The sequence below is a fragment of the Rutilus rutilus genome (assembly GCF_951802725.1).
Source record: "Rutilus rutilus genome assembly, chromosome: 4".
NCBI lineage: Eukaryota > Metazoa > Chordata > Actinopteri > Cypriniformes > Leuciscidae > Rutilus > Rutilus rutilus.
In genome coordinates this window covers 3,176,614-3,430,252 of record NC_140212.1, presented here as the reverse complement: position 1 = coordinate 3,430,252, position 253,639 = coordinate 3,176,614, and the positions used below count along the sequence as shown (strand labels likewise).

Sequence of the window (253,639 nt, the reverse complement as noted above, 5' to 3'; positions counted from 1 at the left end):
AAGATCATCTGACAGCAATAGTCAAATTATGTCTAAATAAGACAATAAATGATGTTGAAATATGTCCACAATGGCCACATTTTGAACTAGTTTTTAACCTTGTACGAAGGTTCGATGAACATCTCATCTATATCGGACGTGCAGAACACGTCAAAAAAAGACGTCATAACAACTTTCATTCTAGACCCTCAGTGGACATCTTTTCAACGTCCGATTTTTGTGACAAAGACGTTGAAAAGATGTCTTTTGGACATCATTTTGCTTAGTGGGTTCTGTCGTCTGATTGATAGTTTATATATATTTTTTTTATCAAGTAAAAGGCCTTTAGTGTGATTGTACAAATGTACAACCTTCAGCTCGCGGTTCACAAGTCTTTTTTGCTGTGAAATCTTTACTGACTTTTATAAAGTAAACTTTTATATTTTAAGATGAACACTTCCTGGACTGAAGTAGCTTAGGTTTACCTGATACATAATTTTTTGTATCAAATATGATCATTTGGTTTTTGAGGAAGATTTATTTGTTCATCTCTCAATCATTGTATTGCATTGCATTATATGTTTTAAAACCACAGAGATTTGATCATAAATCTAAGCACTTAAATATCATTTTACTAAGATATTGGCAGATATAGAGTGGCGACTGATATCTATATGCATTTTATGTCAGTACTCTGTTATACTGCTATTGAGATCTCATTACAAGCTATCAGAATTTCATCTTACTTTCCGGCCATATATAAATCAGCCACATGAGCCATAAAAGCCTGATGTATCAAATATGATACTCAACATAACACACATATGCAAACTTTAGGTTCAATAAGCTTCTAAAATATATATTATTATCTCATATGTCAAGCTTTGCACTGTTGAATGAGGATTCATTCATGTCTTTTGCACAGTTTTTAATATAATAATCCTAAGCTAAAAGCTTCTGGAAATTAGATGAGGCTGACAGGGATAATTGAGCATGACTGAATCAAAAGTGGTTTAGTCACCTCCATGTTATTAAATTTACCAAAATGGAGGATGCTTCACATCCTTCTCTCATTTCTGTGAGTACGAAACCGCAGTTGGCTGCTAATAATGACCTCATTTAACAACTCATCCGCTATTTATAACCATCACAAGAGCCCAGCGCAGTCAGATATATGTTTAATAACCACAGACTGAAGTATATGCGTGTGTGCACACGCTGCAGAGCGCTATTGTGACAGACGTCCGTGTTAATGCTCTTTTAATCCCTGAGCTGAAAGAGAGCTCGGCTGCAGCACTTCTTTTATCTGCTGCGATTCCAGCTGGGATAAAAACTGTGCTGAGCCAGCGCTCTCTCTGCCAGCGCTCACCCTCACCCCTGTTTAAGAGACGTGGATGTGCGGAGGACTCTATTCAGTGTCAGAAACAGAAGAGGTCAGACCTGGTGACCTGGACCTCTGAATGCCACACATGTTGGAGGGTTGCAGGTCTGAAATAATGCAACTAACCCTGAAAACCTAAAACATGAAATATAATCAGAATTGTTCTCGTTTAATAACCTTAAGACTTTGTGTTTAGAGAGTTTCTAGCGTTTTCTTGGTGAGTTTCATATTTGAAACAAAGATGGTGAAAAATGCCTTTAATTTAATAAAAAAAAAAATGGCAATTCCAGAAAACAATTCCACCACTGACCAGGAAAACCTAGTCTAAAGTCAGTGGCGCGTTGCACATGTTCATATGTTATTTTTAAGGCGCATGCTTGGCCACAATGTAGCGTGTGCACAACGCACATACACTTTGCTTCTCTCATCTACACACAGAAGCAGCAGTTCTCATTTTTAGAAAACCATACATTATTACAAGGAAAAATATTAACACACGAGGGAAATCATTGTTGTGTCCATGAAGATGTGAAAAAATAGGCATAAATCTAGCTTACACATTTACCCAAATTATTATACGCCTGTTTAACCGAAGCTAATTTTGGTGTGTTTCTCCATCCCCAATGTCACTTCTCTGTGTTTTACGGCCCTGACGAGAACGTCGGTCTCCTCGACTGTGAACCGCTCCTGCAAATCCGCCGTTATAATAGCAATCCGCCATGGAACAAGCACACCTGCTCTTAAAGGGAATGTGAGATGTTGCTCTGATTGGTTTATTTCACGTTACGCCCAAACCACACCTATGAATAATGAAGCTACTTCAGACCAACCCATTTTAGATTTGCGTCGGGCGCAAGAGTCATTTATCCCGCCGGTATAATAGCAACAGCGCCTGAGACCCGCCCACAAAGTTACTTGCGTTTCGCGCTTGATACTTGCGTTTCAGATCGTTAAAATAGGGCCCTGAGTCCGAAATTGTCGTATGAGTTTTTTCGTATTCGTCATTCGGTGGCTGTGAATTGTCAAAACTCCTCTCAAAATGCTTGTTACGGATGCGAAAAACGCAGAAAGTCGAACCCGATCCCAATTTTTTTATGACGGACGAAAGTTTCCGAGGCAGTGTGTAAACGTGTCGTATTTATTTTTTAACGTGCGAACATTTTGGACTCGGTGTGCAAAGACGTTAACACTAATGATAGCGGATACAGAACTATGGAAACTCAGGTGAACATAATCACAGTGAACGAGAGCAGGTGCGTGGAAATTAACAACTATGGAGTCTAACTAGGGAACACAGTAGAACAGGGAACAGAATGAACACAACACCAAAACACAACAAACACGTTACATTGCTGCAGATGCTGATTTATATATGGCCGGAAAGTAAGATGAAATTCTGATAGCTTGTAATGTAAATCAATGAGATATTTATAGCAGTATAACAGACTACTGACATAAAAAATCATATAAAAAACAGTCGCCATACTCTATATCTGCCAATAATATGTCAGAGGGGGCGTTTACACGACACTTTTTTCAACAACAACAACAACAAAAATGTATATTGTGTGCGTTTTTGGTCGTTCATTTAAAGTGTAAGTTGCAGGTAAAATTTTTCACGAAGTAATGCAATGTGTTTATTAAACATAAAGATAAGAACCGCCCACCATTGTTTTTTATACCAAAATGCTGATATAATATGAAAAGTTGGCACTTTTAACAGTGGTTTTAACCGCTCCCGCTCCCTTCCACTAGATGGGGCGTGACGTCATAAGAGGAACTCACTAGTAGAGTTACCGTACACTAGCAGCTATATTCGCCTTACATAACTTCAGAAAAGTTGGTTGTATGTTTTATTTGATAAAAAAAATTATGAATAAAATAACTCCATTGTAAACATGCTCGTGTGTGCTGACTTAAAGGGGAACGTGATCCAGCCTGAAATGAGAGTAAGCTAATCGCAAAACAAACGGGTTCAAGCACGTCAGATCAGCCGGTCACAGGTCGAGCTGTTCGCGTTCACCTCACGGCAGCACATACTCTCCACTGCTGATTCGCCCACACAAACACAATGATGGGGACATCGATCTCTCTTTTTCTTTTCTGACAATAAACATCGCTAATTAAATCGTGAGAAATTGATAACGCGTGGATTGAGGAAGGGTATTAATAAAGTTAACTTACATGACATTTGAGGCGTCGATGAGACTCGCGATTGATGCCTGTGCAGTGTGTGCATCTCTACAGCTCTGATTTTGACTGACACCATGTACTGTAAGTAAATAATGTCTTCAGTCGTTGTCCCTCCTTGCTATTCTACATGACGGCAATATTTTGAAAAGTAGATAGCTCTAACGTAGCTAACGTTACTCACCTGGACACCAAGCCAACCCACTAATTAATTCTCCTCACACCAAGCATTAATAACTCTTTGAGTGCCATGGCTCCCCTCTCTCACGCCTGACCGGTTAAAAATTGTATGGCTGTGGTCCATAAAGAATTTGATGGTTTCCCACATCCTCAGTCGTTCTCCAAATAGCCAAAATATAGTAAGAATCTAGCAGAGTATGGGTTGCGAGTTCCTCTTATGACGTCATCACCCAGTAACTGAAAAAACACGCTACCTTTGAAGAAACCCCAAAAAATGTTATTTTAACGCATTTTAAGACCGAAATAATTAAATATATACATATAGAGCACTTTAATTTACACATTTATTGGCTGTGGTGGTTAACCTGCAACTTACACTTTAAACGAGTGTTTTACAAGGTGTTTTGAGGGCCTGAAAACACAAACTTTTGAAAACGGGTTTCAAAGTGCAGGTTTTTGAAAACAATACCGTTATCCTTTCTGTGTAAACTACAAAAAACGCGAATTTGTGAAACAGTGACATCATGCGCATGCACATGATGTGTTCAGTCTGTGGGCATGTAGTGGCAGCGCCATCTACTGGCCTGGCAGCAGAATACAGGGTTTTTAGTCGTTTCATCATGATAATGTTATCGTCTGTACGCGTATAACGCAAGAGGATAAAACTTTTCAGTTTTAGTACATCGTTCTCGTGTAAACGTTTATATTTTAGATGCTTATAATCAAAGCTCTGTAATTCTAAAACATAATTCAGTGTGATATAATGATGATTGAGAGATGAACAAATAAACCATCCTCAGAAGCGTGATGCATCTAAAATGATTTTTCATGTCAAAATGTGTTAAATAAGTGTAAATAATGTGTTTTTTTTTAAGTACAAAAATAGATTAAACTTTTAAGTTATGTTTAGACTGTGCATCCTGTACAAAATAATCCAATTAAGTCATCCCAAATATGAGGCTGACTAAATGACATTTTACAGCAGTTTGCAATGAGAATGTATATATATATATATATATATATATATATATATATATATATATATATATACACACTACCTTTCAAAAGTTTGGGGTCAGTAAGATTTTTAATGTTTTTAAAAGAAGTCTCTTCTGCTCACCAAGGCTGCATTTATTTGATTAAAAATACAAACAAAAACAGTAATATTGTGAAATATTATTCCAATTTAAAACAGTTGTTTTCTATGTGAATATACAGTAAAGTGTAATTTATTCCTGTGATCAAAGCTGAATTTTCAGCATCATTACTCCAGTCTTCAGTGTCACATGATCCTTCAGAAATCACTCTAATATGCTGATTTGATGCTCAAGAAACATTATTATTATCAATGTTGAAAACAGTTATTTACATTTTTATTTCATGATGCTTTGATGAATAGAAAGTTCAAAAGAACAGCATTTATCTGAAATCTAAAGCTTTTGTCACATTAAACACTACCGTTCGAAAGTTTGGGGTCAGTAAGAATTTTACTGAGGTTTTTTTATTGTTTTTTTTATCAAATAAATGCAGCCTTGGTGAGCAGAAGATACTTCTTTTAAAAACATAAAAAATCTTACTGACCCCAGACTTTTGAATGGTAGTGCATATATATATTATTTAAAAAAAAAAGATTTTTATTTTTTATAATGTGTGAGCCAAAGTGTGGTTTGTGCTGGTGAGAGCATGTTTTCTTGAGAGGATGCATCAGCATTTGTGAGTGTGTGTTTGTGCGTTTGGTTATAGTTAGTGATTATATAACAACTTTTAAAAGATGTAAGAGCGTGCTACAATTTCTCTCTATCAAAGTGCATTCAATGCAATATTATACATAGAAAAGCATGATTTTTATAAGTACAAAATTTCTGTTTCGATTTGCATCTCCCAAAAGATTATAAAATGTGTGATATAAAATGACTGGTGTATATACGCATCTGTTATGTAAAGCATATGACAGAAGTTGCAGGGCTGCATGTAGGGGTGTGTGTGTGTGTGTGTGTGTGATGTGATTACATAATAACACTTCTGCATGTCTCTCTCTCTCTCTCTCTCCCAGCACGTGCAGGCGTCTGCGGACAAGCTGTTTTGGTCTGTTTCAAGTCTGCGTGTCCTGCAGGATTAGACCAAAGCCTCAACATCTCGAGATGCTGTCGGAGACGGTCTCTTAGCAACGGTGGCACTGGAGACAATGAGTCGAGAGCTCCAAATATGGATGCGAAGGAAATCCATTTATTGGACTGGCAAAAGATTCGGAGATGACAGACTCACGGGGGTTCGGCGTGACAGCGGAGATCAACCCAACCCGCATTTCTGTGCCACGTCTCTCGCCTCGCTATTAATAATTGAGTGAAGATTAACTTTCAGGTCTGAGGAAAAGCTCAGCGCTCTTATTTCACACATTTACGTCAGCCTGATAAAGCAAACACACTGATTTTTGCACAAACTGAGGTGTTTTTACAAAGTCACTCACCAGTGACATACAAGCTCAGCTTGTAACAGAAGTGCATCCAGCACTTATTCTGCAGCATTAATGCTCATCTCTCATCCCAGTGATCCCACATTTAGATCTACTGCTGCATTGTGGGATTTCATCTTCTGATGGAACGCTCTTAATATCCAAGGAAGCATCCGAACCCAAAATAAATGACTTTTATTAAGAGAAAGAGCGCTCTCTGTTTCATCTCCATCATGGGTTTGATCCCTCTGATATGGCAAGCCGTTTTAGCTTAAATTGTACCCGGCGTTACTCGTCGTAATTGCATTTTTACTAGTAAGAATTACTCTACTCTACAATTCAGTACTTACTGGTAGCAATTACAATTACAGAGCTCTACAAATGAATTTTTACTAGTCATATGTCTCCATTGACTTCCATTCATTTTTAATTACGGAGCTCTACAATTGAATTGTTACTAGTAAAAAAACTAATTAAAGATATGTATAATTGCAGAGCTCTGTAATAGAGAGCCTAAGTCCCTTCCCTCCGCTTCCGGCTCATGGGACCTTATTTCGGGAAAAAATATGTATGGTAGTCAATGGCGAGAGACAACTTATCTTTTTATTCCGTCTGAACTCTGCCCTGAATTACACATATGATGTTTGTCAATTTAAAAGATAATGATGAAAGTCAAGAAAGTCGCAGTTTGTCATAAAACAGAAGAGTAACATTTAGTTTTATGTGAAAACCGCTCAATGAACTACATCTCTCGTCTCGCACTATATGTACGTCACCGTCCGTTGCTCGTTTGTGTGCAGTCTGGTACAAAACACTCAGGAATGACGGCATAACGTTACGATTATAACGTAAGACTATAGAAAAAATGACAGACGTTAGCTTCAGTAAAGTTAGCTTCATTCATTGAGAGAAAAGGTATGACGTCACATGTGCGCCTTTTGGGTTTGTAGTCTTTGTAATTATGTATTTTCACAGTCTTATACCTCAACATTTTTACAAACTGCGACTTTCTTGACTTTAAAATGTATCTTTTAAATTGACAAACATCATATGTGTAATTCAGGGCACAATTCAAACGATATCAAAATATTTGTTGTCTCTCGCCATTGACTACCATACAATATTTTTCCGAAATAAGGTCCCATGGTGGTCCACCGGAAGGGGAGGGACTTAGGCTCTCTATTGAATTAAAGAGCTCTGCAATTGCATTCTTACTAGTAACAACTGAATTAGAGAGCTCGCTAATTGTAATTCCTACTAGTAACATTTCAAATGTAGAGCTCCGTAATTAAAAATGAATGGAAGTCAATGGAGACATATGACTAGTAAAAATTCATTTGTAGAGCTCTGTAACTGTAAGTGCTACTAGTAAGTACTGAATTGTAGAGCTCTCTAATTGAATTCTTACTAGTAAAAATGCAATTACGACGAGTAACGCTGGGTACAATTTAAGCTAAACCGGCTTGCCATACTCTGAGACGTCAGATATGAGTGAACGAGATCAGTCTGAGCAGAGACTGTCACCTGTGTGTTTCACACATTCACTTACACAGCGGCATCGTCCTCAGAGTCCCTCGGTGTCTAAATCAGGAACCCACTTCACGCATTTCAGGCTTTGTGTGGACAATAGAGTCAGAATGAACAGCATGATTCACTCTTTGTGTTTGTTTATCAAGGGCCATTCGATGAACAACACTCACTAACCCAGTAATTATTCTTGTGGTTATGATGAGAAAGTACAAAAATGATCCTGTGAACCGTCGTTTCACTCAAAAAACACAATTAATGCATTTATTAGCGGTGTTTGCCAAGTCAAGCACGTGGAGTCACCAGGGTTATGACATCATCACCATGTGAAGTCACCAGGGTTATGACATCATCACCATGTGAACTCACCAGGGTTATGACATCATTATGTGAACTCACCAGGGTTATGACATCATTATGTGAACTCACCAGGGTTATGACATCATTACCATGTGAAGTCAACAGGGTTATGACATCATCACCATGTGAACTCACCAGGGTAGGGTTATGACATCATTATGTGAACTCACCAGGGTTATGACATCATCACCATGTGAACTCAACAGGGTTATGACATCACCATATAAACTCACCAGGGTTATGACATCACCATATAAACTCACCAGGGTTATGACATCACTATGTGAACTCACCAGGGTTATGACATCATCATGTGAACTCACCAGGGTTATGACATCATTACCATGTGAAGTCACCAGGGTTATGACATCACCATATAAACTCACCAGGGTTATGACATCACTATGTGAACTCACCAGGGTTATGACATCATCATGTGAACACACCAGGGTTCTAAGAGACAGGTGGGAAGATGGCCCGCCGCTCTGGAAGCTGCTGTCCCAGCATGCATCAGCAGCACATGTGGATTAAATGACGGCTCCAGCTGTTCGTGAAAATGCATTCAACCCACTAACCCTCCAAAACAACTACATCTGACTTCTATTAACTCAACCACAATGCCTAAAGTACTAATTATTGAAATAAAATAATCCCTGACACGTCGACCGACTACTGGAAGGGATTTGGCAAACTGATTATTGGCTTTAGATTATCCCACCTATTACAACTATTTACTAAATAAATAAATGCACACGATATTTTGATTTTAGATTAAATTATTTTGTTGGAAGAGCTGGAATTTACTGTTGAATAAATGATATATTTTATTTAACTCTTGTTTTAATTGATTGGTTACTCCACGCTAATGAACTGAAGTCTTGAAGCGCCCTCTGCTGGCTATTACAGTCAATGCATCTAAAATGACACGGCATTGCTGAAAACATCACACAGATACAGTGAACACACCTGACATTCACACATACCGCTAATATATCATTTACACCAAACGGTATCAGTAATTAAAGCTAAATTAAAGGATTTTAGTTCAATGAAATACGAATAAAAAAATTTTTTTATGACTCTAAAACGAACTACAATAAAGCAATTACACTAGACTGTGCATAAAATACTTTATAAAAGCAAAATTAAAAACGAAACTAAATAAAACAAACTAAAATAAAAAAGAAATACACTCACATACGCATGAAAAAAGTTACAGTACCAGTCAAAAGTTTGGAAACATTACTATTTTTAATGCTTTTGAAAGAAGTCTCTTATGCTCATCAAGCCTGCAGTTAAAAAAAAACAAAAAAAAAACAGTAATATTATGAAATATTATTACAATTTAAAATAATGGTTCTCTTTTTTAATATACTTTAAAATGTAATTTATTTTTGTGATGCAAAGCTGAATTTTCATCAGCAAGTACTCCAGTCTTTGGTGTCTTATGATCCTTCAGAAATCATTCTAATATGATGATTTGATACTCAGTTATTATCAATGATGGAAACAGTTGTGCTGTTTAATATATATTTTTTGGAATACTTTTTTCAGGATTCATTGATGAGTAAAACGTTAACAGCATTTATTCATAAAAACAGCATTTATTCAAAATAAAAACATTTCTAACAATATAAATCGTTACCATCACCTTTTATCAATTTAACGCATTCTTGTTGAATTAAAGTACTAATTTCTTAAAATAAAAAAAAAGTTATTGTTCCCAAACTTTTGAACGGTAGTGTATATTGTTACAAAAGATTTCTATTCTAAATAAATACAGTTCTTTTTAACTTTTTATTCATCAAATAATCCTGAAAAAAGTATCTCAGGTTATAAAAAAATATATTAAGCAGCACAACTGTTTCCAACATTGATCATAAATCATCATATTAGAATGATTTCTGAAGGATCATAAGACACCAAAGACTGGAGTACTTGCTGATGAAAATTCAGCTTTGCATCACAAAAATAAATGACATTTTAAAGTATATTAAAAAAAGAGAACCATTATTTTAAATTGTAATAATATTTCATAATATTAATTTTTTTTTTTTTTTTTAACTGCAGGCTTGATGAGCATAAGAGACTTCTTTCAAAAGCATTAAAAATAGTAATGTTTCCAAACTTTTGACTGGTACTGTATGTCTCTAAAACTAGCTAAAAAAGGCCACAAATTATTTTTAGGTTTTGATAAATGTTCTATTATAAAACTGTACAACCAGATATAAGCAATCCCACTAGACTTGATATTTAACACAGTTAAAAAATGTTTAAATGACACCAGTCAGCACATTAAAAATCAATACAACGAAACTGAAATAAACTGAAAACCAATGATAGTGTGTAAATATAACTATAATAACTTTTACACAAAACCAATTTAATAAAAATCAATACTGACGTGCAAAAGGAAGGAGAAACAATAGTACAGTCTTTTCCATTTATTTGGTGATATGTCACAGGTGACAATAAACTTCGGGCGTAATACAAATAAAGCATGGTCTGTACACAGAGAGCAGGAAATCATCAAGAACAGAACAACAACAACAACAACAACATGGATCAGCAGGAGTAAAAACCTGTAAAAAGAGCCTGGGGTGAACCAAAAAAAAAGTGAACAAAAGATCTCAACTAGAAGCCTGTGAAGTGTGCAACGTGGAGAGACGAACACTGAACAGAGTGTGACGTGTGACGTGGAGTTTGATCCCTGGTTTTGGTGGCAGACGATGGCAGATCTATGGCAGCTTTGAGCTCCGGGACGAAATCTAAAACTCACAGTGAGACGCCGAGCCGGACGCGTCTCCGAGATCGAGTATGGCACATTCACTCCAAAGTGAGAAATAAAGACAAACGATGGTGGGAATTAAAACGGTCGGGTGTAATCCCTCAGACTCCGGCTGCAGGACCCGCTTGTAAAGGCACGTGGTTTTTTTCTTTTTAGTAGTTATTGTTGACGTGAGCACATTCAAAACATCTGATTGGACGCTGTGCAAGTGATCAGGTGACCGAACAGAAGACACGTGACGGGGCTATGGGTGACACGGCGTCTGGCTAACACACGTTTTCTCTAGAAGTACAAAAGGAAATGGGTTCTTTACTATGTACAGATGAGACGTTAACGCTCTAATCTACTCTCAGACTATTTGGCTTGTTAATCGTACATCTAGTCTGATGTAACATTGGCGGACAAGAGTCAAGCAACTACAAAAAGTACGCAACAGTATTTCCTGCTACAGGTTTTACTAACGCCTAGATCTACTGTTTCCTCCGAGTAATATTAAAATGTGACGCTTGAGATACTGTACACGCGTATCCTTCGAATAAATTAAAACATCGTTACCTTCAAACACGACTTAACGAAGGTATGAAATGCAGGATCCACATACTGTGCTGTTAAAAAAAAAATATTAAGATTTAGAATGAAATTGTTCCCGGAACAGTTTTTAAATAATACAAAATTTAACCTCGACTCACAACATCCTTCATTCATTTAATAAAATGTTCATAAAATAGCAGTAACATCAGCAATATTGAACCTTTTTTGTAAAGTTTTATATTCGGGTGTTCACATTTCAGTCCCAAAAGAAACAAAAACATTGAATTTGAGGACTAAAACGCATTAAGACGTATTCACTTTCATAACGTTTCCAAATTCTCATTGCTATAATGCATCCATACGCAAATTTGATTTAAATCAGTACAAATTAAAGGCAGTACAATAAATACCATCACGTACAAATACTTAATAAGATCTCATTTTTTGGGGGGATTATATTATAGTAATGATGTTTTTTTGTTTGTTTTTTGCACTTCAGTCATGAGAATTTGGGGTGAAATGTGCTTATTTGTCATGAAAATATCATATCAATAGGTTTTTCGTGTCCTTTTTTTTGACCTAGATTTGATGATATTCACCCATTAAGTGTGTATATTGACTGACGTCCTCCACTTCGCTCGCGGAGGGGTAAAAACAGTGCTAAAATAAATTGAAACCATTGGAGGGATGATGAAGAATTTCCTCTTTTTTGAAGAATAAAAGTAAACAGTCATTTCTAAAAAACATCCCACAATGCACTTCAACCACGGCCGATATTAGCCGACGATACGAATTCATTAAAAAAAAAAACCGGAACGAATGAAAACCGAATGTGATCGTGAGGTGGTGCTAAAGGAGTCTCCCGTTTGAGGAGGAGACCTGGACTCGTTACTTGAAGATGAAGTTGAGGAGGACCTGGACGAAGATGAGGAAGAGGATGATGGCGAAATCTCTGTGAGTGAGGAACCAGCTCTCCGTCGTCGACTGACTCGCCACTCGACTCCTCAGGGCGCTGACGCTCCTGGACGCAATGTTAAGAAAGGTGAGTATTCTTGTTGTTCACTGTGATGATGTGAGTGTGTATTAGAGACGCAGCGTCACCTGTTAATGTCTTCCTGGGTTTTTCTGATCGACTCAATGGCACTTTGGATTTCACTCAGATCTGTTCCTTTCTTCCGGAGGCGGCTGTTGTGTTTGCTTTTGTGCCCTGAAGGAAAGAGCATGATCAGGTGGTGGCATGTTTGAGCATGTGTGTGTGTGTGTGTGTGTGTGTGTGTGTGTGTGACGTACTCTCGCTGCCCGACGAGTCCTGTCGGTCCGGCTCTGGAGACGAGCAGCCACTTTCAGGACTCTTAGGTTTATCACTCTTGTGTTTCCGTTTTGGTCCCGTCACCTGCAGAAACACACGCAGACGAGAGCCGGGCATTCACACAGTTTATTCTTTATATTGTGATTATGACAGGCTGAATTATATATGCGATTCTCAGATATTTTTGAAAGGCTGCAAACTGGGTCCAACATGAACTTTTTGCATTTTACACTGGCCATGAAGCTGTACTTTGCATATTTGTTTCCATCCAAGTTGAATTATTTTTTATTTTTTTTACATTTATTGCTTGTTCAAATGCAATTTAAATACATTTATTATGTATTTATTTAAATGCTAATTTAATTTCTAACAATTTTTTATGCATTATTATATGCATTATTTGTTTAACTCCAAATTTAATTTCTAATTATTATTATTATTATTATATGTATTATTTGTTTAACTCCAAATTTAATTTCTAATTATTATTTATTATTATTATTATTATTATATGCATTATTTGTTTAACTCCAAATTTATTTCTAATAATTTTTTATTATTAATATGTATTATTTGTTTAACTCCAAATTTATTTCTAATAATTTTTTATTATTATATGCATTATTTGTTTAACTCCAAATTTATTTCTAATAATTTTTTATTATTATATGCATTATTTGTTTAACTCCAAATTTAATTTCTAATTATTATTTATTATTATTATTATTATATGTATTATTTATTTAACTCCAAATTGAATTTCTAATTATTATTTTATTTATTACATTTACTATTTATTTGAAAGCACATTTAATTTAAAATCATTTTTATCATTGAATTTATTATTAATTTTTACATTTCTAAATGTATTATTATTTAAACGCATCTCTTTCATTCTACTTCCCCAACCCTTCATTTATTACAACATTTATTATTTAAACGACAATTTAATTTCAAACCATTTATTATTACATTATATATTTAACTCTTACATTTATTTATTTAAATGCAAATTCAATAGTGAAAATGTAACGTCTAATTATTATTTTATTACATATTACTATTTATTTGAAAACACAATCAATTTTATTGTTACACTTATTTTTTCAAATCTCACATTTATTATTTATTCAAATTTATTCAAACACTTTTTATTTAATACAACATTTATTATTTATTTAAGCATGAATTTAATTATTATATTTATTATTTATCTAAAATTTCTGAATATCACAAAAAATATTGTTTCCATCCCATGTGATTTAATGTGCACATTTATTCCTATCTTTGTTTTATACGAAATCCCAAGATTCATTTTGGACCCTAGTTTCAAAGATGCATCCCTGAGGCAACCAGAAAACAGAACAATCACACGGGCACGCATGCGAGTCAGTTGCAAACGCCAAAGAGCACAAAGAAAAAACAAAAGCTGAAAATGAAGCAGAGTGGTCATGTGACCAGGTCAGGCAGCAGATGATTGGTTGCATTGCAGAACGGTGAATGGAAGGTTGAAGCATGGACAGAGCGCAGGCGACGGCAGGCGATGATGAGATGGAAGCAGAGAGAGGGATTGTGGGTAGAAGGAGGGAAAGGTGGGGACAGAAGGACGTACCTGGCTCAGGTAATTGTCCCTCCGGGAGCCCTGCTGGGTACTGAGACTAACTACACTGGCTGAACGTACCATAGGCGTCCTGTGGCGCACTTTGGTCTGAATACAGCCGTCTTTCTCGAACTGAATCAGATCGTTGAGCGGATCCCACGGACGAGTGCTAGGACACAGAGAGAAACACACCATCCTCACAGTAAACGGGACACGCTACAATGCACTTCCTGTCCAGGAGGGGGCAGCGTGTGTTAGAAAACCAACAGTGAGCGCTGGCTGAACTGCTCTCAGATCTGGTTTAATGCTTCAATTCAATTTTAGCCGCCAACAAAATCAAGCTATCAAAAAACGTACAATTTTGGGCCCTATAAAATCAGTTTTATTTTTATTCCGTGTTTTCCATAATCAAAAATCATGTCTAATCAATTGAATTCACAAAACGTTAACAACTTAATTAATTAAAATGTCAATATATATATATATATATAATTTTTTTTTTTATTTAAGTAACAAAAATTACATTTTTAGGGCCCACAAATTTCACAAAATCCCTGTTTTCCATTTGAATTTTTCTGGATTCTATTTTTGATGCTTTAGTTAAATAAATTAATTTAATTTAATCATAAAAAATCATGTCTAATCAGTAAAATTCATCAAGCTTTAACAATTTAATAATTCAATACAATTTTAATAATAATAGAGTTTTTTTTCCGTGTTGTGATTACATTTTTCTGGATTTATGATTTAATATAAATTCATCATCAAACACAGTGGCAATCAACTGAAGGCATACATCATCACTTGAATGAATCGTAATGAAATCTAAATGTGTGCTTACTCAGCGTAGCGGTAATGCCACTCTCCGGTGGCGGGGTCCTGCTCGAACAGCGCGGGCATCCACTCCTCACACTTGGCCTTGCGCTCGCGCGCCGCCTTCCTCTGAACCTCCTCCAGGATGAACTTCTCATTGGTCGCCTCCGTCTGGTCCTTGTTGTTTATGGCCCGTGTCACGTGTTGCCACAGCCTGAAGATGACAGAGAAACACTTCTGTAAATGTGGTCCTTTTCATAATCACGAAACTATTTGTTATTTCTCATGTCACTGAGCATTAGCATTAGCGTAGGGCCCTATGAAATCCCTTTGATTTTGTCCCAGATTCCATTTTAATGGTAAAATTTAATTTAAAGCTTAAAGTTTAACAAAAATTACATTTTTAGGGCCCTATTAAATCAGTTTTATTTTACCATTTTATGAAATGTGTCTGTTTTAATGGTTTAATTAAATTTGAATAATAAAAAAATCATGTCTAACCAATTTAATTCATAAAACTTTAACAATTTATTTATATCAAAAAAAAAAAATCTAGAAATTCTGGGTTGTAATTAATACAAATGTATTAATAAAAAAAATGGTGGTAACCAAATAAGGGCATAAAACATTATTTTATTAATATTTTAAAGTGTAATAAACTGTTAAAATAATTAAATAGGAAAGCTGTTTGATATTCCAATAATGTCCAATAGTGATGTCACAATTTCTTCAAGTTAAACCAAACTCTTTTTATTTTGGCGGGTTGTAGAGAAGATCTTTGAGTTTCTTTCTGTGACGCTCAAGCAGAACATCCAGACTTCAGATTTCAATAGCAGTCTTTTGTGGTTTAATATTCACAGACACTAGTCCATATCACGATGATTGAGAGATATATATATATATATATATATATATATGTTTATGAATGAATTCAGTGATCCCGCATCACGTGACGAGCATCGATACCTCTCGGACTCAAACTCGCTCTGTTCTTCAGGAGGAACGGTGCCTCGGATCAGTCGGTCCTGCCTCAGCTCCGGCGTTGGGTTCCAAAACGTCTCCATCTCACCCGTCTTCTTATCGTTGATGAAGACTTCGCTGTCCTGTAGAAAACACACACAATGACAGTCTGAATCTCAAAGAGCTCTAAGAAGCCTTAGTTTCAGGTCAAAAGACATTTCCATTTGCTAACATCATTAGTTGTGGCTAGACCACATGCTTCAGAGTATTCCGGCCAAGAACTGCTCACTTTGACATTAAAAATCGCTTGACTGACATGTAAAAGTGACCAAACACATTTGGGAATTTTTCTGTAACCTAAATTTTCGTATGCGTTTTTTCGTATTCGTCATTCGGTGGCTCTGAATTGTCAAAACACCTCTCAAAATGCTTGCTTACGGATGCGAAAAACGCAGAAAATCGAACCCGATCGAATCTTGTTTATGACGGATGAATGTTTCGGAGGCAGTGTGTAAACGTGATTGACACAACTTGAGGTCATGGCCCGTCTACGGAGAGCCTGCCCACTCCCTATTAAGTCCTATTGTACCGAATTGTGGTTGTAGTTCCACCAGAGTTCCACTGGGGGCGATCGCCCATGAGTGCAGAATGAATGGGAGTCTATGGGGCTAGACGGCTAAATTTGTCTCTTTCACCCGATTGCCGCTGAGAAATCTCAGATTTGATTGTAGGTTTTGCAAGTTCAACATGGGTTTTAGGTCGAAAGTTGAATGAACGAGTACTTATGTCCTTTCGATTTCTTACAGGTTGAGTTGTTGTTGCCCATAACACGCTAGCATTCTGCTAATGAACGCTGATTGGTCAGTGAAGGACTGATTACAACCAGAGATACCGCTTGATGGTCTTTTAAAACAAACAAAACAAAACCTCTTCTAGCACGTGTATTTACCTGTGTCAGCTGTGTTGTCGATGCCTCGAGAGAAAAGAAAGTGCAGAGCGCGAAAGCACCAGAGTGACTGAAGGATTGCCGTAAAGCCGTATCTCTGGTCGTACGATGTGTATGACGTCATTGACATTCTAAAAGACTTTTTTAAGCAAATAAGTGACTCTGTTTACGGTTAACTCAGTTTACTGAGAGTGGAGCTTCTCCCCTTATTAGACATTCTCTGGTGAGGTCGTATTCATTTTTTAACGTGCGAACATTTCGGACGAGGACTTTTACAGTTAATTTCTTGTTACTTTCGCACACACACACACACACACACACACACACACACACACACACACACACACACACACACACACACACACACACACACACACACACACACACACACACACACACACACACACACACACACACACACACTACTCACCCAGTGCCCCTCGAGTGTCGCCAGCACCTCCTTCCCAAGTTTGATCTTCCCGTTGATCTGATTGACACTATCACTGCTGCCAAGGAACGGCTGAGATGACGGGGAAATATCAGTCATGCCATTGAAACAGGTCATATAAAGCATCATCCATTTGTGGATGTCGTTATCAGTGTGGCATTTAGTATGATGTGTTACGGATGTGATGTCTGTGGCCTTTCTGTCTGCGCCCCACTGTTCTTCTAAATGTCACCAAAGCTCAAAAACACACTGACATGAACACACACACACACACACACACCTTGAGTTTGAACTCCAGCTGAGCGCTGTAGCCCGTCTTCTCACAGGTGATGGACACCTGTCCGCCCAACTCCAGAGTCATAGTACCGTACAGGATCCCTGAGAGACACAGACACAGAATGTGTGTTAATCTGCCTGAGTGAATGGTGTATCTGACTGTTAGTGAATAAACCCGTGTGTGTGTGTGTGTGTGTGTGTGTGTGTGTGTGTGTGTGTAAGGACACTGAGATTTATTTTATTTGCACAGGTTCTCTTATAATAATAATAATAATCTTATTAAAAAACCCAACAACGCACATCACGTTTCTGGACAAACAGCCGTAATACATGACGCTTGCTAAGCCAGACCTCAGTCTGCAGGAGATGGTCTTTGGTAACACTCTATGATAACAATTCAACATTAACAAATACTATTGAAAGCTTAACAGATTAAATATGAAAAAAGTATATTATTAAATGTATATTATATATAAAATACTGTTATAAATATGTATTTAATAGACTTTTTCATATTCACACACACACACAAACATATATAAATGTATAATCTTGTTGTATGTATTACTATATGCATTATATATATATAAATAAATAAATTAATAGATCTTTATAAATATACATGACAAATACAATTATGAATCGTATTATATATATACATATATATACACACATACATATATACATACACACACACAATTTTAATATTTATAATTACATAATTTTATAATTTATATAATATAATATATATATTTATATAATATAATATATATTATATTTATATAATATTTATATAATATAATAATTAATATATATATTAATATAATGTAAAAATAAGTATATATATATAATTAACATTCTATAAATATATTTAATATAGTAAATTACATAAATATAAATCATAAATACATATCCATAACTAAATATTAAACAAATATATTATTAACGTGTATGTATGTATATATATATATAGAGAGAGAGAGAGAGAGAGAGAGAGAGAATATATTATTTATGATATAAATAATAAAATATACACACTTAGGTATGGTAAATATATATAAAAAAACTATTTGAATGTACATTAGCTAAAGATCTGTTAAGCGTTACATAATGAGCTAATGTTTTTCTTGTTATTATTAAGAGATATACTGTATAAAGTGTTACCAAACCGTCATATTCTAACTAAAATGCCAAATCTAGCCTGGATACTGCACATGTATCTAAACCAGTCCAAACGAGTTACTAGACATGTAAACATACCTAGATGTGTCCCTACAGAAGACAACGGGGATAGGGTTAGTCGTGCAGTGTGACTGTTAGCTGTGCTAACGGGTGATAGTTCACATTAACGTATGTGCGTGTGCGCAGACAGACCTTTGCAGTGAGCGTAGGGCATGTTCATCACATAATCCTCCCCTCTGTTCAGAAACGACAGCCTGGCTTCTCCGTCCAAGATGGCCGACAGCGAGTTTCCTAAAAAAACACCAACAAACTCACAATCAGACGTGTGTGTTATACAAAATCATGCGATTTAATAGTGTATCTTATGTCTCACCGTAAAACTTGGACTTGGCCAGGATGCTGCCGCTGAGACAAAAGCCATCCTTCCTGTTACTGACGTAAAAGGCTGAAACTGGAGGATGATGGGATACCTGGAGGACAACATATGTATCATCTTGGTGTGTAGTTCAATAATATACTAACTGGAATCGAAGTGGATGTCACTGCTTTACCTGCTCTGCGATGTAGAAGGTTTTGCTGTTTGTCTTGGTGTGGATCCATAAACAGCGAAACGTTTCTCCGATAATGGGGTTATACGGTTTCTTTAAACCCTGTCAATGACGAAAAGACGAAAATATGAAGTAAAATGACAGATTTGAGACGCCTGATGGCTGTTCGTGAATCTGTCTTCACCTTTGGCTTCTTGTAGAATCCAGAAATGTACCATTTGACCACCTTCTTCATCCGGTTATAAGCGTTCTCCTCCACTGCCGCTCTGATGACATAAAACACAGACAATTATGATGAAGCTTCTTTAATGAAACAACCTAAAATCAGATGTTATGTATATTTTTACATTTTATTTTGCCTTCACACTGAGGACTATATGTGGACAAACAATCCAATGAAATAAAGTACATTTATTTATAATAATAATAATAATAATAAACAATATACTGTGATTATTATTAATATGAATAAATGTCATTTAATTAATTGGATTATTATTTAGTCACCATGTTTGTCCCACTTTATCCTTAATGCTAAAATAAATTGTATATAAATTACATTTAAAAAAAAAATAATATATATATATATATATATATATATATATATAAAAAAAAAAAAAATTAACACATTTTTTGTTTTTGTTTTTAAAACACAATTTATGGTTTTTAAATCACTTTAATTTTAGAAACCCGTATGTTTTTTAAAACACAATATATTATTTAAGTCGAACCTAACAATGCACATTTCCGGAACACTTGATTTGTAACCAGTGTCCTTTTATTATTATTCATAAACTACTACTAGTTATTAATATTTCAAATTGATATTGATGTTAATTGTTAGGTTCATTTTGTAATTTTATGGTGTTCTTTTATTAATTGTTATTACTTTATTTATATGTTGCATTATTTTTATTTCAGTTTTAGTAGTGCTTCAACTATTTATTTCACTTGCCGGCCAAGGCAACATTTCTACAAACATTATAATATACATTCATTCAGCTTTATTTCAATTATTTTATTAGTTTCCGATTTATTTGGGAATATAAAGGACCATCTGAATACTCTGAACGTCACTGTGCCTGTGTGTGTGTGTGTGTTGTCTTACTCCGACAGGAAGTCCGCGTGGTAGTAGTAATCGGACAGTTTGTCCAGGAAGGATCGTGGCTCCAGGATGAAGGTGGGCAGGACGACTTTGGACAGGTCCATGCCGGGCCGGACCTGCTTCAGTAGAGTCCAGATCAGAGATTTATTCTCTTCTGATACTGTCTCTGTCTGAGCCGCTTCACCAGCCTGATAAACACACACACACACACACACACACACACACACAGATTGAGTGAACAGATTGTGTCATATCCACCACAGACTTTCTGTTCATCACCCCAGCTGTCTGCTGTAAAAATAGACGTCTGAATATTGTGTTAGCATCTGTGCATTAATAGCACTCCACTCGAGCCAAACAATAATTCATCATGATAATGTCATGATTTACACAGTTTTTAAATGAGGGATTGTATTGAGCCGGACTTCACTCGCACACGCACCTCTCCGAGCTCCTCGTGGCTCTGCTCAATGTACGGCGTTTCCCGCAGCGTCTCGTTGGGATCCATGTCGACGTACGAGTCTTCTTGTCGCTCTGATGTGTCGCTGTCGCTCTCTTCACTTTTATCCATCACCTCATTTTCCCACTCCTCCTGCTCCTGCTCATTCTCACGGTCCGACTTATCGGAATACAGGTCTGGATCCTTAAACTGGTCACTGTCATTAAACCTGGTGGATCACGCAAACTCTCAGTTAGTACACAAACACAGGACTTGCATTAATCGGTGACTAGTGATGCGCTGACTACATCAGGGGCCGGTTTCTATAGTGTTAGACAAGTCTAAAATGTGCTCATAGACTAGGCTAATGCATGTTAGACTGTTTCACAAAAATAAAGACTGACTTAATTTAGACCAAAAAAATTAGACCCCTTACCCCCAGGCTAACTTAGGTCTAAGACTCTGTGTTACCTTGGCAACCAGCAATAAAATCAGTTACATTACAAACAGCCAAAAGAAAAGGGAAAATGGCTCATAATTTAAACATTTTTTCTTGTTACTACATTCTCTGCTAAATTTCCCAAGTAAAATGTCCTTGTAACTGTTACACTCCTCCAACAAACACATATTTTCCGCCGGGGTAAACTGCACTGAGCGGTTGAATGCGCTTACTCGATCCGCCATGTTTTTTGTTTTGAAAAGTGTCTTATTTTACCCAGAATGCATTGCAGTGTAGTCCTACTTAAGATAGACAGAGTCTTAAGTGCTTTGTGCAACGGTCTGATTTAGATGTCTATCTGAAGTCTGACTATCTACTATATCTAAGCCATAGTCAAAGTCTATCTTTGTGAAACCAACATTAGAGTCCAACATCTGAATTCTGGAAGTTAAAACTGTGGGTTAACAGTGAAAATGCTTTTTGACGACATAGTGATAAATCTTTAAAGACAGACCTACTGTGAGCTATGAGGTTGTTAATCGATTGTATAGGCTTTTGTTGAAGCTGTCAGCCCGCATTATTTCAACTTATTTTTTTAAATAATCATGTTTACCAGCTGAATTTGTGGTGAAAAACTACATTACCCATGATGCAGTACAGAAAATTCCACCAATCAGCGGGTTGCATCAAGCAAAATACGCAAAAAGAGCTCTTTAGCTGTAAAGCATGATGGTCTTGATATACTTTCCTTCTTTTTTTGCAATAAACGTATTTTTTTATTTTATTTGTCATCGCAATGCTTTCTTTTGTAGTTCTTTTCCTCGCTAAAGCCGTTAACCACGCAGTCTTGTACCTTCATCTTTTAGTCTGATTATCAAATACGTTTTTGCTTCAAATCAAAGTTTGTAATGTTGTGATTCACCTCATAGCTGGCTGTTTTAGTTCATATTGTATAACGCTTTTATAAAGACTATTTTTAAATCCCTATGGGAAAAATGAATGGAAATGAATTATTATTGGTTTTCATGTTTCTATCACATTGGTTATCATATTTCTAGTGTGCCATGATATAAAAATAACTATCTGCTATCATATTAGCCAAGACTGAGCTCTCACTAAAGATTTCCAAGTAAATGTCACGGCACTCTGCCGCTGATCGTCCGTCATTAAAAATGAATATGCAAGTTCATGAAGTGTCAGTTTTTATCAATGCTGAATAAAACATGAATCTAAAGAGCCCGTCACATGACAGCTCAGTGTGTTAAAGTGCTCTTACTGAAAGCCCTGCATGTTGTGCGCCCGCAGCAGACTGTAGAAGTTGATGTGCGAGTGCTCTGCGGTCTGTGGCGTCTCCTCTTTGCCCTCTCTGATCATCGTTCTCTTCAGCAAACTCGAGCATTTCAGAGCCAGCTCAAGAGCGTCCATCCAACATCGGCCTGCACACATCACGCAAGGGATTGAAGCCGCAGTAAAATACAGCGCTCTGTTTTGTCAGTGTGTTGAGTGTGTGTCTCACCGTCAGATTCTGAAGCCGCTCTGAAGATCAGGTGGCTGCTGGGTAACGGCTGTGTGATGGACCCCACGGCTTCTCCTTTAGGGCCCTGAGACACACGCAAACACAATAAACAAACACTTCATCCAACTATCCAAATGGCACTTTTTACACTAATAAAAGAATATTATTAATATTAAAGAGTCCATTCTCATAGCATTTTCTTTTTATATACACTTTATATTTATTTTATACACTACCGGTCAATAGCACATTTTTTTATACTTCAGTAAGGACACATTAAATTGAAAGTAAAGACATTTATAATGTTTTCTTCTTCAAATTAATGTTGTGTGTTTTTAAATATTTAATGCATGTTTTTTATTATATTATTTTTATATTTATATTATTATTTATGTTTTGTCTTACAATGCCTTTAAGACTTATTTTGGCACTTCAAAGATTAGAGGTGTGTGTAACATAACTGCTCCGAGACCCGAGGGTTGAGGATCCAAACGCAGTTTATACACAAAGGCCAGGCAAAGGTCGAAACACAGATGAGCAGTCCAAACAAAGACAATGTCCAGGGCTAAGGCAAAACCAATGATATCCGGGGAACAGAAATAACAAAGATCCGGGGAACAAGGCTCAGATATGCAGTACTTACATACTAACAAGACCTAGAGTGACTGAATTAACCAGGTTTATATAGGCAGAAACTAACAAGCAACAGCTGAACACAATCATGGCTGATAGTCTGTGCAGTGGGTTATGGGTAATGTAGTCTTTGCTAGAGTCTGAGGTGGAGCACCCTCTGATGGTAATCGAGGGCCACTCTCACTGGTGATCGTGACAGTATGTCTACTCCAAACATTTAATTTTCAAACGATAATGCAAAACAACGCAAATCCGAAAAGGTTCGGGTAAATCCGAGTTTTCTCACGTACCTTGACGGCCCAGATGGACTGCTCGAGCGGGTGGAAGAGCTTGAAGCAGAACCCGTCCTTCTTCGACGGTCTCTCGATGAGCTCACAGGCGTTGAGCAGCACGGTACCGACCCACTGGCCGTTCTTATTGGTCTTATAGATCAGCAGGACGCCTGGCTTCAGCACACACCACAGCTTGGTCCAGCTCTTCAACGTGCCACGGATCTGAGAGAGAGAGAGAGGAAACGGGCTCATATGACTGGAGACTGGAGGTCATTTTAAGGATGTGGTTTGATTACTTGATCCAGACCTAAGATCGATTTTAACTTCCCTTTCTCCTGTGCCTGCAGGTCTTTTTTTTTTGCATACTATCACATTGGTTTAATCATTGTGAGTGTCACTGTGATTATTAAAATCAGCGGTTTACCCCTGCAGCAATGTAAAGACTGAGGAGGAGACGTCAAAATGAAAAGTGCTGTTAAATTTTTAATCATGTTTTTGTCCTGTTGGGTTTGACCACCAAAACTCAATAGTACAGCACTTGCATCTGTCTGCTGTGGATGAATTACGTGAGATTCAATGAAGAATAAGACAATTTTGAGATAATTTATGTGTAAATGGACATGCATTATACTACTTATGTAAGCCTTTTTCTGCAAATTAGGCCGAATTGCTTTCATATTATTTGTGAACCATACAACCAAAACGCAGACTAGAGCTGCACGATTCCGGATAAAATTTGTAAAAAAAAGAAAAAAAAGAGAGGACAACTAGATAAAATAGCATGTAATTTACTAGAGGTTCTGAGAAAATGTTAAAGGGGTGGTATAATGCCCTTTTCACAAGATGTAAAATAAGTCGTTGATGTCCCCAGAGTGTGTATGTGAAGTTTTAGCTCAAAATACCCCACAGATATTTTTATATAGCATGTTAAAATTGTTACTTTTTGAGGGTGAGCAAAAACGCACCGTTTTGTGTCTGTTCCTTTAAATGCAAATGAGCTGCTGCTCCCGGCACAAGGGGGCGGAGCTTCAAGAGCTCGTGTCCTTTTACCTCACACAGACATGCACTGGAAATTTCAAAAACGTTTAACCTTTTATGTACAAACCGAAGTCAGAAAGATGGAGAGACTCAAGAAGAAGTGACAACATGTAGAAGCGACAGAACATTTCTGAACGGTTAGTTGATGAATTTATGTAGCTTATGTGTAGTTATCTTCTAGTCATTGATTAGCATATTCTGTCTTGATAATCTATAAATTGTATTCCCGGGGGCGGGGTTTATGTAAATTTTAGGGTTGGTGATGTCACTAACCCGGGAGGAATGTTGTGTAGACCCAACCAGACGTTTATTGTAGTCCTTAAAAAGTGATTTCTTTAAAAGCAAATATCTCCCTTTGCTTTGAACTTTGAGCATTGCAACTTTGCAGATGTTGTTTACGCTCAAACAGCAACATTACACACTAACTAAAGTTAAAAAATTTAAATCATAATCAACCACCCCTTTAATTGCTGCAGTGTAATTGAAAAAAAAAACAAAAAAAAAACAGTTTGAGTGAATGATTCAATGACTCACTTGTAAAGACTGAACGAATCTGTTGAATGAATGATTTAATGACAAATACATTTTTATGTATGGCTTGTCGCCACCTACTGGTGTACCGATGTCACTGATACAATCTTTATTTGAAGCATCAAGTTACTTTCAAAAGGTGATTTGCTCTATTTTTATCACTATCAGTGTTTATCTATAAACTTTTATCCCAGTACTTCTGTGATCATTTGAATGATACCGTGTGGTTGAAAAGACTGCTTCATACCTATACATGACAACTGCTCTCGCTGTGATGGTACTGTGATGGACATATCGCCGAATCGCTGTCATTTACGAATATCGTAGGGCGTTTGAATCGAGACTGCAATCTTTTAACTGATTAATTGTGCAGCTGTACCGGAAAACACTCATTTTTCCCGATGCAACTAACTTGATTCCACACTGAAACCTCCAGAATGAAAAAGGCCTATAAGTATAAACACATTTTAATGACGCACCTTGAGCCAGTCGGCCATGACGATGACAGACGGATCAGTGATGGTGCTGAGCAGTTCTTTAGTGGCGCGTTTCTTCTCTTCCCTGTAGTTCTTCTTTTGCACCTGAACAAGCATCACAGTCACAATTATTGGTCATCAGTACTCCAACATAATGCAAGAAAAGCACAGTGAAACTCTGGGTGCCATTAATGAGTGTGGCTGTACCTTGAGAGACTCCTTCTTTGTAAGTTTGTTTCCAGACGCAGATACGTCCTTGTCTGAGCCATTATAGAGCTTGGTTTCCGACTGCGAAAGCAACACAGACTTTAGTAATTAGCACAGCATGCTGTAAATCATGATATTTTGAGCTGCACTTTAGCTTGGCCTAAATAAATGTCATAATTCATTATACATGCACACATATAACTCTTAATTAAAAACAAAACCATAAAAAAAAAACATTCATTACTAGAAATAAAATAATCATTACATGAAATGTAAATGTTACTTCGGCTACTAGCTGAAATAATGTTTTTTTTTTTTTTTTATGTTTTTTTATTGAAGTATTAAAATAACTAAATAAACTAAAACAAAAAAACTATATGGACATTTAAAATAAAAAAACTTTACAAATCAAAATTTTTTGGTTTAAAATAGAGATCACGATTCTGAATAGACCACTAAAGAAAATAACATGTAAATTACTAGGGGTTCTGACAAAATGTTTATTGCCACAGTCTATTTAAAAAAATTATAAATCTAATTTATTTTTTGTAAAAAAAAAAAGAAAAAAGTTTGAACGAATGATTCAATGACTCACTTATAAAGACTGAATGAATCTGTGCTTTTGAACAAATCTATTAAATGAATGATTTAATGACAAAGTGATTTTTTAACAGTCGCTAGTCGCCACCTACTGGTGTAAAGATGTAATTGATACAATCTTTATTTGAAGCTTTATTATCAAGTTAACTTCATAAGGTGAATCGTTGTCATTTAAGAGTAAGATCGCATGGGTGCAGCACTATAAAAATATACAAAAAATTATAAAAGTATCTCTATCATACTAAAATAACACTACTAAACACATATAATTAATACAATATAATATAAATGTTTAATGTTTCTTGGAAAAATACAAGCAAAAAAAAAAAAAAGTTGTGTATTTAAAAAAAAGAAATAATGCAAAATACAGTTTCATGAATAGTAAGAAGCACATCAATTCTGAACATTTACTCAGAACACCTGCCAGGTGTGTCAAAACTTCATTTCGGACCCTGGTTTCGGGTAAAGATCTGTCTCCGAAGCCTTTCACAGCCGATTAGGAGAAATATCTTTACGTGAATATGCCTTTGAAAGATATCAGCTAATTCCTCACGCTCTTCTGCAATCCGGCTCTCGTGTTTGACGGGATCTGTGACTTGGGATTTATTAGGGATTGCGAGTGTTTGTATTAGCGGTCTGTCTGGATGTGGCGGCACGCCTACGTCTACAAAACCTTATGAAAACCTGCATGGCTCTGAAGCAATTTGATCACATTACCGAGTGTTGGATGTTAACAGCATCTTCTCGGGGATTATTTCTGATGCGCTGCTAATCAATGCACCCCCCCACCCCCACCCCCCACCCCCCACAGTCCTGTCACCTCTGAGATGCTCTTGACTATGTATAATTAATAAACAAGGGCTGAAGATTGCTAGAGGACCAGCCGACCCACATTGATCCGATTCCAGTCCTCAGAGGATCATGGGAAGGGAGAATAAACAAGAGCCTGTCTGAGTGTGAGTTTACCTTGCTCTTGGATATGGAGTGTGAGGAGTCTTCTTTCAGAGGCAGGATTTCGTCTTTGCCACGTTCAAAACCTGCAAAAAAGCAAGACATTGTAATTCGACTCGACCAGCTAGGCTGATATTTAGCCAATTAGATTACTGGGCATTTAAATATATATATATATATCAAATAAAAATATAAAATACTGAAAGGCTTTGGAACCTCTTTGCACTGTGTTTTGTGTTTGTTCTTGTTTTTTCCCCCCCTTTCTTTCCTTAACCTGTGTAAAATGTATCACCAAATATATCACAAGTCATGTTATACAATAAAAAAAAAAGTTGTATATAACAATAATTTATAATAAGATAATATGTCTATATACAAACAAATATGCATGTAGGATTCTCATGGTAGAAACACCAGTGATATTTCACTATTCTTGATACGACCTCAAGTCTAATGATTAACTGTTGCTAATAAACAACAAGTGCAGTTTATACTTTATAAAGAGACATTTCTCATCAACACTGGTCGACAAACCTGCATTGGTCAATGTTAAAATGTTCACCAAGGTATAAAATCTGATCCCAGACCTGCACTTAGAGGCTACATCTTTCCATTAGAGCAAAATATGAGATTATTTCAGTGTCACGACCCTGGGAAAATATCTCAGTGACGGCTGTATCAACACCTCTGAGTGCCGTGAGTCAGAGATTCACAACAGCTGGAGGAACACACACACACACACACACACACACACACACACACACACACACACACGTTTTATGGGGTCTTTGCATAGACATAATGATATTTATAACCCTAAATGTACCACTAAACCCCATCACAGACAACTTTCTGCATTTTTCCATTTTCAAAAAACATTTTAGTATGATTTATAAAATGTCCCCATAAGATTAACGATTTCTGGTATTACTATCCATTTTGTCCCCACAATGTAGGGAATTACCTGAACACACACATTTGCTTTGACAGACTGCACACACGCTACTTCATCTGATCTCTGAACGACACAAACGGCTCCTAAACACCTGAAAATAAAAGGTGCAGCAGGAATCATCATGTTTAATGTATAAATATTATGTCGCAAAATAAATCATACATATCAAAAATGTATTTTTATGATTTTAGTTTTAGTTAACGATAATAACACTGGTGTGTTTTGATGGTGGTGGACGTGTCCTATATCTAAGGCCTTGAAAAAAGGATAACACTTCTTCATAAGCAAAAAAAAAAAAAAGAGATAAGGCCGAGGACGATCTGTCAATGTCACTCTGTCAAGACTAGTTAGTTTCTTAGGCATGAATAGCACAACTGTCAATTTAAATAACATCTCTACTTGACAGAATCATTGTCTTGACTGTTGGCTGGGAGTGTAATAAAAAAAAAGTTGGCAAGTTAATTCAAGTTATGATTGAAGACCTTATAGAAAAGCTTAATAAGCAGGTTTCTGTCCAATGCTGACATTTTCTATTGACAGTAAAGACTGGGTAGGACACATTGACAAACATTTGAGCTATTAATTATTATTTAAAGACAATCTCAGACAAGAGAGCACTTAAAAAAAAAAAGTGGTAACACTTTGGTTTAGAGTCCAATTCTCACTATGAACTAGTTGCTTATTAGCTGTTTATTAGTACTTATAAAGCACATATTAAATGCCTTATTCTGCATGATCATATTCTACATCCCTTAATGCCTAAACTTAACAACTGCCTTACTAACTATTAATAAGTTATATGAATTGGAGTGTGGCCAAAGAATTTCTGAGGATGACAACTTTTCCCCCGAAGACAAAGACTATAACATTTTAAATGCGCATACACACTAAAACATTGATATAACATAAAACCAAAACTTTTCGAAGTTGTAAATAAAACAAAATTGGAGTGTGTTTTACAAGAGAATACCATTACAGTCAATTCAACATGCCACCTGACATTTATTTGTGAAATGTATTAGCAATTTCTGAGAGAAAATTGGCCCCTTTTTTAGTGTATCTGCTAAATAGTTAATTTGATCAACTTTATCATTTAGATTATCTCAAAGCAACAACCGCTGAAAACTTAAGATATTTCGGCCCAGTTTAATCACAAAGGCACAACAGCAGAAAACTCTTTCATACTATAACAGTCATAAGATAAGATAAGATGCTTTAAGGCGAGACACGGCAGGCTAAAAACATAGTTTTTTTTTCACTGGTCAATTTTGAGATTTTTGGATATTTGTCTTCAATAACATGTCTTCTTTCAGACTTGTGTTGAAAAAAAGTCCGAAATACTCATTTAGGTCTTTATTTTATTACACTTTGTCTGTTTGCGTCTGTAGATTTCTCATAAATTCAACAAAAGTTTGCGTTCTTAATCAGCGTGCTGCTCCGCGATCGCTGCCGGCAGCCTGTCATCAGAAGCGCCGTTAGGAAGCTCTCTCTCTCCTGTACAATCCTGTCGGATCCAAATATGGTCATTTCCTTTTATCAGCAACCAATCGTGAAAGTAAAAGGGCTGAATGCGCAATCTCATTGGCTGATGAAAAATCTTTAAAGCTCGTTTTGTCAAAATGACTTTTCTCTCGTACTCCAAGTCCGAAATCTCCACTTCAGTCGCACCCATATACACCAAACTTTCCAGACTTGTACCTAGTTATATTATGAAGACATTTACAGAGGGATTTGTAAATATATTATTCCTAGCCTGATTTATATAACATTTTATTCCAAAAAACATGGCGAAAATCATTTTTTTAAAGCTATTGACAGTATGTTCTGATTTACAGGATAACAAAAGTAGATATCCATAAATCCCTCTGTCATTTTTTCCCCCATCTAATATGTGAACACAATGAAAAAATAATTTTTAACCTGGCTTTATCCAATACTCAGATATCGTTTTTTTTAAATATATGCAAATTAGTGCATATTTGATTAGATATTGCCTGATTTGCATATTTAAACATTAAATTACAGAAAACTTGTAATACATTTTTTTCTCATCTTAATGTAGGTAATCAACTGGGAAAGTTTCATGGTGATATCTGCTAGTTAAAATTTTTACCCCATTCACCTGTAGTGTCTCGCCTTAATAAAGGAAACTTGTGCATTTTACTGACAGAACTGGACAATTTTCAAGCTGTTCCAGCATCTGTACCCAAATGAACAGGGAGCAAAGATGCACTCCTTGATGTTTTTAGACCAACCGAACCGCGATGGATGTGAATGACGACCCATCGATCAGGTTAAACGGGTCTTTTGTCTCTATTGTCGATTGCCGGGCCACGCATTGTGTTCATCTCAGAAAACACTGCACTCCAAGAGCTCTTAAACATGTTAATCATACGCAGAAAAACCCACTTGTCCTCAAGCTGATGAGAGCATCAGCATAACTCGTCTGTTAGCATATTAGTTACCTATTCTGCTGTCGCATAAATCTGCATTAACCACGCTTTTCATTTAACGACAGGCTCAGATTTACTTCGCAATCTGACTGGAACTGACGTCACTTTCCTGATCCTGTTCCCCCATGCCATCTTTTCCTGTCTTCTCCTATTGATGAAAGTGGGCAGAAGTAACATTGTGAATAATGGAGGTCTAAAGACGAGAGCAGTTCTCAGATCAGATGTAATAGTTCCTCTTGTGCTCAATATGCTGATGGGACAGCTGGGAAATTAAGTATTGAATACAACATGTGCTGCATACAGACACTCACACACACACACACACACACACACACACACACACACACACACACACACACACACACACACACACACACACACACACACACACACACACACACACACACACACACACACTCTCTCTCTCTGATATCTAGTCTATAACCTCAAGTCTGTCCTTAAAAACATCAACAATAAGCAATAAGTGACCTTAAAATTCATGTGTGCTATCAGTTTAGATAAAATGTACATTGCATTTAAATGCACTTTCTTATATAAGAAAGAAAAGAGAGAACGAACACAATTGTTTTCAACAAACAAACAAACAGATTATTTGTAAGTGCTGTTATATCAGACATGCAGAGCCGTTTTATTTCTCCTTTGACACAAACAGCCCCCTAACAACTTGCATTATCAATATTTAATAAAAGCAATAATGATATTCCTAAAACATTCAAATGTTTTGTTGTCGTCTAATTATATTGAATCATTATTGTAATATTTTGTGATGACAAAAACAATAACATTGACAGCTCAATGTTATGACGTATATAGAATGCAGTTAAAATGCCAAGATATCAGGGCAAAAAATGCCTCTGTATGAGTTTTAGTCGTTTATTTATATATGATATAGGCTAGTTAAGTCTAGTTAGTTTATGTCCCGAAAAGCATGAGTGCAAATGTGATATTGATTTCATTCAACAGATCAATAAACAGTTAATATTGTGTTATATTTTGGACACAATATTGTCTGTTCTTGAATCCACGTTTCGGGTGAGCCAATGATTCAATGGCCCATTCATAAAGAGAGCCATTTACTTCATCGAATGCGCACACAATCCTCCGATCATCATGTCAGTCATCTCTTCTTACGACCTACATGTGATCGATGTATTGTGCCTTTTCGAATTTCGAATAAAGGCTTTGGGAACATCCCTAATACAAACACACACACACTTATATGTCTTACATTAATCTTTTATGTCTTACAGTTTACTCTGCAAATTAAACTGGGATTGCAGAACGCATTTTAACATTCCCAGAGTGAGTCGAGTTCATCTGTAAATAATGTCTGGGATAACACAGACATTTACCAGTGAGGATGATGACAGCTCACTCCGCAAGGAGGGAGAGACGACATCTGTGTGTGTCTTTGTTTAATAAGCCATGACGCTGTGCGAGTAATAATACACACATAAAGCAGGAGCTCACAGACAGCTCTGATCATTAGCCAGAACTGAGCCAGAGAGAGAGAGAGAGAGAGAGAGAGAGAGAGAGCTAGCTTGGACTGGATATACATAGAAAATACATTTAAAACTAAATATTGCCGTGGACAAAAAAACACTGATAGATTCATGTCAGACAGCACTGCAGGCTCACCTGCTTATTAAACATTCAACACGCGCGCCTACAGTCAGACATGCAGAGAGTACAGGCAAAAAAACTGCACAACAACACTGCAGTGAAAACAGTCACTGATCTCTGCTAAACAACTCTTTTATTTGAGTGATGTACACAAAATTAACCCCAACATGAAGCCTGAACTTGAGTTTTCTTCCGGGAACGAACACGTCACAATATTCCTCATTTAAATAATTCCCGCCAAAGGCATTCGGAGAATAAAGGGGCGGGGCCTGGGTTAGTTAGTTAGTTAGTAGTGTGTTGAAACTTGCGAGACATTTTCAAAACACGCTCAAAGCGCTTGACCAATCACAACACACTGCTCCAGCCGACCAATCAGAGCACATTGCGCTTTCCGGAAGGAGGGGCTTCATAAAGACTGGAACTAAACAGAGCGTTACTGACAGACTGGGAGGAGAGGTGCTGCAACCGTAGATATATACACACACAGATGCCTCATTAGCGGCTGTTTCTATTGGCCGCTTTAAATCTCGTCGGTTTTTACAACCAAAGGCTGTGCGATGTTGTGGCATCTTGAAAAATTAATTGATATTTACTGTGAGTGATGACAGCGTCTGGTCGTTCCAAGATGGCGGATGCATCAAAGTGAATGTGGTTTCTACATATATGTATATACATATCTATGTCTGCAACAATGTAAAATGTGTTACAAAAATAAGGTGTTATTAAGGTGAAAACTTATTCTAGCAGAGCCCATAAACAAAATCAAGACTTTGATGTAAAAGGGCATTTATGACCCTAATAAGCATTGTGCATTAATGGTCTACTTGTGTCTCTCTGCTGTGAGACAGAGACGTGTCTGATATTTCCACACTCCTGCGGCGTCCTTGACTACGGCAAACCGGCAGCGGCGGGTGTAATTCCACCCCGATCGGCCGAACGGAGGCTCAGTCCGTCTGAAGGGCAGAGAGCATCGTCTAGAAACAAGAGACAAACTATTCCGTATAACACTTAATATGAGCAAACGTGCCATACATCATTTTAATAAAGCATAATGCAACAACAACTACACAGCATAATGACAAATGGAGTGTTACTGCGAGTCATCCGGTCAGCACACAGGTGCCAAGACGGGGAAACGCACCTGTGTTTTTGTGCACGCCATCTATTAATAATCACACATCTGTGCTAATCTGCCACCTCATACAGTAAAGTGCAGATGATCCTCTCGCTCGGAGCGGAGGGGTGAAACATTGATCTGTGGGATAATGAAGCTCAACTTGTTCCGGAAGTAAAAATACTATTCAAAATGATTTTAGGTGATAAAGCAAAAACCTTTAAAGACAAAACCAAGCGCTCTCATGTTTTCAACTGAATTCACCTTCGTTAAAATTGTGTTTGTTATGAGTTCAAGGGTTATGTAGGCTAGGAAAAGGTATAACTGGTAGTAAACATGACATCAAAATGTGACATATAATCACTTGCTCCACCTCTTAAACAACTTTCCTTGTCAGCTGATCACCAAGGACACTTTCCCCCCATCCAATCAATTTACAATCACATTAGGTTTATTAGCTTGTTAGCTTAAACTGTGCAATTTAACATGCAATTCAAATACATAAATTATATATTTTTTTGTGTGCAGATTAACACAATAAAAATAAGGTCATAAGGTCATTCATTCTGCAAACACGTATGCATTTTACCTTGAGAGAAATGTGATTCATTTCTGAGCCGGCCAGTTTAGTTTTGCTTATGGAGAAAATTAATAAAAAAATTAACATACAAAAACATACAAATAATGAAAACAAGTGGGCAGCCACTGCTGAGCTCTGCATCTTTATCCACTGTAATGATCCATCAATCCAGATTTGAGTGATTCAGTATTAAATCAAAGCCATTACCCTTTAAGCGAACTCTGCTATTTTCACACAGGTGAACGTGACGCGCAGACAAGATTTGTGCAAATGCAATACACTCTGAGTCCATTAGCTAATCTCTGCTCAATGGACTCCATTAAAACGCTAAAAAAAGGATACCAATAATGGAAATGCCGGGTAAGCGTACAAATGTGAGTATTAAAATAAAAACATCATCTCTGAAGCATGCTAAATGAAGACTAGCATCTGCCAGCATCCAGAGCACAGCGAGCGGCCTGTGCGCGTAAATAAGAGCGTTTAATGCATCCCTCTCTTCTTCTTAAAGTCATAATCATGATGGATAAATGGAGCGGAGGCCGCACTGACACGAGTCAAATTCACTATGAGAGCTGCAACTACTCAATAGCTGCCGCAGAAACATCTGCGTTCTGCTGAACAGCTCGATTTACTGACCTTGAGTAGATGACAAAGAAAAAACTGTCCTTATTTATGCTGTTCCAACCCTAATGCGAACCATCAAATGAGGTTTCTGAGAACTACAGTTGGGAACTGAGAACTGGCTCTTATTCAGAGCATAAATAAAGGCAAGTCTCAAATTTATCAGCGAGTCTAATTCAGACTGGTTGAATCGGTTCAATGGAAATGGAAATAAACCGAACCGTTACTAAGTCAAATGTATATGACTTAATCGTGAGACTTAAATCAGTACAATTAAATCAACAAAAATATATAAATTCAATTTAGGCTTTAAACGAGTAAATAATAATTTATCCTTATTTACTCAACAAAATATCAAACAAAACCAGCGAAATATTTGTTTGGCATATTGTTGAGTTCAATTCTTCTTTAATAATCAAAATAAGAGTAAAGACGTTCAATGGAGCCCAAATCGATATATAGTATTGACTACTGAAAAATGTAGCTGGAGGTGTTATTGAAGGCTGAAAGAGACATGGTGCGTCACACACTTGAAGGATAGCGATGCAATGAGTAACAGATACTAACGTGTTGTCAGTTAATAGATGCACTTTAAATTGGAGGGCAGTCAAGACGAGTCAAACGCACACATTCAGTCGACAGCAAGTTGCCAAAACTATCAAACTTAATAGACTTTGGCTACACTCATGGTTCACACTGTAACCAATCCTGGCACTAATGCAGAGGAACGTGATCGAAACTGCCCGCCAGAGAAATAAAACATGTAAAAGTTTCCTGATTCACACCAGGATGTTGATGAGACCCACCTGGCAAGCAGACAGAAAGCTCGTTGTACCCCCCAAACGAGGCGTTGCGAATGAGTTTGCGTCCGTCTGGATGGGGCGGGCGGCCTGAGATGGTTCCTCCACAGGTGGAGAACCGGCGGCGGCCCAGAATCCCTTCTTGCTTCATCATGAGGGCGGGCGTAGGACGGCCTCACCCCGAGGAGGACGAGGCTGAGGGGCTGCTGTGGTAATTCGGCAGTCACCACAAACACACGTACACACGCTCAGACATACTCCACTGCTGCTAGTACTACAGCTGACCAACTGCGCTCTGAAAACACACAGGCTCTCTCTCTCAGTGTTACTCACTGCAGCCCGCCCTCCCTCTCCCTCTCGCTCGCTCTAGAGCGTCTGTGTGTGAGAGAGAGAGAGAGAGAAAGAGCCCCGTCTCAGATTCTTGGAAGGCACTGACAATCAGTGGAGAAAAAAAGAAGCTTAGAGCCGTTTCGTCACTAGATCTGTACCTCTTTTCTATTCTTTTCAGTTTCATTCTGATCTGACAGCATGATGTATGTGGTAAATCTGACAAAAACAGGGATGGATGGATGAATAAAGGGATGGATGGATAGATATAGGGATGGATGGATAGATAAAGGGATGGATGGATAGATATAGGGATGGATGGATGGATAGATAAAGGGATGGATGGATAGATATAGGGATGGATGGATGGATAGATATAGGGATGGATGGATGGATGGATATAGGGATGGATGGATAGATAAAGGGATGGATGGATAGATATAGGGATGGATGGATGGATGGATAGATATAGGGATGGATGGATGGATGGATATAGGGATGGATGGATAGATAAAGGGATGGATGGATAGATATAGGGATGGATGGATGGATAGATATAGGGATGGATGGATGGATAAAGGGATGGATGGATAGATATAGGGATGGATGGATAGATAAAGGGATGGATACAGGGATGGATGGATAAAGGTATGGATGGATGGATAAAGGGATGGATAGTTTTTATTTTATATATTTTGCATAAGGACAAAAAAAGTTGTATTCCAGATACACACACACACATATACATATATATATATATAGCAAAGTAAAAACACTGATCTTTTCCTGCATTCTTTCGGCAAAATTAACCTTTTTTTCATTCTCAGTATTCTCAATTACACCGTGATGTTTTATTTAAATCAGCATAAATTAGATGACAATACTATAAAACTCTCATAAATACTTTTCCATTTACATAATATATTTCCCATTATAGTATTAAGAAAGAGATTTGTACACATTATGGAAATGAGTATTGTGCTTGATGTGCTTAAGCTAAATGTCATGAAAATAATGTGAAATGCAAAAGCACATACAGTATATACATGTATGCAAAATATAATTTGAAATATGACTTGTTCTTAAAACATATTAATAAGCCTTCGTCAGATTCACTCAATGACTGAATCATTGCATGTTTCTATATTTTTGTGACTGTGACTCAGATCGGATTTTCTCTTTCCTTGTCTCTCTTTCAGAGATCCTGTATTAGAGAATGTTTAATGAAGGATGCTGTAGCTGAATATCTAAAACACATTCACGCCTCCTTCTCCTTCTCAGTGCTGGTGAAAACAGAATCAATCACACGAAGAACTGTCAAATCTCATTCGGCGAAGATACAGCCGCATATACATACATCTTTCACGAGCCTTTCATAAAACTCAAAGGTTTTATACGGTACTAAAGCAGGTTTATACTGTACTAAAACAATGTTACAGAGCCAAATCAAACTTACCATAGTCTCACACTTAGGTTACAATGCTAACTTTTCCAATCAAGCATCATTGACTTCAAGTAACGGACAATAAGAAACATTACATGGTGAAATTTAATACTTCTTTATATTTAATCACTAACCTAAGCTCTACATGAGCAAGCGCCACTAATTAAATATACATATGCATAAAATCTACATAAGCCAGTCAAAGATGCCTAAGTACGGGGAATTAGTTTGAATCCCTGAACCTAACAAGCTGTGCTAAACAATCCTAGTCACACTCGGATCTAGGGCTGCACAATATATCGAAATTATTAAAATATCGCAAATGTATATATCGCGATATGCATATCATAATCATGCAATAACTGGGGTCATGAACAACATACAAAGAGAAAATCACTCACTGCTCTTGTCTAAATAACTTTTGTAGCTTTAATAAGAATCAGTATTTAATTCATACAGTGAAAACTAAGCAGTGTTTTATTTTTACATCGATTTATTTAACAAAAGAAACTTAAATAATCCTAATGAAGGCCTTCCTGAAACCCTAAACCCTGTGGTTTACACAGTAAAACAGTGATGTTCACTTTCAGAAGTTGTAGGGATGTTTTCTTGGCACACAAACAATGTGAAACGCGTATTTAGGTTATATAATTTTAAATATATTTTATATTATTTTACACACATTATCATTATCGCATCGCATATCGAATATCGCATTATTTAATAAGTTATCGCATTTTTCTTCAATATCGTGCAGCCTTACTCGGATCCAAAGGGGGGAAAGCGATTTTCTTCATGTCAATTTAGAAGCTGTTTGAGAACAGGAGTTTGAGTTGGTCTCAGACTGTGACGCTCTAAAGCTCAGTACAGCGTACAGTGTTTCTGGTCAGTGAACTGGAGAAGAGCTCCAGATGAATCAGAGTAAAGGATAAAGCAGTTCAAGAGGCTTTTAAACACCTTTTTTCTTTCCAATCATAATTCACACTGGGCATCTTAACCAATCAGAGCATTCCTCCCAGAGTCTTGCTGATGTCGCTCTGAAGTTGCTAGGCAACAGTCTCACCAAAAAGAACCAGGAGCACCAAACGGATGAGACAGCAGGATGGCTGTGAATGATGCCCTGATTAAAATAACTAATTAAGATGCTCTGGTGGATGTATAATTCAAAGCCTATTGCTCATTATCTTGTGCTGAATGGAAGTTATGCTTCATTTGAGCGGCATTTAACAACCCAAGACCCCTCTCTCTCTCTCTCTCTACTGACCAACCAGTCTATTTACCGACCTGTCTGTCTATCTATCCATCCATCCATCTATCAATCTGTCTATCCATCCATCTATCAATCCATGTATCTACAGATCAATCAATCAATCAATCAATCTGTCTATCCATCCATTAATCCATCCATCTATCCATGTCTCTACAGATCTATCTATCCATCTGTCAATGTATCAGATCAATCTGTCAATCCATCCATCAATCCATTCATCCATGTATCTACAGATCAATCAATCAATCAATCAATCAATCAATCAATCAATCTGTCTATCCATCCATTAATCCATCCATCCATGTCTCTACAGATCTATCTATCCATCTGTCAATGTATCAGATCAATCTGTCAATCCATCCATCAATCCATTCATCCATGTCTCCTGATGGGCTCAAGACCAAATGGCTAGAGTGTAGTAAACAATTAAACAGCCAAATTCCTGAATCTGTAGATATATAGACAGATAGATGGATAGATAGACAGATGGATGGATAGGAACATCGTTCCTGTCTATCCATCCATCTGTCTATCTATCCATCTATCTGTCTATATATCTACAGATTCAGGAATTTGGCTGTTTAATTGTTTACTACACTCTAGCCATTTGGTCTTGAGCCCATCAGGAGAGTCTTTACGGGCTGATTGTGTCTCTGAATTACGTGATATGGCAGGCGAGTCAACGGCTAACTTCAGCAGGTATCTCTGCTGGTAATCCGTAAAGCTAGCGAGCACAATCAAACACGGCAGGCGATGTTCCTTTAGCCAAAGATTGGTGAAAACATGCCCACTTTAGCTCTGAGCCGTAAGCTGTGCGCTGATGACGGCAGTCATAGATCTGGAGGAATTCCTCTGGGGACGAGGATCTGTTTATCCACGGTGGAGGGGGAAGTCAGACCATCTGACCCACACACACATATAGTAAACTATGTGGAAAAACACCCGAGGTCAACACCATGTTAATCTTTTCCATAAAAAGCCACCTGATTTGTACTCAAGTGCAGTCTGTTCCTTTAATTCTTAAACCCTTTGTATCTTATTGTGTGGTACGTTCATTGAGCTCAATTCATTTTCTCAGTAGTGTGTTATCTGCAACAGTCAGTGTGTGTGAGAGAGTTTTTGTAGTAACCTGAGCAGGTGTGGGAATTCCTCATGCGAAACTGATCTCCGCAAGAAAAACATTTACGGTTTGAACTCTTTCCCACTCAACTAAATGAGTAACTCAGCAGGTTAAACTGAACTAGCGTATTAGTGTCAGCAGCAGCCGAGCGGTTAATGATTCAGACCACTGTACTATTCACAAAGACGATTCAGAGAACCGTATAACCGTGCTTGTGGCTGTAACGAGTGGTTGACTATAGTTTACACGATCCTTAGATGAGAGCAAAGTAATCTAAATGTATAAATACGGAGAAAAAGCAAGCTCAATTATCTAATATCAGCTGATATATGCAATATTGACCGATGGTGATACATTGAAAAACACTAAAATCAGCCGATAACCACTAGAGTAGATGTATTGTGCATCCCTAACAAAAAAATAGAGAAGATATAAATTGTAAATTTAAAAAACTAAAATACCAGCCAACAAGTGGCCAGCATATTTTAACTTTAGTATTGTTTAAAAAGCATCCCAGGATGCACCTCATGACGCTGGTTGAATATAGCTCAAATATATGACTCCACGTGAGTGGTAAAATAAGCAAAAGCAACACATATGATGCTTTCCGACAGCATGTGTTTGAGACCTGGTCAATGCACTAATGGTGCTAAAGTCTTCGTCTCTGGAAGCCACTGGAAGCCTTATGCAATCCGGCTATGAGCCTGGATTACCAGCCTAACAAATAAGCGTTATGAGTCAGACAACATTTAATTCTACTCAACAAACCTCCCAGACAACTAGTATCCTCAAGAAACCAATCTCATCTGTCATCTTCAAGGTGAAATACTCCACCACAAAATGTGTTTATGACATTTTAATGAGTAGATTTACTAAAACTTGAATTCTGTTCTCACCAGGTACCATTGCAGGCAAAGGAGGCTATAACTATACAAACAAACAACATGAAATAATTATACAAAGCATACTCTAACTACCGGTAAGCATTAGAGTACTAGCACTAGTTAAGTACTTGCCTTGTGTGCAGGAAGATTAATATACAAGTCATTCATACAAAAAAGTTTTACGTCCAACCCTCTCCATTGACGATCAAACATTCATTGGTCCACAGAATTGCCATAATATTCCCAGACAGTAGACGAAATGTGAAAAGCATGCTCACACCTGACCTCCCATATGCAAATTACCCTGCGTCTGATTGGCCACAGTGACGGAACATCTAGGAAAGGCAACTTCTGATTGGCTGAGTTGCGTTCTGTGTGTGCACATTAACCTCATTTACTGACGGGCTGTAATCCAATAAATCCAGGCCAAGCACACATGCTCTTGTCTCAAACAGAGCAAGAAGGCCAGTAAAGAGGATTTGTGCGCATCTCAGTTGGCGTACTGATGCTATTCCGGGTGCGTTCTCACCGGGAGAAAGCTGCGTCTCGTGTCGGGTTGCTGCTGAGAACGGCACTGAATAATTGAGTGAAACGTGGCCCACATCTGCAAAGATGAACTCACAATGAAACTTTCTATTATACATCTGTAATCATCAGAACACACCCAATCTCCTGTGATTCATCCGAGAATATATACAGGAGAGGTTGAATGGGCTTTCAAAAGAATGGCGAGGTGCAATTACTGTTGCTATGGAGACCTGACATGATGCGAGAGGGTTTCGAAGGCACTGAAAGGTTTTGTGCAGATGTGATGGTGTGTGTTGTGTGTCAGCGTCAAGCCTTCCGGAACCATGAAAAACAACCGTCACGCCACACATATGACGCTCCAAACGCGACGCTTGAATCAGGGAACACACAACACGCTCTACAAACAGGAACGCGGTGCATTTAATCAGATTAAAATCATCATTATAAAAGCCAAATCCTCTGAAAACATTAATAACTGCGGTGTACAGATGTGAGACTGGAGTGTGTGTGGCTGTACATGACAGGGATTATGGCGATCACATGGACACTCCACATACCATCAGAGTGTGAACTTTGACTGCACAGGACTGTCAGGGTCTAGCACCTTTTTGCTCTACTTTTTTGGTTTTCAAGGACTTCAATCAGAGATCGCACTTATCAAACAAAATCTTTATTATCTCTCAAACCCTAAAAAAGGATAAATAGATAAATTAAAATATACTAATAAAACAAAATGGTACATATAAAGTGCAGCACACGCAAAGTATGCAATGACTGTGGCAACTTTTAGTATGGGAACATTAACAAAGCCCTAGAAGAGAAGAGCAAATAGAAAGAGTGAACCTCTTATACGATTCTTATTAAAGGGGTGGTATAATGCCCTTTTTACAAGATCTAAAATAAGTCTCTGATGTCCCCAGAGTGTGTATGTGAAGTTTTAGCTCAAAATACCCCACAGATATTTTTATATAGCATGTTAAAATTGTTACTTTTTGAGGGTGAGCAAAAACGCACCGTTTTTGTGTCTGTTCCTTTAAATGCAAATGAGCTGCTGCTCCCGGCACAGGGGGCGGAGCTTCAAGAGCTCGTGTCCTTTTACCTCACACAGACGTGCACTGAAAATTTCAACAACTTTTAGCCTCTTATGTTCAAACCGAAGTCAGAAAGATGGAGAGACTCAAGAAGAAATGACAACATGTAGAAGCAACACAACATTTCTGAATGGTTAGTTGATGAATTAAGTAGCTTATGTGTAGTTAACTATCTTCTAGTCATTGATTAGCATATTCTGTCAAGATAATCTATAAATCGTGTTCCCGGGGGCGGGGTTTATGTCAATTTTAGGGTTGGTGATGTCACTAACCATTACTAAATGTAACTAAATATTTTTTGTTGTTGTTTTTTTAAACTCAAATTACAGATATAAGGTATCCAAAATACTACTTACAACTTATTTAATAATATATATTAAATACAAAGTTTGTAATGGCTATTATTATTCAAAAATGTATATTTTATTTAATAATGTTGGATTACAATTGAAAGGATACTATGAGAAATATATTGCTGTCCTCATTCAAACTGCTGTCAATGAAGGAACTGCTCAAAGAGTGATATCTTGCCAATAACATAGTTTAAAGTGTAACCAGAAAGATTCAGTACAGAACATTTCTGTGACATTTTTCAAATTGCAATTTTACCATTCCTTGATTGCTTGATTTGATTTACATGACTATAGGAACTGTGTTAATTAGAAACTAAACAATAAAAGGCTGCACATGTGTGTTCTGGTCTGGTTTTATGACACTTCAGCAGCCTCTAGTGGTGAAAACCAACACTAGACAGGGGAAAACTGCTCTGGTAAAGTCAACAAAGTGTTAAAGTAATCAGAATTGACTTTGCTTCTGGTCCCATTATGTTATATATATCATTTTCAAAACCTTTTAGAACAATGTAATAACCTCTTTGCAATGAATATTTGTACTGTAACGAATAACTAGATGTCCTCGTGCTCTGTGCATAGTGTAATATTGTATTGTATACATTGTTTGCCACTGTACATGTGTCTATTGTGCATATATCCTATACTTGTTATCCATACCATCATGTAGTGGAGATTGCACCACCTGTACACTTCATGTGTTCATGGTGTTTTGACAATAAAGTGATTTTATTTTTTTTACCTCTCAAACCACTTTACAGCTGATGTAACCAGGGAAATGTAACCTGTAAACTGAACTGGTCTGGGATCAGATTTCCACTCTCATGCAGATGAGACCTTTAAAACGTCTCGGGCAGACTGACCACAGAGCCTTCAGCCCCTAGAGACTTCTGGGGGAAATCCGTGTGGTGGTGTGTGTTCTCTTACCGTGGGTGAAGCTGACGCCCGGGCTGAGGGAGGGGCTTGCGAGCAGGTCTTTACTGGGCGTGTGAAGCCCCGCCTCCTTCCCACGCTGACTCATCCTTCCCGGGGTCAGAAGCGCCGCATCATCACCGGGCATTAAGGCAGCTGTGGGAAAATAACAGGGAGAAAAGATGCATTTATAAAACAACTGAACGCTGAATCAGTGGCTGGTTTTCACACTACAGACAATTTTTTTAGGATTGTTCTGGTAAAATCTGGTTTTAAGGCTCTCTAGCCTTTTTTTTTTTTTTTTTTTTTTGCACTGGTCAATTTTGAGATTTTGGGCTATTTGGCTTTTCATTACATGTTTATTTTTTCAGTCTACTGGAAAGACACAATGAAAAAAAAATGGTAACACTTTACAATAAGGTTCATTAGTTAATGTACATGAACTAACAATGATCGATACATTTGTTACTGTATTAGTTGATCTTTGTAAACGTTAGTTACTAAAAATACAGCTGTTTATTGCTTGTTCATGTTAGTTCACAGTGCATTAACTAATGTTAACAAATGCAACCTTTGCTTTTAATAACATATTAGTAAATGTTGAAATTAATATTAACTAAGATTGAGTGTTTAATACACTATCTATTTGATGTCTGTAGATTTCATTTAAAATAATAATAATAATAATAATGTGTTTAATTTGTATAGAGCCTTTTCCCAAGCTCAAGGACGCTTCACAATATCAGTAAGGAACTTCAAACATAATCAGTTAAATGGACAGTAGACATTTGCCAAGTCCAAGACATGAGCGACTGCAGTTGCATATCGCATAGTGCAAACAGTCGAATACACACAGAAACCATAACATTGTAATTACAGAGAGCAAAGCAGTCCAAAACAGTATTTAAACGAGTACTATTAGAACAGGGAGTGTCGATGTGGATGTTAAAGTCACCAAACAAGATTAGTTGGGACGATGGAGCACAAGCTAACGTTAGCAGTTCATGGAGTTCGCAGAAAAGAATCGTATGATTGAGTGATAAAAAGAGATAAACTTTCATATATCAAAAAAATAAATCCTGGCGTCATCCAATGTTTAGCTTTCTGTTCTGGAAATGAGTGCATATTTAATTAGATAATGCTGCATTTGCATTTCAGAAAACTAGTACAAAAATGTTTGAAACTTAATTGGGGAAGTATTGTGAAATCTAGGAGTTATTTTTTTAATGTCCTATTCTTAAGGCATCTTGCCTTAATTGGATTTTAACACTGTGATTCTTTTGATTTCAAATGACAAAAGAAATTAAATATCTTTGAGTTGCATACGCCAAAAAGCCATATTTTTGTTTGCTGTCTGTCTGACTCCGAGATGCACATTGTGTTGTACAGCGCTCCCTCTAGTGGCCAACGCACAGAATAAAAACAGGCAAAATTATTACATGGTATTGTGCTGAAACTCTTATCTGTAATACTATTATTAATTTTCTCACTGCAACAAGATTGCCGTAAATCAGTAATGATTGTGTTTGGGCATGACTTCAGCTGAGAAAATTAAATGCACATCAAAATCTGCATAAGAATGATCTAATGACGCAGTGCAAAATGTGTAAGGGGAAATAACACAAGCTTCTTGTGAATACGTACATAGCACAGACACACACACACACACACACACACACACACACACACACACACACACACACACACACACACACACACACACACACAGCTTAATGTGATTTAAAAAAGTCAAAGAGAAGCTGAACCGACAAAGCTGAATAATTTTTATGCTAATCATTCATTAGAGATGCTTGTTTGAGATGAAATCTGAATATTTTACCATCATCACTGAAACTGTGAAACTAATTACTAATGAGCCAATTAACCAAACAGCCATGTAAGAACATATAACACACACACACACACGCACACATTTTCAAAAAACATAGTTTTGCATGATTTATAAGCTGTTTTACTCATGAGGACCAAAAAATGTCCCCCCAGGATTTCAGATATTGTGGGGACATTTTATCCCCATAATGTAGGGTTTACCTGAACCACCCACACACACACACACACCCACACACACACACACACACACACACACACACACACACACACACACACACACACACACACACACACACACACACACACACACACACACACACACACACACACACACACAGAGATGACACACAGATGACACACAGGTGAATGTCAGCTTCTTACCTGTGGTGACAGGGTTCTCTCTGCTCTCTGCATGATGCTGAACACACAGACACACAGAGACACACACACACACACACACACACACACACACACACACACATCAAGGGTCCGCCAGGCAGTGTTGGTTTTGGTGTTGGTGAGATTTTGTGCGTTGTGACACGTTGGCAGCAGACAGACAGACGGCATGGGAAAAAAGGACAAAAAAAGACAAACAGGGGAAAAAAGAAAAGCAGCATTAGTTAAAAATGACAAACACAATGACGCATAAGACACTGGCAACAAAATCAAACTGAACAGACACTAAGCAGAACACACACACACACACTCTTGTACATCTATCTTTATGAGGACATTCATTGACACAATGCAATCTCTAGCCGCTTACCCTAACCCTACCCATCACAACTAAGTGCCTAACCCGACCCCTGACCCTAAACCGACCCTTAACCTCAATATAACCTTATCCCTAAAAACCAAGTCTTGACCCTCAAACAGGCCTTTAAAGGGCTCTCAGAAAGTGAGGACCGGACAACATGTCCTTTACTCTCTTTGTCCTCACTCCAATGGTCTAAAACTCAAACTGGTCCTCACAAAGATAGTTGTACAAGTACACACACACACACACACACACACACACTCCGGACAATGTGGATTAGCACAGATTATAGCTCTGGGATTCTAACTGGTCGGCACATCTGTCAATCACAGTACGACAAACACACTTGTGACAGTAATTGGCAAATGAAGCAGGTTTGAGGTCACGCAAGTTATCGTTTGATTAATAAAGATGCCAGAGCTGCGCTGGATGGGTGTAATTGAATTAAACCTACAGAACGTGTTCATGTTAATGCCCTGATCATGAGCACGAATGACACCTCAGATCGTGAGGACTGCTGTTCATTAGCTTGCGTAATCAAAAAGAACATATTTGGCATTTAACTAACTAGTCTAATCATGTCCGTCTGTCTGAATTAACGATACACCAGCCTACCTAATCTGTTGCAATATTTTAGCTCTGTACAAATATAATTTAATAACAGTTAGAGCGGATTGAAAAGCTCAAGGATTTATGATGTTTGACCACTTATGACAGTATCAAAGCCGTTTCAGCATTACTGGGATTAAGGATATAAAACACAGAATCAATCCAAAAAAAAAGCCTCTTTCACTTTGAATGAATAAATAAATAACAACAACAACAACCAGGCAGCTAACGGAATAAATAAGTCGAAGTTGAAGTAATAAAATGACTAAAACTGAAATAATTATTTTTAGTTAATTAAGTTAAAGCTAAATAGAAATATATATATATATATAAAAACACTAAGCTGAATATATAAAACCAAAAGCCAATTCAAAATATTAATAAATACTATAATAGTATGTAATAATACTAAAACAACACTGATTGTATTCAATGAAATACTTCATATTTTAAGGCAATTGCAGAAGGTCATCTGGCTATTTAATGTAAAGAGAAGATATGAAAGCTATAATATACAATGCACTAGGAGTATCCCATTCTCCAGCTCAGCCAATGAGAGCAACTGAAGCCGTTCTTATCAAAACATATTTCTATCATGAACAACGGCATGTTTTCATTGCACAGCCGGAAAAGCATCTGTTCGATAATCCTTAAACAACTCGATGTCGGCTCCGCTTCCTCCTGCAAGAAAGCGTCCAGCATCTGTGTTGATGTTACTGCCCATGCTTGTCTATTCGGTTTCCTGATAAAACTGTCGGATGAGCAACAACTTCCTGATGATTCTGAAGGCCTCAAAAGTTCCCATTCACTGTAGCGATCATCTGAGCCATTTAACCAAACCATGACTATTGTCATTAGGCTATCTTCTGATGGGACATTTCTCCTTAAGAATTTGTGAAGATTTCAATTTGATAATATGTGACCCTGGATCACAAATCCAGTCACGAGTCGCACGGGTATATTCGTGGCAATAGCCAACAATACATTGTATGGGTCAAAATTATCAATTTTTCTTTTATGCCAAAAATCATTAGGATATTAAGTAAAGATCATGTTCCATGAAGATATTTTGTAAATTTCCTATCGTAAATATATAAAACATGTATTTTTGTGAGTGAATGAAGCACAATCGTGAACATAAATGAACAACTTTAAAGGCGATTTTCTCAATGTTTCGATTTTTTTGCACCCTCAGATTCCAGATGTTCAAATAGTTGCATCTCGACCAAATATTGTCCTATCCTAACAAACCATACATCAATGGAAAGCTTATTTATACAGCTTTCATGTGATGTATAAATCTCAATTTCAAAATTGTGACCTATGTGACTGGTTTTGTGGTCCAGGGTCACATATTAGAATATTAAAAGGTGCACTCTGATTTGGCAGTCATCTTGGACTTGCCACATGCATCAAGCAAAAGCGCTTCGGCTATGAATGCCACGATTCAAAGCCAGCCCTCTTTAATTTATCCAGTGAGCAAAAGTGTCTGATAATAAGACGGTTAGCAAGATAGTGCAAGTATTATTCAGCTGGTCATGTGATGTCGGCCCCCATGACGTCGGCTCATTACCATGTGAATGAAACGTTTTTTAAAGTCCTTTATGACTGGAGTCTTCCTCTCATGTGTGCGTACGTCATTTTAAACCGACTTTTAAAAAACACTGGACATTTACTTGGGGGTCAAACTTTTATTACAATTTGCAGAGTGCACCTAAAAATTTTCATTTTTCATTACACATTCACATTACGTTTAGCTTTTTTTTTGTTTTTACAGAAATTAATACTTTAATTTACCAAGGATGCATTGAACTGTTGAAAAGATGTTAACTATAACATTAACTATAAAGCTTTTGATTTCAAATATGCTCTTTTAAAAAAATGTATTCATATCCTGATGAAATTTTTTGCATGGTTTTCACACAAATATGAAGCAGCACAATTGTTTTCAACATTAATATAATAAGAAGATTTGTTTTAAAGCCAAAAATCATCATTTCAGAATGATTTCTGAAGGATCATGTGACACTGAAGACTGGAGTAATGATGCTGAAAATTCAGCTTTGATCACAGGAATAAATTACACTTTATTCAAAATGAAAACTGTCATTTTAAAAAATAATATTTTACAAAATTACTGTTTACCATATTTTTTGAATAAATAGATGCAGCCTCGGTGAGCATAACAGACTTTAAATAAAAAATATATATAAAACGACCACAATTTTTTTTTTAAATGATAGTGTATGTATTCAGACTCACAAAGAAGTCAGTCAGTACATTCTCAGATTGCAGAACAAACTAAATGCTGATGTAATGCTGACGTTCTCAAGGTTTTTCCGGACACATATTTAGTTCTCCTGTGGTGCCGGTCTGATGCAAAATTATGGTAATGACACTCGATTCTGTCTGGAGGAATGAATCAATGCAATTGCTCATCACCAGCACCACATGGAGTCTGTTTACTCCCTCTTCAGCACTAAATATGAGAGAAAAATCAACATAATTCTGCTAAATGAATTTACATATGGTCCAACATAGCTGAACATATGATCAAATTAGGCAAGATATACAACGAACACGCAAGGCCCAAACATGGTGCAAATGATCCTCCAAACAGCATCTGGCACATCGATCCAATCAATCCGCTGAGCTTCCTCAAGCTTTGACTCATTCAAAGTCAATATACTCACATAGTGGGCATAATGAATGACCTAAACATAAACACACACACACACACACACATGCCGATACACTGATAACTCCTAAAAATCAGCTAATTGGATTAACCTGTTTACATACAAACCTATAACCTGCCAACGCAAACCACGTTTACAATACTTTATATATATATATATATAAAAAAATTATATTTATATATATACTGACGTCAAATAGTCATTATTCTTGCATCAGACTCATGAGTAGGGCTGCACGATTTGGGGAAAATGTCATATTGCGATAATTGAGGTCAATATTGCGATTGCGATATGCGATATAATAAACAAATGGTTTCATGAGTCAACTTGCTTGGTTCTCAAGGAAAATAAATGCACACACAGATTAGTGATAATCTGCCTAAAGAAAAAAGTTCTTTAGTCAAGAGCAGTGAGTGTTTTTCTCTGTTCGCTATGTTCTTTGATTAACTTTAGCGACAGATATAATTAGTGGCTACTGTGTACTGTCCCTTTAAGACCAGCCGCTGCTGACAGAGACGCGGATCTCACATGTGCCTCATTCTCTCACGAGTCACAACTCTTCACGTTCATCATAAGACTACTCTTATGTTATTAAGATACTAGACAAAAAGACATTTTGGCATAATTGTGTGTGTTATTGTTCGTTCAAGCTCGAAAGAGAGCTGTATTCTTCTGGCATGTTGTTTTGTGCGCACGCACGATATTAGCGCGAGTCTTTCTGTGTGTCACAATCAGGACATTCACAGGCAGCGCGTTCTTTTTTGTCTTATCGCGCATGAATGGTTTAAAAGCATTTGCATGAATAAGAGTGGGATCGTGTAACACTATAGCCAAAGGATGCCAAAAATGAACAGATGCTGCGTTAATTGCGTTAACAGCGCTAAATTGTTTATTTAATATACAATCGCAGCATTTTGCGTCATATAATCGCGTAGGCTTGACATCGCGATTGCGATACGATTAATCGTGCAGCACTACTCATGAGTATTTCATTTGTTATGTGAGATGTGATGTTCAATAAATAAGCAGTATTTTGACTGTACCACTTCTACTTCGGTTGCATGAGATGAGAACATATTTATATTATATTTTATATTTCTATAATTGCTTGGGTCAAGAAAGAATCAGAGTTTGCGATATATCTCCTCCTCCAGTTCCACAAACGCTCGCTCTGTCTGGATGCACTTAAATTAGCAGCAAGGTTGGTTTTCTGTAACGTATCACACATGCGCACTTCAATAAACCAACAGAATTCTGGTTGAGTTAGTTAGTAGTGTGTTAAAGGATTAGTTCACTTTCAAAAAATTGTGTGTGGATAATTTACTCACCCCGATGTCAACCAAGATATCCATGTCTTTCTTTCATTAGTCGAAAAGAAATTGAGGTTTTTGAGGAAAACACTCCAGGATTTTTCTCCATATAATGGACTTCAAAGGCACCCAACTATTCCAATGTTCAAAGAAGGTTCAAATGTCCGTCTCAAAGCAGCTTCAAAGTCTCGACACGATCCCAGTCCAGAAATAAGGGTCTTATCTCGCGAAACGATCAGTCATTTTCTAAACTTTTTTTAATATATATATATATATATAAGCTTTTTAACCTCAAATGCTCGTTGGAAAGGTCACGCGTCACGTCATCTATATAAGTTATTTGTCTGTGTACTCCGGTTCAAAAAGGTAGGGAAGGGCGTAAAACTCCATCTCATTTTCTCCTCCAACTTCAAAAGCGTCCGTCATCTTTGTTTTAATTTATTATTATTTATTTATTTAATTCGTGACCTTTCCATCGTGATCACGTAATACTTGGCGCATCTCAGAGATGGTACAAGACTGGAATTTGTGGTTAAAAGTGTATAATTGTTTGTTTGTTTGTTTGTTTTTAGAAAATGACATCGTTAGTTTCGCTAGATAAGACCCTTATTTCTGGACTGGGATCGTGTCGAGACTTTGAAGCTGCTTTGAGACGGACATTTGAACCTTCTTTGAACATTGGTATAGTTGGTTGCCATTGAAGTCCATTATATGGAGAAAAATCCTGGAATGTTTTCCTCAAACACCTTAATTTCTTTTCGAATGAAGAAAGAAAGACATGGATATCTTGGATGACATCGGGGTGAGTAAATTATCAGCAAAAACGTTTTTGAAAGTGAACTAATCCTTTAAACTGGCGGTTATGGTAAGAGGTGGGAAATTTCCCAAACACGCTCGAAGCACTTGACCGATCACAACACACTGATCCAGCCGACCAATCAGAGCACATTGTGCTTTTCAGAAGGAGGGGCTTCATAGAGATAGGAACTAAACAGAGCGTTACTGACAAACTGGGAAGAGAGGAGCTGCAACAATTTTACATTAAAGCATGAAAACCTATTCTAGCAGAGCCCAAAAACAAAATCAAGACTGATGTAAAAGTGCATAAAAGGTCCCCTTTAAGCCATTTATGATGACATTTTTTTACATGACCACATGCATTGTCTTATTATTAAGCATACTCAGGTTAAGAACGTGCATGTAAACGCGCTTAATGAATGTTATTTAACTAAATACAGTCAGAGGAGTATTTTGTAATTCAAGGTGTATCATGTGACTAAGAAAGAATATTTCACAGATGCACATTTTCTCACTGATTAATCTAATGGTGCTTTCGACACTCGGCTCAGCGGTCTTGTTTAAAGTTTAAGTATGTTTCATGCCCCAGCTGCCAACGTTTTGTGAAACCACCTTGATTTACAGTCCCGTAAACGACTGTTTAAGCATCTTCTGGATGAGTCAAGCGGCCTGCGAAACAAAGACGACAGCTGATGTTTTAAACCCTCAGCGTTCGGGTGTTTTCCAGCAAATCCACAGGGAGATTAATGTGAAACACTCAAGAGCATTCGACGTCCGCTTGCATGCACAAACACACGTGGATTTCAGCAGCAGCAGCAGTCACAGTCGACGGGCTGATACGCGATTCCTGCTGGATCAGCACTGTCGTGACCTTAACACCAAGTCACTGAAAAACAACAAGAAAAACCCCACAGAAGCATCGACAGCCAGAGCAGAAGATTTCTGAAACACCTAGAAAGAGGCGTCGCTCATCCGGAGGCGGTATAGGCGGTCCTGAGGGCACAATTACAGAGAAATAAAGCACTTCTAAAGCACTCACAAAAGCTTTTAGGAATGTGCAAAACTCTTTTCAGGCAAAACCACCGACTGCATGATTTTAATATATGTATTGCACATTTCTTTTTGGTCTTCTGAAAGTCATGGATAATTAGGCTGTTAGGCATGAGACGTGCATTCAAAAATAGCTTCAAGGAATACTTGTATCTAGACTCAATCTCAAAAGCAAAATGATTGCGACAGGACAAAAACTGCACAGAAATCAAGACATAAACTGAATTCTAGACACAGGGGATTATACTCATTGTTTTACGGGACTGACACACAATCAAAGCCTATTGGTTTAAAGTTGTGGTTGAATTGAGTCGCATATCTGGTTTGGTCTTGAAGTCATACCATTATATCATTACTTCTTACATTTAGCTGTTTTTAACGTGCTAACTTTTGCTGCCAGAACATTTATTTCTGTATATTCTCCACTGTTTCTGTTGATCAACATTCTTTCTGAATGATTATTATATTTTAAGAGATTACATTTTTGGGTTGTTGTGCAAGGAAAAACATAGCAAACCATGTGTAAAATGACATTTATATGGCCAGGCAGGAGACTTGGTTAAACGGGTGTAAGTGGTATGAGATAATAGCCAAAACTCACTTTGCCTGTCAACAAATCATGTTACACAACTTGGGCGAATGGTAATGCGTTTCACTTCATTAATATTCATGAGCTGCTGATCTTTATTCATGCTCCCGCTTGCTTGCTTGCTTATAAATGCATTTCCTGTTCGTTAGATAACTAATAATCCAGTAATCGTGTAAACAAACTGAGGGATGGCACTACAGTTATTGTCTACAGCCATTGACAGCATTATATAAATGCTTAGTTTATGTTTAGACTCTTTCACAGTCAAAAACTCTTCTATTGCATAAGCAAATAAGCGCTTTGGTAACAAGAAAGCTAAAAGAGAAAGAAAGCACAGATCGGTGTATACAGTATCAATCTATCACCGGGATGCTTTCAAGCGCTTCTCATTGGCTGGTAATGGGTCGGGATCCCTGTTGTCTTGGTCCAGGGATGGATCCTATTACCTCTGCCGTGTTCTCACTGATCTCCAGTCAGCCTTAGCATTGACCGCTGGCCCATTTCAGATGGTGGGACAATTTTTTAGCTCCAAATCTCCTTAAAATTGTGTTCTGTTTGACAGAACATTGCGGAGAGAGCAGTGTGGTAATGTCACTAAAGCACTTTCCATCTACTTCAGGGGAGGGAAGATGTCAATGAAGTCTGGGAAGGCAAACGCATCTGATCGGCTAATGCTGTCTGTCAGCTGGTGGGAGGGGAGTCAAGCAAACACTTGCTAATGACAGACGTTTAACATCACGCGCAGCTGACGTGGATGAGGTTCAGCTGACAACCGCAGAAGATGCCAAAAGATGAGATGCCAAGAAAAGAGGAATGGAAGAGAGGTGTAGTTTTACTGGCAAAGAAACAGAGCAATAAAAACAAACAGGAGGACAAATAATGACGGAAAATAAACAAATCTTGTTTTGCATTTAAAATGACCTGAGAGTGAGAGCACTAGAGACATTGTTCACATGCTTATGATTAACATAAATGACACAAACTCTCAAATAAATGAAATAATGGATAATATCTAGTAAAGAATAAAACATTTAGAAACATGTACATGTATTTAACTCTATAATTCTATAGTAAAAAACAAAACAAAACACAATTTAATAAATCCTTTCTAAAAAATAATGCATAAAATAGTCTGAATTCTCATTTGAATATTTGATATTCATTGTTTTATATATGAGAATATATATACATATTTTAAATAGAATTCTAAAAGATATAATATTAAGATTTAAGAATTCAATGTTTGGTTAAATATATTTTGTGTAAGAACTTTTTTTTTTTATACGTTTGAGAATTATATTAATAAAATAACTTGTTAAAAAGGGGAAGAAATTATATGTTTTGAATTTTCATATATTTTTTGGCCATCATGTCAAACACCATTTCGAAAAACATTTTCTTCAGAACAATGTACAAATCTAGTTTTCTATTGTTTTATTAACACACAGGCTGTGAGACTCGGGTCACGCGTGTGTGACGGGACTTTCCATATAGATGATGTCCTGATGCGGACACAGACACACACATTCCCAGAGGCCTGCGTTCTGAACAGTACGGTCATGCTTTGGCCAACCATCCGCAGACAAACCACTCGCACAGATTACCCAGCAGCTGTCTCGTGTCCAGAATTCACAACACACACACACACACACACAAACACACACACAATGCAAATGCTGTTACTCCAGCATCTAAAGTTGCAACAATACCAGAGCCCACAGATGATCAGAGTTCAGTAACTGTCCAGAAAGAACAAAAATATGAATCACACAACACTCCCCATCTGCACGTCTACAGCCCAACAAAATCACTCAAGAGCATACATCATACTCATCACACACTCATACATCAGTGCGAGACTCAGGATCAACAGAGAACGCCGCCTACACCCAGCGATCCATCATCCGTCTGGATGTATCATGAGAGTAACAGAGAGAAACGGAGCCCTATCCTACCGTTAGCAAGCCAGAGCCGTCTGCGCAGACACAGAGATCATACAAAACACACACTGTGCGTGCCGGACAACACACTCGCTCTGTACTGATCTACTCTTTCCCACACACTCCTTCATCTCAGACGCTGCTCCTCCCTGTTTCTCTTCCCTCTGTTGATCATTAAATGATCGTCTGTTTGCTCAGTGTTTCTCACGACTGGACAGTCAGTGAACTGGACACAACACACACACACACACACACACACACACACACACACACACACACACACACACACACACACACACACACACACACACACACACGCACACGCACACGCACACGCACACGCACAAACTGATGTTTACATGACATGCAGGTTAAAACGTTTTATTTGATTATGATTTAATTAATTATTAGTTACTTTATGAAACTGTCTGTAAAACCCCCAAAGAAAATGAATAAAACTTGCATTTATAGAAAAGCAAAAAACATTATTAACTAATAATTTCTGTAAGGTCAGTAAGTTAATACTTCAATTCAGCAAGGATGCATTACATTGATTAAAAGTGATAGCAAAGGCTTTTTTTTATGTTACAAAGGATTTCCATTTCAAATAAATGCTGTTCTTTTGAACTTCCTATTAATAAAAAAAATCTATTCATGTTTCAAGGTTTCCACAAAGATATGAAGCACCTAATTCATATCAGAATGATTTCTGAAGGATCATGTGACACTGAAGACTGGAGTAATGATGCTGAAAACTCAGCTTTGATCACAGGAATACATTACATTTTACAAATTTACTGTATTTTTATTTTTTTAATCAAATAAATGCAGCTTTGGTGAGAAAAAGAGACTTCTTTCATAAACATAAAGAGAGATATCCAAAACTTGAGAACGGTATAGTGTCTGAATGGTTTATTTATGACAGTGCTGTTTACGTTCTGCCACACAGACACACAAAGGTCACCTAACACAACTTATTTTAACGTCTTCTCGTCGACCACGTTCACTTAAGACGGCATTCATTCAAACTTTCCCAAAAAGCTTCTTATATTTATTTATAAACCACCCTGAATATGCATAAGTTGACATGTGGATAACTGCACCAACCCATCATGACTCATTTTCCATGATCTGACTATTAATAATTCATCTTTCATTCATTCATTCATCCATTTTAAAACGAGCTATAAACCACTTCATGAGGCCATTACAGAATTTAAAAACTCAAGTCACTAAAGACTATGGCGTTACTTTACAGGTCAAAAAATTACTCGAAAAATTAGAATATCGTGCAAAAGTTCAAGTATTTCAGTCATTCAAATTAAAATGTGAAACTAATATATTTAGTATATACAGTACCAGTCAAAAGTTTGGAAACATTACTATTTTTAATGTTTTTGAAAGAAGTCTCTTATGCTCATCAAGCCTGCAGTTAATAAAAAAAAAAAAAAAAACAGTAATATTATGAAATATTATTACAATTTAAAATAATGGTTCTCTTTTTTAATATACTTTAAAATGTAATTTATTTTTGTGATGCAAAGCTGAATTTTCATCAGCAAGTACTCCAGTCTTTGGTGTCTTATGATCCTTCAGAAATCATTCTAATATGCTGATTTATGATCAATGTTGGAAACAGTTGTGCTGCTTAATATTTTTTTTTTCTGGATTATTTGATGAATAAAAAGTTAAAAAGAACTGTATTTATTTAGAATAGAAATCTTTTGTAACAATATACTCTACCGTTCAAAAGTTTGGGAACAATAACTTTTTTTTTTTTTAAGAAATTAGTACTTTAATTCAACAAGGATGCGTTAAATTGATAAAAGGTGATGGTAACGATTTATATTGTTAGAAATGTTTTTATTTTGAATAAATGCTGTTTTTATGAATAAATGCTGTTAACGTTTTACTCATCAATGAATCCTGAAAAAAGTATTCCAAAAAATATATTAAACAGCACAACTGTTTCCATCATTGATAATAACTGAGTATCAAATCATCATATTAGAATGATTTCTGAAGGATCATAAGACACCAAAGACTGGAGTACTTGCTGATGAAAATTCAGCTTTGCATCACAAAAATAAATTTATCATTATTTTAAATTGTAATAATATTTCATAATATTCCTGTTTTTTTTGTTGTTTTGTTTTTTAACTGCAGGCTTGATGAGCATAAGAGACTTCTTTCAAAAACATTAAAAATAGTAATGTTTCCAAACTTTTGACTGGTACTGTATATATATATATATATATATATATATAACTATATACATATGCATGATTATACTTTACAGAGGGCCGACAATTCTGTATTTAAAATCCTTTTTTTTTAAATTGATTTCATGCAATGTTCAAATTTTTCTGAGATTTTGAATTTGGGGTTTTCATAAGCTGTAAGCCATAATCATCAAAATGATCACTTTTGCACGATATTCTAATTTTTCGAGTTTCCCCTGTATATAATAATCAGTAAAAACGAGGCTCATTAGTAAAATAATATGACCATATTGACAAACTATAAATAGCGGAAGTGCCAGAGCAAAATATAGATGATGTTCTGAACTTCAGTAGAAGTAATTACTCACAATATGCTCATACAAACAAATTAATTTACATAAACATGAGTCTACGATGAGCAAACATTTTATTTTCTCAGACACTGCTGAATTTCTAAATCAAACATCTGCACTGGTGTTTGCGCATCTGCGTTAAGTCGAAACATCCCGTTCGTGGCCTCATACTGGCTGACATCTACTCTCAGATACGAGACGCTCATCTGCCGAAGACAGGAAACCAGTGGCAGAGGTTTCCTGCCAAACAGAGAGTCGTTGTCTTCCTCCATCTGATGTAAAATGATCACCAGCGTCATCCTGCGTTTCCTTATCAGCGCGCATATATAAACACATCAGACGAGGTCATGGGGTCACTCTGACGAAGCTATGATGACTATTTGAAAGTTCAAACTAAAAGTATTTGATTGTGTTTCACATACTTTTGAATGGCAACAAACATCAAATGTTAATTAAATAAAACCCTGAATATTTTTTGAGGTAAAGAAGTAAACGTTCAGTCACAGTCTCACTTCACTTCAGGTTGTGAATATAGGAAGAAGTCTCACACACACAAACCGAGCTCCAGTGCATCTTGGGATATAGCGCTCAGACCGAAAGTATGACAAACGTTCCTGTAAATAAGGTCTGGCTCTCGGGTCAAGGTTTACTGGTTTTTCCAGCAGATGCCATAAAGTAGCTGTAATTTTACATCCCTCCAAACTTTACAGCTCATCGTGTCTCTCTGCGTTCAGATGATTCAGGCAGGAGGAGTGTGAGATTTATAACTCAAAAGCATTGGAGTAATAACGCCAGTCGATCCTTATTTTCAAACCAATTTAGGCGTCATGGCTGATCAATCAATCATTGTGTGCGCCCATTAACGGCAAAGAAGAGAATCGAGGACTGGAATGACAATAAAACTGAAAACGTAAAAAAAATAAGGGTGTATCTCACAAAAAATTTTCAAAAGTTATTTTTCACCCCCAAAATCAAAAGTAATTTTTGCTTTGTTGAAATTATACTCTAAAATCTAAAAGAAAATGAATCCTACTTCTAGGATCATTAGCGTTTTTGCATTGTTCCTTTATTATATATTATTAAATACATTATTTACACCCCAAATTCTAATTTCCATAATGTGCAAAAAATTTATCATTACTGCAATATTATATTATATTAAAAGAAAGGTACAATTGAAAGTTTTTTTTATTTATTTATGCAACATTTAATTATTTTTAAATGTATCAGGACAGAAAAAAATATATTTTTATTACAGTACAGGGTGGGCCATTTATATGGATACACCGTAATAACATGGGAATGGTTGGTGATATTAAAGTCCTGTTTGTGGCACATTAGTATATGTGAGGGGGCAAACTCCTCAAGATGGGTGGTGACCATGGTGGCCATTTAGAAGTCGGCCATCTTGGATACAACTTTAGTTTTTTCAATAGGAAGAGGGCCATGTGACACATCAAACTTATTGGTAATGTCACAAGAAAAACAATGGTGTGCTTGGTTTCAACGTAACTTTATTCGTTCATGAGTTATTTACAAGTTTCTGACCACTTATAAAATGTGTTCAATGTGCTGCCCATTGTGTTGGATTGTCAATGCAACCCTGTTCTCCCACTCTTCACACACTGATAGCAACACCGCAGGAGAAATGCCAGCACAGGCATCCAGTATCCGTAGTTTCAGGTGCTGCACATCTCGTATCTTCACACCATAGACAATTGCCTTCAGATGACCCCAAAGATAAAAGTCTAAGGGGGTCAGATCGGGAGACCTAGGGGGCCATTCAACTGGCCCACGACTTTGTACAACACCGATTATTCATTTATATTATTAATAATACATCTTTTTTGTGATATTCACCCATAAAACTACAGTGTATTCTTTGTCCAGATGTATGAGGGGTTGTTGAGACACTTCAGAAGCCAATGCACTGTAATTAATTAGCTAATACCCCGATGCTGATGCTTCTGTGAATGAATGGATGAATGGTGTGCGATGGTGCAATTACAACCCATTTACAGAGAACTAAAAGCCAAAATTGTCTGGCACACACAGTGACTTCCTTCTCTGCCGCCACAGAGAGCTGAAGATCTGATCTCAAAGGGGACACTAAACCTTTATGTATTTTCTGACACGTGTGAAACAAACAGAGCCGGAGGATTATAAACCACACTTTACTGAAATGAACAATAAACAAACAAACCCCTCGCAGCTCTTGTTCCTGTAAACGGCTTTAATGGCTCATGAATACAGTAACAACATCTCCTCCTCAACAGACACTTATTTAGGTTAATGAAAGTGACAGAAAGCGCTTCTGTGTATGTGGCTCACAGGTGCATGCTGGGTAACACCTGAGGCTTGTGTGTGAAACGATTCACTGGTAGTTTGTACACTAGCAAAAAACAGCCAGAAATGCAATACAAACACAAATGCTCAATAGTGAACATTTAATGTGCTTCTCATTTTTTTTTCTGGACACATTGCATTGTGACTTTATTTTTATGACAATTAAGAATTTTAACCCTCGATTCTGATTATCGCAATGTCAAAACATTTGATGTCAGGCATTTCATATTTTATCTTTTATCTAAAGTGTTTCTCATTCCTTTAACAGTATTTTTAGTACTGAAACTGAAACAATCTTTGAAAATTAATTAGCATGCATTAAAGGCAGTGCAACAAATTCTACAATGATAAATGCTTCTCTTAAGGCGAGACACGGCAGGCTTTTTTTTTACTGGTCAATTTTGAGATTTGGGGATATTTGTCTTCAATAACACGTCTTCTTTCAGACTTGTGGTGAAAAAAAGTCCGAAATACACATTTAGGTCTTTATTTTATTACACTTTGTCTGTTTGCGTCTGTAGATTTCTCATAAATTCAACAAAAGTTTGCGTTCTTAATCAACGTGCTGCTCCGCGATCGCTGCCGGCAGCCTGTCATCACAAGCGCCAGTAGGAAGCTCTCTCTCTCCTGTACAACGCTGTCGGATCAAAATATGGTAATTTCCTTTTTACCAGCAACCAATCGTGAAAGTAAAAGGGCTGAATGCGCAATCTCATTGGCTGATGATAAATCTTTATAGCCCGTTTTCTCAAAATGACTTTTCTCTCATTCTCCAAGGCCGAAATCTCCACTTCAGTCGCACCTCTATACACCAAACTTTCCAGTCTTGTACCTAGGTATATTATGAAGACATTTACAGAGGGATTTGTAAATATATTATTCCTAGCCTGATTTATATAACATTTTATTCCAAAAAACATGGCGAAAATCATTTTTTTTAAGGCTATTGACAGTATTTTCTGATCTACAGGATAACAAAAGCAGATATCCATAAATCCCTCTGTAATTTTTTTCCCCATCTAATATGTGAACACAATGAAAAAATAAATTTTAACCTGGCTTTATCCAATACTCAGATTAGCGCATATTTAATTAGATATGGCCTAATTTTCATATTTAAATATTAAATTACAGAAAACTTGTAATACATTTTTTTCTCATCTTAATGCAAGTAATCAACTGGGAAAGTTTCATGGTGATATCTGCTAGTTAAAAATGTTACCCCATTCACCTGTAGTGTCTCGCCTCAATTTAAATATATATTATATATTTACTTGCAATATAATCATTATAGGTAAAGACAAATAATTCAGTAATACGAAAAAAAGGGCTTAAAATGTCTTGTGAAATTAATCTCACGATGCAAAAAAACAAAAAACAGGGTTATTAAATCTATTATTTTGGGGCAGTAAGAAGTATCCCAGCATGCATTAGTTATTTGCACTATTCATTATTCACAGGCTCGCTCTCAAACACTGACAGCCGAGGAGTATTTCTGTCTTTTGTAGTCGCTAATGGGAGAGAAAGTGTGGTGTGGATTTTAAAGAGTTTGGCGTCGGCAGTATCAGCTTTGTTCTCGTCATTGCGAAGGCCGATACATGCTCGTGCGAGCTCTAATGGCTCATTATATTCACATCATTATATTCACCCTCACCTGAGCTCTCTCAGGATCGCCCTGAGACTCGGCACAAGACTCCATGTTTCTCCAGAGAGCGCCGGTCAACGCTGTTCACAGATCTGCATGTCTGCGGAGACACAAACAGACAAGTACATTACGATGCATGTTTATGCTAGGCTAGCCAAGCAGCTTAATCATAATTAAAGGAATAGTTCAGCCAAAAAATGACAATTATTATTAAAGAATTGCACACTTGCACTGCACTCGAAATCGAATGCTTCCCTACTATTTAGTATGCGAAAAACAGAGTATACAAACACACAGTATCTGGATGACCTTATACTTCCGGCGAGATTCTGAAGTGCGCATTCGGTGAACACTTTACTATCCCATGAGGCCATGGGAAAGGGTTTTGTGAATGGCAATGAGGCGACAGTGTGAGTGACAACATGGCGGATGCAGTATTTACACACATATAGAAGTAGAACATGTTTATTTCACAGTCAACAAAGTAAGTTTAAAACCAAATGTAGCACCTAATATATCCAGTATGTGATATTAGAAACAGGGTTAGAGAGGAAAAGACCATCAGACTGGCATTTAAAGCAACCAATCACAGTTTGTATAGCAAAATTCCTCTATTTTCTCACATATTTGCTAGTCTGTAGACATTTTTTGAAAGTTATCATTAGTTTACCAAGACATTTCGTGACAATATCTGACGCAGACAGCTCTTATTTGAAGCGCAAACATCGATGGCACTCAGATCATTTGCTTTCCTCTTTATCTTGACGTCCCACACAGCGGGAACGAGCAGCACAAGCGTCCTCAGGTGCCACACAGACCCGGATTCAACGCATGGCCTGTCAACTGCTCAGACCAAACTTTCACAAGCGGAAACTTTTGATCTATAATTAGCAAAGTAGGTCACGAAGGGGAAAAAAACGATGGAGAGAAAGCAGAGGCGGTCCAGGAGGCCTCGTAGACTGTGAAACTGTAACAGTGTGACGTGATGCGGCTCAATTTACACCCTTAACACTGACCTGACGTCCTTGCCTTTTTATTGTGCGCATATGCTAATGTTAAAAAGTTATAATAATTAAAAAAATTTGATGTTTTGAAAGAAGTCTCTTATGCTCACCATAACCAAAAATACTAAGATACTAAAATACCGGTTTCCACAAAAATATTAAGCAACATAACTTTGACAATAAGGGACATTATTCATAACTAGGCACCAATAATAATTAATAATAACTGAGCAGCAAATCTGCATATTAGAATGATTTCTGAAGGATCACTGGAGTAAGACTGGAGTAATGATGCTAAAAATTCAGTTTAAATTAGGAATAAATTCAGTAATATTTTAATATATATAAAAATAAAAAATTAAAAAAATATTACGCAACAATTATTTTTTTTTATTTTTTATTTTTGATCAAATAAATGCAGCTTTGGTGAGCAAGCATACGAGACTGATGTTTCAAAAACACAAAAACATTAAATATTTCAAACTTCCTCATTCCTGTCTCAGACAAAGATGTACAATAGTTCGAGGGTCACAGCTTACTGACTAGTCAACACAATGTGTGTGTGACTTCTAGAGAGACCTTGTCAAATTAACACTCCGGAGCGGGACGCAAAACCACAACCAGAAAGTGGTAGACAACTGTTCTTCTGAACCAACATTCATGCCTCTTCAATCTGAATATGAATAACAACTGCTGGGAAATATCCAGAGCCTGTGGCTGAAACACATCGGCTGGAGATAATGGTCCGCGCACACACACACACACACACACACACATGCTGCAGACCAAAGGGAATAGAAACAGTTGCAGGCGCGACTTCAAAGGAAACTTCAATGCGTTTTGTGAAACACAAAGCACCGGTGCAGGTGAAAGGCTGTGGAGGGACGCGCTGGTCTGAGAACAGTGAAGTCCAGCTACAAGCAGCAGAGAGGAATATTTAGCTCTCTAAACGCCCCTCTGTTTATTTAACACCTATTCTGGCCTGTTAGCATGCTAATTTCAGTCACCGAAAGCACAAACCTTCAGATTTTCTTATGCATATAGGTCGGGTAATATCGATGAAATTCAATATTGAACACATGCATTTGCTCTGAAATGGCACAGATAAATAAATAAAAGGAACCCATATTGATCAAACAGTCACTGTAGTAAATGCACTTCAAAATGTTAAATTGTAAAATACAATAAAATGTAGTTACAAAAATAAATCAAGACATGTTTTCCACAAAAAATTTACCAAGGAAGAATATTTAGCCACATTATTTATTTTTTATTTATTTTTGTATTTTTTTACATGCACCAATATACCAATCTATTAGGTAAAAAATATCGATATAAAATATATAATATTTTTAGGGTAAAAAATATCGATATAAAATATATAATATTTTTAGAGTAAAAAAAATATCGATTTCTCGATTTGAATCGATTATCATTTTTACGAACCGATATCGATTCTTAAATCCCAATAATCAATTAGGCTAGTCATCCTGTTTTCAGCTGATGAATGAATTAGGGCTGCGCGATTATGACAAAAATCATAATTGCCGATTATTCCCTTGAAATTGTAATTGCGATTATTAATTACGATTATCACAATTTACATTGAATATATTCAATGTAAAATGTGATAATCGTAATTAATAATAGACATATTATTATACATGTTTACTTAAAAATTGTGAACACACACACTGTCCCCCTTTACTTAACATACACATAAATTGTAAGAATATGACTAATAGTAAAGACTACTAAGAAATAAACATTAGGTATAGATGCTAAAGCTATTAAATAGCAGTCCCAAACTAGCTTTTGTAAATACAAAGTTGGTATGAGCCACCACAATCATTTAAAAATATAAAAAATAACACAAAGTGAAAATAAAGTGGCATTTTGGGGTTAATATTGAAACGACAGTTACCATGGTGAATACACAATATTAACAAGAACTGTTAATGAAACATGGAAATTGCTCCTGGTGAATAGAATGAAAATCATTCCTGCATGCAAATTCTTCTCAGCTAACACACGACGTACCAGTAACGTGATTTATTGGTATTTTACTTTTATTTCGTGACTTACTAATTTACAACGTAACAACGTTGCATGCTCGTAGTTTCCTTTGCACTTTATACACAGCGCGCGCCGCCACATTTGCGCGTGCAATTGAAGAGTGTGCGCTACGAACACAGTAGCCTATAATGGCTGACATGACAGGAACGTCCGTTTTTCTGAGGTGAAAGACTTTTTATTTCAGCGTACACATAGCCTACGTCGCTGCCTGGTAGTTCCTATTGTGCAGGGTTTTCTAAAGTAGTTGTGATTCGCCTCTTATAACATGCTCTAAATGCACGCAGAGTGTTTTTTTTTTTTTTTTTTTTGTAATCGCGGCTTTGAACGATTACGTAATCGTGGCATCCATAATCGTAATCGCGATTAGAAATTCGATTAATTGTGCAGCCCTAGAATGAATGGAACATTGTAGCGCATCCCATCCAATAAATCGCAATAATCTTTGCGCTTTGTTACTATTGATATGAAACAAAGTCTCATATTTCAAATTACGTCCATTTTCTTACGAGATTCCAAAACATAAATACCGCTTTGTCGCTGTGGCGTGAGATCGCTCTGACTCAGCTCTAGAGAAGCACATGATCTTCTCTACCGCCTTAACACCAGTTACAGCGCAGAATAAACATGAATGAGCATCTGAAAGTGTGTTAAAGATAGAGTACAACTTATCGAAATCCGTATCATGTGACATGGAATCGCTCAGTGTTTCAACCGTGGAAAGACGTCAGTAAAACAGCTTGTAAACAATGTCATGTAACGTCACATTTACCTCAGAAAAACCATATCCAGTGGCCATAAACTCGTCAGTCAGCTAGAAAAATTAACTCTAGAGAGGAGCATTTTGTTAAATATATGCACCATATTACATATTCAATATAATTTTTAATATTCTTCAATTTTGAATGCATGTTTGAATAAATCTGGCAGGTTTTTATGACAGCCACCATATAACTTTATTATTATAAAAATAAATAAAAGTGTAATTTAAGTGTTTGTATACAAAGCAGTACATTTTTACCTTCAGTATTATAGTAGGCTAATGAAGCCTATAACTGACTCCCATAGTTTACAGCATTAGTGAAGAGATTTGTTTTCCTTGAGAAAATTTGCCATGTATTGTACCTGATATCTAAAATAATCAATATTTAATCGAAATCGAATCGAATTGCAAGCTTGTGAATCGAAATCGAATCGAATTGCAAGCTTGTGAATCGAAATCGAATCGAATTGTGAAATTTGTGTCAATACCCAGCCCTACAATCTATATCAATAAACAGCAATATTTACCTATAAAAATTAAAAAAAAAACAATGCCACCATGAGATCAAAACAAACTGATTCCCCAAAATGAATCAAACCTCCCAAATCATATATTAGAGACACTATTAAAACATCTCTCGTCTTAACACTCTCAAGTCATATCACATTAAAACTGAGTGCTGTTGTTTGACCTTAAAAAGCCCGAAGGCTGTTTCTTCTTATCGATCCCTCAATGCAATTTTCCAAGGACATTTATTCTTTATTTGAGTTATTGACGTCCTGTCAGGGTGTAGAAACAGTGGCGTATGACAAGAACTAGCTGGTTTAGGTCAGTGGTCACCATCAACTCTGAAGATTTTGTATGTTTTCCTTATCAAACACACCTGAATAAACTTGTGAGTAGAGACTCCAAGACCTGAAATGTGAAGAGAGACGAGAAAAATGTGTACAAAAAAAAAAAAAAACGCAAGAATTTCATTTGAGACCAGAACGAACCACAAAAGAGGAATAAAGCGGATCAAGAAATGCTAAAACTGGAATATTTGCAGAAGTAAAACCACAATGGGTGGGTGTTGGGTGAAATAAACCAAAAGAGTGCAGACCAACAAACAACGTTGTTTCAAAATCATTCCTTAATTAGCTATGTGATATCACACTGAATAATAAAGCAAACATACAAAACCTTTATGCACATTTCCCACAGATGCCTGTAGCGTAAGTCTAGATGTCAGCCTGTGACCGTCAACACTCCCACACTCAATCTGTGTGAACATACGTGACAAACTCTGAGAACTTCATGGGACTCGTCGAATCTGTGAGCAGATACAGATCGCTGTGGTGAGAGAACATGTCCAACCTGCCACAGCAGAGCAGTGAAAACATTAGGGTAGACGGTCTAATTTGATTCAATCTGCATGACCCAGTTTCTCTGCATGCTGGAGGGTTTCGTCTTTAATAGCACTAACTCTGCAGACGGTTGCTTATGGTTCAGGCCCTGTTTACACCTGGTATTAAGATGCGTTTTTGGTTGATCGGATCAAAAGTAGATGAGTCATGTGTTTTAATCCGCCTCTTTTGTCCACTTTCATCCACTTCTGTCCTGATTTCTTCGAGGGGACTCAGGGGAGGGTCTATGTACGGGCTTTTTCAGATCTAACGGATGAAATAAGCTCCCGCAATTTACATATGAACACGAACGGAGATGACGGTAAAACAAACAGAGAGAAGCAGCTTTAAGCCCCTTTCACACAGCGCATTGTTCCAGGGAAATTGCCGTAAAATTGCGGAAGTGCCTTCCGTGTGAACGCAAACACGTCCCGGGATTGATGCCGGGATGGGGACCTATAACATTGCTGGGATCAGGCCCAGAACGCGTCCTGTGTGAACAAAAGCCAGGACCAATGCCGTAAGGGGTGTGTCGTAGTGATGACGGGAGTTATAACATCTTGACGTCACGTGTCTTTACGGGATGTGTGTGAACGCACTCACAGATTCCGGAAAATCACTGGCAGTGTGAATGAACCAAAATCAAAGGATCCCGGGACACATTATCCGTGTATTTTCCGGAATCTCTGTGTGAAAGGGGCTTTAGTTTCTGCTCTGACAGACGCAAGACCAGCCGAACGCTGCGAGTGTGTGTGTTAGAAATCAGGAATGGTGAGAGAACATTGTGCTCGGTGCGTTTTTCATCTTCAAACCAAACTTGGGTCTTCAGCCGACAGAGTGTATCAGACAAATCCCGTCTGGCTAGAGCTCTTCCTATAATGTTTAGGCCAGGGTTTCTCAAACTTGGTCCTGCACAGTTTAGCTCCAAACCCTGATCAAACACACCTGAGCAAGCTAGTCAATGTCTTCAGGATCACTAGAAACTCACAGCTAGGTGTGTTTGATCAGGGTTGGAGCTAAACTGTGCAGGACAGTGGCCCTCCAGGACCGAGTTTGAGAAACCCTGGTTTAGGCATTATGTCAGTAGGAGGAGAGTAGATGAAGTTTTAGACTTGCGTCTGTTCATCTCTCTGCACTGGCTACCTCTCGCTGCTCGCATCAAGTTCAAGGCATTGACGCTTGCTGACGCTTGCTTACAGATCTATCACAGGCTCAGCTCCCTCCTACTTTCACTCACTCCTACGAGCCTACATCCCTACCAGACGCCTACGATCGATCAACGAGCGACGTCTCGTGGTTCCATCACAGAAAGCCACAAAATCACTTTCCAGAACATTCTCATTCACAGTTCCATGCTGGTGGAACACTCTCCCCACCCTCATCCGGAATGCAGAATCCCTGACAACATTAAAAAAACAGCTGAAAACCCATCTCTTCCGTGAGCACTTAACTTCATTAAAAAAATAAAAAAAATAAAAAAAAACCCTTTCCCTTTAAAACCTCACTTATCGGGCTTATGCTACTCTGAATAATGCCTGAACTTCGTATTTTGAGCACTTCTTGCGTTGTTGTTGTTTTTGCCTCTTCATGATGACTCGCTTAATTTAGTCCTAATTTGTAAGTCGCTTTGGATAAAAGCGTCTGCTAAATGACTAAATGTAAAAATGTAAGTTTTGCAGCTGTTCAAATGCATTCGATCACATGAGCAATACACTACATTAGCAATTCGGTCGAATGAGTTTTCGACAAGCTCTGGAAGTGGTCGAAAGTGGACAAGCTCAAAGCGTTTAAGACCCCGTTGACACCAGTATTTAGTGTCGTCCACTTGATGAAAACATTTCTTAATACCAGGTGTAAACAGGGCCATAGTTTAAAGATGGAGTTAGGCTTGGTTTACACTAAAGCCCAATTCGGACGGGACTAGTGTAACATGTAGAGGTGGGGTAAAGTAATAATTCCCAGAGCTTCTCTGTGATTTTAGTCGCGTCCGAATGTGCATCTCAGTGATCATCTCGGACTATATCAGTACAGATTACGGCGACTTTTACCTTCTGTAAAAACGTCCGGAAAAATTACCTCAGGTAATGCTAATCCCGTGCGAATAGACCAGCTGTAAATATGTACGTAAATATTAAGTCATTTCCTGTTTAAAAGTAGTTTTTACACGGTTTTTCGAGTATGGAGACGCTTGAAAAAGCATCAGTTGCGTTCTAGTCGCTGGAACGAGTCTGTGGCAAAACTCAAGTGTTTCACACACACCATTCAGATCAGAAGAGAAGATCGAAAGCACTTGTTAGAGGCACGAAACATCTTTTAGCGTTAGGTAAGAGCCTATTACCAACACAACACAATCTGAAGTTAATTAATACATCGTTCAACCGGACATAACTGTTTTATATATATATATATAAATATAGGTTATATGTGTTTGCGCACGTGATATCAGGAAGTAACGTAATACACACATGACGACATGAGGGTCACGGCGATGCGCAAATCGAGTTACTCTCCCACTTCTGCTAGTTTTACTGAGATTTCTCATCCCGTGCGAATTGGCCATTAATATTACAGACGTCCAGTGGTAAAATTACATTACTCCATCTACCCTTTTAAAGCTAATCCCGCCCGAATATCCCACACTCAAAAGTTTAAGACATGCTTGGCTGAAGTCATGTTTATCATGAACTTTAAAACCTCAGATTGCTTGAAATTAGTTTCAGACATATAGGGTTAAGAGCATCCCGTTACATTCATATGGACACACATATGCATACGCTCTGAAGTGCAAGATAAGTGATCAAATTCACTCCCAACAACTCACTTTAACAGTGAATTAATTCCCAATCCACAACAGGAACCAATAACTATATTATTCCACTAAATAAACAACCATAAAAAAAGAAGCTGTGATTCATTTGAGTGCTTGATTACTTTACTGAAAGACAAACTAATAAGGTCTCAACTCTTCAACACAATCTCTCTCCATTATTGTGCTGTTCCTCTCAATGTGTGTGTGTGTGTGTGTGTGTGTGTGTGTGTGTGGCCCAGGTGGCAGCAGTAGATAAAAGGTGTGTTTTTCAGTAAAAATATCTTCTTTTCACACCCAGACTCCCTCTGAGCTCAAGCAACTCATCTACCCCACCGAGACACTGAACAAACCACCTCGTATCACACACACACACACACACACACACACACTGTCCCATATGGATTCACACAACCACAGAGGCTCACATGTTCATTTAGATCAGAGCCTGAAATTTTTGCTTAATGAGTCATATTGAGCATAACTGCAGTATTGTTCGCCTAAAAAACACTAATAATGCAATTAAACAGGCTGTTTTGGGCATTTTAAGATTTATATATAAATATGTGTATGTATATGTATATAAATCAGATGCACAAAACACATTTACACATATATATATAAAAAACTACTATATATAGAATTATATTAAATTGTATTTATTTTATTTTAAATAATTACATTTTATTATACACAATTATTTTTAATTACATATATTATGTATAGAATTATATAAATGAATGCATTTATTTTATTATTACTAAATATTTTATTAATATTTTTTATTTATTAAATATGTATTATTTAAATTATATATAATTTAATAAATATATAATAAATAAATAAATATAAAATTATATATATATATATATATATATGCAAAACTATTTTTCATTAAATCTATTATGATTGTATACAATTATTATGAATATTTTTTTTATTATGATTAATTATTGAATATTTTATTATATATATATATATATATATATATATATATATATACATACATACATACACACACACACACACACACACACACACACACACACACACACACTAAATAAAATGATATAGCCTATGTACACATATACATACATAACACAATTTATTTTCTTTTTATGTTTCATATTTTTCTATCATCTATCTAAAGTGATTTCCAGCAACGTCCCGTCTTCCTCAAGGCCCCGGTGCTGATACGCATGAACCGCGTGAACCTTCCCCTCCTCAGTTCGGCGCAGCGCTCGCTCACTCCACAGAGCTGATGATGTGCCTGTCAGCACGCCGATGTCACTCTCGTGCTTTCTCATTCTCCTTCTCTTTTCAGCGCCAGGCTTAGGCAGATTAGCGGGTCAGATCGGTGTTACTAGGGAGAAGTCTCTGCCCACATCAGAGCGGGTTTCCATGACGTAACCTCATCAGTTAGACACCCTGATGGTTCCCGTGAGACGTTCTTCAAAAACGACTGTATTCCCGTCTCCCACCCCTGAAGCACTTACAGAGCACGCAAAACCGCTAAGCCGAGGGATAAACAAGTGTCGACTAAATCTAATTCAATCCACAAAAGACCACTAGACATCTGTTATATGACTTTAATTGGCTTAACTTCCTAGACTTTCTAGTGTTTTTGTACCAGGAGACGAGGAGTAACTTCTGCCAAAGATTAGGATTTGTACAAAAAAAAAAATTATGTGTGAGAAGGAGTTATGCACCAAAGTTTAATACTTAGCATTAAAGGGATAGTTCACTTTGAAAATAATTTTTGATATGTTTTAGCTTACCTCAAGGGCATCCAAGATGTAGGTGTCTTTTTTTCCGCAGTAGTTTCAATTTGGATATTTTTAGGTCAAACCGTTCTTGTCTGTCAGTCATATAATGCAGGTCGATGGTCACTGTCTCAAAACACAAGCACAGAGTCCAAATTAAAACAATTCCCCATCGTCCAAATGAAACAATTCCCCATCATAAGTACACATTGATGGCCTAAGACACGAAACGAGCGGTTTGTGTGAGGAAACGAACAGTATTTATATCGTTGTTATCTCTTGAACACAGCACATGTCCAAATGATCTGACGGCGCGGGCGGGTATAGATATATACATAGATGTCGCCTTGGCTACGGTTTCGTTCCAATGAACTGCAGTAGCCAAGGCGACATCTATGTATATATCTATACCCGCCCGCGCCGTCAGATCATTTGGACATGTGCTGTGTTCAAGAGATAACAACGATATAAATACTGTTCGTTTCCTCACACAAACCGCTCGTTTCGTGTCTTAGGCCATCAATGTGTACTTATGATGGGGAATTGTTTCATTTGGACGATGGGGAATTGTTTTAATTTGGACTCTGTGCTTGTGTTTTGAGACAGCGACCATAGACCTGTATTATATGACTGACAGACAAGAACGGTTTGACCTAAAAATATCAAAATTAAAACTACTGCGGAAACAAAGACACCTACATCTTGGATGCCCTTGAGGTAAGCTAAAACATATCAAAAATTAATTTCAAAGTGAACTATCCCTTTAAATCTTAAAATTTAACAAAAGTAATGCTTGACGGCTACATTTATTTTTAAGGTGTCATTGTTACAGTGTAATTATATATTTAAGTACTGAGTAATATTAAGCAACTACATGTACTTACTATAGGGTTAGAGTAGGATTAGGGTTTGGTTGGGGGTTAGTTGCATGTAATTACGCATAATTTACTGTATTACCACTATTGTGCCTGAACGCGCTCATTGAACGATAGTTCATGAACTCGTTCATATTTTGGGCGAACGTGAACTGAACGTACCATAATACTGCCTGATGAACGTTAAGGCCTCATTATACTTCAGCGTCGGACCTACGCCGGAGCCTCTACGCGAGCATTTTTTTAGCGACAGACTATTTAGAGAGTTGTACTTTCAATACAACAGGTTCACTGGTGAGGGTTAAACCTGAGGCCATTCCGTCAATGTTAAACTTTTCAGGCTATAGTACAGGGCAGACCGATAGACCAACGGCAAGTACTAACACCACCGATGCTATCTATGTTATCGCAGAGACAGGGCACTGAAACGCTCACGTCAGGCAGAGGACAGAGAAGTATGTTAACTGTTATCATGCTAGCAAGTCTACTAAGCAAAGGGCTGGATGTAACGTTGTCACATACACAAAACATGTACATATTCACTTACACGCACATATAGGCTTTATAGCGTTCAACAAAACTGAGACTGACACACTCAGCATTAATTGAAATTGAGTCACAAAACCAAGCTAGATAGCAAACGATCCAACCTAGGGAAAGGGCTAGCAGCTAAACACGTTGGAAGCACTTTTGTCAAACTCACAAGCTAGCCACATAAATAAATAAATAAATCATGACTCTGACGATATCACAGATCGATAATAACGCGTTGGTTTTCATTTATACTTCTGCGTCGTTGTCCGCGTTGACGCGCAATTACACATTCAGAGGGAGCATGTGAAACCCGAGGGAGCGGTCCTAGCAGACCAATCACAGCGCTTGCGTCCGCGTAGAGTTGACGCGTTGTTACATTTTTGGAGAGGTGCACGTCAGGGTACGCGCGCTACACACAGCCTACGACGTAGCTACGGCGTGAGTTCGACGCAGAAGTATAAATAGGCCTTTACTGTGAACTCGTTCATTCTGGTGTCTGTGAACGGCACGCTCTCTCAGTTTAACTTCATTCAATAGGGTGCCAGATTTCTATAGAGCCTTCCAGGCGAAAACCCAGCTAAAACACACCGTAAACAGGCCTTAATATGTAGCGGAAAAAACACCCAATCTGGCAACACCAGCCACCAGTGTCGCACCGGCGCATGCGTCATCAAAACAAAAAGCAGCATGTACACTGTAAACCCAGATTTTGTTTCTAATTAAACTTACGAGTAATCATTACTTATTCTTTTATGTTTAGTAAAAACCTGCTATCATTACTAAACAACATTAGTTGTTTGTACTATTTAGCTGAAAGATTCATTGCACTAATCATGTTAAGCTAAGATAACTCGCTATGTTAAGCTTCTGTAAGGGAGGGGCGTGGCCTATTTAAACAGGTGACAGTGCGCAGAGTGCGCCATTTAAAGTTTGAACCGAAGAGTCGAACATTACCAGCTTAACTTATTACTAAACAGACTGACTTTATTTCTGTCAGACGTCTACAAAAGATCTTGTTGAGAATCAACAGAGGTTTAGATGTTGATTATTTATTGTTTCATTTGTAGTCACCATGATGGTGAAAGGTGTTGGCTTTAGTTGGGCTCTTGCCTTTGATATTTAAATATTATATTTTCTCTGGCTGCTTTAACTGTGAGTTTAAAAGGCACAATAGTTATAGCAAAAAGCCAAGAGTAAAGTGATAAATTGACCATAACTGCCTATTTATGCTGTTATCAATAGAGATTGTAAGTCACTAAAGTCAGTAGCACTTGACCTTTCCTGTGATTTTACAGCAGAAATTCCACCGGAATTGTATATGAATCTCAACAATGGTGACACTTGCAATGCATGCTGGGTACCCAATAGTAAACCTATTATCCTAAACCATGTAAATACAACATAACATGTTTAGTTTCAGCTTGTGTAAAAGGTTAGGGTTCCATGTTAATACAACTCAACATGTTTAGTTTCATCTTGTGTAAAAGGTTAGGGTTCCATGTTAATACAACTCAACATGTTTAGTTTCATCTTGTGTAAAAACTAAAGTGGTATAAGGCAACGGGTTTCCTCGCGATTTGCGAGTAAAGTCAACTAATTCGGGTTAAGAGTGTAGGCGTCGTATGATCATTTAAACGAGTTTTGTGACAAGGTCGGTAAGGATTGGGAAAAATCTTACATGTCTGTGCAAACTTTGAAAGGAAAAGAAAATCCGCACTTTGGTATATTTTTCCAGGATTCCAGTATTGCTTTTTAGTATGTACTGAAATGGAAAATTATTAAAATTGAAAAACATTTGCACCTTAAGGACTAATGTCCTGTTTTTCTTTTAATAATTCCTCATTAAAAAAAAGACCATTCAAGCAGCACGTTTTTAATAATTGCTGTCTGTGGATCTATATGGGAAGTGGAAATATTTTTGGAAAAATACAACATATGGAAAAAAAGACCTATGAACTAGTTAATTTTTGAAACTGTGAACTTAGTTCAAAATGTTGAAGTATGACCTATGACCTGACCTAGTTCATTTTAAAATTTGTGAACTGAACTTTGAAATAGTTCATGTAGAAACCCAACACTGGTTATTACTATGGTAAGTACATGTAACAAGGACACTAAAATAAAGTGTAACCTGCTTGACTAACAACGAATCAAAAGACAAAAGGGAGGAAGAGGAACTAAAACGTACTGGTCTGAAGAGAGAGAAGCAGATTAAAAGCTTTTTAAAAGTTTCATGCAGCGTAACAGCAATGAGAAACGAGGCTCTTCAAAATAGTCAAGTTACGTCAAATCGGCATTCAGGTGAACTTCCATGAAGGCAGAAGTTTGAGATAACAAAAATCCCCCGCCCTGACAGACATCCAGCCGGCTTGTGACATCACCATGTGACATTTTTATGAAATTCATTTAATAATAGAGCCGGGAAATGTAATTATGTAATAAGAGCCACACAAAAGCCAAACTGCGTCGTACATCCTTCACCTCCGGGGCACCAGCTGCAAATACTCTCACAGATTTACCTCCAAATAACAGCCTCTTCATCCTTTAATATTCAATTAGCGAACGTGCACATCTTAAAGTGGCCTGAGCGTGTTCTCAATTAAAGAGAATTTAAACCTCTGCCCGAGGCGAAGCAATAATCTCGCAACTACACAGACTAAAGACAGACGGCGAGAACAACAAGCAACCGTCTGCGTCAGTGTGTCAGTGATGTGTGTAAAGGCCACACAAAACTCGATTATTCAGTGCGGAATAGCAGTCATACCAACCCATCATCAAAACGAGAGTCACACCCAAAGTAAAGCGTTCAGCCTTCTCACTGCTTGATAACATCTGCTCTGTCTGTGCACTATTTTTAATGCAACTTCACCATCTATCCTATGTTGTTTAAAAATTCTGGTTTAACTAGAAGGTGAGACCCCATTTATTATTAGCGCTGTGCAATTAATCGAAATGGTTATTCGTAATAAGCTCACGATGTGAGAGCATGCATGATTTCTAAACCAAAGAAAGCATGATTTTTTTCCGCCAACCCCCTCTGTGTGCAATCAGGACCAATCACAACGCAGCATGCCTACATCTAGTGCCAGAACAGAACAGAACGTGCTTATACCATTATGACAAATTAAATAAATAAATATGTTTAGAAAGCACGGACAAAGGGAAGATGAATTCAGGGAAGGATACAGACTTGTAAAAAAATATAACGTGTTTTTTGTGTTTTTTCTTTTCTTCTTAGTGTGAAGAGCATTTTAAAAATCTAAAGAACCTTTTGTGCAGTGCACAGATTTCATGGATGTTAAAGGTTAAAGGCCACAGGCCTTGTTTACACCTGGTTTTAAGATGCGTTCTGGTCGATCAGATAGATGAGAGAGACACAATTCCCGTGTTTAAAGGTCCTGTTCTTCGTGATCCCATTTTTCAAACTTTAGTTAGTGTGTAATGTTGCTGTTAGAGCTTAAATAATACCTGTAAAATGATAAAGCTCAAAGGTCAATGCCAAGCGAGATATTTTATTTAACAGAAGTCCCCTTTCAAAGCCTACAGCGAACGGCCCGTTTGGACTACATCCCTCTACTTCCTGCTTTAATGACGTCACTAGAACAGTTTTTTGACTAACCTCCGCCCACAGGAATACACAAGAGTTGCGTTTGTAGAGTGTGTTTGTCGCCATGTCGTCGAGACGCTGTTATTTTCATCCCGGAGTCAAATCACCTTTGTTTAGCCTTCCCAGGGACGTTTACAATAACACTGAGCGCATGCATCTCCACGTTATGGTAAGAGGCGTGACCTTTCCGGGCAACGTGCGCTAAGCTGCTGTCGAATCACAACACAGGAACCGCTGGCACAATCAGAACTCGTCACGTATTTCTGAAGGACTTCATAGAACAGCCCGTTTTTAGGACAGTGAAAACAGCGGTATACAGATAAGTAAATTGTGTGAAAAATACAGTGTTTTTTTTTACACGCGAAACATGAACACATGTTATATTGCACACTGTAAACACAATCAAAGCTTCAAAAACACAGGAAAAACGGGACCTTTAGAAAAAGAAAAATATTTTCAATTTTTGACAATAAACATGCCAGAATGAGAACATGAAAACACGGATGAAATGAACTACACACTTACAAATCCCTCCCACCCCACCCAGCGGTCTCTTTGCAATGGTCTCTTGTACAAAATAGTACAATCGAGTAAAAACGATTCTTTTGCCATGTTCTGTTTTGCAAGAACACACTTATTTTGTCTTGTGTTCTGAATGACACGCGCACATCCGCCCCTCCCGAAGCCGTAAACTCTCTCAGCTTGAATGTTTAAACTGATAAGACTTAAAGAAGTGAAAATGATCAACTTTAGTTACAATGCAATACTGGCCCGATTGTGCAAGTGACAATTCCGTCATGTCCCGACTCCTAAACGCGAGAGTGTAGTTTCGACGCTTGCTTTGTCCAACCCATTTTGAGAGACAGAGAGAGAGAGAAGACGCGGCGCCGCTGAACACTCACGCGTCTTTGTGAAAGTTTTAAAATGATAGATTTGATTTTATAATCTGTGTGGATTAATTTAGGCTACTCCTACAATCTACTTGCTAAAGTGAATCAATGTTTGTGGGGGAATTTCCCACATTATAAGTGGTAGACCTGCGGGAAAATTAAAATACTTGTTGAAGTATTATCAAGTTATATTATTTATTTTAATAGTTCAAAAAGTACAATAAATGTTCAAATTTAAAAAATTTAAGAATTGTTGAAAGGTGTCTTTTTAATAAATGCAACACGTTCCCAAAGTCACTTTACTGATACAAATTACTGACCAAAATAATCGTGATTATGATTTTTTCCATAATCGAGCAGCCCTAATGGATAGATAAGTCAACAGAAAAACAGCCACAGGAATAATAAAACATAAAAACATAAAAACAAGAAAAAAACACACAGAGATCATCAGCTTTAGTTTCTGCTCTGACAGACACAAGACCAGCCGAACGCTGTGAGTGTGTGTGTTAGAAATCAGGAATGGTGAGAGAACATTGTGCTCGGTGCGTTTTTCATCTTCGTACCAAACTTGGGTCTTCAGCCGACAAAGTTTAAATCCCGTCATGATCCGATCGACTAAAACGCATCTATTTTTTTTAAATGAAGCTCCTCTTTCTGTGCCTCTCCTCACAGTCGGCCGTGTTCCCTACCGTTCACCTTATATATTTAGTCCAGCCCACAGAACACGTCCAGGAGCCCCTAATAACAGCTCTGAGCTGAGAATCTGTGCCACGCGGGAGAGCAGGATTCCTTCAGTCGAAACGAAACCTCATTAACATGACAATCAGGTATCCTCCTCGTCACTCGGTCAAACTAACAAACACTGACCTCTTAACCAGAGGGTATAGTGAAGGTAAAACACAGCTGATTTTAGACTTGATCTTATGTACACTCAAAAAATGAAATTTTGCCTCTTGTTAAATTTAATTAATTAAAATAAGCAAAAGTAACAATTGTTTAATATTTTGTCACAACTTGATTTAATTGTGTTCAATCAACCTAATATATTTAAAACTGAAGTTTACTTAATTCATTTGTGAAAACTACATGAATCATTTTTGTTGACAACTAACTGGGCAGTGGAGTTAGGAGGATCTGTAGACTGCATTAGGAGGGTAAATTTAGGGATTAAAGTGTTATTTTATATGTTTTTCTGTAAATGGAAATATGTTGGTAGTTAATGTTAGTGTTTAATATTCACTAATGTTAGAAACTTAGAGGACTTTCTGTAATGTTTTTGAATTTTGTGGTGACCATTATGCAGCAGAGTGGCGACTGTGTTTAGTTTAGGGCTGTGGGCCTCACTATACTCTAAACATGCATTAAACCTCTTTCGCAGATCTGCATAAGTAATATTCAATATTACTCTGTAAAAAGTGGTTTTAATTAAACTGAGCACTGGTAGCTCCTATCATTGGAAACAACTGTAGAGTCAAATTAACTAAAATTATAATGTTGGCGATTTTAGGCAGGGCAAAAATTAAATGTAGTCAACCTGACAAAACTTTATCTAGTAGGAATGACTAAATTAATTTAAGTTCATACAACAAGATTACAACAAATCATTTCAAACAAATTAGATTTTGTTGGAAAAATGCAATTCATTTTCGTGGAAAAGTTTTCCTTAATTTAATTAAGTTCGTTCAACAGCTTATTTTTTTGAGTATAGTTTAGTATCTAAATCTATTTTTAACAGCCAAAAGAAAAGCATTAGGTTTAGGTCCTTCTCAAGAAGAGAACAATAAAAGTGAGACTTCCTCTTCTGTTCTTTCTCTTTCAAGCATCTCAGCCAAAGCCTCAAGCTATAAGCAATGACAGTATATTTAACAAAGGGGATTGAAAGTGCATTGCAGCAACACGTCTCTCCTTTCTGCACAGATTAACCAGTCAGGGCACGATCACTGGCACACAGAGGAATGTTTTGTTGGATTCATTTTTCATGCAGGACATATATTGCTAACAAGGTAAGAGTCTCATTTATGCACCATTAGTATCACCACACAGGATTTACAAAACAAAGATAAAGTTTCAAACACTCCTCCGGTCAGATGAACTGGTAACTAATACTGAAAGTCTACTTAGCCCTATCGCCTAACGATTACAGCCCCATTGACTCCCTGTGCCAATGCATTGATGAAGTAAACAGTTGGATGTGTCAAAACTTTCTTCAATTAAACAAAGACAAAACTGAAGTCATTGCGTTTGGAAACAAAGATGAAGTTCTCAAGGTGAACGCATACCTTCACTCTAGGGGTCAAACAACTAAACATCAAGTCAGGAATCTTGGTGTGACACTAGAGTCAGACCTTAGTTTCAGTAGTCATGTCAAAGCAATAACTAAATCAGCATACTATCATCTGAAAAATATTGCAAGAATTAGATGCTTTGTTTCCCGACAAGACCTAGAGAAACTTGTTCATGCTTTCATCACCAGCAGGGTGGATTATTGTAATGGACTCCTCACTGGCCTTCCCAAAAAGACCATTAGACAGTTGCAGCTCATACAGAACGCTGCCGCCAGGATTCTGAGCAGAACCAGAAAATATGAACATATCACACCAGTCCTCAGGTCTTTACACTGGCTCCCAGTTAAATTTAGGATTGATTTTAAAGTATTATTACTGGTATATAAATCATTCAATGGCCTAGGACCTCAATACATTGCAGATATGCTCACTGAATATAAACCCAACAGATCACTCAGATCATTAGGATCATATCAGCTTGAAATACCAAGGGTTCACTCTAAGCATGGCGAATCTGCTTTTAGCTATTATGCCAGCCGCAGCTGGAACCAGCTTCCAGAGGAGATCAGATGTGCTCCTACTGTAGTCACATTCAAATCCAGACTCAAAACACATCTGTTTAGCTATGCATTTACTGAATGAGCACTGTGCCAATGCTCGTCCGACTGTTTGTACTGTACTGTATTTTATTTTTCTAAACTGTTTTAATTATTTCTTTTATTATTTTAATTTCTTCTATGTAAAGCACTTTGAATTGCCATTGTGTATGAAATGTGCTATATAAATAAACTTGCCTTGCCTTGCCTTGAAACTATTAACAACGTTGCTCATTTAAAGGCACAATATGTAACTTTTTTGCTTTATAAATAGCAAAAATCACTGTATCTATGTTATATATATTTTTTAGTTGTGTACTTACATTATCCCGACTGTTTCCAACAACTTTCAAACCAGGATAAATTTGTAATTTAATTCGAAGACACGTCCCGTTTCTTTATTTCCGTTTTGTCGCCGTCAATGGCGTCATATCCGCGTTGTCCCTGGTTTCCGCTCGTGCTGCCATAGCAACCAGAGCTATGAACCAGAGCCCTCTGATAGTAACCGCGACAGACGTGGACAACTGTGTAGTTCGCAATGTCTATTTGCACGCTGTTGTTGTTTCGTTCAAACATTATGGACCATGGCAAGCAGACTTTGGATAAAAAAGGAGAACTAAAACGAGAATCAATATCAGCGCGGTGTTTTCGAGATGCCTAGAGCTCCCATAGACAGTATATAAACGAGAGCTCCACGTCCGAGACTTCGACCGCTCCTACATGTACTTTATTAAACAGGTGAGCACATTTACATAAAACTAATCAATGTTATATAGTTCAACAATGATAAAATGTTAGAATATGATCTGTATGTTATTCTAATGTTGATCTAGCTTACTGCTAGTCTCATACAGACAAACTAACACATACATTTCGACACATTCAAATTCAGTTTAGTGTGATAGTGTAATGTTAGACCAAGTGAAACAGCGCTGCGTTACCTCACAAGTTTAATTTGTCTAATAAACTGACCTGTGAGTTGTAATTCTGCATTTGCGTGTAACGTTAGTTCGGTAGAATGAAATGTCCTTATTCCTTTTATATCCGCGGGACTCGCGTCGCGTGTGGAGCTGATAGCTGTCTCTTAGCAATCCCGAACTGCTTCATATCACAGTCATGATAAAAGCATCGATGTATTTACTCATCCATAAACATTATTAGATCGGTCGGCTTGACGTTGACGACAAGATCCATAATTCTTAGCGTCATCAAACTACGCCTTTGTTATTGTAAGAGGTTAGCGACCCCTAGCGGCGAAAAATTCCATACTGTACGTTTAAATAAGTCAAAAACCTAAATTAAATGAAAATTAGAAATGTTGAAGCACTAAAATTGTATTTACTACTGGTAGATTATTGGTTATTATTTATTGGCAAATTAACCAAAGGATTAATCAACTATTCAGAAAATAATCAATGGATTAACATTATATAGAATAGGGGGGATATAGAATTAGATTATTCGATTAAAAATAATAACAAAAAAATAAATAGATTAATCGATTGAAAATATAATCGGCCCTAATTCATACAGTGTTCAAATGATATATACTGTATGTCCAGAGATTTCCGAGATTTTGCACTCGACGGGACACTTATTCGTAGAGCGAGATGTTGCACCTCCATTTTTCCTGCATCCGTCACATATGTGGGAATGCAAGTTGTGGGTATGGGTTTGCCTGTCATTACCAAAGCAACACATCCAGATAGGTTTGGTTATGTTTGGACACACAAATCTTATCTGATCACTTGCAATTAATAGTGCGGACAGTCTGCCTGAAAAGATCTGATTTAAGAGAAAAAAAACCTGATTTGCCTGCAATCTGAACGCAGCCGGTCTGTCGAGAAACACATTATTCACTCCTCACTGACATCCCGGCTCTGGGTTACTGTTCTGTCCACACAAGCTCTGTGAACTGGAGGAAAGTCCACACCATTAACCTCAGCTGACACCACAGCACAGACCGAGCTGCCGGCACAATAACAGACTTCAAGAAAAGGCATGCCGTGTGCTTATAAATCAAACCACTCATGACCCCGAGGCTGTGTTACACAAACGTCCCACCTTAAGTTTCTAGTTAAAATCTGGCTCTTGATCCTCATTTTGTCCAAGATTTTGTTGCTGTCGGGTGGAAACCTTGTGTGTCCATTTCAAAAAATGGTGTCAAAGTTGATATTGTGGCTTTATAAATGGTCAGACACTTGCATGTGTCATTATATTATTAACATTTTACCAAAATCAAGCTCATATGGAGTTCAAATGTCAGACGTACATGTTTTGTCCAACATTAGAAGGGCCACGTCTGAGGCAGTAAGTGCATTGTGTAACGTTTTCATCAACTTACAGGTAATAAAGTTTACTGTAGGTGGCCAAGATCTCGTTATAAAAGACAGAGTGCTTTTGCACAGGCTGTTTAAGACAGTATTAGCTATGACTCGATGACAAATGCTAGACTAAGACACTCTTCTCAAAATACATAACACACACACATACACCAGGGGTGGAACGGTACATGTATTCGTATTGAACCGAAACGGTACGTGCGTCACGGTTCGGTGCATAAATTTACACGGAGAATACACGGTATAAAAATAAATACAATTTGCGTGCAAATTAATTAATGTAATGCGGAACTACTGTTAGGTGGACACCTAATCTGTAGCCCCGCCTTAGCTCAGGCTGCGATGTAAAGATTGCAATGCTGGAACATGTTGTGTGTGTGTGTGTGTGTGTGTGTGTGTGTGTGTGTGTGTGTGTGTGAGAGAGAGAGGTGCGGGCGCGATCGCGATCGAAAAGTCGCAAAGTGTTTACTTATATTTGTGTGCCTGTGTGTGTGTGTGAGGCGCGGGCGCGATCGAACAGTGGAAACATAGTCATTTTGTTTACAGGACATCATTCAAGCTTCAAGTGTTTAAGTTACTGTTCATATATATTAATCTGAAATGTAGGAAATTAATTTTCAATTCATTCAGGTAACGTACAATTACCAAACATACTGTATCTCAAGGTCTTTTTATCTTTTTATTAATTTAATTAATGAACTAATTATATAAAACTATTGTCAGTGCACTACAAATAAACTGGTTCTATGCCTTTAATAAAACTTATTTAAAAAATACAAGGCTTAAGTCATTTATTTTCCTTTGGTGGTACAGCCTGAGACACGCACAAGCCTTCTGCATTTTTGTTTTGCTTTTCCCTCCATTGTACCGAACTCGTACCGAACCGTGACTTCTGTGTACCGTTCCACCCCTAACACACACACACATACATACATATATACGTGGAGGAGGGGTGGGGTTACGAGATTTGACTGACAGTTTGAGGATCCAATGGAGTTAAGAGGTTCAGCCACAAACTCCTTTTAATACTTTTCATTGGTTAAATATTTGCAAAAACTTCAGACAGACGTAAAGGGTTACCAATAGTAATGATTTATGAAAGAAAAAGAATAAAAATAACAAAATATGGAGATATGACAGTCATAATAATTATTTATAAAAAATACTTTGGCAAGTGGCCAATGAACAACCACCTAGTAACCACAAGACTCTTCTGCACTAATTTAGCTTATACTTTAAACTTGGCATTTGGAAATGTTGTTGGCTCTTATGAGAAATTGCTTGTGGTTAATTATGCTCTTTTGTAAATCACTTTGGCTAAAAGCATCTGCTAAATAAATCAACGCAAAAGTAGCACAGGCAAGTACCAGTCACATTTTCTACTCATGTAGATAAAACGTTTCTATTACATTAAGCACTTCACCTCAGCAAGGGTTTGAATCAGATTATATGTTGTGCATTTCCTGTTTTAAGAGTTTCGACATCAACATGAAACAGGAAACAGCTTCTGTTCTCACCTGATGTGTGCATCATTTCTTACAAAGAAGCATTTCTAGCACGTCACGGTGTGTTTACGAATCTACCCGTCAAATAATAACACACAAATCGTCTTCGTCTTATTAAACAGCTAGAGAGCTTTGATTCACACATTTTCCACAGGCCAGTTTCACTCTCTCAAATCACGAAACGCAGTTTCAGATCTCAGACGCCCCTTCACAGGTTTGACATTCAGAGTCTTGTGAAGGACACAAGAGAAACCATAATGAAGCTGACGGATTTAATGAGGATTAAATCTCCATTTGAGTCGGTATTCAGGCAAAACTGAAGGCAATGCGGAGAGATTACATCCACAGCCTTGAGGGCGTCCGTGTCAGTAGGACGGATCATTAATATAAGCGAAGCGTTGCAGTGACTCTGCTGGGGTGCCGAGGGTTTGCACCTGAGCACATGCCTCATGACCAGCCCAAAATAGCTGTGAATTTGTATGCTGGACATTACCATTTGGTACTAGAAAGATTCAATTGTTAATTGTTAACACAAACATGCCTTTGAATGATTCAATACAAGTAGAGATGCACTGTCCAACAGTTTTTGTTTTTAATTTGGCCAATCTCTGTTCTGGACTCTGTACATAAACAGCAATGCAATCATTTCCCAAAATGTTCATTTGTGTGGAAATATTACGAAGTCTGTAAACAGGACGTTAAGCAGGCCAGACGGGACACTCAAAAGAGGAGAGAAGAGCAGAAAATACTGTCCCAGGCACAGCTAGATCACTGGTAATGGTGCTCGAAATATTGGATGAAAAATAGAAATACTGAATTTAGGCTTGGGGTTTAAATGAACGTATCTCTGAAGGAAACTGACTGTCTTCAGAAACGTTTCAATGCATTTTATTTTCCTCTTACCTCCGTATAAAGTAGAGTTTATAAGCACAGTGCTGTTTTTTTATAGAAGCTTGTTTCTGCCACAGAATAAAACATGTTAAAAGATAATTGTGACTTTTTATGTCACAATTGCGACTTAATTGCTTAATGACTTAATTTCTCAGAATTGCGAGATATAAAGTCAGTATTGCGTGAAAAAGTCGAAATTGCGTGTTATAAAGTCAGAAATCTGACTTTATATCACGCAATACTGACTTTATATCTCGCAATTCTGACTTTATATCACGCAATTCGGGCTTTATATCTAGCAATTCGGACTTTATATCACGCAATTCGGACTTTATATCACGCAATTCTGACTTTATATCTAGCAATTCGGACTTTATATCACGCAATTCGGACTTTATATCACGCAATTCTGACTTTATATCTAGCAATTCGGACTTTATATCTAGCAATTCGGACTTTATATCTAGCAATTCGGACTTTATATCACGCAATTCTGACTTTATATCTAGCAATTCGGACTTTATATCTAGCAATTCGGACTTTATATCTAGCAATTCGGACTTTATATTTAGCAATTTGGACTTTATATTTAGCAATTCGGACTTTATATTTAGCAATTCGGACTTTATATCTAGCAATTCGGACTTTATATCTAGCAATTCGGACTTTATATCACGCAATTCTGACTTTATATCTAGCAATTCGGACTTTATATTTAGCAATTCGGACTTTATATCTAGCAATTCGGACTTTATATTTAGCAATTTGGACTTTATATTTAGCAATTCGGACTTTATATTTAGCAATTCGGACTTTATAATACACAATTGGGAGATAATAAAGTCAGAATTGCATGATATAAAGTCGCAATTGCGTGTTATAAAGTCAGAATTGGGAGATATAAACTATTCTGAAGTCTTTTTTTCCTCCTTAGAATTGGACTTTATATCACGCAATTCGGACTTTATATCTCGCAATTCGGACTTTATATCTCGCAATTCTGACTTTATAATAAGCAATTGCAACTTTATTTCACGCAATTCTGACTTTTTTTCTCGCAATTCTGAGAAATAAAGTCAGAATTGCGAGATGTAAACTCGCAATTTTGAGATAAAAAGTCGCAATTATCTTTTAAAATGTTTTATTCTGTGGCGGAAACAAGCTTCCATAGTTTTTGCTTAAACATGATAAAAAAAATTTTTTTTTAAATCAGCAACCGGTCTCTGATTCAGCCCATTTGCTTGTAAAAATCATGATCGGTGCATCACTAATTGTGAATGGGACTACAATGGTCACGCTGTACGTTTGCTGAAGTCCAACTATTAACCTCAGTTTATCAGGAACTAGCTTCCGATATAAAATGGTATGCAATTGCATCCAGAAATAGTTGGACAACGATTTGGATCCTGTCCTCAGCTGCTAACACTATGCAAAATAAGATGACAAACACACCAGCAGCGTCAATAACGCACAACAACGCAGGAATGGAAACTCTATTTGACATGCAAATGACGATCACTGTCTCTCGTAATGTTGCACATCCACACCTTCCTACGAAGCAAACAATCTGTAGGGAAACTGCTGATGAATAATGTGGCGACAGTGAGACCATAAACATCACGTTCTTCTTGAAGTTAGTTGGAAGACAGTGTTTGACACGGCGTACAACACACTATTTACAACGGGTTTAGGATGACGTGTTTAGAGAGTAGTTGTTACTGCTGCTAATACTTCTCCTTTAAGATGCGCTCTCTTCTATTGGGCTTTGTTACAACACACACACACACACACACACACTGAAACTGTTACAGGTGCTACACCTCACATTTCACAACCTCAATCCAACAATGTGACACAGAAAGCTATGTGGAAGTGTGCGCTCGGGTTTCTGAACGCCTCTGAAGGGGAAAGTGGAAACACGAACCTTTACGCAAAGGTCAAAGATACACACAAAAGCACGATCCGCATCAGGATTCAGGTGTGTATCCGGTCTCGTCTAATCTAAGACATTAAAGCATGAAACAACAAAAACAGGCCGAACTGTGTAAATGAGAATACGTTTCGTGGTCAAATTAAATAAATGGCCAAATTGCGTTCATGTTACTGAATACTAATTAACTAGATCATTTTGTGAGGATGCTTCTAATGACACATTTACTGTTATTACATAGTAATTTAGTACTGCGATACGCTGTTATCCATTAATTAGGATACTTTTATGGTAATTAGAGATTAACCACACATCACATAGAAATCATAACTCTGGGAAATGGTAAATATTCACACCAGTCGCCAACATGATGTGGTTTACTTTGTATTTCTTTGCCAGAAATGTACAATGGTAACCATTGCTTCACCATATTTAATTTTTAAAAAATGAATCAAAGAAAAATAAATAATACCGTAATAAGCTAGTACCATGGTTTACTGGTGGATGAAGATGGTAATACAATGGTGCTTTGATATAGGCTACATCATGATACTGTTTGATTGTCATAATCATATAACATATCAGTTATATGTCGGGTCAGAGGTCAATCTTCCACCGGAACTCGACTCGCGTACGGCCGTTAGCGGAGGCTAGTGATTATAGTTTATTAAGTTAGAAAAAATTATATTTTTCTTACCAAAATGCATCGCTTCGCTTCAGAAGGCCTTTATTAACACCCTGGAGCCGTATGGATTATTTTTATGATGGATGGATCCAATATTTGGGCTTCAAAATCTAAGGTACCATTTAATCCTATTATAAAGCTTGGAAGAGCTTTATATAACTCAATATACACCTAGGATGGCTTGAGGGTGAGTAAATTATGGGATCATTTTCATTTTTTGGGTGAACTAACCCAAATTATCCCATGGAATTACCATTAATACCATTAAAAATGTCACAGAATGGAAAAAAATGTGATACTTGTTATACTGTACAGCCATTTGCATGGTACTCTTTGAAAAATGGGGTTGTTTGGAGAAGACCCCATTTTTGTTTATTATGATTTCACTTCCATAACAATGGTATTGTAAACTCTGGTTAACCCTAGTCAATATTTATAAAGGACATCTGCATTCCAGATAAATATTATTGTTTATGTTAGGGACAAAAACAGCCCGAGTGTGTCACGTTAGCTATTACATAACATACATGCTCACTGCAATCAAACCACTAAAAACAACCTGTTCGTGTAGATTTGAAGACATTCAAATGCATTTAAAATGCACAGCATATCGCTGTAAATGATGGAGGATGATCCATACATGCATATGTCCATCAACAAGACCTGCAAAATGCAGACAGTGTTTCAAAACCTAGTTTGCAGCCTAGCTAGACCGCATCAGGGTTGTATTATAGGTCGAATATAAGGTAACTTGCATTAAGGAATACCATGGAATATTGGACACTACTATGCTTTTCCATGCTATTTTTGGATGGTAATGGTGCACGTGCTGTTGATGACCAAAATACAATGTAGGTTGACAGCTGACTGTATTTTGAGAGACAGTCTATATTGCTCAAATATGCTGCATAAATATGCCAATTATTCCCGCCCAAAAACGCTGCACGCGCTAATGATGCTCAAACCTATGGCCCAAACATGTTGTCTACATAGGCAGCTCACTAGGTTTTAAGACACAGCCGGTAGAGTGCAGTCTACGGGTTATTCGTAGAGAAATGTAGAATTGCAGTCATAGAAACATAAACACCAACCTTAATTGTCTGAAGTCCTCCTGACGGAAAACACGGGCTTGAGAGAATTGAGAGAATAAGGTAAAATGTGAATTGTGTACGTTAGATTGCGTCGTCTGAGGAGAATCCGTCTGTCAGTCCATCAGTAAATGGGTTAAAACTTCTCAGACGTATTCTGACAGGTACGATCCTACATAGGCAGGGTGGGGGGGATCTAAAACGCTCTAACTGTGAACCATAAACGCGTTTTGTTGAAATATTAAAGCCATGAAGTGCTATACTACTGCCCGCCTTCGCTCGCACGTCTGTCTTCCTTCTTCAGCGCGACTGTTTATCTGCGATCGTTGAGTTCTGTCTGTCTGCCGCGCTCGAGGGATCGGCGTTCGACCTGGGCTAAAAATAAAAAATAAAAGCACACGAAAGCAGGTCTGGAATCAGTTCTGTGAGATGGAACGCGCAATGACGTCAGTTTGATATTAACATTCAGGCAGACCGCAGATCAGTTGACTGTTTTTTTCCGGCTGTTAGGCGGAGCCTGTCACGTATAAAGGCCTTTAATAAAAAATGATATTAAAAGTCTAACGTGTTGTGAACCTGTAATGTTACTGAAGATGGCCCATACATTTTCAGATATCAAAAATGAAAAATTTTCCTAGTAGCTATTCAATTGTTGATATCAAGAATAGACATTTCAACTAGTGACAATTATTGATATCAGTAATTCGCATTTTTACTAGTAACAATGTAATTATTGATATCAAAAATGATATTTCTACTAGTAAGAAATCAATTCTTGATATCAGCAATTGATTTTGAATGGCAGCCTATGGTGACATTTCACTAGTGAAAATACAATTACAAATATCAACAATTAAATTGTTGATATCAAAAATGTAATTGTTCATATCAACAATTCATATCCTGGAAATGAATAAAAGTTAAAACGGCTTGCCATAAACGTATGTGTTTACTGTTTTAAACTGATTTATTTTTAATGGAATGTGCAATACAATGTCACAAAATATTTCACACATATATTAGCAGAATAAATTTGGACCTGATTTAAAGAATCTGAACATTTTCACTCACATAACTTTTGTTTTTTTTGCTAATCAAACATGGAAAGGACTAGAAAAATATATGAGCAATCCAATGCTGCCACCACGTGGTATTGAGCGTCCAAACAGGGCAAAATAAAATATAAAATAAATAAATAAAAATATTTGACGACATTCCATCTGACAGCCATGACGTAACCACGTTGCATTTCACATCATTCCATGAACGGAGGATGATGAGCAAAATATTTAGGCAAAAATAAATATAAATAAAACTGTTTCATAGATAAGGTTTAAAAAAAGGATACGCACACGTAGAACAGACTTGTATATATTTACATAAAGTGATAAAGTAGTTTGATGACGTAATGCAGCAACAGTAGTACAGGCTACCATGTGAATGACATCGGTTTTATGTCCAAATTAAAATTAAATACATTTCTTAGGCATCGGTGCATTGATAGAAATGGCTCTTTCTGTGATCTCTGTTTTGATCTTGTAATTATAAGAGCCTGGATTATAATGAAAAGATTCTGGATATTTTATATCGTATGAATTCTGATGTCTCCTAGAATTTGAGAATGTAATTCTTGGTTTTATAGGTTATAAAACAGGAAATAAATTTATATTTGATCAATCCTCTCTTTTTTTTGGGGGGGGGGGGGGGGGGGGGGGGGGGCTAAATATTGTGTACATACACGTTTTAACCTATTTTATGTGAAATAAAAATAAATAAATAAAAATACGTTGGTTATTATTGATGTTTCTATCAAATAATGCTCTTGTATTGATTTTTTTTTTTTTTTTTAACTCTATGGGAATAAGGCACTCTAAAACTGATAATATTTAAGAATATAAGAATATTGAATACATACAGAAAATAATTAATTGACCAGGTCAAATCACACGCGAGCGCGCACTGCTTCCTCATGTGCGCGCGCGTGTCTCCTGTTTATCGCCCCCTAAATGTTTTTCCCGTGATGCTCCGCGTGGTCGAGCAGCAAGATGGCGGACGCTCTGGACGAATTTGAGAAAGAAGCTGGATGCGTCCCGATCCTCCATCCCGAGGTAAAAAACACAGCGTATATCCGGCTGCATCACAGCAGCAATCCTAAACGAAGCCGAAGTGATTTCACGTCCTGTAAAAGCGCTATTTCTACTGTTAACTTCTCACAATGAAGGAGAGGGGCTGAATCCCCCCCACTGCTGCGTAATAGCATTGCTGCTAACGTTAGCCGTTCATATCCATAGATTTTATTTTTATTTTTCGCTTCATCGCACGTCTAATCACACGTTTTAAGGCAGGGGTGCTTTTTTTAATCCATATTGTGCAATGACAAACGTGACATTTGGATATTATAGAAGTATTCCCAGTGTGTTGTGCTGCGTTTGCATCTAAATGACAGACACCATTCACAAACATCATCATCATTTGCATCCATTTACCTTCAAACTTGAACATTAATTTGGGCATTATTTTATCAGTATGATTTTAGTGCACTAAGAGTCTGTCTGAATCTTTTTGACTGCATTTTGGTGTTTGTTTCGCAAATGTGACAGATTTGCTTCAGAGCTGTCATTGTTGTGAGTTATTTGCAGGCTCGTAAATTTCAGAAATATATTAATTAATAAATGCTATTATTTGAGATTTGCATGTTTGTATAATGACTCATTTGTGACTTTGCATTGACAGGCGAGTTTCACATGAAAGACCTATAGTTATTATATATGTGTATAAGTAGTATTCCTGACAGCTTGCTCATATGAGACCTCCTGCTGTAAATTATTCATGCTCAAGCAGACTGACCATACAGCTGATCACACACACACACACACACACACACACACACACACACACACACACACACACACACACACATGTAGTCTCAGTGAATGGCAATTGTCTTAAAGTCATACTAACACACGCTGACCTGTTGGAGTGAAAGGAAGCTCTCAGCAGACGTAAGCTGTTCTTTTTATTGCAATTTTTATAATACTTGGCCGGTTTCACAGAAAGCTTGAACTTAGTCCCAGATTAAAATGCATGTTTGAGCTGTCTTCACTGAAAACAACTTGTTTCTTATATCATATGCACTGATAAATCTTAAAATATGTCAGGGAGGGTCATTGTTTTGTGTCAAGATGCACATCAGTAATTTTTTTTTTCTAAGGCATGTTATAGGTTATTATTAAATAGTGGTCGACCGACATGTGTTTTGAAATGACCCATGCTTATGCTGATATCTGTAGGGTTGCAAAGGCATAATGCATAGAAGTGCAATGAATGCTTATTTTACAAAATATACTTGTGTCTTTGTAATCTTTAGTGTGTTTGCCATGTGTGCCCTGGTGTTCAGTGGGATGAGCCGGTTGATTTAGAGGCTAGAACATGAAACCATGATGGAGGTGGTGTTTTGCATGTGGCTGTTCAAGAGAAAGATATAGATTAGCTGTCCTCAAGATTTGGCTTGTGATGCATCATCAAAAGGTTATATTATCATGTGAGGAATTGTTTCAGCCGCTCTTTTGCTGATTGTAAAATATAAAAATAATTCTGTTTAAAATAATGAACTCTTATCTCAGTGACTGGACTGAAAATCCCAGCAGAACAGAAAGAAACACATCTACTATGAAAGACACAGTTTATGCATTTGTCTTTAGTTAATCAATGCCGTTAACTAGTGGGAAGTCGACAGGGTCCAGTTGTCACCTGGGTGGGCGGCAGTCATATAGTGAAGAGCCAGCCATCTGTTCCTACAGTCACCCATCCTGAGGTTTCCTCTTCAGATGATGCTCAGAGGGCTCAACAGGAAGGTGTGTGTCTGCGTTAGTCAAAAGTGTGTCACAAATATAGTTTTGTGGCTTTTCATTTTTCTGCTGTTCCGTTTCCCCTTTCTGCATTGTTGGGTGTGATTTCATTTGTGTGAAATGTGAAATCACACTACAAACAAGAAGCTACTAACTCTGAGTTAAGTTGTAAAAATTAAAAAATAAATCCTTGGTTATGTCAATCCTGAGATAAGGATGGATTCTGATTGGCTGTCAGTGTTTTCATTCTTCATAATCTGGAAAGAAATCGCTCTGAAAGTGATTCCAACGATTTGGTTCCTCTGTGTTGTTATCGTTACAGTTGTGGTGTGGACTCTGCTATTCTTTAACAATTTTATAACTATATCTGTATTGTTATTATTGTAATTGGTGTGAATGGGCCTTTACTGTGATGCATAGCTGTGGCATTGCCTTGACTGTGTGAATATAATTTCATAATGGCTGTTGATGGTCAGTCCGGATATGTTTTTATGGACGTTGACATGAACTAAAGATATAAATGGCAGCGTAATTAACCGCATTAACAGAAGCTGTTGATAAAGCACACGCTCTCCAGAGCAAGATCTTAAGCTGCCACACAATGTTTCTTTTTTTTTTACTCACATTTGGACACAGATCGGAATTTGTTGCATACGTGTAAACCCCAAAATCAGTACAATGTGTAATATTTCTGAGGATCTATTGACAGAAATGCAATATAAGATCCGTAACTATGTTTTCAGTGGTGTATAAAGACCTTACTTAATGAACCGTTATGTTTTTATGATCTTAGAATGAGTCATGTATATCTACATAATAGGGATGTTAACCGATGACCGTTTGACCGATGGTTGACCGTATCAACGTTAACCGATCAAAGTTGTCGGTAGTCGGTAAAAAAAAAAAAAAAGTGATCTCTAAATTAGGCTATTATAGACAGTGGACTAAACGCTACTACAGTTAGCCATCTCATTCCAAGATCTTTTTGTGTGAAGTGAACAAATCCCTCACACTCAATTTTTCATAACTCGCCTGTTTGTACTTAATAAACCAATAAAAACATTTGGCGCGAGGTCACAGCGTTTGGGTTCGCGCGCTCACAAGGTTTGCGAAAAGTAAAGGCTACAGGCTAAAACACTCGAGGTTAGAGCCAGGGCAGACGACAGGGTGAAGCGTGCAAAGAAAAGTAGTGTGTGGGACCATTTCACCAAAAAGAATGACACAGATGTAAGTTGCAACTTGTGTGATACAGTGCTTAAATACAGTAGTAGCACATCATCTATCCGCATAAGATGGGCTTAGATTTGGAAATGCATTACATCTACATTTCAGTGGTAACAGATAAGGTGATGATGATGATCATCATCTTTCTTTATTATTGTTAGCACTACCTCAAACTAAAGCGGCGTCTCTTCGGAGCTGTCATTTTCTTAAATGAGCCGCGGCAACGTTTCAAATGAGCTTCTAACGCTAGACAAACGCCTTTATTTTCAACGCGATCACCTTGTACCCAAACCATTTCGAAACTAAGGAGCCATTTGTCCTCCGATTACATACAAGCTCCTTCGGCGCCGTGTTTGCAGGACTCGTGTTTCGCGCTGTAGGGGATTTAAAAAAAGTGACGTGAGTGGAAGGGCGGCTGTGTGTGTGAGCGGGAGGCAGAGCGGCAGAGAGATGCGACAGAGTTGCGAAATTGCTGGCGTGGCTCGAAATGGCTGTTATTTCAAATAGCGTAGCATATTTTAAACTAATCGGTTAACCGGTTTCAACCGGCTAATGAGGCTCGGTTAGCCTGACTACGTCAGACTTCGTACTTCCGCTCAATTTCAGTTCGCTTCTGTACTCAGTCTGAGATAGCGTAGTGACATAGACACTGATTGTACCGTGGATGCGTAGATTTACTTCACATAATCTGCAAAAGTCGTTCACAGCCATGTTCACTCTGGTATTTCGCTCGATGGTTTTGTTTTCGCATCATACATGTGTTTACAGTGGAAGTTAGATAAGGCTGAGCATGCGCATAACACACGCCATAACCAAACGTTATGTGATTGGCTTACGGGTATCCAATGATTTTAAGCTTCAGACAAGCGCCCCCCCCCCCCCCCCCGCGAGAAAGAAAACGCTTTTCAATTATGCCCTTCCAGACCCTGTCTACGAAGCAAAGTGAAGTAGCAGAGTTTGGTATTACCAGGCTAAGGCTCGGTGGTCGGTCAAGAACATTTTTAGTTTTCGCCATCCCTAAAAGGGAGGGATAGGCCGCGAGTGACTGGCTGTTTGCAATTCGCAAACCTCACCACTAGATGCCGCTAAAAATGACACACTGCACCTTTAACTTATCCATGCTGGCAAATAATCGACGTGAATTATATAAATCATTTTAGTATGGCCATTCAAAACCCGAGGGCCAACCATGTCGCGCAGTAAAGGAATCATCACAGACTCATTTTGTGCGGGGATTAATGTAAACACAGATATCGGATTCCAGTCGTGTCTAAAGTGAGTGTAAACAGACTGGGACAAAAAAATCTGATGATATGGTCAAGAGATCAGATCTGCACATTAAGAATTGCAGTGTAAACGCAGCCTAAATGTCTTCCTGTAGTAATAGGAAGCCAAGCATCTCAGGATGTGTCACATGGTCTCACAGATGCTGTAAGTGCTTGTTTCCTCACTGCCAGGAGGAACATTAGGCCCGTATTGAATTAGACCAACTGTTCTGAAACCAGGCACAAAAATATTGAATGAAACGAGCAAACGCCTTTCTTACAGGCCTGCCGGTGCTGCTAAATCTCCCAACTGCTCGCTTTATCACAGTCGCTCTGTTTGGTGGCATGTCTAGCATAGCATTATTGTTTTTGCTAATTCAGCTCAGGATTGCTCATGAGATCTGTTTCTCTGATCTCTGAAATGGAGTATAAAAACCTGTATTAACACTAATGCTATGCGTATGAGTAATAGATGTGGATTAAGTGCACATCTGCTAGCGGTGAGCTCCTCAGTTCAGCCCACCCTGCTGTGAGGTCACTATTACCATGGCATTACCATGGTTTTGATGACAAATATGTATATATTTAAAATATAATGTAAATAGTGGTTGACTGATATATCGGCAGATATTTGGCATTTCATTCATTTTCAATCAATCCAATAAGTTTTTCTTAAAATCCTTTATATACATATTCATGTCATATGTCACTGTTTATGTATGTAAAATTTGAGGTTTTTGATCGTTTTTTTTCCATATTGATTAGTTTAACAATTATTTCTAATTTTGCAAATATGTACAATACATCTGAATTTAACTGCAGCAATTAAAGCAAATTAAATAGTGTAATATCATTAATATTGGCCATCAAAAATAATGTTTAAAACATTGTCATATTACCTTAGTGCATCCGGTTATCATAATGCAAATAATGCATTTTTAATAATATATTTGTAAAAATTAGTCTTTTTTTTTTTTTTCTCAACTTATTTAATTTTTCCAGCTGCTTTATGCTTGGTGGCTGTATATTGTGATGGATTAACTCAGTACTTGTACAATGTACTTACTGCTGGACTGACCTCTGACCTATTGGAGAGCCGTTTAGAAATGAAGATTTGACTCGAATGTTAATTTATATCCCCGTTCACGCAGATTCCCTGGTTCTGGATGCTTTGCTGTAGGGTAACTGTGGCGTTCAGATCATCTCACTATAGGGTTTCCTCTGAAGTGTGGAGTCATGTGACTGCTCGCTGAATCTTTGTGTTGATCAAATGAGTGTCAGATCAGCCTTCGAGACAGAGTCCAGTGTTTATGAAGGTAATAATTACAGACCCACACGGAGAGACAGGGCTTCATATTTAGTGTTTGTGGGTGCAAGTGTGCAGGTTCCTGCTGGAAGCGTGATTGTGCTGATAAAACACAAGGCTTTATCACTGACTTGTGTTTCTCTGTCCAGCTGGTTACGCTTTGCTAATGGATTTGTTTAGTGCTCCATATAGAAGACTTTTATTTTAGGGATTAAATGCTACCGATTATGAATGCATACTGTCATCTTTATATGTGCAACTCTGACCAGTGTGTGTGTGTGTCTCATCTCTGCTGAGCTGGTCTCTCTCTCTCTCTCTCTCTCTCTCTCTCTCTCTCTCTCTCTCTCTCTCTCTCTCTCTCTCTCTCTCTCTCTCTCTCTCTCTCTCTCTCTCTCTCTCTCTCTCTCTCTCTCTCTCTCTCTCTCTCTCTCTCTCTCTCTCTCTCTCTCTCTCTCACAGAGACACACACACACACACACAGAGGGAGCTCGGTGTGTTTGCCAGGACTCCCCTGTGTCCTGTGGGTGTTTTCTGTTTGCTCTTTGCAACTGTTTCAAGCTTTTGTTAGAAAGCATCTCATTTGACTGTGTTTTTACTCATCTAATTAAAATTTCTGGTGTGTAAAACTGTAATCTGTGTTTTTCTGAAGACTGAAGAGCAACGACTAGTCTGGTATTATATTGAGGATTTTTCCTATGATTGTGGTTTATAATTATAAAGTATAGACCTAATATTTGTTTTATTATTTTGGTTTAAAACAAAAGGTTTTATATACATAGATTTTTTTTTTTTTTGTCACATTTTTTGGGGGGATTTGCATGTTAATTCGGAGGAACAATCAGCTGTAATTGGGGCTAAAAATCGGAATTTATAAAGTAGACAATGATATATAAAAAAAATGAACAAACAAGGGGCAGGGCTACAGTAGCTGAGTTGTCTCTGAGCGCTGGAAATACAAGAAAAAAATATGAAATAGAATTAATAAATAATAATAAAAAAAAAACTTCCACCTTCTGGAAAGGTGTACAGGATAAAGATAAAGGTTCGGGTCAAAATGGCTCGGGTCATTTCTGGGGTTTCTATCGGTCATCAGCATCCCGTGGGCCTTTAATACAATAGACACAGACCCTCCCCACCAATCAATAGAGCTTCTGGACATCTGCTGGTCATCAAACGCCCCCTGACCTGTGAGCCAGTCTGAGGGGGTATTAGTCTAATTATAATGTTAGACAAAGTTTCTTAAACAAAAACAGGTCAGAAAGATTTTCTGCTTTCTTGCTGATATTATGATATGAGTATTAAACAGACTGTTTTTACTGCTGTACCTTTAAGATGATGCATAAATAGCAGGTTGTTATGGTTAGCTAGCCTCAGCATGGACTGGAAAGGGCTTGATATGTAAATGTGGGCGGTCATGTTAATATGCTAATAGGAGAGCTGAACTTTTTAACAACAGAATTATGTTTCTACTTCCATTTGCATTGTCACTCAGCACATCAAACTCCTATTTTAAAATAGCAAGAAAGTCCTGTTTTCCAGGATACGGCCCCTTCAAAAGCACCTTCCAGTTTTATTTCAGCAGTGTGTGTGTGTGTTTGAGTGAGATATCAGAGATGTCACCATGGAGACTGACCGTATATATAAGACACGTCGTGTCCAAGATCCTCTGTGTCATCCTTCTATCCGTTTGCTCTAGAGATGATAGAGATGAACTGACTATGTTTCTCTCCCGCAGGAAATCAAATCCCAGACTCACTATAACCATGGCTACAGCGAGAGCGTTAGCCGCAAGAGCCACGTGGACGACTACAGCACTTGGGACATCGTCAAAGCCACCCAGTGAGTCCACACACCACACACACATCCATCCATCTACGCAAATATCCCTTGCCCAGAAACATCTAGATATTAGGGCTGTAATCAACCAAAGAAAATCTTGGTCGACTGAAGTCCTGAAATTTTCGACTAAAAATGACATTAGGAAAAAAAAACGTTAAATGAATTAGCTGCGCACTGTGCGCAGTACCTCGTAGCCTTGTTGTCCGCCTAAATGAATTATAAATAAACATAAAAAACTAGTAGGCTATTTGCAGTATATTAAATCATTTTTGACCTAATTATTTTGCACTGAAATGAGTCTGACACACGAGTCTGTCGGCTCTGACAGCGTTGCATCACGTGCACCTGCGCAATATCAGAGCCTATGATTTCCGAAAATAGTACTATGTTGTCAACTAGTGATATCATCACAAGAACTTTTGAGGAATATGCAACATAATTTAGACAATTGTTTTTGTCATATGTATTATAATAACTGACAGACACTGTAATTTCAGCCGCTCTGTGCTGAGACACGAATAGACTATTAACTTTTTTTTAAATGCTGCCACACTGCCGATGTCTTTGTTGACATGGTAGAAGAGGACTGACTGACTGACTATGAATTAAACACTCTCACAATTAAATAAATAATATTCAGCAAACCTTCTAGTAGCCTACTTTCTTCAGTCTGTCGCTCTTCTCCAGTGGGTTGGGCTAATCCAAAAGAAGTGAAAACAAGAGGGGTGTTCTGAAGACAGACTGTTACCTGTGAAACAGGGGTGCTCTGAAAACACCCCCATTAGCAATTAGTGCTTTCCACCTGATGAAATGAACGCGGCAAAAAATCGACCAATCAGAATTTTGGTCGAGCCAGAGATGATTCTCTAGTGCTTGTGTGTTTTATTGTGTAATTTGAGCTGTTTGTGTGTTCAGGTATGGCATATTCGAGCGCTGCCGTGAGCTGGTGGATGCCGGATATGACGTGCGTCAGCCGGATAAAGAAAATGTCACACTCCTGCATTGGGCGGCAATTAACAACCGCATAGACTTGGTCAAGTACGTATCTGTCTGTGTATACACATTCACCTTCCTTTCCTGGATCTGAGGATTTTCCTAGCTAGTATTTCCCTCCCGTTATTAAGACGCCACATACACAGAGGAATAGATAGAGTTATTACTCTCGGCATTCAGACGAGCAAAGAAGAACAACCAGTTTGAAATTTCCATTATAGGTGTGTGTGTGTGTCTAGATCCTCCTCTTAATGAGAGCCTGCTCTGTCGCAGTCATTCATTTTACGCTGCTCTCTTTTGTAACAGACATTTAGCTGTATGATAAAGCCTAGATGTCTCACTTCAGAAGTCCACTCATCTCCTGAATGCTGTCTGTCTGCTCTTCATAGGCATTACATATCTAAAGGTGCCATAGTTGACCAGCTGGGAGGAGATCTCAACTCTACGCCACTACACTGGGCTACAAGGTGACTTGTTGAAGAACAACCACTATATACTGCTAATTATTTATCAAACTATTTAATAATATACTAAAATGTTGTTCAACTTTCTGGTTCATTCATCAGACTGGACATGGAAGCTCAAGTTGAGCACATTCAGTGTTATTGTTCACTTAAACTAAAACTAAAAGCATTTTCTGTAAGGGAAATAAAGCTGAAATAAAATCTAAATGTTTGATGATAGACTTAAACTTTGGAAAAGTAGAAATGTTGCCTTTGTAAGTAACTGAAATTAAAGTTTAAAGGGTTAGTTTACCCCAAAATTAAAAAATCATCATGTTGTTCCAAACCTGTAAGACTTTCACTCATCATTGAAACAAAATGAAGATTTTGTAAGGCCCGCTATATTGGCCCAATTGCCGGTTCGCCAATATACGGGGAAGGAATCACGTGCTCTGTCCTCACTCATGCAAAGTATGGGTTGGTTAAATTTGTAATACATTAATCATATGTATTTACTCGTTAATTCATCTGACTCCATAAATGAAAGGTTTTAATAATATCTGTGCCTCACTAAAAGTGAGCAAATGTTTGACTATTCCTTTTAACCATTAAATGAACGATGTCAAGATCAGTTAGAATAATCACATGTAAGGATTTATTATGTCAGGTAAATGTATCATGCCAATTTCATAATCAATTCAAAGATAATCGATACAAAACATCAAATGCTCTGGAATAGAGAGAAGATGCAAACCCAACTTTAAGAAATACGTGAGGCTGAGAGATCTATCTCTCTCAGCCTCACGGACCGATCTGAAGTACAGAAAAGGCCCCGAACTCTCTGCTGCATCTCCTTATATACACAAACCTTTCACAAGGAAACATGTACTAACAAAAGAAATTTGCATGCAGTGGTCACACCTTCATGGGGGTGGGTGACCATTTGCTTGAAGAGACCACCTTCCTTTGTAAGTCAGTTATCCATAAACTCTTAAAACCTTATTACCTTTTATTTTATCTATCTGGATATGAGATATCTGTACCACTCACTTTGAGACATTTCAAATGACACCAAAAACATAACAGTCAATGATAAACATTCACATTAAACCATATTCTTGTGTGAGTTCTTGGTAGTTTGCGGAAGTGAGGTCGTATGGGGGAGGTCAAATGGTAATTAGCCCTTTGTCTCAGACCAGGGCCTCAACCAGTATTTTCAGTCTTACAATATTTTAATTAAATCAGGCAGATTTCTGTCCTCCGTTGACAGCGACGCAACTATCTCTTTGACGCTTTAAAAAGTGCATAAAGAGATCGTAAAACGAATCCATTTGAATCGAGTGGTTTAGTCCAAATTTGCAGAAGAGACAGTATCGCTTTATATGATGAGCAGATTTATTTTTTATTCACATATAAGCTTTCATCAACTCATACATCAGTTATGGTGAAAATTTTGACTAAACCCCTCAATTCATATGTATTAGTTTACGATAGCTGTCAGTGGAGGGACAGAAATCACTCAGATTTCATTAAAAACAATCTTCATTTGAAGATGAACGAAACTTTTAAGGGTTTGAGTTGAATTTAAGTTGAATTATTAAATTGAAATTTTTTTTTTTATTACAAAAACGAATAAAAGTTAAAGCTAACTAGATAAAAATAAAAGGACAAAAGCACATAATATTACTATAAATTAAACAAATTAAAATGAACTGAAAATATAAAAATTAAAGCTAATTCAAAATATAAAAACATACTATAATAGTATATTTATACTAAATAGCATAAGTGTGTGATTTGTTATATACTGCAGATTTCATATAAATTGGTAGGTCATGCAGGTATTAAATTCATACTGTGCATATTTTAAGGTAGTGTGTGTGATGTTTTATTAATTCACATCATAAAGCACAGGGTTAGTCTGTGAATGACCCTCGTCAGCTCTCTCTCGTTCAGACAGGGCCATCTCTCCATGGTGGTGCAGTTAATGAAGTATGGTGCTGATCCGTCTCTCATCGATGGGGAGGGTTGCAGTTGTGTGCACCTGGCCGCTCAGTTTGGACACACCTCCATCGTGGCTTACCTCATCGCCAAGGGACAGGTACGCTTGTTTATATAAAGCCTCCTCATAAAACGTTCTGTGTGACGCTGGTCTCATCAAAACAAAAGCTGGCAAAACCAAAGCCAGTCAGAATACCTTCGATTCATTTGTAGCTATTGTGAGCCAATGAGATTTCAGTGTGGGCGGAGCTACCCAGGAAAACATGACGAAAATAAAGTAACCAACAAAATGTCTCATCCAGGGTTCGTCAGTGCTACGGTTTCATGTGCATTTGCGATTAAAAAAGATGTGTGCGAATAAAGTTTTATGAAATTAAGGGCATAAAAAGTCTCAAATAGCCTAAATGGATGTAAGTATGCATATTTGATCTCCTGCATCTTTTTGGGTCAACATCCAGCAATAGTTAAGCATAAAATAAGAGTCCCAGTGTATTTCAGGCCTGTTTGAGTCATGCATTATGCATACAGTTTTTCTTCTAGTTGTTATAATTGGCATATTGGTGACAAAATAAACAGAATCTGGCATTTTATTCAATAAACTCTTTGAGCTTCTGTCTGGGTGAACCCATCACAGGAAGGAACTTTATTTACACACATTATTTAATATATAGATTTCAGTAATACTGGCACAATAATCTGTTAATTAAATATGCACAGTTAAATATAGTTAAAAGTAGGCCTATAAATATTTACATAGTTATTAAATACAGTTTGAAGCAAAAATATTTAAAAGCCTAGTTTACTTTTTGCATTCTAATAAATGTAATAATTTTGTTATAAATGTCTTCATGCATCCCTTTATTAAGGAAAAACATATTATTTGATAGTTTTTTTATCGTGCCCCTCAATGCACTGCTGAATATTTAAAGTTCGGAAAAACACGCTTTTTATTCAAATGTAAAATAATCGATTCATTACGTGATACTTTTTGTCCTGCTTAGTCCATCTCAGCCTGCAGGGGGCATTTATGACATTTCTCTCCACAGCAGTTTGACCTCTAGGCAAGATATTACATGAACCCATAGCATTTGATCTCAGCCTGATCCTACTTTTATGTTTTATTTTTTATGTGTCGTCCTCCAGGATGTAGATATGATGGATCAGAATGGCATGACCCCTTTGATGTGGGCGGCTTATCGGACGCACAGGTGTGTGTGTGTGTGTGTGAGAGGAAATGTTTTCATTTGCCATTGATAAATGTAAAGCTAATAGGTGTGATCTTCTGCGTTCCGCCGCAGTGTTGACCCGACACGGCTGTTGCTGACGTTTAATGTGTCTGTGAATCTGGGTGATAAATATCATAAGAACACGGCTCTACACTGGGCGGTTCTGGCTGGAAACACTACGGTCATCAGTCTGCTGCTGGACGCCAATGCTAACGTCGATGCACAGAACATCAAGGTAAAGTCCAGACGGCCACACCAGCACACTGAAATGATGTGTGTACATGACATCTGATCATATTTGTCGGTGGCAGGGGGAGACGCCGCTGGATCTGGCCAAACAGAGGAAAAATGTGTGGATGATAAATCATCTGCAGGAGGCCAGACAGGCCAAAGGTTACGACAGCCCCTCGTACCTGAAACGACTCAAAATGGACAAGGTAAAGCAACTTGTCCTGTGCAATCACTTGACATTAAGGAGAAATCAAACTGTAATGAATGTTGAATGATGCAGACTCTGCATCTAAAGGCAGGAAAACACAACATGACTTTTACACCAATTTCTGCCCCCTATTTATAGTCTGGACGAGTTGACGCTAGTTGCTGAAAATGTTTTATAAGCCTCTGGAGTTAGATTCACAAAAGATTCTTAAGGCGAGACACTACAGGTGAATAGGGTAAAATTTTAAAATAAAAGATATCACCATGAAACTTCCTCAGTTGATTACTTACACAAGTATATAAAAAAAAATGTATTACAAGTTTTAGAAATTTGTATGTTTAATTATGCAAATTATGCATTATCTCATTAAATGTGTGCGCACGATTTTGCATATATTTTCGGTAGATTGATCTGAACGTATGATAAAGCCAGGTGCAAAATTCTTTTTTCATTTTGTTTACACACAAGATGGGAAAAAAAAAATTCAGAGGGATTTCAGGATATATGCTTTCATTACCTAGGAAATCAAAATATACTGTCCATAGCCTTAAAAAATCGATTTTCGACACATTTTTTTGCTTAAAATGTCACATAAATCAGGTCAGGAATGATTTATTAACAAATCCCTCTGAAAATATCTTCAGAATACTGCTAAGTGTATAACTGGAGAGTTTGGTGTGCACAGGTGCCGCATAGGCTGAGATGTTCGTACCGGAGAACGACAAAAAACTCATTTTGAGAAAACGGCAGTTAAAGATTTAAATAGCTTTAAATCCCCCTTTGGACATTCACGATTGGTTACTGATAGAAAGGAAATGCCCATATTTGGGTTACATAGTGTTGTGCAGGAGACTCAGAGCTTCACAACGATACCGGTCATGACAGACTTCAGTGAACAGACGGATCTCGGCGTGTCGCGCTGGAATGCTAACTTCCTGGTAAATTCGGGAGAAACTTACTGCCGCAAGTAGACAAAATGTAATAAAATAAACATCTAAATGTATATTTTCAACGTTTTCTTTATAGCAGCTTGAAAGAACACACAGTGAAGGAGTAAACTTGCCCAATATCTCAAAACTGACCACTGCATGATTTTGTTTTTGTTTTTGCCTGCCGTGTCTCACCTTAAGAATAAAATTCATTTAAAAATATTATTCAGAATAAAAATATTCTGGGGGCCATTAAAACAGTGCTCACTTATGATAATTATGTTAATCCGTAGGCAACGCACACTTTGAGGCATTTGACCCCATCATTCTTTTCAGAAAAAAGAAAAAAAGTGAGAATTACACTTAAAAATTCTTAGAATTTCTTTACAATTTAACTTAACCTTTTTTTTTTAAAGAAGATTTTTGTGAACCTGGTCCCAGACTTTGACTTCTGTGTCTGTTCGCAGGAGTTCAGGCAGAAGGTGATGTTGGGAACTCCGTTCATGGTGATTTGGTTGGTGGGATTTATCGCCGATCTGGACATTGACTCTTGGCTCATCAAGGGTGCGATGTATGCAGCGGTGTGGCTCGTCGTGCAGTTCCTTTCCAAGTATGACGCGCATGCCATTATAGCCATCTGTGGTGCTGCTCAGGCTTTTAATGCATTCTGATGTGAGTGTGGACCATCATGGCTAACAATTTCGTCTCTGTTTCTAGGTCTTTCTTTGATCACTCCATGCATAGCGCTCTTCCTCTGGGAATCTATATGGCCACTAAGTTCTGGATGTACATCACCTGGTTTTATTGGTTCTGGAACGATATCCTTTTCAGTTGCTCCATTTACTTCACTTGCTGTGCTATCAATTTGATGATCATAATATGGAATTGGTGCAACCTAAATAAGTTGATACAATCCACTTAATCGGAATATGTTATTCCAAAAAATTCAGTATTATCCAGAGTGACTCACATAAGCGTCCATTTGTCTATTAGAGCGGCACGATTAAAACACCCACACAATCTTGTTCCTAAATGACAACTCGTCTATTAAACCTTTGACAAGTACGGTCACAGCAAACATTCAAATCTGCGTTGGCGCCGCCTCTGATCCAGAGAGATCAGTTTTCATAGGTATGAAACAGTATCACTATTTTTGTTACAATAATTCAAATTATCACTGAGTATCATTCAAGTACTGAGATAAAAGATAATGCCTAGAATATAAACAGTGATGTCTACGGAAGCGATCAAAATATAGAAAATCCCCTTTTGAAAGTAACTCGATGCTTCAAATAAACATTGTGTCAATGACGTCGTTACACCAGTAGGTATGGAAGCTTGTTTCCGCCACAGAATAAAACATTTTAAGAGATAATTGCGACTTTTTATCTCACAATTGCGAGTTTACATCTCGCAATTCTGACTTTATTTCTCAGAATTTTGAGATATAAAGTCAGAATTGCGTGAAATAAAGTCGCAATTGCGTGTTATAAAGTCAGAATTGTGAGATAAACTATTCTGAGGTAAAAAAAAAAAAGTGTCTTTTTTTTCCCCTTAGAATTGGACTTTATATCTCACAATTGTGAGTTTATATCTCACAGTTCTGAGAAAATATGTCAGAATTGCGAGATATAAACTCGCAATTGCGTGTTATAAAGTCAGAATTGCGTGATATAAAGTCGCAATTGCGAGAAAAAAAGTCAGAATTCTGACTTTATAACACGCAATTCTGAGTTTATATCTCGCAATTCTGAGTTTATAACACGCAATTGCGACTTTATTTCACGCAATTCTGACTTTGTATCTCGCAATTCTGAGAAATAAAGTCAGAATTGCGAGATGTAAACTCGCAATTGGGAGATAAAAAGTCGCAATTATCATTTAATTTTTTTTATTCTGTGGCAGAAACAAGCTTCCATAAGTAGGTGGCGACAAGCGACTGTTAAAAATGTATTTTTCTTTGAATCATTCATTCAAGAGATTTGTTCAAAAATGCTGTTTAATGAAACAAGTGAAGTCTTATTCATTCATCTTTCACCATTCAAACCAATTTTCTTTAAGTAATTGATTCAAATTAATTCAATATATTTTTTTAAATATCTTGCAGCTGCTAACATTTTGTCTGAACCTCTAGTAAATTACATGTCATTTTGTTTTTCTTTTCAAATTCGTGCAGCTCTAATGTGTATCTGCATCGACTCGATGAGCATCGGAATAAGAACGATGACACAGCAGGAAAGCCAAGCATCTTCGTTTGAAAGCATCTTTTCTCTTTTTCTGTCTTTGTTGTTTTCCCTGCATGAAACTTAAATCTGGGTCACTGAATTGACCCAGTTTAAATGGCTATATCTCACTTTTCGATGTTGAAAGGCCTGAATGTGGTAGAGAAGCTCACAAGACCTTTGTTTAAGCATTCTCTAGATGTGATGGACCTAATGAAATGAACCGAGGATAGAGATGGGAAGTTTAGCAGTATGCTTCAGTGTCTGAAATATTTTGTACGTTTTTTTTTTTTTAAACGACATAAACCGAGATGAAAATATCCATAATTCACTCACGGTTGTCTGGAGCTGATTTGCTTCAAGTTGTGTGGTAACATTAGGTTGACGCTTCATACTGTGAAACTCTGGGCAGATGCATCATCTTTGACAGATTTAACATGGATATGGCTATTTTTCCATGGAATCAGGAGTGACTCACACAATAAATGTAGTGGAATTGACACTTTAAGTGATATTGTGTGGGTGAGAGGAGGGCTGGACGGCTTGACAGTATATAGTGTGCAACGCTAGAAATGTCTCGTCAATGTGAGATTATGCTACACCATATATCTGCTAGATAAATCTATTGAATTGAGAGAGAGAGAGAGAGACGAAACAAAAGTTTAGCAAAATAATGCAATTCAAAATATTGAGTGTCTTTTGGTTGGTGTCCATCAGTTTTATTAAAGGTGCATTGCGCAAGTCTCTGAGTTTTTGCAGAACCATGCCCCCTTCTGGCGACACGCGAAACTGCAACCAGAGTTGTGCATGCGGTTACATGGAGTTTGCGTTGGGGTTTGGGATGAACTAGAAGCCGGTCTCTTTGAATCCATCTTCTACTTTTGCAAAAGTCGCTTGTGTTGTCTTCGCTGATGCGGATAATGGCGGCGAATACACAAACCTGCCAGACATAGCCAGGTGAGCGTGAACGCGCATGACGTCACGCCCAGTCGATTCTGTCCCGAATCCCTCTTATTTATTTTACTGTACAGGATTATAGAGGCAATCGCAGTGATCATAGAAGGGCTCATTCAGCCCATCAGGCAATTGTTTAAGCATGTATGGGTTAGAAAAACGGGTGTTTTTAACATGAAATGTTGCGCAATGCACCTTTAAAAAGTAATAATAATCAAAATTAGATGAAGGGCTTTTCATTTTTTTAAGTATTTATTTAGCTGGAATATCCAAAAATCAGGCATTTCTACATGGTTATTTAATAAAAATAAACACTTTTTTTTTTGTGTGTGTTAAATTTCCAGCAAAAACAACATTGTGCTATAAATGGTCACTGTGATTACAATTACTCATACTGTGATATAAGATTCTGTTCATGACGCCCTCCGTGGTGTGAGAGAGATCTAGTACAAACACAAGAAAGCCGAGTTCTTAACAGCAGGAAAATAGGATTTCTGCCCAAAGCTGAAGCATTTCCTCCTCTTTTGAAGGAACCACTCAAGACGTGACTCATGTCTGGATGTGCTTATTGAGTGAAGCTACTGAAATGTGCTTTGTGTGGAGTGATGTTTAGTGAGCACAGAACTGCCATGTGTCCAGGTGTGTGTGTCTCCAGAGCTCAGGAATAGAAACAATGCACTCAAACCCTGCAGCTAAAAATCAGATCAAGAGCTCTGGGTGGATCCGTTTCCCTCTCGCCCCTTATCATCCAACAATAGAGCATCTCCTCAGAGGATTGGGCTTTTTTTCCTGCTGTAATTGTTGCCCGTGTGCAGCTCAGCTCAACGAAAACACCGACCCACTTACAGAAGGTGTCTTTTTAGACAACATGTCCTTTAATTTTCTCTGCTTGGAGGCACTCGTGTTACATTTCAGATGTCAAACAGGAAATGTTACTTTTTTGATGGAATAATTCACTGAAATGTTGCAGCTCAGAATTCCACAGAACTTTCGGTCTCAATTCAAAAATTAATTTGTCAGATTCTTATGTTTTTGTTTTTTTTGTAAGATAGAAAGTAATTTTCATGAAATAACTCATCTTGCGACTTTTTATAGACCTTATGCGCCAGAGAAACGAGGGCGCCGCCATCTTTAGAATATCGTCTTTTAACTTCCGTTTTTGCGGTCGCTCTGTATATTCCTATGGCGCTGCTGTCCAGGAGTAATTAGCTTTTGAAGTGGATTTACTTAATGTAAAGTTAACGAAAGTTATCATGAGGATTGGAATGTTTAAAGCAGATGTCTTAACAAATGTCAGTCGACCGGGAAGATTGTAAAACGAGCCGTTCATTCATAAATACGCAGAATCGCTGTGAAAATACAGACCGGAAGTCAAAAGACAACGAGCGCAGCGCTGAAAAGGGGCGGGGCTACATAAGGTCTATAAGAATCTTGAATTTGCATGTCTTAAAAGCATCACAAGTTAGATTGACTGACTGACTACTAGTTATTACTCCCACATTCAGTCTTTGTTTTGTGATTGAATCATTCTTTAGAATAGGTTCTATTCGCTTTAATCATTTGAACCAGTTCACAAATTGGTCTGAACGATGCATTCAAATCAGTTTGATTGACAATATATATATATTTTTTAACTTTCATCAAGTAATTCATTGGCCCAAAATATTGCGAGTCCTGTTGTGTGATATTAAATGAAACTTCCTTAACCCTCCACACTTCTCCCGTTTGTCACCATCCACCTGCCGTTCCTGCTCAATAGCCTGGCTCTCTTCTACAACTTTGGCAAGTCCTGGAAGTCTGACCCCGGCATCATCAAAGCATCTGAGGAGCAGAAGAAAAAGGTCAAATCTCAAACTGCAAACGAGTTCATCTAGTAAAGTTCATCCAGAACACACCCTATGCTTTATGCACAAGAAAGCATCACTTACATTTTCCATTCGTTTCTCTTGTCCTCTCTATTTAGACTATAGTTGAATTGGCAGAAACGGGCTGTCTGGATCTCAGCATATTCTGCAGCACCTGTTTGGTAATTATGACTTTTCCATTCTGCACACAATTGCTAAAACACATTCAGCACCAGTCGTCGGCCGGCTGATAACCCAACAGTCTGATTTGCATTGCAGTTTCCATCGCTCATAAAACACTCATTTTACGACCTGTGCTCCACAGATACGGAAGCCCATCAGATCGAAACACTGCGCCGTGTGCAACCGATGCATCGCCAAGTTTGATCACCACTGCCCTTGGGTAGGCAACTGCGTAGGTGAGTTTTCCAAGGGCAGATTTTCCATCATTTTCCTTCACCAAACTCACACGCTCTTCCTCCTGACATTAAAATGAACAGTCATAGATTCCTCAAATGTTTCCTCAGGAAATTCACTATAGTCCAGAAAGCTGCATCCCGTAATAGAAACCTCATAGTACTAATTTGAGCCAAAGGCAGAATAAGAAAGGGTATGAATCATTCCTTTCATTTGTCTGTTTGTTTGTTTTTTTCCCTCATTGTTTGCGGGCAGGAAGTGGAAACCACCGTTACTTCATGGGCTACCTATTCTTCCTGTTGTGTATGATCTGTTGGATGATATACGGATGCATTTGCTGTGAGTACAATTGAGTTTGCATGGTTTTGTACGAACAACGTGACGATAAATGAACATAAACAACTTTCAATTGCTGCTACTATTGATTCTGCATTAGTAGCATACATATTTATTATCTTGATGCATTGAAAGTTATTTTGGACTTAATCCGTCACTGTTTCTGCAGACTGGAGTATTCACTGTGCTACCAGCTACACTAAAGATGGCTTCTGGAACTACATCACGCAGATCGCCACCTGCTCGCCGTGGATGTTCTGGATGTTTCTCAACAGTGTGTTTCACTTCATGTGGGTCGCTGTGCTCATCATGTGCCAGCTCTACCAGGTGAGATACACTCAAGTCTAGAGAAGACTTATCATCATTAAGCCCAAAGTATACTTCGGGTTTTTCGTGTACACGAGGGTCTGCGTAAAGTGATGCAAATTGCGTCACCAGAATAGTACGTGTGTTCTGTACTTGCGCCACCTGATTTTTTTTGTTCTTTATAAGCACAGGTCGCACATGCGCATCGAATTTGTTTTGCACTAATAAGTTGTTCCACAAGGTGGCAACACTGATCCGGGCCGTTGTTTCACAGTAGAAATCTAAACTAAAGAGACAGAACTACAACAAAAGTCGCTCACATTGATAAGTGCTTGTGTGAGAGGGTAGAGGTCTGCAAGCCCGTCGGGACCCGACACGTTAAGCCCATTCGGGCCGGGCACAGGCCTTTTTTCTTTTTTTTTTTTACAGATCGGGCTCGGGTCGGACTTGGGCTTTATTTAGCTTCTCTCCTTTCATTGTGCCCATAATATACGTGCAGAGCACTAGAGGTCGACCGATATGGTTTTTTTCAGGCCGATGCCGATGCCGATCTTTTGAAATCCGGGTCGGCCGATGGCCGATTAATGCTGCCGATTTATTTTGGCCGATATTTGGCCGATTATGTGCTTGTTTTTAACCTCTATTTGAAAGATAAAATGTAACACAAATAATTACTTAAGATAGACAAAATTTCTCAACAAAAACATTTATTGAACACTTTACCAATCTGCACTTGTACAAAAGACAAAAAGAACTTGAGATATGTTTGGTAATTGTACCTGAATGAATTGAAAATTAATTTGCTACTAATTTCAGATTAATATATTTGTTTTCCTTAACATTTTAATTAACAGTAACTTAAACACTTTGCAGTTTGAATGATGTCCTGATAAACAAAATGACAGAGTATGTTTTTATGTTTCCACTGTTCGATCGCGCCCGCGCCTCACACACACACACACACACACGCGCGCACACAAATATAAGTAAACACTTTGCGACTTTAAACACACGCGACTTTTCGATCTCGATCGCGCCTCTCTCTCTCTCTCTCTCTCACACACACACAACATATTCCAGCATTGCAATCTTTACATCGCAGCCGGAGCTAAAGCGGAGCTACAGATTAGGCGTCCCTAAAGAACTCGCGTATCTAACAGTAGTTCCTTATTTATTTTGCACGCGACTTTTATTTATTTTTATAGCGTGTATTCTCCGTGGAAATGTATACACCGAACAGTGACGCCTGTACCGTTTCGGTTCAATACGAATACATGTAGCCTACCGTTCCACCCCTAGTCTACAGTGAAATACAGTCACACATTACACTACTGTTTGGCCAGCATTTTAACCGTGTTTAATCCAGCTAGCTAACGGAATGCTAAAGTTAACTGCTGACTAGTGTCAAGTGCAGCGAAGCGATGTTTCTGTTATTCTAACGTCCGTTTTCAGAGCATCCAAGAGAAGCACAGACATAACAGTAGCACTGATATGAAGCACAGAAATGCGCGTTGATATTCGGTCCGGTAAATAACGGTCGTTAAGGCACCAGTGCCGTATTAGCTCCGGGTCTATCTGTAGCTACCCAACCCTAGCGACAACGACGCTAGTAAAGCAAAGCCAGTCCTTCACTATATAGTTGGTCTCTTTTTTTATTACTTATTTCTCTGCATTGAGTGACAACCCTTTCAAATATAAGACACACAAACAGAACAAATAAAAGTCTCAGATTCACTGTCTGTAAATATTTGCTTACTTATTGTGACATGATCGCAACCCTTCTGCTGTGCTAATGCAACCTCAACTACGCTATCAATTTCAAAGTAGCCGAACGTCATGTCGCCTATTCATGTTTTTTCTCTAAGTTGGCAGTAACATATCAAAAGTTTTTAATTAAATATAAAAGAGTGTTCTCCAAGGAACCTAGCTCCTTCCTTAAGCACTGGATGAGGTCTGCTCACTCTGCTGGAGAATGACTCTAGGCGCGGCGTGCGTCGAACGCGTGTTCCACAACAACAACACTAGGCTGCCCACAGATGCGCCTGCCTAATAATCGGCTTGATACACTTGGATATTGGCCGATGCCGATTATGTTAAAAATGCAAAAAATCGGCCGATTAATCGGCCGGCCGATGAATCGGTCGACCTCTACAGAGCACACGTCACATAGTGTGTATGAAATATTGTTATATTTATTATATTATAAATATTATACATCGCCTAAGCATCACAAACGCAATACGCACACGTCACTCACGTGCATTAACAGGTGACAGTTGACCATGCAGAGGATCAGAGAGAAGTTGGATTTTTTTGATTTATTAATATTATTTAACATTAGCCAGTTGGTGAAGAGTTCTTCATTTTTGAACATTGTTTTGAACATTGTTCTTCAGTTACTTAAAAGCAAAGAAAGGTAGGCCGTTTATTTACTTATTTTTGCGGTTGGATCCCGTAGCGCTATATTCTCTACTGCATGCTTATGCTTCTCTCTAATGGACAGTCTGTTCAATATTTGTGGGAATGATTGGGCATGATGTTTCAGGCCTATAATAAAAGTTAACCTTTTAGTAGCGCGTGACGTGCGTGTGTTTGTGTGTAGCAGATATTGATGTTGGTCTCGGGTCGGGTTCGGGCTGAAAAATTGCAGCCGTTGTCGGGCTGGGGCCGGGTAGGGCTTGAACACCATGGGCCAGGGCCGGGTAAGGGCTGGAGTTTTTGGCCCGTGCAGGGCTCTATGAGAGAGTTCTCTTTTAAACTAAAGTTGTGGCTAAGACATTTTGATTCGTCATAACTTCTGGAGGAAAATACACTGGACAACTTTGAAAACTTTAAAGAGTGCATGCGTCGACCGCCTGCGTTTGCACACACTATCAAATAGAGAGTATACTTTAAAAAAGGCTACACGTTCGACTGTACGCACGCATGCAAAAAAAAAAAGTATACTTTGGGCTTTAGACATAATAAATGCCGTCTTTTTTACAGTCTATGGTCTTGACGCAAAATCCTATAACATACCTTATGGTCTAATTCTATTCATATGTTGGAACAGGTTTTGTGTGCATTTGTGGTTTGATGTGTATGTTGCTTGTTTGACTGTCTCTTGATAGATCGCTGTTCTGGGCATCACTACAAACGAGCGAATGAACGCAAGAAGATATAAGCACTTTAAAGTTACAGCCACGTCCATCGAGAGCCCTTTCAAGTGAGTCCTTTAAACTCATTTCAGATTTAGCTGGCAGCAGTTTGTCTGTACAGCACTGAACACAGAGGACGATGTCAAATGGTTCGTTTGTCAAGCGTATTGATGTTTGCATAGTCAAAATGAATCCAGTCTGTAGAATATGATCTACAGTATATGATACCCTTAGTAAGTTTCTGTTAGTGCTTGTTTAGACGCCAACAATTTAGAGAAAGATCCCATTAGATTAAATAAATTACCTCAGAAATGATTCATGAATGTGTAGTCCCATTATGGGATGGACTTTATATGATGCTAGAAAAAAAGGTGGATGATGGCCGATGTTTTACCAAAATATAATGGTTTAATGATGACAAATTGCTTTGGGTTTGTTTTTTTCTGTGCTCATAAACTATTTACCTCAAGAAGAAAAAAAGAAACTATTAAAAACATTTGTTAATTGAAATAAAGCTCAAAACATATATACAAAATAGATGAGAACATTTGAAATTTTGTCTTAGCAACTAACAATTACGAACTGAAATAATATTAAAGTACTTAGAAATATTTTTAATGAACAGAAACTAATAAAAATGACAAAAAATGTCAAAAAATCACTTAAAAATATTAAATTAAAACGATAACTGAAAATATAAAAATAAAAGCTAAATCAAAATGTTTATATAAAAAATATTATATAATTTTTTAAATAATAAAATAACACTGTTTGGGACACAGCATGATGATTGACTAATGTATATAATCTTTAAAAAATAGCTGAACCTGAGAAATATTCATGGAGGAAGTGTGGTCTGCCAGTTTAGTCAAAACTATGAACTTCTCAAGATTTGTTTAGGAAGCCATGGTTGTTTTTGGTGAAGATAGAATTGGTCAGTTGTGTTTAAGCCAAAGACTGGTGTGTATGATTCCCGGTAGTAACTCTGCTCCTCTGTTTTTCCCGTGCAGTCACGGCTGTATGAGGAACCTCATAGATTTCTTTGAGCTGCGCTGCTGTGGTCTGCTGCGGCCCGTGGCCATAGACTGGACCTCTCAGTACACAATAGAGTACGACCAGACGTCCGGCTCAGGATACCAGCTGGTGTAGTGAAGGAGTGAGCGAGAGGGAGAAGAGGGGAGAGGCTGCTCACCGGGACCATCCTTCACTCAGACTGCAAACCTCACCCAGTCAGGATACGCATGCTGTTATTGGTTACCGCCACCAACTCCACCTGCACCCCTGCCGTAGACGGGGAACAGGAAGAGGAGGAGTTTGATGGCTTCAGGGGTGTATGCAGTACAACACACTCTCCTCGATTGGTCAGCAGAGACGTTTCTGGTTTCTTTCGCACATCGACTTGTGTTTTATTTTACTTTTGTTTTTCTTCCTGTGACCCTTTTCTGTTGCTTTTAAAGTGATATCAGATCTTCATCGGTCGCAAGTCCTGGTTCAACCTGGAACTGTGTGTGTAGGAATGAGAACTAGCTTCGCAGTCGCTGTGCCGTTTTGTGGTTTTACGGAATCATTCTGTGAATTTTGTCATTATTTGCTCGCTCTCGCTTTGAGCTTTCTCTCTTTAAACACAAAGGGAGACGTTTAGAAGAATGTTCACGCTGTTCTCTTCCGTACATTGAACGGGACGGGAAAAGAGCTGCGTGATGATTTTTTTCAAAGTTTCTCCACTAAAAATATGCATACAGGTTTGGAACGACGTGGCGATTAGTAAATTATGACAGAACTTTTCCTTTTTAGGTGAATGATTCCTTTAAGCTGCCTTGATTTGTCCGATCATGATTCTGTATGAATGTTCTGATGGTTTGATATTAATCATATAGACTAAAAGCATTCATAAGACTAGAGAGAGCCCCTCGTTAAATAATGTGACTTACAACATATTTATTTTAACCTATTTATATAGTATTTTTCAAAGAGTTGCAGTCATTTTACGTCACTTCAGTTTTTACACTCATCATATATATGTACATTTCCGGCATGTTTAATAGTTTAGATGGGAGAATCCTGCGAAACGTGTCAAGAACATGAACCTGGGTTACATTTCACCCTGAAATCCAAAGAATTAAATGAGAAATTGTATTTTGCTTAAACAAAATGAATCCTGTTTAATAGTTCTCATTACCGTAACGCACAAAATCCTCCTCATTACTGTAATCATTTAAACGGCAAAGTATTTTTTTATTATACTGCCTTTAAATTATGCTAATTATTAGTGTATTACATTATTTGCTGTAAAACAAATTTTAAAATACTGTATTACAATGAGAATTAAAACAAAAAAATCGCCTGGGTGCATTACGGTAATGAGCGCTGCCGGAGAAATGTGCTGAACTTCCATCAGAATAACGTCACGGTGCAGAACAATCTTCAGTTTCATGAAAATGCACTTGATTTTGGGTTGAAATGTGACCTGGACACGCTCTCGGCGACGGGTTTATGGGATTCACCCAGATGCCCTTCGAATTTACAAGAAATAATACGCTCGTCTGTGAACCTCTATTTATTATGTATGTGTAGTTTTAGGAAGTGTTACACATTTAAAGGTAAAAATGCTGTTGAAAAGCCATTAAGTGGACCTGATAGCTGTACGATCTTAATGGAATATGCGTTTATCACGCCTAGATGGGCTTCTTCCATTATTTTTTTTTTTTTTTTTTTGTGGCGGCGATGATGTTTGTCTGCCTAAAACAGTGCACTGATCTTTTTGTTGTTGTTGTTGTTGTTATTGCTCGTTACTGAAGAAACAAGCTCGCTTTCCCACCGTCGCAGAGGGATCTTCACGTTTACGTAAAGAGGAAGCTCCTCCCCCTTTTGCTCTCCTCCATTTCCTCTTCCTGTTGTCATTGCAACAGCTGACAGGACGAACTGATGTAAAGAATGTGCATCTGTACATAAATGAACTAGATTCATTATTCTGTGAGTGACTTTTGTTCGTTTTTTTTATTTTGTCCGTGTTAGTTGAAGCTGCTCCTGATTTTTTTTATCTTACCAAAAAGCCAGAAAAAAATGGACTATTATCCAAGTGTATGACTGTAGCTTTTAGTGGCGTCTGGCACTGCTGTGTATAGACCTTTGACCTTGCAAGTCTCCACTGCATGTGATCACCCTGCCATCCCAGAGACGCTCCATCTGTAAATAGTGAATGTTCAGTATTTGCAGCTGGTTTTTTTTGTTTGTTTTTTTTAATCCTTTTATTTGTTTGTTTTTACATTTTAAACCCAATGTGTATATCGTTATTGCGTGTCCCTGCGGCCGCTCGGCGCTCTGCAGATGTATTATATCTGAATGTCCCATTCTCGTTGATTAATATCCAACCTAAAGGGTTTCTTTTGTATGTTTCATTGCTGGGTTTGTTGTACCACTGGATGTACAAATTGTAAATGCCAGAGAAGTAGACGTAAGAAACGCTGTAACTCAAGAGGGCACATTGTGATGACATCATCACTCATGGACGCAGTCGATGGGCCCCCCCCCCCCCCCCGTACTGTAATACTTCGGATTGGGTCATTCATACATGTGACACTGTTTTTAGGGAAGATACTCACATATTGTTGGCCGGCTGTTCTCCCACCATGTGAAAAGCACATGCTCATCTCCAGTGCCTCAGCTGAGATCAGGACGTCACCCTACTCTGCTTCAGATGTAACTTATTGGGCATGGTTCAATTTTAATGGCTTTATTAATAAAACATTCAAAGGTTGAAAGGCCTGTGCGGTAGTTTTCAATCGAAGCGCACTGAAAACAAGTGTTTATTTCACATTGAACATGGTTATGCTTGTAAAATGTACTAGTCGATGAACTATTAATACCCAGTAAAGGGTGGGGAAAAAAAATAGTTTGCATAAAGGAAATGGACCATTATTTTATTTTTTTTGCGGGGGGAAAAAAAGACGTTACCAAATTTTCATTGCGATTCTATTTAAATTGATACAAATTGTTAAAAATCAATGTTTTACATTATAGTTATGAGAATTGGAGGGAGGGGTGTTTAATTATGAAAATATAAAACTTAATGGTCTTTTATCTTAATGGACAAACTATGAACAATTAACATCTTGTAAAAGGGATCAAGAATATCATATGCATAAAGAAAATTAACCTTATTTTTCGGACTTATTAAAAATTGTGATTGTGACTTTCACATTCTCATTACTGTAATACACAGTATTTCTTTTATTTTTTAATTAAAATCAACAATTTATAATATAAAATATTTAATATAAAGCAGTTAAAAAATGTCTCTATTTTTACTTTACGGTAATGAGAATGGGGGGGGGGGGGGGTTTGCAATGCAAAATGATCAAATCATGTTTTTTAGCATTTACAAGCAAAATAAAGAACATTTTACAACAAGGTCCCATTAGTTAATGTTAGTTAATGCGTTAACTAACATTAATAATGAGCAGTAGCTACATTTGTGACAGTAGTTATTCTTTGTTAACGTTGGTTAATAAAATACAGCTGTTCATTGTTTGCTCAGGTCCATTAAATAATATTAATAGATACAACTTTTGATTTTAATAATGCATTGGTACATAAAATTAACATCAACTTAGATTAATAAATGCTTTATAAGAATTTTCCATTGTTAGTTCATTAATTAATGAATTAACTAACGGAACCTCATGGTAAAGTGTTACCGAACAATAATAAAGAATCCGAATATTTTCAATCAATACCTAGGCCATGTTTTAGTCCAGATTATAATGTGAGGTTACACCTTATTTTAAGGTGACAGTTACATCGTACATACTGTACATATCAGTTAACTTCAAGTACTTACAATAGAGTTACGGTTAGGGTTTGGTTTAGGGTTAATTACTTGTAATTATGCATAATTTACTGTTATTACTATAGTAAGTAGTACATGTAGTAACATGTAACTACGTCACCTTGAAATAAAGTGTAACCAAAATGTGAAAATCTTTGCCTTTTGAAAGTTTAATAATCACATTTGGTTTTATTGCTGGGTTTCCATCCCCAAATTGAAGACCTCTTAAAATGACATTTAAGTTATTTAATTTTCATTTTATTCACACTCGTGCTCCTAAATACATTTTACAGTTTGCACATGCGGGTAAAATGCTCGCACTGTTGAGCCCTGTTTTAATTGTCATGAAAATATAACAAAATTACTTATTTAGTAACAACCTCTTGAACAATCGTAAAGGACTCTCATTGAGCGTGAACCAGAGCTCCTGCTCCCTGACCGTAGCCAAATCCTTTAGGGCCGAAGTTCTTTGCATAGCATGCTAAAAGAAACAAAAGAAACAGAAGAAATTAAGCATGAATGCAGTTCATTAGAGAGCGACATGTCATATACGAGTTAAGAGAGAAGAGATGAGGTTTGTCTTCATCAGATGTTACATCATTACAGCAACTCTTGACTGATTCCTGTCTTGTTTCAAGAGTTTCCTGGTATTCTAGTTTTACAGGTTCAAGTTCTGACGTTGCTTTGTTATCAGAGAATCATCCTGACAGACTAACAAACAAACACCGTCTCAAAAGCTTGAGAAGTTGGTCATGATGCATAAAGCGGTGGTTGATTATGATTTCACTTTTCTAACTTTAGTTAGTGTGTAATGTTGCTGTTTGAGCATAAACAACATCTGCAAAGTTAAAACGCTCAAAGTTCAAAGCAAAGGGAGATACTTGCTTTTAAAGAAATCACTTTTTAAGGACTACAACAAACGGCTGGTAGAGACTACACCACATTCCTCCCGGGTTAGTGACATCACCAACCCTAAAATTTACATGAACCCCGCCCCAGGAACACGATTTATAGATTATCAAGACAGAATATGCTAATCAATGACTAGAAGATAACTACACATAAGCTACATAAACTCAACTAAACATTCAGAAATGTTCTGTTGCTTCTACATGTTGTCACTTCTTCTTGAGTCTCTCCATCTTTCTGACTTCGGTTTGAACATAAAAGGCTAAAAGTTTTTGACATTTTCAGTGCATGTCTGTGTGCGGTAAAATGACACAAGCTCTTGAAGCTCCGCCCCCTGTGCCGGGAGCGGCAGCTCATTTGCATTTAAAGGGACAGACACAAAACTGTGTTTTTGCTCACCCTCAAAAAGTGACAACTTTAACATGCTATATAAAAATATCTGTGGGGTATTTTGAGCTAAAACTTCTCATACACACTCTGGGAACATCAGAGACTTATTTTACATCTTGTGAAAAGGGCATTATACCACCCCTTCATTCCCCTTTAAGGAATATTCCAGTTTGTTTAATATGTGTGGCCTAATCATAACCACTGGACATTTTAATCTGCATTAGGATGTAGTGCTGACCTTTGCAGTAGATTTCTCCATCTTTCTCCGTCTGAGTGGTCGACTCCAAACTCTTCCCACATTTGGCGCAGCGAAAGCAGTTCTTATGCCACGGCTGGAAGACAGACACAAGATAAAGAAAGGATGAGTATAACCAGCTGACATCATCGAGCACTCATGACTTTCTGGTGATTAAACAGAGAACGGCAGAAACTGGAGCAGATGCTTCACACTTGGATCTGCTGAAGGCTGTTTTCTGGCAGGAGATCTCTAGCATCTGCAAACCCTCATGAAGACGTAAAGAAAGTGTCAATGGAGTCGTCTAGTTACACACTTGAAGTGAACTTCTGAACCCAGTGAATAACACACGTGATGCATATCTTGACAGTATGAGAAATTATGATTTGATTATTTATGTAAAAACTCTCCATTAGACCTGAAGCCAATCTTACTGCAAACATCTAGATCAACAAATATATCACGAACACTCCTCTAAATATGTGAAATAATTTCCTCTTGGGCGTCAGTGGGATTGGGAACTGTTTGCTATTGTTGTTGTATTACCTTTATTACATTAATGTGTGTTAGTACCAACAAGAACAAAAAAATTCAGCATTTTTAAAGGATTTTAAGCATTGCATTTTTTGCAGCAGTATTTCTATTCATTTAAATTTTTTATAATTGTCGACCATTTGGCGACACCTAATAGTTCAATTAAACTTCTCTATAAAAAAAGGAGTGAATGTTTAAGTAATAAAAATAGACATTGAAACTAAATGCCATTAACATTCTCAAAACAAAATGTCCTTTTAATAATTTTCTTTTAACAATTTTTTAAGCATCAGTGGGATTGGGAAATGTTTGCTATTATTGTTGTATAATAGGGCTGCACGGTTTGGGGAAAACGTAATATTGCGATAATTGAGGTCAATATTGCGATTGCGATATAATAAACAAATGGTTTCATGAGTCAACTTGCTTGGTTCTCAAGGAAAATAAATGCACACACAGATTAGTGATAATCTGCCTAAAGAAAAAAGTTCTTTAGTCAAGAGCAGTGAGTGTTTTTCTCTGTTCGCTTTGTTCTTTGATTAACTTTAGCGACAGATAATTAGTGGCTACTGTGTACTGTCCCTTTAAGAGCAGCCGCTGCTGTCAGAGACGCGGATCTCACATGTGCCTCATTCTCTCACGAGTCACAACTCTTCACGTTCATCATAAGACTACTCTTATGTTATGAAGATACTCGACAAAAAGACATTTTGGCATAATTGTGTGTGTTATTGTTCGTTCAAGCTCGAAAGAGAACTGTATTCTGGCATGCTGTTTTGAGCGCACGCACGATATTAGCGCAAGTCTTTCTGTGTCACAGTCAGGACATTCACAGGCAGCGCGTTCTTTTTGGCATACATGTGTGTTGTTCGTTCTACCGCGAAAGAGAACTTGATACTGGCGCGCTGTGGGTCGTGTGTGTGTGTGTGTGTGTCACAGTCAGGACATTCACTGACAGCGCGTTCTTTTTTGTCTTATCGCGCATGATGAATGGTTTAAAAGCATTTGCATGAATAAGAGTGGGATCGTGTAACACTATAGCCAAAGGATGGCAAAAATTAACAGATGCTGCGTTAATTGCATTAAAAGCGCTAATTTGTTTATTTAATATAAAATCGCAGCATTTTGCGTCATATAATCGCGTAGGCTTGACATCGCGATTGCGATACGATTAATCGTGCAGCACTATTGTATAACCTTTATTGCATTGCTATTAATGTGACTTGATAGCATAGCAGTAAGAATGTAAAACAAGTATTATTTTGCTTTAAAAAAAAAGCCAGTTTAAAGGTTTTTAAGCATTGCATTTTTGAAGCAGTATTTATATTATTTTTTTATATTTATTGACTATTAGTGAACACCCAAATTCTTTTAATTTTAAAACCATGAATGAAAAATAAAAAGAATGAATGTTCTTATAAATTTTATATAATGATATATTCAAATAGAAATTCTCATAATAATGACTAAAAAAAATTAACCTTTCTTGCATCAAACTGGTTTTTGCTGTAGTTTTTGTAAAATTGGAAATTTCAAAGAATTTTTAATTAATAAAAATGGGATTAATGTAGTAATAGCATTGTAAAAACTTTCAAAATTTTCACATTCACTTATTAATGAGAAGCTATGGATCAGAAACAATTTGGTTTTAGTTGACAAACATGAAGTTATGACTGTTTTATAAGCTTACGATCCACAATGCAATGTGTGTATTCAGCCTTTTAATGCATTAAAAGGGTTAAGGATGTAAACGGGTCAATCTGAATGTGATGTTTGATGTGCTCACCTTCCCAGCACTCATCACCTTCTCCGCCGCATACACACACTCTCCGCAGCGCGCGCACTTCTCCGAGCCGCCGAACTTCTGTGCAAACTTGGACGGGTTTGGGTTGGTGGTGGGTCGGTGAGTTTGGGTTCTGGGGAGGAGACGGAGAGGTCAGATGTGCTTTTCTGGAGCTCAGCCGAACAAACGGCCCTGAATGAGCAGCTTTGTGTTGGCTGGGCATGAAGAGGGCGTCTGGGGTCTGTGCAGGAGCTCCGCTTACATAATAGATTCTTTCATAACAATAATCACCTGACGGCAGGCTTGAGCACACGAGAGAAGACGGATTTGCAACCAGAACAAATTGACTTTTTAAAATACTTACACATACATCTTACAAATGACATAATAATAATACTGGATTTTAAGCATTGCTTTTGCAGCAGTTTATAATTTATAATCTTTTTTTGTGCAGTAATTACAATCACTATTGAAACTAATGGCCATTACAAATGCACAATGCTACTTATCACACTTATGCATAAAGATAATAATGTAAATGCCATTTGTTATTTTACATGGAAAACACACAATGTTATTTATCCATATAACCTTGAAACAATGAAAAGTGAAAATGCTCACTCTTCAGGTTTGATGCCCAGCCTCTCGCCGCGGTCCATATTGAGCGTTCCCGCTCCCTGACCGTATCCGTATCCCTTTGGTCCGTACTTTTTACCGTAGCAGGACTTGCAGTAGATTTCCTGCTCATGGATGGCCAGTGTGGTGCTGTCTAACCCTTTTCTGCAGACCACTGGAGGAGGAAAAACACAGATTTTAAGGTTTTCTCAAGAAAATAAGTGGTGCTTTCCCATGCAAAACTCAATGCTACAATGCTAACGTGCTGATGTTGGGTTTCCAAGGTGTTTTGAGTGGATCTCAGCATGCAGCTATGCAGTTTTTTTATCATCCGCCAGGCAAAAAAAAGGTATGAGCAATAATAACAGTCATGCCACCACTAATAATCTATCATTTTAACTCCAGGATTAGAGGCTAGAATGCATGTGATTTTGACTGTTCCATCAACAGACTTTATCTCAGTATGGGATACTGTCCCGAAGAGAGACAAACATGATTCCACAGCAGGGAGGTTTACGCCCTTTCCTATTCATTCAGCTGAACAAAACATCCCTGGACTCCATCTTTCTCGCGTAAAAACCTCACATTTGACCACTAAGATTCTAGAAACATCTAGAGCTGATTAAAAACTTTGGTCATAGAGGAAATGTGGTGAAAACACAGATAGAGAGCAGGAGAGAGAGAGAGAGAGAGAGAGAGAGAGAGAGAGAGAGAGAGAGAGAGAGAGAGAGAGAGAGAGAGAGAGAGAGAGAGAGAGAGAGAGAGAGAGAGAGAGAGAGAGAGAGAGAGAGAGAGAGAGAGAGAGCTCAACTCATCATCGCCTCCCTCTAAACAGAATGGCTTTTGTGGCGTCCCACCGCGAGTAAACACCACTCATGTGGGCCGGATTGTTTTTGCCATTTTGGTAGCAGAGCACTAATGTGAAGCATGTGCACTGAAGCATAGCGAGATCTCACAAAAACATCTGACATAGTTCACTGCAGGACCAGTGTTAACGCATTACAAGTAACGCCACTTACAGATGACTTTTTCAAGTAACTAGTAAAGTGATGCATTACTTTTAAATTGAATGTTAAATTACACAAATATACTTTCCCCCCGGTTTCACAGACGAGGCAGTTTTATTAGACGAGGACTTACACTGAAATATCTTAGAATACGTCAGTGACTCAGTGCCATTATTTCGTCTCAAGTACGTAATGTTTTTTTTATAAGGCACATTTAATGTCCTAATTGAACTAAGGCCTAATCTAAGCCCTGTCTGTGAAACCAGGCCTTTATGTATTTAATCTCACTTTATTAACCAATGTCTTTGCTGTTGACCTTCGATGACCCAATTCAACCATACTAATTAGCAAAAATTACTTTAAACTTCACATTTGTGTTTCATTTTGTATTGCTGAAGTAAGAGTGTTGAACTTTCTTCTCCTGCGTCCTATTCTTCTGTAATTCAGAATGGCAGTACAGCTGGTTTGTTTGAGCAGCGCCCTCTACTGTACAGGCATGAAATCATATTTCCTTCAGCCTGAGGCCTTTTCATTTCACGTTTGATGTGAAAGGGCCTTAACATTTAATAAATAAATAAAAAGTTATATTTTTTTGCTAAAAGCAAGCAAAATCCCAGCCCAGGAGAAAAAGTAATTAACTTTTCATAAAAAGTAACAAAGGGAATTAGTTACTTTTTTATGGAGTAACGCATTACTTTTAAAAGTAACTTTCCCCCAAAACTGTGCCGGTACAAATGAAGGCATAAAATATATTTGAATATTGAGGAATTTTAATTGTTGTAATGAGGGGAAAAACCAAGTCAGATCATATAGAACCTCAAAAAAAGTTAAAACATATTTTGCTCATAGAAAATTAAGCCCATTTAAAGGATTTTAAGCATTGCATTTTTTGTAGCCGTATTTATATAATCATTTATATATTCATTGGATGGATTTAATAACCATTAGATATACAGTTTGAATTTATTTTTTGCAGTAATGAGAAATAAAATAGAATAAAAAAAATTAAACATTCTTTATTGTCATGAAAATAAAGGCTCTGTTTTTGGTCTGCAAAACATAATTTCCTTTTTTCTTCTTCTTCTTCTTTGAATTTGGGGTTGAAATTTGACGTGGACACATCATCGTGTGATATACCTGAACAGTAAAGAGTTGTTATAACTTACTACAGAGGAAGCAGCACTTGTGGAAACTCCCTCCATCACACTGGACCTCCTCGGCGTGGTACACCGTCCCGTGGCAGGCGCCACATTTGTTTCCTCCACCCCAGTTTGGCATGATAAATTAACTATGAAGAGAGAAAATACAATCAACTCTTGAATAAAAGACGGGAAACACCGTCCTGCAGAGTGCAGAGATCAACCTCAGGAAACTGCCCAGGTGAACTTAGTGTTAGTGAGCGTATCACCACTTATGACCACATACCAGGGCACTAAATTTGCCTCGTTGGACATAAATTCCTTCATAAAAACCAACTGCGTCTGTCCGGACTAATAAAGACAAACTACAGACAGTGAACACCCTGTAGACGTCTGGAGACCCCGACATCAAAACACACGGAGACCACCAGGAGCTACAGGACAATGGAGGGTCAAATGGAGCCAAATGATTCTTTTGTTAAAAACAAAAACTAAACAACGTTCTATATTTTGCAGTAACAATGTCTGGAAGTATAACGCAAAGCATTCATAAAAATAAAACTGCACCATAACAATTCAAAGGATCATTGTGCAGTCAAATAAATGATATCAGACCTCTCCAGCTATATTCAAATAAAAAATGCCAAGCACTCATAAAAATGCATTTGTCACTTCAGTTCTCCAGGAAAACATGAGCAGCTCTCTGTAAAATGACATCATAACTCTCAGAATATAAATGTTTCTCATGGCTTCACGTAAATCAAGCATAAAAGGAGTGATTACTGACTGAGAGAGGACAAAAGACAATCAAGCATCTCAAAGCCTCAAAACAACATTAACTATCCAAATAACCATGTGTGAATACATGAGTAAGATCTCCACTATTAAAGAGTTTTACTGTTTATATGAGTCTGAGGAGGACATTACAAAACCTACCATAAAATCCATGGTAATAACATTGTTTTGAACCCTACCATAATGGTAAATAAAAATCATGAAAAGTAGCTATAGAACAAAAAATATGAATATCAATATGAATATATATATATATATATATATATATATATATATATATATGATAAGTACTGCCTCAGCACGAATAGTTTAAGAAAATGTATTTCACCAATCATGCAAATTGCATCTTTATCGATGAGGAACGTTTGCATATTTATTTATGCACATTCTAACAGGTAAATATTAAACAGCTATAAGGTACATTTTAAACAGGCAAGTACTAGATAAATATGAAATGTACATTTTAAACATAAATATTAAATAGGCTTATTTACTGTGGTTATGTCAGTTTTAAGTATTACGAAGAAAACTCAGTAATTATATGAATTTGAAATACTTGTTGCACTGCGATCGTTCCCAAAAACACTTTTACACACAAATATTAAGCAGCGTCTCCTGCCTTTTAATCAAACCATTGGGAATGAAATCATTAGAATAAACCCGATTCAAGCTACTTCTTTATGGCTGAATATTTAAAAGCAGTTTCTCACACAGACACTCGGCAATATTAAAACGTTCCTACCTGAGCTTCACGTGCGTTTCCCAGCGGATTCCCAAACTGATCCAGTGTGCGCGAACTTCAACAAACAGGCTGATATGTCATCACGAAATAATCAAGGAGTGTTCTTTTTCAAAACACACACACACACACACACACACACCGCACGCACGCGCGCATACACACGCACGCACGCGCACACACTGATTACGTCACTTCTTAAACCGTTGAAAAAAGGTTGGCAAACACTGCATTACGCACTTCGCACACTTTATCATGGTAGTGGGCTACTTAATAAACTAATGTTTGAACACTTTTGTAAACACATTCTTTTTTTTTTTTTATATATTAAGTTGTTTATTTAAATATTAAGAAGAATGTAAAACCAAGATAAAGTCCGACTGAGATGCTTCACTGTTGAGTGTCCGTGTATCTAAAAGGCACAGTTAACCCAAAAATGCAAATTCTGTCATAATTTACTCACCCTCATGTTGTTTCAACCCTGCTTGAGTTTCTTTGTTATGTTGAACACAAAAGAAGATATTTTGAACAATGTTGGTAACCAAATAGTTGACGGTAGCCATTGATTTCCCGAGTAGAAAACAAATACTGGAAGTCAATGGCTACCGTCAACTTGTTGGTTAACGTTACCAGCATTCTTCAAAATATCTTCTTTTGTGTTCAACAGAACAAACAAACTCATACAGGTTTGGAACAACTTGAGAGTGAGTAAATGCTGACAAAATTTTCATTTTTGGTGAACTATCCCTTTTCAGTTGAGGCTTTGTTGGGAGTTTTTTTTTACTCCATTCTTGATTCATACTGCCTGTAATGTGTTATCAGACATACCTGAAGAATATTAATGATCTTTACTGCAACGTTTGCCATTTTAAATAGATAAGTAAGATATTGTATTAAGTGATGGAGACCAGTGAACATCATGTTGGCATGAGTGCTTCTCATCAATACTATACACAGATCATAATGTCAGTGAACTATGAATTATTATCATACAGTGAAAATGAATCATTCTTTTAAGGGGGAAAAAAAATACTTCTAAGATGATTTTTCTGGCCTTCTCAAACTATCTACATGCCATGTAGCTGTTCACACAGTTTCTGAAATGCGAATGACCTCAAAATAGTTGTAGTGGGTTATATGAATAAATGGATTATTATTATTATTCATACAATAGCCTTTATCTCTTGTCTTTCGGAAAGAAAGTATGAAACGGGCCAGAACAAACTCTTGCACCCATGCACATTTGAAATGATTAATGTTGATGGTTCCGCCATAACACACAGACAGGCATCATTAATTACACTAATTAAGAAGAATTCCATTCTGCAGTGTGTGAGGTGTGGTGTAGATGAGTGTGTGTGAGAGCAGCGTGATGAATGACTCAGTAAAGACATTCAGACAATCAGCTCCTGTAAATTACCCAGCATGCATCACTTGTCAGTATGGGAATCAACCCAGTTAACAGGGAACGTTCTCTCAAAGTTCTTCCAGTAACATTAATCGAACGTTGGTTCAAACTGATCAAGATTATCAAAACATTAGCACACAAATGTTATTTATAAATCATTCACTGAATGTTTTTCTGAAACGTGTGTATGTTATTTCTTACTTATTTCCAGATGGTTTAGAGAACATTCAAAAGTAAAATTACTTGCAAAATGAGAAAACATGCCCTTAATATTTTTGCTAACATTCACATAATATATATATTTTTTTAAATGAACATAAAAAAAACGAAACGTTTTGAATGTTCTGAGAACATTTAGAACTAACTTTTTATAACTTAACGGGAACGTTAGCAAAACGTTCTTAAAACATTTCTGTTAGCTCAGGTGGACGTCAATAAAATTGACCAACAATGACCCCAAAAATGATTTGTAGCCTACATTTTTAAAAACCTAAATGACACAGAATAAACATAAAATATCAAGTCAGGCGTCATTTATTTGAAATGCTTTTCAAGCAGAACTTTTGTGAAGAAGAAGTTTGTTAGGTTCAAGCGATAAAATAGGTGTTCAAAATTTGAACAAAAGCACTGTGCATATTGCATAATTTGATATTCAAAAACCACATTTTGGAGTTTTATGTGACATAAGACGGCACAATAGAAGTAGGCTGTCAGTTCTTCCAGTTTCTTCATCCAAGCCTTCAGCTGGAATGCACATTACAACAAACTTCCTTTAGAAGGAATTTATAGTGAACGGCACAATATTGGAAAGAAAGAGGGAATGAAAAACAGATGTAGCTCTCAGTCCTTCCTTCTTATATGGTAAAGTCGGACTCTGGCTGAGGGATGGCATGTGTGTGAGAAATTACACATAAGATTTGCTTATTTAGGTTTCCATGCATGTGTCTGTTTCTGACGCTTTTACCCATGAAACCTGTGGAGGAATGAGTGTCGTTCAGACGGAGATTCCAGAGATGCCATAGAAGAAGAAAAACCTCTTTAATGAACAGAACCATTTGTTTTTCTTAGTGTGAATAACATTATAAAGAACCTTCTGTGAAATGGAAATAGTCCATGGATGTTAAAAGTTGTTAATGGAACCATCAAAGAACCTTAAGGCTATTTGTAAGAGTTTGTTATTTGACATTCTTCAATATTCTCCATATATATATTCACAAACGTTGATTGATTTTGTGTCCTTTTTCGGTTTCGGACATGATTATTTCTGAGAACTCGACCGCGTTGCTGAGGTTTACAGGCCTGTAAATGGTGAAATGCAAGTTATTGCTGTTCATACCGGGTTTATTGAGATGATAAAATGGGTTTCCAGGTGTATTTGAGCGTAAACAGCGTTAATGAACATTGACATGTTGCCAAGCGGAGTGCTGTGCTGGTCTACACTAGATAATACAGACCACACGCATACTCACACTTACTGATTTAAACACTCTTAAGCTTAGGTATTAGGATAGTTCACCCAAAAATTAAAATTCTGTCATCATTCACAAACCCTTATGTTGTTTCTTTCTTCTGCTGAACACAAAAGAAGATATTTTGAAGAATATGTTATTGGACCCCATTGACTTCCATAGTATTTTTCGCCCTTCATGCTATGAAAGTCAATGGGGTCCAATAACTGTTTGTTACATAGTGTACCTTCAAATATAGGACTTATTTAATGAAACCGGCAGGCAATAACTGTTTATTTTGGGTCCAATGTAAAGACCGTTATTAGCAACTGAGTGAATTGCATCCAAATACAGATGCATTAATAAACATTGTGATTGTGTTTTAATATTAAGAAAGATTTTGGCCTTTGTATCCGAGATGTAATTCATCAGTCTTTGTCTATGCTGCCATCTTGTGGTCGCACAAGCCTGTGCAGCTTCCCGTTTGAAATCAACTGAATTTCCCCAAAAATGTCATTTTACATATATTTATTTTGTATTACATGTACGACACCTGTGTCCATACATAAAAATGATTAAAAAATACATCTGACAAACACAAAAGCACCATACAGATTCATCAGTGCAGCTCTAAACACATTGAACAGACAGAAATGAACACGTTTACAAAAATACTCAATGCTATACGAGTTACAGTATAACTGTAAATAATGTACGAATTACACCCTGTGGTGTAAAGCTCAATCCAAATGTAACTCCTGTACGCTTGCAAAAATAATTTATTACTAGTCTAAGAACAATTCATTCACAAACATACTTTGTTTTAAACAGTACAGTACTGTGATAATTCCGCTTTGTTCCAGTGATTGCAGATCATATTCACCGGTTTATTCAAGTATGTATTTGTTTCCTTTTCATTTCAGACGTAGCACCTCAAAATTACAACCACTATTTTGTTCTTCATCCCCAAACACACTTTTCTACTTATTCATTCTTAGTGGCGAAGGCATCATGTAACAAACACATTTCTAAGGCATGTCGGCTTCTACCAATATGGCACTTTTTACAATCAGCAAAATACAAAATGTAGCAAACGTGTGGTTTTCTCTCAGAAGCCGATCCAGACTTAATTCATTTTCACATTTTTAAATACGTAGTGCTAAAAAAAACTGGATTGACGATTTTAGCTTCTGGAAACGCTATAATAAATAATAATGGTACACAAAATCATTGGTAGGATATCAAATAAACGACAAAATACTATCAGAAATGGTGTGTGTGTGTGTGTGTGTGTGTGTGGGGGGGGGGGGGGGAGAGAGAACAAATCGAGCCACAAAAGGGCGTGTAACCGAATATCACACTAAAGACCCGGAGTGGGACTTTAGCATCTGTAATAATCTGCCCTCTTATACTGATGTTAGTAAACAGGAAATGTTCATATACCAGAAGTAATTCAAGTAAAAAAATTTGCTTTGTAATGCTGTCTTTGGCACTGTAGCACCACAGAAGCCTGAAAGCCAATGACACGGATGCAGCGGCTAATTTAATTGGCTGCGGTGTGTCCGATGTCCAGCCTCCTCTGGGCGGAGCCTCTTTTGCGCGCCGCTGGTTGGCTGGTGAGAGACCCGAAAGCTCCAGGTGTCTCAAAGAAAGATTTGGACCCCAGCAACGCTTCCTTTGGTGTCAGAGGAGTCTGAAACAGCGGAAGGGAGAAGGTCACAAACACTATAATGTATTGTTTGAAATACTTAGCATTTTCATACTATAACAGTATTGATGCACCGGAAAGATCTTTTTTTTTTTAACCCAAACTAAATTTAAAGTTTTCATTTAGTTTATTTAACAACCAATCACATTTATGTAATCATCAAAACTTAAAATGCATGTACGCCAGTATTAATATCAACTTTTAAATGCTATAATTGTTTCTTGTTGAAACGTACATTATATATTAAAGAGATACTTCACCGATTAGCATTAAGCTTTGTATCAGTTGAAACCCGGTAGTATTTTCGAGTGACCGTGCTTCCCTCCCTCATGTCCCCCTGAGACGAGAGATTTCTGTATTGTGTGTCTGGAAAAAAACCTCAGATGACGCAAAAATCGTCATTTAGCTCATCAGAGGCTCTTTTTGTCCAGAGGCGAGAGACTCCAGCCAGTAGGAGGAGCTCATCCCGCATGTGTTCAACCCGCCCATAGGGGGATCTCACCATAAAACGCCTCTTTTCAGTTTCGAGTCGACTAGTAGCCTAGCTGTATCATTTCTTCCGACACTGCCCTCTGTAACCGGGAGGCGTGGCTTGGGAGTGACTTTATCCCAAGTCCCGAGCGTGGCTTGGGAGTGAAATTATTTTAGAAGTTGGTGCCTTCTAGACCGAGAAAAGCCAGAAAATGTATTTTTGGCTCATGTGGATGAAAGACTACAACTCCCAGAATGCACTTGCTTCGCTGCCCTACAGCGTATAGGGCAGCGAAGCAAGTGCATTCTGGGAGTTGTAGTCTTTCATCCACATGAGCCAAAAATACATTTTCTGGCTTTTCTCAGTCTAGAAGGCACCAACTTCTAAAATAATTTCACATTTCTACTACATAAATGACCCAATTTAAATACATTCATCTTTCCAGCGGTGAAATATCTCTTTAAGACAACAGGTTAAGTAAAAAGTAATAAGTAATACAGTCCATGTATTAAGCAAAATGCTCCTCTCTAGTTATTTTTTTTATAGCTAACTAACAAACTATGGCTAATAATGCTAATGGCTTTCCTGAGGTAAATGTAATGGCATTGTGACATTGCTTATAAGCTGTTCATTCAAGTTTATTTCACGCTCTAACTAGCCGTAAAGAGGAGAGATGATGGGTTCACGTGCCGCTCGAACTGAGGCGCTAAAGCGATCTGTCATCGCACATTAAAGAGCGTCAAACATTTGAATTTCGTGATCAAATTGACTGAAGTTGAAAGCTTAGACTTTGTCTCATATGAAAAGTAACAACGCGTTTTGTTCACTTTTTGTTATAAAGTTTCGGTGCATCACTACAAACTGTGTGCAGTACACTGACCTGTATTTGTGCCGGCTGAGGGCTCTCTTGTACTCGTGGTCCCTGTGGTGAGAATGTGGCCACTGGTATTCTGTGCCCATGATGCTCAGGGGTGTTCAGTGTTTCAGCCACATTAAATGCCCCTCCTGCCATCACAAACTGGGCTGGTGACAACATGGTGGGCATGCTGAAACTCAAACCGCTGCTGGCAACCCCATCGGCACTGGAGGTGGGCATCGTACCTGTTATGAGTGGTGACGGCACCAGAAAATATGGCATAGCTACAGCTGGCACACCGCCTTGTGTATGTCCTGCTGGCATGAGGAAGTTCAAACCGTTCAGACCTACAGAAAAAAAATGTTAGAATGAGCGTGCAATCTGAGAGTTTGACATTCACTGGTGGTCGTAGACACTCGGGTTTTCCCGTACCTGCTGTGTTTGGGACATAGAGGTAATGAGAGGACATGAGGGCATCTTTGGGACTGGACGTTCGGGCGTCTTCCTCATTCACTGGCCCAAACGAGGCCTCGTCCCACGGGGAACCTTCTCGAGAGCAGACCGGAGACCTTCTGGCACTGGAGCGCGAACTCTCAGTCTCACCCTACGAGACAATCACACATGTAAGAGTTCAGAATTACAATAGTGCTGTTGCCACTATTTTATAAAAGAAATACGCCACTCAAGGCTGTGTATTAGAGTGATTTCACCATGGTAAAAGATGTACCTGTATGTAGATGCATATATAATCAGATAAAATATGCGCTGATGTTAATTTTATTGCAAACAGCCTAATTATTCAAATTTTACATAATTTATTATTTTCTTGTATTAATGTTTTTATTATTATTTTCTTTAATTGTTCTTGTTTTTTGTCCAGTTTTTTTAACATGAGCTACATTTTGTGCATGAAATTTGCTTTCCAAAAAATAAGGTATTACTAAATTAAAGTATTTAACAAAAAAAATGACACATTTAAAAAAAAAATTATATGTTTTTTAATATTAAAATGTTCAGTTATTTTGTTAAATACTTCAAAGCTTTAATTGCTTTCATTTTTGCCCTTTTTTTTGGGTAAAAATAACCCACAGAACGTTTTAATACGGTACAATATGTATATCAGGGTTAACTTCAAATTCAAGGACCTTTCAAGCACTTTCCAGGTCCAATATCCTCAAATTCAAGGACTTAATGTGGGGACACAGTTCAAGTGAGAGCAAGGTTACATCGTGTTACTTTATAAGATACATTGTAACAGTTTTCATGTGTCAAACACAACTATGCAAAAAAGCCTTTTTTTTCCCCGTTAGTCTCGGCAACGTACAACACAAAGTACCTCACGCGGGAAACACTTAACGTAACGTATAAATGCGCGTAACTAGCGTAAATCAAGCAAGCTAGTGTGCATAGGCCACGAAGTGTTGGCGAAATAACACATTAGCGGACCTGAGGGAATAATATGGATATATATATATTGCACAAATTAAATTCAAGCACTTTCAATGACCTGTATGTATGTATGTTTATTTTCAAAAACTTTCCAGGGCCTTGATTTTTTCCCCTTCAGATTCACAAACTTTCAAGGATTTCAAGGACCCGTGGGAATACCAGATGCATGTCGATGTGGATGAATACATGTATGTAAAGTTTTAATCAGGCTCATAACACTCACCGTTTCACTTTCTATGGACACAGAGCGTTTGCTTCGTTTAGCTGCCTGATCATCATCTTCCTCTTCCTCCTGTCTCTCCCTCTTCTTTGGATTTCCCTCCCTGTGGCCCGAGACGGGTGACCTCTGGTTGATGCCCTCTGGGACGTGTCCGCTGTACACCATGAACAGGGGTGTTTGTGGCAGACCGGACAGGTACGCTAACTGGTGAGGAGCGAACTGGGCTGAAAAGGGCAGTGACGCAAACGGGACGTCAGCCTGAAGAGGCACTGCTAGTCCCACAGCGCTTCCTGAACAGGCCTGAACACTGCAAATACACACAACACACCAGTTACTGATCACTGTTGGCATTGTTAACTAAAACTAACAATCATTTTTTTCAATTTAAGCTGAAATATTACTTCATATTTGATTTTAACAATTTCATTTAAACATTTTTCATTTATCAAATTAAATTAAGAAACAAATACAAATGAGAAAAGCACATAACATAATTAATAAAAAGAAGATGAAAATCATAAATATTATAATAATATATATATAATACTATACTAACACTGTGCACAATGGTTCATGCATCAGCTCTAGGGTTCGAACCTACAACCTTTCAGTGCCAGGCTCAGATCTTTACCCAGTGCACCACAGAGTTTGAAAATGACTAAAGTTTGAAATCTAATACAAATTCTGTACAGGTGGACTGAACTCACCTGTCTCCAAACTGCAGTTGACACACTGCAGCGCTGTTCACACTCTTCCTGGAGTAATCCACCGGCTCGTCTGATAACACAACCATGAAAAACATCGCATTCAATTTCAGTTAAATCAAATGTAAGTGGCACACTAACATCATGGTTGTATATAACGTTGTATATAACAAATATTGTTGTTGGCTTATGCTTTTCCCGCTCTCGCTATGGATAAAAGTGTCCGCTAAAAGCATGTAAAATGCTAGTGTTCTGCTCAGTTCTCACCTGTAGAATGTCTTTGAGGTGTGCTGGGGGCGGAGCTTATCCGTCTTTGATTGACAGGAGGGGCTGGAATGACCTGAAAGGAGGAGTGACGTGTCATCTTCTCCCGTCGTTCGCCGGTGCCCGTGACGGAGGCACTGATCTGAGCTTCTGAGACCCTCAAATCATCTGAATCTTAAATGAATAAAAGAAAAATAAATCACAAAATAATCATACCGAAGAGACTATTTTCCAGTGTTTGAACAGGAACGTACCACTGCTGCTGTGAAAATCGGCAGGTCCGATCCATTTGAAGATGGGTTTACGGCTCTTCTCTTCCCTCACGTGAAGTTTCTTGATCAGATTCAGGCTGGTCAGGACATTAGCGATATCATACAAGCGTCGTACCTTAGCTGAACAAACACGAACGAATGGCAAATAGAGGTTGTGAGCTACACTTAAATCAATAAAAATACAAAATATGAGAGCTCAAAATGATTGAGTGACGTCTTACTTTTATACTTGCTGTGGCTGGACTCATCCTGACCCTCCTCGATCAAAATCTTAGCAGCTGTATCGAGGGTAACGGTCTGTGTTTTGGACACCAGGAACAGCATGACAAACTTCTGGCTCATGATGCGAAGCGATTTATCCTTCCGTCTGCTGGAAGCCGCTGTATGAGAGAGATAAACCATGCTTACAACACTGTAAAACATGTGAAAGTTGTGGTTTCAGGAATGGAAGCACCGCTCTTTAAAATAAAGGCCTTCAGAGAACCACACAGCAACTTAAAGCTACACTGTGTAGGATTTTCTCCCATCTAGCGCTGAAATTGTTTATGACTACCAATTGAATATTACTTTCTAGCCCCTCCCACTCCGAGGGCGTTTCAACTCCTACGGTGGCCGTATTATTTCAAATCTGCCGGCAGTCACGAGTAATCTCCCCGTCGCCGTCACGGTGCCATTGAGAGTCAAAACGCGAAAGGCGAAGCTTGAATTTCCAGGTATGTTCCTCTTTGGCTAATGTATTTTCAAGATGGAGGCGCAACATGGCTGCCGCCACTCGAGCGACTCGCTCGTATGTATTCTAAATGGCAGATTCTACGCTTACGAGAATACTTGATTAGTTGGTATAAGTAATTACACATTAATGAGCACATATCATTTTGAAAGAACAAAGTGTTTTTTGCTAAGAATCAACTTAAAAAATTACACAGTGTAGCTTTAAGAAACAGTGAAAATGGTTCTTGATAACAAGAGGAATTTGGCAAAATGATGCCCCTTCAGTTTTAGCAACTGTGGATGAATGAATACATTTGATCTGACTGGCAGGAGAAAATCAGAGATAGTGGAGATGAGGAATGGCATCAATGGCTGGCCGAGTGACTCCTGCCCTCATGACGGGACCGTAATAAGCTTTTGTTAGGAAGCAAAGCTGTTGCTTAGCGACAGCGGCCTCATGGGAAAAGAAGCCAGTGAACACAATGACCACATTAGAGGTTCCAGACGAGGACAGCAGGACGTGAAACAGATTCATTTCTTTATCAAGTCATCAAACTCAAAGATATCCATTTAAAAGCCTGAATGTAATGCACACCGCCCCTCAATGTGAAATGAAACATGCAATTGTGAAGATTCAATTTGCATGTCAAGTAAACATATATTGATTTAAAGATGTTTAGATATTTGTATTGGGACAAAAATACTGAGGAAGATATTCTTTTTGTTTTTGCAATGTATGCAACATTTAATGCAATGACTTTATTCATTTAAGACATTTTTAAAGGATTAGTTCACCCCAAAAAGGAAAATTTCCTAATAATTTACTCACCCCAATGCCATCCAAGATATCCATGTCTTTCTTTCCTCAGTGGGAGAGAAATTATGTTTTTTGAGGAAAACATTTCTGGATTTTTCTTCTAACAATGGACTTCATTGGTTACCATCGTTTTTAAGTCCAAATCAATGCAGTTTCAAAAGTCTTTGAAGTGTTGAAACAGGCTGTACGCGATCACAGCTGAAGAAGAGGTTGTTATCTAGCGAAACGATAGGTCATTTAAAAAATATATATATATAATTTATAGACTTTTTACCTTCAATAGTTTGGATTGAGCTGATCAACAAACGGACAGGGAACTACGCCATCACGTTGAAAGGTCACGCCGGCGCCGGCAATACTATTTGAACTACTATTCATATTCATCAGAATGTTATTCATATACTATTCATATTCATATTCACTGAATACTATTACTATATATATAATAGCAAACAATACTATTTGAACTATCCTCCTACGTACGGTCGCACTGTAAATAGTGGGGCGGTACTTCTGCCGGCGCCGGCGTGACCTTTCAACGTGATGACGTAGCTCCCTGTCCGTTTGTTGATCAGCTCAATCCTAACTATTGAAGGTAAAAAGTCTATAAATTATTTAAAAAAAATTCAAATTACCTATCGTTTCGCTAGATAACAACCTCTTCTTCAGCTGTGATCGCGTACAGCCCGTTTAAACACTTCAAAGACTTTTGAAACTGCATTGATTTGGACTTAAAGGAGAACTCCGGTCAATTTTAACATTGAGCTCATTTTTTTGTACATTTGGAGTGCTGTCAATACAGAGAACAACGACAAAAATCGGTGTTGCCTACACCGTGTTATCCTATTTTTAAAATTTGCACCCTATTGACTTCAATGGGGCAAGTAGTAAGCCTGCTTTTTAGCCTCTTAACATCCTTTAAGTGTCATTACAAGTGCACAGAAAATGTGAGTGATTCCTTCCGAGTGAACACGGGTGGATCTGACTGCAGTAGATGTTAGAGATATTAATAAAAATGAAGTTAATTCAGCCAGCGCTCATACCTTTGTTTACATCTTGTTTTCGGTGGAAGGCCATAGTAATCGATTGTCGAGTTCAAAAAAATCCTCTGTGTGTTCAACATCTGATTCGGATGAACTATCCATCAGATCTGATATTCTCAGAACACCACACAGCACCGTCATCGGCTGGGCTGACAGTCTGAGTCTCCACTGTTGCTTAGTTACCTATGATCACGCGCGTGAACTCGACAATCGATTACTATGGCCTTCCACCGAAAACAGGATGTAAACAAAGGTATGAGCGCTGGCTGAATTAACTTCATTTTTATTAATATCTCTAACATCTACTGCAGTCAGATCCACCCGTGTTCACTCGGAAGGAATCACTCACATTTTCTGTGCACTTGTAATGACACTTAAAGGATGTTAAGAGGCTAAAAAGCAGGCTTACTACTTGCCCCATTGAAGTCAATAGGGTGCAAATTTTAAAAATAGAATAACTCGGTGTAGGCAACACCGATTTTTGTCGTTGTTCTCTGTATTGACAGCACTCCAAATGTACAAAAAAATTAGCTCAATGTTAAAATTGACCGGAGTTCTCCTTTAAAAACAATGGTAACCAATGAAGTCCATTGTTAGAGGAAAAATCCAGAAATGTTTTCCTCAAAAAACATAATTTCTCTCCCACTGAGGAAAGAAAGACATGGATATCTTGGATGGCATTGGGGTGAGTAAATTATTAGGAAATTTTCATTTTGGGGTGAACTAATCCTTTAAGGCCTTAATTTGTGAATTAAGACTTTATAAGACCCGCAGAAACCCCGTTTTTTAAACAACGGACAAACCGTGTCGATTTAAAATGTCAGAAATAACTAAATATTTATATATTGAAATTATTATTACAATTATAATATAATAATTTCTACATTAGTAAAACATTTAGGGCACAAAATAAAAATATTACTGTATATTCTAAAACCATATCTGCTTAAGTTCCGCTATATATGAAGTATTTTATTACTGAATTGAATGTAGTTGCGTCAAGCTAGGGGTCAACAGTGATGTGATTTAATCAGGTCACCCCTACGAGAGTTTAGCAGACAGAAACATGTCTAAACCTGCAGCTTCATCTTCCTCTCTGAATAATTAGCTTCCCTCCTCCGCCTGTCTGTGAGAGCTTGGCACATTTATAACAAAGAGTCCCTGAGCTGGGATGGGATTACCTGTGATCAGCACAAACACCTGGTAACCAGAGTTGTGAAGCCGGAGACGCTGTTAACGGGTGGCCGATTAAAAACCCGTCATTATGGTTAAACAAATAGGGAATGACATCAACCGAGCAAGTGCAATGAATCATTCAAATGACGGTATGCATCATGCAACTAGTCAGACGTTACCTTTTTTTGTGTGCATACTCTTCATAAATGCAAACCAAATGCTGCTTTTAGAGGAATATGTGTGTGTGTGTGTGTCATACCGTGTGTGTTTTGCATGTGATGGGCGGCATACGGGCTGCTTCCTTCTCTCTGGTCCATCTGCAGATGGTAGCCCTGCTCTCGTCCCGCCTGATGGAGTTCCTGCAGGGTCTGTGGTAGCCTCGAGCGCCCGTGCCACACGTACAGGTTCTTAGCCATTCTGCTCACCAGCATCAGAGACTCCAGCACATTCACGATGTCGTAGATGCGTCGCCTCTCAACACCTGAGACGGTTTAGATCTCGGTGTCAGTCACTACATGTTATGGTAACACTTTACATTTAGCTCACATGAACTAACAAATGAACAATCCATTTCAAAATTCAATACTTTCCAAACCTCTCTGTAGATACACCATATTTAAGATAAATGGTTCATATAGCATTGCATTTGGTATATAGTACGGTGATCTGTAAATATTCGTATTTTCTCAGGTTTTTTCATTGGTTTCTTACATGATGAGAAGAAAACTAAAATGTTTTATAACCTGCATACATTCACCTCTGACACACGTGTTTGATACTGTAATCGTGGTTTGATGTTGAATGAACATCAAACACCAAAGTACAGTTTGATGATCATTTGCTCTTTTATCTGTTGCTGGTTTGAGTGGCACACGCATTAGTGAAGTTCAAAAGAGACTCGCTTATGGTAAAAGACAAAGAGATTTGCGTAATGAAAATGTGCGCCTTGAATTTATTCAAATATGTTCAAGGATCACTAAACTTTAGCTATGAAAACACTTGTATGATAAATTGGATAAATGGGGTCAATAGTCTGGAAAACACAAATATATTTCCATACCTGGAAATAAAATTCCATACTTTTCCAAACTGCGTAGGAACCCTGATATACTTCTCCAGCATCTTATTTAATGTTAATTTCAACATTCACTAATGCATTATTAAAATCAAAAGTTGCATTGGTTAACATTAGCTAATGCACTGCGAACTAACTTCAAGACTTATACATTTACTAACATTAACAAAGATTATAAATGCTTTAAAAAAAGTTCATGTTGGGTAATGCATTTAACCATGCATATTATACAGAAATGATGGGGTTGATTAGGCTATTTTCTCTTACCCAAGCGAGAGGCCACCTCATCCAGAGAGATGCTCTCTGAGGTTTCAGGGTAGTCAGGGTATAAGGCCAGAAATTTCTGACACAAAAGGCCCAAACTCTTCTGTTTGCGACTCGGTCTCCTCTCCGAATCGTCTAAAGCTTCATACTGAAATCAAGAGAGAATACAGCGGATAAAACTACAACTTCTGAACATATTTACGACTCCTTGTTTGTTAAGTCGTGTCTTGCTAGACGAATAAATGTACATTACACTACACTGATTTTCGTACCTGACACGAGTCATCGAGTTCTTCCTCATCCTCCTCCTCCTCCACAGCTTTCTCTTCATTTTCAATGGGTCTAAAGAGGGTTTTCTTCATCTCTCTGTCGCGGATATCTGGGCTGGCGGCACTGATCAGCATTTTCAGGTTGGCCGTCGGGGTCCAGGGGTCCGGGTGGGCCCTCTCAGTGTGTTTAATAGGGGTTATATGGGTGATATCTGGGCTGGAAACTCTCCTATGTCCGCTCACAGCTGCCGTCACAGACTCACACTTCAGCGGGGTCGTTTTCCTTCGGTCCGTGCAGATGTTCTCCTGAAATCAGGGTATTAGTTCAACATCTCATGAGGAAGTAGATGCATTACCATACAATTCAAACACATTCATTTCATCTTACTTTATGGTCATTCATGTTGACAGGATCATCTGAGCTTGTCTTATTCACTAGTGTCCTCACACTATGCAAATCCTTTAAAGTTAAACACTTCATCTCCATCTAAAAAAGAAAATTGAATCAGTTATAATCAGCACATTTAGACCAATAGTGAACCAGCTCGTTACTGAGTTATTGATATGAATGTTACTATATTACATATACTTCGCTCATATACTTACATTACATTATTAGTATATAACACCAACAATCTGTAAAGCATTAATTTTATGTTTGTTAACTTATTAATTCATGATAGTTAAGTGTTGCCAAAAGTGATTTGTCCAAATTCTACTAATAAGTAAAATTACATTATCAGTTTATTACATATTATATTACTTATTACACTACTACTGCATTAAATAAGGAACATATGAGTAAAAAAATACATATTAGCTACATGTTATACTACTACTGCATTAAATAAGGAAAATATGAGTAAAAAAAGTGATATTATATTACATATTATACTACTACTACATTAAATAAGAAACATATGTGTAAAAAAGTTATATTATATTACATATTATAGTACTACTGCATTAAATAAGAAACACAGGAGTAAAAAAAGTGATCTGGATCTGATGATGGTGGAAAGATTTTGGCGCAAATATCTTCAGTTGCCTGGTAACGAAACCAGATTCTCAAGGAAATAACATTAATTAAACGTTAGAAATCATTTATATTTACATTATTGTCACAATATTGTATATATTTTGTTTTACATTAAACTGTAGAAGATCAGCAGCATAATATATAAATCCTCCCATATAAATCCTCTCTTTTTCTTCTTATTTGAATACTGAAATGTCTGTCAGTAAAAAATCAGATTTGAGTTTAAGGAAATTAATTTAATTAATATTTATATATCACGTAACTTGAGTCAGATAGAAGATTTAACTCTATATTCTTACCTTAAACTCCGTCCTTGGGATAAAAAAAATCCTAAAAACGTAAATAAATCCTGCGCAAATATGATCCTTCTTGTTCCTTCTTATCTGAACATAATTTTCTCTCTAAATCAGAAGATCTGAGCAAGTAATCTTCTTATTTCAGTCGCACTGCTGGTCAGGCGACTGTGAATCACCCGCTAAAGCTTGTTTTCTGGCGCTCTGAAGAGCTGCACCCTCTCTCAGCCAATCACGAAAGCGATGTGTAAAAATACCGACGGTGATTGGCTGAACGAGGAGGAAATTCCTCAGAGCGACCATTGCAGCCAATCAGAGAGTCGCACTGACCAAGCATGTGGGGGGTTTGTTGGCGGGGCAGTGCGCGCGCTCTTATTGATGTGCTGCGGTTAACAGACGCGCCTGAAGTTTTCAAGGCTCAGCTGTATCTCAGCAGGGACATAATTAATCGTCACACATCATTAATTGCCATTATATAAATGCCAAACGTCCCATGACAGCTTTAAATGACAAGCTCAGGCAAGAATAAAGGTGAGTTATACAGGTGGGGTTTTGGCGCGACTCAGGGTTTTCTCGCGGGAAAGTGTGTAATATGAGAGGACACCCCACACCCACTAACTACCCCCACACATAAGGGTGTAATCTACCTAATAATAGCCTTAAGATGTAAATAAATTATGTATCTGGCCGTCTAAGCAACTAAATGTACCGGTATGAACAGAATACATTTAATAGTTGTCGACAGAAAACTAAGGAATCTGGAAAAACAGATCAATACCATATATTATTAATTCATATATAATGCTGCACGCGTCTTTGACTGGTAATGTAACGTTACATTATAACAATTTCTAATGCATTCAGTGTTTTATAGGTTTCAGGTTCATGTTTTTTTCCCCTCACATATTTCAGTGGTTTTCAACTTTTTTTTTTAATTTTGTGTAAGGTATTTACACTGACTGCTTTTGTGAGAGCTGACTGAGGAACAACAAGATGCAGGGTAAGGCTCCATATAAGATAATATTAATCTCCATTAAAATCTATATAAGATGTTAATTATCTTCAAATTGCTTTATGCAAAACCAATAAGTCTTGGGTTTGTTTATCAAGTCATCAAACTCGAAGATATCCATTTAAAAGTTCTAACACTTGGCCACTGAGCAAACGAATAAATAGTAAATAAATATACTGACTTGAGCCATTTGAGTGAAGTAAATGAACAATTATATTTAGTCATTATACAAAAAATATAATCTAAATAGAATGACTGATGATTTGGTGATCATATTGTTCTGGCAAATATTTGGGGCTTTTATTTCATCATCGACTGATAACGAAACCAGAAAATGTCAGATCTTTTTTCTTAATATGTACACTTTAAAAATTATGACAATTTAATTTGAAGCATGCAAATTTATATACCGGTGCTTTATTGTGAAATACATTTTTTAAACAACAGGCAAACAATGTAGATTTAAAATGTCAGAAATAACAAATATTTAAAATATTGTAATTATATTTATATATTAGTAAAACTTTTTGCATTACTAAGGTACAAGATGCAGGGTAAGGCTCCATATAAGATAATATCAGCTCCATTCAAATCTAAATAAGAAATTGCTTATTTGTTTTACATAAAGTCTCGGGTTTGTTTGGGTGCATGTTACATTACATCATCTTCACTGTCCTTTATATGTCCAGTTTAGTTATTTATATGAGGCCACTACACACATAATTTGTTTAATGTTTCAGTGAGCAGTTAGTCAAGTGGATGAATCGCATTTGCATGATTATGCAAAACTGGTGACGAAGAGAAGTTGTCGAATTCATGTTTTTAGAGCAGCACACTTGCAAGCCCACAGACAGCGCTTATTAAACACCAGAATCTGGGATTGTGCCATGTAGGTCAAATAAAACAGTGTGGAAAGAGTGTAAGCTGGAGACAGACATGAGGAGGATTGCATGTCTCTTAAGATGAGCTGAAGAGTCAGATCAATATTAAGAGGCAGGCCTACAGTTATACAGCTAACAGACTAATGTGATCACTCTCAAGCTGTTACTTAAAGGGTTAGTTCACCCAAACATGAAAATTCTGTCAGTAATTACTCACCCTCATGTTGTTCCAAACCCGTAAGACTTTCGTTCATCTTCACAACACAAAGCAAGATATTTTTGATTAAATCTGAGAGCTGTCTCACTCCTTCATAGGCTGCTAGGTAATCGATATCTGACATCCCAGAAAAGTTATTAAAGACAATGTTTAAAATAGTCCAAGTGACTACAGTGGCTCATCCTTAAGTGTATCAAGCGACGAGAATACTTTTTGTGCAAAAAAAACTATTCATTTCTTCTGTGTGGGGCTCTGAGTGAGTTCACGTAGTGTAACAGCGCAGCGCGTCTGTGTTGTACGTCAGCATGTAGGCTCACTATTGGCCAGCATCACACACATGACCAGCGTCGGCCAATAGTGAGCCTCCGTTCTTACGTTATTACACTCGTGAACTCACTCAGAGGGACACAGAAGACAATGAATAGTTGAATAAAGTTGTTATTTTAGTTTTTTTTTTGCACACAAAAAGTATTCTCGTTGCTTGATAAATTTAAGGTTGAGCCACTCAAAGTTGCCACTGTAGTCACTTGGACTATTTTAAACACTGTCTTTACAAACTTTCTGGGCCGGCAAGTTTTAATTACAGAAAAGCCTATGGAGGAGTGATCCAGCTCTCAGATTTAATCAAAAATATCTCAATTTGTGTTTCGAAGATGAACGAAAGTCTTACGGGGTTGAAACCACATGAGGGCGAGTAATTACTGACAGAATTTTAATTTTTGGGTGAACTAACTCTTTAACATGTGCCCCTGACTTCCATTGTTATTTAAAAACTATGTGATACATTCATGTCCTTCTTTAAAGAAGCATTGCCATTTTCATTTTTCCGTTTGGAGAAGTTATAAATCAAACAGATTCAAACCTGAATGAGGCGCCTGTAAAGACATTCTTTATTCAACATTTACATAATGTGTTTAGTAATTCGTTTCTTTCCCTCTGTTGCACCCAGCAAAACAAATATTATTTATGAATATATGTAGATTTGTTAAAAAGGTAGGGATTCTTATTAAAGCCAGTAGTAGTAACCAAACTACCCATTTAACACACAATTTTTAAACATTGTGTGTGTGAGCAAAACAAACAAATTTACACATCCGATTTGAACAAAACAAACGAAAATGATGATGATGATAATAAAGACTTCTTTTGGTGAAGACGAGTGTATTGTTATGATTAATTGTCTACATTTTTCTGACGAGACAGGGCTCTGTTTGCAGGTCCTATGATGCGCTTGTGGCCTTCTGCAGCAGCTGGAGCATGATGGGATACACTGGTGCAAACTCCTTCCCTTGCCTGGCTCGGACAGACTGCACATACGCCTCCAACGCCCCCCTGCAACAAAGGAAAGTCACACTTTTTAATTTCTTACTTTCGCTGTTTACACAAAAGCTGCTGTATTTCCTCCAGAGCACCAGTAGAGGACGCTGATGATGCACTGAGAAATGATTTCCTCTGGCCGGTTGCATAAACTGCTTAGACTTGTCTTACAAGTTAGTCATCTAATTTTTTCTTCAAAACCGGTCTGGTATATTAGTCTAATTTGAATCAGATAAGTAAGACTAATTACAATTACAAAACAAATATTAATATTTATGTCTTAACATAGTGGCTATGTTTATGCAACTGGGCCCTTGTCTGAAGTACTGAATTTTATAGTTCCCACACCTGGTTTTTCTATGAGTTTTCTATGATTAGGGATTATTTAAAAAATCACTTTGCACTCACAAAATGCAATTTCTAGCCAATGAAATATTTTAGAGCTGAGCATAACTAGAAACATGTATATTAACTTAAGAAATGTCCATGATTTTTTTTTATAGGTCTGGAAATATCAGGGAATTTTAAAGGTCTGGGAAAAAAAAGTCATTGAAATTTAAAAAAATATTTTTTTAAGTCATGGAAAAGGCATTTTCATAGTGAATATAAATATTTTTAGTAGGATATATGAATTGCATTAACTTTATTAGAAAGAAATGGCTCTTTCTAATTGCAATCTCTATAAAATAATAGATAAAAACATTACATTTCGATTATTAAAATTCCCTGCTATTTCCAGGTTTTCTGTGATTGTGAGAACCCTGACATTTCTAGTTCGTTTTTAAATGACATTACTGAAATATGAATGTTTCATAAAGGGTCAAAGATGAGAAAACGAAACACCAAGCTAAATCAAACGAGTGTTAGTATTCTTCCAGAGAATGTCATCGGGAAGGTTTATTGTGAAAGCGGTGGAATTGGATCTTACCTAATAAGGGTGAGACGATCCTTCTCTGATGGGTGGTCATCCAACCACTGAGAGTAGCGAGAGATCGACCACTCCGCTCTCTGTTTCGAAGGGAAAGCTGTATTAGTGGAACATAAGAGCTCTACAAATCCACCCATGCTAAAGCTATTTTTAGAGAACCCTCATTTTATAAAACGGCCCAAAATATCTTCATCCTTTCCAGTCCGAGCACTCAAATATGAAATGTGTCATTTAGCAGAAGCTTTTATCTAAAGCTGCTTACAGTAGGTCAATCACAGGGACAGTTGCGATGGGGCAACTTGAGGTGAATTGGCCCGCTCAAGGGCATCGTAAACAGGATTTGACTTCAAAAACTTGCTAACACCCCGAACCTAAAACCTTAATCCTTGAGGATCTATAACCAAGAGGTTTCCATCCCTCTGCATTAGTGTGTGTGCGTACCTGATGTGGTGATTTGAGTTCAGCCGGGGCACGATTGAACAGAAAATGTAATATGGTGCTGTATGGAATCAAATCTCCCAGCGCTTGACTGCTAGTGATGTGCTCAGTCGTCTGGAACAACAGTGGCCTGAAACAGAGAGACAAATATATTCATATTCACTGCAAATCTCAAGCCGGGTGTAATTTAGAGCCTGAAATGAATGCTGGAGATTTGAAAGGTAGGTTATGAAAAAATGCCCAATAAAATTCACCAAATGTTTGTGACATGCTAAAGTGGAGCTCAAATGATGTCCTCCAGTGGGTTCGTAACGGATATCTTACTCACCGCTGACAAGATGAGAATGATATTTCAGAATCAGAAAAAAACATCCCAGGTTCAGTGAAGTCTGGGATTCATTTTTGTGCTTGACTACAATATAATGAGATCGTAAAGTGAAACGTATTATTTTATAAGTATTATTTTTAAATTACTTTGATTGCAGTGCTTTTTTTTCCCCGAATGGAAAACAATGCAAGACTACATGCTTTTTTAAAAATTCGTTTTATCGTTCACCAGCTGGAAAGCGTTCATCCGATCAATTAGGTAATAAAAGCACACCTCTTCTCAACAGCTTGTGCAATGCTTGAATACAATATAATGAGATTATAAAGCAATCTTATTATATTATGAGTTTTATCTATTTTCATTTTAATTTGACCACTTCTGGAACAGGTGTAATGGTTAGTTTCTAGAACCATCTTTGCAATGATGAATACAATTCCATTCATCAATCATTCAATCCTTATAATGTGATTTTAACGTTATAAATGAATTTCTATGCTATAATATACATACTATCCTCCAATCAGAGTAGGGAATTTAAAGATATGGGGGGAAAATATTACACACATTATTTAGCAATATGACACAAGCAAGAGTGCTGTTTTTCCAAATATCAGCACGATTGCAAATGTGATCGATTTCATTCAACAGTTCAATAAAGTTAACATTGAATGACAATTTAGACACAACATTGTCAATATTGATGCTTTTGCTCCATTTCTATCTCTGATTCAATGCGCTCTTCATAAAAACAGTTACTTGATTCGTTTCTGAATGAATCAGCCGTTTTGAATGACTCGTTTGAATGAATGATTCAGTGACTAGGGCTGTCGTGATAACCACAATATTGTAATACCACAATACTTAGAAACCAACAGCAGAGGAATGCAAGAAAACACGTTTTCTTTTTCTTTTTTTCATAAGGCTATGCACTTCTTGTTTTACACTTCATGCATATGTAATGAATGCAGCCTCATGTCTCGCACTCAGAGTTTAAAAGGATTTCAACACCTTGTTTCATTAATGAATGAATCAGTGTTTTTGAATGTATTAGTTCAATGAATGGTTTAATGACTCACTCAAAGACTGATAGCCTGTCTAGAATACTTTATGTATATCCCAGCCACTGCACTGGCCATTATTATTATTAATCGAAGGAGACGTATGTGTGTTATCCAATCATTAATGGCAAGGAAAAAGACCCTTACACTTGACAGCGGTTGATGTTTCTGGGTGTTTCTGCCTCATATCTGCTTCGAGGTCTTCATTGTGGCATTTCTTTGAGGTTTATAATCCAGTATTCCTGTTATTCTTCTGTCTTTTATGAGTTTAATAAAGAACTCTGTCTTGTATTCTGTCCAAACACATCTTTTTCGAATTGCCTGAAAAACCACCTCAAGCGAGCGCAAAAACTATTTTGCGATAAATGGGAGTTTTTGCGAAATTGACGTGTTTCTATTGGGCATATTTTCAATTCGCAATTTCAATTTGCGCAATTTGAAGGGTAATGGAAACGTGGCTACTGATTACTGATTATGTTCTCGTTTGTTTCCATAGTTACTTATTAGTTTCACATATCTAGTTTACTTTCCTTTGTTCTACCCCTGTTTATATAGCCCTGTGTGTCAGTTGTTCTTGGTCAGATTTCGTTTAGTTCTCGTTTATACATTGTGTGGTTTGTGTTATTATCCTGTGCGTTCATTCAGAGAGTTTGGAACATTGTAAGTTATTAATATAGCAGCAACAACAAAAAGAAAAGGTAATAATATCGCGATATTGAGCCACTCAAAATCACTGCAAAATTTGGTCCATTTTGTACATTTGAATTCTAAGTTAACACAATACCGCACGGTATTGAGATACTTAAGCTGGTGTAGTATCGTAAGATATGTTTATGGTGTCGTGGCAGCCCAAGCCTCTACAATAGCAATAGTAGGCCTAATTGTGATGTTTACCTAGCAAAAAAATATTTTTCATGTGCTGCCCAAGTCAACAGAGTCACAAGATACCTTCATGAATCAGGTCTAAATTTAAACACATCTAGAGGGCAACTATGTCCTCATACTGTATTAGTCAGGGGGCTATTTTTAATCAAAAACATTATTTACAAGTTGAACCATTTCTAGGAATCCTCAGTCCAGGTCGAAACTTTCATCACTTCCCATCTCCGGTCCCTCAACAGTGTGATCAAACAAGACCAATATCTCCATATTAATAATTATCTCTCTACTTTAGGGCACTCTTTAATAACATATTTCCCCAGTTGACGTCAGACATCTTTTTGCAACCTTATGCACACACACATTGAGTAAAAAAATAAAGTTGCTAGTGGTTAATCAGGCCTTGCTCATGAGGGATCCAGGCACGGCAGCCGCTCTCAGAGCTGGCATAGATGGCTGAGGTTTAATTTGATTAGCTGTCCTAGAGAGACCTCACTAATGTTTATTAGACTGCCTGGAGGAAGTACAGAGAATGCAACCTGCCTGAATCAAACCTGTCAGTAAACATGAAAGTTAAAGTGTTCGTAACATGAGACATCACTTCATAACTGACAACTTCCTCTATGTCCAAAAGAGCATTTTCAGCGAGAAACAAAACATTAACGCATCACTGTCACATTTGCACACAATGCAGCTTTGCAAAGAGTCTGAAACGGAAAGACGGATTAAATGGCTGAGCAAGTTATTATATCCGGATGAAAGATTACAAAAGAACACTTTTTTGTTTTATTTGTAATAACGTATGCACTTATAAATCAAGACCAAGAACATGGAGCCGTTATAAGCCAAACAACAAAGGAGCAATGTAAGGTGAGCATTCGAGTATATCCAGACACTGACTTCTCCTCAGCTAATCAGACGAGCATCTCCATTAATAACCTTCCTTTCTCTCTCTCTCTCACTGTTAATTAACAGCAATTTTCAGAGGGAAGACTCCAGGCGACCTCGTCGTCTCAGCGGGGGGAGGAGGAGAACGAAGGATAACACTAATTGAGAGCGTTTGTGTGAGAAATACACACAAAAGAATCACTCTTGCACTCCTGAGTGCAGTCAGTCGAGGACAGGAAGATGAAGTCACCTGACATCATCCAGACTGTAAATAAAGACTCACCTGAAAGATCGCAGGAGACGGTACGCCTTCCCCAAGTCTGACACCCGTCTGCAGAGAGGAGCCACGGCCAGCTCCATCTGTAACACATGCACATGGGATGTTTACTCACAGATGCAGAGGGAGTCGATGCTTTCTATATAGACACATACGAATTTAACAGTCAAACTTAAACATGGTGCCAACTGATCAGCGCCAATAGCCTCTCTATACTATCCTATCCTATCATGATGAAGCCAAAAAGAAATCTTACAAAAAAACAACAACCTGATGTGAGCAAAGGTGCCATATATTTAATTTGAGAGCTACAGTGAATTTTCAGTGAGGCTTAAATTTTGCTCTGTTTCTCACAGAAAGCTAATGTATAACATCAGAAGGATTCAAGACATCATTATTTTGGAGCTTGACAGCCCCATGTCCCATATACTTTGTGTTTTAGAGATGAAAGAAAGTTGGAAACAGATCAGAAACAACATGAGGGTGAGTAAATGACAGAATTTTAATTTTTTAATGAATTATTTGGACTAAAGGCGCCATATATTTGATTTGAGAGCTAAAATGAATTTTCAGTGAATGCTTAAATTTGGCATCGTTTCTCAGAAAGCAAACGCGTGCTCCAGAAGGATCGCTTTTGTGGTGTTCTGGAGCTTGACAGCAACAGTTCCCATATACTTTCTTTCATAGAGGAAAGGAAGTTGGGAATGAATTTGAAACAACACAAGGCTTAAACATGGTGCCAACTGGTCGACATATAGCACTGTTGCGCTTCGGGAGACCCAAATTCGAGTCCCGGCTCGCGGACCTTTCCCGATCCCGTCCCCCCCTCTCTCTCCCACCTCGATTCCTGTCCACTCTATTCTATCCTATCATAATAAAGTCAAAAATAAATCTTAAAAAAAATTTAATACAAAAAATAAAAACAACCTGATGTGAGTAAATGTGCTGTTTGTTTAATTTGAGAGCTACAGTGAATTATCAGTGAATAAATGCTTCAATTTGGCTCTGTTTCTCACAGAAAGCTAATGTATAACATCCGAAGGATTCAAGACATTATTTTGAAACTTGACAGCCCCATGTCCCATATACTTTGTGTTTGAGAGATGAAAGAAAGTTGGATACAGATCTAAAACAACATGAGGGTGAGTAAATGACAGAATTTTCATTTTTAAATGAATTATTTGGTCTAAAGGCGCCATATATTTGATTTGAGCTACAATGGTTGGCGAATGGTTAAATTTTGTTCCGTTTTTTAGAAAGCTAACGCGTGCTCCTGAAGGATCACTTTCATGGTGTTTGTTTTTGTCATTTTGGAGCTTGACAACAACAGTTCCCATATACTTTGTTTCATGGATGAAAGAAAGTTGGATATGAATTTGAAACAACACAAGGGTGAGCAGATGATGAATTTTCACTTTTGAATGAGTTATTTTAAAACCCAGCACCAAAGGAGGAAGACCCCTAGATTGTGAACGAGAGACGAATGACCCTCATTTTCCTCACCTGAGCAAAGTCTGCTGCCAGCCTCATCTTCCCGCCCTCTCCGAGCGGACGCAAGATGCTGGCATGGCGGATGAAAAGGGTGATGGCGCGCTGGGCGATGTTCTCCGTACTGTCGTACAGGAAGTCCAGACACTGCAGCGGGCGGAAGTAGTCATTCATCACGCGAGCGATGAAGCCCTGCAGCTCACGCATGTACAGCGAGCACGGCACGTCCGGGCGGCCAACCACGGGTAGAGGACTGGGCGCAAACATACACAAACAAAAGAGTAGTGTACTATAATCCTGTAATGTGAGCATAGACCACAGCTACAAGCAACACCATTGATTTCCTCTGTCACATAATCAATATCACAAATCTGTTGCTACTGGAACTGCTGAGATACACAATGTGAGAAAAGGAAGGTCGTGTTAATGCCTTTTAGCAAGTTTTTCCTTACACACATGAAGAAGCCATTTTTTGTGAATCTCACTTTATAGTTAAAAACTTTTTACCTTAAAATAATTTTTTTTTAAATGTGTATGTCAGGATGCAATTAAAACCAATATTTTCATGCTTTAAGCACAGATCATTTTCCTTACCTAAATGTGTTTGTATGTCTTAAGTTTTTTTTTTTTATGTAATTCATCCGTTTTTTTTTTGATGATTCTCAATACTGTAATAGAGCATTTATTTAATATTTGAATACAAATACTATAATAGAATGATTGTTTTAATTAAAATCAGCATGCATTATAGGCAGTACAACAAATACAGCCACAATATATAAATACTTAATTAAAAAAATATATATATATTTGGAAATAATGGAACTAAAATGGCCCTGCATTTTTACACAATATACAATTTTTTATTTCTTACTATTGATTTTACAGTAAAATACGACTTGGACATTGATTTTGTGAGATTCACCCATTTAGCTCATCTATAAAAAAAGATTGCCGCTGACATGGTGAAACTGAGGGTGTTTTTTGGACAAAGCCATCTCTATAACATGTTTATTTCTCTGCTGTCTTTCCTCAGGAGTGCCCGACAGCAGGGACAGAAATAAAACAAGTCCACCAAGCCTGACTCCAGTGGCCCTGAGGGGACGAGAGATGTGGACAAAAGGAAGCCGTGCTGAATTACAGGGGTGATGGTTTAAATGTTATCAAACGCTGGCACATCACTCTCTGTTGTATTGGCTGGACCACCCAGACCAACGAATGAGAGAAAGAGCAACAGACGACGAGAGATGAAAGCAAAAAAAAAAAAAAAAAAAAAAGAGTCTTCAGGGAACGTGTCCTTTAAAACAGTCAAAAACACACATCATGAGGATTTTCATGTCTGCAGTCTGGTTGCACTCGCACTCTCATACCATCTTTCAGCTTGACACAAATACCTGAATTGAGATTTGTAAAGCCTAAAGATGTAGCCTGGCTAACGTCAGACCTCTTTCATGAGGAAATAGTGAAATTAAAAGTCAAATCGGAGCAAAACTAATTTAGAAAACTAGCATTAAATTGCATCACCCTGTCATTGTAGCATAGTTATACCTAATTTTAAAAATGCTGGCAGCGCTCCCATACATTTTTTAAATGGTAAAGAAATATGACAGCACACCCATCACACTTTCTTGCTTTAAGAAACAATTTATGTTGAAATATGGTGAGCCGAGAGAGACCTGATCACAGAACTGCCCTCAACAAGATTAAATATGGCACACAATCCCAAATGCCATGTTAGTGTTTGAGAAAAAGCCCACAAGGGGAGAACAAAATCTTTGTGCAACCATAAATCCCAAGTTTGACATCTCATTTGTTAGGTTTCTCACTTTTCAGCTGCCCGTTAGACTACTCTTGACTACTTTACTACTTTTCTAGACAACTTGTTGATCAGTTTGTGAGGGAACTGCAGGGAGTTTGTGAGTTGATGAAACGCTAATAGTTTTAAGTGTAAAGTTAAAATAAATAAATAGGTCTGCACGATAATGGCAATATAGCTTGGTGCAATTAATAAAATCAATGTTCTGAGTGTTTCATAGCGAAGCATGCAACATTTCATTTTAACTATCAAATATTTATTTCACAGTACAGTTGTAATTTACAACAGTAATATAATTCTTGTCTTTATTTTTATAGAGGTAAAACATACTACTACTTATAATAATCTTATCAACATCAGAGAACTGAACATGCAAATGTGACTACATTTTCGAAATGCTAACTTAAAATCTCAGGGGCTGACAAAAAAAAAAAGTTTGGGAACCCTGTGATAAATGAACTGGGAGCAATATCACTATCATCCTTCTCGACTCATTGTTTGATATAACTGTCAAAAGTCAAAACAACATTAAATTAAAATGAAAACTAACTATATTAAATTCCAAGATGATAACTGGACAGTGTAGCATGCTACTGTTTATCTTTGAGTAGTTTCACAATGCATTCAATATATGCAGTATTATACTGTGCTGAATGCACAATGCAATAACAGTGTGTTTGTTGCTTGCTTACCCAGAGAAATCCTCTTGGTGCATAGTAATGAGTATTGCTTCGACGGAGTCAGTAACAGAATTCAGCAGGGGTTGAACGGCACTACTCATCAAAGCCTGAACCGACTGCAAAAGACACAAAAAAGAATGTGAATTTAACAACAAGAGAGAGGATTATTGTTATTGAACGTGTGAAAGAGTTTCTTCTTTTGAAGGTCATTGGTTTGTGTAGTATTTCCTTCTAACACCTGCTCTCCCTCCTTCCATGTGATTGCCTGACATTTGTTGATGGGACATCAGTCCGACCATCGCGTGTCTCATGGCAGCTCGTCCTAGACTCTTATCTGACTCTCAATCTCTGAGCGACATCAATGCAAACCCAATAGGTCTCTCTGACCAAATAGGACCGGCCATTGGCAAAATTCCCTGCAAGCAGGAGATAAAGAGCAAATCTCCTGTGCACATCTCTTCCTCCTAAACCCCTTCACAACAAAGTTGGTGGTCACATATTCAGCAGATTTAGCTTTCCCATCATTCTCTGCCCAGCTGGAGGTTGGGAGGTATTGGTGCCTCGTTTCATTCTGTTGTGTTTGTTGTGTTCTGGTTCAGAATAGATGTAAAGAGTGTGATGTGATGAGGAACTGAGAGGAGTAGAAATGTGAAGGATGATGTCCTGTCTTAAATGGCACCTTCATGCCTTTCAGTTCTACACTTTGGTGATGCAAGTCAGTCCAAGTTCATTTGGGACAAGTTTATATCAAATGTGACAACAGAATATTTCAGATGGAGCTGAATGTTCTGATCCAATTTAACATCTGACCTGTAATGCTGCCTGAATCATAATCATACACTGCTTGTTCGTTGGCCAGAGGAGAACTGAGCGACTGAGCCTGGTTTCTCCCAAGGTTTTTTCTCCATTCTGTCACCTGATGGGAGTTTTGGTGCCTTGCCACTGTTGCCTTGGCTTTTGGCTTGCTTAGTTGGGACATTTAATATTTAACAATATTATTGATCTGCCTGCATTGACACCATTATATGAGAAATTAACTGGTGACATGACATCACTGTTTTCTCCAGAGCTGCTGTATAGGTAAATTAACTAAATTAATAACTTTTAAATGAACCATCACTGAACTTACTTAAGCTGGAGTAAGACGCTATTTTCCTCTAGATCTGCTGTACGGCAGAAAAAAACTGTGTTGCATTATTTTCCTGTTATCACTGTAAAGCTGCTTTGTAACAATCTGTATTGTAAAAAAAGCGCTATATACACTGAACAAAATTATAAACGCAACACTTTTGTTTTTGCCCCCATTTTTCACGAGCTGAACTCAAAGATCTAAGACTTTTTCTATGTACACAAAAGGCCTATTTCTCTCAAATATGGTTCACAAATCTGTCTAAATCTGTGTTAGTGAGCACTTGTCCTTTGCCGAGATAATCCATCCACCTCACAGGTGTGGCATATCAGGATGCTGATTAGACAGCATGATTATTGCACAGGTGTGCCTTAGGCTGGCCACAATAAAAGGCCACTCTAAAATGTGCAGTTATATCACACAGCACAATGCCACAGATGTCGCAAGTTTTGAGGGAGCGTGCAATTGGCATGCTGACTGCAGGAATGTCCACCAGAGCTGTTGCCCGTGAATTGAATGTTCATTTCTCTACCATAAACCGTCTCCAAAGGCATTTCAGAGAATTTGGCAGTACATCCAACCGGCCTAACAACCGCAGACCACGTGTAACCACACCAGCCCAGGACCTCCACATCCAGCATCTTCACCTCCAAGATCGTCTGAGACCAGCCACCCGGACAGCTGCTGCAACAATCGGTTTGCATAACCAAAGAATTTCTGCACAAACTGTCAGAAACCGTCTCAGGGAAGCTCATCAACATGCTCGTCTGGGCTGGTCTCGACCTGACTGCAGTTCGTCGTCGTAACCAACTTGAGTGGGCAAATGCTCACATTCGATGGCGTCTGGCACTTTGGAGAGGTGTTCTCTTCACGGATGAATCCCAGTTTTCACTGTACAAGGTAGATGGCAGACAGCGTGTATGGCGCCGTGTGGGTAAGCGGTTTGCCAATGCTGACGTGGATCGAGTGGCCCATGGTGGCGGTGGGGTTATGGTATGGGCAGGCGTATGTTATGGACAACGAACACAGGTGCATTTTATTGATGGCATTTTGAATGCACAGAGATACCGTGATGAGATCCTGAGGCCCATTGTTGTGGCATTCATCCACGACCATCACCTCATGTTACAGCATGATAATGCACGGCCCCATTTTGCAAGGATCTGTACACAATTCCTGGAAGCTGAAAACATCCCAGTTCTTGCAGGGCCAGCATACTCATCGGACATGTCACCCGTTGAGCATGTTTGGGATGCTCTGGATCGGCGTATAAGACAGCGTGTTCCTAGGCCTTTTGTGTACATAGAAAATGTCTTAGATCTTTGAGTTCAGCTCATGAAAAATGGGGGCAAAAACAAAAGTGTTGAGTTTATAATTTTGTTCAGTATAAATAAAGGTGATTTGATTTGACAAGTCTTTGGCACATAGTACTGTACTCTTTCCAATAGGGTAAGTGGAAGATCTTCTGATAACCATGATCTCATGGGCTTCATGGGTCATGTGCAAATAAAGGCCACAAGACTGTACGTCCACATCTGGTGAGCCATTTGGGACAGGTTTTTTTTAGATGACATACCCTTCATGGGAGGAGAGTGGGTGCCCAACTCTGAGGACAGCGGGTGGTAAAGTGTGGTAGTGTGTTTTCACCTTGTACTGTTGTGTTTACACTTAAAGATCAGGGGTTACAGAGTGAATGCGATCCCGTACAGCTGGCAGGTTTTGTTAAAAGAGATAAGGGGGAAGAGAATGACCAGTTTACTCATCTGAAAGCCAATTTACCTCAGGGGAGAGACAGATGAATTCAGAGCAGCTCAATGTTTACCCAATTACTTTCTAAAACCACCTTCAGCCTCTGTGTGCGGCTGCAGCATTTCTATCAAAAGTCTGACCCTTTGTTCACTGTCCCATGTGCTCGCCTCTTAATCTCTTTCTATCACAGATGCACAAACAAAAACTCAAAGCTTAACAGTGTATCGCACCACTGTCTGCATAAACAGTGCAGTGCACTTGTTGCTGAAAAGCAATGTAAAATTAATGTTATGAATATAGAGGGCATTACCTGTGTAAGGTTGGTGTTTGGTTGGGTTCTTGTTTTTATGGTTTTTGCTAATGTCATGTGATTCCTATGTTCCCCATGTGATCAACTTTGTTTTTCTATTGTGTCAAGTTCCCATTGCGTTCATAGCCCTAATGTTACCATGTTTCTGGGTCTAGCTTTGTCATGTTACGCTGTAACCCGCTGTTGTGAGTTTCATGTCCATGCCACGCCATACCAAGCCTAGTCAAGTTCATGTTACATTTATTTTCAAGTCATCGTTTTGTTTTTGTACACTTTTAGATATTGGAATAAACTGCACTTGGATTCCGAACTTCAGTTAATCCCTTACAATCTGTTGTGAGCTGATATCTAAATAAAACACATGTATAAAAACATATTGATGTGACCAAATGCAGTTAGGCGTCGTTTACACCCTATTATTAACATGCATCCCCAGTGACTGGTCTTGGTTGTATTTCGTCTTTTATTTGGTGACTATATATAATTTACTGTCAGCTTATGCATGTTCATATAGCAAAAAAGCACATATCCTTGAATTTGAATGTAACCACAAATGTGATGTTTCAAGCAGAATGCATTGTAATTTAATCTAGAAGCTAGGCTATATTAACTATGAATATGCTTCATGATCATTGTGTTGCTAATACTAGGTGTAAAAGGGATCTTGCAGTTTTTGCTTTACCTGTAAAGATGCTGTGAGCGATTGCTCTGCTGCTGGAGGAAATGTGCCCAGTCCAGATATAACCTGAAAACAACTCAAAGTCAGAAATCATCCAATCATCAGCCCTTAAAACCATAATTCCTAAAAAAATAAATAAAAAAATAATCCCACTGAAACAAGCGGCCTCACTTTTCACAAGTAAAACTTTGATCACCTCCAGTTTAAATATTTAATCATAGAGTAATCTCTTTTTATTACCGTATTAATCACAGGCAAGAAAAAGCTTCTGCTGTCATGTTTTTTTAATAAGACAGACCGGGAACTACATCATCTGGTGCTTAAAAAGCCACTTGTGAAATATCACCACTCATATAGTACAGATATGACTGGTGATGAGTCTGCAGTTTCCCCAAGACTCTCTCCTGAGGAAAGACTGAGGAAAGGCACTGCAGCCATAAGTTCTCTATAGACAGGTGTCCTGCACATAGAGGAGTTTTATAATACTGCAGTACTCTATAATAACTTCAAACAGTCTAATATTTGAATACCCACTAAAGTTTTCTGGTAGTGATTTCATGCATTTTGCTGATTGAGTTCTTATGAGCATCTGTTCATAAAACACAGCTTTGGGAAGCACATAATGGCAAAACATCTATTAAATCACCACATGCCATTAGAACTAAAAGCACAAAAAGAGATTTTGTTGAGAATGTCCAGAGAGCTTTTTAGCGCAATTTCCACCGGACAAAATTGCGATTGTTAACTCATGATTTCTGTTCTGTCTGTGCGCACCAATCTTGCACTTCTATATACTCCTCAACCAGACCACCTAGAGACTTCGGGTTTTCGGCATTATGTTAAGGAAGGTCTAATCTCGGGAACGCACAAAAAAAATCCAGGAAAAGATTTACGATCTCTTAGTGTTGTGATCCCATGAGGTGAGAAAATTGCGCTAAAACACTCACCGAGTTTTTATTACTTGTTTTTTTACAATACAATGAAATCGAATAAGTACCACATAAAAAGTTATTAGGTCTTATGGACTATATTTCAAGTGTTATGAAAGCTATATCTTTGTGTGAGGACATTTTTGATTTTCCTATTTACCACGCCTGTCAAATGTTATTGGAGCCGTGTATATTCAAATATGTTGGAATTTAGCACACAAGTCAGAATACTTTTGTAGTATGGTACTTTTACTGATTTTTGCAGCTTGAGCATCCTACCCCATTTCCCTTTGATTTCATGTCAAATAGTACAGAAGACAGTCTTTTAAATCATCTACAGATTGTTTAATGTAAGAAATAAAGTCATATGGGTTTGGAACAACACAAGGGTGAATAAATGAAAAGAATCCTGCATTGCAGAGTGAACTAAACCTATAATAACTATAGTGTCTTGAATAAGAGACGGCATTCTTACTTTAGCCACAGCTTGCTGCAGGCGGAAAAGAGAGTTCACCACGTTAATGTTTCTCCTCTGGCCTTCGGTCAGGGGTCCGATCACCTGACTGGCGTCCCCCTGCGTACACAGCTGAGAGAAAGACAGAAGGAAGTGAGAAGAAAGAAGAAAGGGAGAAAATAGAGGGATTAAACAATATTAAGTGTCACAAACAAAGACTTGAGTAAATAATCAAAGAGTCAACTTCAAAAGCGAGGTGACCGCAGGCTACCGCTAATTTCCCCAGATACCCCAGTGTTCGTCTGAGGTCAGAAGCGCTTTGCTCAGTGGTGGCACCACGGTCAGCATGCTGAGACACGGGCGTCACCATGGAGCTCAGACAGCAGAAGCAGGTGGCATTGTGGGTAGGAGGGCGAGCAACAGGGAGGGGAAAAAGAAGAAGGATTTGCCATGCTTAGTGCCACACCACAGGAACTAACAAGCAGAGGTCTGTCTTAGTCACGAGTGGACCACCGCACACAAACACATATTCGTGCTGCACTGCTGCCTCCTGACATAAACAAACAGCCGCTACAGACAAAACAACTCAAAGTCGAAATCGTAAAAAAAGCAGTAGAGCCTCCTCTAATCAAAGGTTGGGGGCTGGGGAAATAAAATTGGGGAGAAAAAGAAATATCACACATCGTCTGCGAGGAAAAGCCACATAGGATGGTGGCAGCGGGGGTACCATGGCAACGGTCTAAAAATGGAAAGGCAACAGTTAATTAACGTTTCCCGTGGCAGGTGAGGAGATGCAGTAACACTTGTCATGATTCTAGATGGGTTGCTCCTTCACACCTGATGTTAAATAAAGCATAGCCCCCGGTGGATATCTGTAGTCCAATAAATGAACCATTCTGAGATTAACTGCCATGCAACCCTATGTCTGCCCGAAGACCAAAAACATCATACCTCTGTAATCCTCAGAAGAGCACTGTTGTCAAATATTTCCCCTTTAGCTAAACCAGATTACAGGAAACTTCTTTCAAACTGTAGCTTGCCAAGATGCGAGCCATTTTAAGCTAAGCTAAAGTAGCTAAACTACAGCCAAGTTCCATTTTTGAAACAATAGTAGACTACACCTAAGTACATCTGACCTAAAAATATTTATTTTTAGTCAAGCTACAAACACTCTTCGATAGTTTAAGTAAAACTACAGTATTTCTCAGCATAGCTACTGAAGAAAGCTGGCATTAATTGCATCATCTGATTGGACAATGACAATGTGCATCATCAGGACACTGGCTTCAGCTTTTGTGAAAATCACTCTCAAAGCCGACCATACGCCAGATTGGGCAGCAATTTTAGCCACGTTTCTGAAATTATTCTCCCTGCAAGTGCACTCTGCGTAAATCTGTGTATCAGAGATGGTTTAAGTCCCGTTCCATTATCACAGCAGGAAGGATATGAGAGGTCAATAGAGATACAGTCCTTCCCTTTGTCTTCATTAATATCCATCCATTAACTGATGGAGTCTGTTTGCTGCCTGTGTTAAGCTGGGTTTGATAAAAAAGAAACCATCTGTGTCTTGGAGATCTTCTTGTTCCCAAGATTGTGAGGCCTGCTTAAGAGATTTATTCAATATGCTACTATGATATCATTTCCTGAAGACAGTCCAAGGAGAGGTCAAGGTTTGGCTCTGAACTGACCCTGAGTTGAGTTCACAGGGTTCTGATGGCTTATCACACACATATGTACTGAAGGAAATAACAGAACCAAACTCTCGTTATTCATCTTCTTGCTGACATAAGACAGATTGAGTCAGTGGGCCAGTGATTCGAGGACAGACACCGGACTAATCCAATCACACCCTCCCTGGCCAGGCACAATCAATCACACCTCCAGCTCACAGTGAATGGAGATAGACCAACATGAGCAAGTCAAGTCTTTTCTCTAAAGCTGAGAGGCGGTTTAAACAGCTGAGAGGAAAATGAAAGAAATCAAACATACAAAGGGAAGTCTGACAACGTGAATCAGTAATCAAAACACATTGAACTTTCATAATGGTCGGAGTGAAATACAATATTCAGCAAGAAATAATGTCGGCTCAGGCATGATTATACAAAAGACCAGAAAGTTACAGGTGAATATCAGTGACGTTTTTTCAAGTGTTCATGATTACTGGATGTGGATCAAAAATGTTATTACCCGATAGAGACATTATAGGCAACGAAATAATTTCAAATCTGCTCATGAAGAGCTACCATTCAGCCTAACACGCCTGAACCACCTAACCAAGGTTCAGGATCACTGAAAATTACTGGCAGGTTGTCTACCCCCGTTTTAAATTATGAAGAATTTAGAGCCAAGTAAAACAAGAAAATTATGGTTGCTACAGGTATTTCCGTGACTTTTCTCCAGGCTATGAAATTACCATTTTATAATTGTATCAATGTTGATGTCAAGGTTTTACATTACCATGAAATGTTTGTTTTTTTCCCCCTCAAGAAAGTAAATAGGACAAATTAAGATTTCATGTTGCCTTTAAATGATTTTTTGTCTTATCTCTGAAGTCAGCTGCAGGATATTTGCAGAGCAGGACAAATTGACTGATTAAGGATTTAAAGAATTAATTCTCAGAAAGCTAGATCAGTTTTTCAGCTAACTCGTAGCTAAATCTACTGATTTATTGATTAAGGATCTCATTGAACAGTTTGTTACGCCTGTTCATGCAACTCAATGTGGATGATCATTGGGAAACTGGTCACTATTTACATTGAGATGGAGACTCAAACCACTCTGACCACTTCAATGCCCACAAAATAACAACAGAGGAGTACATTTAGTAAACTAATAGCATGAGCATTGTGTTGCATACAGATTTTTCATCCAATTACTGGTATTTATTTGTTAGTTGAGCAACTACTGACCTAGCATTGCATTCTGACGCAATCTCACTCTGTATTCTCACCTTGGCCTGATTTATAGACCAAAGCAACTAGCACCCCTAACTAGGCAGGTTGGGATCCTCCCCGCCTCTTGTCCAGGTCACGGCTCTCAGCAGGTGCACTGACTCTCTGAGCATTCTCCCCAGCTTTCATAATGAGCTCATTCGCCAACCGTGTACGTCACCTCCCTGGCAGGGTTGAGGGGCATGAGGGCTGACAGCCTCCCGCTCAACCTAGCTCATTATCCCTGTGTGTCTCTTACCAGCTGCTCTGACTTGACGCAGAAGAGCTGCACCGTCTTGGCTGCGTTCTTGGCCACTGCGATCGTCAGGCCGGAATCCACTGATGCAACATTCAGCTCACTAACGTGCAAAAACAACACACAGGATCAACTATCAACCAATTACAGTCAATACAGTGTCAGTAGTCTAATCTAATCACCATAAATTCTCCAGCCCATTATTTGTCCATCTGTACATAGATTAGACTGTTAATTATATCAATGCTTTTTAGTATAAAATGGATTAAATTAAGGCTTTTTAGTATTAGGATTGCCTTCCTTATCGAAAATGAATGCAATGCTTCCTTAAAAGGGGTAATTCACCACTGGCAAGATGGGATTTTAATCAAATTTGGCTGTTTATGCAGGGGAAATTCAATAAAAAAAAAAAATAAAATAATCAGTGCTACATGACTAGAGAAAACAGAAAAAGGGCTATGGCATTCCCTTTTGCCAAAAACCGTCCACACCCATAATGCACTTTTGATTTTGGCACTCTTCTCTGTCGATCTGACTGTCTGTGGGTGGAAATACAAAAATGTGCAAGCTTGATCTGTAGATTTATACATTTTTTAAATATTGGACTTTCGCTGACAAACGATTTGTTTCATTGAAATTCACATGTGACCCTGGGACCACAAAACTAGTCACATGGGTAAAAAAATGTACATTTAGACATCATCTGAAAGCTGAATGAATACACTTTTCATTGATGTATGGTTTGTTAGGATATGACAATATTTGGCCGAGATACAACTATTTGAACATCTGGAATCTGAGGGTGCAAAAAAATAGAAGTTTAAAGATAAAAAAAAAATAAATAAATAAAAAAAATAAATAAATAAATAAATAAATAAATAAATCGCCTTTAAAGTTGTCCATTTATGTTCATGAATAGCCGCTTTCCGACCGGAGGAACCTTTTCACAGTTCCTAGAACTATTGGCTAAAGTACCCGGATGTCGGCGTGTTCGCACCACAGGAACTAGGAACGATTTTAGTTCTAGGAACTCCATTTGTAGGAACTAATTTAGGTCCTACTTCAGAGTAGGATCTAAACCAGCACTATAGGAACTATCTGTGACGTTAGTATACGCTGATTGACCGAACGAACGCGGAGCACCAGCACCCGCCATTTTTAAAACAGCTAGAATGTAAACACACAGATTATAGCCTATATATTTACTCCAGAAACTAACAATACAAACATGTAAAACAGTGAAAGATGGGTCTCTAAACCTTTATGCTGAAGAGAAAATCCAACGCAACTTTGAGGGGACCAAGCCAAACATGATTATGTTTATCTGCCCAGCTAGCAACACTGGACATCAACCACACGGCATAGGCTAATAACCTTTTTTCATATACTGTCTACTTTCTATAACAGTTGTATCTAATAAGATATTAAACAGTACTGTTAGACAGATTGCTAACTAATAAACACAGAGAATGCGAGCATTGTTTGCTCTGGCGTTCTCAGCGCCGCCAAAATAAAGGTCCGTCGCGCCGTCAAAATAAAAGTCACCGTGCTTGCGTCACTCCCTTACCCCTCCTACCAGTTCCTATGGCCACTTGGCCAGTGCGAACGCAAACAGCAAAACCGAGTTTAGGGGAAAGTAGTTCTTAGAACTGTTTAGAAGTGGACAGTTCCTAGAACTAAGTTCCTAGAACTACTTGGTCGGAAAGCGGCTATTGTGCCTCATTCACTCAGAAAAATAATTGTTTTATATATTTACGGTAGGAAATTTACAAAATATCTTCATGGAACATGATCTTTACTTAATATCCTAATGATTTTTGGCATAAAAAAAAAAATCGATAATTTTGCCCCGTATTGTTACAAATTTACCCGTGCGACATGTGACTGGTTTTGTGATCCAGGTTCACATATACTACTGACATTGTAACAATACAAAGCTGATTAAAAATCAGCTAACTTACCCTTTAACATTTGGCCAAAATGAGATATCTTAGAAGGCAGTATAATGAAAGAGTTATGATGTATTTTGGAGGTGTACCTGGCTATTGTTTTTATGATGCTCTCCAGTTCATCATTAGAGGGTGGGTTTCGGCCCCCTTGAGGGAAAACGAGGTTGATGGGGTCAAAGAGTCGAGACAGAGACTTGGACAGGTAGGCTGCTTCATATGGCTGAAGAGAATCCTTCAGATCCTTCTCTGGACTGGAAAAAAAACCCATCAAAACAGTTATTAACGTGCTTCACAAAGAGTATATGTAAAACAAGTAAATGCCAACATGTGTAAAGACAAAGTGTTTTCTGTCTCAAACTATTATCACTTTGTGTACTCTGAGTACATGGTGTTATTTTGATGAACACATGACGTGTATGTATAAAATTTCACTGACCTAAATCTGTAAATTTAATCAGAGGCCTGCCCGTAGAGATAATTACAAATTAGACTAAATCAAAAGTACCGAATGGCACTTAATGAAACCGTAGCCTACTTACCCTCCTCATCTCAATAGGGATCAAAGCCTCAAGCATTTGATTTGGCCATTGTAATAAATTACTCCTCCTGGCTGGCAGCTTCTTAACTTCAAATAATCATTCTTTTGTTTGACCAATTGTTGATAAAAAGCATAACTGAGATATGACTGTTTCCCCAATGGCTACCATTTTCATTAAAAGTTTCAGACCTTTCATTATATTGTAAGGTCTGAAAATTAGGCATATTTTAGAATATTATTTGATTATACATTTTTCATTATCATAATGCAAAAAATTGAATTCTCATCACTATAAAATAAAAAAAGTAATGATGTCTTTTTTTTTTAATTGCATTTACGGTATACATCCTGATGGTATTAGTTTTCTGGCATTTATTCTGCTTTAATACAAAACATTTCAGTTAGTATTTTTACTGCAATACAGTAAAACATACTACAGGGTGGGCCATTTATATGGATACACCGTAATAACATGGGAATGGTTGGTGATATTAAAGTCCTGTTTGTGGCACATTAGTATATGTGAGGGGGCAAACTCCTCAAGATGGGTGGTGACCATGGTGGCCATTTAGAAGTCGGCCATCTTGGATACAACTTTTGTTTTTTTCAATAGGAAGAGGGCCATGTGACACATCAAACTTATTGGTAATGTCACAAGAAAAACAATGGTGTGCTTGGTTTCAACGTAACTTTATTCGTTCATGAGTTATTTACAAGTTTCTGACCACTTATAAAATGTGTTCAATGTGCTGCCCATTGTGTTGGATTGTCAATGCAACCCTGTTCTCCCACTCTTCACACACTGATAGCAACACCGCAGGAGAAATGCCAGCACAGGCATCCAGTATCCGTAGTTTCAGGTGCTGAAGTTTTCGTAGGTTTATCTTTGGGGTCATCTGAAGGCAATTGTCTATGGTGTGAAGATACGAGATGTGCAGCCCCTGAAACTATGGATACTGTATGCCTGTGCTGGCATTTCTCCTGCGGTGTTGCTATCAGTGTGTGAAGAGTGGGAGAACAGGGTTGCATTGACAATCCAACACAATGGGCAGCACATTGAACACATTTTATAAGTGGTCAGAAACTTGTAAATAACTCATGAACGAATAAAGTTACGTTGAAACCAAGCACACCATTGTTTTTCTTGTGACATTACCAATAAGTTTGATGTGTCACATGGCCCTCTTCCTATTGAAAAAACAAAAGTTGTATCCAAGATGGCCGACTTCTAAATGGCCACCATGGTCACCACCCATCTTGAGGAGTTTGCCCCCTCACATATACTAATGTGCCACAAACAGGACTTTAATATCACCAACCATTCCCATGTTATTACGGTGGTGTATCCATATAAATGGCCCACCCTGTATATTACAGTAATAAGAATCACTATTAAAATAATAATTACAAAAAAAACTGGACAAATAATGTGAAATAGAGGGCAATAAGGTCATTCATTATCATAAGTTATGCACGCTTCCTTTTTTTCCTCAAAATGCTTAAAAGCAAAAAATGTAAGCGTTTGTAGAAACCTTGACACTGCTGTCACACAGGCTGAGAGAGTCAGCATCATTAATGTCAGAAACAAAAACCCCAAATGAACCTGACTGTTAAAAACAGGACAAAAAGAGCTCATCAAATGAACACACGATAGATTTCTCCATAACAATAGCATCAATTTTGTTTCTCTCTAAACTGAACTCGGGGCACGCTGTTCAATGTTGAACTTCCAGCAGTAAACAGAACTCTACCACAAAGAAGGTCTTTTATGTGAGCCAAATATAGATCTACTGAACTTCTGCAAAATAAAATACAAAGAAAACCGTTTACCCCCCACGTAACCCTGACATTTGCTAGTTTTTGACAAGATGCTGTAATAATCTTGGCTTTAATTGCTGGCTGTCAGCTATGTCATGCATCTTGACAAGATTTTTTTGAGCTGTATTATGCGATAGGATCAACTGTGCGTAAAACGTGGGCCGTTTAGGGGGACAATCGTGATTATGGGATCTGGGTGTTTGATCAGAGCAGTGGCAGAAACGTTGATGCATTCTAGGAGATTATTTGACAATGTGCCTGAGAGTAGAAGAGCTTCTTTGCTTTCTAATGCATCTCTCTATATCCAGGTGAAAGGCAGAAACGCTGTGTGATTAATGACAGCAGTTTTGAGAGCACTTTGCGGAGAGGCAGAATCTTTGTTGCGCCACCAGGAATGATTAGGAAGATGATAGCTTGTGTAGATAAATGAACTTCTCGTTTTTTATGATGAGAAATCGTGGCATTTCTGTTTGACTGCTTGCATTTAACATCCCAAAATGTTAAATCAGTCAGCATGTTTCATTTCAGCGATTGATAGCTGTAATTTTGTACTGAAAACAAAGCATTACTATGGATTCCCCTTGAAAAAAAATGTTTCATGGAAATAATGGTTTCTACAAAAATACCATATTCATAACAGTTACTGTTGTTACTACAATAAAACTCTAGTAACTTCGTATTAGCCACTACTGTCATAAAAAAACATTGTAGCAGCTACTGTATTTTGGCAGACACTATTAACATTGCTGTATGGGACTAAACTTGATCAAATCGTTAAGTAATTACAGAAGAATTATGAAAACAAATGTGTTAGAGTGATAGTGTACATGTATCATGGTAGTACTCACTCATAGTCAGGTTTGGTCCGGGTGAACATATCGTCAGTATCATGCTCTGATACTGGCAGCTCCACATCTAGACCCGCACCACTGCTCGCTAGCGCCCCCTGTATGCTTGCGCTGTACTGCTGCAGACGCTTCCACAGCTCATTATAAAGCCTCAAGAGTTTGGGATACTCTCCTTCCAGAGCCTGCTTCAGGAAGGTTGATGCTGGGAACAAATGAAAAATAAATAGAGAAGGGGACGCGTTTAAATAGCGAAGATGGACACATGGATAAATTCATGTGTTGTGTCTTTGTTCCAATATTGGCTAGATTTTTTTAACAGTGCTGTCCCCGACTTTTTCGAATCAACTAGTAGTCGTTATTTTAAGCCAGAATTCGACAAAATCGCACGCTTATGATATTAATTTAATTACTTAAATGTGACCCTGGACCACAAAACCAGTCTTCTGGGTAATTTTTTTTTAAATTGAGATGTATACATCATCTGAAAGCTGAATAAATAAGCTTTCCATTTATGTATGGTTTGTTATGATAGGACAATATTTGGCCGAGATACAACTATTTGAACATCTGGAATCTGATATCTTAAAATCTATTAAAAAATATTAAGAAAATCGCCTTTAAAGTTGTCCATTTCTGTTGCCGATTTTGCTGCATTCATATTTAAGGTAGGAAATTTACAAAATATCTTCATGGATCATGCTCTTGACTTAATATCCTAATGATTTTTGGCATAAAAGAAAAATCTATAATTTTGACCCATACAATGTATTGTTGGCTATTGCCACAAATATACCCGTGCGACTTATGACTGGTTTTGTGGTCCAGGGTCACAAATATATACTGAAGGGTGGCATCGGAAAATGGTTTGAGTTTCTGGGTTGAGAAAGAACATTATATGTAACATTGTTCTATAATACAGAGAAATACCAAACTATAATATTCAGCCTTTAAAATATAGATCAAGCGCTCAAGCACACGCATGAAGCTTGCCGCAGCGCACCGGCAAAAGTAATACGAATGTGTCAGGGAAAAAAAACAGAACGGAGACTATCTGAACATTTCTATATTTTTTTAAACAAACTAGTGATTTTTGAGTCGGTGCAAAGATGCAGTTGACGATACAGACCCATCATCTCTGCAGTATAGTGGATGCGCCTATAGAGAGAAATGCATGTTTCATACAGATTACATTATCAGAGAATATTTGTTTTCGATTTGAATTGGTTCATTTAAAAGTAGACATTACCCAGGACTCCTGTTTCTTTCCTTAATTTTTACAAATTGCACAAACAAAAGCACAAATTGTTGTTATAAAATAAAAGTAGACCCTTAACAGTTTTGAATGTTGTCTTACACTTATATGTATATATACACTTATATGCGTCTCCGGGTTAGTCCGCACAAACACTTGGATATATGACAATATAATAGCGCACATTTATCCAGGTTATTGTTAGAGCAAGTAAAGTGGTAAACGTTACGCTACTACTCACAAGTTTCAAATGATAAGCCATAGTTAGGTTGATGAATGATATTCTGTATTTAACACATGGACCAGCTGAGTTTACAATCTGTCCGTCACGGACTCCGTGACTTTTTTTTGCGACTAACTTACTAATTAAAATTTGGTCAACTAAGACTCTTCTCGTCAGCTAACATTTTTGGTCGACTATTGGGGGACGGCCCTATTAAGAAGACTGCATTACTACAGCAATAGCATTAATTGAATTGTGAATGCAACTTTTGTTTAAAAGGGCACAAACCATAGTCAGGGTTGACTTTAAATAGTCATTTTTGTCAATACCATATGACCATCTAGAATGATTTACAACTACAAATCCTCTCTTAGCGACTCAGTGAGCTGAAACACCACAATTCCCTAATCTCAAACCACTCTAACAAAAATAACGCCAAATAAAGAGAGTCCAACAGATGGAATTGTATAAAAATAGTTATTCATTAATATGGTAATAACCCAACTTTACAGGTGATTAAAGGCTCATTACGAATATTATGCAGATTGTTTCCTATGCAGATTGATTTGATGAATGCATAATTGAGCAGAGGCGCAAGAATTTTAAACGGTTTCCATCTTTTTTTCACCGTCACCCAAACAAAGGCGAGCCACGGTAGTTCTGCTCTACTGATGGAGCGCTGACTATGAGCTGTAACCATGTTCAGCTGATGCTACGTTTCTGAGTTATTGCTGGCAGTGAAGCTTAAATTTCCTCACTTCATAAAACTGCCATAGAGCAGTGTACAAACACAACCCTTGACTGTCAAGAAAATATTTCCTCTGGGAAGGTGATGAGGTGCATAAAAAACAACAACAAACAAATGTCAGTGGTGAAATGGTGAAAAATGGTCAAGTTTTAGTCAAGGTCCAAGATTTTGCCTTTCATGTTGTGATACAATAATGAAAAATAAAAATAATAAAAACAGCAGAACTGACCCTAAACCAGCACTCTGATGGTTAGCAAAATAATTCATGATGGGTCATGAGCTAAGCCTTGAGAGGAATACTGGCTTCATTCTTTGACATCCTCTTTGAAAGGCAAACAGTTCAGGAAAGAATTCTGGGAAGAGGCAGGGAGCTGTCAGGAGTTACAAAACGTATTTTAGGACAAAGAGAGAGCGATAAATCATTTATAAACATCTTCTTTGAAGGCTTGTGGAGCAGTGATGTCTCAAGACAGAGTCTGTAACAGTCGACCTGCGAACTAAAACGTTTTCTGATGGCCACTTGGAGCCATAATAGTTTTTTTGAGAGCATCTTCACCTTGAACATTCTCCGTTTTTGAGAGTATTTTGGCAAAGTTCCCTTAATAGATGTATGAAAGTGAGCCACCTAGGGTTCTGAGAATATAAAAGCAAGTTTGATTGAGAGGTTTCAAATCAGGCTTGATAAAAGCTTATAAGAGGGAGTAATGCAGAAGCATTTGGATAATGAAATCGATGCAAAGGCTCCTATTTGCCTTCTATTGATCAGCGGGAGTGAAGCACAAAGCGTCTTTAGGTCGTGATAACACAGGTAGGGATCAATAGGGCCGCACCATCAAGGCCACGGCCTAAATTACTGTGTCTCTGCAGGGTGGACGTGCTGTCCAAGATGTTTAACACTTTAATTAAGATAGACACGGGTCGCAATCATAAGCCATGTGCTCCATTAATGAGTCGATTCTGTGGTGTTCTGTTATAATACTGCCACCAAAATAATGGAGATGTCATCAATGAAGTTAGTAATGAAATTTAAATTTATTCATTTGCCAGACTCGTTCATCCAGAAAACATTTTCTCTGGAGAAACCGAGAGTTAAGTGCCTAAATTAAGAGAGCAATAGTTATAGCGCATGAAACGTCCCTTCTGGGGATTCAAACAATAACCTTTTGGTTACCAGAGTATGACACTAACAACAGCAAGGTTTGGAAACGCATGAACTTACAAGTAGCTTTGGATAAAATGTGTCTGTAAAATGCATTGTTACCAGCCTAGAAATCCATCAGCTGATATACTAAGTTCATATAAGTCCAAGAAAAATCATTTGAATCCATCTCACTCCATCACCACTTGGTGGAAGAAGCGACTTTGAAATGGTATCTTGCCCAGTTACAGGCTAATTTAAAGGGATAGTTGGGCCAAATATGATATTTAACCCATGATTTACTCACCCTCAAGCCGTTCGAGATGCATATGTCAATCTTTTTTCAGACCAACACATTTTCAGTTATTTTAGAAAATGTCTTAGGGCGCTTTCACACTTGGTTCGATTGCCTGCTCCGAACCCGAGTTCGATTGCTCCCCCCTCCCCCTGCCCCCGATGGACTGTGTTCACATTATATTATTTCTATCCGAACCGCGGTACACTTGCGTCATCAGGCTGCAGCTGGCGTAATGGTGTTGCTTGGTAACCGCGAATGAAAAGGCGCCCAAATGGATAGACTTGCTCGGTTGACATTTTTTCTTCTTTTTTTTAACCTTTGGTTTTGTTTTCAACATAGACATACAGAATTCTGAAAACGTTTCAAAGACAGCGGGCTGTCCGCCGAAGACACATTATACGTCAACAATAGCGGTTCACTTCAGCGGTTTGGTTCGATTGCGTTCATATCAGCAGCGAACCGTACCCGAGTTCACATGAACCGTACCCCAGACCACCTTTTTAAGCGGACTCGAGTACGGTTCGCGGGTGCGCACCCGAGTTCGGAAGACAGCGTTCACATCATCCAAACGAACCGAACTCTGACGTCATTCGAACCCGGGTGCGCACCAAAAGTGCTAGTGTGAAAGCGCCCTTAGATCTTTCAGTGGTTATAGTGTGAAGCTATGGGGTCCACCTCCTCCAAGTCCCAAAATGTGCATGCATCCTTCACAAAAGTAATCCATCCGGCTCCAGGGGGATAAACGAAGGCCTTCTGAGGGTAATCCGCGCGGTTTTGTAGTAAAAATATACATATTTAAAACTTTATAAATGAAAATAACTGGCTTCCGGTAGCGGTCGACGCGCGTTCACGGAGATGGATGCTGGCGTAGGACGTAGCGTAGGAAGCGCCGTGACGTAGAGTTTTGTTTTGCTCTGACTCTACCTTCGTTCTACGTCACGACGCTTCCTACGCTACGTCATACGCCAGCATCCATCTCCGTGAACGCGCGTCGACCGCTACCGGAAGCCAGTTATTTTCATTTATAAAGTTTTAAATATGTATATTTTTATGACAAAACCGCACGGATTACCCTCAGAAGGCCTTCGTTTATCCCCCTGGAGCCGGATGGATTACTTTTGTGAAGGATGCATGCACATTTTGGGACTTGGAGGAGGTGGACCCCATAGCTTCACACTATAACCACTGAAAGATCTAAGGGCGCTTTCACACTAGCACTTTTGGTGCGCACCCGGGTTCGAATGACGTCAGAGTTCGGTTCGTTTGGATGATGTGAACGCTGTCTTCCGAACTCGGGTGCGCACCCGCGAACCGTACTCGAGTCCGCTTAAAAAGGTGGTCTGGGGTACGGTTCATGTGAACTCGGGTACGGTTCGCTGCTGATATGAACGCAATCGAACCAAACCGCGGAAGTGAACCGCTATTGTTGACGTATAATGTGTCTTCGGCGGACAGCCCGCTGTCTTTGAAACGTTTTCAGAATTTTTGCGGCAGACAGACGCAAGTGTGTTTCTGTATGTCTATGTTGAAAACAAAACCAAAGGTTAAAAAAAAGAAGAAAAAATGTCAACCGAGCAAGTCTATCCATTTGGGCGCCTTTTCATTCGCGGTTACCAAGCAACACCATTACGCCAGCTGCAGCCTGATGACGCAAGTGTACCGCGGTTCGGATAGAAATAATATAATGTGAACACAGTCCATCGGGGGCAGGGGGAGGGGGGAGCAATCGAACTCGGGTTCGGAGCAGGCAATCGAACCAAGTGTGAAAGCGCCCTAAGACATTTTCTAAAATAACTGAAAATGTGTTCGTCTGAAAAAAGATTGACATATGCATCTCGAACGGCTTGAGGGTGAGTAAATCATGGCTTAAATATCATATTTGGCCGAACTATCCCTTTAAAGCATACAGCACTTATCTACTCATTTAAAGAATCATCATATGACGTACTAACTTCTGCAGTTTATTAATAATTGTAAAGTTAATAGCGTCACAACTTTTAGTTGGTTACTCCCCAACACTGCAAATAATGCTGTCATTTATTTGCGAACACGGAGATGTCGTGTAAAGAGAGAAGTCTGTTTTGGTTACACATCTGTGGAGTCACATGAATCTCACGTTTGAACTTTGAAGGTCTCCATTTTCCTCCATATTCCCTTGTAACCAAACACCTGCCTTGATTCATCCTGCTCCTTTAGTGATGATAACAGCCTGAGATAAGTGGAGAGATCATTTTTTATTTGCTTTATGCTGGACTCTCTCATTGGCTGCGTCTGAGCTTGAAGAATCATCAGAGACTACGGAAATGTAAACGCTTCTCCAAGAAGCCCTCCAGGCTCGAGATGATAGCGTAAAGGCTGCAGATGAACAATATCTGAGATAGCTTGCAAGCTCAGTTAGAAGAGGAAAGGGTTAACAGTCAGTCTTCTCAAAAGCAACACCAGAAGTGTGTACGTGGGTAATAGAGTTTGAATCCGACTGCAATGTGATGAAAAGAAAGCAAGAGCGGAGGAGAAGAGAGAGACGAGGCGCAGGAGGGGAGCTTGTGTAACACACTCACACACAGAATGAGCTTTTGAGATGCATGGCAGGGCATCGTCTTAAACAAAAACCTCAGACTGAAACTCACCAGCTGTGGCTTTCTGAAGCTCCTCGGAGAGCGTCTGAGTGACTGAACTCCAGAAGGTGTGCAAGATGTCAGGCTGCCCATCCTGAGAGAAATAGAGATGGAGAAAACACATTACACACACCAGCCAGAGCTGAACTTTACCACAATGGCCTTTGGCACACATAAAAAAAAAAACAAATTAACACACTATGCAAACAAAGCTGATACGATTGTCTTTAGTGACTCCAATGTCCAGGTCACATTTAACCTTCAATTAAAACTACAATCATGGCGATTAAGCACATTTTCTTCTTACTCATTTCACATGCAAAGGGATTAGACTATAACAGATTGTTTACATACACTAGTCTTAAAAGTTGTAGTATTTGGAGAAAGGGTGGAAAACTGTCACATGAAACCAAATTACAATCATTTTGGTGTAAGAAATTTGGGCTGACAATAGAAGTGAACAGGGTAAAAACACACACACACAAAGAGTAGAATATGAACCCTACACTATGCTATCACTCAGACAACACTGGCATTAGCAAATCACTGACAGAATAATGACTGTCTGAGCCATGTGTGTATTTGTGTGTAAATAGGGAAGTCTATAATCATTTGGGAATCATGACAACACAAATATGGTCTGACACTGATGGACATGTGCTGCATGTGCTAATCTACCTGCTTGCTCAATATGTGTGTGTGTGTATAGAGAGGCTGGTGTGCGTATCACCTGTGTGTATCAAAATGTTCTGAATGTCTGCGCTGACTCACTGCACATTAGCCTAAAGGAGTTTGCACTGACTTTACAGTGATAGAAATGACTCTGTCTTATGATTCACACAATTTCTGCAGCTACAAATCTGAGAATTCGCCAAAGAAAAAGACTTCCAAGTTGGAAAATATTAAGTATATATACAGTGGGTTCACAATGACAATCTGTGATTTAATTTAAATCTAGAAATAACAGCAAGTAAAAAAAGAAAAAAAAGGAATATAAAAAATAAATAAAAAATGTTTGATGTAAAGTAAAAAAAAAAAAAAAAAAAGTAGACACTGAGCATGTGAACATTGTACAAAAGGTCACAAAAGGTCAATTAAAGTTCATAAGATGTCCTTGTATTATAAAATCATGAATCATCAGGTTTTGCACACACACGCAAAAAAAAAAAAAAAAACTTGTAGCGTCCATGCCAATGACAGTGAGGCATCATCAAAAATAAGGCTAAAATAAAATAACACACTAAAATTCTTAAATTAATGTGACTTTATAAATATAAACTTTACACATTTCTTCATAAATTACGTATTCTAAATGTCTTATTAAATTACAGAGTGGCATGATTTCAGTGCCATCATACTACCAATCTTGGCTTTTCTTTCTTTTCTTTTTTTGCTCTAGTAAAATACAAGCGAGTTTCATATTTGCTCCACTACTTCAGGCAATTGCTATTTTCTTTTCTGTTGTAGAGTTGTATTTCACATTAATGACACCTGAAGGGAACAAGAGGCCCATCGGTGGAGATGAACTCATGCCAGAGAACCAGAAGGCTTGTGTGCTACATAAAAGCAGCTGGGAATTCAACGGGAAGGTCTGTCTTACTTGTGTAACTGTTAAATGTAGCGGTTTGCAGGTTTTGCTTTCCGATGGGTGCGTGTGTGGGGGGTGTTTTAGCCACAAATATAGGTGTGAGATAGTGGGAGTTTGAAAACAGCTTTTGAAGCGGAGGCAGAGAAAGAAAACAAAAAAACATGGCATTCACCCACCTTTTCCAATCTCCAGGGAATCTGACAGCAGCTTTATTGTGCAGAGCATAAGTTCCTGTATGTGTTTTCCTAAACCTCATATGCAGCTCATCTCTTGCATGCACCCTGTTAAACTGAAGGTTCAGAGGTGCTGTAGGGCTTTTTACAGCCTTGTGAGGCTCCAAGAGAAGTGCACGCCCTGCAAAACCTGTCATGGGGCCTTTTAAATGCCGGGAGACTCTTTCATCTACAGCTGATGGCTGTCTGAGCACCCAAAGACACCCTGTCAGTCATTCTGGGTGGTCTGAATTTCAAGGTGTCCCTTTCTACTGAGAGTCATTGAACTTTTATATCAGCACATATTAAATAGTTTAAAATTGTACCTTTATTATCTTCATCACCCTTGAAAGACAGATGCAATTTTTTCTTACACTAATACGAGAGAAGTGGTCAAATTGGGTATTACTACCCACACTCTGGAATCAAACTTTTTTTTTTTCGCCTTTCCTTTCTGTTTTTTCCAATAAGGAAAGAAAAATGGGAGGTCTATGGGAGAACGTGTTGCCATGGAAACACCCCCCCCCCCCATTCCTGCAGACCTCAATCTTCTGACCGAAAATCTCGATTTCCAAGAGGTGATTAGAAGCCGCTCAACTCATCTCCCCCGAAACTGTTTACTGAGTGAAAACGGGAGGAATACCAACAGAGTAAGAGAGCAAAAGCGACTGTATGATTGGAGACAGACCTTTTCTCTTTCTCACAAACACACACACACAAAAATTGCTATGTTTGAAATGGAATTTAGCATTCTTTGGCAAAATACTGTATGCAATGGAAAGCATTAGTATGTAGTAGTATGCTATGTTGTTGTCGCATGATCTAAAAAATTATTTAAATGAGCTAGTGGTGTGCAGTTGTCATGAAATTGCATTATTGTAATCCAACTTTGTCAGTTTAGCCAGACGGTCCGTAAAGAAAGAGAAGTTTAAAATTAAGGTTGATATTGCTTTTGGTTCAGTGGTCATGTAGTATTCCTTGTTTTGTGCTCTACTTTGTATATTTGTACTACATTGTGAAAATAAATCACAGCTATATAATCAAAACCCCATTAGTCATGATCATATTAACAAAACAGCACTCCTTTGAGTGTATTAATGCTTTTATAAATCTATCAAAGTTCTTCTATCTAAATGATAAAATCATTAAGGACACCAATTTTCATCAAAACATAAAAATGCATAACATTTGCATACTGTGCACCATATACAAACACAACATTTAATAATATAAGTAGTGTGCCGTTCCAAATACAGCCCATGTAACAATTCTGCATCAGTATATTCAGAAGTCTATGTCGCATATAAGCTTTGCTGGTTATGATTTAAGGAAATGCATCGCTAGAGGCCAGTTCTAATTCACTGCATTATATGCTCTCTTTGAAATCCATCTGTGAAATCTTACCACCCCTTCCTAAACTGCTCTGATCTCACAGTTTAGCCCTTCATTTAGCGGAAAATAGCACCTTAATTACCGGCTGTAATTAGCCAAATTCGCAACTGAAGGAATGGAGAGCCACGGATGTCGGGGATACCAAAGGGGAAACGCGTTGCATATGCCTTTGCAAACACTGTTCTTGTCACTCAGCGTGCGCCAACACACACTAGTTCACAAAGTCACCCAGAACCAAATGGAGAATGTAGATAAAAATGGTCCCATCACTGTCTGGCTGAAAATGTGTGGTGGATATATGTTTGTGTGCATGAGTGTGTATGCGTGTGGGGTAGATAACCTTGTCACAGAGGGGCCAGCCACCTGCAGACACCAATTAGGATGTCATTTACTGCTAATGTGCCAGCAGCAAGTGAACCAGCAGGGGCTTTGTAGGCAGGTCAGCCACAGGCAAGGGCAACACACACAAAAATCCTTTGTAATAAATCACTAGATATCAAGGACAAACTCTTCACATATGGGATACGCACAATATCAATACACATAACTCCCCAAAACTGCTGAAATTTAATCGCACACCCTATTCCAGCAAAAACAAATAAAGCAAAATGCAGGTATGAAATTATATCATCTGTCTCACCTTGATGATCTCATCAATAAAGCACACATGAGTCACTGGGTCTCTCTTTTTGGTGAGAACCTTCTGCAGGTGCTGCACCTGTTCAGGAACATAGTAGAAACTTTAGCCAGTATATGAAATGACCCCTTTCAAGCGTCATCTAATCTTAACGCACTAGCTTTAAAAAAATATTAAATATAAAAATAAGCACAGTGTGATATGCCTTCATACAGTATTTCTATAAACAAGATTTTAATATCATGCACTTTGTATTTAATTCAAAATTAAGTTATTTGCATATTTTTTCCACCAAAAAAATCCAAAAGAAGCCAAAGCATTAAGCATGTTGATAAGTAATGTACGAACAGCATATATGAGTGAGAAGAGCAGCAATATCCCCACTCAGGCATGAGTGGCAAAAAGTTCATTTCAGAACTTAATATTTAATGCCTTTACAAGTGAACACCAGACAAAATGGAAAGGGACATCTATGAACTACTGGTGTTTTGCCTAGACAATAACAGAGTTTCATAATAGTAACATCTGTGTAAGTTTGATTACCTGACCACACGCGGCACAAATCTGGTCCATTAGTTTCTCTAGATTCGTCCACAGAGCAGCTCGAAACGCAGCCGTATTCCCTGGAGTGGGCATGACGGCTCTGCCAGGGGCGCCTAAATATAGCAGACACAAAATGCACACACTAAAACAATCAAGCACTGTAAAACACTGCCACAAATGCACTAAACAAACAAACCTCTGGTGTTGGTAGGTTGAGTGAGGACTTTAATGTCCAGTGCATTAACAACGTTCTCCTGCACTGATGTCCTGTATCCATCTACCACACTTCTTATGGTCTCTCTCAGATTGCCAAGGTTATAAAACACTTGTAGAGCCGTCCCCACCTGAGATGGATTCTGTGAGATAAACAATGAAAAACATCAACCAATCAAAGATTACCCTAACAAAGAAGAAAATTTACATAGCTACAATATGCAATATGAGTTTTACATAAAAGGTTTAATCTTGTGCAATACTATAGCCTAAACAGTTTTCAATATCATTATTCTGAAGATTCTTTCAAAGCATAATAACATTCTCCAATACCAGTTTACATGATAAAAAATCCATTTCACATGATTAAGGGAATATTTTGTTTCACCTGAATATATATATATTTGGTTTATGTGTTCAGTGGTTTTGAACAAGGTGTCTTGGGTTGATTTGGGAAGTGGGTCACTGTCACAAATAAATCAAAATGCTTTAAAACATGCCTGACCTCCTAAAATCTTTACATTCACATCTCCAGATCCAAGTCAAATTTACACCTGAGACTAGTTGTCTCCACACGAGAGATCATAGACTGTGTGCATCACTTGCCGCGAGAGCAACCGATTGACGTCATTACGCTCAACACCAGAGCGCATGTTAGAAAAGTAGGTCAAATTCAAATTCTTCAAATTCAACCGTCTCAGCTAAGCTGTGACTACAGGACATTAACGTTTAAAGTACAAAACAGAAAGCTCTCCAATGCTGCATTCAAAGCAGCTTCCAGCAGACAGTCCCGATCTCTGATCCTGCCTTTAATTTAATCTCCCAGGATGAAAGCGCCAAGCATTACAACCAATTCAAGACCCCGACCAACTTCAATCTAATCCCAGTGGATCAAAGATGATCAGGCCCAGTCGCCTTCCCAAACGGTACACGAGAAACCGCAGGTGAATGGATATAAATTCAACTGATGTGCTTAACACACAACAAAATACAAAAAGGCAGACAAGAGGATGCGATAATCCAGTAAATCTACCCTTTTTTTTCTCTACATGCTTGACTAATGGTGCACAGATTGAGAGTAATAGGCCAGAGTGGTGGGATATAGCCATCAGTGGTGGCTAAGTACTTGGCGGCAATCAGTGGTTTCAAGCTCTAATCAGACAAATGATTCACATTTCTTCCTTCAACTCTCTCTTCAAACCCACTTGAAGGCTAAAACTGAGGCCAGGGCTGCTCTGAGTTTCCTCCCCTTCCAGCATTGTGCTTGAAATCTTTAAGAGGCTTGACTCTAATACTCTCAACAGATGCAAAAAGATTGGGATGAATGACAAAATGTATGTTTTAAAGACAAAACACAGTTTTTTTTAAGAGCTAATTCGATTGAAACACCTATAAGTCTTACGCACTGCGACATTGAAAACCCAAGCGAGTGTCTGAATATGGTGAGTATAAGAAGAAACCGCAATCCCTTGTGACCTCATTACAGGTGTCAGTGAGGGGCCGTTTCGATTTCTGATACACTGGTGGCTGCATTGTTTTTGTAGCTACTTAAGATCTTAGGAAGTAAGTGTCCTCAGAAACATTTGCAATGCATTAGTGCTTGTTTCAGTTTTATTTCTACAGGGTCACAAAGCACATTTTAAGACACTTCGCACGACGATAGCTTGTGTGAGTATAAGTATAATAAAATGTTTTAATACAGTCTGATTTAGGGCCAGATTTACTAACTGCTTGCTTCAGCACAAACCCTCTTTCGGCGTAAAAAAACTACTGTCAGGATTTACTAAAGACACGCAGTGTAAAATTAGCGCTCGTTGATAAGGCCTAGACCGTTATTTTTGCGGCTGACCTTATATTGCATATGCATTTTTAGGAGTTTCCCCTTCAGATGCAAGATTTATGGGCGGAGAGTATTTAAATTAATCATGCAGGGTGATGTAATAAGGTTTGCGCTCGTCAATTTACTGGTATTTGCTCCATCATTTACTGACCAAACAAGTAGATTGCTTTATAATTGCGCTCTCGTGCTATTTTGCCTGTTTAGTAAACTTGGCCCTTAAACTGCAATCAATTTGTGGCATTTTTCATGTATTAAAATGTTTAGTAAAAATACATGCAGTAATTACAGACATTTATTAACATCTATTGTTGCATTTTCTGAAAACTACAGAGGTATAATTGTTTATCTATACTGCTCAGCCGTAGTTGAAACATTCACAAACCAAGCCAAAATTGGCTGTTGTCCAGCAGCATAAATGATGTGTTGTTGCTTATGCAACAGTCGAGTGTAGTTGTCAAGGAACAGATGTGAATCACAGACCAAGGAAAACAGAGGATTGAGAGAGACCTAATTGCTTGCGGCAGGTTCACTCACAGCATGTAATGCGTTAGCCCTCATTTACCCTGAACTGCGGAGGGATAATGGTTTAGCAGGGACATGCACAGCCACTGTGGAGATGGATTTGATCAGCTCAGTGCAAGCCGGTGACCCAGGATGGCTAGCTGCCAACTGCCGTGAACGAGGTGTTTTCACATTACTTACATCCAGGCAAGCACTATGCTTTTGTTCCCAGAAATAACACTTAGATGGAACAGGTGGCCAACGATCACTTCTTAACCAGTAATTTGGAGAAAAACACATTTGGTCTGATGCTTTTAATCTAGAAGAGACCAATTTTTGAGGGGAAAAATAGACAGCTAGACATGTACGGGAAGGTGAACTGTAACTAAATTTACACCCCACTTCTATGTTGATTAGATTGGCTTGCATGTCGTAGGCTATCATTGCAATGTGTGGGAAATCGTATACAGCGTGTTCAGGTGGTTCCCTGTCAGTCTCACTGAATCCCCTGTTCAGCAGATGTGAAATTCATTCTGTCCAAGGGATCGCATGAACGTTTGTAGGGTGTGGTGCTCTTTTTTTTTATTTATTTGTTTCTTGGGAGAACTATATTTCACAATGGAATGCATGTTTATATCAGATAACCCCTCACATATAGTGAAGGTCAGAAAAGGTCTTGCCATCTTCAGAGCAAGACATAACATGCTCATATATACAACATTGCAGATTGAAGATATTCTTACATAATTGCAAAAAAAAAAAAAAAAAAAACAGGTGGCATGCTTGGCGAACACATCACTGTATCTGAATCCTACAGATCATATGTACAAGGAGGTCTAAGATGTGCCAATGTTATTTCTGCCATCTTGAGATTCAGGCGTGTTTCTCCAGGGAAACGTAGGAGACTAAATGCATGTGAAAACATCTTAGCGCTTGCTGTATTTTCTCTTTGATGGCAGTGATAATGGGAGTAAAAACTAGCTTATGTATCAGTGTTTAACCAAGTGGAGGAAAATGGTTAGAGCAGGATAAACAAGATGGGGTGGGATGCTAAGGAGTGGGTATGGTAGATCATCTTTGGGCCACTATCACAATTATCCATGCCTCCATCATGTTTCCTACCTGGGGCCTGTAATAACTATGCCACACTGATGGTATCACCTTGATTACACACGCTGTGTGGGGGGCTTGATTGAACTATCTCTACTATCTACTTCAGGTAGATGTCCTTTTCTAGAGAAACCAGAAAGAAAAAAAATACACAGCCCAAAGAGGGAACTGCCAACTATATCAAGTATGTCACCTCAACAGGAACACAGTGAGAGTTTGCCCATCATGTAGGGATGCAGCGCCTCACGAGGAAAAACAACACTGTAATTTCCAGCCAATTGCTTCCTTTCATAAAAACACCTGGTCACCACACCAGCGTCATTAGCTTCTGGCTGTGTTTGTTTTGTCACCATATGGAAGACTCAATCCAGATATTTGTCAAAGGAACCAATAGCTGATAAGTAGATGACATCTTTGACCACATACAGTGCCCAGGTCATTTCTACAATGCTGGATGATTCATTTGCAGTTTAATTTTGGATTAAATGTTATATATACACACATAAAAACAAAAATCATATTAGATGAAAACTTGTCACTTCCTTAAAATTGACAACATCATTGAGTATTATAACAAGATGTAAACAAAAATTTAAATCAAGTTGACTGTCAATAAGAGATTTGCTTTTACAAATGGCAAGAAGTGGAAGTGGGAATAATCAAATAATAAAGCTAAAGTGTAGCTAACTGACTATGGGCCCTATTTTAACGATCTAAGCGCATGGTCTAAAGCGCACGGCGCAAGTGTCCGAATCCACTTTTGCTAGTTTAACGACGGGAAAAATGGTCGGCGCGCCAGGCACATGGTCTAAAAGGGTTGTCCCTATTCTTATAATGAGTAATGGGTGTGTTTTGGGATTTACGTGCGTTAAACGAATCAGAGTCTCATCTCCCATTCCCTTTAAATGCCAGTTGGATTCGCTATTTACATGTCGGAATTTGATCGTGGAAAGACCGAACGCGTCTCCAGAGCAAGGTAAAAGTGCTCAAGCAGACCATCTACAGGACAAGCCGGATTCACCATATCTTTATGTACACAATAATAATCTTTTACATTGTAATCCTTTTATTTTAAATATTTGGCATGTTTGTGTGCAGCTGTGCGTCCCTGAGTGTAAGTGCGTTGTGGACCCGCCTATAGGCGCACATTACTAACGCGCTCATTAAATAACAAATATAGCACCATTGACTTTAGAACAGGTTTCAGTTGGTTAATGGCTCAGTCTATTTCTGTTGCCTCAAAATAGCAACGCGCCAGAACACACCTCGTTTTCAGACCAGCAGCCCATGGGCGCACAAATGGGCGCAAATGCATTTGCTATTTAAACAACGTGGCGCAGGACGTGAAAATGATAACTGCGTCGGGCTGAAACTAGCAAAAAACACTTGCGTCGCGCTTGCCGCTGCATTGCGCCGGGTGTAAGATAGGGCCCTTAGGCTGTGTTCACACTTGACAGGTTTGGTTGGATTAAAACAGACTCTGGTGCGATTGCTCTGTTAGTGCGGTTCATTTGAATAAATGTGAACGCTACCATCCGAACCCTGGTGCACCAAACAAGCGGACCAAGAACGCTGAAAAACGAACCAAAAACTGTCGTCACTAGATGTGACCCTAAAACTGACCGAATGCTCAAGCAAACCTGTTTTTTTACTCGCCATAGTCGCAATGTTACCCAACACAGTTCGGTACAGGCACCAGAACCGCGTCTCCTCACATCAGATCTTTCTTTGTGTGTGACGAAATTATTTCGGCTGCTGTTTTGACTCCTTTACACATTTTATAAGCTCTTCACAAGTTGTCAGCTCCATCATATACCATCATTTGTAGGCTACGCACATACAACGATTGCATTTAGACCAGAACACAGCATTGGTTTGGTTCCAAATTTCCACTGTGAAATATATGTAATAAAAGCAGACCAATCAGGATGTGAACATATCCCTATGCCTTTAGGTTTGGTGTTAAAATGCTGATGTGAACGCAAAGAGGACCAGGGCTAAATGTTTTTTTTTTTTTTTGGTCCGGCCCAAACGAACCGAACTACAAGTGTGAACACCAAGCGCTTTTATCAAGCAGGATATAATGTTTTAGAGTGAAACAACTGCACAAAATATTACAGAATTTATCATCAAATAATTTTCAATACTTACTGATGCTTGTGTGCTGTTGTTTTCACTAAAAGCTTTTTTTTTAAGTAAAAAAAAAGTGCTGCGTAGCAAAAAAATTACCCAGCACATATGAGAATTGCATGCATTATATGGATAATACAGGGACTTTATTTTCCTTTTAGCCTAGTCATTCCAGGTGGGTTATGTTTCGGAAAACACTGAAGCTTCCCTGGGTGCCGCCATTGATTAGCAGACCCCCACCTGCTGTTAGCATTCCATTGACTCCCATTCATTTTGGCGTCACTTTGACAGCGAATAACTTTACATCTGAGGCGTTTAAAGACTCCATTTGTCCATTATTTATTTCTAAAGAAACACGGAAATGTATAAAAGGCTCCATTACCTTGTATCTTACGTTATGGCCCCGTAGAAGCAGTTTTTTGTAAAAATAGGCTAACGATTGCGTCATAACCACGCGACTCTCTGTCGCACAGTAGAGAGATTACCGTATGGACAGGAGGAGAAGCTCGCGGGCAATCGGGGGGACGTGGAGGCAAAATGACAAAATTATTTATCAGAATACCTAGCAAAAGTTTCTCCTGCTCCGAGCTCATGGACACCTCCTACTCACACTCTCCGTCTCTGCAAGTTTCGGAAGGGAATGATTCAGATTTCTCTTGGCACAGCTACTAGAAGACAGACGGGTTGCTCACGTCACATCTACGTCGTCAAGCTCAGTTTGAGTCTGCGCAGTACGCTCAGCCATCAGGAAGTTAGTGCTTCTAATTGACTTCACTTTTCTCCGTTGAATCCAATGGGGTCGCTGTGTCCATTTCTTTTACTGTCTATGAGTCATTCCCACTCATCCCAGAATGAACAGCAAACATGGCCGACGCTAGCCCCATTGGAACATGCGGAGTTCATTTGCTCACACTTCGTGAAGTGTCATGGCCATGCGAGAGCACTGGTAAAGAACAGAGAGAGGGCGAAAGTGAGACTTTATGTGTGAGGAAAAAGTGAAAAGATGATGGATCACTTAGACGTTTATGTGCCGTGTTTCCACGGCAACCCAAAAACAAACACGGCGAAGACCGATTAAAGCCTTTTAAGACGCACTTGGCAAATGTCAGCGCAACACCAGGCAATGAAGAGATGAAACTCAATTTGGGAGAAAACTGATGATTATGGAAAGGAGAAAGGTGAAAGACAAGGTGTGCTCAGCATAGCTAATGAGAGAGAAGATTTTCAGCGATAAAGAAACTTTGATTTGGATTGACATTAAAAGGAAATTAACTAACCATAAAATTTAAACCATGTTGTATCATGTTTTTTTTGGTCAGAGTTTCAATTAATTCAACTAATTTATAATTTGGCCCAAATACATTTTTTTTTGCTCATATGTTTTTGCCATGACAGTGTGAACAGCACAAACCACATACAATCTGATCTTTTCAATTTCGATTCGGGTCACTTCCATATGTGGTCCTAAATCTGATACAGGTCAGATGTTTTGCGACCGCAGTCTGAACATTCATATGCACATAAATTCATGTGACTTTTAAGTCACCCAAGAGCAACATTCATCACAATTCTGTGAAAGATTTCAGTGGAAAGACAGTGATGTGTTAGAACTAACACAGTGACAAACACACAAGCAAAACATGTGGGCTCGTATCATAAAAGGTTTAAAAAAAAAATCACATCCTTGTCTTTGTTTTTTTATATCGCCTGCGCATAAATTCGCTGGTACTATAGTAATCAAAAGCCTTTCTTAATGACACTCAACTATAAATAAATTGCTTCAGCTTTGCGCTTTTAACCTTTGTGTGACTTTTTAATTGTGAAGAACGGACATCAGAGAGAAGGGATGTTAAAAAGCATGTGCATATGGTCTCCATGGTAACAGTAATTTGTCAGGTGGGTGCCTGGCAGTAACGTGTTACTGATGGGTAATGGGAGAGAAAAGTCAACGTGCGAGAACGAGGAGTGCTAATCAGCACACATGGGAGCCAGTCGCTAACAGGTCTCTGATCTGTAACAGTGTACCAGTGCTCTTTCAAAATAACATACACAACCCTGCTGAAAAACAGAGCTTAATCCAGTCGAAACTGTTTTCTTAGCTTAGGGCTTATCAGGTTGGCCTTCTGGTCTCCTAAGCATCAGTCGTGATGAAATGGAAGGGCGGAGACTTAGTTCTATGCATCGGTTGTTGATTGGATGTTGAGATGTGGGCGTGGCTCTCGAATGTGAGCTTGCAGTGAGTTTAAGCACACAAAAGATATACATCACAAGAGAGAAGACTGTCGTTTTCACCAGAAGATCCAGTTATGACATTTTTATCAAACATTACTAGGTCAAATTAAATTAAAAAATAAACATATGCACGGATGAAATATTCTATTTTATGTTAAATTTTCAATCCATGCTGACTTTAAGGTGTTTTATTCCGCAGTGAGATTCAGCTCACATAAGTCTTGTCCAGTATATCACTTACGGTAAACATCCTGTAAATATTTTATGATCACTCTAAACAAGCCTTTTGCCTTCTTTCCCCTGACAGAACAAAGGCAGCCATATTGGCAGAACAGGCCACACCTGCTGAGTGCTTGTCAGCTACCTGAGCAATCCAGCATATCTATTTTCCATCTTCAAGATGGTCTTTAGAGAGCAGACAGAGAAAGAATGTGAGACAGTGACAGAGATGTAATGTTTGAAGTGAGTGAGAAGACAAAAGAAAAGGGAGGCACAAAGATTCAGGATAAAAGAGTGGCAAATAAAAGACACACAAAGGCAATGTTTTCACTCCTTAGCAGCTTCAACTCCCGAGAGACATTGCTTTTGATGTAAAGGTTACTCAAACACATGACTCAAAAAATGGATGAACCGTGAATATCAGGAGAGTGACTGCATAACCTTTTCAGTGACCAGCACAATTGAGCCCATTGAACCAAGTGAAACGAGTAAAGATTTGAATAGCGTGTCACAAATCCACTTTTCTTAGATACCTCAGCGTTTTCCCCATTCATTTTCTCCATACGCATTAAACTCATGAAGCATAACACCATGAACCAAATCAACTAACTCTATAAACTATTTTTAAAACAAGTAATAAAAACTCAGTGAGTGTTTTAGCGCAATTTTCTCACGTCATGAGATCACAACACTAAGAGATAGTAAATGAAAGAGAAAATAAGTTGCTCGAGAATATAACTTTCTCTTGAAATTCAAATGAACTTTCTGAAATCAAATCAGCAATGGATAATAAAAAAGGCACAATCAGTTGAACATCATTTTTTTTATTAGCTCATTATCTTGTGTTCACTCAATATCCTCGATTTTCTCTGTATCAGCTTCCTTTTCTGCTTTGTCCTCTTCAGATTCTTCCTTCTTTTCTGCTTGACTATTGGCTTGTGACTTTGTAAACTCTTCTTCTGCTTTCGAGATATTTGCCAAAACATCCTCTGAAAGCCACGAGTCATCGTAGAAATCAGATACGCCTGATGAGGAAGCCGTTGGTGTGGATGTCGCCATCTTTTGTCGCTTTGCTGAACGTTCTTCCATTTATTTTGCAACAACCTCTTGTCGTTTTCTCATATATTCTTGCTCCTTCTCCAAATCTTGATCGATACCTTCATTGATTTCTTGCCGTAATTCAGTGGAATTAATTGTGCTCATGACTCTTGTGAATACCTTCCTTACGTATTTCTGTGGAACAATAGTTTTATAGGTGAAAAGGCAATATTTTTCTTATTTCCCTTCATATAAAGTTTTAATTAATTTTTGAAGCATAAAGGAAAGATTTTTGATCAATTCTTTTTTTCTAATATTATTGTAAATGTTAGAAGCTATCCATTGCAATTTGTTTCAACTCGATAGCTATTATGGTTGCCGAGAAATTTGCAAAAAACTGAATTTTTTCTGGAATTTCAAGGAAATACAAAATCTTTTCCTGGATTTTTTTTGTGCGTTCCCGAGATTAGACCTTCCTTAACATAATGCCGAAAACCCGAAGTCTCTAGGTGGTCTGGTTGAGGAGTAGATAGAAGTGCAAGATTGGTGCGCACAGACAGAACAGAAATCATGAGTTAACAATCGCAATTTTGTCCGGTGGAAAATTGCGCTAAAAAGGTACAAGACTGGATACTTTCTACTTCCTGGGTAAATTATTTCATGAAGGATTGAACAACCTATCCAATGAATCACTGCAAATAACAAATCAAATAAAAAAAAATGATAGTACTATATAAACTATTTATTTAAAAAAAAAAATTTGTTATTAATTGCTAAATATTAAGCTGTACAATTATTTTACGAATGTAGGGTGAACGACTCGATTGCATCATTCACAATGATTAAAGCTACAATATATAATTATTTTTTTCGCCACTAGGGGTCGCTAACCTCTTACAATAACAAAGGCGTAGGTTGATGACGCATAAGCGGAATTATGGAACTTGCCGTCATGCCGGAGGATCTAATAATATTTATGGATGAGTGAATACATTGATGTTTTTAACATGACTGTGGTATGAAGCAGGTCGCGATTGCTAATGAGAGACAGATTTCAGCGCCACACGCGAGAAGGACATGCCATTCTACCGAACTAACTTACCTGCAAGTGCTGAATTAATACTCACACAGGTCAGTTTATTTGATGCATTAAACTTGTGAGGTAACGCAGCGCTGTTTCACTTGGTCTACACTATCACACTAAACTGCATTTGAGTGTGTTGAAAGTTATAATGTTATCCTATGTGTTAGTTTGTCTGTATGAGACTAGCAGTGAGCGAGATCAACATTAGAATAACATGCTGATCATATTCTAACATTTCATCATGTAGAGCTATATAACATTGATTAGTTGTATGTACATTTGCTCACCTGTCTAATAAAGTACATGCAAGACGTCTCTGTCAAGTCGAAGTCCAGCTCTCGGCATCTCGAAAACGCCACGCTGATATTGATCCTCGTTTTAGTTCTCCTTTTGTCCCAAAGTCTGCTTGCCATGGTCCATAATGTTTGAACGAAACAACAACAGTGTGAGCGTGCCGCTAGACGTAACGCAGTGTTCCACGTCGGTCGCCATGGTTACTATGGCAATACGAGCGGAAACCAGGGATAACGCGGATATTACGTCATTGACAGGCGACAAGTGAAAATGGACGAGCCATTATTTAAAATTGGAATTTCTCTGAAATTAAAAATCTTTGGGAACTTTTGGGAAATTGTAAGTACACAACTGCAGGAAATGTGCAAGTGATTTTTGGATATTTTTGTACAAAAATCTTACATATTGTAGCTTTAATGGGAGTGAGTGGTTGTTGCAGAACTCATGTGCACTCATGATTTGAGTAAATTACAACCCATTTATTTTATTCACGCACACATGCAACTTGTAGAGACTGCCAGGTTCTCAGGAAAAAAATCCCATCTGTCACGCAATACAAAGCTTCTAGCAATATTAGACAGATCAGACCATTCAAGAACACACACACACTCTGTGTCACACACAGACAGACACACTTTGAACCATGTTTTGAATGTCAGTGTGCAAAACGTAGTCAAAAGAGCACAAATTAAGCCACACATCTTCACTCAGACACTTACAAATACCAAATGCTCTTTGAGTCCTGCCATTCGCAGTAACAATGCAGCGACAAGCTAAGCCGTGTGCTAATAAAACATTTCTAAATGATTAATACCCTCTTGAGCACAGTTTGAGTCATGCATCAAGTTCAGCCCTGAAGAAACAATAAAAAAAAAATGCTGTTATCACATCATTAGTGACAGGGATTGGGCATTCGCAATTGCAGGAGATTGCCTATAAATAATGATGCATGAGTGAAAGGCATTTATTTACATAGAATGAAGTAAAATTGTTATGTGGTATAGCAGAGAAGGAAAAGAAGCACTGAATCGTTTTCAGTTAACATTCGTGTCAGTATTTGTTTGGCCCAGAGCGGATAACATATTTTTGTTTCGTCTTTTCAGCAGCAAGCGAGAGAAAATTCTATTACATGCCGCAGGTACATGGGTCTATTAGGCTGCGGATGACAAAAATCGCATCCCACTATGACACTGGACAAAACTAAACAGAATGGGCAAAACGGGCAGATGCAGAGAAAGGAAAATCGGCAATAACACTTTACAATAAGGTTTCATTGGTTAACGTTAGTTAGTTAACACATACTAACATTGAACAATACTTCTATAGCATTTACTCTTAGTTCATGTTTATCTCAACATTTACTAAATCAATTTTAAAAATAAAAAAATGTATCTGTTAACATTTGTTAATGCAAATGAACGTGAACATTTTATTAACTAACATCAACAAAGGTTAATATGTACTGTAAATATGTATTTCTCATCATTAGTTCATGCATTAACTAATCTTATCAAATGAGACCTTAATGTTACCAGAAAGTCATTTCAATCCAAATGACTCCAATCTTCAATACACTCTTAAAAATAAAGGTTCCAAAATGGGGTTTTCACAGCAATGCAATAGAAGAACCAAAGAAATGTTCAGTAAAAAGTTTGTAAAAGAACCATCTTAGAACATTTTAATAATCTAAAGAACTGTTTTCCACTTTAAAGAACATTTTGTGCAATGCAAAGTTTCCACTGATGTTAAAGATTCTTGTAAAAGAATAAAGATGCCAAAAAAGAACCATTATTTTTAAGAATGTACAACCAAAAACATTGACAAACAACAGTATATCTGGACTAATTTAAATGTTTAGTAAAATGACTATTGAAAAACAATATGACCCAATTTGATTGTGGCAATGTGGCCTGTATATGTGCACCACACATCAACAGAACAAAACCCATCTATCTATGCGAGACAACAATCACATGTGCACTCCTTGTCCGAGTGACCTCTTGAAATGGATAAAGGTGACGTATTGTTTAAAGGGTGCATGATCAATTCTGCTGGTCAGCTTATGTAATGCACACTTACTCTCAATAGGGCAAGAAGCACATCTGTCTGTCAAAGCAGAGGTGACTCAGTTAAAACCTAGACTCATTCGTTCCCTACTGTCATTGATTCTACCATCAACATCCTTCCAATACACGCAGCGCCTAATCTATTATGTGGAGGAGCCACACTCCTGTGATTTCACTATTTATGTCTGCAGTGGGTCCGTTTTTTCCAGGTTTTATGACTCTGTTTTGGTCATGCATAGAGCTGATCACATGATTTCATAAGAACTTGCTGGTCAATAAATTTAGATTTATTGCTCAGATCCGATTTTTTGTATAGAGTATTTCCTATTAAAGAAAGGTGGTATTTGACTCTGATAAACGTATCCATAGCAGACTGGTGGGAGTTGCCTTGGATGGTAACATGCCCAGTGCATTATGGGTGTTGAAGTTTTCCTACCTATTTGGCAAAAGGGAAGACAACAGTTTTCTCTGGTCAGGTAGCAACAATTAAAAAAAAGTACTTTCTACTGTACAGGCAAGCCAAGTTTTTTTGAAAGCCAATTTTGCCAGCAATAAATTAAAAACCCTTTTAATAAAAATTCAACTTTTCATTATTTCATGTTAGCTCAGGTCCATTAAATAAAATCAACAGACAACTTTTTATTTAAATAATTAGTAAATGTTAACAAATGGAAAGTGTGCTTATGCTGTCTTTTTTAAAATAAATGACAATTGGCTTAATTTTCTGCAATCCAACACAGTAACATTAAGACATTTTTAGGGTCACTGTATTGTGGATGGAGAGATTGTCATTTCTCCTCTTCTATACGCGAGAAGGCTGCATTAATGTCCATTCCCCTACAAGCATGTGAAACAGGACACTGGCCCCATGAGTACTCTGCTTTTCTGGGTCAGGAAGACAGGAGCCATGGCGTGAGTAGTCAATTGTATATGTGTGTCTGTATACACACTTGTGCGACTCCACACAGTGAATTTTGAACCCTTTGAGACACTAGTATGAATCTCCAGCTCGGACCACACACACACACACACACCTCAATGACCTCCAGCCAATGCTTGCCGAGTAAGCAAAGCCCTTCACCGCGGTAATCAGAATCCACTTCTAAAACCTCATCCCATCATCTAATACAAAGGAAAAGGAAAGAAAAACATGAGAGTGTGACCTCTTGCGACCTTCTGTGTGAAAACACCCCTCTTAAGCAGCTGATATAAATGTATGAGCAGAGAAATAAAAAAAAAGATTTTAATAAAAAGGCGGATAAAAAATTTAACAGACCTCCTCTTCTCTCATCCCATCCGAAATGAATGTGCAAATACAGGCTACACTTTTTGTTCTGCCTCTCTGCATGTCAATGTCGAAGTCTGACCTTCAAATGCACTCTCTTTTCAAGTGCCCTTCTGACAGTATGGCAGTGTATCAGACAGCTGATGCTTTCAAAACAGGAATGCACTGATATAAAGTGCCCCTCTTCTGTACAATTTTAATGAAATTTAGAGGAGAAAATACACTATTTAAAATGTCACTATGCACCAAAAAGCAATTAAGAACAGATGAATCCTTCCAATCCGATCATTTTTTAAAAGAAAATGTTGAACATTTCCTGCAGCGTTAAGACTTAATCACATTATCTTTTCTTATTTCTTCTTTTCATCAAATCGTTATGACATGAAACGTGTGATAAAAAATTGAAAAACGATATTATTCATTATAGCCAACTTGATCCCAAAATCATGTCAGGCTCGATCCCATTAAATCCGAATTTTCAAATAAATATCGTTTCACTTGGAAATATGTCATATACAGTGCTATGCATAAGTTTAGACACCCATGCTAAAGTTGACTAAAAAGAGGAATAAAAAAAATCATCTTTTGGAAATTGATCTTAATGCCTTAATTAAAAAAATTAGGAAAAATCCAACCTTTAAGGACACAAATTTTCTTTGTGAATGAATAATGTATCGTAAATAAATAAATGTTCTTCCTTAAAATACAGGGTGCGTAAGTCTGGACACCCCTATGTTAAATTCCCATAGAGGCAGGCAGATTTTTATTTTTAAAGGCCAGTTACTTCATGGATCCAGGATACTATGCATCCTGATAAAGTTCCCTTGGCCTTTGGAATTAAAATAGCCGCACATCATCACATAGCCTTCACCATACCTAGAGATTGGCATGGGGTACTTTCCATAAGATCATCTCTCAATGCAAATCAAACTAGCTATTAGGCTAACTGAAATAAAACCATGCCAATCTCTAGGTATGGTGAAGGCTATGTGATGATGTGCGGCTATTTTAATTCCAAAGGCCAAGGGAACTTTATCAGGATGCATAGTATCCTGGATCCATGAAGTAACTGGCCTTTAAAAATAAAAATCTGCCTGCCTCTATGGGAATTTAACATAGGGGTGTCCAGACTTATGCACCCTGTATTTTAAGGAAGAACATTTATTTATTTATTTACGATGCATTATTCATTCACAAAGAAAATTGGTGTCCTTAAAGGTTGGATTTTTCCTAATTTTTTTAATTAAGGCATTAAGTTCAATTTCCAAACGATGATTTTTTTATTCCTCTTTTTAGTCAACTTTAGCATGGGTGTCTAAACTTATGCATAGCACTGTATAAATCAAATGCATTGTTTCATGTTGTCTCTTGCAACGCTAATGAAATTGTCTTGTGTGCTAAAAGGAATGTTCCCGGGATCAATACAAGTTAATCTGAAAAGTATGTGGAAGTCAATATTTTTTATTTCATTGTTGATGTTGATTTCATTAGCATTGTATGGAAGCATCATATTTCAAAAGTATTGTTATGCAATTTTTAACCATTAAACTAATGTCAACTCGGTTAAATTGATAACTTGATACTTAAAAAAAAATATATACATTTAACTTGTGCAGCACAAAATATCTTGCCTCATATATTTACACTCTAAAACTAAGTGCATTATTGTAAAAATGATTGTTCTTACAAACTGAGGGATAAGATGTTAGATAGATAGATGCTGTTGGTACAGCTTAACTTGCATTCAACCCAAAAAATTCCTTTAAAAGACATAAGAAGGTCTAAGTTAATCTTTTTTGTTTAGAAGAAAAGAGCGAAACGAAGAGGACCATCTCTCCACATGAGCTGAGGAATAGCGGCTTATGTAACCCACACAATTCTAAATATACTGATGCAGGACTGGCCATGGAGGAGTGCAGTGAACTACATGATAAGATCCAGAACAACAAATACATGAACAGAGGTCAGGGGGCTCTTGCATCGCTTGGTTTTATAATGAGATGCTAATAGGCCAAGAATTCGAAAAGTTGTAGGGAGACCGCAGAGAGAGAATTTGTTAGAGACGCATGGTACTGAGAACTGTGATTGGAATAGCCATTTGCATTTAACTGAAGTGAACAAGAGCTAAATCTGTTTCCACCTAGTCTGATGACTTCTGATTTGCGCTGAATCGAAGTTTAAATGAAAAAAACAAAAAAAACATGATATTAAATTAAATTATTATGCTAAAACTGTGTTTCAAAAATACCTAACCAGCATGTTTCAGGATCACTGGCATCTATGATGCCCCCAAAAAGGGTCTAGCGAGGCAGTGCACTGGGTTTTTGAAAGATAGACACCATTACGCAATATCTAAATGTAAAGAGATCATGCCGTGGTCAATGCCATTACGTTGTCTGCAGCCAATAACCTTGAGATATATGGGGGTGACTGACCATCACACAATCAATCCCTGGAGCTAAAAAATAAAAAAGAATACAACAGGCGGGCATCGGAAGGCTTATTTTAGCAAGTGGTCGGCGATGGAAACCATCAAAGATGCAGGAACAAACAGAGGCTAGATGAGACTCTCCTGACTGGACCTCTCATCAGATATGGGCTGTTCATAACCACAACTTCACCTAAAATCCCTGAAAGCTCACGCTTTCAAAGACACCTGATGGCCCATGAGAGATGCATAAAGCAATCAATTATTGACCTTGTGTAGTCTGTATTTCAACAGTCCTGTCATCTCCAACTGGAGCCCTGCATTGATTTGCTCCAAAAAGCGTGCTGAAAAATTAAACTGTCACTTAAAGGAAAGACAAATTTAGAGACGCAATCAACAAAACAAAGGACTGTGACAGCTGCGTTTGTATGATGATATGTAACATTTCAGGCGTTTTAAAATGGGAATTACGGAGATATTCTGCATCTTTCAGCCCCTGAGATGGCACCATGTGGCAGCATAATTTCTGAAATGTGCCTGGACAGTTCAGTGCTATGGCTGTGTGTCCGTAGACAGGGGAAAAAAAGGCCAGTGCGGCCCATCTGCTGTGTGTGAGCACATCGTGTGTGACAGAGAAACATGCTGAGGGAGAGATATAGAGAGATAGAATACTGGCACTGGTTTCATCCTGTTGAAATGTTAAGCTAGACATCACATCAATTTTATGTGCAAATACATGAATGTAAATGTAGACTCCGCATAAACTCAATTCCATTCATTATTGCGTTTGAAATGTGCTGGACCACAATTCATAAAACAATACAAGTGGATTTTAAGCATTGCTTGTACTTTTGCTGGTTTTTGGTGTTGGAGAATTTTGAAATTGCTGCCTGTCAAGTGACAAACTACTCATAAATTAAAGTAGTTTCCCCTTAAACTACATTGCATTTTCAGTGTCATGAAAAAAACTCCAGTTAAAGTATTGGCACATTTTGTACTTTGTTTCTCAAAGACATTGTGGTATTTTTACCTGAATTTCCATGCCCTGTTCCAGTAATCGTTTGGCTTGGTTCTCCACCTCCAGACGAGCTCGACTGATGAACAGCAGGTCATTTTCTATGACATCAATACCTGACAGATCAACGCCTTGGGACAGGTAATCTGAAAGGAATGGGAAAAAAAAAATATGGTCACTATTATTTTCTAGTTTTTTCAAAGCATTTTTTTTGTTGTTAAAATAAGGGGAATCAACTAAAACTAAAATAATTCCATTTTATTGTACAGGCAAATGTTTTATAGGACCATTTCATTTTTTTTTCATAAACATGGACAGCCATATGTTTATGTGATTGATAACAGGAACGTGTCACATGGAGGATGAGCGTGTTTGCACACCCCTAGGAACCCGTTAGCATGCAAACCGTCTTATTCACAATTGTCTGCACTAAGCAGGGTGTCTGGAAGCTACCCGAACCATCATCGCAGCAGACTGTGGAAATTATGCTTGATTTGGGGTTTTTTTTTAGCGTGAAATATATCAAAACTGTTGGAAGAGATGAGAAAGGCTTCAGAAAGCACTCAAACTGTGTTAATGTTGGCAGTTTCCTACTTAGGGCTGATTAAACTCATCGAAAAGAGCAAAGCATTTATTTAGACGCCTGCATGCTCTGGAATGAACACATCAACTAGGGCTAGCAACAAGGATAATGTGTGATACAGGTGGAGGAGGCTTAATGAACCAGACACACCTAAAAAAATATTCCACACGGGAGACCAGCTGTTATTCACAACCGTTCAAGTGAAAAAGTATGTTTACCAGGTGTTTAATGCAATTAAAAATAACTTAAAACAAAATTATTATATCTAAATCCATTAAATTATCCCATGATTGGAACCCTTAAATGTTCTTTATATGATGCGCCTGACGGAACCCTTCAAGGTTCTATAAAGAACCTTTTCCTCTAAGAGTTTATAATAGAGCTTCTTTGAAGGGGTAGTTAGGGCTATCAACATTGGACCCCATTGAAAGGACAAAAACACACTTCAAAACACCATAATTTGTGCTGCACAGAAGAAAAAAAATCCATACAGGACAATTAACCGTTCAGAGAAGTACATTTTGAAATTGCAGTAGTGCACATCTCTAATAAATACACAATTGTTTTATGCAAGATGCATATGCACAAGAGCATCCACACTGTGAACTTTAAAGAGTAGAAGATTCTTGCAAGTAAATGAGAAGGGAAAGAAACAGCATCTCTAAACACAGGGTGCCATACTGAACAGGCCTCCGAACAGACAGCCCATGAGTCAGAGAGGCTGACTGATACGGATACAGTGGCACCAAGCAGAACAATGTCACTACATAGATCCACTCATTAGCGCCTTCTGAGGGCACACACACCATCTGATGACTCTGTGACTCAATTTGCAGACTGCGAACAAAGATATCATAAAGAACCCAGAGCTGTCTCATTAGAAGAGGTCAGATATCTTGCTGAGGAAATGACTCCATACTGTAACACCCAGATGCTTCGAAGTGACCTTGAGTTTGTGGTTTAAAATCTGGAGAGCTGTGTGAAACAGGTGGCTTCCACACAGGAGAGCAGGGGGAGTCTTTGGCTCCTGTCCGTATAGGTAGGCCCAAAGCCAGACTAAAATCAACGATCCCTGCCAGAAGTCTCTGTGTCGCAGCGCAGTTTCATTTCACCTCATTTTCACCCTCTCCTGCTTCACTCTGCCAGAGCACAACAATGATTACATTGTCCTAGAAGAAAACCACAATACTGTAGGGGGGGACTCTCAATTAGCGTTCTCTATAATTGCACTTTGATAACTAGGGCTGAAACTGTTGCATGCTGGTTTTAAAAGGACAAATGGATGCAGGGATTTAACATGACATGACGATTCTGTAACACGGGCTATGTTCGTAAAGGCATGCTACTAGGACTGCACAATTAAACTAATGGCGCTTTTCCACTGCATGGTACGGTACGGCTCGGTTCGGTACGGCACGCTTTGGCGCATTTCCACTGCATGGTATGGTACGGTACGGCTCGCTTCGGCTCGCTTTAAATGGTACCACCTCTGTTGAGGTTCCAAGCGTACCGTACCGATACTAAAATGTGACGTGAAAACACTGCAGATCACTGATTGGTCAGACAGAATCATCACTACCAGCGTCATTGTATTTACGACACGAGACACTTAACCCGCTAGATTTAAATAGCCAGTAGACAAAACAAAGCCAACGCTGTAGCACCTGTTTTAAAAGTATTTGCTTAAAAAAAAAAAAAAGAGTATAAACTTAAAAAAAAAAGAAATGGCTGAATCGTGGTCAGTGGACGAGGTGCAGACGTTCCTCTCTTTGGTTGCCGAGTAGTGGATGGGGAAACACGGAATGAAAAATTCGCATTTAATATGATGATGCCATGGCAGTAGAGACGGCAACTATTAACGATCAGTCCCACCCACTTTGAAGCGGTACTAACTGCAGTGGAAAAGCAAACGAGCTAAAGCGAGCCGAACCGTGCCGTGCCGTACCGAGTCGAGTCATACCACGCAGTGGAAAAGCGAAGCGAGCCGAACCGTTCCGCGCCGAGTCGAACCGTACCGAGCCGTACCATGCAGTGGAAAAGCGCCATAATTAAAAATGCAATGGGGCCTTTTGTGGTTATTAAACAGCAACAGGCTGAGATTTAATTAAATATAGACCTTATGTAGCTCCGCCCCTTTTCAGCGCTGCGCTCATTGTCTTTTGACTTCCGGTCTGTATTTTCACAGCGTTTTGCGTGTTTATTAATGAACGGCTCGTTTTAAAATCTTCCCGGTCATTTACATTTGTTAAGTCATCTGCTTTAAACATTACAGTCCTCGTGATAACTTTCGTTAACTTTACATTAAGTAAATCTACTTAAAAAGCTAATTACTCCTGGACAGAAATGCCATATAAATATACAGAGCGACCGCAAAACGGAAGTTAAAAGACAATTTTCCAAAGATGGCGGCGCCCTTGTTTCTCTGGTGCATAAGGTCTATAGCATGCACACGCTGCATTCTTTAAAATGGGACATCACTCTACTCTGTAATCTACTACTCATACTTAAGCCTGGGACACACCAAGCCGATGTCAAAGAACTAGCGGCGACGAAAGCCGACTGTGTTTTTGCCTCTCGTTGACTGTGTCTCGGCCAAAAAGCTGCACTTGAACACACCAAAAGTACTACAGGCGATTGTCAACTAGCATGTGCGTTCTTGCGTGTAAGTAAATATCTGTCTATATCAGCAGGTATCAATAATAGTCTATTTTCGTCATTCAAAAAGAGAAACCGAAACTAGGACTGCAGACATACAAACCGTAAACAGTACTTGAATATCTATAATGCTGATCACTTTATTTATTACAGTCGGCTCATGTTATTATGAAAATATTTGTGCAGGTAAGAATTTTAACAGCCTTCTGTCTGTACCGTCTTGACTTCTTTGATTACTTTCATCGCTTTATTAACCCGTTCGCTAAACTGAACAGCCAATCAGAGTTCTCTCTCACCGACGCAAATTCAACATGCTGAATCGGCCCAGAAAAACATGACTGCGTCCAACAACAAACCGGAAAAACTAAGCTGACCGATGCTCAAAAATGGCCTGACATCGTCCGACGGCCGGCCTTTACACGTGTACGCTTAAAGTCGTTTTTACACAATAAAGGGTGCAAAATAACCCAATATTTATTTCTGAGATAACAGTAACTGGACATCACTTGCTCCCATCATTTACCATCCCAGATGTATTAGACTCAATTTCTTCAGATGAACACAAAGATTAATCATTTCTGTGAGACTATATAATGCAAGTGTATTAGACCCCCAAATCTGACACTTCAAAACCACACAAAGTGAACACAACGGTAATCCATATGACCCCAGTCAATTTCTTCTGAAGTGAAACAATAGGTGTGTGTAAGAAAAATACTAATATTTGAAACTTTAAATAGAAACAATCATTCCCGGCCAACTGTCATACACAAGTTCATGAGAGCGTTGTAAAGCACTACGTTGTGATGTGAAGTGTGATGTAAATGTGTTGTTAAGCTTGCGCAAGATGTGCCGGTCTGGAGTTTCTTCGCATCAGTTCTCACTTAAGAAGCTTCAGTATTTTTTTCTCACTCACACCCATCGTTGTTTGTGTTAATCTGAAGAAAGGAAGTCATATACATCTGAGATGGAATGAGGGTCAGTAAAAAAAATAGTTTCTTTGGGGGGTGGAGTATCCCTTGAAAGAGGGAAAGATATTAATAAAAATGATGTTTATTCAGCCAGCGCACATACCTGTATTTACATCCTGTTTTCGGTCGAAGTCCACAGTAGTCGATTGTCGAGTTCACGCGCGTTGATCATAGGTACTAAACCTATGCGCGTGAACTCGACAATCGACTACTGTGGACTTCGACCGAAAACAGGATGTAAATACAGGTATGTGCGCTGGCTGAATAAACATCATTTTTATTAATATCTTTCACATCTACTGCAGTCAGATTCACCCGCGTTCACTCCGAAGGAATCACTCACATGACCTGTGCACTTGTAATGACACATCAAGGATGTTAAGAGCCTAAAAGCAGGTTTAAAACATTGAAGTCAACAGGGTGCAAATTTTAAAAAGAGGACAAAAAAATGAGCTCAATGTTAAAATTGACCGGAGTTCTCCTTTAAACACACAAGGAATACAGTACATATGGTGCACTGTGCAGTAGGAATACATTAGTATTACATTTTGAGCACAGACAACGCTCCCCTCTCCCAAAATCAAATCATGCTGGGGTCATGAAGGTCAGAGGGCAGGTCAGGGGCATAGATGCTTGTTCAATCACAGATCTTGACCCTTGACAGTTCTTGTAGTCCGCTGTTGCAGAAAAAGATGCTCGTGTGACAGTGTGCTGGCTCTTCGTCTTCGCAGGTCTTTCTTTTTTGTAGAAGCACCAGAGATCCATTGGCTCAGCATCAATCACAGTTATTACCTGCATTTATCTGGAATGAAGCACAACAGCCACTCCACAGAGAGAAGGTGCAGCATGCAATATAGAGTAAAACGATTCTAACCGTGACCTTGGAAACGCAATTTTTTCCCTATTACAGCGGAAAAAAAGAAGAGAAAAATAAGGAACATCAGTGGAAATTCAATATGGGGTCTGTCTGAGAAGGTGATTCCTGCAAAGCGGGGCACTCGATTTGTTTGAGATTAAAACAAAAGTGAAAAAAAAAGTAATTGCAGTTAGTGCAGATTGAGTCATCTCTGAAATTCCAAGAAAGAGCATGAAAATGTCAAATGAAAACGCAATACTAGGTTCAAAAATCACTTGAATTTAAAAACTCATCACCAAAAGACATGCTCAAAGCAAATCAAACTGCGCTTTGTTTTCAGTGTCAAATAAAAATACAACAGAAAACATTTGCAGTGCCAAAACATATGGATAATCAAACTAAAAGAACATCAAACGTTGACTAATGAAAGAAAATTATCGCATTTTAAGGCATCATCATGTATCACACCCCGACAGCAGTGGAGGAAACCATTTTAAAAACAGACTTTGATCAAACGGCCAATACTCCACGACCTGCACAGTGGCGCATGACAAACAATGGTCATAAGAACAGCCTACAGAGATTTCTGGAATCGTGATAAAATCATGTGCCAGGGGACGGGAGAGCACCATAGCACGTTACTTAGCCTGAAAGCAAGCTTGAATCATTTCTCTGTCAAATGTGACCCTGGACCACAAAACTAGTCACATGGGTCAATTTTTTGTATATCATCTGAAAGCTGAATGACTACGCTTTCCATTGATGTATGGTTCGTTAGGATAGGACAATATTTGGTCGAGATACAACTATTTGATAATGTGAAATATGAGGGTGCAAAAAAATCGAAACATTGAGAAAATCTCCTTTAAAGTTGTTCATTTATGTTGCCGATTGTGCTGCATTCACTCACAAAAATAAATGTTTTATATATTTACGGTAGGAAATTTACAAAATATCGTCATGGAACATGATCTTTACTTAATATCCTAATGATTTTTGGCATAAAAGAAAAATCGCAAATTTTGACCCATACAATGTATTGTTGGCTATTGCCACGAATATACCCGTGCGACATGTGACTGGTTTTGTGATCCAGGGCCACAAATGACTTCTTATTCTCCCACCTGACCCAATGTCTCCTTTCACCTGGACACTTCATTGCGTTGATACTTGACGGGTGAGGGAAACACAAACAATTCAGTTGGTCAGAAGTGACAAGCCAGTGAATAAATCGCTCCAGCAGCTTATTGATAGAATCACTACTTACACACTGAAATCACATCCAAAGTTCAGGCATTGTCCTCGCGCATCAATTTGACCAACTGGAAAAATAAGCTGGGCTCTTTCAGACAGGCATTCAATATACCCTTCTATACTTCAATAACACATTCTTTACTTCAATAAGTTAACTAACTACGTACAGAGTTCATAACTACGTACGTACCGGTAACTACCGTCCATTGTGCCACTAACACTAATGATACTGTAAATGTGGTTTGGACCTAGAAAAGAAAAATGGAGAAGAGAGACTAAAGATTCTGTTAAAATATAACTATCCTTAATGCTTTATTAGACTACATATTGTTAAACTTTTAATTTTATTTAATAATATTATGGGGATACCACTATATTACCCTACCATCAATATTTCCCACAACAATTTCACATTTATTGCACAAGTAAAATATAAAATGCGACAGCATAGAGCATAGAGAATATCTATTTTTTACCTCGTACGTCATTTTGTGTGGTGTTGTCTGAAGATTTTACCCAGGTAAGGCTGAAAATTAGCTTCTTACAGAAGAAGCACTTGGGGAAAGATCCTAATATTGCAGAAAAAGTATTAGGATACAGGCTTTCAGAAAGAAGTGTGCAATTTGTTTTTAGTTTCAACAAACATATGAATTATGTTGCCTGTGTGTCTATGTGTAGTGCTTATAGCAAAAAAACAAACATATGAGCTACACGTCAAATATCTTCCCTTTCAGCATTAACCAAGTCAGTAATATTTGTTGCATTAGCATGTTACATAATCACAAATCAAATTGATTCTGTCCTTGAATCAGATCAGATTATCAGGGCGGTGATAGAGCTTTTTGAAGGTCACCCTGTGCATAAGGGATGCCGTTTTCCCATGCCTCCCCTCCCCCGGACCAACAAAACACGTAACAACACAGCCCTGTGGACTGTGGCAGGAAGTGAATGAACTCGGAATGCTTTGTTGGGATTGAACAGAATCCCTATGGGATGGCTAAGCAAAGCTGAACCAACATACGCAGTAAGCAGAAGTTCACAGTCAGGGTGTCCCTGCTAATCTGCTGCCATGAAAACACGATGTGGGGGATCCAGACTCACATTAACACTGTAACCTTGCGTCACAGGATGACGTGTTGGCCCCGCTGAGGCTGAGGGGATTGACACTGTTTATACAACTAAAGCCTCTGAAATCTGCTAAATACAGCACAATCTCATTTCCCACAGTCTCTTCCACTGCATTTGAAGTGGTCTATAAAAAACAATTATCATCTAGCCACCACTAGTATCGTTTATAATTGCTCTGATAACGAGCACTGAAAAACACAACCCAACAACTCTGAGATTGCACTATATTTTGTATAACCATCTGCATCAATTCCATTGGTTGTAAGAGTGCTTGATTAAACCGATGTTCAAGCACTCTTACAACCAATGGAATTGATACAGATGGTTATACAAAATATGAATGCCGTAAAAGCATCTAAAATTCCCTTGCATTTGCTTGTATCTTATTCTAAGCCTTTGAATGCTCCAAAATCATTTCAGTCATGTGCCCAAAATTCATCTCGCTGAAGTGCAGTGGTAAACTTGTTTAGTTCCACTTAGACCCAGCTCAACAGATGTGCATTTATCACGCTCGGCCATGACGGAACAGCTGGAGGTCTTTGGGGACTGTGGACTGCCAGAGGCGACTTTGACCACTGGGTCTGTCATCTGCATTTGGTCTGTCTCAAGTCCACATGCAAAGGAGCCCTTGGAGACACTGGGAATGTGACCAAGAACAGCTCCCGAGTCTCAGAGGAGTATTGAGCCAACAAAATATAACACTACAGGCCAAACAGAATTTCCTGTTTGGCTTCGGTTTTAGGTGGCTGTTTCCTTTAAGCTTCTGGTCAAATGTATTTGTTAAAGTTAACAACATGTACCAATAAAAAAGGAACAGCATATCTTAAATGTAATAACAGATACTGGAGAACTGCCTAGGGAGAGCAAACCACATTCAGATAAAGTTTTCCGACCTGTCCTACCTGACACATGGCTCTGGATGAGATGTAACAGTGCCAGAGAGGATAGAGAGGGATAGGGTTTAAAACTGAGCCAGAAAAAGAGAGGTACGGCCCACCGCTCACACTGATCTCACACATCAAGATGGCTCTAAAATCTGATTGGATGGCCTACATTCAAAGCTGTTGTGAAAAAACTGACATACCTGAGTCCACTCATCAAATTCTTTAATTAATGGATAGTTCACCCAAGAAAGAAAATTACTCACACTAATGCTGTTCCAACACCCGACTTTCACAGCATGGACAAAAACAAAATATCTTTGTTTGTGTTCTGAATGAGAAAGAAAGTCAGGTTTGGAAGGACAAGGGTGAGTAACTGATGACACAATTTGTATTTAAAGGTGAACTATCCTTATAAGTTGATAGAAAATATTAAAACCATTATCAATAAATGGTTTAAGTGTATACAGTTTGAGGACAGAAATGTAATAACCATTTTAAAAAAGACCCCAAATATATAGGAAGGGATTCAGCCAGATGAGAAGCGGCAAACTGCAAGGCAGAATCCCAGAGGGTCGTGCCAGGGACCAAGTGGGCACGCTCGCTTCTGAGAGGTTGCTTCAGAGGCGTAGATTTTACACAACTATCCATCCCTCATGCCTCTTCCAGTGAGCTGGCACCTGGCGTCTTACCTTCCGCTCCTGGAACCTGCGGTTGCTAAGCACAAGTTAATTCATCCAGGGCTTCTGGAGTTCTGCTTCCACTCAATGAGCATCAGTCACAGCAGCATTATCAAGCTAGAATCACACAAACACACTCAATAGGGCAGTTTATACAACAAGAGAGAGATAACGACAAAGAGAGTGGTCATTACTGACAGACACTACAAATGCCAAATGAGACATCAGCTTTTGTAATCGAGGTAAATAACGCTTTGGGGCATTAGGACCTGTCTAAAAAAAAATAATAATAATATGAACACACATTCTCTCTCTCTCGCTTGGGTATCTACTGAGAACTGTCTTGGGAAAGGGTCAGAATAAAAAGTTTAAATATTAATGCCCACCTTGAATATTTACGGGTATGTTCAGCTTGGTAATTTGAATACCAAGGCTTTTTTTGTGATATTTTTGAGATTTACAATAACAGGTTTTAATTTGGTGAAAAAAATGATGTTCCATAATTAGCCCATTCCTTCTCTTCACATCAGTGTGCACCAACACGCCCACACATGTACAGCAAAAAAGACTGAACCTAAATCACGCTTCATGCGAGGTTTGTCATGTTTGCATTATGAAGACTCAGATGGCGCCCTTGCTTTGCAAGCAAACTCACTTATCCTTGCTGAGGGCTATTTTAAAATGTTTTATATCCTTTGCTTATTTACTCACTCCAAAACTGTGGATCAATGAGCAATTTAGGAACAAAAATAAAAAAAGTTAGTAAGTTAGACAGTATTTTTGTCAATGTCAATAAAGAGAGTGAAATTCACCTGTTGGTGTAAGCCCTATTTGAGCAACAGGAAAAGAAAGGGTTACAACTATTACACGAGACCAATCGGGAGCCAGATAAGTGTTATAAACCACAGCAGAGGAAGGGGGAGGGAAAGCGAGAGCGATGAGGGGAGGTAGGAGGGAAGAGAGAGAGAGAGAGAGAGAGAGCGAGAAGAGGAGGAGGAGAGAAATGAGTAGGTAGGGCATTTTGAAAGCGCTGAGTGTAGGGATGGTAAGAGAGAGAAAGACTGAGAGGGAAGGAACAAGGGAGGAGGAGAGGAGCAGATCTCCAAGCAAGATGCATGACACTACATCCTACAACATCTGACTTCCCTGCCCCCCTTTGACAGGCGCAGGAGTGCTTAGAGAAAGGCAGATAGAGGAAGACAGGCAGACTCATCCCTTCAGACAAGCATGTCCTTTATCACTCGTCCTGGCATGGCTCTACTCAAACTGGGAAATATATGGGCTACCAGGTCACTCGCTCTTATGGCAGCAACTAGAGGTAAAAAGCTTCAGGTTTCTGTACTCTCACAACTAGAGCATCTGCTAAGGGGAATGCATGCCATTTCATACAAGCGATAACTTTAGAGATCTGTTTAAAGCTGACAACTTTTACTTTTTAAAATACAGGAAATACTGTACAGGGTTAATACCAAACATGAGCAAATTTACATGACAGCATGCTTTAAATTCAGAGCAGTTGGCTTCTATACTGTGGACGGAAATACATATATTTTTTTTTTAGAAAGAACAGCTTTGACACTTACATCGTGGAAAAAAGATACATGCTGTATTTTATGTGGTTCCTCCAGTGGCCAACACAGTAACTGACACATTTAACTCAATTAATGTATGTGGAAAGAGCAAAACTGAGCAATCGAAACCCATCCAACCCATTATCCTCTTAAGGGGAGGATGATGTGAGCGCTCTTGTCGCCATTACTGCTTCTGTCTAGTGCTCAAAGCTACCTTCTAGCTCAAAAAAAAAAAAAAAAAACCCAGAGAGATATGCTTGGAGATGAAAAGAGTGAGAGATACTTGGAGATGTATGATATATGGAGTATAGCCCTTGGAAGTATGGTGTGGGAGTACTGCAACTTGCTCTGCAAACAACCACTCACAGTCACTGTTTAATGAGTTTCTATTGGGTATAAAGCTTTCCGGCCAAATAATTACACCAGAGACACCATCAAAGACATAAAAATTTGACTGACTGTGGTGCACAATCTCTGCAAGGTCTCTCCATTACATTTATGGACAAATAAAATGCACGTTTAGAACAAGAGCTACAGTAAAATGGCTTTTATGAATGCTAAGGAGATGCCACAATCCTGTAGAGATTTTCAAGGTCATGACTCTGGTAGAAAGACAACAAAATAATTCTAACTCTTACTTTTTTTTGCACCTACCAGCAGCCAGAGAGTAAAACTACTGAGGATGGAGCTCCTGTTCTGGTGTCCCACATGAACACTGTGAAAAAGAGAGGGTAAATATATGCCACACAGTGCACCGGCTTGACTACCTCCTTCCCTCTGGAAACCTCTGACCTTGTTGTGATTACTGTGTACCGCTGTCTACCTGACTGGTCTCCTGGAGCTGTACTGTGGCACAGCAAGTGGGGGCGTGATTTACTCAGGTGGAATACAAGGGGGCGAGGTGCAACTTTTGTTATATGGTGACGAGAGAATGCCAATCCTAACCTGTCACACTGAACGAGATGCATTTCTGCTTGTGGTTCACAAAGTCTTGGAATAATCACTGAGGATGGGACATGGTGCTGTCCCTGATCAATTCTGCAAGATCTGTTTGGCCAATACAAAGGACAAAAGGCTAAAGACAAGCCTGAATACAACACAGCTTTCATGTCAAAACCACGTGGATATTACAATGCACAAACCCTTCCCACGCTCTGAAAAAAAGGAAGAGCAGAGTGTGTTTCCATCTCCCACATCCTCCCACAGAAATCTGAGGATGCGAGGGAATGAGGTATGAGCCGTTTGGACTGCGTTTAATCAACCCTACAGAGAGGTGTTTGAGGAAACCGGGGTGTCATCACTTGTTCAGTCTGTGCCATGCTGGGGCTGATGACAGCCTTTGCTGAAGCACTTGTTAAATCTTAGGTCATTTTAAATCACTTCTTTCATAAAAACTAAAAAAAAAAGCAAGCCCACAACGGAGCAGGCACATAACAGAATGGCGTTGAAGGAGCAAAGGACACTGCCGAGATAAAAGAGGCGTTGGAGTATGGTTGGCGTCTATGACATCCTGCCAACACATCAGCGCTTTGGTTGCATTTGCTACACAAGCTCCTAACAAGAACAGTGAACACAAGGGAGGGGTGAGTTTCGTTAGTGTTTTGCATATAAATGTATTGCATATAAATGTCTCTTCCTTTTTAGGTTCTTTTTTAATTATGGTACATTCACATTCTTGTTAGTTGACAGCTAGATTTTGGGTAAGTTGTACTAAACAGCTAAACAGTTTTGGCGTAAACACTCAGTAGCATGCCATAGAAAATGCTTCTCAGACAAACCTGTAGCATCTAAACAACAGCTAATTTCTGGTAAAAGCTTGCTGTGTTAACAATAAATTGACCCAGCAGACATGTTAAAACAGCCACGTTAATTTTTTTGCATGTGTAGGAGAATGCATACCCCTCCTGTGCTGGGATTCCAGGCCATCATGAGCAACTTCACTGTCCTCGATAACGTTGAATCTCTTGACTCCGAAATGGACCTGGACACTCCTTACCCTGTCAGCTTCCAGGTGTCTCTAACAGGTTTCCTCATGTTGGAGATTGTGCTGGGTCTCAGTAGCAACCTGACTGTTCTGGCTCTCTATTGTATGAAGTCAAACCTGGTGAGTTCTGTCAGCAACATTGTAACCATGAACCTTCATGTGCTGGACGTTCTAGTGTGTGTGGGTTGCATCCCACTTACGATTGTGGTGGTGCTATTACCACTGGAGGGAAATAATGCACTCCTTTGCTGCTTCCACGAGGCTTGTGTGTCCTTTGCTAGCGTCGCTACTGCTGCCAATGTCCTGGCCATCACACTAGACCGCTATGATATCTCAGTTCGGCCTGCAAATCGAGTACTAACAATGGGACGTGCAGTGGCTCTATTAGGGTCCATTTGGGCTCTATCATTCCTCAGCTTTCTAGTACCCTTTATAGAAGAGGGTTTCTTTAGCCAAGCAGGTAACGAAAGGAATCAGACAGAGGGGGAAGAACCTTCAAACCATTACTACTGTGAACTGGGACTCTATTATCACCTGCTGGCACAGATTCCAATCTTCTTCTTCACTGCTGTGGTCATGCTGGTTACTTACTACAAGATTCTGCAGGCACTCAACATCCGTATTGGCACACGTTTCCATTCGGCGCCCAAGAAGAAACCAAGAAAGAAAAAGACCATGTCCATGACTTCCACTCAGCCAGAGTCCACCGATGCCTCGCAGAGCAGTGCAGGCAGGAATCCACCATTGGGTATGCGTACCTCTGTGTCTGTGATCATAGCCCTCCGTAGGGCAGTCAAACGGCACAGGGAACGCCGTGAACGGCAAAAGAGGGTTTTTCGCATGTCACTTCTTATCATCTCCACCTTCCTGCTTTGCTGGACACCCATCACCGTGCTCAACACGGTTATCCTGAGTGCAGGGCCGAGCAACTTCACTGTGCGTCTCAGACTGGGCTTCCTGGTGATGGCTTATGGAACCACCATTTTTCACCCGTTGCTCTATGCCTTCACTCGGCAGAAATTTCAAAAGGTTCTAAAGAGTAAAATGAAGAAGCGCGTTGTGTCAGTTGTAGAGGCTGACCCCATGCCTAATAATGTGGTCATCCACAACTCATGGATTGACCCAAAAAGGAACAAAAAGGTGACTTTCGAGGAGACCGAGGTCAGGCAAAAATGCCTCTCATCAGAGGATGTGGAATGAGCTTCTGGGCCAATTTTAGGAAAATATCATCATCAGGTAAAGATTCATTAAAAAGGGAAACCACTAATCCAAAGCAGTAATGAACTTAAGTGTATTAATTGTACAGTACCTCAAGAGGAATAATTTATTCTTATTTATTGTAATGGTGACTATTGTAGATGTCATAGATGGTAGTGTAAATACTGCATGTGCTTTATTGAAGTGGTCCTAGAGATTGTACATTCATACCTAAGTATAAACCATAAATGTAAAGAAGTAGAAACTGATGCTCCTGGGTTTGTTCATTTGCATTAAATACCCCAAAAAACAACTGAAGAGATTTTTTCATGATGAACCTTACGCAACTGCTTTGTGATAACACTGGGCCACACTTCAGGAGTAAACACTTTTTCACTCTGTAGGGAAAGAGGTTTTATGTCTGTTCTCCTTCAGCTTTAGCCACCCCAATTTTTACTTGTGGAAAATATAAGTCAAACACTTTTAAGAATTCAAACTATGGGTTTCATTAAGTGGATATCTATCTGCCCTTTACCCTGCAATACAATTAACAAGATAGCTATATTACTCGGGTCAACAAGTCACAGGGTGTACTTTCAAAGCAAGGTCTGCTTCCTTTCAAAATCACCCGCACGGCCAGTTGGCATACAAATCACATCTTTTTATAGGGATGAGGAAGGTGGTACACAGCATATTGTCCAATAAAGCTGCTGGGGCATGAAGTGGTTGGGGAATGTCAATGAAAAGGTGTTGACTTTAAATACTTAACCTTATGAGACCCATTGAGCTGATGGTGTTTGATTATAGGTTAAACTGATTAGAGGGTGATAAATGTATCTTTTGGCAGACTAGGAAAAATAATCACCCCTTGCACTGCAGCAATGAAAGGTCACACATTGATATGTGTTAGGGGCAAAGTCATACCATTGCACACTGAAAATTAAGCAAAATGCAGTTCTGAGATGCAGGTCAATTCCCAATTTTGGTTGAAATGCTCGAATTCAGGAATAGGTGCTAGTATTGGATGATATCTTGCTTATGGTGTAGTCTAGCAGTGCTGAGACTAATACAAACTTTTGATGTCACATAACCAGTAAATAGAGGCGACAATATCTCAAGGGAGTCAATGAGGCTACATATGACTCATCATCATAGAGCCCCTAATTCCTGATTGAATTTACTTTATCAAATTAAACAGCTTTTTCAATCACTTTTTTTTTTATGCACTAAATCTTTCACTTCCTTTTTCAGCACCGGCGCAAAATGCAAAACAATTATATGCACAGATACTGCCAGTTACCCAAAGCGCAGCTCAGTTGGATAGGCTTTAAACTTGTTTGAAAACCCATCTAACAGTTCATTACTAATTACTGCGTTGTTAGGAACTAAACTACTTAGGTTCAGCTTATATCATCAAGTGACTGTTCTACAATCATATGTTCTTGAGTTTATCTAGATTACAGTTCAGAAAGCCAAGGTAGCTGATCCATATTTAGAGCTCACACACTATGCTGAAACAAGAGCAAGTGGGAGTGAAAACAGTGTATGATTGATGCATGTCTTTAATGGTGTTATAGGTCTCTCAAAACACTGAGTTACTGTAGTGTCAAATCTGTCCAAACCGCTGTACCCAAGATCCAGCTATCTTGGGGCCCTGTGCTTTAAAATCAATTGTGAAATGTTAACTTTTAGCTTAAGTGCCCTCCCAGACAACTCCAAAAGACTCAATCTTTTAAGAGCCCTTTAAGGCAATTGTATCATCATATGCAACGGATTATACAGAAGCCTGTGGAGCTGTTGCCCTATGATGAGTTGACCTATGATTTGGGGTTGCTCATGAATGAAGGCTTTATTGTTTAGCTGTAAACAACATTTCTGAGGCATATGTGAAAAAAAAGAGAAGGGCTGCCAAAACTGGAATGGCTCTGCCATGTTCAGGGCCTGAAAACATCCAAAGTCACATTAGCACTAATGCAAAGTACTGTTTCATTGTTAATGCCAATAAAAAGAGGTTAAGAATATTGAACTGCCTGGTATTGCTATTATTACCTTTACATGTATCTTCACTTAGACCCCAGTAACTTGATTAGCTTTTTTGTTTTGTTTTACATAACACAAACTAAACTTTGAGCAGCATTCAAGAGAGTCAAATTTCTCCCTGCTTGTCTCTATATCCACAGCCTGTAATCAAACTACAAAGAGGATTGTTTCACCTCTTTGTCTTTAAAATCTGTCTAATTGGAGCATCCTTACCTCTCCACTGTCTGCTTTCATTCACCCAATCTATTCCTCTTACCTCGCTACACTGATCGTGACATCCACATGCCACTCATATATTCCCAAAGGAGGGAGTCACTGAGTCCGAAGTCGTGTGATTGACACTCCATCTCCATTTGACAGACAGGTGTAGTTCAGATGATGTAAAAAGGAACAAACAGAATCAATTCTTAATATAAATTATTATTTAAATATGTAAAGTAACAAGGTGTCTCACGTGAGTACATTTACTCACATGTAGAAATATAATTGTCTCCATAACAGACTGCTGCACACAATTCTCATTTCTTCCTGTCAATTCTCAGCTCTTGACATAATCTGACTTTGATTTCCTCTCCTCAACAGCATCATTCCTTCAGTTTGCCCATGTGATCTCATGTGAAGATTGTAAAGTGCTTTGGGTGCAAAGTAGTACATAAGAAAAGCGCTATATAAATGCTTCATTCATTCATTCATCCCACTCCAATCATCTCGTTGCGGCTGACAGCAGTCACACACACGCCTTCCGGCAATCAAAACACCCTCACCTTCCCCCATTGCCCTAGCCTATAGTCAATCCTCCCCTTAAGCCATTTCGAGTTCTCCTTCAACTGTTCATCAATCCATCTGGCTGTCCATCCCTCCCTTACATAGCGGGGAAAGAGTGCTGTCATTATTGTGTCAGGACCACTATAATTCAAGGCTGAATCAGACATATGTTTTGTGGACACAAACCGAAAACAACCTGCAAAATTAAAGAGTAATATGAAATTTTGTGTTTTGAATTCATGCCATATTGGTCACTAGTGTAAAAAGCAATGCCTAGAGAAGATATTGGCCTGGGGTGTATCAGGATATACATCACAGTACAGGTCTTAACACGTTTATACTATTGCATGATATATGCTGTACAACCCTACACTGGAACACAATGATGTCTCAGCTAACGTCTTACACAGTCATGTCGCATGGTAAACAGGAAAGCAATTTGTCAATTAAACCTTTAAGGGTCCATTATCATTTACTGATCGTCTTGTTTACAATCCAATAGCATGATGCTATCAGCGGTTTTATAAACTCTCAAGCTCGAAACCAATCACTGTCCAACTGCAACTCATCGGATTTCTTGTAACACCATCTGAGGACAGCGTGCCCTAGACCGAGACAGACTTCCAATCAAAAGAAAGCAGTTTAATTGCTTCTACAGTTTCAGGGCTGCATCCTGCTGTAATTGGAGAAAAAGATGACTGTAATCTGACATGTACCAAAAAACATTGTCAAAACCTATAGACAAAAATCTTTTCTACCCGTGTGAGGCTGAATGTTTTTAAACAGGTTGCCTAATGGGAGATTTGTTAGACAGCTTTCTATGCTGGATGCCAGAGAGCTGCACATACAGATAATGATATCAAAATCAGACCTTGGCTGTTCATGTTATATCTTGAGGGGGTGGAGGGAAGGCATAAAAGCTGAGCATCCTGCGAAAAAAAGGGACAGGTGCTGTTTAGAGCACTCTAATTGTCTCGTCTTGGACGGTGATGCTAATGCAAAGATGTCTCTGTAATCCATTAGTTGGGTGAGACGAATCCAAATATGACACTCACTTTGACATGATAAATAATTAAATGGATGGAGAAAACATATTACTGAATCATATTGTGTCATGAAGAGAATAAGACTACACCAAAAGCTAGAGAGCTGGCATGTTTTCTACTGCTAACACAAGCTGCTGCCTTTTATGCCATCTCATAATAACCAGTTGATTTGGAACGCTAACAGACAGCAACTCAAAAATACAGCTAACTCACGAAAAGCAGAGAGAAGAGAGTTGAGCCACATTTGGTTCTAATCCAGTTTGACATTATCATGTTGCTGATTCCTTCACTGTCACAGTGCATTTTAGGACTTCTGCAAAAAACGATGCCCTGAAATTGGGATAAAATGAGGTATCTTTGAAGGCAGCCAGCGTTCACATGGGAATTGGGCCTATGATGTTTTAAAACGCTGTCTAGCTAGGCAGTTCACTAAGTTTTGGGACAGAAATACTTTGTGTTGCTTCTTGCCACGGCATAATATTATGCAAGCGGTAAATGCCAATATCAGCATGCCCTTCGTATGCACAATGGGAAACTACTGTTCGCCTGCATTGATTTAGCTTCAGTTGAAAAGAATATGCAAATAGAAACCGGGGGAAAAAAAAGTACCTTGCTGATCTTCACTGGAATATTTCCCACAGGGCCTGTGCCTTAATAATGAAGACATGTGTTTACTAAGAGCACACCGAATTTGCATTGTGCTATTTATCTGTCCTTTCGAAATCTAGGCAAATGTACTAAACAAAGGGTCAATAGAGTATGAGTCAATATGAATCTGATATTACAGCCATTAAACCTGGAGACGAAAATAAGTTTTACATTCCAGATAATGTTCACAACCGCATGAATTCCAGACAATAATTATGTCAGTGTTCTAAAATTACACGAAAACAATTCAACACCCTTAAAGTCAACATAAAACAGCATTTCAACTCATTTTACTTCTGAAATTTCTAGTGAAACAGGATTTAACAGGGGGGAGGGGACTGATTGGATCATGAAAGGTGCTCTTTGTATGACTAAAGAGGGGTTGAGAGGTGAAGTCACCAATATGACCTGGAACATGTATTAAATGTAAATGGGGTCATTTTTGATTTCCTGTCAACTTTAAGCTCTATGAGATTACTATAATGCACTTTGGTCACTATTAAAACTGAAGTCACTTGTAAGCGCTATTCGGGTCAGACATTAATCAAGGGGGGTTTTCAACGAAACAACCTGCAATATCTCCAAAACAGGTCAGACAATTCCTAAACCAGTTTCAGACAGTCCTCACACCTGCATTGCAAATTCATCAAAACATTTAGGCCACAAGAAGAGGGCTGACCTGGAAATAGTACAAGATTGTCCTGAAGCCATTTACACAACATTGGTGCATGCCATAGCACTTGAATAATTACCAGTAGTGCCCTTAAAACAGAACTAAATCCTATATGAAAAACAGCCATGCCTACAGAAAAAGAAAAGGAAAGTTTCTTTATTGGCATCTATAGCCGCTTTCCGACCGGAGGAACCTTTTCACATTTCCTAGAACTATTGGCTAAAGTACCCGGATGTCGGCGTGTTCGCACCGCAGGAACTAGGAACGATTTTAGTTCTAGGAACTCCATTTGGAGGAACTAATTCAGGTCCTACTTCAGAGTAGGGTCTAAACCAGCACTATAGGAACTATCCGTGACGTTAGTGTACGCTGATTGACCGAACGAACGCGGAGCACCAGCACCCGCCATTTTTAAAACAGCTAGAATGTAAACACACAGATTATAGCCTATATATATTTACTCCATAAACTAACTATACAAACATGTAAAACAGTGAAAGATGGGTCTCTAAACCTTTATGCTGAAGAGAAAATCCAACGCAACTTTGAGGGGACCAAGTCAAACATGATTATGTTTATCTGCCCAGCTAGCAACACTGGACATCAACCACACGGCATAGGTTAATAACCTTTTTTTTCCATATACGGTCTACTTTCTATAACAGTTGTATCTAATAACATATTAAACAGTACTGTTAGACAGATCGCTAACTAATAAACACAGAGAATGCGAGCATTGTTTGCTCTGGCATTCTCAGCGCCGCCAAAATAAAGGTCCGTCGCGCCGTCAAAATAAAAGTCACCGTGCTTGCGTCACTCCCTTACCCCTCCTACCAGTTCCTATGGCCACTTGGCCAGTGCGAACGCAAACAGCAAAACTGAGTTTGGGGGAGAGTAGTTCTTAGAACTGTTTAGAAGTGGACAGTTCCTAGAACTAAGTTCCTGTAACTACTTGGTCGGAAAGCGGCTATTGGTTCCATGAAGAACCTTTAACATGCATGGAACCTTTCCATTCCACGGGCTTTTGCACCTTTTGAACCACCAGTGACGTAAATGTACGCTAATTGGCTGAATGCATGTGAAACACCGACACCCACCATTTTTAAAAAGCCATGTAAACAGTTTACATACATTTACTAGATCCATGAACATGGAAAAACTTTTAGCTGAAGTCCAGGCACTTCTCAAACAGCTCAATGCTAGGGAGGAAATCCAACACGACTTTGAAGGGACCAAACGAAAATGTCTGCGAATTTCGGATGTTCGGTAAGTTCCGTTATGAAATATACAGAATAAAAGCCGACCAATCAGGTTGTGAACATATCCCTATGCCTATAAGTTCGGTATCTTTAGGTTCGGTGTTAAAATGCCAATGTGAACGCTAAGCGTGTTTATTGTTTGGTCCGGACCAAACGAACCAAGCAAACCGAACTACAAGTGTGAACACAACCTTAGTTCTCAGAGGACTTCCCTGGTGGCTAGTTCCTATTACTGAGTTCGGGTTACACTTTATTTTAAGGTGTCATTGTTACAGTGTAATTATATATTTAAGTACTGAGTAATATTAAGTAACTGCATGTACTTACTATAGGGTTAGTGTAGGATTAGGGTTTTGTTGAGGGCTAATTGCATGTAATTATGCATAATGTACTGTTATTACTACAGTAATTACCCTTACTAACCCTAACCCTAATGTAACGTGTAACAATGACACTGTAAAATAAAGTGTTACCCTGAGTTCCTAACTACCTGGTGCGAAAGCCCCTAAAAGGCTCTTGGATTTTTTAAATGTTCTTCACACTAAGAAAAACAATTATTTTTTGTTTTTAAGAACGATTCACTGAAAGGTTCTTTGGGAAACCAAAAGTGATTCTAATAATGTTTCGCTGTGAAAACCCCCTTTTGGAACCTTTATTTTTAAGAGTGTATATGATATAATCCAATAAATACAACATAGGTAGAGTGTTGCCACTCATACAGAGCGCTCCATCGTGAGTAAACATTTTGAAGGACAGGTGGGATGAGCAAAGTAGACGCTCGTCGTGACAGGTCACTCACCCAGCTCGTTGAGGCTCTGGGCAGCTTTCGTGATCTCTCTGCTGCCCCCTTGCAGTTGCCCCTGCAGTCGTTTGCTCAGGTACAGGATGCGAATAATCCTTCTCAACAGGTCACACGCCACCTGCCACACAAAATATGATAAGGCATCTCATTCCTGTGTTCATCAAATACCGTAATGACTTGTAGGCCTATCATAACCAGCACAAGCAAATATCAATGATGAGATAATGATGCCCACATTATGATAAAGTGAAATCCTCTATCAAAAATGTACCATGGTAACCATAGTATGTCCATGATATAGATTGTACCTACAGTACAATAAAACCAACCTGGTATTAATAGCGACCAATAATTATTGTTATGGTATTAATACCTCTTGTTACACACATTTTGTGCAACAGACATGAAGGATGAATAGTGTTTCTTGTTAAGGGGTTTTCATCTGGCAATCTTAAAATTAAGGGTGAGATTTACAGACTTACACTGACAGATTTAAATTGAAGGAGGAACCTGACCTATGTATAAAGACCATTGCAGTCATATGTAGGATAACAGCATAATTTGTTTCAAAAAAATCTGTTAACTCTTTCACTGCCAGCGTTTCTTTCTTTTTTTTAAAGTTACCAACCACTGCCAGTGTTTTTGATCATTTTCACAAAAATGTCATGGCCCCTAGAAAAATTAGTTGTATGAATTTCTGCACATGCAAATATATATATATTTATATTAAAAAAAGCCTCTGGTTTTAAACAAAAACTTTACTTTATTTATTTATTTATTCTAGCTTCAAGCATTCTTTTTTTTTTTAACCCTCAGACGGTCTTCGTTTCGGAGTCACATCCTGGGCCTTCCCGGTCAGAAGTGACCGGAGGCCTAAAAATGAAACTTCCTCCATCCCAGTAAAACCAATGCAATTTATTTTTGTTCTATAATATTTATTCTTTTTAATTTTGTATTTTGAGATCATTTTATTGAATTTATTAATATTTATGCAATATTTATGGTCTATTTTTGCCATTGAAATTAATTTAAAAAAATTATATAAATATATGTATTTTTTTATTTTTTATTTATGCAGTATTTTAGTTTAATATAGAGTCTAGGCCTTCAAAAAAAAATGTTTGAAGCAGATTAGCACCATCTGGTGAGAGTATGGAGAGAAAGCGTAGAACCATGGTGTAACCACTAGATGGCATGTACAGTTCTCTATGGAGAGGCATGTGAATTCCCCAGCTGTTTATGGACACATTTACTTTTTTTTTTTTTACAGAATTTGTAACAAAAAATGCAATTCATTCAATTATAACACTTTATGTAAAATAATTTTTTTTTTTTTTTTGTCAATTTCCCATTCATTTCCTATGGGGGTCATTTTTGACCGAAGACCACAAGTGTGACTATTTTTTGTATGACCACTTAGCATGCTCGAATCATGACCTCAATTTTCTTGTGTGTGCACATACCTAATGCCATACAAGTCACCAAATTTCGTAACATTCCGATGAAGCTGTGATTTTTAAAAATTCAAAACAGATTTTTTGTAATCAAAATTTATTGGTGTTTATGTGTATAAAAGTGTGTGTGTATGTGGGTGTGTCTTTTTTGTACTCTTGATGTTGTAGAGTGTCACCCCTTTACAGCGGTGTACTTTTTTTTAGGATTGAGGCCGATTTGTAGATTGTACACACAAAAATTCGGAGAATTATTTTAAAAAATTTTTATTTCCCATTCATTTCCTATGGGTTCCTTTTTTTACGACCACTTAGCATGCTCGGATCATGACCTCAATTTTTTTTTGTATTCACATACCTAATGCCATACAAGTCACCAAGTTTCATAACATTCCGATGAAGCTGTGATTTTTAGAAATTCAAAACAGAAAATGTTTCGGTCAGAAATGACTGAGGACCGTCTGAGGGTTAATCAAAACATGGATGTGGGTAAGTTTCATAAAAAATTTAAAAAACATTTTGAACAAAAAGCTGAGAAATGGTGTTCTTTCTGAAAGACTACAACATTTTACAACTTGTTTCTGCTCTTTTTTCACCTGTGTTTTGACCCGGAGAATACTTTACTCTACCGTATAACAGTGAAAACACGAAAAGCCGTTAAATTGCATCAATGCCGGGGAAAGAGTTAATATACTCAGAATAAGTGGTGCTTTAATAATAACTTTCAGTCTTTTATCAAGGAGAAGGATGTGCATCATCTCACAGGATTCTTTTAGGACTAGAATAGCATGTCAATTACAGTCATTGTCAATGAATTTCACACACACACAAATACTATAAACAAGCATGAATAGGCCTTTGATTCACACCCTAGTAGACAACACACACTTCTATTATAAAATAAACCGTAAACTCTTATAACCCAGGGCATTTGTGCTCAAAACGTGAAACTAAGCCACATGTTCAGTTAGTATGACAATCATGCCAGTGGGCAGACAGCAGGCAAATGAAGGACTCGGAGAGGTCAGTCTTTTTGTGTTTCAGTAAAAAGGTGCAGCTGAACTGTCCCAAAGGTACGTGCATCCTTTTCTGTGTGTGTCTGAGACTGATTGCTTTGTCCCGGGGTGACAGAGTGTCAGATAGTGTAAAGATACGGAAAAATTCAAAAGGAAAGCAGGAAAAAAATTCAGCTGTGTCCCCATCGTCAAGTCTGGTCTTATTCTTATGAGGAATAAAAATAAATTAAAATCTGTTGCTAAAGGCAAGGGCAGGACAGACCCAGACACAAAGGCAACATGAACAATGCCCCACACTTCTGAATCTATGTGTGCCATCAGACAGTCAAATACTACAATGGTTCCACATCTTATTTTTAGAAAGATATATGAGCAATAATAACAGCAATGCATGCATTGGGATCATAGGAAATATGAGCAATTTATCCAACATTCATGCTTTTTTTTGTTCGACTCACAAATAAATAAAAAATATCATTTTAAAAATTTGTATTAGTTTACAAGCATGTCTGCTTAAGACAAAACAAAATGTTTCTATTTATGTTTGTATATGATACAGTATGCATAAATTATCCAAATTTCCAATAACTCCTATTAAGTTTCCATGGAACTTCCCATGGAAAGTTTCCGGAAACTTAGCAGAAATTTTCCGCCCCTTTGCAAATATAATTTTGACACAGACTTGTTTTTCATTGCAACTGTATTCTTCTATACATTTCAATACACTGCAGGTTCCCATTGTGACAACTTGCACCATTAAAATACAAACTGTAACTTTTTTTTTCAGGGCAATAACATTAGTGTAACTCCTGTAATCAATATTCATTTGGGTTTTTTTTTTTGTAGGTATGTGCCAAATCCAATACAGATATTGAAAAAGATGTTTAAAAAATGTTAAAGAAGAAATACCAACTACGACAACATACCCTGTATGCGACAGCAGCATGCAAACAGTAATCAAACCAATGACGGATCATCATGGAGTTTTTGATGATGTTATGCTGATGAGCAAACACAAATATGCAAATGTGTTTCTACTCTTCTATAAAGCCACACAAGGGGCAGAAAGAGGTAAAGGGGATCATTTCATCACCACAGCGACCTTTCCACAGCTGTATTTCATTCATATTTACAAACAATTCCCCAAAGCCACTCAAAACCAGGAGTGAAGACCCCGTAAATCTGCAAGATGTGTCGAGCGGGACACTATTGTTCACCTAGATGTGTGTATTCACGTGTGTGACTGATAAAGTGTGATAGAGACCCTTCCTTTCCGGGCCCAAATTGACTTTTATTGATTTTTTCCCTGCAGGCTTGAAGCTTCACTCATGTGAAGTGGTTGGAAAAGAGCTGCATAAAGATTGTAAATATTAAACACTGCACAAAATAAAATTTGTTTTATAGTCGTCTAAGAAAACAAATGAATTTGGAATGACACGGGATTATTACTATACTATGTTATACTAATTACAAGATTTTGAAAGACATTTTTTATTCACTCTCAGAAAAAAAGGTACAAAAGCTGTCACTGGGACAGTACCCTTCAAAAGGGTTCTAATATGTACCACTTAGGTACTAATATGTACACGTTTGGTACCAATATGTACCTTTGAGGGACTTATATGCACTCTTTAGGTACACAAAGGTGTACCTTTTGTAAAGGTACCGCCACAGTGACAGCTTTTGTACCTTTTTTTCTGAGAGTGTTGGGTAAAATATTTGTAAAAGTTTTTTTATTGTGGATGTGATAAATCACAAATCAATATTCTAAAACATCTATTCCTCCAGAATGATTTTCTTTTTGTTTGTGTGCATTTCTTTCTTTCTTCCCATATCGGGTGTATTACAGAATCTGTCCTGACTGCAAACATCTGTGAAGGCAGGGCCGTATCTATCTCAGATGTTGAGCCAATAAACATGGAAATCAAGCCTTAGGGAAAAAAAGCACACAGTGTTTGTAAAGCAGGACCGTGAAGAAATAATGGTTCAGCAGAATGCAAATCTCTTTGTCTGCTTGGAATATCCAGGGATAGAGATATGGGATGACAGAAGCAGATGTAAAGATAAAGAAAAAAACAACACCTGTAAGCGGGCGAGCTGGGCCGTCCGTGCCACAATCTTATTGTATGGGTCGACGATTTTAGTTCTTATCCTGAGAATGGAAAGAGAGAGAAATGCGTAAATAAAATACTAGTACAAAGTTGGTACTTCTTTTTTAGTGCACAAATTGCAGAGACATTTTCTAATGTCTATTAATCATGCACCACCTTTTAAATGCACAGACTATTTTAATGCCTTTAATGGGGTAATATACCTTTCCACAGCACTCTGGAGAGCTGCAATTCTGGTCTGCATCATTTGTAAGACACCTGTGTGGAAGCAAAAACACCCATAATTCCCATGCTCACTGAGACTGCACTGGTCAAGAATTTGAGATGTGACAAGGGATCCCCCTGGAGGACAGCAGTAAAATTGCATGCACATTCAAATTCATGAGTTGATTTCCCTGAAAAGTGTAAACTCTGTGCCTCTGTCTTCCCAGTTTGTTCAAACTATGACAGACGAGGTAAGTATCCAGAGGAAAACACACTGCAACTTCTATACATGTACTTTCAGAAATGTCATTTTTATATACTTGTATAAAATGCTCATTTGAAAGTTCACATGAATGGTTGGAAATGTCAAGCATTGTATTTTAAAATCACCATTGAATTCAACATTTACATTTCTTATTTTCTATGGAATATTGTAGCGTTTTACTATAAGAGATTTATCCGTGCACATCATTATTATTTTTATTCTGTGCCCTCATAATCTTTAATCAGAATAATCTTCTCTGATGATGCGTTTACTGGCGCGAGGGCGGTGTGTGTTGTGATGATGTGTTTTACCTGTCACTCACATGACATCCACCAATAGCAAACCACAACCATCCAATCACTTCCACATGGAGAAAATCAAGCCCCGCCCAACATTTATTCTTGTTCGAGAAGCCGTTTCGCTCGGATATATGTCACAATAGGTAAGGCTAATCACAACTTTCCATTTCCGGATTTAAACTAATATTACATAAACTTAATCCAACTGATGATGATGAGGATATCTAAAATAAAGTGTTAAAATGTGAAGCAGGTAGTGAAACTTTACCTTCAAGAGACTCGATCCCTGTTGCCTGAGCTAGTAGATCCTCATGTCTGGCCACTACCTGTGATCAAAAACAAAATATTGCTAAATATATTGTACAATTTTAGTGTTATCACTGGTAGCTTTTTATTAGCAGTTGTCTTGGATACATTTCTATAAAGGATTAGTGCACTTTCTGCAGTCTGATGCAAGTTCTGCAGTAAGTTCACTTGATGGACATGATCCTAACATAGATCTGCATAGAAATATTGGTGCTTGTTGATTGACAGGTGTCACTCACCTGGCAGTGCAGCTCTTTGTCCAGCTGACTGATGCCCTCTGCCAGCTTTGCCAGCTGCTCTGCAATGACAGCATGATGAATGGCTTGAGCTGTGTATGTCTTTACGTCGAATTCCTCTTTAAGGAAATCGGTATAGCACTCTGGAAGGAAAGGGATCAGGATTTATAAAACACATAACAGGAGATCGCATTGCCTGGAGAATACACTGTGTGTTACTGTGCTTTTACTGCAACTAAAGATAATCAATCTGCCTGGCTACCCTAAAAACACCAGCACAGATCAGATCTTAAAGAGAATTAATATTAAATGAAGATTACCATCTTTCAGTAGTGAATTCGCTGTTGATTCCGGATAAGCGTCCATCGTTGCCACTTCATCAGTGACGTGCAATTCCTGCGTCAAAACATGAATGGAGAGCAACGGCGATGGCTCATGAATATGAATTAGCTGTACTGACGTGGCATTCATTAAAAATTCGCAAACGGACACAATTTTATTGTAATGTTGATTTAACTAGTTTTAGAAAAATGTTCAAGGTATTCTGTTAATTTATGTCATAATCTATAGTGCTATAACTGGAAATAAATATGAATTCCGTTTCTTGTGGACAAGAGGTTAAAGGTCAAACACACCCACCCACACGACAAACGGAAGTGACAAACGGTGCTGGTTGTGAACATGCGTGTTTTAGTCTAATGTTTACTATTTTGAACGCGCTTTTTAAGGGAATACATGTGTACTGTTTGTTACAATTTAAAATGGAGTACATTTTAATAAGGAGTTTCATAATGAGTATTTGACCTGCGCGATGACTTCTTACAATGTGTCAGGATTGTGAGTCGCGGAATTTATGACAGAGGTCCACGATAAAAATAATAATGGATAGTGGGAACATCATCACGGACTTGTTTAACAGGGGAAGGCCAGTCAGAGTATGTGCACCCATGGTCCGTTACTCAAAGTAAGTTAGACAGCATTGAATTCATTCCTGTAACTGTTAATGTAATATTTTGTCCATGTCGTATGTGTTCTGAATGGTTATTCTGGCTTTTTTTTCAGGTTAGCTTTCAGATGTTTAGTGAGGAAATATGACTGTGATTTATGTTTCACCCCAATGATCATTGCAGCTGATTTCATGCGCTCTGCAAAAGCCAGAGACAGTGAATTCACCACCAATAAGAGTAAGTCCATTGTATATTTATATATTAAAATGATTTATCATACATAAGTTAACAAAACATTGACATGTCTATTTGACTATTAACTCCACAGGTGCGATAATAGGCAAAGTTATTACCATGGTATAGATTAAATTTTATTTATGCACTTGGCCAGATATTATTTTTAGCCATTTTACCAATTGACATTAAAGTCTGTGCTAAAATACTGCCATTAAAAAATAACATGGGAAGTGTTTTCTAATTTTGCATGATTATATGTATATAGTGTTGTTTCTTCCCTGTTCTCTTGTGACATGAACAGACTGCAGAAAAACTAACAGACCTAAAATTGTCCAGTGACTTTATGGGTAAACTGTGTCATGTCAAGGGTTCAGTCAAATATAAATGAATTGTTTACTCACACACTCTCTCTCTATCACACACACAAACTCACACTTATTGGGAGAACTGTGTTCACTCATAAACTTGACCTCAGTTTTCTCAATGAGACTACAGTTAGATGCAACGCTACCTTTCACCTTTGGTTGAGTCACTGGCACAGCCTACTACTTAATAACTACTCGTATCATATATAACGTGTGTTTGTTTCTTAGCTGACCGACCCTTAATTGTCCAGTTTGCTGCGAAGGACGCACAGACGCTGGCAGATGCTGCATGTGTGGTTTCTCCTTTCTCAGATGGGGTGGATTTGAACTGTGGCTGTCCACAAAGGTAATGCTAATATCCAGAGTAATGAAATATTACCCATCACACTAATACTAATAGAGGATTTCTTGCAATACATAATGTATGTATCAGAAGGTGATTCGCAGACTATTTTAGTGCATTTCCATAAAACGGAAGTTGCGAGACTCTTTTATTCCCTGTTGCGCTGTATATCCAAGTGGAGCGGCTTCTGGAACAAGAACATATGTTGGGCGGGGCTTGATTGTTGGTTGTGGTTTGTTATTGGCTGATCTCATGTGAGTGACAGGTTGCCCCGCCCTCGTCATCAGAGAAGAGATGAGCTGCAAGAGGGAGGGGAGGTTTTTTGGGTTACAGATTATGATGACACATGAATAATAATTATGTGTTTGGATTGATCAGTTATAATAAAGATAGCAATATTCCATTAAAAAAAATGCAAGAATTGTCTATTTTGATATCGTGGTGACTTTAAGGTGAAAACTTTGGATTTACCTGTGAGCTGAGAGTATTAAACTGAAAGCATAATCAAACACACAAGAGGTAGGGTAAATGTCAACTTTTGTGTTCCAGTTCTGTTGAAGTTAGTAGAACATTTTGTGCACAGGTTGTTTGTGGAAGCTGCAGTTTCCCAGCAGTTCCCGTTCTGAGTGACAGCAGTGGTGTGGATGTGTTTGTTGCAGGTGGGCCGTGTCTGAAGGCTACGGTGCGTGTCTGATTAACAAACCTGAGCTTGTGAAAGACATGGTTAGGCATGTCCGAAACCAAATAGACAATCCCAACTATGCAGTATCCATTAAAATAAGGTGAGCATATGATCTCCTGACTTTAAAGTACACTCGTTTTGCTAACTTGTATTAATGAATTTGAAAAATGTCTTCATTTAAAATTTTTCATTTCATTTTCATTTTTAATATCTATTATTGGACAGTTGATTACTTTAAAACAGACTAACTTGAAAGACGTCTCTTCTGCTCACCAAGGCTGCATTTATTGGATAAAAAATAGAGTAAAAAAAAAAAAAAAAAAAAGCAATATTGTGAAATATTTTTACAAATTAAATTTTTTACAATATTACAAAGTTTTCTGTTGTAATATATTTTTACTGAATTTTCGGCGTCATTACTCCAGTCTTCAGTGTCACATGATCATTCAGAAATCATTCTAATATGATGATTTGATGCTCAAGAAACATTTCTCATTATTATCAATGTTGAAAACAGTTGTGCTGCTTCATATTTTTGTGGAAACAATGATACCATTCAAAATTTTGTGATTAAAAAAGAGAGAAATTAATACTTTGGTAACACTTTATTTTACAGTGTCCTTGTTACATATGTTACATGTACTTACCATAGTAGTAACAGTAAATTATGCATAATTACATGCAACTAACTCAACCAAATCCTAATCCTACCCTAACCCTATAGTAGTACATGTTGCTAATTAATATTACTCGGTACTTAAATATATAATTACACTGTAACAATGACACATTAAAATAAAGTGTAGCCGATACTTTTATTCACAAAGAATGCATTAAATTGATCAAAAGTGACAATAAAGTCATAATATATAATGCGACAAAAGATTTCTATAAATGCCGTACTATAAATTATGTTCATTGAACTTTCTATTATTCAAAGAACTGTTTTCAACACTGATAATAATCAGAAATGTTACCTGAGCACCAAATCATCATATTAGAATGTTTTTTTGGATATTGTTGATTAAATAAATGTAGCCTTGGTGAGCAAAAGAAACTTCTTTCAAAAACATTTAAAAAATATATATATCTTTTGACTTTTGCAAACTTTTGACAATAAATATATATATATATATATACACTACCGGTCAAAAGTTTTAGATCGGTAGGATTTTTTATGTTTTTAAAAGAAGTCTCTTCTGCTCACCAAGGCTGCATTTATTTGATTAAAATGCAAACAAAAACAGTAATATTGTGAAATATTATTACAATTTAAAACAGCTGTTTTCTATGTGAATATACAGTAAAGTGTAATTTTATTCCTGTGATCAAAGCTGAATTTTCAGCATCATTACTCCAGTCTTCAGTGTCACATGATCCTTCAGAAATCATTCTAATATGATGATTTGATGCTCAAGAAACATTTATTATTATTATCAATGTTGAAAACAGTTTTTTACTTTGATGAATAGAAAGTTCAAAAGAACAGCATTTATCTGAAATCTAAAGCTTTTGTAACATTAAACACTTACCGTTCAAGAGTTTGGGGTCAGTAAGAATTTTAATTTAATTTTTGGGGGAAAGAAATAAAAAAAATCAATACTTTTATTCATCAAGGATGAGTTAAACTGATCAAAAGTTACAGTAAAGACATTTATAATGTTAGAAAATATTCTTTTTGAAATAAATGCTGTTCTTTTGAACTTTCTATTCATCAAAGAATTTTGAAAAAAAATTGTACACGACAGTTTTCAACATTGAAAATAATAATGAATGTTTTTTTAGCATAAAATCATCATATTAGAATGATTTCTGAAGGATCATGTGACACTGAAGACTGGAGTAATGATGCTGAAAATTCAGCTTTCATCTGAGGAAATAATTACATTTTAAAATATATTAAAATAGAAAACAGTCATTTTAAATTGTCATAATATTTCACAATATTACTGGTTTTTTTTTTTTTTTTTTTTTATCAAATAAATGCAGCCTTAGTGAGCAGAAGATACTTCTTTTAAAAACATAAAAAATCTTACCGATCTAAAACTTTTGACCAGTTGTGTGTGTGTGTGTGTGTGTGTGTGTGTGTGTGTGTGTGTGGCTTGACATTTACTGGCAGTTTTGTTTTTTCCTGTCTTCAGAATTCACAAAGATGTCAGGAAGACAGTGGATCTCTGTCAGAAGGCGGAGGCAGCAGGCGTCTCGTGGATTACAGTTCACGGCCGTACATCCGACGAGAGGCACCAGCCTGTTCATTATGATGCCATCAAGACCATCAAGGATAGCCTTTCCATCCCGGTCATCGCTAATGGTGACATCAAGAGCTTGCAGGATGTGGAGGCCACCTACGCCCTCACAGGGGTGGATGGTGTGTGTCAGATCAACCGCCTCTCCACATGGATGATCTTTATCTGATACCTGTATCTGATACCTTTGAATCTCTGCAGGTGTGATGGCTGCTCGGGGATTGCTGGCCAATCCTGCCATGTTCGCAGGGTACGAGGAGACCCCGCTGCAGTGTGTGTGGGACTGGGTGGACATCGCTGTGGAGCACGGGACCCCCTTCAGCTGTTTCCACCATCACCTGATTTACATGCTGGAGCGCATCACCTCTCAGCCCGAGAGGAGGGTGTTCAATAATTTATCCAGTACGTCTGCAGTCATCGACTTCCTCCACAACACTTACGGCTCCACATAGTTGTTTTTAATGAATGTATTCTTTTATAAGTTAAAATAAAGGCGCAAATGAAGAACATGCTAAAAAAAAGAATGCTGGTTTTCTGCATTACCTGCAACATGCTTTTAATAACAAAGCAGAAGCAGTACATTTTACATCTCCTAGTTTTAAATCCACTATTGCCATAGTGTAGGGCTCTTCAGTACTGCTCCTGAAAGTTCACTCGCCTCCAACCCAAACACATCTGAAACACAAGCTTTTGAATCAGAACCAGGAAGAGGTTTATTGCCAAGTATGTTTACACACACAAGGAATTTGTCTTGGTGACAGGAGCGTCCAGTGCAGAAGAAAAGTACAGAAATACATAGTTATTACACAAAAATAAAATATAACACAATAATAATATTAATAAGAAAACAAAATGTAAATAGTGCAATATTGTGCAGTCATAGAAATATATATAAAAAAATATATACATATATAAATATATAAAAAACAGTAAAACTGATGATGTAAGACCAAAAATCAAGCGCAGTGGATAATCGTTCACCTTTAGTGTAGGAAAGCCTTGGTTCAAACCCCACCTTTGCTTATGTGTTTCATCATTAACTCAAGCAAACAATTAAAGCTCAAAACACTGATCAGTGAATCAGGATATGAGGAGTTGTGTTTTAATCATGATGCCCTGTGTTCAGATCCCAGCACTGCTGGTTATATTCACCGGCGAGAGTCAGGTCATGATGGGCGAGTGGTTAATCACACGGGCTCTGTGTGCGAGGCTGCGATAGAGACGCGGGTTCGAATCTCATCTGACTTTAACTGGTTTATTGTAGAATCACAGGGTCACAACAGTGATATATGAGTTCCAGCAAGTGAAAGCCAAGAGATCTGTGGCTCACAGGTATGAGCGCTGCCTCACGGTTCAGAGGTTTCTGGTTCAAATCCTGGTCAGATCGCCAACAAATGGAGTGATTGGTGGTGAGGACAAGAGAATGGAGGAATGAGGAGGAGTCCTGGTAGAGCAACTGGTTCTCTGGAAAAACCAGCTGTAAAATTGTTGACTTAGTCTCAGAACTGGGTATTTTTTTTATATAAGTAAACATTTGACGTAAAATATAAAGACCTGACTTTCTCAAAGGCAAACAATTATTTTCTGTGCCACAGAGCTTGTATCTAATGTAGGTGTATAAAGTAACGTAGGCTCAGGCTTTGTGAAAGATGGCCACTGCATCTGTGGGATTTAAACATGTTTCTGTTGCTGCTTCATGACTCTTTGTCTCAGATGTGATCTCGCCACTATAACCCGAGAGTAAAGTGCAGTTCTTCATCCGCTCCACTAGGCGGCAGAAGCGGGGTTCTCCTTCAGTCTGACACTTCTGCTGCTTGACAACAATCACAACAACACGTGCAGATCCTGCAGATGAGAAGATGACAGCTCTTAATGTCACTTTATCAGCACATATTCCAGCTCAACTGCAAATAAAACCGACACACAGACGGATAAAATGAAGGAAACGAGTGTCACGCGACTCACCTGTAAGTAACTTTACGCATAAAGTCAATTTCTCTTGTCAAATGACTTGCTCGCTCTATAGCAAATCAATCGCTAGTTGTAGCGTTACCTTTTTATTCTCTGAATGAATCGCCCTCTGATATTCACACTATAAACTGTAATAAGAAGGACTATTGCAGTGTTTTCTGGATTGATGTGAGAGTCAGCAGGAGTTGTGTGAAGCTCTGATGTTCTCCTGTTGCTTCATGCTTTTCTACTTCCTGTATGGCAAGCCGTTTTAAATGTATTCATTTCCAGGATACTAATTCTTGATATCAACAATTCAATTTTTACTAGTTAAAATGATAGTTATTGATATCAGGAATTAGATTTCTACTATAACAATGCTAATTCTTGATATCAACAATTTAATTTCAACTAGTAAAAACTATAATTCTTGATATCTGTAATTGTATTTTCACTAGTGAAATGTCACCATAGGCTGCCATTCAAAATCCATTGTTGATATCAAGAATTGATTTCTTACTTGTTGAAATTTCAGTTTCACATATCAGAAATACAATTCTTACTAGTAAAAACCTTTATTTTTGATATCAAGAATTAAACTGTCACTAGTTGAAATGTCTATTCTTGATATCAACAATTCAATTGCTACTAGTAACAATGTTAATTTTATATATCAATAATTCAATTTTCACTAGTGACAATGTTAATTTCTGATATCATGAATGTGATTGTTTCTAGTAAGAAAGCCATTTTAGATATCAGAAATACATTTTCAGATATCAAAAATAAAAATTTTTACTAGTAGCAATTCAATTGTTGATACCAAGAATAGACATTTCAACTAGTGACAATTGAATTATTGATATCAGTAATTCGCATTTTTACTAGTAACAATGTAATTATTGATATCAAAAATTATATTTCTACTAGTAAGAAATCAATTCTTGATATCAACAATTGATTTTGATTGGCAGCCTATGGTGACATTTCACTAGTGAAAATACAATTACAGATATCAACAATTCATATCCTGGAAGTGAATAAAAGTTAAAACAGCCTGCCATATTCCTGTTACTTTTCCTGTTGGTTTTCATCGCGTATAATTTCTGTAATCTTGACTGATGTTTTGTAGGTCTGGCATTCTTTGAATGAGGAATTAGTTTTTAGTTTTATTCTGTGTTTTAATCATTTTGTGGCCTGTAAGACGGTAATTGAATTAAACAAGACAAACAGTAGATTGATTTATACAGCATTAGTGATTCATTTTAGACCATTTTTTTGTAAATTCAGATTTTTGTTTAGATGTACAGTGTGTAATGATGTGTTTGATTATGCCGTGACTCTACAGAATCGGTGATGTGTTGTGGAGCGTAAACCCGGCCAACAGAAGCAGAGCTCAGAGTCGTGTGACAGACATTGACTGTAATGATGGACTTCTGCTCATGGACAGGTAATGTATATGATGTGTGATTGTGTGTTTTACTGTGCTAAACATGTAGGTTCCCATCACTTTCTTTCTGAAGGGCCACTCCTTTGAAAAGCAAATGATGGGAACCTAAACGGGTGGGGAAGGGACGGGGAGTGACATTTTTTATATATTTATTAATTTTTTTGTTCCCTGTTGTCCAAAAGCATAACCGCTGCTGGTGACTGTGCCGGAAGCTCCGGGGGGAGACCGCACTGGTATCCCCCTCGTTTGGGCGCGCCACTCACACACACACCACACACTCCTATCGCAGAGACCCAGCTGGGATTGAACCAGCAACCTCTGAACCGTGAGGCAGCGCTCTTACCTGTGAGCCACAGATCTCTTGTCTCTTCATGTGAAGGAACTTCTATTTCACTATTATCCTGAGAGTTTCCAATAAAGCAGTTAAAGTGAGATTTGATCTTGTGTCTTCATCACAGTCTTGTCCTCTGAGAGTGTGTGTTTATCCACTCGCCCATCATGGATTTCACAACAATAACTGTTTTTTGGGACTCCTTGTCTAATGAGAACGATTGAAAGTCAGCAATAGTGGGATTTGAACTCAGGACGCTGTGATTGAAACACAACGCTTTCTCTCCTGAGCCACTGAGACTGCAGAGATGAGGAGCGTTTTCAACAGGTTTGATCCAGAGCTTTGTGTTAAATGATGAATAAGTTCAGCAAATGTTGGGCTTGAACCAGAACTTTCTGGTTTGAAAGGGAGACAACTATCCACTGAGCCACAGAGCCTGAGATGCACTGATGATGTTTTTAAGGTCATTTAGATTTGATCTTAACTTAGGTTGAGGAAAAGATGTTCATCGTGTCTGTGGGATTTGATCACAGGTCTCTGTTCCAGTATTGTGATTCAAGGGCACTCGTTTACCCATTACACCACTGAGTTTCAGGTAATAAATGTGCTTTATAATCACTTTATCATGTTTGTAATGTAAGAACAATGAAAAAAAAAAAAAAAGTTTGATCAAACAATGATCCTCTCTTTCACAGAGATTGTGTCGAACTCAGGGCTGGTTTGGTCTTTCACATTAGATTTAATTACTTTTTTCGTAGTTCAGACCTCAAGACATACTTTTTGTCATTGTGGAAAAATACTCAATTACAACACTTGATAATCACTGATATTGCAAGGATTAATTATACTTAAGTCATTAACTGAGTAAACAAAAAGATCTGTTTATACTGAGCTGTTCATGATGAAAACCTTTTTTTATTTGTTAAATTGCTTTTTTTTTCTCAAATTGATTTTATAGAGCTGGTAAGTCCCGCCCATCCGAAAAACCCCAAGTGGACCTCTAGGTTGAAAAATCGTCAATGCAAGTGAATGTGAGAAAAAAAATATTTTCTGGTCCCTTTTGAATTGTGCCATGAATGTGAACATATGTTGTCTGTGAATTTTTGATATAATTTTTCATGTTACGAGTTTGACAGTATATTGTATGATTCTTTGGCTAGCAGTTGTGGAAAAGACTACATGTCGCCTATGTGACGTCACCCCATAACACATTTTCCCTCCACTTGTCAAATCACGGTGCTAATGCTGCGATAATCTATGGAGACGGATCGAGATGCCTGTGTGTTTTGTACCCAAATGTCACCATTCAAACCAAATGGGCTGTTCTTTCTCTCAAACGCGTCGAAAGCAGCGAAGAGTTGTAGTCCACAACGTGCTCTAACCGTATCAAACTTCTACCCGCTAAATTGTAGCATTCTTCACACGAAAAATTATATAAAAAATTCACAGACAACATATGTTCACATTCATGGCAAAATTCAAACGGGACCAGAAAATCATTATTTTCTCACATTCACTTGCATTGACGATTTTTCAACCTAGAGGTCCAGTGGGGTTAGCGGAAGGGGCGGGACTTACCAGCTCTATATCCAAGCTTGTAATTGCGCCCTCCTGTGGTGATTAGAGTGAATTACAACCGGTGTAAATTGATTACAAGAAATATATGTAAGGGTTTCGCCCTCCTGTGGTGAGTTTGTGCATTTCTTTGAGTCTAATGAGCAAGTGTAAAATGAGGGTGAGAGCAGAAAAACATATGAACTGCCAATCAGAACTATTTACACTATCGATGTTCCGTCCTGTCTTCTGTTCAAATAAATATATTTGCAAATAAGTCAAAACACTTTGGCTTATTTGTGCTGGATTTTTTTAATTACACCAAAACAAATTAAGTCCAATGAATTTACATGTGTTGCGCCCTCCTGTGGTGATTTTTGTGAAATACAATGATGCAAATCGAGTTTAATTAATTAAAATCTTTTTCGCCCTCCTGTGGTGATTTGTGTGAATTACACCGTTGCAAATCGAGTCTAATGAATAAAATATAAGCGGTGTGAATCTGCAAACACCATTGTTTTAACTGTGAACAGAAAACGATAGAGAACGCTTAAAAGATCTTTAAAAAACTTCACACTTAAACAAACCACCCAAAGGGAGTGTTTTAGAAGATCTTTTATCCCTATTATATTTGTGTTTGAGTGTCCTCCATGTGACTCAGATCAACACATTTATCTGTCTGACTCTTACCCCAGTTCATTTGATTTGAATCAGCTTGGCCTACCTGTAGACTCTAAAGTTTATCTACTGGTTTAGATGCTGACAAAATCCCTGATTTGTTTTAAAATATATCAAATACAACGTTGTGCCCTCTTCCCAACGACTGCCACTTTGAGTTTGGTGTTTCTTGTATTAATGCTGCTGATACACTTGTTGACCACAAGAGGGAGCCGGTCATCACCTGTTTTTCATCTGTCTTACGTTAACGTAATAAACTCTGAGTCTTCTTATGAGTATGAAAATGTTAAAGTAAACTAGATTTAATAACTGAGTTAGTAACAGTACTTGAAGTGATTTTCAGTCTGTTGCTGGTGAGACACGACTCGTCTGGTAGAAACTGGTGCAGTTTGTCATTCGCTCCTCTACGGGCGTAAGTGCTTCACGTTCATGACTGCGTTTGATCCTTGTCAACAACATGATGACACCTGATGTCCGTTCTGATCGTTTTACAGTCATAAAAGTACAGATCCTGCAGAATATGACAGCTCAGTGACAGTGTCATTCAACAGCACATATTCCAGCCCATCAGCAAAATCAACTGACACACATTGCGATAATGGGGGAAATCGACAATGTCACGCGACTCACCTGTAAGTAACTTTACGCATAAAGTGCTTTTCTCTTGTAAAGTCACTATCACGGATTATATAACAGTCCTCATTTGTATTTAAGTTGTTAATTAAGTTTGTATTGATGTATTATTCTTCTGATATTAAATCAGTTTGCTGGAGTCACTGGTTGATGCTGCTCGACTGTTTACATGCTGCTCTATTTCTCAACTCACTTGTCAGACCTTTAGAAGAACAAATCATTCAGTAATTGTTGCTTTACCTTTATAATGTAAATCTAAGTGATTCATATAAAGCTTATCAAGTAGAATAATAAGCAATAGGGCTTTTATTTGCTGATGTTGTGGTGTCACTTTAGGTAATAGTCTAATGGCCCTTACTAAAATTAACCATGGTTTTACTAAAAAATAAGGTTCTTGTAAACCCGGATAACCACATATTACCCATGGTTTTGCAACACTAACCATAGTTTAACTTTTATACAAATTGTTGGCTAATCAATCTGCCAAAAACAACAACAACATGGTTAGCTAGTTAGCTATACTTTTACTATAACAAAACCCTGGTTAATTGGACACTTTTACGCTAATATAACTATAAATATTATATAGTTTTACAGTAAAACTATTTATAACTATTAAAGTTATTTAAATTCTATTAACAACAACAACAAAAACCTGTGTTTTTGTTTTTTGGGCTTAAAATGTGTAAATGAAGATTCTTAGTTCTGTTTTACAATTGAAAGTTTGAATATGCACTTATGGAGCAATGCCTTTGTTTATTAATGTCTTTCCCTGCAGAAAAAGGGATGTGTTTGGACCGTTATACTCAGCCAAAAGAAGCATGTGGACAGACAGTCACTATAATGATGGGCATCTGCTCAAGCAAAGGTAATGATTATGTCATTATTTCCTTTGTTACCGATGAAAAAGAAAGCTTGAGGACCGAATGAATGTGTTTCGTAGGGTAGTCAATACCTACAGTTGCGGTTAGAATTATTGGCGTCCCTGGTAAATATGATCAAAGATGGTTGTAAAAATAAATCTGCATTGTTTATCCTTTTGATCTTTCATAAAAAAAAAAATCACAAAAATCTAGCCTTTCATTGAAGTTAAAGAATTGAAAGTGGGGGGAAATCACATTGTGATGTTTTTTTTCCCAAAATACATTGGCCAAAATGATTGGCACCCCTAGAATTTGTTATGAGTAAAATATCTCTGAAGTATATTCCCAATTTCCCATTAATATAATTTTTTTTTAGCACACCAGAATATTTGTAAATATGAGGAAACTCAAAGGCCAAATTCGCTTAATCACCCATCACAATGAGTAAAACCAAAGAATATAGTTCTGATGTGCAGCACAGATTGTTGAGCTTCACAAACTAGAATGTGGCTGTAAGAAAATGGCTAAAGAATTGAAAATTCCCATTTCCACCATCAGGGCAATAATTAAGAGCTAAAGATGTTACGAATCTGCCTGGAAGAGGACGTGTGTCTATATTGTCCTAATGCACGACGAGGAGGAAAGTTTGAGTGGCCAAAGACTCTCCAAGGATCACAGCTGGAGAATTGCAGAGATTAGTTGAGTCTTGGGGTCAGAAAGCTTAAAAATATATATCAAACAACCCCTTCATCACCACATGTTGTTTGGGAGGGATTCAAGAAAAATCCTCCTCGCTAATCCAAAAACAAGCTCCAGCATATTCAATTGTCAGATTGTCAGACACGACGGGACTGGATTCTGTGGTCAGATGAAACTAAACAAAAGAGCTTTTTGGGTTTGGTGCAAACAGGGATAATAAGTACCCCATGCCCACGGTTACATATACTGCTGGATCTTTAATGTTGTGGGTTTATTTTTTTTTGCTGGAGGTCCTGGACATCTTGTTCATATACATGGTTTCTAGCAAATACCAAAAGCTAAAAAATCGAAACCTGACGGCCTCTGCTAGAAATCTTATAATGGGCCGTGGTTGGATCTTCCATCAGGACAACAATCCAAACCAAACATCAAAATCAACACAAAAATGTGTCACTGACCACAAAATGCCATGACCATCCCAGTCCCCTGACCAGAACCCCATAGAAAATGAGTAGAGCACCAACATGGATCTGGGAATCTGAAGGATCTGGAGAGATTCTTATGGAGGAATGGTCTCTGATCAGTATTTAATAAAAGGGTGCGTATTTTGGAGAAAAACATTAATTTCATAATGTGAGTTTCCCCTCACTTTCAAATTCTTTTTACTTGAATGAAACGATAGATTTTAGCAAATTTTTTGAATGAAAGATCAAAAGGATAAACAATGAAGATTTAGCCTATTTTTTAAGTGTAATTTTATTTATCTATTTTTATGTTTTTAATCTATTTTCAACTGTAAGTGAAAGTTCAACTAATAATTGTCATCGTTTTCTCACCCTCGTGTTGTTTCAAACCAGTATGACTCTTCTGTGGAACATAAAAAATATATATTTTGAGAAATGTGTCATTGACTATGCTTACATGCACACCAATAATGGTGATTATTATGTCCAGAAATCAGAGTAAAGGACTTAATCGCTTTAAGATGTTTAAATGACACAAGCAAACCTCTTCACTCCTGTTTACAATGCAATTTTCATTATTCTGATTATTCACTAAGAATTGTGGTTATTTTTACCGCCATTATTCACATACCCCAGTGCACAGCACGAATGATAAACTCATCATCTACTTGCGTTAAATGCAAAACACATTTCTATGATGTATTGGATTTTGACTGTGATGCGCCTAAATGTCTTCATGTCAGTGTTTTTGACCAACAATACACTACATTACATTCGTGTCGCGCAACGTTGTCAACATCAGTTTCTTCAGCACCCCAAAAATGTGACGCTGCCTTTACTGCTGTGGTTACAAATCTGTGCATGACATCTCACTAGTGTCCATCACAAGCACATGCACACTTTGGTCAGAGTGGAATAGATGCGATTGAAGGGTTTAGATGCATACGCCACGTATTTTACTACGATTGTTACTACAATTATGAGCTTAATTGCATCAATTTGATCAAAGAATTGTTTACATGAGGTAAAGTTTAATTGCAATATTCCCTAAATCTCAATCGCATTATGAGGGTGCCTGTAAAAGTAGTAATTGTTTTATTTTCTCCATCCAATAGAAGTCAGTGGTCATTAAAACCCATTGAAACAAAAATATCTTCTTTTGTGTTCCACGTCATGCAGGTTTATAATGACATGAGGGTGAGCAAATGATGACAGAATTTACATTTTCAGGTGAACTTTCGGTAACTGTTTGGTAAGTGTTATTTACTGTCCTACAACACATGGAGAACCAGATGGAGAGATTGTAAAACATGTTTTTTTTGCGTCCCCAGAATCACAGAGACAGATTGAAGGCCATAACCTCGACTTCTACCGCATGTGAGTCACACAGCATTCATTCAGCAGTGAAAGCTGATGAACACAGTTGAGTTCAGTAGTGTGGAGCACAACATACACCATATTAATAATAAGGCATCAAGTAATGCAGTGTGAAAAAACATACACGCTAAAATTTTCTTTCTATTCAGTGTTCTTATAGTTTGTGGCATGAAACACATGAATGTAATTAGAAGCATCATCGCAACAAAACTGCAAAGAAGTTTGATCGAGCCAAAAATGAGTATTATTGATATTGAGCGCTTGCAACGCCAAGGGAAAGCATGAACTGATAAGAATGTAAATGTGTACCTTGAAATGCAATGTAAGTCGCTTTGGATAAAAGCATCTGCCAAATGCATAAATGTAAATTACTGAAGTATAATTTTAGAATTTGTTTCACATTGTAGTTTTAGACACATTTACACCCGTCAGGATGTTTCTATGAACTGAAGTGGTTCAGTTTACACAACCGGAAGTGATGCAGTTAATAGAAACATCCTGTTGTGGTCAAACTTACTTAAATTGTTTTTTTTACTTTTACATTTATTTATTTTTTTCAGTGTGTGTGCACTGCTGATGAATGTATATATGTCAATTGACATTTATTAAGTTTTAGACAGTTTTAAATTCTGTTTTTAAAGATTTTTAGCATTTTATTATTACCTTTTTTTTTTTCAAAATGTCTGCAATTGCTTTTCCACAAAGTACACAAACGAACATTTCTTGTTGTGAGATGCTGATGGTCCAGCGGTCAGAGCTCATGGTGTGAGAGCTAAACCTGACGTGGGAGACCAGGGATCGAATCCACACTCTGCTGCTCCTTTAAATGGGAGTGAAGATTTTTGGGGAAAAAATTGGATTTTTTTTATTAAATGAAAGAAATTTTCATTTTCGAAAAAAAAAAAAAAAATGTAAATAAGCTTTTTTCCCCTTCTTCGCACCTCTTCCTCTTTTCCAGTCCTGCCTTCATCTCTCAGCTCTGTTTTACCGCCCCAGGTTTCTCAGCCGGTCCGAGTCTCTGTTTTACCGCCCCAGGTTTCTCAGCCGGTCCGAGTCTCTGTTTTACCGCCCCAGGTTTGTCCGCCAGCCCGAGTCTCTCACTGTTGTGTATCTGTTTTACCGCCCCAGGTACTTTAGCCAGTTAGTCCGTGTTTCTCAGAGTGCTCAGTTTTCTGTGAGCCTCAGGTCTCCATCTTTTCCGTCACACCTCTTGTTTGTGTACCGCCCCAGGTACTTTGCTGTTGCCTCAGCTTTCTTTTCTCCTGTGGGATGTTTCCCACATGATGAGGTGGGGTTTGAACCCATGCCTCTATCGCATCCTTGTCCGCAACCAACGTGTGTTTAGCCACTAGTGCCATCGTGGCTTTCACACTGAGAGAAGCTGTTTGGGGCAGTTTGTCTGATTTAACGACAACAATTAAACCTTAGCAATAGTGGGGCTCGAACCCAGGACTCCAAGATTAAAGCACAACAGTTTATCTTCTGAGCCACTGAGTCTACGGTGTCAATGGGTGTTTTGGATGGTGTTTTATGGAGACCTTCGTGTTATATAATAGAAAAAGCTTTTGCTGGGTTTGAACCCATGTCTTCATTGCAGTATTAGCTGCAGGTAACGTGTGTTTAACCACTGCACCATCATGGCTCTCACTTTTGATTAAGGAGTTTGGATCATCTTTTTGGATGTACGATGTGACGCATGTAAAAGGGGGATTTGAACTCATGACTCCAAGATTAAAACGCAACACTTTATCTCCTGAGCCACTGAGTCTGAGATGCTGATGGGTGTGTTGGGCTGAGCTTTATTGAGGGCTTTGTTTTCTATAATGACAATATTAGAAATTGCAGGATTTGAACCAGGAACTCATTGTATGACAGGAAAGTGTTTTACCACTGAGCCACAGATTTTTTGAGGGCTTTGTTACAGAAATATATAGTGAAAATATTAGTAATGGGTAATACATTTCATATAAGCAGTAGTGGGATTCAAACTCAGGACTCCACGATCTATATCAGAACGCTTTACCGCTTGAGCCACTGAATCAGAAGTAATAATGGGAAAATGTTTGCAATTGTGGGACTTCATCCAAGAACCCCACATATGAGAGGCAAGTGACTCTCAACTCCAGTCCTCGTGACCCACTGCTCTGCACATTTTGTATGTCTCTCTCATCTGACACACTCAGTTCAGTTCATGGAGTCTCTCCTAATGAGCTGATGATCTGGTTCAGGTGTGTTAAATAAGGGAGACATACAAAATGTGCAGAGCAGTGGGTCACGAGGACTGGAGTTGAGAACCACTGATCTACAGCATTAATGTAAGCAATAGGGGGATTCACAGGAAACTTGTGTTTAAAGCACAAGGCTTTATTTCTGAAGCCACTAAGCTTTATTTGGTCAGTTTGCATTTGGAAACAGTCTTGATACACTTTGTTGGATATAATGCCCACAATTAAACACAAGCAATAATGGGATTTGAACTCAGGACAGTTCATCATCCACAGAGCCTGCAACGATCATGAGGCAGATAGTGTTTGTAATGCAGACAAGTGTATTTGTGTTTACATTTAGTCATTTAGCAGACGCTTTTGTCCAAAGCTACTAACAATTTAGGACTAAATTAAGTGAGTCGTCGTGAAGAGGCAAAAACAACACAAGAAGTGCTCAAAATACAAAGTTCAGGCATTGTTCAGAGTAGCTGAACAATGTATTTGTGTTCTTTGCTTTGTCAGAATTTACTGGATCAAGAACATGAATCGCTTAATAATTTCCTCCACATTATCTGTGTACATTTGTATGACAAAACTTTAGTATTTCTTCTGCTCATGCCTGAACCTGGATCAGTCACATGTACAACATAAAATATTAACCAATTAAACACTGACAACACATACATGACTAGTAAATATAATTGGTTTATTCAAGTTAAGAGTTTATATGAATTAGAAACACAGAGTCCAACACACCTGTCTGGAAGTTTCTAGTAAAGCTAAAGACCTTGATCAGCCGCTCCAGGTGTTTTTAATGAGGTTGGAGCTAAACTCAGGAAAGTGGCTCACCGGGAACAGGATTAGACGCCCCTCTTTCCTCCAACTGCTGTTTTCAGTTATTAATGCAGATACACTTACTGTCCACAAGGATGAGACACACTGATCTCGGAGGACTCTGAGATTCACCTCCTCCTCATCAGTGACACAGAGGAAGATCCCCTCATTGAGTCTGTTGTGGAAAACTGGAGAACATTTCACATGCTGCTGTATTTTCAGAAAAACAATGCTTCTATGGATGTTTCTCATTCATTTAATAAAGAAAACCCCACAGTCTAATGGCTGTGTTGTTCTTTAAATATCATACATTAGATTTAGTAAGTACATACTATAGTTTTCTGTTCATGCTTTCATACTGCTGTGGTTCATGCACACACGCTTATTGTCCACAAGGCGGCGCTGAAACACTGATCTGAAACTTTCAAATGCATGTTAATAAATGAACGAGTGAAAACTGCCTTTAAACACAATTTAATGTTTAGTCGTTGTATCATTTTTTTAAAACTGTGAACAACTGTAACAAACAATACTTCAAATAGATTAAAACAAATAAACTTAACCGATAGACAAACTAAAAGAGTCAGAACTTTCGTCGCGCACATGTGTGTTTACTCTAGAGACGTGTGACTTTCAGCAGAACATTTGATCTGCCTTTCTTACCCCATCAGAGGAGAGCTGATCTGACTCAGATCCTGACAGAATCATACATTAGTTCAACTATATGACAATTAAATGTGTCAACTCTCTCACCCAGACCGAAAGTTCACTTACCCAGAACACCAGTTTAGCTCTACAGTGCTGATAGAATGACAGAAACTGAAGCGCAGTTCTTCATCCGCTCCACTGGGCGGCGTGAGCGGGTTTCACTGTCAGAGCGACTCCTTCGGGTCCTTGACAACATTGTCGCTTGATGACAGTCGCTACAACACATGCAGATCACAGCTATTAGTATCAAACAACTGGACACATTTCAGCAAATAAACCGACATACAGTCCGATAAAATGCGGGAATCGAGTGTCACGCTATTCACCAGTAAGTAACTTTGCACAAAGAGAATTTGTAAAGTAAACGAGTTGCTCTGTCGGGTAATTTAGTCTTTGTTTACATTCTGCTCTATTGCTGAACTCCCTCAGACCTTCAGAACTAATGGATCGGTAGTTGTTGAGTTACTGTTATAATCTTTGAATGAATCGCCTCCCGATATTCATATTAATAAGTAGAATTATATGGTGTTTTGTTGTGTGTTGTTGTTGTTGTAGTCTTACTGTAGTAATCTACTGGACTGATGTTAGTTAATAGAGTCAGCTGGAGTGAGAAGCTCTGATGTTTCTGCTGCTTCAGGCTTTTGTAGAGCTGCAGTGATTTTACTTCTGATGAAAAGCATCATAAATACAGTCCAGAACAGATCAGGGCTAACACCATGTGCTGGAAACCAGCCTTTTAGGATTACTCTTGTTTATTGTGAAGGAAAGTCTGGTCTTAATATGAATTGAATTAAAAGATTATTATTGATACAGCATCACTGAAATATAATATACTCAGCAATATATTTTTCACACTGTACAGCTTTAGGCTTTCAATTGATTCCATTTTCATTTATTAGCTAGTCTTTAGACTAACTTTGACAGGCTCATTTTTTAGATGTAGAATATGGAGTAATTGTTGTTTTTATATATGTGTTTCCTTACAGAAGGAATGTGTTTGAAGCATTACATCCCGAGCTCAGAGTCGTGTGACAGACATTGACTGTAATGATGGACTTCTGCTCATGGACAGGTAATGTATATGATGTGTGATTGTGTGTTTTAGTGTGCTAAACATGTAGGTTCCCATCACTTTCTTTCTGAAGGGCCACTCCTTTGAAAAGCAAATGATGGGAACCTAAACGGGTGGGGAAGGGACGGGGAGTGACATTTTTTATATACTAATAATTTTTTGTTCCCTGTTGTCCAAGAGCATAACCGCTGCTGGTGACTGTGCCGGAAGCTCCGGGGGGAGACCGCACTGGTATCCCCCTCGTTTGGGCGCGCCACTCACACTCACACGCACACACTCCTATCGCAGAGACCCGACTGGGATTGAACCAGCAACCTCTGAACCGTGAGGCAGCGCTCTTACCTGTGAGCCACAGATCTCTTGTCTCTTCATGTGAAGGAACTTCTATTTCACTATTATCCTGAGAGTTTCCAATAAAGCAGTTAAAGTGAGATTTGATCTTGTGTCTTCATCACAGTCTTGTCCTCTGAGAGTGTGTGTGTTTATCCACTCACCCATCATGGATTTCACAACAATAACTGTTTTTTGGGACTCCTTGTCTAATGAGAATAATTGAAAGTCAGCAATAGTGGGATTTGAACTCAGGACGCTGTGATTGAAACACAACGCTTTCTCTCCTGAGCCACTGAGACTGCAGAGATGAGGAGCGTTTTCAACAGGTTTGATCCAGAGCTTTGTGTTAAATGATGAATAAGTTCAGCAAATGTTGGGCTTGAACCAGAACCTTCTGGTTTGTAAGGGAGACAACTATCCACTGAGCCACAGAGCCTGAGATGCACTAATGATGTTTGTGTAGCAGGGATATGTTGTTACACCAGATTATAAACCATTTTATTTATATTTTTATTTATTTTTATTATTTGTTTTGGGGCATTTTATTTTGAAAGAAGTTTGTGTGCTCTTACTAAGGGTAATCATCGCAGTATGCACGTCGGCTGACGTCATACGTAGGAGCGAGCTTCAAACAGCAGTGCAATCGGAGGTTCGTCCTCTTTCCTGCAATGTCTCTTGAGGAGAGGTACGATTTCATGAGCTCCGTGCACTTGATGTTAAATTGAGTTAAAAGTGTTCATGTCAGGTTTAAATAATCATTTGTGAAAGAGTATTCATTGAGATGTTATATTTGACTATTAGTTCGAGTCATTAACTTGTTAAAGTAAGTTTATTTTTGTGCTGTTAATGAGTGAATAGTGCGTTGCGTGAAATGGCGGCGGGGTGTGTGCGTCACAAGTGAGAGATGTGTTAGTGGCTAAGCGTCTTGATTAAATTTTATATATGTGTGTGTATAGAGATGTGTATATTTGGTACGCATACTAAATATATATTCTATTTTATTAATAGATATTGTACATCGCATTTACTGGTTTCTGTAGTTAACTTACTGGTGTATTTAAACATGTATTTTGTGCTTAACAGGTACAGTTAAAAGAGCTGCGGTTTAACAGTGCCTGTCTGTTTATGTGTTTTATCACACAGGTATGTTAATTGAGATCTAAGAAACACTGTAATGCTGTTTTGAATTATTTGCATACAATGACATTTTTGTGAATATATTAATATTATTATTATTATTATTATTATTATTATTATCATTATTAATTATACTATTGCTATTATTACATATATTGTGTGTGGTGAAGTGTGTGTCGCTCTTTCCTGCAATGTCTCTTGAGGAGAGGTACAGTTAAAAGAGCTGCGGTTTAACAGTGCCTGTCTGTTTATGTGTTTTATCACACAGGTATTGTAATTAAATTCATCTTTTGCATGACCAGCTTTGAGTGGAAAATCCTTTTATTTAAAATATTCAAAATAACACAACGCAGAGGAACAACCGCTACAAAACTGGTGCCGTGACCCTTCGATTGGTTGATCGTTGTCGACCGCTGGGATTGCTGACGTCGAGTCTGACTGGAGCTGTGGGGTGCTGGTGGAGAGACGGGACTTCAGTTAACTGTTGCTGTTTCTTCGGTGGTGTCCGGATGTCAGACGGGTTGTGCTGTGTATAGGTGGAGACTGCTGAGACTGCTGATGAAGTGTGTCACGTGAATTCGACGCTGAGATCGCATGTTCAGACTGTTGGTCTCGTGAGTTGTGACTAAGCTGGATCAAGCAAGCAGCGTGCTGGATCATTGAAGAGTGTCACCAGCTTACCTGTTTTTGACTGAACTGTGTAGATCAAGGTACTTTGCATCATCACTTGACTGGGTCTTTGATTGGAGGACTGAGAAACAAGTGAATTTTTTTTTTTCTCTCTTCTTTATTTGTTTCTTCTTTCTCTCTTTTTCTAAGGACAATTGAATTTTTTTTTTTTTTTCTGAGTTAAAACTGGTTCATTACCATTGATTTGGTTGGTTAATATTAATGTGTTTTGAGAGTGTATTCTGACACCTGAGGGGAATGGCTGCTAGACACAGCGATTTGGGGTGGGACAATACATTTACAGCTGGTAGAGGGCGGGGCAGTCTTTTGGATACGCCTGACAAAACTAAGCTGTTTGAGGATCCGGAGTACTGTAGCACAGGCCGGGGTAGAACAATTAGTGGTTCTGCCTATGAAAGAATCGATAGTCGGGGTAGTCCAATCGCTGCAGCCAGTAACTATGAGTTCGCTCCACAGGAGTCAGAAATGTCTGGTCAGATGAGTAACCTCATAAAACAAATTGGTAGTGAGATTGGGCAATCAATTAGAGAAAGTATGATGAGGCCTGAATTTCCTAATTATCCATCCGCTAAGAGGTTCCAAGAAGGTTTCAGTGGCCAGGTGACTGACCAGTCGAATAGTACTGTCATTGATGCTTCAAAAATGAACTTGATCCTGAAAGCTGAGGTGGCAGCACCACCACATTTTAGAGGAGAAAGTTCGGACAAATACTCAATCATGGAATGGGAAGATATGATGAGGGTATATTTGAACAAACTTGAGGTGAAGGATTCTGAAATGGTCGATGAGATAATGAACAGAGTTATGGGGCGGGCCAGAGATGTAATGAGAGTATGGCTGCGCAATGTTTCAACGGCTCCTACTGTTGATTCTGTATTTTCTGTTTTGAAGCAGCACTTCGGGGACCAGAGCAGTTCGGGTATTCCATTGGCTGACTTCTATTCTGTGAGACCATATCCCAGAGAGAGCGCTTGGGATTTTTGGATACGATTAAATAAGGCAGCGGATGTAGCTGAGCAAAGTTTAAAATGGGAAGGTAGGACTCTGGATAACAGGAGCAAAGAGGTAGCAGTTATGTTCATTCGTAATTGCCCTGACAAAGAGTTAGCTTTTGTTTTCAAGAGTAAACCTGTACAGTCATGGACTGCATCAGAAGTCCAAGAGCAACTTGATGAGTTATTGAGAGAACGCAAGTTGACTAATCAAACTGTCAAACAATTTACCACAGTTGTCTCTGAACCAGAAGTGAACGTGACTCCCCCACCATCTAAGTCTGAACAGGGTGCAGGCGTGAATGACGAGAATGCGCTGGACAAAGTCTTAACCTTGCTAGAAAAAGCGTTAGTGTGCAACGCTCAGTCTACACGGGGCCCCTGGCCTAAACAAACAGGGAATAGAAGTCGAGAATGCAGAGTGTGTCGGAGCAGTGAGCACAGCACGACTGCTCATTGTAAAATGTATAACTTGTGTTTCAAGTGTTTTGCAGCTGGACACGTGAGCTACAACTGTGACCGAACAACGTCCAGGGTGGGCTCCGGTCGGCAAACTGAAGTCACACCACAGGGAAACTAGACAGCTCCCTTCGGGCAGAGGACGAGGTGGGGCTGTGTAGTAATTCCTCTGGTGAGACTGATATTGAGTCCGTTTATTCTTTCTTCCGTGAAAGCATTGGCAAAACAAAAACAGTAGTATTTCAGAACAACATGCAAGTTGACCAAAGTAGCAGTTTGTTTTATGCAAGTGTGTTATTGCAGGACAAAGTTGAGCTTCAGGGGATGTTGGACAGTGGCTCCATGGCGACTACTCTGAGCGCTGACGTAGTTCCTCAACTCAGAGACGCTGGGGTGCTGGACCAAGATATCCTGAGTTCTTCTGATATTGTCCTGGTGGGTTGCGGTGGAAAACAAACTAGCCCGGATGGTGTATGCAATCTGAAGCTTGAAGTTTATGGGGTCAGTTTCAATGTACCGGTTCTGATTGTGAGGGGTCAAAAAGACCCAATTATACTCGGCACAAATGTCTTGAAGCCTCTAATAAGTCAGATGAAGCATACAGAGCAGTTTTGGAGGGTGGTAAACAGACCAGACACGGCTATACAATCGGAAAATAGCCAATTTTTGCGCATGCTTTCTTGTATTGAGAGATGGAGGGGTGATTTGATTCCTGACAGGGTGGGTACTCTGAGACTGAGGTCAGCTGTGACACTCCAGCCAAGGAGTGAACACCTTGTTTGGGGTCGTTTGCCCCCAGGGTCGGTGCTGTCTGTAGGGAGCACAGTAGTCATCGAACCAAGTACTTCACGTTGCGTGCATCGGAATGTGTTGGTTGGGAGGGTTGTTTCACCTTTGTGGGGTGATGGTTGGCTGCCAGTAAAAATGATCAACCCGACCAATTCAGAAATTTTGTTGAGGAAAAACGCGAAGGTGGCCGATGTGTATCCTTGTGTTGCGTTAGAGGACCTCGAACAAACGACTGACTGGGTGGTTAGCCAAAATGCTGGTTTGGTACGTTCTGACAAGTCGTGTGGTAGCCTAACTGTGAGGGACTCTACATGTGGATCAAGTTCAGTGGGTGACAGCAGGTTGGATGACCTGGGGTTGAACAATCTTAATGTCAAAGATTGCGAGGTGTCATCCTTTTGGCAAAACAAGCTTGTTGACCTAGTCGAGAAATATGAGTGTGTGTTTTCCAGGCACAGTTTGGACTGTGGTGAAGCAAAGGGGTTTTGTCATCGTATCAGAGTTACAGATGACAAGCCCTTTCGCCTTCCATACCGCCGTCTTTCTCCCGCCCATTACTTGAAGTTGAAAGAGACCTTAGACGAAATGGAGGAGAAGGAAATTATAAGGAAATCGAGCAGTGAGTTTGCGTCTCCATTGGTCTTAGTGTGGAAGAAAAATGGTGACTTAAGGATATGCACTGATTTCCGATGGTTAAACGCTCGCACGGTGAAGGATGCTCATCCTCTTCCTCACCAAGCAGATGTCCTTGCAGCGTTGGGTGGGAACGCGTACTTTAGTACCATGGATCTGACTTCTGGGTATTATAACGTCCCGTTGCATGAAGATGACAAGAGGTTCACGGCGTTCTGTTCACCATTGGGGCTCCATGAATATAATCGATTACCCCAGGGATTGTGCAACAGCCCAGCCACATTTATGAGAATGATGCTGACTGTGTTTGGTGACCAGAACTTTTTGAGCCTTCTTTGTTATTTAGATGATTTATTGGTTTTCGGGAAGTCTGAGGAAGAGAGTTTGGAAAGGCTTGAGATGGTGTTTCGGCGTCTAAAAGACCACAATTTGAAATTGTCTCCTTCAAAGTGTAGGTTTTTGAGGAAGTCTGTAAAATTCTTGGGTCATATTGTGTCTGAAAAGGGGGTGGCCAGTGATCCAGCAAAAATTGATGCCATTGTGAGTATATCTGAAAAAGATTTGATGGAGAGTGATTGTGTTACGCCATCAGCAAGTAAAATCAGGTCCTTCTTAGGTATGGTGGTGTACTACCAGCATTTCATAGAAAATTGTTCCATGGTGGCTAAACCCTTGTTTCAGCTTTTGACAGGACAAAAAAGACCCAGAAAGGGAAGAGGTGTGAAAGGATTGAAAAGAAGTCGTACACTTTCTCCGGCGGATTGGACTGATGAGTGCAGAGCAGCTCTGGAGAGTTTGAAGTCTGCTTTGGTGAGTCAGGTTTTGCTTGCGCACCCAGATTTTTCTAAGCCGTTTCTGTTGTCTGTGGATGCCTCCACTAGTGGGTTAGGGGCTGTTTTGTCGCAGGTTCAGGAGGGATGTGCTGTGGCAAGGCCTATTGCTTTCGCGTCAAAATCTTTGAATCATGCGCAGTCAAAGTATCCAGCACATAGACTTGAGTTTTTGTCAATGAAGTGGGCTATTTGTGATAAATTCAGCCATTGGCTGCGGGGACACAGGTTTACTGTGTGGACTGATAATAACCCACTTAAGTACATCCTCACAAAACCCAAGTTGGATGCGTGTGAACAACGGTGGGTAGCGAAGCTTGCGCCTTATGACTTTGACATTCAGTATATCCCTGGACCGAAAAATGTCGTGGCAGATGCATTAAGCAGGGTACCGTTTGTGACTTTGGGAATTTTGCACAGATTGACAAGGACACCTTATGATATTTTGTTGCATGAGGCCGAGTCTGTCGCTGTTGAGCGGGTGCAAGACATGTTCCATTTTTCGTGTGAGCGTCCGAATGGCGAAGAGGTAGAGGGCCTGTTGGAGTCTACAGATGTAGGTGGAAATGTGAATGTAGGGTCCACTCAACTAACTGGAAAAGTCTCTCACCAAGATTTGTCAGCTGTTCTTCATTCTCACTGTAACTGGGAGCATGGTGCAGCCATTAGGAGTATGTCGTTTGTGCAGCATTTAGAGAGTTTGGGGGATATAGAGCAGAGTGAGTTCCCTAATCTTACCCATGATGAATTGCTGGTGAAACAGAGTCAGGATCCTGCGATTGACAGAGTAAAGTTTTTTGTGGAAAGAGAAAGACGTCCGTCTCGCAGAGAAAAAGTGTTTGAGTCTAAAAGAACTGTGAAGATACTGCGCCAATGGGGTAAACTTACCTTAAGGTTGGGTGTTTTGTACAGAGTTTCTAAGAATCCAGTGTCTAAGAAAAAGACTTACCAGTTTGTGGTGCCGACAGCTCTTCGAGGTACTGTTCTGAAGGGGGTGCATGATAACGCTGGTCATCAGGGTCAGCATCGCACACTATGGTTGGCTAGGCAACGATTCTTCTGGGAGTCTATGGAAGAGGACATAAAGACATACGTTAATGAGTGTAAGAGGTGTATTTTGAGTAAAAGGCCTGAACCAGAGGCAAGGGCTCCACTTGTGTCAATTCACACGAGTGCCCCTCTTGAAATGGTGTGTATTGACTTTTGGTCAGCGGAAGATTCTAACAACAAGACGGTTGATGTGCTAGTGGTCACTGACCATTTCACAAAGCTCGCTTGTGCTTATGTGTGTCCGAACCAGACTGCAGAAGCTGTTGCACGTGTCTTGTGGAACAAGTTTTTCTGTATTTATGGGTTTCCGGGTCGAATACATTCCGACAGGGGCGCGAACTTTGAGAGCTCACTCATGGTCGAACTGTTGAGATTGTCGGGTGTGGGAAAATCGCACACAACCCCATATCATCCCATGGGTAACGGACAAACGGAGAGATTTAATCGTACTCTAGGGGATATGATTCGTTCGCTGCCTTCAAGATCTAAAGTCAAGTGGCCACAGATGTTGAACACTCTTACTTTCGCGTACAATTGTACGAGACACGAGACCACTGGGTTTCCACCATTTCTCTTGATGTTCGGCCGAACACCAAGATTACCAGTGGATGTTCTGTTTGAAAATGTCATGTTGCATAGTGAGACTGTTAATGTTCACAAGTATGTTCAGTCTCTTGAGAAAGACTTAAGGGAAGCAATGGCAATTGCACAAGAGCATACTAAAAGGCAACAAGCAAAACAAGCGGAGTATTATGATCGGAAGGGTAAAGGTCATTCTCTTGAGTTGGGTGACAGAGTACTCCTGGCGAATAAGGGTGAACGTGGGAAAAAGAAGTTAGCAGACAGATGGGAAAAGGTGGTGTATGTTGTTGTGGGAAAGAGGAGTGATCTGAACACTTACCAGATAAGGAATCCTGGGACGGGTCGTACCAAGACGGTACATCGTAATCTATTGATGCCTGTCAATTTCCTGCCGGTGCCAGCTTGGAATGATGGTAGTGATGGTGGTGATGTTGTGGATTCCACTGTCTGTGGCTCATGTGATGAAGTTGATCAAACTCAGAGTGATGATCGGACCTCTCGCTGGGTGTTCGATCTTAATGCTGGCACAGATGTGACCAAAATAGGGTCTGTGAAGAGCTCTAATGCTGATCAGAGTGATGCATTTGATGACAATGCTGTGGAATGTGACGCTGAGTTGGACAGTGTACCTGAGTGTAAGACAAATGTGGAAAACATTCCCTCCTCTACTTTGTCTGTATGTTCTTTGGTGTCTGTTGATTTTTCTGTATCAGCAGTTCTAAGTGATAAATGTGCTTCTGAAGTTGACGAGTGTACTTCAACTGTTGCAGAAACTGTTTCAACGTCAAGTGTACAAAATCAGCAAAATGTAAGAGTCCCTGGTCTACAGGAGGGTTATATGTCAAGATTTGGGAGACTCATTAAGCCAGTTAACAGGCTTATACAGACAATGTCTACACAAAGAGTACATGCAATTCATGACATTTGAATGGTTACATTAAGAAGAACAAAAGGGTTTGTTGGAATGAGTTTTTTTTTTTTTGCCTTGTTTCTGTAATTACATGTTTTGTGAGTAATGTACATTAAGAGGTACATTGTTGGTGTCATGAGTAGAACTGTGTATAAGGCATGGTTTTCTATGGGTAATTTGGGGATTAGCTACCCCTGGGTTATCTTAATCTCGAAAGAGATAGTTAAGAACTGAGCAAATCTAATATGATTTCAGAAAAATTGACATCGCTACTTTGGTAAGACTTTGTAGGTCTATGTAATGCAGAATCTGGTGTAAAACAGTGGGGGTGGATGTAGCAGGGATATGTTGTTACACCAGATTATAAACCATTTTATTTATATTTTTATTTATTTTTATTATTTGTTTTGGGGCATTTTATTTTGAAAGAAGTTTGTGTGCTCTTACTAAGGGTAATCATCGCAGTATGCACGTCGGCTGACGTCATACGTAGGAGCGAGCTTCAAACAGCAGTGCAATCGGAGGTTCGTCCTCTTTCCTGCAATGTCTCTTGAGGAGAGGTACGATTTCATGAGCTCCGTGCACTTGATGTTAAATTGAGTTAAAAGTGTTCATGTCAGGTTTAAATAATCATTTGTGAAAGAGTATTCATTGAGATGTTATATTTGACTATTAGTTCGAGTCATTAACTTGTTAAAGTAAGTTTATTTTTGTGCTGTTAATGAGTGAATAGTGCGTTGCGTGAAATGGCGGCGGGGTGTGTGCGTCACAAGTGAGAGATGTGTTAGTGGCTAAGCGTCTTGATTAAATTTTATATATGTGTGTGTATAGAGATGTGTATATTTGGTACGCATACTAAATATATATTCTATTTTATTAATAGATATTGTACATCGCATTTACTGGTTTCTGTAGTTAACTTACTGGTGTATTTAAACATGTATTTTGTGCTTAACAGGTACAGTTAAAAGAGCTGCGGTTTAACAGTGCCTGTCTGTTTATGTGTTTTATCACACAGGTATGTTAATTGAGATCTAAGAAACACTGTAATGCTGTTTTGAATTATTTGCATACAATGACATTTTTGTGAATATATTAATATTATTATTATTATTATTATTATTATTATTATCATTATTAATTATACTATTGCTATTATTACATATATTGTGTGTGGTGAAGTGTGTGTCGCTCTTTCCTGCAATGTCTCTTGAGGAGAGGTACAGTTAAAAGAGCTGCGGTTTAACAGTGCCTGTCTGTTTATGTGTTTTATCACACAGGTATTGTAATTAAATTCATCTTTTGCATGACCAGCTTTGAGTGGAAAATCCTTTTATTTAAAATATTCAAAATAACACAACGCAGAGGAACAACCGCTACATTTGTAAGGTCATTTAGATTTGATCTTGACTTAGGTTGAGGAAAAGATGTTCATCATGTCTGTGGGATTTGATCACAGGTCTCTGTTACAGTGTTGTGCTTTAAGGGCACTCGTTTACCCATTACACCACTGAGTTTCAGACAAAAAATGTGCTTTATCATCTCTTATCTGGTTTGTAGTGTAAGAACAATGAAAAAAAAAAAGTTTGATCAAACAATGATCCTCTTTCACAGAGATTGTGTCGAACTCAGGGCTGGTTTGGTCTTTCACATTAGATTTAATTACTTTTTTCGTAGTTCAGACCTTAAGACATACTTTTTGACATTGTGTAAAAATACTCAATTACAATACTTGATAATCACTGATATTGCAAAGATTAATTATACTTCACTCATTTACTGACTAAATAAAGAGATCTGTTTATACTGAGCTGTTCTTGATGAATAACTTTATTGATTTGTTGAACTGCTTGTTTTTCTCAAGTTGAATTTATATCCAAGCTTATAGTTGCGCCCTCCTGTGGTGATTAGAGTGAATTACAGCGGTGCAAATAAAATCCAAAATAAAATCCAAGAAATATATTAGTTTCGCCCTCCTGTGGTGAGATTGTGAATTACATTGAGTCTAATAAGCAAGTGTAAAATGCGCTACACTTCTGCAAGAGGGTGAGAGCAGAAAAACATATGAACTGCCAATCAGAACTATTTACACTATCTATGTTCCGTCCTGTCTTCTGTTCAAATAAATATATTTGCAAATAAGTAAAAAAACTTTGGCTTATTTGTGCTGAATTTTGTGAATTACACCAAAACAAATTAAGTCCAATGAATTTAAATGTGTTGCGCCCTCCTGTGGTGATTTTTGTGAATTACAATGATGCAAATCGAGTTTAATTAATTAAAATCTTTTTCGCCCTCCTGTGGTGATTTGTGTGAATTACACCGTTGCAAATTGAGTCTAATAAACATAAAAGAGTTTCGCCCTCCTGTGGTGATATTAGTGAATTACACCGTTGCAAATTGAGTCTAATAAACATAAAAGTGTTTCGCCCTCCTGTGGTGATATTAGTGAATTACACCGTTGCAAATTGAGTCTAATGAACATTAAAGTGTTTCTCCCTCCTGTGGTGATTTTAGTGAATTACACTGTTGCAAATCGAGTCTAATGAACATAAAAGTGTTTCGCCCTCGTGTGGTGATTTTAGTGAATTACATATTTGCAAATCAAGTCTAATAAACATAAAAGTGTTTCACCCTCCTGTGGTGATTTTAGTGAATTAC

At 38.2% G+C, this 253,639-nt stretch overlaps 7 protein-coding genes across 18 annotated transcripts; 3 read left to right on the top strand and 4 right to left on the bottom strand.

The window, feature by feature from the left end:
• Positions 1–10,498: 10,498 nt before the first annotated feature.
• osbpl8 (oxysterol binding protein-like 8) lies at positions 10,499–89,316 on the bottom strand. 7 transcript variants are annotated; one of them, XM_084407297.1, is made up of 24 exons: positions 88,968–89,316; positions 61,949–62,039; positions 46,003–46,039; positions 43,786–43,926; positions 27,693–27,763; positions 26,127–26,207; positions 25,923–26,024; positions 23,893–24,096; positions 22,970–23,054; positions 22,730–22,889; positions 21,018–21,243; positions 20,579–20,763; positions 19,655–19,736; positions 19,474–19,572; positions 19,296–19,392; positions 19,115–19,213; positions 17,745–17,842; positions 17,447–17,536; positions 16,077–16,213; positions 15,139–15,324; positions 14,310–14,466; positions 12,679–12,781; positions 12,490–12,595; positions 10,499–12,409 (listed from the first exon to the last, which is right to left on the bottom strand). In XM_084407297.1, exons 2-24 carry the CDS (start codon positions 61,991–61,993, stop codon positions 12,277–12,279), a joined length of 2,724 nt encoding a protein of 907 aa, XP_084263423.1. In that variant the 5' UTR covers positions 61,994–62,039; positions 88,968–89,316; the 3' UTR covers positions 10,499–12,276. The 7 variants fall into 7 exon arrangements, with proteins under 7 accessions (XP_084263423.1, XP_084263424.1, XP_084263429.1 ...); XM_084407298.1 differs by having other exon boundaries at positions 14,379–14,466; XM_084407303.1 differs by lacking the exon at positions 46,003–46,039 and having other exon boundaries at positions 14,379–14,466; positions 88,968–89,283.
• Positions 89,317–90,938: 1,622 nt separating this feature from the next.
• Positions 90,939–117,458, top strand: zdhhc17 (zDHHC palmitoyltransferase 17). Of its 2 annotated transcripts, XM_084407304.1 has the most exons (17): positions 90,939–91,072; positions 98,343–98,446; positions 99,362–99,484; positions 99,829–99,906; positions 101,839–101,983; positions 103,027–103,091; positions 103,182–103,344; positions 103,421–103,546; positions 104,945–105,087; positions 105,195–105,295; positions 109,370–109,494; positions 109,617–109,679; positions 109,823–109,916; positions 110,170–110,253; positions 110,420–110,577; positions 113,667–113,761; positions 114,704–117,458. In XM_084407304.1, the coding sequence occupies exons 1-17, from the start codon at positions 91,010–91,012 to the stop codon at positions 114,840–114,842; spliced, it is 1,869 nt and encodes a 622-aa protein (XP_084263430.1). In that variant the 5' UTR covers positions 90,939–91,009; the 3' UTR covers positions 114,843–117,458. The 2 variants fall into 2 exon arrangements, 1 of the variants encoding a protein (XP_084263430.1); XR_014627109.1 differs by lacking the exon at positions 114,704–117,458 and having other exon boundaries at positions 110,420–110,900; positions 113,288–113,761.
• Positions 117,459–118,757: 1,299 nt separating this feature from the next.
• csrp2 (cysteine and glycine-rich protein 2) lies at positions 118,758–126,862 on the bottom strand. Its single transcript, XM_084407318.1, has 6 exons — positions 126,671–126,862; positions 125,161–125,282; positions 122,994–123,162; positions 122,376–122,505; positions 120,059–120,152; positions 118,758–119,002 (listed from the first exon to the last, which is right to left on the bottom strand). Exons 2-6 carry the CDS (start codon positions 125,270–125,272, stop codon positions 118,926–118,928), a joined length of 582 nt encoding a protein of 193 aa, XP_084263444.1. The 5' UTR covers positions 125,273–125,282; positions 126,671–126,862; the 3' UTR covers positions 118,758–118,925.
• A 3,172-nt stretch (positions 126,863–130,034) lies between these two features.
• On the bottom strand, positions 130,035–143,407 carry e2f7 (E2F transcription factor 7). The gene is made up of 13 exons (XM_084407293.1): positions 142,162–143,407; positions 141,212–141,310; positions 140,827–141,129; positions 140,558–140,702; positions 139,475–139,696; positions 135,690–135,848; positions 135,451–135,588; positions 135,200–135,370; positions 134,936–135,005; positions 134,232–134,535; positions 132,992–133,163; positions 132,584–132,906; positions 130,035–131,216 (listed from the first exon to the last, which is right to left on the bottom strand). Exons 2-13 carry the CDS (start codon positions 141,308–141,310, stop codon positions 131,067–131,069), a joined length of 2,256 nt encoding a protein of 751 aa, XP_084263419.1. The 5' UTR covers positions 142,162–143,407; the 3' UTR covers positions 130,035–131,066.
• Positions 143,408–145,132: 1,725 nt separating this feature from the next.
• cog5 (component of oligomeric golgi complex 5) lies at positions 145,133–223,346 on the bottom strand. Its single transcript, XM_084407292.1, has 22 exons — positions 223,254–223,346; positions 222,937–223,076; positions 222,660–222,717; positions 221,827–221,881; positions 221,595–221,664; positions 217,043–217,163; positions 196,068–196,198; positions 178,794–178,953; positions 178,598–178,710; positions 178,058–178,135; positions 174,238–174,319; positions 167,952–168,153; positions 164,837–164,998; positions 162,802–162,901; positions 159,634–159,744; positions 158,233–158,295; positions 154,375–154,478; positions 151,882–152,119; positions 150,385–150,461; positions 146,952–147,078; positions 146,511–146,590; positions 145,133–145,597 (listed from the first exon to the last, which is right to left on the bottom strand). Exons 1-22 carry the CDS (start codon positions 223,297–223,299, stop codon positions 145,486–145,488), a joined length of 2,430 nt encoding a protein of 809 aa, XP_084263418.1. The 5' UTR covers positions 223,300–223,346; the 3' UTR covers positions 145,133–145,485.
• On the top strand, positions 206,074–221,598 carry gpr22a (G protein-coupled receptor 22a). 3 transcript variants are annotated; one of them, XM_084407296.1, is made up of 4 exons: positions 206,074–206,378; positions 207,289–208,214; positions 208,519–209,851; positions 220,359–221,598. In XM_084407296.1, exon 3 carries the CDS (start codon positions 208,523–208,525, stop codon positions 209,813–209,815), a length of 1,293 nt encoding a protein of 430 aa, XP_084263422.1. In that variant the 5' UTR covers positions 206,074–206,378; positions 207,289–208,214; positions 208,519–208,522; the 3' UTR covers positions 209,816–209,851; positions 220,359–221,598. The 3 variants fall into 3 exon arrangements, with proteins under 3 accessions (XP_084263422.1, XP_084263420.1, XP_084263421.1); XM_084407294.1 differs by lacking the exon at positions 220,359–221,598 and having other exon boundaries at positions 208,519–211,830; XM_084407295.1 differs by lacking the exon at positions 220,359–221,598 and having other exon boundaries at positions 207,289–208,227; positions 208,519–211,830.
• A 228-nt stretch (positions 223,347–223,574) lies between the features above and the next one.
• On the top strand, positions 223,575–231,585 carry dus4l (dihydrouridine synthase 4-like). 3 transcript variants are annotated; one of them, XR_014627107.1, is made up of 9 exons: positions 223,575–223,897; positions 223,996–224,117; positions 224,711–224,828; positions 225,485–225,607; positions 227,649–227,875; positions 227,955–228,155; positions 229,525–229,720; positions 231,052–231,153; positions 231,336–231,585. XR_014627107.1 is itself a non-coding variant. In XM_084407289.1 (6 exons), exons 1-6 carry the CDS (start codon positions 223,815–223,817, stop codon positions 228,203–228,205), a joined length of 924 nt encoding a protein of 307 aa, XP_084263415.1. In that variant the 5' UTR covers positions 223,575–223,814; the 3' UTR covers positions 228,206–228,253. The 3 variants fall into 3 exon arrangements, 1 of the variants encoding a protein (XP_084263415.1); XR_014627108.1 differs by having other exon boundaries at positions 229,467–229,720; XM_084407289.1 differs by lacking the exons at positions 229,525–229,720; positions 231,052–231,153; positions 231,336–231,585 and having other exon boundaries at positions 227,955–228,253.
• Positions 231,586–253,639: the final 22,054 nt, after the last annotated feature.

What these genes read in the sequence shown, in the direction of transcription:
- csrp2 (XM_084407318.1), bottom strand. Translation starts at nt 125,272, where the DNA reads ATGCCAAACTGGGGTGGAGGAAACAAATGTGGCGCCTGCCACGGGACG. An exon ending in CTGGGCATCAAACCTGAAGA is followed by an intron (nt 122,506 to 122,993) that starts GTGAGCATTTTC and finishes TCTCCTCCCCAG; the next exon opens with AACCCAAACTCACCGACCCA. An exon ending in AGGTGATGAGTGCTGGGAAG is followed by an intron (nt 120,153 to 122,375) that starts GTGAGCACATCA and finishes TCTGTCTTCCAG; the next exon opens with CCGTGGCATAAGAACTGCTT.
- zdhhc17 (XM_084407304.1), top strand. Translation starts at nt 91,010, where the DNA reads ATGGCGGACGCTCTGGACGAATTTGAGAAAGAAGCTGGATGCGTCCCG. An exon ending in AACCGCATAGACTTGGTCAA is followed by an intron (nt 99,485 to 99,828) that starts GTACGTATCTGT and finishes TGCTCTTCATAG; the next exon opens with GCATTACATATCTAAAGGTG. An exon ending in GCGGCTTATCGGACGCACAG is followed by an intron (nt 103,092 to 103,181) that starts GTGTGTGTGTGT and finishes GTTCCGCCGCAG; the next exon opens with TGTTGACCCGACACGGCTGT.
- e2f7 (XM_084407293.1), bottom strand. Translation starts at nt 141,310, where the DNA reads ATGGAGATGAAGTGTTTAACTTTAAAGGATTTGCATAGTGTGAGGACA. An exon ending in CGATTTTCACAGCAGCAGTG is followed by an intron (nt 135,371 to 135,450) that starts GTACGTTCCTGT and finishes TATTCATTTAAG; the next exon opens with ATTCAGATGATTTGAGGGTC. An exon ending in ACCTCAAAGACATTCTACAG is followed by an intron (nt 135,006 to 135,199) that starts GTGAGAACTGAG and finishes TTGTGTTATCAG; the next exon opens with ACGAGCCGGTGGATTACTCC.
- dus4l (XM_084407289.1), top strand. Translation starts at nt 223,815, where the DNA reads ATGGATAGTGGGAACATCATCACGGACTTGTTTAACAGGGGAAGGCCA. An exon ending in CCCATGGTCCGTTACTCAAA is followed by an intron (nt 223,898 to 223,995) that starts GTAAGTTAGACA and finishes CTTTTTTTTCAG; the next exon opens with GTTAGCTTTCAGATGTTTAG. An exon ending in TGAATTCACCACCAATAAGA is followed by an intron (nt 224,118 to 224,710) that starts GTAAGTCCATTG and finishes TTTGTTTCTTAG; the next exon opens with CTGACCGACCCTTAATTGTC.
- gpr22a (XM_084407296.1), top strand. Translation starts at nt 208,523, where the DNA reads ATGCATACCCCTCCTGTGCTGGGATTCCAGGCCATCATGAGCAACTTC.
- osbpl8 (XM_084407297.1), bottom strand. Translation starts at nt 61,993, where the DNA reads ATGGAGTCTTGTGCCGAGTCTCAGGGCGATCCTGAGAGAGCTCAG. An exon ending in GCCACGAGGAGCTCGGAGAG is followed by an intron (nt 20,764 to 21,017) that starts GTGCGTGTGCGA and finishes TGTGTTTATCAG; the next exon opens with GCTGGTGAAGCGGCTCAGAC. An exon ending in CCTTCTACATCGCAGAGCAG is followed by an intron (nt 19,393 to 19,473) that starts GTAAAGCAGTGA and finishes GTTGTCCTCCAG; the next exon opens with GTATCCCATCATCCTCCAGT.
- cog5 (XM_084407292.1), bottom strand. Translation starts at nt 223,299, where the DNA reads ATGGACGCTTATCCGGAATCAACAGCGAATTCACTACTGAAAGATG. An exon ending in GCTTCAGAAAGCCACAGCTG is followed by an intron (nt 168,154 to 174,237) that starts GTGAGTTTCAGT and finishes ATTTGTTCCCAG; the next exon opens with CATCAACCTTCCTGAAGCAG. An exon ending in GCGTCAAGTCAGAGCAGCTG is followed by an intron (nt 159,745 to 162,801) that starts GTAAGAGACACA and finishes TCTTTCTCTCAG; the next exon opens with CTGTGTACGCAGGGGGACGC.